General features: G+C 40.5%; 4 protein-coding genes and 1 long non-coding RNA gene across 6 annotated transcripts in view; 1 reads left to right on the top strand and 4 right to left on the bottom strand.

Annotated features, from left to right (window-relative positions):
* Positions 1–15,332: 15,332 nt before the first annotated feature.
* MAP3K21 (mitogen-activated protein kinase kinase kinase 21) lies at positions 15,333–58,517 on the bottom strand (the record flags this gene model as incomplete). The annotated part of the gene is made up of 11 exons (XM_082756158.1): positions 15,333–18,702; positions 19,773–20,558; positions 22,286–22,380; positions 23,413–23,563; positions 24,119–24,235; positions 26,747–26,869; positions 28,738–28,978; positions 34,041–34,216; positions 34,973–35,121; positions 40,332–40,512; positions 57,719–58,517. 11 exons carry the CDS (start codon positions 58,515–58,517, stop codon positions 18,278–18,280), a joined length of 3,243 nt encoding a protein of 1,080 aa, XP_082612284.1. The 3' UTR covers positions 15,333–18,277.
* A 2,485-nt stretch (positions 58,518–61,002) lies between these two features.
* On the top strand, positions 61,003–212,989 carry PCNX2 (pecanex 2). Its single transcript, XM_082757622.1, has 34 exons — positions 61,003–61,164; positions 67,139–67,344; positions 69,137–69,254; positions 71,464–71,500; positions 72,569–73,858; positions 82,178–82,325; positions 82,494–82,639; positions 83,970–84,063; positions 97,774–97,909; positions 101,232–101,374; positions 102,703–102,856; positions 102,950–102,982; positions 109,745–109,916; positions 115,338–115,448; positions 117,029–117,120; positions 127,119–127,228; positions 129,358–129,454; positions 135,250–135,342; positions 135,826–135,976; positions 139,373–139,514; positions 145,069–145,246; positions 158,692–158,800; positions 163,360–163,489; positions 174,895–174,953; positions 177,146–177,361; positions 188,483–188,736; positions 192,861–193,094; positions 195,274–195,377; positions 201,724–201,868; positions 203,114–203,344; positions 203,657–203,931; positions 204,438–204,619; positions 208,999–209,447; positions 211,490–212,989. The coding sequence occupies exons 1-34, from the start codon at positions 61,012–61,014 to the stop codon at positions 211,661–211,663; spliced, it is 6,366 nt and encodes a 2,121-aa protein (XP_082613748.1). The 5' UTR covers positions 61,003–61,011; the 3' UTR covers positions 211,664–212,989.
* On the bottom strand, positions 79,832–85,528 carry LOC309876838. 2 transcript variants are annotated; one of them, XR_014317259.1, is made up of 5 exons: positions 85,414–85,528; positions 83,643–83,734; positions 82,105–82,166; positions 80,293–80,672; positions 79,832–79,863 (listed from the first exon to the last, which is right to left on the bottom strand). It is a non-coding gene; the product is annotated as an uncharacterized lncRNA (long non-coding RNA). The 2 variants fall into 2 exon arrangements; XR_014317260.1 differs by having other exon boundaries at positions 80,293–80,675.
* A 5,905-nt stretch (positions 212,990–218,894) lies between the features above and the next one.
* On the bottom strand, positions 218,895–231,434 carry NTPCR (nucleoside-triphosphatase, cancer-related). The gene is made up of 5 exons (XM_082758187.1): positions 231,326–231,434; positions 228,869–229,031; positions 227,848–227,944; positions 224,730–224,939; positions 218,895–220,247 (listed from the first exon to the last, which is right to left on the bottom strand). The coding sequence occupies exons 1-5, from the start codon at positions 231,357–231,359 to the stop codon at positions 220,179–220,181; spliced, it is 573 nt and encodes a 190-aa protein (XP_082614313.1). The 5' UTR covers positions 231,360–231,434; the 3' UTR covers positions 218,895–220,178.
* A 54,964-nt stretch (positions 231,435–286,398) lies between these two features.
* Positions 286,399–288,358, bottom strand: part of MAP10 (microtubule associated protein 10) — a gene marked incomplete at its 5' end in the record, with an annotated part of 2,555 nt that continues 595 nt past the window's right edge. Inside the window, one exon of the mRNA XM_082756159.1 lies at positions 286,399–288,358. This exon is cut by the window's right edge and continues 595 nt beyond it. Coding sequence (XP_082612285.1) covers positions 286,557–288,358 — 1,802 coding nt within the window. The 3' untranslated portion in view covers positions 286,399–286,556.

Genomic DNA, 288,358 nt, shown 5'->3' on the forward strand with positions numbered 1-288,358 from the left:
AAAGTGTGTGCCCTCATCAGAATCAATGTACTGGATTATCCCATTTGTAGGTACCAGGTGTTCTAATAGAATTTTTACCACCATTTGTGCCGTAGCTCGTGCTACGGGATAAGCTTCTACCCATTGTGTTAAATGATCTACTATGACCAATAGATATTTTATTCTCCCTACCCTAGGCAATTCAGTTAAATCAACTTGTACTTTATTCTCAAAAGGCCTATAAGCTGTTTTTTCTCCCTCCCGTGGCTGCTTGTCGAAACACTTTCTTATTTGTCTTCTGACAAGTTAAGCAACTTTGTACAATTTGCTTTGCTATTTTAAAAATCCCAATGCAACCAAATTGTTTAAGTAAATGATTGCTTAATGCCTTTGTACCCCAATGTGTTTGTGCATGCAAACGTCCCAATATTTGCTTCGCATAAGCTTTTGGCAATATCTCTCGTGAGTCTGGCAGCGTCCATTTTCCTTGTTCTAACTTAGCCCCTATTTTCTCCAGTTTTGTTTGTTTGCTTTCTCTTGTTTTCCATTGCATTTCAGAGTCGGTCCAAAAATTCCATAGGGGTTTCTTTTGGATCTTGTTGGAACAGATTCTCAATTCCCAATTTAACCAGATTTTGGTATTTACCGTTCATTATTTCCGGGGTGACTATAGTCTCAGTGTGGGGTCGGTCAGGGGAATGCAATTGTCAACAGTTCCCTGAGCGGTCCCATTGGCAATCTGAGCTCACTCATAAACTCAGGTTGTTTTAAGAGTTCGTTGATTTTCTGTGTCCATGACAACTCTCTCGAACCCATCATGGTCCCTCTGCCCCAAAGGGCTCACACCGGTGATTTTGAGATCACAGCCTCCTGTGGAGGCAGAACTATTAACACTCCTACATCCTCTTTCCCTGCTCATTCAACTTCAAACAGCTCTGTTAAATACTACATGCCACACCTTTAACACCTTCAACAACTCTTTTAACCCTTCCTTTATCTTTCTCCAGCCTGTACTTTTCTCATGCCAACACCAAAGGCTCAGTCAGGGGCCAACTTAATTCCACTCCTTTTCCCTCTAAGATGCTGGAACAACATGTCTGTAGAATACATTTCATCCTGTTTTCCTTCTCTCCTCAAAAACAACATTAATTGCAAGATAGTGTTACAGTCGATTGATCCATGAAGTGGCCATTTAGTTTACACAGTGGCTAACAATGATTGCAATACTTGGTGAAAGTCCTCTTGCTTTCTGTGCCCCCAGTTCTAACAATATCCTTCCAATGTGCCAATATGCTTCCAAGGAGGCTTTCTTTAAAGTGTCTTTGCTTTGGATATTACTCATTTCCTTGATTTCCCATTCCCTTTTATTTATTTATTACTATTCCTTACTAGTTACTGTCCTTTGTTTCAATTTCCACACAAACCTGCAGGTTTTTACTACCTTTTTCTAATCTTCTTCCCCAGCGTCCCAATTCTCTGGGATTAAACGCTTCTTCCCACACACAAACTTTACTATTTCAGATTATTAATGAGCCCTGTTCTAATCATAAATCCATGGAACTTCAGGAAAACAGCTGAAGCACTCAGCCTTTTGTCTTCTAGACAAACATTACCGCCTTTTCCACAAAAATTTACATTTCAACAGGACCGAATTTCAAGCCGAATACCATTTTTTCTCATGCACTTTGTTAGTAAGCCCATACAAAACAAGGAATCACTCCTGTGTATCCATCAATATGGGGGTTTAAAAAGGTATTGAGGCCTAAATAAATTCGCTCTCCCCCTTCTTACCAAATTCCCAGGGCTCAAGCCCGAACCACCAAAGAAATGACTCTTTCAATTCTGCTTTGATAATCAGTCAGCCCCCTCCCCCCCCCAGTACTTGGGAAACTGACCAAACACCACAGCAAATACACCAACACTTCTCAACTGTTAGTTACTTAGATAATGCTCCCGCCTTTTTCTTCTTGTCACACTCAAAGCATTTAAGAGCAAAAATAGGCTCACAAGATACACCGCCAGGCCCATATATTGGGCACCACCAATCAAACCTTGGATAAAACAGCACTTCTTTTCGGTCTGTCACGCACTTCGTTCGTCTCCACCCAGTCCCCTCGCGGAGAACACGGAACCGTGGATTGGAACTCCGCACTCATTTTGTGGCAATGCTGTGTTTCACTCACACTGCACAATCATGCAAGCACACAAAGAGGCCTCTAGCGCATCTCATTCATACCACAAGAACATAATTTATAATAATAACCAACCCAAATAAGTATTGTCTCTGACTGTGTTCTTCGTGAAGCGACTTGTAACACTTTGTTTCAAACCCTTCCACTTACGCAAATACTTTCAACACAAAATACCTGGACATTTCAGAATAAGACATACAATTATTTACACTCCAGTTAGTATCCCTCCAGCAGCTGAAAACATACCGTTTGTCTGCAGCTTCAGGAGGTCTTTGTCTGCTCCTGCGGTGAGCAGCTGAGTGGAGTCCCCTCCAAGCAAAACACTTGGAGTGCACCTAGGGGCATCTGCTCCGCAGCCGATCCCACAGCCGAGCAGAGTGTCTCCTGCCTGGCTCACAGAAAGATGACAAAATGACTCACAAGAAGCTGACTCCACGATCAGTAAGATTGTAAAGTAGGCATGCTCACTCAGTTCTGGGCAGCACGGTAGGGGTAGTCCCACCAAAGTTGTGCATGCCTAACGTGGCAACTTGCTTTGGTTATATCTAGTAAAGAGTTACATATACATGAAGTTTCCCAATGCTCCTGTACATATGCATAACCTGTCCCTTTGTGAACAATCCTCCTTATCTCAGACCTCTTGTCCTTCTCCTTTGTCCAACTTGGCTGTATGGCAGAGACTGGTGCAGCGTCCCCTGCAAGCTTTGTCTTTTAGTCGTTCTTCAGCTTTCCCCGTCTCCTTAGTCTCCTGGCCAGATATCAGAGACTTGCATAGTGTCCCATGCAACAGTCATAATAAATAGTCATACTAGTTAGCAGCTATTCTGACACCCCCCCTCCCCCCAGATATCAGACTTCAAGGAAAAGCCTACAAATACATTTCCCTTCAAGCTCTCTATTGACACGAATTGCTAAAACATTCCTTTGCAAGGTACAAGAACTCTATACATTAAGCACTCTGTTTTTCTTAGACTTGTGGTTATACAAGGGTCTGTAGGACAGAAGGTCACATTCATCATACCATGCAGCCCTAGCATTGTTCCATATTGACACGAATCAGATGAACACATTTCACAGTACTGCCACTGTTGAAGACAGGGAAAAACTTCAGAGCTCTCCCATAGGATTGTCTGAGGGCTCCTCAGAGAAGGTAGCGTTCCCAATCCCCTGTCCAGTACATTCTTCTCGCATCCCCTCGGGGTAACTGTACCTGCTGCTTCCCTAAAGTGCCTGTACACCAGTGCACGGAGCATGGGAAATAAACAGGATGAGCTCAAGATCTGTGTTTGGTCGCGGGGCCACGATCTCGGTACGATCACTGAGATGTGATGGAACAGCTCACACAAGTAGAACGCAGTCATGGATGGCTACGTACTCTTTAGAAGAGACAGGCTGGGGAAGCAAGGGGGTGGGGTTGCCCTTTATGTGAGGGAGCAATTAGAGCATACCCAGCTACAGCTGGGGGAGGGTGATGGACAGGTGGAGAGCTTGTGAGTAAAAAAAAAAAACAACACAAAAGGGGTGGGCTGGTATGGGAGACACCGTGGCAGGGGTCTACTACAAATCTACTAGATCTGTGTGTGCTAAAGGAGCTGTCAGATGTGATCGCTGAACTTTCCCTATCATCTTGGAAAGGTCCTGGAGAACAGGTGAGGTGCCTGAAGACAGGAGGAAAGCCAGTGTCATTTGGATGTTCAAGAAGGGCAGGAAAAAGGATCTGGGAACTACATGTCAGTAAGTCTCACCTCTGTCAATGGAAAGGAATTGGAGCAGTTTGCTTGGGATGCCACAATGGACCAGGACTGGGGACCAGGACTGGGGACCAGCCTATTCAGATCCCCCTGCAGAGCCTTCCTACCCTCAAGCAGATCGACACACGCACCTAACTTGGTGTCATCTGCAAACTTACTGAGGGTGCACTCAATGCCCTCGTCCAGATCATCGATGAAGATATTAAAGAGGACCAGCCCCAGCACCGAGCCCTGGGGGACGCCACTAGTGACTGGCCTCCAACTGGACTTGGCTCCATTTACCACAACTCTTTGGGCCCGGCTATCCAGCCAGTTTCTAACCCAACGAAGTGTGCGCCAGTCCAAGCCACAAGCAGCCAGCTTCTTGAGGAGAATGCTGTGGGAGACGGTGTCAAAAGCCTTGCTGAAGTCAAGGTAGACCACATCCACAGCCTTTCCCTCATCCACCCAGCGCGTCACTCTGTCATAGAAGGAGATCAGGTTCGTCAAGCAGGACCTGCCTTTCATAAACCCATGCTGACTGGGCCTGATCGCCTGCTTGCCCTGCAAGTGCCGCGTGATGACTCTCAAGAGGATCTGCTCCATGAGCTTCCCTGGCACTGAGGTCAAACTGACAGGCCTGTAGTTCCCCAGGTCAGTCCTCCAGCCCTTCTTGTAGATGGGCATCACGTTTGCTAGCCTCCAGTCAGCTGGGACCTCCCCTGATAGCCAGGACTGCTGATAAATGATGGACAGTGGCTTGGCCAGCTCCTCTGCCAGTTCTCTCAGTACCCTCGGGTGGATCCCATCCGGCCCCATCGACTTGTGCACATCCAAGTGCCGTAGCAGGTCGCCAACCATTTCCTCATGGATAGTGAGGGCCACATCCTGCTCCCCATCCCCTTCCGCCAGCTCAGGGTACTGGGTATCCAGAGAACAACCGGTATTGCCGCTAAAGACTGAGGCGAAGAAGGCATTGAGCACCTCCACCTTTTCCTCATCTCTTGTAACTAGGTTTCCCCCCGCATCCAGTAAAGGATGGAGATTCTCCTTAGTCCTCCTTTTTGTGCTGATGTATTTATAAAAATATTTTTTTGTTATCTTTAACGGTAGTAGCCAGATTGAGCTCCAGATGAGCTTTGGCCTTTCTAATTTTGTCCCTGCACAGCCTCGCAACATCCTTATAGTCCTCCCTAGTGGCCTGCCCACTTTTCCAAAGATTATAAACCCTCTTTTTTCTCCTAAGCTCAAGCCACAACTCTCTGTTCAGCCACGCTGGTCTTCTTCCAAACTGGCTCGTCTTTGGGCACGTGGGGACAGACCGTTCCTGCGCCATTGAGATTTCCTTCTTGAAGAGCGCCCAGCCTTCCTGGACTCCTCTGCCCTTCAGAAACGCCTCCCAAGGGACTCTGCCAACCAGTGTCCTGAGCAGCTCAAAGTCAGCCCTCCGGAAGTCCAATACAGCGGTTTTACTGGTCCCCTTCCTGGCCTCGCCAAGAATAGTGAACTCCACCATTTCGTGGTCACTCTGCCCAAGACAGCTCCCGACAATCACATCCTCCACCAGTCCTTCTCTGTTTGTGAAGAGAAGGTCTAGCGGGGCGCCACCCCTGGTAGGCTCACTAACCAGCTGCATCAGGAAGCTATCTTCCACGCTCTCCAGAAACCTCCTAGACTGCTTTCTCTGGGCTGTGTTGTGCTTCCAGGATATGTCAGGGAAGTTGAAGTCCCCCACGAGAACAAGCACCGACGATTTTGCAACGTCTGTCAGCTGCCTGTAGAACTCCTCATCCGTCTCCTCATCCTGGTTCGGCGGTCTATAGCAGACCCCGACCAGGACGCTAGCCTTGTTGGCCTTCCTGCCGATCCTAACCCAAAGGGACTCAACCTTGTCATTCCCAGCCTCGAGTTCCACAACATCGAAAGACTCTCTAATATAGAGAGCCACACCACCACCCCTTCTGTGCTGCCTGTCCCTTCTGAAGAGCTTATAGCCAGTCATTGCAGCACTGCAGTCATGAGATTGGTCCCACCACGTCTCCGTGATGGCAACCAAGTCGTAGCCTGCCTGCTGCACGATGGCTTCCAGCTCCTCCTGTTTCTTACCCATGCTGCGTGCATTGGTGTAGATGCACTTCAGCTGGGCCATTGCCTTATCCCCCGGCCTTGCCATTGTTTCCCCGGCACAGCTCCAACAATCCTTGCTTCAGCCCCATCCCCCTTCTTACCTAGTTTAAAGCCCTCTCAATGAGCCCTGCCAGCTCCTGGCCCAGGATCCTTTTTCCCGTAAAAGATAGGGACCCGTCTGCAGCCATCAGGCCGGGTGCCGAGTCAAGTGCCCCATGGTCGATAAACCCAAGATTTCTGCGTTGGCACCAGCCCCTGAGCCACGTGTTTAACAGGTGGGCTTTCCGTGTCCTCTCTGTATCCCTCCCTACCACCGTAGGGATGGACGAAAACACCACCTGCACTCCCACTCCATCCACTAACTGACCCAGCCCCCTAAAGTCTCTTTTGATAGCCTTCAGGCTTCTCTCTTCAATGTCGTCAATACCTGCCTGGACTATCAAAAGAGGATAATAGTCTGAGGGGCGAACCAGGTTGGGAATCTTCCTGGCAACGTCCCTGACCCTGGCCCCAGGGAGGCAGCAGACTTCCCTACGGGTAGGGTCAGGCCGACAAATAGGGCCCTCTGTTCCCCTAAGAAGAGAGTCTCCCACAACAATAACCCTTCTGCCTTTCTTGGTGGAGGCAGTCCTGAAGCATGGAGTCGACCTCCTCGCCCTAGGCATCCTCCTGGGAACACTTGCTACCTCTTCCTCACCCACTGGCCTCTCAATCTCCAGGGCCTCAAACCTGTTGTGTAAGGGCACCTGGGAAGGTGGGGCCGGAAGGGGAGGGCATCGCCTGCGATGTCGAGCAGGGACCTGTTTCCATTCCTCCTCAACTCCCAGATCCCCTCCCTCTGCCCAAGGGCTAGTCAGGATCCATACCTTACAGTTAAATGCCTAAATAGTTAATTAGGAGCATGAGGTTCAATGTTCTATACTGAAACTAATCTGCAAGATGATCCTTGTGTTTCCAATTAAAGACAATCTTTTCCCTCAGCTGATTTTGCTGTTTCTAACTTCATCACTGTGAGCAGCAGGTGGATTTGGCAGTGAGCACATTCCCACTGTTGCTGGAGGAATTAGAAACCTAACTAGGTTTGCTAAGTGAATGGGCTGAAGTTCATTTTTCCTCATAATCAGGAGGAACAAGCAGGTGTCAAATATTTATATTTGAATAGGTAACAGCTCCACTCTTCTGCTGCCACTATCAGTATGGGCCAGAGGGAAGAGAAGGCAGCTTTTACCTGTTCTTGCAGCCTTGAGTACCAGAAAATTAGTGTGTTTTAAATAGCCATCATAAGTGAAAAAAGCTGTTAAAGGGAATGTATTTATTTTGGTATTTCAGCTCTCAACTGAGGGAAGCAGATGCATGCTAATTTTGTGGGAGCAGAGAACATGCAGTTCTTACATGCATTTAAGTTGCTCAAAAGACTTTTTGCTCTCTATTAGTCTTGCTCAAAAGAATACAGCTGATCACCAGAGTAAGAACATGATTAAGACTTCTGAGACTTTGATTTTGGCCCCATAGGTGACTAAATCTCAGTTTCCTCTTTAGTCTCTCATCATATTAATGTGATGCACAAAATGACACTGGGCAAACTTCATCTCTAGTAGCTGGTCTGAAGTCCGTGAGTTTATAAGATGGCACTTTTCCTTTACTATTTCTCATCTATTCATCACGTGATGATTCAAGTTAAATCTGAGTGTTGATTACAGTAGGTCTTATAAGAACTAGTATACTTTTCAGTCAAAAGGAAAACATCCAGCACAAAGAGTAAACAAATGCAACCTTATTAAATCTAGAAAATCTTAGGCTTCCATCACACCTTCCAAAAGGCATTTATAGCATTGTTTAAAATCCTAAGACAAATGTATGAGACTAAGGTCAGAGAGGAATGACAACAGTAGTTGTGGAAATGCAATCAGTTATACCTTGCTATATGAGGTCCCAGCTAACAGCTCTGGACAATAGCTCAGGGTAAAAAGTGTGGAATTTGTTTTTGTGATCGGGGTATTTAAAGGTATGCATAAGTCTGGCCAGGATTTGAACGCTGGTTTTCTACCATTAAGAAAAAGAGCTTAAGTTGTTGGTTTTTAGCATCTTATTCAAAATACATTATCTTGAAGTTGAAGATTCCTCTTAGGAATTATTCTGTCTTCTGTTTCAAAAAAAAAAACAAAAAAAACACACAAAACCCAGAACTTTTGACATTTATGTATTTCATGATGTCACACATGATTTCATAGCGTGTGACAAACACTACTTCAAAAATATCCCATTAATAAGAAAATCACCTCAGTGTAAGAAATCCAAGGTGATACACGAAGCCCAAGTAAATACAAGGTGTCATGTTAGGACACCTCTAGTTTAATAAAGGAGCTCATAAGTTTTCCAGTGATGGGAAACCTTTGGGATCCTAGAGATAAACTGAGGATGAATCAATATCATCAAAAACAGACTTTCACAGAGTTCTGGCTTTGGCAATTTTGCTTTTCTTCCTTTCTTTTTTTTTTTTTTTTTTTTTTTTTTGAAAAAGCGTTATTGGAAAGTCCCAACCAGCTTTGCATCTAAAACAACTATAAGCAACATATCATTGAAAGAAAACAGAATGGCTGTCATTCACCACTGTGATTTCACATAGATCCCTGATTGCCCGCAAATATCACACCACTTATATACAAACATGGTAAGCAGGTTACAGCCACAGTAACACCAAAGGCTACATGCTCAGAAGTAAAGATAAGAAAAGACAACCAGTACAGGCTTTGAAGAAAACAACTGTTGAGGTCTTCAAAGGAGTAGCTTGAAAAGGCAGAGAGCCCTACTTTTGGCTTGTTTAAACAACCAACTCGTCATCATGCAGAGCTGTTATGTAGTTGCTCTTCCATCAACTGCTTTCCTTTGGAATGTGAAGCTGGAGGACCCCAAACCTCACCTTCTTTCAAAGTTAGTGACTTCTTGTATCTCATATTCATACCCTTATAGCATACAGATATTTTGGCAGTGAGTGTTGGTAGTAATGAGCTGTTCCTCTCACTAGCTCTGCAATATACTACTGCACAATCTGTACTTCAGAGAGATGAGACTTACAGTTTAGCCTTCGGCATTCAATTTCTGTAGCTCAGTTATAAGCCAAGCCTTTCTATACCATCAATTAAGCCTCCAGAGACCCATTCAGAGCTCTTACTTCTTCCAATTCACAGTAGGTACTTATTTGTGTACAGTCAGATGCCTCAATCTGGATAATGGAGTATCTCTTCTCCTCCCTCATCTTTATGTTTCACATTAATTTATTAAATCCCATCTCCAAGGTAAAGAATTGTTCCAAGAGAGAAGTGCTACTGTGAAGAACAGCGTGGGGAACTCCTCCTGACATTTAGGCCAATAGGCTGTAACATCATTCTTCTTTAGGAAGACTTTCTTATTCCCTGCCCTCTCATAAGTGGGGAGCAATTAGATGATGAAGCTTTTACAAGAGTAATATTAAGCAGCAGTAGTTGAGTCCTTTTATTCAGACAAAAAAGACAGACTTAGTATTTTAATGGATTTGGGATAGGGGCAACAACAAAACAGCATTTGTTTTATAAAACAAGAAATCAATGCTAAGTTTTAATATCTTTGACCAATTATTAGAATCTTAAACTACTAAACTTAATGTAATTATTTCCCTAATGCGGCAGTTACTGGTTAAATCATTGCAGACAGCTCTTATTGGAAGCATTCCTTAACAAAGTTAAAGTTTAACTTCTAGAAACCTGTGCTTTGAAATAAAAGTATGTACAGCTGGCTGTGTATTCAGTTCCCAGGCTAAGAATTAGTGCTACTGTGTGTGTAAAGTTAAGGTATTAACTCTGCTGTAGCTGTTGTTTACCAGCGAAACACGGTGACTTTGGCTGCAGTTCACTAAGTGCATTACGGAAAAGGATGGAATAATTATGTTTGCCTTACTGACCAGAGCCAGAGTTTACAAGCTACAAATAAGTGAATTGGCTCGACCAAGATCAAATGCCAAGCCTGGCCTGGAACTGTGGCCTTATCTCCAGATTGTACTGCCTGCAGTTACAACTTCCCTGAACTCATTGCACTGAAAAACAGAGGAGTAAACCTATTTTAGAAGCTGCTGTTCAGCATTTCCAGAACTAAATATTAAATATCAAAGCAAGACGACAGCATTTAATCAGATGTAAGTAAAAGTTCTTAAAAGCTTAAGTCTAATTGACCTTCTAAAGCATTTGCACAACTCCTGAAGTACTAAGGTGGCTGCATTGATCCAACTTAATTACATAGGCACATTTCTGAAATCTCTCTTGAAACAGCACTGTTAATTATTGCTGAAAGTGGCATGGGAGAGGTCACTGAATTGATAACATTTAGATATAGTGTTTTTAACTCTTTGGTATCAGACACCATTAGGGACAAGCCTACATAGACAAACTCTTAGACTCCCTCTATCACGTTGATTCCTTAACATGCAGGGAAATAGTAAGGCATCCTTGATGTTGAGACAGAACACATTTATTTATGAATATGGACACAATAAGGCAAAGGGAGAGAAAAGAGTAGATAAAACTGGTATTGGATGGTTGTATAACACCCCAGTAAGGATGAGGCAGAGCTGAAAGTCTTAATACAATAAACATGATTAGTCAATTAACACAATTTATAGGAAGTATCATAACCAGAATACAAATAATAAAATACAAAGATTATTCAAGAATAAAAAACAGATGGAGTCTTTAGTTTAGTTATCAAAAGATTCATATGCTCGCTTGGTAGTCCAAAATATAGGAAGAACCACAGATATTAAAAGTCTCTGAATTTACTCCAAAAAGGGTACACTCAGTCTCCCTCCCCCAAACTAATAAAAATACCTGAAGGACCTGAGCACAGGCTGAAAAGTGTAAGGGAAAAAATTAGAATCCTTGGATCAAGGTCATGGCTTCAAGCTACTTCAGTTTGAGAGAAATGAAACCACAGAAGACAGATAACTTGGGTAAATTGTGAATTTTTTTTACCAATTAAAAATACAAGGCTGAAGAAAAGGAAGTTTAGAAAAATGGTAAGAGTACATGGAGGAAAAAATGATGTGAAACTGGAAGAAAAAAAAAGTGATTTTATAAGTACAGTAGGAATAAAACCAATCAACTACCACCACTACCACAAGGAAAGTGAAGCTATAATTCCCAGCAGTCAGACAAAACCATCACCTCATTAGTTGATACCAAGAAATCTTAAGTCTTCGTGATCTTGTTTGCATCATTCTTTTTCTAAAACAGATCAGATGTTAAGCAGCTCCTACCACAATTAAAGCCAGCAAGTAAAGGTAAGGCTTCAATGTAAATAGGTAAAAAGCAGGCTAGGGAAAGCTTGGAAAGTGGGGAAAAATAAACTCCTAATTAGTTGGGCTTGATGAACCTATCCGATCTGATTGGAGCAGTCATTTCTAAGAACCACAGAAAAGAAAGATACTGTAGAAAAGAACAGATGGTGGGGCTTTTGTTTGTTCATTGTTTTTTCAAACATTTGAAAAAACAGAGTGAGCAAGCTAGTTTGTAATGTACCTGCTCCATTAAAAAACAAAAAAACAAAAAACAAAAGAACACCCCACAACCCCAGTCCAATCAGGACACTCTGAAAGCACCTCAAAAGGTGACAAGTGGCAGCTACAGTGTTTGACAAGACTTGACAAATTAACATGATTTCTTCATACAACAGGATAACAAGCCATCTGGCAATGGGAGAAGTACCAGATGTATTTTGACCATGACAAGGCTGTTGACGTTGTCACAGATGATGCCAGTAAAGGTCTCAGCTAGGGATTTTTGGACACTGCTTTGCCTCCCTCCCAAACTCTGAAAGCAATAGAGAGCCCAGAGAGGGATGTAATTTCTAGGATGTTGTTCAGGAGGAAGGATGGCTTTCCCTAGTAAAGAAAAGGCTGAAATGGAATACGATAAATGTGTCTGTAAACATGGGAGAGCTGATGTGTTTTTACTGTTGGGGTATCATTGTTAAAACAAAAATAAGTAAACATCTCGGTGGTGCCTCCTACCACAGAAACAGAGCTGTTTGATGACAGCAGATTGATCTATGGGATCAATCCGTCCTAAGAAGTCCCGAACCAAATTCCTGGGCATACTGCCAGCAATAGAAAGAAACAGAAAAACCAGAGAAACTGGTAAAGAAAAAGACCTAGGAAACACATCAGCATTTGCTAACGAGCAGATTTGAGTCAACAGTGACACAGTGCCTATACATATAGAGGGCAAGAAGAGAACACATTTTGTTGCCCCTTGGTGTGGCAATCACATCAGTGCAAACACCCTGAACAACATCAGATGATGTCTACAGAACATCTTTTGACATTGTCCACAATATGAAATTACATTTTCGTACTATAGAGACCTTTACATACTGCTTTTTGTCAGAGAACTACCTTCAGTAATATCTGTTGGGGGACACATAAGCCAGACCCCTCTGTTTGGCTCACATGCAGCCAGATAGGAATAGCAGTGTCCATCCTTCTTCCTTCAAAGCTCTAGAAGTCTGAAGAGGTTTTAAAGGTAAAGGGAGAAAAACATCTAAAAAGCATCTATGAAAATATTTACAGGTAAAAGAGAATCTACAAATATATAACGCACAACCACAGAGTACCCCAGATATCCTGTAAGAGATTCAGAATCCCTAATACATAAATAAATGGTCTAAGGTACATTTTTCTCCTAAATATACTATTCAATTCTTAGCATAACTCTGGAAAGAGTTTCACATGGCAACTCTGCAAGCCTGAACAAATATATTCTGTAGAGTCCTCCAACTTGCTAAATACATCATAGGTGGTGGCCACATGCTATGATGCCCTCAACATTCCTTTTGCAGTCAGTTATCCAATGTGATATTATTGTAGACAGTATCTGTTCTTTAGATCTTCTAGCTATAGATAACATCAGAACAGGTATCTCTTAGTGGTCTGGATCTATAAAAACAACAGAATTTGCTTAACCACAGGAGTGCACCCATGATAAAAAAAAATCCCCTCACTTCTGCTGGGTCTAAATTGGCTAAGGGACAATCAAAAATCCTAACCCCATTAACAGTTAGAAGCAGAAAACTTCTAGCTATTGGAGGGAAAAGCAGTTTCCCTGTGATAAGACAAGACTGTTCCCTTGCTTGCAAACATCTAACAAGTGGGTAAAATAGGGTGTCTCTGCGCCAGTCCCAGGAACCAGCCATCAGGTAGCTGCATCCCAAATGAGAAGCAACCAGGGCCTTGGTGACGAAGATTTTCACTACCAAGAAGGGAGCAGTAGGGATAATTTCAGGTGTTCTTCAGTGAGAAAAGTAGGCATTTTGATGACAACTACCATGGCTGATGGAAACACCATTATCAGCTCTGCCTTAAACATTTCAGATGGCACTTGCATATTCATTTCTCTAAGAGTTAAGAGCGCATCTGACCAGTGAATACCCTGCCCCTAGAAATAGCCTAGAAGGGATAATCCAGCACTTCCAGGAACAATGCACTCAATATAGCTTAACGTCACTGGGCAATATATGTGATGTCTTTGACTTACCTAGACTGCTGGCAGATACACTTGATGTTTGATCCAGCTGCTTCCTAGCACGACTACCTCTCCATCGCACATGGGAAAATCTTGTGCCCCTCCAACTGTTGATAACATTTAGATGCCATTTTTTTCTACCTCATAACAGAAAAAACAAACAACTCTTTTAATCTGGAAGGTAGAAGAGTAAAAAGGCTTCATAAAATTTTATTGCCCAATCCTGTCTGCCATAAAAAGGAGGTTAGGAACTTTTAAATTATTCACATGCTTTACAGAACTGCGAGAGGAATGAATAGCCCTATTCTTTCTCTCTGCAGAGAGGTTCTTAAGTCTCCATCTGTAGAGATATTCAAAACTTGACTGGACATGGTCCTGAGCAACCTGCTCAGGCTGATCCTACTTAAGCAGGGGGTGGGGGCAGACTATATTATCTCCGAGGCCTCTTCCAACCTAAGCAATTCTGTGGTTCTGTGAAACAGATGGGTAAATCCATCCTACTCACATAGCTCTGTATATCTGGTCTCCATACTATCAGAAGAAAAAGCTTTTTGTCTAAGGCACCAAATAGGCTCCCCAGGGAAGTGGTCACAGCACTAAGCCTGTTGGAGTTCAAGCATTTGGACAACGCGCTCAGACATATGGTCTGATTTTTGAGTAGTCCTGTGTAGGGTCAGGAGTTGGACTCAGTGTTCCTTGTGGGTTGCTTCCAACTCAGGATATTCTGTGATTCTATGGAAGAAAACTATCGACTAACAGATCACAGAAGATACTGGATTTCTAACAGCATTGAGATATTTAACTCAAGTTTGGTTTGCTCATTTTCACTTATGATCAGGAAAAAGCCTGTTACATACTTGCAAGGACTCTCTGGCATTAGTTTAGAATATCTAAAGCTATAAAACCTTAAGTACCCTTAGCTCACAACGAAAGATATACTGGATAAAGTCTCATGCTGCATGCACTGTGGTAATCTACCTAGTTATATTAAGAGGTGGCTAATGAGAGACAGGATCTCTTCCCTTGCCACACTGCTACATGCAGATCTTAATATTACTGTTGTAACACTGCCTATAAAATAAATAGCCTGTGCAGCTTGGCTTGTAAGTATTCCCATCTGGGCTCTATACTGACACTCACTGGCCACATGAATATTTGTTAGCTAGGCAGCCTCACTGAAAGCTCCACACAGGTATGTTTGTAAGACGGGCCTGACAGCTTTTAATTTCACTGCATCGCTAGAAATTATTATGGTGACTGTTGCTACTGTGCAAACAGATACTTCCTCACCTCTCTACCCAAAGATGGGCTAATAAGCCCATGGGGAAAAGGAAAAGGGAAGTTAAAAGGCAGCAATAGAAGCTATTACAAAAAAAAAAAAAAAAAAAAAAAAAAAAAAAAAAAAAACCCTTCATTCTCTTAAGTAAATAAATAAAAATCCTTACCTGTACTCTTGATGCTGAATCAGATGCAGAATTTATTTACATCTACTGCCATACCACCTCTAAGGGTTGGACACGGTGCTTAGGGACATGGTTTAGTGGGTGACATTGGTATTAGGACGATGGCTGGACCAGATCATCTTGAAAGTCTTTTCCAACCTTAACGATTCTACGATACACAGCCACCGTTGTAAAAGCATCAAAAGAAGTACATTCACACACAAGAAAGAACGAGCATACACCATATGATTCTGCCCACACCAACTGCAAGAAATTACAGGAACATTCACATTGCTGTGCTGGATAATTAATCTTAAAGTAACAATCACATTCAAATGTTCCAAGAACAGGCTGGCCACAGTTCCTGGTTACTCCCTGAAGAACTCCTTTGTACAAGTTAAGATAGCATTAAAATATAATTTTCAAGAAAATCCAGGTCACTTTGCAACACAGTAGCTACAAAACATTTATTTTTTTAAATAAAAAACATTTAAATCATCAGGTCTTGTAAAACAGCATGTCAAGTGTTCATCTTTGTTGTGTGAGCACCTTCAGTTTTATGCTAAAACAATCAACACAGTTTATTATTTGGTCAGACTATTAACCTATGTTGAAATAAATATACCTTAACCAAGACAGATCACTTAATGCACACCAGATTACCATAGCTTTACAAAAAGTTTCTCTGGTGACAAGTGAAACAGAGACTGCTAAACCATGATTGCAGTGTTTTTTCTCTTTTTTTAATTTCAGTGAAGACTGACCTATGAAACTATGAAAAACAATGATAGCTTAAAAAGGCTATATAACAAAAGAAACACATTTGAGACGGCTTACCTAAATGCTCTCAGAATGAGAGGTGGAATACATATTTCTAAATTAGTTATAAGATGCCGGGCAGATCATAACATATGACCCATTCTCATGCAAAACTATCCACGGAACAGAAATAGAAATTTTTGTTTAATACAAAAGAGATAAGCCACTGATAAGTGAAAATAATGGAGTCCACAAAGGGCATTTTATGCCGATACTACTGATTACAAGATGTAGGGTGTAAAATTCCACAAAGTGATATAAACCTTTTAAAGTAGAGAACAAAAGTTTGCAGGTCAAAATTACTTCAGCACCTGAGATTTTCCTGCAGAAAGGCAGACCTTGATACTTCCTTCAGAAACATGTAATACAATAACTCCTTTTCTCTCAGTGTTGCATCAGAATAATTGATCAAGAAAGAGTTGAAATACACAGTGTTCCACATTTCTAATGATGCCCTGAAGATAAATCTGCTAGCAAACTATATTTAAGATTTGATCCATGTGCATTACATAATTGACTACTTTATGAAAACATTTTGTATTATAATTGGAATAGATTTCATCTACTAAGTAGTCTGATGAAACTGAGTTTAAAGAAAAGTCAAAGAACAGCATGCAACTTGAATCATGTTGACAATGAACTAAGATTACTGAAATAAAAACATGTTTGAACAGAATGTAATAACTTAACCTGCTATGCATGAATCTAGCTTTACAGACAACTAGTGGTTATGTCTTCACTTTTGGTAAAGATAATACTTTAAGGAAATCCTTTTCTATTCTCACTTTGAGACCTGGGAAGTTACAAGTCTGTGTTCTGCTCTGCATGACTAAGAATTCATGATTTTGTACGTGCAATTTTATCTGTCATTCTCAAGGTAACCAGCAAACTGCATACCAGTCTTCAAATAGAAACTTTCTTTTTCAATTCCTTGGCTTTGAAACTTTTAAGTAATTGTGTATTCTACTTAACAACTGAACTCCCAGACCCCACGGGAAAGAAGAACATATAAAACAAAGGCCTCAGCAAAACACTGTTCTGAGGAGAACGTGGTAGTTTTATTCTAACATGATCTAACCTTATTTATGAAAATTATTTATCAAATGATATGCAAAAATAAGATTTCAAATACTGGAATATAACGGCTATTCATTTAATTCTAGAAGGAATGCATTCATGAGACAAAGTAGACCATACACTTGGTTTTACTTATTCATTTAGTGAAACTGGATTTTTTTTTTTTTATTTTTTATTTTTAAAATCAAGGTTAAATGTCCCTCCCACCACAACTAACAACCTGGAACTTTCTGGAACCTTTCTATCCCTGAAAAACAGTTAAGAACATCTCTTTCTGCCCTTTAATTATTAAATATGAATAACTGGGCAATCAGTAGTAACTTGAGGTAATATTTTTTTTTTCCAGTTTAATTTAATTTGTTTTTGCTGCTCTAAAATCTGAGTGCAGTAAAATGCAGTTATATCACTTAAAAGCAAAAAACAGTCATCCTTAACCCCATCAACTTTTCCCAATACAAGGTGCAGCAGAATTTAAAAAAAAATGAGGGGAGGGAGAGAGGCAGAAAGGGGTGCACAACCCCCTCCATCACAAACAAAAAAAATCCCAAACCAAGAATATTTTTTTTCAGTGCAAACACTGCAATCTTCAAAACGTTAAGAGTACAAATATTTACATTCCAGTGTATCCTTACCTACCAGGAATGTTGTTTCACATTAGAAAGTATGTCAAATACCTTTAATCCAATCAAAATACTAACGTTTACCCTCTCAAATTGATACAGTGGCTGAAACCTAAGTGTTTATACAATCAGTACAACTTTCTGGAGAAACTAATGCACACAGTTGAAAGTTTTCTCAAAAACCAAGGACAAAGACTGCAAATGCAGCTGCTGGTCCTTAACCAATTCCAGTATAACAGGCTAAAAAGAAACAAGGCATTTAATAGAGTGAACTTCTACACTGGCATCTTAATCCCTACCCCCTTCCCAAATTCTACAGGGCCTAGAGTCTAGCTGCAGATAATCCCCATTTATGTGAAACACTTTTTCACTGAATATAACGTTATTTTACATTGTTCAGTTTTTCAATGTGCAAATGTTGAATTTCTAATAAAAAATTCTAAAAGGAAGGAAAATGTATGTGACACTGCAAAAGGAGGTGGATACATTATTTTAATCGTTCAAAATATGCTCAGCAACTTCATCTAGAAAACTATTTTGCAGCATTGTGCTTGTAGAATTACTAGTTGGGATTCCAAGAAATATGTGAAAAAGGCACCTATTATAGTTTCTTAATTAGCTGCCCATTTTAATAATTTTGGTACTACTTGTCACAGTACATCAGAAAACAGCAGCACAAAGCATTAGACGGACAAGAATTTTATATTTGTTCTCCTTTAAAAAGCAAACATTTTAAAAAGGCACTTAAGACAGAAACTCTCTTTCCAGTTCATATATAGATGGCCGGCAAGTTTTGCTCTTCATTCTACATAAAGGTACAGTACAGTCTCTGTTTTGACCTTCCACATCAATATCAAGTAATGAAGGCATGTGGCAGTTAGTTCTTTCCTCAGTATCTGGCAAGAAGTTAACATCTGGATCTGTATTGCCTTCTGAACATTCAGGGTCTTTAGAGTTCGGTTTATTAACACGTGGAATAATCTGCCATGAATCAATTTTACTTCTTACAGAAGAAGGTCGAGGCCTTGGTATAATATTGATAGCTCTTTGTTTTTCTATTGAAATACCACTGTGATTGCTTCTTTGTTGAAGAGACGGGGAATGTAGAGTTCCAGTAACTGACAGAATGGGCAACTTGGAGACGTCATTGGTTGAAGTAAATCCATTAGCTAGTGGAACGGAAAGGCCAAACACACAAACAAAAGAAAGAATGTAAACCGTGTGTCTCCTTGATTTCTTTGACATTTGTAAAACTGGGTTACCATAAGCATTATTGTGTTTTTTCCCCCCCATCAAAAAAAGATTAAGAGTCTCATATACATTTGTGGTGAATCTCTTGAAAAGATCAGCGTTACTCAATTAACACTTCCATCTATACTTTCTGCTACGGGTCATACCAATTTATATTTATTTCACTGTTACAAAAGAAAGAGAAAGTATTAAACATCCACTAATTGGATTCCACTAATTAATAGTGGAATACAGCCCCCCAGATTTGTCAACTTATTACGAATAATTACATACACATAGAGTACCATAAAGAATATTACACTTAAGCCACTATAGAATATGACTATTGAAATTCAGAACTTCTGTTATTTTCAAAAAGTCATTAATCATGAACATATCCATTGACATAGTAAGCAAATATAAAGACTTTTTTTCCCCGCTTCTATTTGCATTAACATCTTAAGGATTTGTGAAGTATGTAATATAATTCCTGGGTCAAACAAGCAACTCAGAACTCACCAGATTTGCTTTTCTTGAAGTTAAAAATGTGCAGTGTTAAAACGAGGAGAATTCCCTCACTTACACAGACTGTGAAACAAGTATGTTTCTCAGTCTCATGAAGTCCCCAAACCACATAATGCATGCAGCTCACAATGTAACTTCAGTTTTTTTCACCATGGTGAAATAACGCCATCATTGTACATTTCACAAAGAACGGGTTACCACTGACATAAAAAGACTAGTGAAACCTATTTTTGCAATACTTGAGAAAAACAAAGCATCTTTTCCAGTGAAACCTTCATAATACCAACAATGTAATAGGATCCTATTCCAAGGCTTAACGCAGGGTTCAGACACTGAGGACTTACCCACATACAGTTATGATTGGTGAGCTAACACTTGACAGTGTAATAAAGATCTAGTGACTCATTACTGAACGGTTAGTTTCCGTATGTTTTCTGTTTCTATACTTAACAATTCCCCACATTTGAAATTCTCAATTACCCACCTGTGGTCTGAAAATTGTTCCCATCTGATAAGGTTCGTCTGTGACCCAACACACGTAACTTTGTTGAGGAATCATTTGGCGCATTTTCAGATTCTTGTTGCAGACACAGATTGAAAGGCCGATTTTTTAATCGTGTAGAAACTGTGTTAGGAGCCAGCTGTATTCTCTGTTCTCTCTTACTTTCGTAAGTTTCAGATGAAAAGTCATCATTAGAACTCCGTGGATTGCAATCACCAAGCACGTTGCTTATAAATGCATCTTCACTGTCAGACTGAAGTAGGCATTTTGTGGAAATGGAGGGCATAGAGAGAAGATTCACAGTATTTACAGCTGGATTTAAGGATGGAATACTTGTTTCCTCTTTCTTGGACTGCAGTCTTGTAGGACTGGCACTCCTGCGAAATTTTGAAGCACGCTGAAATAGTCCATCGCGTTTCTTCTTCTCATCTTTAGGCAAGAGCTCATCTGGACCCTGCGATTTGTTCAACTCTCTAATATCCAAGCCCAGGGCAACAGATGCAAGGAGGACTGCACACCCATAAAGCACCGAATCAGTCTTCTTTTTCTGCGTCGTTCTGCTCAGACTGTTTGTAGGTGTCATTTGAGGAGTACTATTTGTAGAACTAGCAGAGGTTCCTTCTTCAAAGCTCTCGTGCTCTGCTGTGTTCTCTACTTGATCATCCTTCCAAAGAGGTAGATTAATATAGGCCTGATTTGGCAACTTAATTGGCTTTGGTCTTTTACTGTCCAAACCTTCAGGAAGATGTCTCTTATCTGTACATACACCTAAAAACATTACAATATACTTTAAGAATACAGTTCAGCTGCTATGCATGCCTGCATATGTACACTAGGATTTTCTATTACTTGTAAGTATTAATCTTGAGATACACCGTATGCGCCCTTTAGATGTGGTCAGAAGTTCAGAGACTCACATTGTAACATTCAGAAACACACCCTTAGCCTAACCTTTAAGTTCTCTGGATAGTCTTTAAAATAGCAGAAGAACCATTTCACTATAATGTCGTACTTTTAGCAACTCAAAAGCAAACCCTAGTAGAAGAAACTTGCAACCAATCTTCCTGAGTACATAAGCTAATTGTGAAGAAATTGTGTTTTCTAGAATCGAAAGACAGTTTTGTTTTTAGAAAGGCAAAATATATCTTCCAAAAGTTACAACACAGTTGAAAAGCAGATACTGTGTTTGCACAGCTTTGGTAGTGCTTTTCAAGTATTCCTGCGTATATATTACAGTAAAGTGATTTAATATACACAAACTGACAGATGAGATCTACAACCATTTCTTTACAACATTTTCAATTGAGCTGTGTTACAAAATCCACTGAATTTTTCCAATTAATTCATTAGGTCATAGTGATCTGAAGAGCAAATTTGACATTTCACATCTAATGACAAATAAAAAGAAAGGTGCAATTGACTTGCATGTGTTATTTCACTGTAAACTACTGAACAGTAGAGAATAAACACGGACACATTTGAAATGCAAATATGTCAACTTGTACAACCTTCTCTGTGTGTAGGGGTTTAACAGTAAGCTAAGAAAACTTTAAAATTGCTATTTGCGATGCTGTGTTTTATACCCCTACCAGTATAAAGGAAGATGAAAATGCCTTTTTCCTAGGGAGAAAAGCAGTGTCCAAGCAGCTTGCCATTTCCACTTCCAGCTGGTGCAAATCTACCAGCTGCTGGGGACACCAAGTTATATCAGTTTATTGGGTTTTTCTCCCCCACGATAGTGGAAACTTAATTTTCTCAGTTAAGAGAACCTGTAGCATAGATTATATGTGCAAATATGAAAATGATTATGAATATTGTATAGGTATAGCACACGATAGGAACGGACATAAAAAGCAACATTTTGCTTATATTAAATGCTATTATGTCCCTGATTTTCCTTTGTGATTTCCTGTAAATCCCAATATGTTGCCTCAATGACTGAGATTTAAAATCCACATAATTTTTCATGAAAATTTAGAGAATAACCAGCATTAGAAAAAAAAAAAAGTTAACAAATATCTGGAAATATATTAGGGCTTACAGTTTTTAATTTACTGCATTTGTTCCCTGCCTATGCAGAGGCCCCCAACAACAACAAAAAAATCATTAATGATTATTTACATGTCAAGACAGTTATTGCTTTAGGTATTTCTTTACAAAAAAAAGCTACAAAGCAGTGCACATACCTAACACACAAATCAGCCTACTGACTCAAAATCTTGGAAAAAAAATCTGCGTGATATGGCAGATCTCATAAACCTGTATCTATTTGTTGGCTGCTAATGATGGAAAGGTAAATATTATACCATTTAGTGTTGTTATAGATGGGTTTCTTTTTTGTTGTTTATTTATTTGCACAGGAATAGTATCTGTAGCATGACAACTCTTAATAATCGGCGTAATTCTTGAGGAACTTGAACGATGGCTCTATACCACTGAAGACAGACTTCACGCCATCATATGGCAACTTCCACTTTTTCAGAAATAGCTCTTACCTTGGTCCACGAATAGTGAAGCTAAAGGAACACCCTTCTGATTTTTCATTACAAGGGTTGACCAAGGGTTGCTGCCATCTGAAAGGGGTCTTATTCTGAAATAACGATAGTTATTTTGATATTACAGAAGATATCATGCTTATATATACACTTTGACAGAAGTGCTACAATATCTCTCTTTAAACTACAAACATGTAGTACACAACTTGAAAACAGTAAAGCTTCCTGAAGTTAAAAAAAAAAAAAAGGAAAAAAGTAATAAATAGCATAGTAGCATAGTCATATGACTTAGGATCAGGAATTTATTCTAACATGAAAATTTCAGCACATAATAGCCTAAAAAGAAAAATAATGAAAAATAGGCCTTGGCTACCTAATGAAGAAAAAAAGCTGGTGAAAACTGGGACATGTTCACTGTCTCAAACTGACACAAATATCAGAAATTTATTATACATAATGATTTTCAAAGAAACAAAAATATCATAAAGCCAGTTTCAATAGACGGTCTGGAACTAACCAGGTTAGCAACCAGGTAAATGAGCATATGACTCCACAAAAAAGATGCATTAAAGTAATTATACATGCTAGAAGCAAAGGGATCTCTCTCATTAGAAAACAGCTAACCTCCTGTTTTCAGCAATGAGAGAAAATTAAGTAAACACGTTCAACTGATTTTTAGAATCTTTCACTCTGTATTTGTCAGTGTGAATGCTTGTGTGCACTGTGCCTCATGTGCACAAAGTCACTCTTACTTAATTGTACTGGAGGAGCCCACTGGGTGCTATGCTTGCAGTTCCTCAAGCCAGTCTGAGGAAGGGCGAGAAAGACAGAGAAGCCATAAATGCCTTGTATGCATTAGTAGTTCAGCATCCCAGTATCTTCTAAGTCTCAAAAACTGCAGATAAAGGGTTATACATAAGAGCCACAAAAACATTAAGACAACTAAACCTTTTATCCTCAAATCTACTTGGGAGAGCTACTCATCACTCATGTAGTTCCTAAATTAAAAAATAGGTAGGACTGAGTTTTAGCTACAACTATAGAGAGCAGAACTTGCTCACTACCTACATTAGTGATTCAGTTTCCAAGGACACTTAGTATTATCAAACAAAATGTAGTAGACATACTTGTCCTTACAATCTGCACGATCCTTTGTTTGAACTGAACTTGGTCCCCATGTACAACCTTTCTTTTTAAAATTTCTCTTCACATCTTCAAACTCTTCTTGGTGATAAGTTGTGCTCCTTCCCCAGGTTCTGTTACTTTCATCTGAAGTTACTAGAGATTGGATTAAAAAATACAATAAAACTAGACTCTACAAAAAAAACAACAAAAACAAGTAGTTTTATAAAAAATATTTTGACAGAACTCTTTACTGCAATATCATTCTGACACAATAATACAGGAGTAAACAAAATCTGAGACTTTCTTCTTTTAAAAAAAAACACCACGCAAGCTGCAGCGAAGCAAAAAGATGAGCAAGCAAGAAAAGTAATTTATGAGCTCAGAAGACACCCAAATTAAAGATAAAGCCACAAGATGATCATATTTTCCATGCTTCCTTTAACTGAGAGCCTTATATTTAGGTAATTCAGACAAGTGAATTAGACTGAGCACTTAAATTCCAATGAAGAAAATATACGCTGTGAAACAACTGTTATCAAGTGAAACAGGATATTCCAATGTGAGAAAGATTAATGTTTTCTTTCTCATTAAATCCAAACAGATCATATTTTTAAAGTGTCACTTCTTCGTTAAATGCTTAGTCTTTCACTTCAGGTCAGCTGTGAAATTTAACAGAACCAGCACCTTTGAAACATAATGAAATCTTGCCTTTTTTCATAACCCCACTGGGAAGTTCATATTCACTTGTGATATCTACATCTTGCTGGTACACATATACACTGTTTCTTCGGCCATTAGTTGTGTGTGTATCTGTTTTGGGAATCACTGAGGAAAAATTAAGAGAATGTAGTAGAAATCTTAGTCAAGCTGATTTCAGACAGGGATCTGTTTCCCTTCTTATATTTTTAGCTTTGGTCATAAAGTCTGGGTCTAAAAAGGCACTAAGCATCTTTTGATAGAGGATTTTTACTGTAAGGTTTACAGGGTCCTCTTTCTAGAACCAGTCCCAAGAAAGTACGTTTTTGTATGCAGCCAATTGGAGAAGTAAACTTCTATCAATGTAGCATACTTACAGCTATGATGGAGACATAAGAGAAAAACAACTTAGCTTGTTATAACAGCATAATTAACAAGGTAGTCATTTACACGCCAGGTCTTCTGCCACTCCTGCACCACTGCAGAGTATTCTCCCTCACTGTACACCTTTTCACCAGCACAACTTCTTGTGTAGTACAACAGACTACTTGCCTTCTTTCAACTCCCATACTTCAACTGTAATTCTGGGGCCTATGCAATGTATATCTTCCAGGTTCTCATTCCCCATTCAAACAGCTTTCAGAAGTAGCTGAATTAGGTTTTATGGCAAGATTTACAATCGACTAGATTTTTATTTTAAAATAAAAAGCATTTAGATTTGGAAGTTAGAATCACTGATGACAAAGCAAAGCAATCAAGCAACCAATTGTTAGAAATGCCTGTTCAAATCACCTGTATTTGAGTAAGTCTTCTTGAAACAAAGACACTTTGAAGTGAAATCAAGATAAAACATTATTGTGGGAAAGAAAATTTATTTTGCACAGGTGCAGATGGGTGTGGAAGCTAAATTGTTTCACCTAGATACTCCTGAAAGATCTGATAAGCTTTTAGGTAAAGCCTAGGGATTCACATTCAAAAGTAGAAGAGTGCTTCTTTTAAAGGAGAGCCTTTATGTTGTCCCATATGTTTTAGACCTACAAACACCAATGCCTGCTCAAAGAAAAAGATCTCCAGTGGCACATAGCACACATGTTAGGATTTATACTGGCACTGCTACGCACAGGCTATGAATTAAAAACAAACAAAAAACCCTGGAGTTTTGTGCCAATACCTGAAACTAGCTTCATTTCCAACTTCCATACAGAGCAAGGAGAACCAAAGATAAAACAAGACATTCTTGTTTATATATAATTATGATATTTCATAACAGAAAACCTTTTTTCTTGCTGCAGAAAGATAAGAAAACGAAAACAAAAATCCACAAAAAAGCACGGAAAACCACCACAGCCATAACACCTTGAAGAGGTGGGAGGAACCATTATAAACACAGTTACTTGTCAGCTAACTTCTTGAAAAAAAAAAAAAAAAAAAAAAAATCACTTTCCTTCACTCTCAAATTTTCTTTAAGAAAAGCAAGATGGGGTTTGTCCACCTTTCTATTACTCACAATATATGGGTAGTAATAGAAAACTCTGAGTTACAGCTCAGAAAATACTGGAGTGAGTTGTCAGAAAACACACTATTTTACCTTTAGACAATAATTAATGAGAAAGACTGCATAAAGCATAGATATTGCAAACAAGAAGAGAGATGTGGTTTCTACCCAAGTTTTAAACAACGTTTCAGGTTGGTTTCAAATAAAAAGGAAATTTTGATTTTTCCTCCTCCTTGATTGTCTCTGTTACAACCCAGATTCTCAAATAATTTCCTTCAGAGGAAACTACTCCGGCAATGCCAGACAGCCACTGTCCATAAGCAATCAACTGAATTGTGTTCCACTGGTTTTACGGAGAAACTTGGAAGGTTTTTCCTTTCATGTAATATTCCATTTCAAATATGGATAATCAAACAATCTACTTCACACAACAGATTAAAAAGTATAAAAGCAACCCATCTCTACGTTCCCAGAATTATTTGGGAATTTGGCATTCCCAAATATAAGTGTTGGCTTTACTATAACAATATGGCAAGTTTGCTTCCAAATTCATAACTCCACTACATTAGCTTAAACAGATTCCCTTCTGGCATCAGTATACAGGGAATAATGTAAGATTCCTTCTTTATTTTATTCTGTTTTGTATTTGCTTACAGCTTGCTTCTTTTCTCCTGAGCAAGGTAAGTTACTGGTTAATTCTTTGGCCTTTCTACCTTACAAGACTGCCACGTTCACTGAACTTTTTTTTGACAGTCCACAACTGATCTAACTTTGCAACTCTAATAAAACTAATAAAAACTTCTTTTCTATCTTACATGGGTTCTGAACATGATGTTTTCCCTTTTGCTATTACCAATTTTGATTCCTTACTGTTTTATTCACATCAGTTTACAAATGAGTTACTGAAGTTATTAAGGTAATGAGTCAAAGTAGTCATGATAATTTTGAATTATTGAAAGTTAGTAAGCATTTTAGCAAGATTATCCCTTTCACCAAACAACAACTTGCAAAAGTTAGAACAAGTTAAGTGACCTGCAAATCAGAAACCTGTCTGAAATCTGATCTTACCACCAGTGTTTCAATGAGTATATAAAACAAACATTCTTTATTGACAGAGTGAACAAATGGAAATATTGGAGACTTACATTGTATAGCTCGAAGACGAGGAATTATTGTGGGGCTACTTGATGGACTGGAACTGTTACTGTTTAAACTCCTCCTCTTATCCAGATTAGGGGATGCCTGCACTGTTATTTTGTGCTGGAAATCTATTAGAGAGAATTTTAAAAAAAAGTGTTAATGTTCTAAGTAAAGACTCTTCAGGAGATTATACCATTGTACTACTTAAACCAATTAAAGAATATAGTGAATTAGACTTGACTGCACAAGAGATGTTCATACTAAAAATGCTGACAAACTCTGACCCTTAATGTAACGATTTAGATCTTGAGTCAAAGTTAATCAGGTAGGATTTCACACCTTCACAGACTATGTGATAGCTTTGCAGTAATAATAATAAAAAAAAAAAAAAAAAAAAAAAAAAAAAAAAGTAGCTACATCTAACTAGACCCAAACTGATACATATCCAGATGACAAGCCATCATTCAATCTTTTTGGTTGTCACAGAGGGAAAGAAAAGCTAAACAGACATACCTCAGTATTTCATCTCAAATCAATCCATATTCAATGAACATTTCAAAGTTTAGATTCAGATAATTCCGAGATGATCATTAGGCAAAGATGACTGACTGTGCTAATACTGATATTAAATACACTGTATGCTTGAATTATATAGACAGAGGATGGGCACTCTTCACAGCAATGAAACATTTTTTTTCTTTTTAACATGTAATTCATTTACAACAAAAAGGTAGCATTAGCAAAGACGTCACATCCATCAACAACACATCAGTCAAACAAAACACCAAAATACAGAATTTGAAATATTTCTACCAAAATAAATACTGGAAAGCAGGAAAAACATTATGAAATCAAATTTGACCATATGTTCTTCTCTAATTCCCATCAACAATACAATTAGATTGTGTGCTATTGTTATAACAGACCTGTCTTAAGTACAAGGTCATCTGAATGATTCTTGACAAAAAAGAACTAAGTGGTGTTCTGGAAAAACTATTCATATTCTCACTTTTTTCAAATTAAATAATGAGCAAAGCTGGGGGGGGAGGGGAGAGAAGAGCAAACGTTTAGTTTGAGCTTGTGATCCAGCCTAAAGCAAGTTTTGAAATAAGTTTTGAAGAAGTTGACATGCTTTTCTAGGAGGCTGTAGTGTGACTTTTTTGTTATTGTTTTTATTATCATTTTTAAAATAGGTAAAATAAGCATATTCACTAGAGCTGAAACTGCTCTAAATATTCATGCACGTCTCTCTTCATCTTCCAGGTGTATGATTCGGCCCCTACTGTGACAACATGGAATTAGTTACTCACTTCGTTAGCAATAAACTGACAGACCTAGAAACGACTGAAAGGAACACAGCTCACTGACACCAGGATACTAACACCACTCGTGAAGACTTGCCAATCACAGGCATAAGCTTGAGTTTCTCTATTGCCATCGTGTGGCAGCATTAATAAGGTGAAAAGAACAGTCCCTGACACTAGAACAGTCTGACCTTCTACCACCTTTGCAAAGGTGGTATTTCAACAGATTTGGACCTCCTTACACTTCTTGTCTCAATGAACTGCTGTTTTTCCACTAGGTATTTGCAAGTTCAAGGCAAACAGTAATATGTGATCATTTTACAAAGTTCTGTGATGTGATAAAAAGGTATTTTGCTATCAACACAATGACAGGAAAATCTGAACATCAGATTAGCCTCAAATCTTTTGACTTTCTCTCCTGATTTGCTTTCCCTCTGGATTCAAAGGATTTCTAGCTGAATCAGGTGAAAGATACTTCTAATTGAAATAAGGACTACTCCACAAAATACAGCATGTGAAAGTGGTATTTTTAAGAAAAAAATTCTTACGTATCCTTTGCACTACTAGGATAGAAGAGCACAGAAATTAATTAAAATAGCCTCCAATACTGAAAATTTTAACCATGGAATTGAAGGCTGCATATTTAACTTAATATATACTGTGAACTAGGAAAAAAAAAAAACACTGCAAACCTGAAGGCAAACTAATTCTGTGCCCATCTTTAAGTTTTAACCGGCTTCTTTTGAATTTGCCCTTCCTCTTCTTTACATTGGGTTTCTCTTGATTTAACTGGAATATCATGATATTCAGTTCACGCTCCAGTACATCAATCTCACGTTCTGCTAACTGTTGCTCACGGCGCTTAAGTAGTTCTTCTTGAGATTTTTGCTGAAGAGCTGCCCTCGTCAACTCCTCTTCTCGTGATCGAAGCTCCTGAAAATAAGATTTACACAAGTGAAACTAAGTAACAATGTGAAGGCTGTATTAAATGATATGTCAAGTGTAGGAAGGTTGTACTTTCTTATCTGTTTTCATGATGCACTATAGATATTTCACATGCACATATGACCTGACAGTCCTCCATTCTGCATAAGCCAAGATTCTGCATCGGGACACAAACAAGCATTATACAGATTTCCTTTCAAGTATTTAACTTGAGTCACTTTACTTAAGCTAGGTAAGCACTTGCAATGGGAACAACATAACCAACCAAGGATTATCAGCTTACAGCCTAGCAGAAAGAGTGTTCTAACTGCATCACGTCAGAGACTCTCTCATTGCACGTGGGTTGCTTCTATACACTAAACAAAAAAGAATGACCTGACAAAGACACAAGTGAATGCATTTATCTTCATTTTCCTAACCTTTCCTGTTTTTCAGCCATGTATTAGGTAAAACTTTTCTATCTGGAAAAGCAATCAGTATTATAATGAATGAAAATTAGTGTAATAGGATAAACCAAGTCATAGACAGAAGACAGCTGTTTCTTAATTAAAATCCAGCAGGTATCTGTATAACATCAAACGACTAACCACTGAATTACACCACATGGGCTCTCCAACTATTAAACCCATAAAATAGTTGTTCTTTTGCCCTCCCTCTTCCCCCAAGAGTGAGGAAGCTTATTAATTTTTAGTATAAATATATTCTCAAGGGTAAACAACTTTAAGATGGTAGGGTTACAGCTACCTTAATTTTCAACTAACAAAATTTGTTATAAATATATCTGAAATTTAAGAGACGATGAGTAAAGAAGAAGCTACAATGTGCTTGATACCATATGTTTCTCACTAGAGATATTTTTTCATTTTAATGTATGATTGTGTAAATTCTGTCTGGATTGAAATCAAAATTCAATTGAAAATAAAAAAAATAGAAATTAGATTATGCTAAAAGTTCTAGATTTATAATATTTTTTTTTCCCCCTACTTAAAATTCCTTCATTTGTCATTGTACAGTCTTCTATTTTAAGAGCAGACTGCCTACTTCTGGTCATCAGTATCTACCAACGTCATATGCTAGCAGAGACCCTTATCTCATGCCAAGCTTTTATGCAAATACTGAAAGCATAAGACAAATATTCTGCTCTTTCATCTCCCACTTTGCTTTGAATAAGGTAGTTTCTGAACAGTATCACTTTGGTACTTTCAAGGGGAAAAAAAAAAAAAAAAAACCAAAAAACACACCAAAACTCTGTTCTTGCCTAAAAGACTACAGATGTCAAAAAGAGGTTAGCACCGAATTAAACTCTGGTTCAGCGAGAAGTATCTGTTCCTCTGAAAGACATTTTTTTCCTTTACAACTAGTATATACACATTGCTTATCACTGTTTTCAAATTTAATTTAAATGATTGACACATTTCATACAGCTTGCTAATTTTAAGTGAGCTTGTTTCAACAGAATTTTTTTTTATATACTTTTTTCTCCCGCTCTTAAATCCAATCTGCTTTACATACACAACTCGGCAAAAGGTAATTATGTCTCTTAGGAATTCAGGGGAGCCTGTCTTCATGACAGCAATTTTTTTTATTTTTTTTATTAAAAAACAAACAAACAAACAAACAAACAAAGGAATTTGATCACCGTTTAGAAATTACTGCAAATTCTCACTTTCCTCCTTCTCCCATCCAGTCAAAACTGGACAAATTAAAACAAGGGTTGGAAGCAGAAGGCACAGGACTTCAAGTTTAGAATAAAGATAATTCAGATTTTAAATAGAAAAGATGTTTATTGCTATGAAGCATTAGGAGATATTGTTGAGAATTCCTATCTTGTCCTCAAAGCCAGGTTACATAAAGCTCCAGATCACAAGGAAAAGATACTGAAAAGGTAGACAATCTGGAAAATGGAAGTGTTTCTTCATTGGGGGTTTTAGTATTTACTCTTTTCCAAATAAACTAATTAAAGATAGACTTACTGCAATTAGTTATGCAATGTTTCATACACCACTCTACAATTAAAACACCCATTATAAGGAAGCTAGGAAAGAGTTCTATATTTAAGTTGCTCAAGAATGCTCATCAAAAGTAGATTGTGATCTTCTCCTGGAGTGGGTGTCACCATCACTCATTTAGAGCAAGCCCTTGAGGAAATTCCTGCAGCTACAGAAGTTCCTCTTGCACAGGGAATAAGACTCCACACAGGGTTGTTGTTGTTTTGTTTCTTCTTTTTATTATTATAAATACTTCAGAGACGTGAGTTTCTCCCTAGTACCTGTCAGTAAAACTGATAATGTGCCAAATTAAATAAACACAAACTTTTGAAAGCCTTGTCTCAGTCAAAGTTACATGCTTTAATTCTTCAACAAGTTTACCTAATTAGGGTAGATGCCTTTGGAGATGCATTTACTTTGGCAGATGAGAAGTAAATTTCATTTTATATTTTTCCCTCTCTAATTAAATGTAATTCACTTTTACACCAAAAAATATGACTCTTCTCAGAAAGCTTTGCACTAACTTATCTAATCCTCAGTTTAATTTGGTCAGTGAGGTTTCCTTCAGTAGAAAATCTCATAATCTACTAATGCCTACAGAAAATAAACAAACAAACAAAAACATCAGTGGGAATGCCTGTTCTTATAACAATTACTCCCACAGTAAGAAGGAGAACATGGTTGTTTGAGCAGTTGCTGGAGGGGAAGAAAAGAGCTAGGCCCTACAACAGATTTTGGCAGTGGCTGGTGACCCCCCCACAGCAAGTAAGAAGGAGCCTTTAGTCTCTGTAGAGGTACTATAACTCATCTGGAAAGGAAGAAAACTGACAGCTAGAGAGGCACATAGCCCAGCTGTAGCAATCCGTATGCCTGTTGCAGACAGAGGGGACCACGCAGATAAACATGTCCAGGTCTGTGAAGTGAAATGCAAGAGGGAAAACCAGAGGGCAGAGGAAAATGCAAACCGGAAAGAAAGAAGATTATTATTGAGGACACTATGAACTTAGTGGTGATCAACATATTCTGATAACCACACATACTTATATTACTGTAAGGGATCCATAAGATCAGGCCTACCATGAGGTGCTAGCCCACAAAAGCCATTTATGATGTTTGGTGAAAAGACACGAGGGAACAGACAGCTGACAGTGACTTGCAAGATGCAAGTTTTGGTTTTGATTGTATCAAAGTTTAAGTGACTAAGTCTTTCATAAAAATTCTTCTGCAAGTCCCTGAATCTCAGTTCTCCTCTTCCTCGCCTATTACTACTTCATGACAAATGATACATGCCAGACAATAATTATACTGCAAGAACACTGCAAACAAAGGACCCCTTTCTGCTAGAAGCGTTTCTAACAGTGGCTGGAAAGGACAACTGGCCTATTCCAACTGGTATCTTTATCAAGACGTCTAAAGGAAAATATAAACCTCATGGTGATTAAGAAACATGCTGAGGTAACTAAAGGAGAGGACAAACAGAACTAATTGTGAGGGCTCATTTAGCATGAACATACCATAATATGAAAACATGTAAAGAAGATCAGTAACAGGGATCTAGATAATAAACAGGAGAAACTTGATTCACTGATTCATGAGTATAAAACGGACCTAACCTTATATCTGGCAAGAAGATTTCAAGAACCACAATACTGAAAGATCAATAATTTAAAGTTTGTTCAGGAAAAAGAAGAGAAAAGTACTTTTCCCTTTTTGGAAAGGAAGCCACATGATACAGTCATGTAACAGGATGAAAAGCTTTTCATTCCAATAACTGAAGAGAATGCTCACTAGCAGCTGCTAAAAGCAAAACACGAAGACTAACAGATTCAGAAGCTACACCCCAGAGTTTTTGAGGAGAGACAGCCAAAGGATTCTGGATTGGTGACCTTAATGTTTAATAAGATTCAGGAGAGGGAAAAATAAAACAGGATAGATAATAGGTAAATAGGATGGTAAGCAACTATACATCTGCCAGGTTGACATCTCACATAAAAGAGTGCACTGGCTGATATATAGCTTCATTAACAATGAAAATAAAAGAACAATATAATTAAGGCCAGTCAGCATTCCTATAAGAAAACGAGATCTAAAAAGATCTAAAACTTTTTTTTTTTTCTTTTTAAGTAGGATACAAGTCTAGCTAATTAAGACAATGTTTGTTAATAAAATTATTTTGCGCGGCTAAGTAATTTCTTGTATTTGGTATTGCCCTAATTTCTAAATAAAATGGAAAAGGAACAGACCGGCCAACAGACTGGCTACTGTAGCTCAAAAGTATAATCATAACTAGAAAGATTACATTAAATTGAACTATTAACAGAGTGACATCATGGAAAAAAAAGTCTCTCCACAGTTATTAGCATATTAAATTTACGGAACAAAAAAAGAAAACCATGAAAATTTGCAGTGGTTATAAAAATTAGGTAAGGAGTAAATAAACTCTGGTTTGTTTGATAGGTGATACACTCAAATATTCAGAAAAAAATAACATGGTAAAAAGCCTACATGCTAAATTTACAGATCTAGAAACTGTTTTCTTTGGGAAGGCAGATGGGGATATGCTGCCTCTTCAATCACTGAACTGAGTGACATATTATACTTCCTGTCACATCACATCATGCTTCCTGTCAAACTTAACATTTCACTTCAACTTAAGTACTTCTAACAACAGCCTCAGCATTCGAGACTGTATTGTTTTTATTACAAAAGAAAGGAGAAAAGCAACCTTACCTGAAATTTGAGAAAACCAGTAATCAAACCTTTTTTTCTTAAGTAAGCTTGCTACAAGACAGTTAAAGTTCTATCTTAAAATATTGTTCAGAAACAAATTAATGGCATTTAAGAAGAGTACATCCACCAACAAAAATAGGTAACAAAATTAAAAACCTGTTTTAATGAGAGTAAATCCTCTCCTCCATGTAGCTTATCCTCTCAAGTGTGTCTCAGCAGCTAAATCAGGTTTCTAGTATTATTTTGATAAACCACAACTCAAAAGTTCAACACTGCTGTATCATAAACATACACCCTTCCTTTACTGCCACGCAACAGGAATATAAACTTACTTTTTCCTTGGTCCTCAATTCATTGAATATCTGCTGAATTTCCAGTTTCCAGTCATCTTGCATAGAATGGAAAGACTCTTGAGGCATTTCCGTCATAACTGCCCCCTCAATGGCAGTAAGCTGTTCAAGAATCAAGGCAAACGATGGTCGGATATGGGGGTCCTGCTCCCAGCATTCTAGAATTTATTAGAATCTCATCAGTACTTAATGACTCATAGGCCTTTCTGAAGAACTAAATGAAACTTCGAGGTATTTGTTACTGTACTTTAAGTTACATAATCCATTACCATCATCTGCAAGGCTTTCCTCTTTTCATGTTCATAAGCTATATCTACATACCTGTATTCAGAGAACTGTTTTTGTTTATAGCCAGATTGTTTTTCATCTCTATCTTTAGGATCTTGAACAGCAAAACTAGCAGTACTGCATACAAGTGATACTTATCAAAAGGTAAAGAAATTCATTACACATGAGGAAATAGCCATTAGCAAGCAACATTTATTTCTCTCCTGAGTATTTCAAAAACATTTTTGACACTCAGAAAAAAAAAAAGAGATAAAAATGCCATTTGCAGTTCTTCCCCTTGAGATTTTCTCATATTTATCTATTTATGTAGTATATAATGTATTTTATGAAAACTTATGCAATTTGAGTGTAAAAAGAAATCAGTAAAAATAGAGTCATAAATAGACAAAATGTACTCTGTCTCCACTGAAAAGCTAAGTGGTATATCGTAATACTCCATGACTTGCTCAGAAACACATTCAATTGTCTGTAACACCAGACTGCTGTGAAAAGAAGAACAAAATACTTTGGTATGCTGTACATTATCAAATAAGGTGTTTATTTTAACTCCTATGATTATTACAGGCAAGGATACATACCCCCAAACCAAAATTATTTAAATACACAGGAAGAAACAGCATAGATACCTTTCATTAGTTTTGCAAACGGTTCAGGACAGGTGGATGGAATGGGCAAAGTAAGCTTATTGACAGCAACTCCATAAGCCACAGCAAGGCCATCAATACCACGGTAAGGAACTTCTCCTGTAAGCAGTTCCCACAGCAACACTCCGTAACTACAAAAGGTAATTTTTAAAAAACAGTTATTTTCAGAATACTGACACATTATTTACTTAAGAACAAACAAGTACCTGTCCAACCACGTACTGAAATTTATGAGGATTTCCCGTGTCAAAAGTAAACGCCTTAAAGAGTTGACTATTTCAGTCATCTCACACCTTTCCACTAATAGTGATTAGCCAAATTGGATCAACTAAGACTTGCTCACATCCTACTCATTGTCATTTCATAGCTGAAAAAAAAAATATTGACATGAAAGACTCCTACTCAAAAATGTAACCTGAAGTCACTTTAATATTAATGCTTGTGTCATGTAAATCTCACCTACGATGAAAGTCTGAACCACAGGAAAAAAAGCAACCCTCTCCCTGCCAAAACCAAACAGAATGAGAAGGAAAGCCTTGGCAGAGCATTCAGACCATACAACTTTCCAAACCTTTCACAATTTACCTAGATGTACATAAAAAAAAAAAAAAAAAAAGAGAGAGAGAGAAGACAGCTTTATTTAGAAGTTTGCACTTCTATATATTCATATACGTATGTATAGACAAGGGATTATATATAAAGGCCTGTTTAACTTTTCCAACAGATACTACAAAATTGAGAAATGGCTACATAAACTAATTTCTTCATACTAGAAAAAATACCACTGTCTGCAATGAAAGGTGATGGAAAGAGATCTTTTCTTAGCATCAGGTATGGAAGTCAAGAATCACAGGAATTCCTATTGCAGCAACATTAACCATAAGAATTTCTGCTATGCTCTCTACTCTAGAAGAAAGGCTGGGTGTTGCTTTTACCTTCTTTGGGTTTGTATACCCCATGCTTGTTGAACAACCCAACCCTCTACAAAACTCTGGGACAGGACACTAGCTGATGTTGTTCTAGAGCTCCCATTCCAATACCACTGAAACTGATGACTTTTACAGTCATTTTTGTGGAAGCAGGAATTACTCCTTGTAGAATGTAAGCCTGAAGTAGACTTCTCAATTTTTTTTTTCCTTCTTTTCCTGCCAGGGAACCACTATCTGTAGAACAAGGATACAAAGGACAACCTATTACTGCTTTTGAATAGCAAAGTGAGTAGGCAAAGGGAAAAATTAGAATACAAAGTATTGCTCTTGCAATATATATCTTCTCTACAGGTGTGTGAAGAAACCATCTGTAAGTTTTGCAGGACTGGATCCAACTCTCCTACAGGAGGAGAAATGCACAAAGCACCGGTGAGGTAAGGGTTATGCACCCCTTAATACCCAACACCCCTTCTTTGCAGCCAAGTAAACCTTAGTACTAGAAATACAACCCCAACTATTGTAGATGTGACAGGGAGAAGCATACACACTAGTCAGATTTTTCTTTCACTGTCGTCTTAACGAGAAAGCCATTTAGCACTGTGTAAGACCTTACATCACTTGAATTAATAAAAAAAAAGCACAGTAATCTAGATACAAACACAAACAGAACTTACGATTTTTTACACGTATGGTAATTACATAGGAAGCAATTTGAATTAAGTACCAATGCTTTGTTTATCTAAGAAGTTTTGCCTATCATAAAATCTTGTAACTGTGAATTCATTCATTATTTTGTAACAGTTAATCAAAAGCTAAGGAATATGGTCTATTCCTAAAAAATTGAAAAGAAATAGAAAAGTCTTGGGCTTCTTAATTACTTCACCCAAATGTTTTTCAGTCTAATCTTTGCACTTCCTTGTATGCTCAAAGGATGATAAAACCAAAAAGTCCTATTTTGCTTTAAAACAGTGGTACTTCTGACAATATTGAATTTCTGCAATACATACAAGTTTTATATATGATGAAGGAATTCTACTTAACTACATCTCACCTGTGTTTTTAGACAAAGCATTAAATACGATCTTACGCCTCTCCCAGCAAGCACAGACTGTTCTTAATTCAAAGAGTTCCCTTGTTCAGACTATTCTATATGTATTTTAGTATGAATTATAAAGTTAAGCAGAACAATAATAAAACTAACTAAAAAGAAATAATATTTCATAAAAACCTGTGTCGCAACATTACCTTCAGTTATATTTACAATTTTGGCCTTTAATGCTGGGTAACTTTCAACAGTGCCAAAGAAGACCTTGTAAAATTTTAACAGACCAACACCATAACAGCCTAAAGTACCTCTTGTAATGAATGAAAAGTCTTAAACTCAAGTACCAAGAGCCAGTATAGGGTGGGGAGGAATCCTACAGATGTCCTATTCCTACTGTGGTGGAGTTTTTGGGAGGTACTATCCTATCATTATGTAGGACAACAACTGCTTATTAACTCTTTCAACTACAGATGTTGCTACTTCACGCATTAAATTTCACCTGCCCGCATATAGTCATCCTATGTATACAGTCAAAGCTTCTAAGAAATATATTTATTTTTTTTTTTAAGAGCAAAAAACATCTCCTTTTACATCTTCAGGGGGAAAAAAAAAAAAAAAAGCAGGCATGATATGCTTACATTATACAGTAAGACCACGTAACCTAATACACTTTCAATAAGATATCCTTTAAAAATTTGCATTATTAAAATTTATTCTCCTGCTGTCAAATGTAATTTAAGCCTTACTATATCTCATTACAGCAATACCTTGCTGTTTTGGCATATTTTAAAAGCTGATCAAAATGTAGGTAAAGTTCTCAAAGTTTATTTTACTCTACAACCCATCTTCTAAAGCAGAGGTCCCTAAGCATTACTACACAAATCCCTTGAAAATTATATGAATGCGCAAGGCAAAAGCAGCTACTAGTTCTGCTATTCAGCAAATGCTCCTCATATTGTCAAGAGCTTGTACAATGGAGGCATGAGTTATTGTGAAAATCACTGCTGAAGAACACCATCATCACTTGGAAATCTGTGAATGCATTTGCACTTTCAGGCTACATACACAAAAACAAACCAACATACCAAGTCTGAAAAGCATGATAAATGATGGAGGGGTGGGAGTGAAGGAGTAGAATTCTTCTTTGGGAATTTGGAACTATACATCAAAACCAATACAAATTTATATTTTTTAGTGTTTTATTTACATGTAAGTGTATCATATTACTTACATATAAGATATGTATTATTTTAATAATAATTGAGAAATTATTATTATAAAATTATTATCAATTTTTTTTTTAAAGTTATAATTCTGGTTTGGGAAGCAAAAGGATACACAAGCAGGGCTTGGAAAGCACCCATTCTGCTACCTAGGATGACCCCTGAAAAAATGCTGCCTGGAAGATTATGCATGAAAACACTGACATAATAATTCCCATCATTGGCTAATTCTGAGAGCCCACATGCAAGTGCAATCATGGTGAGCAGTCTCAAATGCTCATGAATTCTTCTCCCCTGCTTTTTTTTTTTTTTTTTTTTTTTTTTTTTTTTTTTTTTTTTTTTTTTTTTTTTTTAAGAGGCATAGAGACATTTTCTGGAGACTCAGTATGTGCAACTTTTTAGAACTTTCCTAAAATATGTTGTGTTACTGCCGTAGAAAGACACAGACTTAAATTTATAACCTGAATGTGTTTTAAAATAAAAAACACTCCCATAACCAGAGCATTACAAGATTTACAATATTCATTATTTGGTTTTCTTTTGAAGAAAGAGTAAAGGTAAGCAACAGAATAGATCAAGATGCAGTAAGCAGGAAATCTTTAGAAGCCAAGGAGGACTAAACTATACTGTACAATAGAGCCTTTATACTTAAAAACCTCTCCTGTTAGAAGCCCATCATTGAACTAAATACTTACATTTTTACAAGAGAGGCGTGCAGGAGAGAAGGCGAAGAAGAGAAATACTGTAGGTTCCAAAAATGTAAACTAATGTTGCAGCAGAATTTAAAATAATTGCACCAAAGCATACCCCCTCAGATACCTAAAATCACAGCAACAAGACTGGACAGGACCTGTAATTAAGCATGGAATACAGCTGATTAGGGAAACGCCTACACCCAACCTCCACCCCACAAAAGAAAAAAAAAAAAAGAAAAGAGAAAAAAGGAAGAAAGAATGGAAAAAAAAAGAATGAAGCCAATGATGTTTCTCAACTGGTCATCAACTCAGACTGATGTAAACAACATGCTGAAAATCAGTTCAAAACAAATGGTTGTCACAAAACAGTAGTGCAGATACAGAATAATCCTGAGAATGCCAGAAACATTACTTCATATTGTAGAATACCAGGCATCTACACAAAATAGGACTCTATTTAAGAGCTATACAACACTGAGCATGCATAAAAGGCATAAGAAAACAGATTAAAGTCCTCCCCTCCTTCCCTAAATAGCTACCATAGATCTTTCGCAGAGAAACCATTTTAAAAAGAAATGTAGACTTTTCAGGGTGAGGCACTGCAGCTTTTAAAGCCTGTTGTGCAATCACAACTCTTCCCCATTCACAAAACTAAACTGAAACTGAAGTCTAAATCACCTTTCTCTGATACATGTGATACACCACTCAAAAATAGCATCAGTATTGAGAGACATCATTTATTAATGATCCACCATAATGTCTGTAATGCGAAATTCAAAAACTTAACATAGGCAGTTCCTCACTTCCCAAATTAGACAGTAGGTTAAAATAGTATTGTGAAAACACTCTCTCTTCACTCCAGTTACTGGAAGCAAAATCCCTATGAACATAAAAACTCAGATCCGTTTACTTTTATGCATAACCACATTCTAGATTCCTAGAAAGCGGCACTAATTTCAGTTAACTGGCAAAGTTCTAGTTTGTCAGTTAGTTTTGTTTATCAGACATGACAAGGTAATAACTGGCTGGTCACATTTCTTTATGCACAATGAGACTTTTCAGACATCTGACACAGAGCAAACATACAAACATTATCAAACTGATCATGCGGTAGTATATCAAGAGTATTTTATATTAATACTCCAGATAAATTACTTGGGTATCTTAGCCAACAGGTATTTTAAAAAGCTTCTCTTAAATGAGACCTTGCTTTCTTTCCAAAATATGTTTTTCCTGCTTATTTTCCCTCTCCTTCCTCCAAATTTGTAAGTCACAAATACAGGTAGATGAAATGAAGTACAGGCTGAGATATTAATATTTTTCTTAGAACAGCTATGCTTGCCATATAATGAGAAAGTAACTTAGAACAACCAAAGAAAAAGTAAATTAAAAATCCATCCAAAACCATCAACATACTTGTACTGAACAGTCTTCAGACAAACTTCTTACCTCCAAATATCACTTCCTTTAGAGAACAGGGAGGACTTGATAACTTCAGGAGCCATCCACGCATAAGTCCCTGCTGCACTCATTTTGGTTGTTCTGTGCCATTCTCTAGCCAGACCAAAGTCTGTAATCTTCAAAGTTTTATTGCAAATGTCATCATGTTCCATCTTCTCTAGCAACAAAACTGCAAAAGATCGAGTTTGTAGATAAGTTGAATTGGAATCAAACTAAAATATCTAGTCTTGTTATTAATTTCACATACACCTTGCACTTCGCAAATAACTGTTTAATACAAATGTTGTGAAATTACTGAAATTTTACATAAAAATGAAAAAGGTTACTGATAATTCTAGCCTACTCTGAGCAATGAAAGGGAGAAATACGGTGTCATGAGCACTTTCTGCAATTGTGTAAGTACACATTAAGCTAGTATATGAAACCCAGTGGAAAGAGATGTAAAGCAAAGCACTTAAGTTTAAGAAAGCACAGAATGCTACCATCCTACAGATGACGACAGGCCATGAAAATGGTATTCACTTTGGAACAAGATTCTGAAGTAGTAAAAACAGGAGTAGTAGTAAAACAAAGGTGGATGTTAAGAATTCTTCTCAACACAATAGGAACCCATATATCACCATTAAAAATACGTCCCTAATACTATATTCAATCCTGGTTCATCATCTCAAAAAGTGTATCATAAAACTGAGATACACAGAGAAAGATGCAACTGGGGGTGCTCTGAGCAGCGCGCCCTCAGTTACAAGGGACGGTTGATAGACCGGTGCTTGTGAGCAGGGGAAAGAAACAGCTGAGAAAAGAGTCTCTGATAACAGGCAGAGAATGAAGCAAGCTACAGGTAACAATTGTTCACAGCTTCTCAACACAAGACGTGGACAACATCAAACAAAATTAGCCGATAAGAATCAAACACACGCGGCAGTTGTTCACACAATACTGTAGGTGTACTTTGGAATTTTTGGCATAGCGTGTGAATACTATTATTTTACTTCGATTTAAAATGCACCTACACAAATTCACAAAAGACAACTCCATCAAGAGCAATTACATTAAAAAAAAAACACAACAGGAATTCAGGTTCAAGAAATCCCCAAGCCACAAATCACTAGAGGTTGGGAAATTATACCAGGGAGGTTAGCTTGCCTTGGGAATACACAACCAGCAGCAAGTCCCTGGACTTGGACCAAATCCATATTGTGTTAGATCCACTGTAACTTCATGCCTGTTCAAGGTGAATTGGCAAATTATCTTTCTTTCTGGTGCTCCCTCATACAGCTTGTGTACTCACCATCTGACCTGTTCTTAACACAAGAGCATTGGCGAAGTTGTCATAAAGCTTCTTAAAAGAGCCTTAAAAGAAAAGAATGGGCTTGCTGTGCTAGAGCTGACAAAGAGAAAGCCAATGGGTGCAAAGGAATTGTTATTAACACACTACAATTTTAATTTCATATTCAGTGCCTCTGTCACCATCTACGGTAGTAACTCGATTTTAATTTTCTGCTAAAACGATCTCCTGGGCCGAAGATCAAAAGTTGAATTGCAAATAAGAAGAATCAGCAATGCACGTGTTTTCCAAGCATATGGAGTGCAAAGCACAGTTCAAGGGAACCCATTAAGAAAAAGCAGATGAAAAATGACCTTGCCCTACAGAGGAAAAACCGATGAGCCTGTATTTGCAATTGCAAGAAATCGTTTTTACTGGTACAGATTAATTGCACTCTTACGAGCATTTCAAAAAATGATGTCAAATCCAGATTAAAAAAGACAGAGCCCACATTCCATTTTCAGTAAGCTTCTTAACGCGGAGTGGAAGAAACGAAGGCCAAAATGGTACAGACAAACACCGAGCTCAAAGCTGGCACCACCAGAACAAGCTAAATTCATGCACGGGTTTTTATAACTTTTATACTTGAATGAAAGACCTATTGTTTGCTCTTCCATTTCAAACATGCTCAGCAGAATTCCTGACATTCCTTGTCAGTCAATGTGACCGAAACCAAAAACAGTCAGTCTTGCAACAGGTAATAACTGGCCGACGGCCAGGTTTCATCCTAGGAAGGGACCACGTTCCTCAGCAAGCCGCGCTTCCGTTTCCTGCAGGGTCCGGCGAGCGGCCCCAGGGCGCGCGGCCTGGCAACACAGCGGAGCCGCGCTGCTTCCCACATGGCAGCCTGCGGCCCCTCGTCCTTCTGCGGCCTCACAGCCCTCACCAGCCACCCGTCTGACCGTCCGAAGTCACTCGGGCAGCCCTGTGCTCGCCCTGCTCACGCAGCCCCCACTTATCACTCCTCCAAACCCCTCAGGTTATTCTGCCAGGCTCCCGTGCACCTCCGATGCGGGGCTGGGTGACAGCCAGCTTAGCGCTCCCTAGCTTAACGTTTTTCAGACTTGATGCCTTCCACAAAGAGTAAAGGTCAGGCTTATACAAGCAAAACCAGAGACCGTGACTATTTCCGAATGATTCAAAACCTAAGAGAAGGAGACTAAGTCAGATGTGATAAGAACGCTTTGCGTCAATCAAACTAACAAAACTTTATCTCGGATTGTTATTCAAACATCGCATGTACTACGGCAAGAAATAAACGTTTGACTAAATATTTTAAGGCCGCATATTTTTCCACCTGGTTACTCTGTTTTTAACTCTATTCTGAGTTTACCACGCCTTCTGTCCTGACTTTGCCCTTCTGCAGAGAGATCAAGGAGACAAAAAATTTATTAACATCACAGTACCTGAGGTTTGAGTGCCATACACCAGGCACTGCTTGAATATAAGAGACAGCATGTGCCCAGAACTATTTACAACTGGGGAACACAGATGTCACTGCATGCTATTTTCAATAATTCCATGAAATATAAATCATTAGGTTGAAGATAAATGCAAAAAAGTCCTTAGAGTTAGAGAGAAAAATGAAAATATATAATTGCTACATGGCTGAGCGGTATTAACATTGGAAGCTATGATATAGTGGATGTCCTAAGAATTAAAGAAGTTTTTGACAGTGTAGCAAGGATACAGAAGGGTTCTAACAGCATCCCTAGTAAATTTCTATTTAACCGTACAGATAAGAACTTATACTCTTGAGTTATCTAATGTTACTGAAGAAAAACTGGAAATCCAGGCATAACTCATTCTAGACCACTAAGGAAGTAGTTCACAGAATTTTAAATAATTCAGGTTGAAATGGACCTCAAACCCCCCACTCAGAGTAGGGCTAACGTTAAAAATGTACATCTACTATCAATCCTTTTTATGACTCTGTAAAGTGATGGCAGTAAAGATCTATATTCGCTCAACAACAGACGTTAATTGACTTAAATGACATCTTGGAATAGACTTTCAAGAACACTAGTTCAGGACAATAATTAAGGACACTGAGGCACACAGAACAGAACAAAATTACAGCAGAGTTATATTACAAACAGCTCACATCATGCTAATCCCATTTTTTTCCTGCTAAATAGTTTTTAAGAGAGGGATAAGGTAGCAGACCTGAGCAGATGTAAGTGCCTTTTAGGAAGTTTAATCATAAAGACAGGGTAAGAACTAATCGAAGAATTCTATACAAGTGCCATATAAAGGAAGATCTCAAAAGACAAGTTAGTTACCAGGATGAAAAGAAGTCATCACTGAGTTTATTAGAAGCAAGTTTGCTTCACGTGCCAATTAGCAATCTGAGGAAAAATACAAAGTGCATGTCAAGAATGGACAGCAAAGTCAGAAAATAGTACCCACTCTGAGGAAGGCCACATTATCACGCTAGGAAAACACGCAAAGGTAGAAGTGATTGATACCACATTCTTCTGCTACAAAGCAGAGGTGAAGGAAGAAGAAAGGTCTGGCTATTCTAGCTAACAGAAGGAGAACCAAAACAGCAGTTGCACAGAGTTGCAGAAGTAGCTCATGCAATTCTAAGAGGTACTAAAAAAAAGGCTTTTTTCAGGAGAAACAGGGAAGTACCATTAGAGTTGTACAAGGCATAAGACCTCACGTGAAATACTGGATGATTAGAACTGAATATATATGTTCAACAAAAGTAACCTAAACAGGGGCAGGTGCAGAAAATAGAACAATTAGGAGCCTGTAACACCTTTAATTTAAATAAGTTAGAAGAGCGTGTCCTCTTCACTACGCTAAACCATGGCTGAGAACAGATATCAGCCATATCTACAAATAAGATGCAGGTCTAAAGCACTAGTGTTCTTATCAATACCATGCTCTCCCTGGTGCCCTGCCCAGCCCATCTTACTTGCATGCTCATGACTAAACTTGGTTTTATAACTGAAGCTACAGGGGTGGGGAGAGATTCATACCAGATTCCAAGATATTGCCTCTGTTCTTCCACCAACCCCTTCTGGCTTGCTCCTCAAAAAAAGTCACAAAATTCAACAATCTTCCTGTCAAACCTAATGGTTGCTAAAATAGCAATGCCATTAAATCTGTCCCGCTTGCTTTCTGCATTATCATAGTTACAGCTGGAGTCTTTCTCTACTGATGGTGTACTGCAAATATTTTATGGTGTAGCACTATGCAGATAAGTTGTTCTGTACTTTTTATAACTGGATCTGCAGAATCAGAAAGCACCGGCTAGCTCAGTGTTTCTCTAATTAAACCTGGACTGGCAGCACCTCCACAGAACTACTATCGTTCCCCTACATCTGTCATCCATCAGGAAAGGAACAGAATTCAGGCTTGAGTTGAGTTGAAAATCTTTCTGAGAAAAAAACAAAACAAAACAAAAACACAAAGTGTGAGGCAGGACATAGATGCTGTGTTCCACGGAACAGAGAACTGAAAGTTGGGTGCAGGGCTCTGCTACATGCTAAAAAAAGAACAAAGAACATGAGAGGAACCAACTGGTTGCACAAATGGGGAGACGGGACCCAGTTCTTTTTTTTTTTTTTTGAAGCACCAAATATTACTGCCATCAGATACTTCCTGGCTACAAGATTAGCTGTAAGTGGTTAAGAAATAATGGGAAAGAGCACATTTAGACAAGTCAGATTCCTGGGGTGCATGCAAACTCAGATCTAGGACAACACCCCCAGTGCTACCTCCAGTACTGAGCTGAAACTCTAAAGAGTAATTGAAATCATTTGTTTAAATCACAAGAATTTTGTTTAAAGCACAACTTGACCAAAAAAGCTCACTTTCTCCCCTTTCTATTTTTTTAAATTCACATAGTTTAAGTAACAGTATTTAAAGCAAGCCTGAGGGAAGTCTGGACAGACCTTGTAGTTGGCAGCATAACTAGGAAACTTCCACCTAGCGCTAAGATCTTCAATGCTATTCTTTTAATGTTATTTCCTACGGTGTTAGTTTTCTTTTTTGTTACTAAACATACACAGATCATTATATTTCACCAACTTTGTTAACTATCTGAAAGTCCCCGTTTAATACAATCTTTGACAAGATTCTTGAAATCCAAAGACTTTATGCAATTAAATCAATTTTAATTTCATAATGCATTCCAACACTTCGGGCAGACCCCTTTGGGTTACACAATTGGTTTAAGGGGCTAAACAAAAAGAAGCCAAGTTAAAGGACTGAACGCACATAGGAAGCTTAGATGCATTTTTAGTGCTTAGATTTACAAAAACTAACCTGAAATGCTCAACTTCTTTGGATTACTCCTATCTTTACCGTCTCTGAAGTTTCTACTATACTATACTCTCTTCAACATCTGTTTTGTTGCTATTAAGAATACAATGCTAAGCAGTCTTACTTTCTTGAATTAGTAGTTACTTGCCACCTTTTCTTGCCAATTTATCTACAGTTCTCTGAAAAGTTCATTATGCATTTTGCAAGTTATTTAATAGTATAGCTATTTAACTTAATATGATTACAGGTTGAGTGCCTACATGCCATTATATTTACCACTGATAAAGTCATTCTTCAAGAACACCAAACAGAAAATAAATAGGTTACAGTATACAGCTCTACTTGCAAGTGAAGATTGTGTAGACAATACTGCTACTGTCATCCCCCCATGCCCCCAGTCAGTTCCCTCTCCATCTGTTTGTAAATTAATCCGGTTCCTGTTAATTCACTAAATCAACATGCATCAAAACCAGCAGGGCAACCTTGTATCTTTACCTGGGAATTAACAAGCAGGAAAAAAACCTGATTAATCACGTTGCATATTCAGCTTATGAAACACACTACCTTGTCAATATTAAGAGACCTACCTCCATTCCTTCTAGCTGTTATTTGGTTTCAATTGCAATTTGACATTAAAATTTCAGCACTGTTTATAGAAGCCACGTCCAGCTCTACTGAGTGTTTCAACTGCAAATTAACTATCAGAGTGAAAACATTAACTGATCAGGATGTATTCAATGCGTACAAAAGGTGATCCACAGCACTACTTCTTAGACACCTTGCTTTTCTCCTGCGAGTTCTTAATATAACAGTTAAGAGCTGAGCCCCTCACCTCTGCAGCCAGCATCAGTCAGATTGTGATCATCTCACTGGATGAAGTTTAGAGCTCACCATCAGCAAAAGAATTTTATCCTTTACATAAAGATTACATATGCAGGAGGCATTCCTCTACCTCTTACTGTGAGACTTCACCTGGAGTACTGCATCCTGCTCTGAGACACCCCCCTCAACATAAGAAGGATGTGGACCTGTTAGAGCAGGTCCATGAGGATAGTCAGAGGGCTGGAACACCAATGCTACGAAGACAGGCTGAGGGAGTTGGGGTTGCTCAGCCTGGAGAGGAGAAGGCTCTAGGGTGACCTTATAGTGGCCTTCCAGCACCGAACCTCCAGGTTTATAGGAAAACCGCGGAGTGGCTTTTTACAAGGGCATGTAGTAACAGGACAAGGGCTAATGTTTTTAAGCTAAAAAAGGGTAGATTTAGTTTAGATATTAGGAAGAAATTCTTCCCTTATAGGGTGGTGAGGCCCTGGCACAGGCAGCCCAGAGAAGCTGTGGGTGCCCCATCCCTGGAGGTGTTCAAGGCCAGGCTGGATGGGGCTTTGGGCAACCTGGTCTGGTGGGAGGTGTCCCTGCCCATGGCAGGGGTTGGAACTGGGTGATCTTTACGGTCCCTTCCAACCCAAACCATTCTGTGATTATAAGGATACTGTGCTCCACTATCCTATATGCCCTTTTGCTACATACATTCTTTAATTAAGAAGTTAATCACTTCTTAATTTTCATACTGAATTGAAAGCATCTCAACAATTTGTTCTTAAGTATATTTATTTAAAAACATCTAGCTTAGAAAAAACCCTACCTCACACAAGCCAACATATATTTAAGAAGTCCTGAACAAAGTGTTCCTAACTGGAAAGCCAAAACAAGACAAGACTTGACAGAAAATGTCCTTGATAGCAAGAATTTACAAATACACACCAAACACATAAGAAAAACACATCCCATAGTGGGCCATGTGGCACAGAAAAAACAGGCAAAACATTAGAATGACGGAGACTTGCCTGAGTGTCTGGAAAAAAGGAGGAGAAAAGAAGAGAGAGGAGCGATTTCAGCAACTGCAACATACCTTACATCACCATTTTTTTGCTTCCCCTTCACTTCTTTAATAACCATTATTAAAGCAACTTTGGGCAAATGGAAACTTGAGAGAAAGAAGCAGTTTTAACAAGTTATTGGCACACACTGCAGATGCTGCAAGTTATTTTCCTGCCTGCCATCTGTGCTTTACCTGCTATTCTGATAGTTCTGCAACACAAAACAGAAATTTCTGTTATGCCTTAAGAGGAAGTACCAGAGGTAACAAGCATTTATAATTAGACATTCAAATAATTACCAGTTTAAAAAGTAAATTCTGAAAATTGAGGATTTGGACGTTGCACTAGAAAAAAAAAAAAAAGCAGATTGTACACTAAACGTTCAAGTCCTTTGTTTAGTAAAATACCAGGATTAATTCTATTTAAATTTTGCACTTAAGGGTTACCACACTACAGCAATCCCTCCACAATTTTACAATTCAATAGAAATCAGTCCACACTGAAGCTTACTTTTAAAACTCACAGCACTCGTTTACACTGTACCTACCAGGAAATTCCATACTTATTTGAAACACAGCAATTACTTTGTTTTCAAGTGAGCTTTTAAGGTCTTTCTTCTTTGCTTGTTACCAGTTTTTAAAAGGCAGCTATGCAATAAAAACAGTGACCAAAATGCGGGGAGATTAGAAAGAAATGCTAAGAGCAACTAGGAGCAATAGTTTGGTGGTAAATCAGTCATTCCTGACTAAAAGAATTCTTTAGTTTCAAGCTCTACAGAGTAGAGTGAGTGCTTATCCATTCCTTAAAGATAATCATCTTTGTTAGGAAATAGTGAATAATTTATTTTTCTTAAGCAATTCCTTTCTATTCAAAAAAAAAAGTCAAACCAGAGCTATTATACTCAAACTGCAAAAGGAGAGTCATAGCCAGTACTGAATTCATGAGGTACAATTCCCTCCAAAATAAATTTTCAGAGAATGTGCTAATACCTCCCTTACTCCAAATTCACAACCTGGACATTTTCTTCAAATTAAACCAACATATGCTATGCAGCATACCAAATTCACAAGGCCAATGCAGCTGAGGTTTGTAACCTCAGAAATGACACCCAGAAGCAAGAGGTTACCTTCTTTTGGAACCATGCTAACAAATTAACTTTGCTATCATTAGTCAAATCACCTGCTCAATAGTTAATTTTAAAAAGCAAGAATATTTAATTCAAATTTCTTTTGGATTTAGATTATCTTCTTCCAGTAAATACAAAATCACTTGCTATATTTTTTATTTCAAGCTAATCAGGAAAATCCACAGCTTCTGAACACATGAAAGCATTTACATAGTTGACATACTTTTCCTGAGTGTAACACACTATACTTGTCAATTATGTACTTCCTTGTTACTTTACTTTTTGTGGTCCATATCAAGCTGCATTTGCTGTGCTTGTTTTAGGATACTTTATGCACAGAAGTACCACTTTGAAATCAAAGATAGGTTAGAAAAGTTTTAAATAAATGTATAGACATACACACTAAAAAATTAATTAAATCAAAACACATTCTACCTTTAAAGGTGACTTACTAATGAAACTGAAGTATAAGGGTGTAGGCTGATGTCAAAACCAAGACTGTAAGAGCTACCTATCACTAAAATACATATCTTAAACTCCTCTTCAGTCATGGCCCCTCACCTATTTCAGTTAGTAGATCCAACTCTTTTACAACTAGGTATAAAGATGGAAAAAGCAGCAAAGCTGGAATCTATTATAAAATCACCTTTGATGAAATTTACTATTGAAAAGAATCAGCTGAATAAACTCAAGACAAAAGAATTTTTTCCTGTCCCTTTGAAGATGCTTACACTATGAAAAATTAGTCCAAGAACCCAAACAAACTCTGGTTGTAGACACTTTGTCAAGTGTAGGCACGTAGTTCCCTGAGAAACTCATCACGACAAATGAAACCCCTTTAACATCATTTCTATGGGAGATTTTAATAAGCTACATTCCATAAAGGTCTTCAACTTTGATCATCAGTTTCATCTGAGAATTAAAGCAATTTATTTTAAAGAACATTTAAAAGAGTCTTGTTGTTTTAAAACTTTATTTTTTTTTTTTTTTGCTAAACTCAGACTGTTTCAAAATAAATCAGGAGAAGAAAGACAAATTTTGAGCCCACTTCTTTGTTTTTCTAAATACAAAACTTGGCAGAAAAAAATATATCAAGTTTTTGTTAAATCCTTGCGGCTTCCTCAGTAGCTGAGGAGCAGCCTCTCGCAACTGTGCGTTTCCAAGAACTCTAATCTTCTTTAATAGCAAAGGCAAAACGTGTAATTTAAAATGAGTACTTTGCAAGCTTGGCAGCACTCTTGGGAAGAGAAAACCTGCTCTTTTATCTCAATTAGTGTAGATTCAGCAACAAGTTAAAAATGATAACTTTTCCTTTTGTATGATACATTAGGAGAAAAGAAATACAATTAGTTTCAGGCATAACAATGACATTAATCCTAGTAGAAAAGAAAGAGAGAAAACAACCCAAAAATACAGAACCAAAACACATCCAGTTCCAGGAGTTACTTTGTCCCATAACAAACCACAGAAACGAAGCAGTCACTCCTGCATTTTTCAGAGGGAGGGCCAGCTTATCAGCTCCGAGTTAATAGCACACCTGCCAAAACACAGATTTTAGTAGCTACGAAGAGAACAAAGCATGATTATATAGCCAACACTGGCATGTCTAGGATTGATTTAACCGGAGCTATGACCCCACACAAAAAAGGTTAAACCTGGCAGGAAGAATACTTATGTGCTGACATTATACACTATTTTTTATATATACTTATATCTAAATTCATTTTATATATAAACCCATGGCTTTCAGAGGTGCTAAGTGGGTCAAAATTTATAAAACCACTTACTGGTAGCTGCTGATGTGGGGAAAAGCTCTGGTAACATGGTTAAAGCGAGGTAAAAACTGTGAAATTAGTTTTAAATGGTCAAATCAGGAATGTAAGTTTATGACACCAGTTATTAGCTTGGTACTGCTACCATAAACAGTTAAGTCACTTGGTCTTCAATGTACTTCTACATACATTTTTATTGACTTCAATACCATAATTTTACCTCTGACAAGAAAAAAAAAGCTTAAAAACAAACAAATCTGCACTTTTTATAAGCATTACTACTGAAGACCACTGAACTGAGGTTCAATGTTTCAAATTTAAACAGATCATCAAAAATAAAGAAAATCAAGGGCAGAAGTCATCCATGCTGCAAATACTCCTTGCAAACATTCATTCTACAAGGCCACAGAACTTGAAACACTGAAGCATGTTTAGAAGAAAGTTTATGCTTACTGATAAGAAAAATAAAAGGCTGCAAACAAAAAGCCATTATCTTCTAAGGTCAAAGAAACCACAAAATAGCATTCAACATCCAAGTACAGTTCAATGATGTGTTACTTCTTCATTCTTTTAAGTTTGCAGAACATAACTATGAACTTAAAATACTTAATCAGAAGGTCCAAACACACGTACTGTGCTTGCAGTCCCCAAAAGTGGTGGAGAGATACACAACTGGAGCTGAAAACTCAATTAGCTCTCACATTTTTTCTAATGTTGGCTAACACTATCAATGCCCAAATCGCAGTTATACTTTTGTGTTATGTTTGTTTAATGCAATACCTCATCACACAAGCCTTACAGTCAGCATGCAAATTTCTTTTCTCAGTGTTTAGGGGAAGGAACAAAATTATATGATTATTTTAACAGCATATGGGAGCTATTTAGCTGCCTGATTTTCCACCCCCAAAACTGCCATTTCAGAAAACACAATCAGAAAATCTGCAAGGTGCAGACTAGGATGTGATTGCCCATGCTGGGCAAGAAGAGGTCTCCAGAAACCTTGGTCCAAATGCACCTCTTGCGGAAGCCTCCCAGGGAGGAGTCCAACAGGCAGCAGGAGGAGACAGACTTCCAACAGCTGTAAAACAGCTCATTTGGTGTCTTACAGGAGACAGAAAAAAGACAGGGGGAGGAGAAAGACATGAGAGATGTGAGATTCAGAGTGAGATATTATATATATATATATATACACACATATATATTTATTAACTATACTACCCGTTGAAGGACCAGAATCTTTACCCCAAGTAAGAGAAAGAAACAGTATATTATTTTTAAATGCCAAAACACCTCCTTCCCTTGGAAGTTAACCTCTATGACATTTTATCACTAGCTATTTCTACTGCAGATGGGGAAAGCCACAGCAACCAGCTATTTAAAATTGTTCTTCATTGAATTCTAGTATCTCTTTCTGAACACAAAAGATAGAAAGTATTTACATGCAGCAAGTAAATGTATCAAGTGAAAATATAATGGGCATAACACAAAACATTTCTTTTGATACACTGTGTCTCAAGGCTGCTAGGCCTTTGCTGCTCCCACAGACTCCAGCAGGCTGTCAGGGTCTCTAAAAATAGAGAAAATAAAATCCCTATCTACAATAGTCAGAGCACATCAAATACTGGGAGCAAGGTTTTATGAAACAAAGCAGAACACTTTCAAGTGATATAACGATACCGAAGAGAAAAACATACTTGAATTCAATGACATGCTAACTTTTATAGTTCATAACCTTCAAAAGAGATGCTGTTCTCCAAGCTGATGAAATCCGGCAATCCTACAGTTTGCATGAGGGTATTTTTTAAGAATACTAATCAGACAAGATTGCTAAAACCAGAGCTCCTTCCTGCTCCACATACCCAGGATGCACGACCAGTTTTTCTGTTGCAATGCAGCAGCATTATCTTCACAGCACAGCACAAGGCAGGGCTACTTAAACTCATACAGATGGGCTAGGAAGCTGGTAGACCTGGAACAGTTTCTAAGCTTTATGTAATTTAAGTAATTAAGAAGAGTAGCGTTTAATTACCATGACTTCCTATACGAACACAGCACTGAACACTAAGGCAGAAGAATTTTAAACTGCTAACAAATAAGTGGCTCATGAAACATCTACAGAATTATCTATGGACTGAGCATCTTCCTAACCAGAGGACAATCCAGCATATAGTCTAGGATCAGCGGTCCACTACCTGTGGGCTAAGGGTCTTCTTTAAGCCAGCCTTCCTGAATTTGGCCCCACTATTTTATCTGTCTGTCAGATGAAATACTGAGAGCATAGCCATGTTCTCGGAGCTGTCAGGTTCCTTCGGGCTTCATGGAAATCAGCCGTCTTACAGAAGAGGACACCCGTCAAGTCCACCAGAGAAATGTTCTTTCCTCTCCAGATATTAGAGATGCCAGCCAGTATTGCCACTTGAGTGGGGAGCAAGGCTACATGAGCTGTTTTCATACTGATGACAGCAGATGCAGGCTGCTACAGGAGGCAGCAGGAAGGCCCTAGTAGTCTGTGACAGCGAACATCCCAGGGAGCAGAAGAGCAAAACTATCATGAGTGAGAGCATCACAGGGAGGTGAAGAAGATGCGGGGCACATGCCCGCAGAAAAAAACAAAAACACTTTTTTAAAAATGTATTATATCAGGTGAGCAGTAATTGTCTCATGGCTACAGAAAGAAACAACTCCAAGTTTTGCTGCCATTAGAAGACATCTTGGGACTTTATTTACAGACACAGAAAGTTAGGTTGAAGCTCGAATTTGCAGAAAAGAGTCCTTCTTCAAAACTACCAAAACCAACTGTATTAATTTCATTTTGATTTTTTCTTCATAACTGCTCCTTAGAAAACACTGCATATTCAAGCACTCTAATGTACAAGCAATCCTTACAGCTTTACTTGTGATGTCCTAAGTCTTCCCTCTTCGAAACAGAGCTAGAAGACAAATTCTGCACCCCAGTGATTTCAGAATAAAATTGGTTAAGATACCAAATAGAAATCTGATGTAAAACTTTTCATCCCCTCACACAACAGCTAGCATAATGTTGCTGGGTAAAGAAGTTAGAGGGAAAGTAGATGTTGCAGATCTTTGAGAACATCTCCATCTTATTTTAAGGGAGTTTTAGCAGCATGACGTGAGCAATTTCACTACAAATAACCTATAAAAAAGAACCAGAGGTTATTTGTCCTTGCTTTTCCTCAAATTCCAGTACACCTTCCCTCAAAGTTATTGTGTGAGATTAGTTTGAAGAATGCTACATTGAAGTGGATTGTCCAGCTGCAGTTTCACTATTCTGTTGTATGCTTGATTCCTTCAGATTTCAAGTATTGCTTTCATTAGCACGGTCACATCCACAGCCTTATTCAACAATCCTTGCAAATCAAGCTGTTCTTGACGATATCTAAAAGCCATACAAACTCAGCACACTTCAGAGAAGTGAGGGCTGCAATGGACCCTGTGATACTGGAAAAACTAGTGGAAGTCACAGCAAACCAAAGCCTGCTCACATATCCATCTCTAACAAACGAATACGGAGGACTTATCAGTATTATGCCAGTACACTGAATCTGCACCTAATCAACTTTGTGCTTTACCTTGTACTCATGGATGTGTCCACGCCATAAGCAAGACATTCTGAACTTTTTGTAATGGTTTCTGCAAGTACACAAAGCCGCTGCACTAGAGATAAAGCACATTTTTAGGCAGAAGTACTGCACAATCTGCAATCAAGCCCCAAACCACAAACCTCTGCTTTCTCTAGACTTCAGAAGGTGAAGCCTAGCTCGTTTTACCTGAACATATTAGTAGCTTTATTCAGACTCCAAGAAAAGCATCAGAAGAGGTGGCAGCAAGCCCCTAAACCACCCCAGTTAACAAAAAAGTTGCCCTTTGAAAGAGTCATCAAACCCACTGAGAAGTGCAACCCCCCCCAAAAAAACTCATGTTATTACTAGCATCCAGTCTTGTACATGATTTTATTTTCAGTAAAGCAACTTTTTCTTGATCAACTGGCACGCTTAATTGAGATTATACTTGTACCTAGGAGAATTAAGAGTTAAGAATGTTAAAGTTTTTTTTTTTTGTATTTTTCACACCTTAAGATACCTGCATTTCATTCACATTATTCTGTAATTCAGAATTCCTTGACTATCAATGCTGATTTGGAAAATCTCAAGTTTTCTTTTAAATTTTTCTTCAGATTTTAGATAGGTAAAGTCCTCCTTTTCATCCTTCTTTTAGATCATCTTCTTAACCTGTAAACTATATCTAAGAACATAAGAACTGCTTGTTAGGAAGATGTAAACTATGTTCTCAAAATAGAGTGTGTTCTTTTCCAGAGAAACTTCTTACCTTGTCACCTGCACAAGTTTTTATAAAGCACCCACAGCTAATTTGCAAATCACCATTAACGGCCATGTCTATGCTTACTATATTTAATTTCATCAGACCTACTTAAAAGCTGAGTGCTCTTTACAGCTTTGTTTTGTCTACTTCTGAATAACCACTAAGTAAGGAACTCCAGAATTGAAGAAACTCCAATACCAACAAAAGCCAAGAGTAACCCCCTTAATCCCTTGTCCAGCCCTCATAAACATTGCTGGTTTTTCTTTCAAATATTGAAAACATTTCCATGTGTATTCATTTATTGCTTTGTCAGAAACAAAACCTTTTCCCACCTCCTAAAAGGAGCCCAAAGAAACATGTGCATACAAACCTAGCTGGCCTCTAATGTCCACAAAATAATAATAATAAAAATCTACTGATCTTATTACTACTATTCAGTTTGTGGCACCTTCTCTAAACTGTCACGTCAGTGAACAGCACTACATATACTGTCCTACAGATCCCAACTCCAGGGAATGGCTTGGAGAGAAATCACATGCTTGCCTTTGTCTATTGCCTGCCAACCACAAGTCCAGACATATATCCTTTCTGGATCAAATAAGCTGATGGAAGGGGCTAGAAAACAGTTCTTACTTATTTGTTACGGAAGAAGTTTGGTGAGCATCCTGTAGCACTCCATATCAAGGGAAGTAAATTTTCCAATTTCTTGTCTAAGGAAGAAAAATCCCTTATCAGTGAAAATCAGTAAGCCAGAACGAAACGGACACATTGGCATAGTACCTGGCATTGACTAATGGAGAGCAGTGAACCCCATGGCTAACGGTCCATGGATAGCAGCAAGGAGCAGACAGATCCTGTGGCAGAGCCCTGTCTGTGGCTACAGCCATTGCTAAGCTGCTGCCATCCACGCTAGCAAGTCAGCCAGTCACCCCTGCAGTTTTCTACTCCCAGCGTGTAAGGCTGGAAAAGGCAGCAGTAACAGAATGAAGGGAAGTCCTGGATGAGTGGACAAGGGCCGTAACAGTACACACTGTCAGGATTTGCTGCCATTTTAAATTCATGTAAAATTGTTGAACTTAATGACTACAGCATCACTACCGTATTACTGACTTCCAATGTTATCTTTTAGTTGATGATCAAGGCTGTCTGCAAGCTTCACCAAGATAAAGAAATGCGGGTGAGAAAACTAAGTGGCTAAAGTTAATTGCATGTGCAACAGTGGTTAATAATGAAAGAAGTGAATAAGCGCATATACTGAGGTTGTAATTAAAAGCACATTTTTAAAACGCTCTGCCATTATCTACATGCACAGAGGTGATAATGGTAATCAGTTCACAGCAGTCACCAACTCAGCTCTAAGCACTATGCTAAACCACAGGGTTATGAATTCATTTCAGATATGGACTTTGCCACCGTCAAACGAGGAGGGTAGTGTATTCTGTCTAAGGAAAGGCACATGTACTAAAGGTGAAGCAGCTCAGTCTGAACAGAGCAGCAAACTAGGAGGACACAAGCTGCCTGCTGTCAGCTGCATATGATTTAAGGCGTTGGTCGTGACATCTGCCAGGTCCTAAAGCAACGTTCCAGGAGTTCATCATCTTGCACTACAAACAGAACCACAAATACAGCTGAGCTAGGTCCTTTCTTTATCAAACAAATAGTGAAAGTACTCTCGGGAACAGTCCCATGACTGAGCCTTGTCTTAACAACCCATGCATGATGACCTTCAAGGCATACTGCAAAAGCCTTTTAAACAAAGTGCTTCCAACTTGAATGAAGCTTTTTCATTTCGACTTAACTACTTAAGGATGCCCAACTGAAAAAAAAAAAAAAAAAAAAAAAAAAAAAGCAACACCGCTGCACATTTGGGCTGTTCAGAACAAAAAGGAAAGGCTGCAGAGACTGCTTCAGCCATTTCTGTATGGACTAAGATTTCTACTTTCTGGTCACTAATTTGAAACAACCGCAATGGCAAGTCATAAACACCTCTACCCCAGCAAACCAGTGTTCAAGCACAACTCTCTTATATGCTCCTGTCTCAGCTCCAGCAGCTGGATGGAGGATTCACTAGGCACGAACCGAGTTAACTCCCTCACTCTTTCAGGTGTTCTTGTCCATGCCAGAGGCTGAAAGCCAACCTGGCAACCGCACAAAAGTTCTTACTGTTTTTAAGCTACTGTCTTTTCTGCGGCAATGCTCCCTACGCAGGTGAGCTTTATCAAAGCTAGAAACACAGAATGTAAAACAAAACCACGTGCAAATGTTCACAAGCGATTAACTTTGCGAAACCTGCCTTCGGAAGTCATAGTAAGCCACGGCCTTGTGAAAGCAGAAGTACCGAACGTGTGCGAGCGAGCAAAGGAGTCTCGTGAATCTGCAGCCGTGACTGTGCAAAGATTTCATCCCGCTTCCCTTCCGAGCGAGCTCCCGCCCGAGAGGCCAGGACTTTGCTCCGCGTGTTTTTCCAGCGAGCCCTTCTTCTCCCCAACCTACCCGGCTGTCAGCTTTTGGGACAGCGCTGGGCGAGCCCACCGGGCTGTGACAGCTCTCTGGGAGAGGTGGGATGGGGGCACGGCGCCCAGGCCGGCTTGGTGGGCAAGCCACTGGTTTTTGGGCAGCAGCGCCGTGCCCGGCGGCCCGTGGGCAGCGGGACTCACCGTTGCTGGACTTGAGGTCGCGGTGCAGGATGGGGACGATGGCCTGGTCGTGCAGGTAGAGCATGCCGCGGGCGATCTGCACCGCCCAGTTGACCAAGACGTGCGGGGGGATGCGGGCAGCCCCGGGCCCGGCCGAGGAGGAAGAAGAGGACGAGGAAGACGACGAGGAGGCGGCGGCAGCGGCCAGGGCCCTGTTGAGGGACCCTCCGCGGGCGAACTCCATGACGAGGCAGAGGTTGGGCTCCCGCAGGCACACGCCGTGCAGGGCGATGATGTTGGGGTGCCGCAGCATGGCGAACAGCCGGGCCTCCCGCCGCACGCTCTCCGCCGTGGCCGTGATGTCCTCGTCGGGGTCCCGGCGCGCCGCCTTCACGGCCACCTCGCGGCCCCGCCAGGTGGCCCGGTACACCTTGCCGAAGCCCCCGACGCCGATCACCTCCCGCAGCCGCAGGTGCTCGAAGTCGATCTCGGGCGGGCTGCCCCCCGCCGCTGCCTCCTCCTCCTCCTCCTCCTCCTCCCGTCCATCTCCGCCACCGCCCGGCCGGCGGCTGGCGGTCACGTAGTTAGCGGGGAAGATGCCGAGGCGCTGCCGGATCTTCCCCGCCCACCACCCGTCGTCGCCGGACACGGCCGCGTCCTGCGACAGCACCTCCACCACGTCCCCGCGCCGCAGGCTCAGCTCGTCCTCGCCGCTCGCCTCGTAGTCGTACAGCGCCGTCCACAACGGCGCCGGGGCCGGCTCCTCACCACCACCACCACCGCCGCCGCCGCCGCCGCCGCCGCTCCCCGGCGCGGCCATGGCAGCGCGCTCAGCCCCCGCCGCCCGCGGGGCGCCCGCCCGGCCGCATCCCCACCTGCCGCCGCCCCGCCCCGCCCCGCCCCGCCCAGCCGGGAGGGAGGGAGCGAGGGGGAAAGGGGCGGGGACAACGCGGAGGGGGCGGGGCCCGGCCGCCGCCGCCACCGCCGCCGCCGCCGGCCGGGAGGGCGCAAGCGCCGAGCGCTGGAGGGCGGGGGGAGCGGAGCGGCGCCGCTCCCCGCGCTGCCGCCGCTGATTGGCCCGCGGGAGGCACGTGAAGGGGGGCTGTGGGGGGGGTGTGGCTGAGGAGGGGGTTAACGGCCACAACGGGCGGGGAGGGAGGGTGGTCAGCATCAGGGCTCTGCCCGCTCGGCAGTCGCGGGCGGTGCTCGGGGCTTCGCTGGAATAAAGGCTGAGGTGGTGCTGAGGAAGCCCCGCTTCCCTAATTCCGCTAAGGGGGACGGGTGGCTTACACGCGGCGAGCTTCCTCCTCCAGCCCTGCTCTGCGTCCACCCTGTGAGGCCCCGCGTGGCTCAGCCGCTTCTCTAGGGGAAAAAAAAAAAACCTGGAAACAGCACCTTCGCCACACCTGCTGTTCCTGGGTCCAGGTTTTCCACATCCCGTCTGGAAAAAAGTCATTTTCGAAGCACCAATACTTGTCTTGAAAGCTTGAAGGAAGTGTGTGGTCTCAGGGACGTACTGTCTTCTCACCAACGCTGTGGGAAGCGCTGTTGAACAAAAACTTGTTTTCATCTCTGGAGCCCACCGCTTTGTCCCACCAAGCCCAGCGTTCTGGATGAAGCTGCAGCCAAGGGATGGTTTCCAGAGGAGGAAACCGAGGTGGCTAGAAGAGGCTGGGGGAAGGTGCCAAACCACATCACCTGGTAGAATTAGCAGGCGCGATGAATGCTGCTCGAGTTTTCACACCAAAACCCGCACCCCGAGTAGTGCACGTAAACACAAAATTTGCAACTGAGTATCCCAAGACTGAGGTTCCAAAATAGTCATGCAAAATTAAAATTACACAAAGTTAATAAGTTCCTTTTTATCCCACAGCCTTAACCGTGTCTGCAGCTCTCCACAAAAGGCGAAAATTAGACAGTGACTTACTGAACCGTGCTAACCAAAAAGAAAGAATGCAGAACCAGCGTGTCTATCGAGTCTTTTCCCATTTCCTTTAATATAAGAGAATGCCTTGCAGCTATTCAGAGAGATAATTGCGAGCCTTTTCCTTATCTGCATAGTTGCCTTATTATAAAAGCCATAAAGTATGTTGTAATACAAGCGTTCTGCCACACAAATTCCACCTTGAACTTTATCTGTTATCCGAAGGAATCTGCAGGAACTAATTAACTGTGGAATGTTTTGGGTCAGGCGAGGTATTGGTTGCAGCAGAGCGAAAAGTTTAAATATTTATTTAGAGCTGCTCTTCCAAAATTTGCTCCCCGAAGTACCACGATGCACGAGCTCGGGTCACCCTGCGTTCGGGTCACGCTTCTTGTTTCTGCAGCACCGGGCACTCCAGGCTCTCGGTATGTGATTGCTGTCCCCAGGTGCTCTAATAATGGAAATTACTTTCCAGAGGACGGCAGGAGGCTGCTGTAACCTTTCCCATGGCACCACCTAGTGGAGTCGTGGTTCCCAAGAAGGCAACGCGGGCTGCTGAAGGTGAAGGGCGCTGCTCAGCGCTCTCGAGGGCTCTGCGGTCACGTTTTTCATCCTCCTCACTCCGCTGCAGCTGCGCCACGGCCGGGACACGTGCCCTGGGCTGGAAATGACAGCGCCCTTCGTACCCGCAAGTACCGATGCACCAGCAAATGCTCGGTGCCAACGTGAGCGAACATCAGATGAAGGAGAGGGGCAGGATTTGAGGACGGGATGGACACACCGCCCTAACGGGGCACAAATTGCATCAGCTGCACTGAAGCGCTCGCCACCTGGGGCTTCCAAATCACGCCCGACATGAGTCAGCTGTCTCAAAAAAAAAAAAAAAAAAAAAAAAAAAAAGAGAAAAGTTCGGAAGAAGCTTTCCAGTTCCGCCTTTCTTTCCCCATCTCTGCTTTTCGGAGGTGCGCGCGTTGTCATGTGTCAGGATGCACAGGGAAAGCGAGCTTTTTTTTTTAATTATTTATTTATTTATTTATTTTTTTCTGCCAAGCCAACCGCGTGAGTTGTCACGCAGCACAGCCGGTATTTATAGGGGGCTAACTGCAGATGCAGGAGGACTGCGCCCTCCTCCCCGCTCCCTGCCCGTCGCTTTGGCGAGGTCCCGGCCCCGTTCCCGGCCCCCCCCCGGGCGTGTCCCCGAGCCCCCCCCCCCCCAGGAGCATCCCGGGGGCGGGCGCGGGGCGGGGCGGGCGGGATGCTCGGCGTCGCGGGGCACCATGGGAGAATCCGCGGGCCCCCGGCATGGCGGCGGCGGCGGCGGGGGGCGGCTGAGGGGCGCCGCTGGCGGTGGTGGTGGCGGCGGCGGCGACGGGGGAGGCGGGGGGCGGCCATGGTGTCGCCGGCGGCGCGGCTGGTGGTGCAGGGCGTGTGGGCGGCGCTGACCGGCGGCTGGTACCACGACCCGGAGCTGGGCGCCTTCGCCAACAGCTGCCACCTCTATCTGTGGCTCTTCCTGCTGACGCTGCCGCTGGCCATGCACCTGGTGAGCGCCCCGCCGCCGTGGTGGGACCGGGAAGGGCACCCCCGGCCGGCGTGGGGCTGCGGGGAGGGGAAGGCAGCAGCCGGGCCTGTGCCCGGGGTGACCCCCGCGGGGACAGCTCCAGCGCATCCCCACCTGGCCCGGGCTGTGCTGCTGGAGAGGGAGGATAAATGGGGGAGGCTGGGGCCGAGCCGTGTGCGCCTTGCTGAATGTCACCCTGCTGTATGTCACCCTGCTGTGTGTCACCCTGCTGTCACAGCGCTACTATGCACCGTGCCCTTTGGGCTTGACGTAGCAAGGCGGTAGTTTTATAACTGGGGCGCGTTTGCCTGACTTTAGTACGGCTTTCCTTGACAACTTGAAAGTTTACTCCAGGTGTGTTCTCCTCCTGTGCTAGGAAAGCCTAAAAATAGTTTGCTGGATCATTGCGTCTGTTCATTGGTGTGTTCTTCAGTGACTGTAGCTGTGTACTGCTTCTGTTGGTGAAAATTGCCATTCATCTCACATTGACTACTAAATTCTTAACAAGTTTGTAGGTTTTTTTTTTTTTTTTTTTTGGGGGGGGGGGCAAACATTCTAAAAAGGTCTTATCACCCTACATAGTCAGCTATGGGCTTCATTTTCAAAAGCAATGAGCATTCATGACTCCCTCTGCAATCCCAGGGAAAAGTCAGTCTTGTGTTTTTTAAAAATCAATCAGTGTACTTTATTTTGTGGCATGGATTGTGCTCACTCCCTGTAAGAATGGTTCACTGAGTTCTTGCACCAAGGTAACAGTGTATTTTCTTCTGATTAATTGCACCTCTGCCTTCTGCAAGCCAGCAGGAACCTGAAGTTGTAGGATTTACTGCCAAAGTGGTATGTGCGATTGTAAGAAGGAAAAAAAAAAGGGGGGGAAGAAAAAAGTAAGGGTTAACTTTTCCAGTTGGTGCTAGTAGGTTTGTGTCTGAAAGAATGTGTATTGCCTTGTGGGTAATTTCTGTGCTAATACCCTGGAAGAAGGCATGCAGGGGTGCACAAAAGAACACTGGACCTAGAGATTCTAGGTTAGACGTAACATAGGAAATTATTTAAAGAGAGAGAAGGACACCTAACTTATCTACTGAACTTCTCACTTTCTCTCTCCTGGGTTTCATCATTGTCTATCCTGATGGACTTGCTTTTTCTGCAAACTGGCCAACTTTGTGATGAATCATCCGGTTAAATGCAGGACTTATGTTCTTGAGCTAATGTATCGCAATGGGAGTTCTTTATCCTTGATAAGAATAATGCATTTATTATGCTGCCTGCTCAAGTAATGATGTCCTCAAGTATTTGCTTTCCTGCTTTTAAGTGGTTGGGCTTTGTAAACTTTGTGCAAGCCACATATTCTTGCCACTTAGAAAACTGAACCTGCCATTTAATTAAAGGTTTTCTTTGGGGAATTTTATTTATAATGTTTGACAGTGTTTGGGGTGGTAGTTTTGTTACACACTTACCATTAGTAGTTTTGGATTCAGCTTAAGCAGTCACAGATATCTCTTGAAATGGCAAAGTCAGAACAAAATAGAGTACTAGTACTAAAAATTTTCCTTTGAATTGGATTGACTCAATCATGCCTTTGTCAAAGTCAGAAAGTCTCTCTGGAATGGTTTGATTTGAATGAACTGGCAAAATTCATCCGTCTCCTTTTAGGTTTTTCACACTGGCTCGGGTGAGATATGCTGACAGTAGCATCAGGGAGCTTATAGTATCAAGTTGTTTCTGTTGTGTGGATGGAGGATTTCATTCTCTAGCACCGTCAGCATAGCTTACTTTGGTTCTAGTTGTTCCAGTATGAACTTCCCCGTCCCTGAAAATGCAGATCTCTGTTTCCATCTCTCCCTCTTCTTTCTCGGTTTTCCTTTGTAGTAGTAAATATACAATTAAAAATGTATATTGAAAACTCTTTGGAGCAGCACTGCTGCTAAAATCAACTTTCAAAATCTTAGTGAGATCTCTTTTTGCCATGTCGTGTCAAACCTCATAGCAGATTATGAATTAGTTATTTTATTCCACCGAATAGCCCAGGGTTCCCAGGTGTCGTGTGCAGGAAAGAAGTGGTGCATGTTAAACAAAGCCACGGGGCTGCATTCAGCCCCAGTGCAACACCACTGAAGCAGAGAGATGGCTTTGGGGATGCTTGTACTGTAGCCTATTGTACAAGCTGCAAGGCAGTGCAAGTTCACATTTTGGTGAGTCCCTGAAATGGTGAGAGTTTCTTCTGCCTTTTGTTGGACAGCAAACTCTTGAACTTAAAGGGTTGTGACTTCTTATGCATTAGGTCTTCAAATCGTGCCATGATAGGATACATAGAACATGGCAGTATAAGGGTGTGGGCATGTAAACAAATTACTCAGAGGTAAACTGTGATAAAAGTTGCAGTGGGTTGGCTGCTCTCAGTCCCTACTTTCTCTTTGTCTCTCCATAAAAGTAAGGAAGTGTGTGCCTCTAGGACAGAGAGCTAAGCTACACCGTTCCTACCCTATTTACTGTGAGGTAGAATGCACACTGAAATCTGAGTTTACACCCCTGGGCTTTGATGTGCTACCTGTTTTTCCATGCTCTATACTGCATTATGGACGTACCTTAGTTATTAATTCAGCTAAAGGAACATCAAAATATTTATCTTTGGCTCCAATACTATTATCTCCCACTCTTTCTTCAGCAAGTGTGACTGTAGTGGCTGACTGCACATTTGTTTGGCAGCTGACTTGTTTCAGTTCTGTGGCACACCGAGTCCCAGGTGCAGCACCGTGTACCTTTAGATGCACCAGGTGGGTTACATCTGGGTCTAACCAACTCTAAATATTCCATCCAATTTACAAGGTGTGGTAGTTTGTTCAAAGGTTACATGCCTTTAACTTAGGAAATACCTCAGTCACCTCTACCTTTGTGCTACCCAGATAACGTTAGCAGACGCACCGAGAAGTTGGCCATTCCTCTGGGAGTGATCTCTGGGCAGGCAGAAGTCCCCGGCAAGTGTCCTGCCTGCATGGGCAGGACAGTCCTGCTGCATTTGCAATAGTAAGGTCACATTTTGAACATGTGAACCTGTATTGTTGCCCATGGCCACACAATGTTCTGGTTTGGGGAACTATTGGAAAACAAAAAAGCATGTTATAGTGGAATATTTAATTGCACAAGAGGGGAAAAAAAAGCTACAGCTTCCACAGAAACCCGTGGGATGCCATAAGATTGCTTTTTGATTAATTTGTATTTTTGGTATATTTTTCTAGCTTCTAATAAGATGTCAGCTCAGCTGAAGCTTTTCCTGTCATGGGGGCAACATTCAAAGGGCAAAAGAGCCATGCGTGTTCCTGTTGCAAGCACGGGAGGGGAGGTGTGCTGCTGGGGCCTGCTCCCGGTGGGGCTGTCGTCTCTTGCAGTTAGGTGAAAGTACCCAAAGAACTGAGAAGTCATTCAGCAGAGAGGGTGGAGAGAGATGATGAATACACAGCCACATGGTGTGATGATAAAACCTCGTTTCCATAGGAAATGAGGCTAATTATAACTATAGTACATCAGAAGCAAATCTATCATGTAATTCCTCAGTGGACTATAATTTAATTCCTCCTTAGCTCATTCTGGTAGCTTTCACATAGCTGTACCTGGGAACACCAAGCACACTCCTGACACCTCTACCTTATGCAAGAGGCCTGATTCCAAAAACCCAGAGCTTTCCATTCCCACCTTCATCTTTCTCCTGACTCCCCACGTGGGCTGGGAGCAAGCTGCCAGTTTGTAGTACTTAGCTTGCGCCAAGATCCAGAATATTAAGGATCTGCTGGCCGTATTTACATCTATGTATGTGCATGGGTTTTGAGTTGTGGGCTCTGTGGGAAGCACTGTATGTTGGGTGGACCTGCAAGGGGGAGCACAGGGGGAGGCACAGAATGTGTGTCTGGGGGGTCTGCTCATGAGGCAGGGACGTGGACACGTGGCACTTAGCATTAGCCCAAAGCACTCCTCTCCTTCCCTCAGAAACCTGGGAGCCTCTGGTGGTTTCTCTCCTGTAGCGCCCTCTGTACAAGCATAGATTGCGTTATTGGAAGTTGATTTTTGTTGTGTCTGCTTGAAGTTATATCATATTTATTAAGCTTTATAAGTGTCACCTACGAAGCCTTACTACTTTTCTAGTGACTCATTCTGTGATGTTATTTAAGAATGAGTTTTTTAGTCCACGATTTTTTAGCATATAGTTGAAGAGATTTCCTGGAAAGTGAACACATCTCTTTGAAACAAATAGTTACAGGTAATTGGATGACATTCTTTGTGGAAGCAAGCGATTTTTAACTTGTATTTTGCAAATACGTTAGTCATACATTAGTCATAAGATTCAAATTCCTGAACCTTATCCGCCAAACTTTCTACCTTGAGAACTCTGGCTTGCAAACGGATCCTCTTTCTGGCCCAGATTCAGTAAATGACTGAAGGGTATGCTTAGTTTTGGTGTACACACAGTGCCATGAAGCATTCTTAGCAGACTAAGCCTCAACTTGTAGAAAGTCGTGTCTTTCTTATTAGATACTGTTCGTAATACCTACCTGCTAGATAGCTTCTCTGCTTCTATCCAATAGACTCTTTGTATGTGAATCAGAATAGTCCTAAAAAGGACTTGCCTGAAAACTTTCCCTCGTGTATTTTGAAGGTAGGAAGTCTTGCTAAGCCAAAAGTGGCAGAAGAGTAGCTATCCTTGCTTACGATAACACAGAAATGATTCAATATACTCATTTCAAGGTCAAGATAAATGCAGTGACATGTTCTAGAGATGAATTAAGCGTGCCTTGTTCCCTTGCCTTCCCCAACTATGTGGGGGTAGTGCAATTCATTTCTGAATCTGAAATTCTTTTTGCATCCAAAGACTCCTTGATCTGCAAAGGTGGTACTTAAAAATGATAGATTTAGGGCACAGAGTGAGGATCATTCTTAAAAATTAATTTAAATAAACTTTTAGCATGCCCTGAGCATTGGAAATCTTCTTTTTAGTCTCCATGACAAATTGTGCAGAGATATAATAATGCTCTGGAAAAAAAAAAAAAAGAGAAAAAAGGAGATGAAACGTGCTGTGCGAGTGCAGCTGGATTAAAACAATATGTAAGGGTGTTTCATGAGTACAACGATGAAGGCTTTGGCCCTTCAAATGTAACTGCAAGTATCTATTGCTGTGACTTTCCCTTTACGGTAAGGAATTATTTACATAGGAAAGTGCTGTTAGTATGTCATGTCAGTGCAGCACCAATGTCTGTAGTTGAACTATAATTCACTGTAATGACTAAGAGAGAGGGTGCCCATCACGGATCAACAGGCACAGATCAGACAGCTGCGAATTAACAATTATGAACTATAAAAATAAAAATCAAAGAGGCTGCCTTTACAGATGCATTTTATTCATTTGTGATGACTAGTTCTGATTAATTATGTAAAATTCTTCAGAAGTAAAGATAATAGGAGACATGCTGTGAAGTGTTGGAAAAAGCAGACGAAACTACAGCATTTTACTTCCAAATCATAGCTTCGAAGCAGGGTAAGATGACAGATTTTTTCAAAAGGGGGTCCCCATTTGTGAGTAATTAACGTTTCATTATGCCTGCATTTCTGTAAGTTCAGGAAAGGCTGCATTATCCTGGGAATGGAGTATTGTAAGAGTGTTTCAACAATGTTTGTTAATTGTATGCTTTTAGTGATTCTGTTCAGAAAATAATACTACTCGTAGCTAATCAAAAGAAGAATAAACCTTCTAGTATGATTTGGAATTTGTACAAATCTTTAGAACTTCTTGGTGAGCAGAATTCACGTCTGCTGCATGGAGATGCAGTACTTCTTGTGTCTGCAAAACTCAGTAGGGGTACAAAAAACATAACAAGAACTAAAGATTTTGAAAATGACTTTAAAGATTCTAGTAGCATCTTCTTAAAGTAAACTGTTATGATGATGTCTTTATTATTCCTTTCTGTAGGCTTTTCCAGCAAATGCTGTTACGGCTTTCGCATACTGCAGCTCAGTGACGGTGTTCTTCACAGTAATTAAGGTGGTCAGTTACCGTCTGCATCTGATGTTTGATAAAGGAGAAGTAATTCAACAGCAGATCTCAAGAAAAAATGGAAGGCAATGTAAAGATGCAGAGGTCCCAAAAGGAAACACAGTTCAGCCCTCAAATCGTAGGTAAGGTTTTCGTTGTACATTAATGATACACTTTGTAAAACTGGTAGGTTTGTACTATGGTTCTGCATAGCAGAAATGCCTGCTGACTGCAGGAAAACTCCTTATGGTTTTGTGAGGAATGTCACTTAAAAACCTGCTTAGTGCTTGAATTCTCAGTGGCTCCAGCCACTGTGTTACAACTACAGAACTTCAACTGAGAGCTCTGTGTAAATGAACTTTTTGTTTGGTTTTTGGTGTGTTTACAGTTGCTACTGAAAGCTCTGCTGCTGCTCTGTGCGAGCTATGTATTAGAGGATTTGTTCTTGTACCTCTGTGCTGCTGTTCTTTTGTGTCTTTACATACATGTATACACGTCTGTGGCACGCTCCTAGCAGTGACGTTGCTGGGAGTGTCGAAGTCTGCCTGCACAAAGACTCTTCTGAGAAATGCTTCTTATGAGTCAATAACCATACAGAGGTTTTGATTTAGTTGAAGGATGCCTTTCAGGCTCTGTTTCTGTTTAGTTCTCACCAGCCCGCAAAGCTGTTCCCTGTTTACGGGTGTCTGATACAGTAATTTAGGAGGCTCATCTGTTCTAGGTTGGCTCAAATTTAAACAGAACCTCCCTGTGTGTTTTCCTTTTGGTTGGCTAATGAAATAAATGTAAACTTTCATTATCCTGCCATTGTTTTGGTTACAAATTAGAGGTAGCATCCCTTGAAACCTGCATGTTAAGTCACATAAGGTGTTCCTTATAGGAGGTCACAGGCACAGCAGTATGTTATCTATCTCTTGATCAGAAGATAAATGACTTAATTTTGACTAGCTGGATGACAGAAGTTTTAAAACAGGCCTTGGTAGCAGGCAGGTTGGTTGAACAAGTTTTTGAAGCCAGCTAGCTACAAAAAAAAATTCTGGGGAAGGTAACTGAACTGAGACCCCAGGGAAATAATTTTGTAGCTTATGGGTAGCTGTAGGGTCTTAAAACTAAAATTGGAATAACAAAAAACACTTTTTGACATTTTGTCATAATGGTGATTTTCTTTTCCAGCTAAATTTTTGTTGCATTATACCAGAGAAAGAGAACTTATTGGTTCTTGTTAGTAGGTCTTGGTCAAAAATACTTGCTTACATCCATGGAAAATCTAATAGAAAATGTGTGAAAAGAGTAATGAATAGCTGAATGCATCCACCAAGAAAATGATTAAAAAGTTGCCTGTAGCATATATTTCTCTTGCTTAAGATGAGAGGAACATCTTTATTTTGTCATCTGATGGTTATATTAATGCACAGTATGCATTGCATTTCAAACAGCTGTTTTATGGGGGATTGTAAATAAGTAGACAGATAAAACAGTATGTATTCAAGGGTACAGTAAAAAGATGTAAAAACCAGGAATTGCAAAAGGAGTAAGGAATTGTACATTTAATAATAAAATAATAAAAAATAGCCTTTTGTGCCAATAAGTCTGTGCATTTAGCAGGCAGGCTGAATGACACTGTATGTACATAGGGAGTTTGGAGAGATGTCATTATATTTCTCATAGCAATGTCCTACTACTTGTGAAGGCACCATGAACATTCTACATTGAGTGATTTATTTATTTAGCAAGCTCTCTTGGAGAGGGAGAATAGGCAAAATAGATCACAGCGTTTTTCAGCCTTGTACTTTTAAACTGGAGGGGGAAAAATATGCTGGCACTTCATCACATTGTGTGCTGTTCCTTCCTATTCCATTGTTATTCCTTAGCTTCTCAAAACTTAGGGTGATCTTCTGTGGTTATAAACATTTGGTTCCTTTTCCCCTTTTTCAGCAATAACACTAGGGATAATGGTGTAGTTGGCGAGATCAACCAGAATGACTCTACCCCGACAACTCACGAGAGTTCAAGGGTACAGGATCTCCACTCACAGAACTCATCTGGACCAATGGTTAGTATGCTTCTCTGTACTCAAGTTTTCACTCTGTGCATTACGCAGCTTACCACATAGACTTTTTTATGGTCAGGTGCTGACTGCTTGAAGCACATCTGCCCTGAATTGGAAGGGTACTTCCATGAATATACTTTGTATAACCACTGCTGTTGGCCAGCCTTGGCTTTGTCCTAAAAGTTTGGGTTTACAAAGGCATGTCTGCTATAGGTAATTCTGTAAGTCATTAGAAACCTTTGAAAATCTTGCTAAGAGCAACTAGTTTTCATGACTGCTTTGAGAGAAGGGAGAAGCTAATGCAATCAGAGCGGTCTCTCGTAACCTCAGAACGAATCTGCTCCTGGAGTATTAATAACTTGTTTTTGTTTAACTAGACTTATGCTTATACAATAAACACTCAACATGTACCTTCGGTATTTAAACAAAGCATAAAAACAGATTTTAATCTAGGGGATGTCTATGTGAGTTTAAAAATGCATGTATTCCAAGCCATTGTCCATGCTTCTAAATCAATTAGTGTATGAAATAATGAATGTGATATTTGTAGATCTTGTTATTAAAGGAAAAAAATGAGATATCCTTGAAGTCTGAAAAAGGAAGTATTCAAAAATTAAGAAACAGAATGAACACTGTGTGATCTTAAGCTACTCCCCACGTACACTGTGATAAAATCTTTAATTATGTGATCCCATGCTATTTTTTCCTACAGGACTTCTGCCTCAGTCAGTACAGAGGATGGTTAGCAATCTCTGAATAAGTAGCTATTTGATACTTCATTCTGTCTTCCTTTTTTTTCCCTCTGTGTCCCTAGTTATAGCAAACTATTCAAATCCTGGTTTGAATCAAAACTCTCTCATTTCCCTAGAGTGTTTTTACCTTTCTGTAGCATCTGTTTGGTTTAGAAACATTAACGGTTTTTCTTTTATGAGCTATTTTCCACCTTGTTTCTGTCCTAGTCCCCAGTATTCTGGTATTTGTCCAGTCTGCAAACCCATTTCTTCTGGGGATCTTGTCTGAGTCTCCCATTTCCAAACATGTAGGTTGGATCTACTCAACTAGTCAAACCTTTTCTTGCCTACAGGATACCCCCATGAGATTTTTGGGAGATAACAGCTGTTTTTTCTTGGGTTTGGTGTATGTTAGCCTGAAGAAATCCATGTTATTTTTTCCCAATGACTTTTATCTAGTTCTCCATTTAGGCTGTTGAATTTTAATCCCAAAGTGTTTCTCTGGAGTATTGTCTAGTCTGGGGCTTTGCTGTGCAAAACAGACATTGACCTGCTGATGAGAACGCATCAGAGGCTACCAAGATGGCTGAGGAGCAAGGTGCATGATGAATGAGGACAGGCAGATTTTTTCCTGTTTTAGATGTTTTTATCCTAAAGGCCAAAATCCATGTAAAGCTAAAAGAAGAGCTTTCTGTTCTCTTCAGCTTGCTAATGGAAGAATATAGAGAAGATTGAGCACTCTTCTCAGCAGTGTGCTGAGATAGAATAAGAGACAATGGACAAACAACAATTGAATGTAAAGATGTTATTTATTTATTTATTTACCGAGAGTGTGGTCAAATACTGGAACAAGTCCAGAGAGGTTGTGAAATCTCCATTCATGGAGATATTCAAAGCTCTGCTGGAGGTGGCCCCAAGCAACTTGCTCTAAATGTACCTGCTTTGAGTGTGTGTATGTATGGGGGAAAGGGTTTGGACTAAATGACCTCCACAGCTTCCTTGCAATCTGAATGATTGTAGGGTAATTAAATGGCTCTCTCCTCTAGTTTTTCATTGAAAAATTGATGGAGATCAAAGTTTTTCAGCTACATGTTTTCAAAACAGTAAAATGAAAAGAGGAACAGGTGAATGCATTCTATTCCTTAATAATTAAAAAAATCTAGAGTAGGCACTGCAAAAAAAAAAAAAGTTTTTTAAAGATCTTAGATTTTCTTTTTCCCCAAACATCATGCACACAATTGCAATGATGCAGTTTGGAGCATGGCTATTCTATAACCATCTCCCTCACCCACCCTTTGCATTTTGTGTAAGGTATGCATCCAGATTTCAGTGATGTTTAGCAGTAATACCAGTGCTGTAAGTAACCTTTGATTAGATAACTGTTGCATTGATTTGTTACATTGCATCATTGTTTTATTGCTTTTTTTCAGCAGAACTTAACATGTAGCCATACTAACTTTGTGTGTTTTTTTTATTTTTAGGAGCTGCCAACACGGGAAACTATTGAAGATCTCAAAGGTACATGTATCTTGAAGGCTTTATAAACCCCTTTAAACCTTTGTTTAATTGTTGCTTGGCACACAAGTCCCCACAACGGGTTCTATCATGCCTCATGTCAGGAGCTGAGTGGAAAAACTCAAGAAGACAAAATCTCAAGCGAATTCTAGCAGAATAAGCTCTCTCAGCTCTCAGTTGGGCTGTTAGGACCACAGCCTTTTCATGAGCGCACAGATAACTTCCCCACTTTTGACATGGGGAAGTGAAAGAGCCTTCTTCACACGTTCTTGGGGAGCTCTGTGCCTCTGGGAAGTATTAAAAGAGGAAGCCAATATTCAGGTTACATCTTAAAGCCCTCATACATCTTCTGACTGTATACCTTTGCAGTTGTTGACCTTTAGCTCAGTAGGGTAGATTCCAGTACACCTTGCTTTGCCTGCAGTTCCAGTGCTTGAGACGTCTCAGTATATTTCAGTTTATCTCCTTTTGGTTTAGGTTGATCACCGTATCCTATGGAACTGTTTAAGAACTGCCTGAAGTATTACAATAAAATTCAGCCATGCTGGCTTATACTTTCTTCTCTCACTAAGTGGGGATAATTCTGTGTAAAGTATTTATTTTTGATATTAGCTGTTTCTTGAGCTAATTTGATTATTTAAATAAAATAGACATGCTGCTACACCTGTTCTGATCTGAAAGGATTCTGGGTATAGAGTAGAACAGCAATTTTTCCACATGAGCCCTATTTTAATCTTCAAACACAATCCTACTAGTACAACTTATAATATGCCCACAACTATTCATAAAACTAATTCATCTTTGTCATCACAAAAAAATGGCTCGTTTGGTCTGACATTCTGACATTTATTCTCATATAAAGCACTATCAATATTACTGTATTTGCTTTCATAGTATTGCACATGCAGCTAACCAAAAGGATCCTTGCTTAAGAACTGCTGTAATCAGCTGTGCCACCTGTGCTTCCATTTGCTCTGCTCTGGAGCAGTTTTTCCTAGCTAAAGAATGGACCTTGATAATAGATAGTTGTCCTTTTTTTGTGAGACTGAACTTCTGTTATGTCTTTATTAGGGGTTATGGTACTAGAAGACCAGGCTGTACCAACAGTTTCATCTACCTCACCCTATGTCAAAGCAGATACATTACCTGTTTCTACAGCTTCTGCTTCAGGTTCTACTGCATCAGCAATAGCAACAAAACCAGCTGCTATGGAAACACTTTCTGGGAATGAAATAAACGAAAAAGGAGAGAATGGACACTCATATGGAGAGCATGGATCACGAGGTATTCTTGTGGAGAGAGATGTAGCTAAAAATTTCTCCAATGTTTCTTCATCGCAAGGTGATATTTTAAGGACTGGAGTATCTTTGGAGCCGTGGGACAGTGAAAATTCAATTATTTCAGAGCACTTGAGTAATCCTAGAAGTCACAAAAGAGAGAAATTGCTAGATGGCTCGCTGCAGGCGAGCTTTAGCAGTAACTGCCCACAGTGCAGTGCCTTTACAACCAAAGATCCTGAGCACGTGGAAAGTTCTTGCAATGCTGGTAATACTAATGAGGACCTTGATTGCTCAGACAGTGAGACTGCTGTTGCAGTTGTTGACAACTCTCTTCCCGGAGACCAACTGTGTGAGCCCATTAAAATTGTCATCACGATGAGCAGCACGCCAACCACCACCCTCAGCGACCTAGCAGGCTCTGTCCATCTAAAGGGTCTGGGGACTGACAGAACGAGCTCAGCCCTCGAGTCTGGTATAGTTACTGCAGATTGGCAAAGTCAACAAACTAATGAACAGCTCAGAATTCCTGTTATAACTTTTGATTTGTCTGATGACAGTAAAGGTAATGCCTATCCAGAAGTTAGTGAAAGTGATAGAACACCAGAAATTTTAAAGGCAGATCTGTCGTCCAACCATTGTTCTGGCTATGAATCTGGTGACGCAGTGAAGGAACACAGCAATCCAGCAAATAGTCCTTTGGAAACTAACACTTGTTCAGATCCAAATCAGAAGAATGCTTCGGAAAACATCCAGAAAGTGGATTTAAATCCTAAAGAAGAGCCGCAGAACCTAGATCCGCAGTCCTGTAGAACTGCTCATGAAAAGAGGCACATGCGGGTGCTGAGCGTAGACAGTGGGACAGATGTGCTTTTGAGTAAGAATTTCATGGAGGTATCTGAGAAAGAGAAGACCTTACCAACTTCTAAATCTGATTTAGAAGCTAAAGAAGGACAGGTCCCCAATGAATCTAACTTTCTGGAGTTTGTCTCCCTCCTGGAATCCATTAATACCTCAAAGATGAAGGCATCTAATCAATCCACTGTCAAAACAGAGACTACAAAAGAAAATGTGCTTGTTGGAGGTATGGTGCATGATTTACAACCCTTGGAATAAGGCAATTGCAACTAGTTACATTATTTATAGCAACATTGCCTGAGATTTGCAGTACAGTGAATGCAGAGGAAAACTGGTTTTGTTAATAGGGTCAGGGAAGGGCTGGACTTGGTGGGATAAGGTTGTTTAGTGAAAGTGTGGTAGTGCCAGCTGCAATTTCTTGAATACTTAATTTTCTTAACGATTCCTTTTGAAAAAGCTAATGCTAACCTCAGCAGGTGTCCAGTATGGATCTAGTGTTCCATGCTAGAATAGCTTGCATGTGGCAGGCCTCGATTGCAGGCATACCAGAAAGAGTTCTTAAATTGTGCGTAGCTACAGCATTACAGCTGCCTTTGCCCATCTTACCTGGTGCATGTTACTAGTGATCTGTGGGTTTGTAGAAACTGGAAGCGTCACTGGTGGTAGTTCAACTTCTATCTAATTAACACACGTGCACGTGTGTTCCTGAACTTCCTCTACAGTTGTGGGTTGGTTTCTAATTAAAAACAAAACAAACATACAAACAAAAAAATACATGTATTTGTTCTCAGTAGGTAAGAGTTCTGATTTTTGGTTGCTTAAAACTAATATATTCAGGTTTTAAGGAGGAAAGTTGGAGGGGTGGGGTCATTGGAACTTTGCAGTATTTTGATGAAAAATGGTTTCTTCTCATCCAACTTGTCCACTTAATTAAAAGGTTTTAATTTCTTTAAACAAAATCAACTCATTTAAAAACATATACGCAATCCGATTTATAGTTCTGATAAAGAAATAAGTGTTTCTAACCAACATTTTCATTGCTGACACCTAAATCTGTGACCCCTTTCTGTTTTGAAGGAACAGTATTTGTAACATCTTCAACTGCTGTGCAGACAAACCTAGCGAGCCTGTTTTGTGAGTGTGTGAGATGAGGTGCAGTGGAGCTGTGTGGAGTCTGGAGGTACTTGCCAAGTGATCTGTAGTTCCCTGGTTTAGAAGATCTGGGCTAAAGTCAAATAAGACAACCTGTATTCTCCCCTTCTCCAGAATGTTCTGTTCACCTTAGATCCTGTAACAGGTTGTTCTAAGATAGCCTAAGAGGAGGCAATCTAAATGCCTGCTTTGCATTGAATTTGGCTAACTTAGTGGTGCTCAGCAGAGCATCTCCTCTCCCCCGTTTCAGAATGACATCTCTTCCCTAGACTGGCCCTTAGCAGCCTGAATTTCCCTGCCTCTTCCCCCAAGAAGCCTCTCATTACATGGAAAATGTACAAGTGATTTCAAAGTTGTAAGCTTCATGAAGGCAAATATGAAATTCACATTTTTAGCTTAAAAATGGTAGATATTTCTTCTCAGTGCATCGTTTCCTGTCGGTTGCCTTTAGCCTTCACTTCACTTTTCCTAACTTTTTTCTCTTCTCTGTCCTATCAAAAGCATTAGACCCTTATCACGGTTTCCCCCTACGCTTATTTCTCCTTCCACTTTTATATTTCCCATCCACTATTTATCCCTTTTCAGCATAGGTGCTTGACTTCCCTCCTGTGCCACCTCCTTATTCTGTTTCATATTTCTCATCTTTTCTCATCTTTTCTCATCTTTCTCATCTTTCCCTCCGTTCTTCCTAGCATTCCACACTGTTGCTTTTCCACTGTCTTTAACTCACCTGAAATCATTGCCTCCCCACAACGTGGGGGAAAAGCCACATGGTAATATTTCAGAGGTAAGCTTAAAACAAAAAGTGCAGCTAATTTAAAAATGGCTTTCAGACAAACACCTTCAGATAACATGACTGCCTTCATAAAGGAAGGAACAATGGCTGATCAGAATAAATCAGATAATCCATAAATTCCCTGGTGACACACACACAAAAAAAAACAAAAAACTTTATTAATGTGTGTATAGTTATTAGGCTTTCGATCTGGCAAACTAAGTGCTTCTTCTTAATATCCATGGATACATGTATAGAATAGCTATTCTATATCCTCTTGAATGAGGATTCAAGACCTTCCCTCAAACCAATCTGATACCTGAAGTGACCAAAACGGAATCCTCTACTTTCCTGTTTCTGTAAGCCCACGTGTTTGAAAGCCAGTGGAGCTGAGCATCATAAATGCGTGGTTAAGCTGCCCTGCTCATGTCTCAGGTGGGAGTGGGATGGGGGCAAGCAGCGGCTTCTACCACTGCGCGGTGTCTCCCAGACCTTGTGTTGGTGCTGTGGGAAAAAAGAGTTTCAAGCTGATTTTTTTTTTTTGTTTGTTTCAAGCTAGTGAGAGGTAGTTCAAAGGCAGTTACTTTTACGGGCAAGAAGGCTTTATTTTCGAGCCTAGTCAGAATGAGCTCTTTGCTAAAATAAATTACTGTCATTGCTGGCAGCTTCCCCACAGTAAGACTTGATTTTAGGACTGAGAAAGCCTCTAATTTGTTTACAGCCTTGCAATTACGAATGTTTTTTAACAAAATAGCATTTTAGAGTAAATTTGAATAAACATTATTCCCACATTAAAGTGGTTGTTCAGAAAAATGGAGGGGAAGGAATATAGAGCAAGACAAGCTATGCACCACTTGTTTTGAGGGAAGAGCTTGTTTGTCTTTTTGTTTCTTTGTTCTTTTGACCTTGCAAACCACTTAATTGGCAAAAGCTAATAATAGATGCCTGGTCCAAGCGATCATGAAATGCACCGCACAAAGGTGTTCATTAGGAAATGTGAGAAACTTGGCGAATTCCTGGAAAGTCGTGTGTTCAGGGCTGTGTGTAAGAAAGCTGACGTTTTGCATAATTTGGAAAAGGCAGGGAAATGTGCTAATTGCAACAGTCTTGAAAGTGAGCCAATGTCATAGATGGTTCTTTGTTCACTGTCTGCTCCCTCCACACACTTGTGAATTGTGTGAAAGCAGAAGATGTATAATCTTCACCCAACAAGCCCTTAAAACCTTAGAATCACCGAACAGTTTGGGCTGGAAGGGACCTTAAAGACCATCTAGTTCCAGCCCCCCTGCCACGGGCCTGGACACCTCCTGCTAGATCAGGTTGCCCAGGTCCATATAACCTGGTCCCGTCCAACCTGGCCATGAACACCTCCACGGATGGGGCATCCACAGCTTCTCTGGGCAGCCTGTGCCAGTACCAGCTCACTAAAATGCAGTACAAGAAAATAAAAGCCTTACTTAACACTAGCAGGGATGCCAGATTTAACGTGTTAAAATACAGGATGTAAAAAAGCTGTCTCTAAAAAGCTGTTCTGTTGCCACCCCGTCTCTTCTAGATCGTGAGAAAGTACCACTGACACTTGCTAAAAATGGCTTTTGGGCCTGTGTCCTTTCAGTTCTGAACCAGACTTTCACCACCCGCGTAATGAAAGCCTGTGGAAGGGCAACCGCAAATTTTCTTTATACTTTGAGATGCATAAGGAAAGCCAGGTTTGCTGGGTTGCTTCGAGTTCCTCTGCCATGCCTGGAGCTGAGGAAGAGGAGCTGTACATCTGATCTGTGCAGGACAAGGACTCATGTATGTGCTGCCCCTGCTGACACAGGTGACTCGCACTCTAGGACAGCTAATGTTATCACCTGGGGAGCAAAGCTGGCCGTAGGAGTGGTGGGGACCCGCACAGAAGAACCTAAACCAGGACTGTGTGGCCTGAATTTGGATGTTTTGCAGGCTCTTTTTAGAAAAGGCACTCATCATCCTGGGCAGCGCACAAACCACAACCTTGAGCAAGTTCTGGATCCGAAGCAATTACCCTGCTCCTATAAAAAGCTGAAACATACTTAGGTCGATATTTTTAGACTCTTCATTTTTTTTTTTCCCCCACATGTAAGAAAGAAAGCTACAACATATAATCATGGGGGAGAAGGATCTTGTGCGTAGAGCCACCAGCCCAGCTAGCTGCTGCCCTGGGAGGGGCAGGGGAGCTTCCCGGCAGAGCAGCTGTGTGCAGGAACCACGTGGAGTTTGATGCCCCGTTTTGGCAGGGACTGATGAGGTGCAGAACTTGATTTGCTAAATCTGATGCTCAAGATGCATCAATGCACCCATCAGTCTTATGGGTAAGGCTTGACAGGCTGTGATTTAAGAAATTCAGGCTTGAAGTCCCAGTGGTGCTGCTGTGTTCAAGGGTAGGGCTGGCACCTGTAAAGAAATCGTAAGGTTGTTTCAGAGGTTGGTCTTCTGACATAATTGTTAGGTTTACTGTTTGGTCTATTTACCTGAGACCTCAAAAATGGGGTTTTATTCCCTGCTCCGTTACAGGCCTAGGTGATTATTTTGAGCAACTCACTTCAGCGCTTAAGTTTCCCTGTCCTGTAACAGAGCGAGTGCCATTGGTTTTTCCTACTGCTTCAGGATTAACATGGTAATCCTGATTAATGGATAGATAATCCCATGTGCTTCTTCAGTGCCTGTGGTGAAATTTTATAGCAATTCCTGGACTGCATCAGGTTCACTGGGCACTGTTCCTATTAGAGGGTGACTGGCTTTAATATTGCTTTTCTATTTTAATGTAGTTGTAGCATAGTAGGCACATTTGGATCGTGAGTAAGCTAGATGTTACTGCTGAAGCAGAAGGAGTGAAGAAAGGGTTGGGAATGGCAATTAAAGTGTCTTCTGTTGGCTTTTATGATACATGCTCCACAGATATGAATGGAATATTTCACAACTCAGACGGTTATGGTTTCATGCTGGGTACTTACAGGAGCACAGACTGATTTGAAATTAGTTATCTCTGCATCCAAACAGGCAACAAATATAGTTCAAAGTGAAACCTCCTATTTTGGATCATAGCGTTGTGGGGAGAGGTAGATTCTGCAATAGAGCAATTAAAGAACAGAAGAGGCTCGGGCTTAATTAGCTTAATTCTGTTTGACCAGATTTCAAAACAGATGGCATTTGAAATTATGACAACAGTGGCATTCGAACTTGCAAGAGTGTGTTGTGGAGATCGGGATAGGGATATGTAGATAAAAGACAAGGGAACAAGGTCTAGGAGACAGGGAAACGGGACAAAATAGTAAAGTATTTTGGAGAAAATTTACAGAACGATAACATTTCATTCTAATCACCTAATGAAACAAGGCATCTTTAAAGTTGTGATAACCAGCTGTCAGTGTGTTGTGACTACATGTACAAAGGCTGCTCCACTTAAACTGTAAAACTTTTCCCAGTCTTTTCCCAGTGTGAAGTAAGGGCATGTTGACAAAGGTGATTTGTGATACCTGAAATCACTTCCACAAATGAACAAGTTGCATGGCAAAGGCAATTGTTGATAGTGCAGCTGCATTTAAAATAGGAGCTTGTTCCTCAGTTTGTTATATCCCTAAGTAACATCACTATGCTGCTACAACTCTTCAGTGCAGGGAGTATCTTATTCCCCAATGGGACATACGAGAATGTTTATTTTGGTAAGGATTTTGCCAGGATGACTAAGGGATGTGTGTTATGCTCAACCAAAATATGAAAGCAGTGTACAGACCAAAACCTAGGCGTTTGTGCAGGACTCTTCTGCTCCACCCTTCCCCAAGCCTGACGTGGCTATCAGTCTTGATAGTTTGACCTCGCATGCTTAAGACGTGGTGTATAATTTCCAGATACGTGTCCAAGTTACTTGTTGAGCCCACGTCTGTGCTTGAGGCTTCTGCTGGCCCTGCTGCTTGCCTATCAGAGATGCGGAGCAGTGCCGCTGTCTCAGTGGCTCTGGCTGAAGGCCATGGTGAAGGTGCAGACATACTCAAGTGTTGTGCTTTCGCTCCTGTAGAGTGTTTTCTTCTCATAGCTTAAAGTCAAGCTTTGCCAGCAAAATTTTCACGCAGGGAGCGTTTCAGTGATGTAGAGCTCATTATGCACCCTGGCAGGACACTCCCCGTCTAGACACCTCTATCTCTGCTTAAATGCTGAAGGTGTAAGTCACTTGGAAGAAAAGGAATGATAATTGTGACAAACAGTCATAAGTCCATCGCAGCTTATCTCTCCAGTGCTGGAAATAGTCATCACCACGGTGTTGTCTGATCGGCGTATACAGCCTGTAAGAAGCAGTACTGTTTATGTTTACATTATTCTGACTTTTTACCACTGCACTGCAGGGGAAAAATCTGAAAGACTTGTGGTTTGGAACGGGAAAGAGAGGCATTTTCTGAAACCACTAGATAATCAAATTAAAAAATATTTTAATTGTTCCAGCCCTAGAGCCAGTTTTGGGTAATATGGGGCCAATTAGATTATTAAAACCACAATTTCTGATCACTATCAATTATTCTTACTGCTTGGGACAGCCCAAACCTTTGGGAAGATGGTTTTGATTAGGTATCTACAGCCCTTTCACCTATTTCTGGTAGCTGCATGATTAAGGGGATGCTTCATTAATGCCACAGTTAAATATGATACAGTCACTACTTTAGCTGAAGTTATCTTTAAATAGGAAGGAAAAAACAAAACAAAACACAAACACTCACCCCTTTGTTTTTTAATAGGAGAAAGTAGATCTGGAAGGCCCACTGAAGATTGTCTCCATATCCAACAGATGTAAAACTTTTCCCTAAACCAAACTCGTATTATTGCACAAGAAGTCAAAGTCCATGGTTGTAGCATGCTACAGAAAGAGAGCAAGAGACTCAGAACATCATCGGTATCATAGTGACTTTTTAATTTATTTTTTTTGTAGAAGCTGAAGGAAAACTGCTGTTTCAAGCAAGAGTTACACGGTGTCTTTACTTCTGCTGCCCACTCTGTTTTTGGTACCCCAGCTGGTTAGACCTGTAGTCATAGTCTGTGGCCCTGGTGAGGTTCTTCAGGTGTGGTGCTGCTTGTTGTGCTTCACCTGAAGGGCTGAGACCTGCTGGGACCAAGATGCCATGGGACAATTAAAGTTGTCTGTATACTTCTGGATTTTAATTATCTGAAGAAAAATAAGAGTGCACAGTGTCTTATGTGATTATGAGGCTGAACAATTTGTGCAGGTGTCTGAGGCTTTAAGATACTCTAGGGGTGTGCCATGTGAACTGAAACTGGTGTAGAGATGTCCTAACTCTGAAGGTAGGTAGGTTTGTAGAAGTAAGGTGTTACAAGATCAGCTGATACAGGCTGGAAAAAAAAAATGCAGACAGGTGATCTAAAAAGTCTGTGTATCCAAAAGCTTGTCTACTCAATGATATCAGTTGGCTGAATAAAAAGATACGTTTTTCTCTGGAAGCCTTGAACCTGCTTTATCCTAAGACCATCTTAGCTATAACAACATTAATTCTTGACTGGTGACTCTTGCAGGTTAGGATGGTAATCGTATTGGCAGGAAGTGCAGCTTAGCAAATGGCATTTTTGTAAGGGGATTTTGTGCTTTTTTTTTTTTTTTCTTGATGATTAAATTTCTACGACGCTTAAACAGCATGTATTGCAAGAGACCTGGGTAAGTACATATCAATGCACCTTGCAACATGCAAGAAGCTACAGACACACTGCAGCATCTCTAGCAAGCAAAACAAAACCTCTTTTTTCCTTAAACATTTAATTGTGTGACTACTCATGGTGATGAAACCAACATATGTTGCGCTTCAAAATCCCAACAAATACATTTTTTTAGTTTACAGTCAAAACACAGTTGAGTTGCAACATATTTCACAGTTCAACATGAACATCAGTAACTAAAAGAGATCACCACTTGAAAGTTGTATGCATATGGATAAATGATATATATGAATGGTATATCTGTAAAAAAAAGTAATGCAATTGCTAGGAACTGAACATATACATTGTGTGTATTTTAAAATCTTTGGTTTGGTATTTTCTAAGCCTCGGGAAATCTACTGAGAAATTGTTTAGCCCTTTTGTTCTTTGCATTGTATCAGGAGCACAGCTGGTAGGGAAGAGAGATTAGGCAGCTACCTACTTTCCAGTGCAACAGCTCCCTTTCCTTTGAAGGTACTGCCTGCCTTTTTGTAAAAGGGGAATGAGCCAGTGCTGCTGCTTTTCTGCTGTCGGTATGCATGACTAGGGAACAAACTGTGGCCCCCAAGAAAGCTACCTATTACTACTGTAGGGTAGGGATAGATTACTTCTCATCTTCATCCAGAGGGAAGGAAATTCTCTTATTTGTTGTAGCATCATGCAGGTGGTTCTTGAAACAACCCATTTGTTTGTCCTTCTTAGGTCAGAGTACCTCCTCATCCAATGTTCTGTTGGAGTTGTTTAAACAATATTGTTTGTCATGTTAATGTTTTTTGTAACGCAAGTGTTGGCTGTAGTGTTTTAGCTTTTCTTTTAGATGTTCTTACCCAGTCGTCAATGAACGAAGCTCCTGACAGTCATCTGTGGAGAGTGGCTCTACTTCACTGCCCTGTTTTCCAGATAGCCAGACGACAGAGAGAAAAGAAGAAGTGGTGGGAACAGAAAAGCTCCGTGAGCAACTTCCTAAACAGGAAAGATCAGATGTACAAAGCCAAGATCGTGCTAGTACTAGTCCGGTGCTACCAGAGTCTGCCAAATTTACAGCACTGTAAGGCCAGTTTACTTTACAATTTTGTACTTCAAAGATATGATGTAAGCTGTTTTGTTTCATTGAGTAGAAATGACATAAACTTTTAATTAACCTCTCTTTCTTTTTGTTTTATTGAGAACAAGAAAAAAGTTCCTCATAGTAGTTTTGAAACATTTTTGTGTCAAGTTACCAGGGCAACAGGCAAAGGCAGATAATCTACCGGGTAACTTCTCAGCAGGACAGTTCTGTCTTGCAAGTAATAAGTGGACCTGAAGCATCTGTACAAGATGAGCTGTCCGTGGATGCAATGCATGTGTTCATAGATGAAAACGGTGAGTTTCTCTAGTTGGAATAAGTGCAATATGTGAAACAATTAATTCTGAAACCTTTAGACTCCCTAGAATTGTATTTCTCTTCTTATCTGTTACTGATTGCTTGTTTTCTGTGTGCATGAAAGAAAATGGCTTAGTAAGATCAGTAAATTTACTGTTGGATCAGCAATAATGAGAGAGTTCAAAATTCAACTAGCACAGACCTGAGGTATGCACAGTGCTGTATCTGCCAGAAGTTTGTCTTCCAAACATTACCCTCGAGAAGTGCAGGTTTAGCTTTGCTTTCCAGAACCTCTGGCACTTTCTGCCTGGGGTGTGTGAAGGGAGGAGGGTCTGTATGAGGACGGCAGGGCAAAATGTTTCTCTTCTTTACTGTTGTGTTCTCCAGCTGAGCATGATTAGGTGCTGACTCAGGCTGAACTCTGGTAATGCTGTGGTTGCTCCTGTTCAGATTCGTGGTCTGCCATCTCTTTCAAGTGAATTGACGAGTGAACTAGTTTCTCTCAATGCCTGTGCTGGAGCACAGTTGCTCTGCTGCTGTTACTGGAGGTTGAAGCTGTAATATGCGTGGTGGTGGTTTGTTTGAACTCCACGTGGAGCCCTGTGAGGTCCTGGCCAATACCTCTGAATGGCAGCCATCCCAAAAGCTGTGTTTCCTTTAAAGCTGCCTTCAAAACCAGTGTGGAATGAATACTCCTCATAGCTGGGATCCTGATCCCAGAGTTTTTTGGTTTTCTGCCGACTCCTCATGGCCCTGCTCACAGCCCTACAGCTGCTCCTGATGTGTTGTGTGTCTAAGAGCAGCAGAACATCATGGCCTCTGGCTGAATGAACAGTGACCCTTCACTTCTTGCTGCGTGTGCAAGGGGAAAGTAACAGTGGCTATGCTTTTAGCAGAATTTTTCACTGCTTTGTACCTCCTGACCTCACCTTTGTGAACATAAAGAACAAATCTGTTTTGTAGTGAGTTCATATATAGGCTTTTTACATTTACTTCACGTACCTTTTAATGACGGTGTAGTCCTTAAGCCTCTGATGAATCTGTTTCAATGGATGCTGTTTTAATTTGGCTTCACATCATTCTTGTGCCCAGCACTGGAAAAAGAGGTCAAATCTTCACTGTAATCTGTGCTCTGATCTATCTGAGGTTTTTACTTGTTCAAATGTTAATTTCATTTCTGAACTTCAAAATAAGCCTATTATGAAAAACTATATTTAGGTTTAGAAATGTGCCTGATATAAGATATATTTTGATATATTTTGATGTGGAAAACAAACCATCATATAACTTAACTGTTCTTTTTTTTTTTTTTTTTTTTATTTTGTAAAGGGGAAATTAGATCCTGTTATTTAAAGGCTGGCTGTCAGAAGGAAGGAAATTTTCGACATCAGATATCAAATTGTGATTGTATTTCAAATGCTCAGTAAGTAAGCCCTTATTTTTAGAAACGTTAAGAGCTTTCATTGCTGGAAGCTATGAAGCAGATTGTAACTGTGAGAGATGCGTGTGAAGAAGAGAGCTGGAGGATAAATGTGTTAACCTATTCTAGAGATGTCAAAACATGCAATTTTATTCTGTACTAGAACAATGACTGCTTTATAAAAATATCGATAAGGAAAAGTGAAAAGGAAAACCAGAACAAGTCAGTGAGGTTTTCATAACTATCTGGGAAAAGCCAAAGTCAAGTGTGGGGATATAAACAAGACAAGACAGTAAATAAAACAAGGTGAGAGACTGTTATCAGGTGTTCTCTCAACTTTATTGTCTTGCTCATTTCCCTTACTTGTTGTGTTCTGTCAGTATCAGCCTGTGACTCTATTTCCTCTGAACTTGAGCAGCAGAGCCTTTCATCTTGCATGAAATCTCTAATGATAATTTGCCATTCTGAAAAAGGTATCTGAACAATTTTCAAGTTTTTTTTCGGAGTGATGGCATAAATCCCACACTCGCTCTTGTGGTTTTTGTTCTCTGATGTATTACGTTGTTACACATGTTTGCAAGAAGAATTTTAACTATTGGTAAGTATTTTTATTAAATTATGTTTTTAATATTGTTATAGAGAATTTGGAACCGTCGAGCTAGGGGGTGAGAGGGGTTGTTGTTAATAGCAAGTATTGTTCTTAAAATGTTTGGCTTTTGGTGGAGACTTTTGAAAAGCTCAGGAGTATGTTAAGAACATGTTAGCATTTTAGATAGAATGCTGTTAGGAAAGAGATGAGGATGTTTTTTATTTTCAGTAGGTGAAGACTTAAAAAACAAATTAATAAAAAACTGGTTCCATCCACAATATGTTCCATTTCTTTAGCAAAATGGAGGGACAAAAAAAAAAAACCAAACAACTGGTAGAGTTCTGTTTTGATTAAATATCAAACATTTTGTTTTGGGGTTATTTAACTCTTGCGACTTATTTTTTTTTTTTTTTTTTAATTCACCTTGTACAGGATAATGCCTTCCCCTCCCCAGCCCCAACATAGTTACATGGATTGAATCTGTCCTAAATTCACAAATAGTTTAAGGTCCCCTGACATCTATCAGTTAATCTGCTTTTTTGAAAAGAGAACAATCTTCCTTCTCTTATGCAAAGTCCTTCTAAAGCTGTCTACTAGATGTTTATGTAACATCTACCACATTAAATGCAGTTTTTTAGTTTGTGGTTTGCAGACCTCTAGAAATGTGAGTTACTTTTAAGGAGTCTGCTAAATACTATTAGCAAATGCAAGTCCAGATGTTCTCTGCAGTCATTTTCATGCATTTAATTTATAAAGACCAGTACCTTTGCTGGAAATCTTGGAGTGTAGTAGCAGTTCAGACTGAAACAGAACAAAGCAGCAAAGATCAGTGCGTTCTCAGGACTGATTTTGTATACGAATGGGGAGGGAGAGCACAAGAGCTTTTCTAAGAACAGAGCAGCATGAAGGAAAGTACAAAGCAGAAGTTCACATGAAAAACAAGGAAGGAGAACCAGGAAGCATGAAGCATGCCCAAAGCTGTTTTTGCAAGGGCAGTTAGTAATATGACTAGGCCAGAGAAATTAATGAGAGCTGTTTGTTCAAGCGGCAGTTCCTGCCATCTGTGCATTGATTTAAGGGTAGCATGGGAAAGAAAGGGTTTTCATTTTCTCCTTAGATGCTCACCATCAAGTAAGCTTGTACTTAGATGTTATGGAACATTTCTTGCCTATAGAAAATAGAGGGCAAATCTGATTAATCATCCTTAAAAACAGTTCAGGAATGAGGCATCTTTCTTACCTTGTTCCCTCCTACCTCCACCAGCAGGCATGCACACCAGTTATGTCAGGTTGGTTTCTTGGCTATGGTTAAAGATAAGCCAAATAGTCACAGTTATCAACTAAAGATCTGTTCATTACTACACAAAAAGGCAAATATATAGAATAATAATAAAAAAAAAAAAAGCTCAAGGCTTAATCAATTCATGTTTCAGTTACAATCTCTTCTGTATGTCTCTGTGGAGAGCTCTCCAGAGAAATTATTCACTTGATGTTGGCCCTCCTTTGATAGAAATGTTCGGTATTAAATAGATTAAGATTCTAGTGTACATTTCCCCAAGCCAATAGCAAGCTATCTCTTGTACTGTCATTGTGAAGGATAGTAGGACTTCCTGGTATCATTTACATACCCCCTGTGTCTTTTGCGTTGTTTCTTATGTTGCGTGAGAAGTCCATACCATCAGGAGAGGCTGCTTTTATGGAAGAGTAGTGGAAAATAGCTTCTTCATGAGTATTTGAGGTGATGTAGAAATAACAGCTTTAAAATTTGTATATGAATGCAATGGTGAGCCATCCAAATTAAATTTTATGTGCTCAAAGGATGTGGGAGAAAATTAGTACCTGGACATAAGAGAGGTAGCATCCTCCTTGAATAGGAGGGATAGGGTTTTGATCTCAGTGAGCTCAGATTGCAGAAGCTAGAATAAGATGGTGGAGAAAACATCTAACAAATCTGCAGTAGAAGTGTATAAGCTTTTAAAACACTTATCACAAATCACGTTTTCTCTACTATGAAGATTAAGCTGCTCCTAAAGCAAAAACGTCAAACTGAGTTAAGCCAGTGAAGTAACTGCATGGATGTACATGGGCTGTGCCCTGATGCACCTCTGTGAGGTGGAGAACCAGGGACACTGCACCAAGCTGGTGGTGGCAAGAGGCCCCTGGCTTTGTGGCTGTTTTGGGGAGAAGCAGTAGAGCAGAGGTGCTGTCACTCCTGGAGCTGTGGGACTTCTGGGCAGTGCTGCAGCTTGTGAAAGGGGAAGGGGTTTTGACTGAGGAGGGTGTGAACCCTGACTGGTCTGTCGAGAATACAGTAAGTAACTTATGAATTGGCAGAAGGTAAATATACCTTTTGACTAAGTCAAGCAAAACTGGATAAAGTATTTAAGTCTATGAAATAATATTTAAATAAGACTTGAAAGAAACCATTAAAGACAGCCTTGAGGCAGACTAACTAATGATTAACAATCTTAAATTCAAATTACAACTCACTGTTTCTGTCTATTGAATCCCACTGTTGTCTGCTCCAGGAGTAAAGTCTTAACCAGTCTGGCATTTTACAACAGCAATTGTTAGGAACGGAAGTTAAAATGGTATTTGTATGGCCTGTGAGCAGTTTAGATTAAACTGCTTGGCATGGCTTCTGAAATCCAATTCTCTCAAATAATACAGAGTCTTAGCACTGCCACTCTCTCACAGAAGTGATGCTGTGTTATGATTTCTTCTGTTCTTCGCTTGTAAAGGCTAGGTGGATAACCTGAGAGAATAAAAATGGATTAAAATATGCCATAGAAAGCTGATGTCCAAATTTGAAGAAATTAATGCTTTCATCCTGAAGAGGCTCCTTGACATTGGAAGCAATCTTGTCTGAATGGATTGGCTGAATTCAAATACCAGTTCTCATCACCTCTTTTAGGCTCTACTCTGTTGTGAGATGGTCCTTGGAGTATTCTCCAGTTTATCAGTGTTAATATATATTCTACCAGATGCTATAGTAGTTGGCCTAAAAAAAGACATTACCTGTACCTTTAGTCCTTGTCCTGGAAACTTTCAGAACTTCTTAAAGATAGCATAAACACTCATTAGTAACTTCTAAAATTATCTCTTAATTCTGCCAGAGATTGTTGAAAATTAGAATAGTTTTACTTTAACTTCGTACTTGTATCTCATCAAATTCTCTCACCAGTCCAGCTTCTTAAATATTTAAATAGTTAAAGTTCGTCCCTGCATTGTAATGATCAACAAAAAAAAATGATGCCTTTTTCATCTCTAACCTCACTTTGCCAGTGATTCTTGTTAATGAGTTTGGTGAATTACTTCAACATTGGCAGGTAGCTAATCAATTCCCCAATTGTCCATGTAATTACCTTGACCCAACTTTTGTCTGTTGTCTTGCCAGCAGTCACTGGAATGGATTCCCTGTGGAGCTAATTGCCTCAAACTTTGATGCTCCCATTACCTTGCCAACTTCACCTCTAGCCCTTAAGTGCTTTGTGACAGACTTTGACAAGACAGAAAGTGCTTACTGTATTTGAAGTTCATGGATTACATCAGAACCTAGTTGCAGAAAGACCTTTTGGATTTGTTTTGGGGTGGGAGATCTGAAATAGCTTTCTCATCCTGAAAACCCTTCTTCTGCCCCATTACATTATGCTCCTTACCAATCTTTGTCTCTTTTACAGTGAATCTTTAATGTTTCTGTGCCATGTGGCTTAGGTATATGGATGGCTTCTGAGAAGGTAGAGGAGGACAAAGTTCGCATTTGTGTAAAACTGGTGCCTAATATAAACTCAAACAGCCTTTTTGTATGGTTAGTTTCTTTTGATAAAATGGTTGCAAGGTTTAAAACCCTACCTGTATACAACAGTTACAATCTCCAGTTAAAAAAAATCTTCCCATTGATTGGTGATACAAAGTAAAACCTACTGTCCTTAGCAATAACACATCCTTAAAAACATGGAGTGAAAGGATGTCCAAGTGAAAGAATTGTTAGAGGTGTATAGCTGGTTTGGAGGTTAGTACAAATGCATTGGAGTTGGGAAATGTCTTACCTATCAGGAGGTGTCACTCTGATGCATCTCTTCTGTCTGTCACTGTGTGACAGAAAGCAGATGTTTCAAAAGAGTGTCTTTTAACTACCTTGACTGTCTCTTGTAATTAAATAACTAAAGTATTAAATAATTAAATAACTGAATCAGTTTTGATTAGCAGTGAAAAAGATAAATGTGAGCTATCATGCTATCTTGGGGTGACATGTAAAGTGGCTAATAAGTACCAGTAAAAATGTAGCCCCCCCCCAAAGTTACAGTAATCATAATAATAGAATTAACATGTTCTGCATCAGCAGCACAACCTGTCCCCAGTATGGAGGTCAGTAGCACCATAAGCTACCAATGTCAATGTGTAAATTATAGTGCACTTGTATACTCTGTGTGTACTTGCTGTATCAGGCTACTCTTTTTTTTAAGCATTTGATTATTTTTCTGCATGTGCTTTCTTTGCATGCTGCTCTTCTTGTTTAGAAGATCATGCACCCTCTAGTGCGTTTGTGTACATGTACGTATTGGAGAAAAATCCATCAGTATTTGTAACATCTCAGTAACACAGCTTTCCTCAACGTGTTTGAAATACTGCCCTCTAAGAATTCTGTCTTTCTAAATGGCTTGGATGCCAGAGGTTGATAGATAGGCATGTTATCCTTCCTAGGTATAGCTGCCATTTTTTCTCTCAAGTACCAAGTGCTAAAATAATGTACTGCCTGAATCTGTAGCCTAAAAATTTGAATGAGCCACTCTTTGGTGACGAATAAGTGGGACAGTCATTTTACAGTTCAGTGGTGGGACTTGGAACCCTGTCTGCTTCCTTAACTTAGGTTGAAAAAAGACAGGAAAAGTAAGCTTACATTAAACTTGTGTGCACTGATGTGATACGTTTTACTGTTTTGATAGTTTCTCCTACCAAAAAGGTAATTCCAGTGTTTAAAATTGTGTTCTTAGTGTTTGGAGAAACCTCGAACACAACATCTTACATTAAGATACAGTATTGTCAAGTATAATGTTGTTAAATAGCTGTGACAATCCCTGAAATGGCCTAATGTTTATACATTCAGATTATTTGTTCTTCCTGCCTTGCCTTTTAAAGTAACTTTGCAGATATTCCTAGCTAGAAAGAAACTATCCAAAGCTTCCATGGTACTGCCTGAAGCAGTTCACAGGCATGGTAGCATGGTGGCACTGTAAAACTTGGTTGTTTTCCTCTGTAAGTTTTAGTAATGATGTATCATGATTTTTATCTCAACGTGTCATTTTGACAGTTTAAGTGAACAAATTCAGTTTCAGGAAGGGCTGGATTCATTTCCAGAAAGTGTCACATTTTTCCTAGGCTGTTTTGCTCAGGTATATTGCAGTGCATCCCTGGTATGTTCAGATCTGAGATGAGAACAGATCATTCAATATCCCTGAAGAACATGCCAGTGTAGATACTCAGTAATATCTATGGCTGTTTGAGCATTTTGCTATGCTTCCTTATGTCTGTTTCCATTTAAAGCATAGAGCTTTTTTAATGTGTGTGCAAACATAGATGTGCTATGGTTAACTACAGTTCCAAAAATACAGAAAGTGGACCACACACAATCCTGATGTGGAAATGTCCATACCAACCTGGCAGTGCTTGTTGTGTGAAAAACAGATGTGTGTAGCTCCAAGGAAAAACATTTTAGTGATTTATTTATTTTTTTTTTCTCAAGTAGAATAAAAGTGAAGAGCTACTTTTTAAGGAAGGGCCAATTTTCTCTCTCAAATCAAGTATTAGCTCTTATAAAGTCAACTGGAGTTGTGCCCAAAAAAGCTATGGAAGCATTATACTTATATTTCCGTTTATATTTCCTTTAAGAAATACTTTTTTTTTTTTTTTTTTAAGAGAATCCAATTTATGAGAATAGTGCTTGTATTCTTGAGCCCATTTCCTTCTCTCCTGTATTAAGCTCCTGAAAAGAAATCAAACTCCCAAGCCCTGTGCAAGATGGTATCATCATACACCTGCATTGGTTTTGAAGTGATAGAGCTGGTATCTGTTTAGAGCAATCCGAATGTTTACTGACAGCAGTTCAACTTGTGATACAAGTGTTTGATTCGTTGAAATACTTAGATAGGTTGAAGTGTTGTCCTCTTGTTGCAGTTAATCACTTTGAGTCTGGCAACAGTCAGTAGCAGCCATAAATTGCATTAGGAGGCTGATGTGCTGTATGCATGTAATATAAACTAGAGTTTAAAACAAATATGTAATGCTGCAGACATGGATATATGGCACACAACTGAAAATATTTGAGAGATGGAACAGAAAGAATTTTTAGACTTGCCCAGCCCTGAGGGAAAAACAAAAAAACACATCGTTATCTTAGCTGCAGTTTCCCCCTCCTGCCTGGATGACATCTGGGCAACATGAAATCTGTTGTGCATATATGAACTTAGCTTGCTCTATACCTTAAAAAAAAAAAAAAAAAAATCATTGTCTGCTTTATTCATAATGTATGTTTTGTCACTTACATAGATTATATTACACAATAATTTTATGTGTAATATAAATGTAACCCATATCATTGTAGTTGTTTTTTACATATGGTTCATCCATACCAGTATTCATATTGTACTTTGCAAGTTCTGAACAATCAGTCCATCTAAAACGATGAAGCATTTACAGAAGCTCTGGCACTAAAACAAAACTTCTCAGAAGCTATATTCTTTTTTGATTTTAAAATGCTTTCCAGTATAGGTAAAGAATTCCATACAGAAAAAAAAAATAAATAAAAATCTGCTTGTTTCTTATTTTCTTTTGTTTCTTTGAGAATAGAGCATTTTTCAGCATTAGCTGAGCCAATAGATTAAAAAGAACTAATAGCAGCAAAAATGTGACTAGCAAGTACTAAAAAAATAATTCAAGTTACCTGCCAGTATAGCTTTTATGTGGCACAGAGTGCAGTGTTTCTGGCCCTGGGCAAAAGAGAGCTTCCAATCAATGAGTTAACTTAGTTGATTTGCAATCATATCCATGAATAAGCTGCTTCAGTGCATTATACTCTATGAAAGCACCTATCTGAATGCCTTAGCAGTACTGTATGTCTCCTGTATAAACCCATTAATACTTTAGTATGTTCACCACTGGAAAATTCTCTAAACCTATGAGGAATAAGCATCATAGGAGAAAGTACTCTGATTATTTTATTTTATTTTTTTTTTACTGCTAACTTTTTTAAAGTGCCATTTTAGAATGAGAAAATGCTATATGACTAAAACATCTTTGTATTTCTCAGCAATGTGACCGAAATTACCAAGACCAACTCCTGCTCTGACAATAGGCTGCTGACTTAGTATGAAGGACTCTTAAAGCTGCTTAGCAGGCAGTGCAGTTCTGCAACTGGGCACTTTTTAAAATGGCTTCAATAAATATTTTGTAGCTCCTTTTGGGATTCAGTGCTTTCAGATGAGCTGGTTGCTTTAAGTGTAAAATTGCTTGAATGTGTTATATATGAGTATAGGGTATGTGCATGCACTGAAGACAGTGATGTTTGAATTCTGATAAAGCTAATGATTTTCTTAAAAAACACTCTTTGCAAACTCAGTAGCCTCTCCTTTTTCTGCTGGCTTGCTAGGTACAGGAGAGAACATTTGTGTAAGTGTGGCCACTTCAAATCTTTTTCCGGTTTTATATATATATTTTTTTTCATCCCACCATCACTCTTTTAACACAGAGCAGGAAAGTGCTTTTGACAGAATGGGGAGGTGCTGCCACATGATGGCAGCAAAATCCTGCTCAGGAATGGGAGCTTCAGTAGTCTTGTAGTTTCTGGGGCTGGTGTCTACCCCACCTTTCAGATTGAGAGCTCAAGAGGATCTTCTAAAAGACTGGTAATAATGGTGCAGTGGGTGCTTGCTAATGCATTAATTCCAGTAAAGGTACTTCTTCTCATCCTCTAGTTTAACTAGTCTGTGCTGTTTGTGTTGTCAGTAATAGTTTTACAAATTATTGATTTACCTCCTTGATACAAAAACTTAAAAAATAAAATCTGAAAAGAGAGAAGCAAGGGTGAACCAAGCAGTAGTGTCTCACTTAATGAATATAATGTGTGCTGCTGCTCCTCTTGTAGTACTTTGCAAGACTTTAACATGGCCTTATATCATTTTCTGTCTGTTATGTCAGTAAATTAGTGCATCCAGCTTTCTCATTCTGTCAACTTGTGTACTGTATCTTATTACTGTTAGGAGTGGTATTGTTGTTAGCTAAACAAATAATAAAAACCACTCCTGAAGTCCTGTTGGATGAGTAACAAAATGTGAACAAGATTTAAGAGAGACTTAATGTTTAACTTGTACTCCCGTCAGCTGTAATCACTAAGGGAAGTTAAAGTATGCATTCTGAATTAACATTATTCTTTGAAACTGCTAATTTCTTTCCAAAATAAATGAAGATTGCTGCTTCTTATTCATTTTTTCCCTATTTGCCGTGATTGGGCTTCTCACATAATCATCCAGTCTTTAATGCTGCTCTCACTTCTGCATATTTCAATTTGCTTACATAGTTTAGGTTGCCTTTTAGTTTTTAAGTTGTCTTTATTTCATAGGACAGTTGGCAGCTGTAAATCTCCCATAACCAGTGGATTTGGTCTCAGTGCTGGGTTATGCAATAGTCTGGCCAGGTTAGTGCTGGTAGTTCTGCGGTGGAGGCCAGGCGAGTGGACGTGTAGCAAGAGGTCTGGGTGGTGAGGTGTACAGATGATGAGGACATGAAATGGCGAGGAAGGCATTTGAGGTGAGAAGGAGCAAAGCTGCTCAGGTGGTGGTAGGAAGACGTCAGCAATGGGGTCAAATAGTGGAGGTGCCGTCAGGGAGCCGTGGGCTGCTATCGATCCGGGACTTCCAATCTCACTTCAGACAGCTGTGTTTGTGCTTTCATGTCATTATGACGGTATCAGTTGGAGGTATTTTGAACGCACCTCAGATGAATATCTCAGATGTGCTGAAAGGGAGCTTCCCACCTCTGGACTTCGCTCTGGTTCACAGCCATAGCTGCTTGGACTTAAGAGTGGCATTTTAGTGGTTATTACAAATGGTTTCAACTGTATTATTATAGCAGTGGATATTTATGTAGCATGCTGTTACACTCTGTAGTGACCTAGACAGCTTCCTGAAGCAGTTTGATGGGATCTTGATGGTTTTGTATGCAGGAGTATGGCTGCTATTGCAACTGTTGTGACACTGGTTACAGGCTTGCCTGTCCTAATTTAACTTTCTATCTTTAACTATCGAGGTTAAAATGAAATTTAGCCAAGCCCTGCAAAACATCTTTATTAAGCAGAGAATCCGTTGTAATTGTGTAACGTGTCTTTGTAATGAGCTTACCTTGAGAGGTGTTCAGACTCGAGGCTAGCTAATCCTTAACGAAGGGGATGACTCAGGCTGGGTTATATTTGAATAGCTTGAGCTAAATTGACAACAGTATAAGGCACACATACGTCCTGTCAAACAGTAACCTGAAAGGGAGAAGGAAGATTTTTCCAGTGCTGTGTAGTGATACTAAAACACTTCCACTGTTGTACCGTTGCTTATGTTTATTGTGTTCTTACAAAACTGAATTGTGAGCCAGGAAAAAATTCCTGGCTTTATGACCATTTATCAGTAGAGGGTGCTATGTATCTTTTGCATTCGATCTGCATAGGTTGTATGTTTACCAAAGATATTTTTAGTTATTAATTTATTATTCAAAATTTGGTTCAATTATACCTTTGCTTACATTAGCAGTATGGTTTACCATAGTAGATCTTGATAACGTTAATTTGATTCTGCAAATGAACAGATTTTCTGTTTAGTAAGATTCTATGTTATACTGACATCAGCTTTGTTACAGTGATTTTATGATTAGAGAGTGCTCCTATTCAAGTATGGTAATAAATATATGGAATCTACAGGCTTACAAAAACACAAATACCACCATCACATTTCTTTCTGGTATTTGCTTTCAGTGTGATAATGTCATCAGATGAAATATGACATTTAAGTAGCTGTGTAAGCATCGGGGAGTTAGCAGGTGAATGTGAGGAGGAGGTTGTGTGGAAAATAAGAGTAAAGAATTAAAAAAAAAAAAAAAAACAAAAAAAAAAAACAAACAACTAGTAAACAGGAGTTGAGGGGAACAGAAAATCAGGGAAGAGTAAGAAAAGATACAGAGATACGAGGCTGATTAAATAAAAGGCATAGGAAGCAGACAAATGCTAGAAGACAACTCCCAGTTTTGAAATTATTGCTTTGGTGGCTCTGTCTTTCCATCCCCAGTGCCCTGATTGCCTTGTCAGGAATCTAAAGTTTCAGCTTTTTCCCACAGTTAGTGTCCCAGCTGCTTATGGCTCTTCTGCCAATTGCTGGTAGGTGGAGCTGTGAATTTTGCTGCTGAAAGCAAACAGAAAACAGACTGTGGGCTCTCCTGGCTTTTCAGTTATCTTCAAGTCTGGTGGGAGAGAATTTGATCTCCAAGATTATTCTTGGAAGAAGTCTTACGAGTAAAATGATTTTGATTTCTGAGAACTAGTAGAGGATAGTACCAGGGGAATATCTTGGCGTATCCATCCATCACTCTGCCAGTTCCATTCTTGGTAAACATGCGATAAAAGACATGGGCCAATTAAAAAATGCTCTTGACTCTTATTTGGCTTTTGCAGAAAGATAACTAACAACGCAGAAATTTATTGAAGATAACTCTTCTCTTAAGAAGATATAAGTAGACACTATTCTATTCCCTTGCTGTGTTTTAAGTCACATTTTTGGCAGGGATTCCTGAAGCAGTGTTCCTGAATGCCCTGAGCTACATTTGCCTTTTTCCTGCTGTGAACAGGGAACCCCAGGATTGTGCTCACAATGGCAAGGAACAGGACGGCTCATTTTAGGGAAACAAGGCAATCAAACCGGACAAGGTCACCCTTCAGTAGGGCACTTCAAAATATGGAAAAGGCTTCATTCATTAGCTGTTTTGAGAAACTTTTTTTCCTGGGAAGTGTGCCTTTAGGCTTGCTCACCTGTCTGCCTCCCTGAATCTGTCGGTTGAGACCCAGGCTCTTGGGTCAGTTTGCATCGCTTCTGTATGGTTTCATTATTGTCTGTTGGCAAGGTGCTATACAGAACCCATAAAGGAGATGCATTCTTATGGAGGGCTGGGCCATCAGCTGGGTCGAATTGAGCCAAGTCCTCATTTCCTAGTACTGCCCACAGGGAATGTGACAGCTGTCCTGAATATGTGGAACAGATCTGCTTCTGCCTGTAGCAGGAAGATTGGGGAGTGTAGGGGAAGTCATTAGGGCTAAGAACATGGGGAGCGTTCATGTCTGCTCGTCTGATAGCTCTGCTGGAGTGGCAGCTGGCAAATATTAGGTCTGGTATCCAAACCTGCTACCAGTCAAGGCCTTGGTTTAAAAAACAAACAAAAAACCCACTGTGTGTCTCAGAGACCAAAGGCAGGATGATTCCTCTAGTGACAATCAGAGCTGCTGATATTCCTGTTGGTCCAGACAGAGCTAGCAAGTCGTGGTGCAGAGAAAAAGAGAGTATGTGTGTTTCAAGCTGTTGGTGTGATAGTTCGGCCCTGCTTCTAAGCAGTCCAGGCACTGAACCTTGTCCTAGCACGACACTAGCCATTGCAGCTTAAGTTAACACCCAGGTATATTCAGGACAGCCACAATTGCAAAGCTCCTTTTGTTGGGCTTAACAAGGGTTTCAAGACAGGCTTTGGGAATTGTCCCCAGAAGCAGGGAAGGTTGAGTTTGCTAAAATTAATGAAGTTGCTTGGGGGCAATCATAGGATATGCAAGATGAGTTTTGGTTTTGCCCTGGCACAGACTTCTTGGGTGACTGTAGGCAAATGACTTCATTTTCTTCCTGCTTGTCTTTCCTTCATGGCAAATGGGAACAGTAGATATTGACTACCTTGCATCAGGTAAAAGCTCTGAGCTGCTTGGATACAGAAGTACTAAGAGCCCAAGGCAGGCAAGTAATGAGCTCTGAGCAGGGTCCCTAGTGTATCAACCCCACTTACTGTTGCATGTGCAACAAGTATTCAAAATAAATCTTTTCCACAAGTAACCATGATCTAATTTCAGTATAGTTCTTGCTGAGACCATGTCAGTCATGCTATAGTGGTTTACCATTTTTGCAAACCAACAGGTATTGCTGCTGTAACTGCAGAGGATTTCCTAAAGTAAACTATTTCAGTGCTGTATCTATAGCATAAAGCAGTAAATGTGGAGGTGAGGGGGAATCATCTTGCTCAGGGCCCTCCCAGGGTGAATTTAGGCTTGGTGCTGGGGATATCTGAGCTAGCATTATGTGAATTATAGATGTACTGCCATCTTGTGAGGGCAGAAGGAAGTTTCTTATAGCCTGAATTCTCAGTAGGTAAATTATTACTTAAAAAATTCTGTGTGACTGGGACAAAACTGGTTTGGTACATAAATAAACTTGGTTTAAAGCTAATCCAGTATCTCCACAGCAGCTACTCTGTGGTTCTGCACTGGGGATACACAGCTTTTGACCTGAATTATGAGAGCAGGTAAACAAGAGGGAAACTTTGACAAATAATCTATTATTGATAGTAGAGTAGTATGCTTGGGACTAGTAGAGATTTGTAGACAACCAGAAAAAGGAATGGTGTTTTTCTTCCAGAGTTTTATGTCAGTATTAGTGGTCTTAGAGTATGCCACACTGATGTTTCTGAAAATAACTCCTGGACTCGGAGTCACATCAGGTAACTTGACGTATTTATTGCACAGATACCCAAATCTGGACTTAACGTATGGTCTCCATTGTCAGCGGTCAGAAAAAGGCACTTCTGAAGTGTGATTCATTGTAGGTGTTCATCTCAGGATGAGAAAAACCGTGGTATGGAAGTGTCCGTTTCTCTGCAGTGGATGTAGAGAATGTATCTAAATTTGGGGTTTAACTGCTGTGGGCCTGGGTTAGACTTCAGGTATGGAGGTGGAAGACTCCATGTCCTTTGAGCCAACCTGTCTTCCTCCAGTAATGTTTCAGTAATACTAGGAAAATGCTGCTTTGTAAAACAGTCTTTTTCTGTTCTCTCCTCTGTGTGCAGTGAGATCCAGTTCAGCTCCTCCAGCACTACCACTTCAGAGAGCCAAGATCCATCTTCGGGGGATCAAGCAGCAAGTGCACTTCAGCAGCAGCTGCTCCTCATGGTGGCACGAAGGACCCTTTCAGAAACCCCACGGGTACATTGTAATATCTCAGTTTCTAGCGTTTTGATAAACTGCTTTATAAACAAATGCTGCAGGCTTGTTGCTGAGCCAGTTTTGTTGCTATCCTGTGCTTTTTTTTGCCTGGTACAGCTCACGTGGGAGAAGATTTATTTTTACGCTGATAGATGCAATTGAGCTGCTTTCTACTGACACTGAGGGGTGTCCTAAGAGAAGAGTGGTGTTACTGGTTTAAGGGGCTCCTTGTAGAAAAAGAGGGTAAGCAAGGGAGAAATTCCTCTGCAAAATACAGACCTGCAAGCTGTACTAGAGACTCCATCACCTTCAAAGATGATCTTCTGCCTAACTTCATTTGAAAGCAAGAGCACACAGCTGTTAGGTTTTTAGACGCACCACCAGATTTTAATAGTATGACATGTTTACTTCGGATTCATTAGTATCCTAAAACCTTATGTCTGGTTTCCCTTTTCTGAAACTGGCAGCCAGGCTTCTGGATGTCTGTTGCGGAATGTCAAAGCCACCTCCCTCAATGCAGTTGCTGAAAGAAAAAGGCCCTCAGAGTTCAGTTTGCATGCTAATATGTGGACATATTTGAACTTTACAGTGCTTGGGGTCTGTGACCAATGGCTTGAGGCTGTGGTCTTGCTTTTACTGTTCCCTTTTTGATAACTTTAACCTTCTCTTTTCTTCCACAGCAAGTTCTAATTTGATATATAACCTCAAAATGCCAGTTAATTATCTTTCATCTTGGATTTTGAACAGCAACTTTAAGCTAGATACAAATTATATAGAGGAATTATTTTAAATTAAAAATCTGGTAATTGTCCCTGTTCATTATATGCTTTTCAGATTTGGACAGACTTCTATCTAAAGGCTAATATATTTTCCAGATATTTGTAATCTTGTAAAAATTTGTAATCTTGTAAAATTTCTCTAATGTAAAATTAGAGAAAAATTATCAGTCTCTTTTGCTTCTAGGAAAACAGCGTTATTAAGAAGTAAGGCATATTGCTCAAGATTACATAGCAAGTTCGTAACAAGGTCAGGCAGTAATTTCAGAACTTCCTGTTTTATGATTTATTATTAAACATGAAATCCTGAGCCTATGCAAGTCAGAAAAAGTTTTGTCATAGATTTCAGTGAAGCTAGGATTTCATGCTGTCTCTGACACTATATAAATTTATGAAGTCTTACAACTTTTTTTTTTTATATGAGGCACAACTACACTTAGTGAGTAGCTCAGGGCTACTCAGTTTCCCAAATGCTGCTCAAAATTCTGACTCCAGCCCCAGTACTGCAAGCCTCGTGTAATTGACTTTATCCAAATATATTACGCCTCCTAAGGAGCCAAAACTTTTCACTTATGCACTCAGTTTAATACATGTTAAACTGTTCTGAGGAGCAAGCAATCAGTTCTTCAGATCTTTTTAATAGGCTATTTGCCACTTTGTTTTATTTTGATTTAGTTATAGTGAACAATCTAGATTAGAAGAGTGGAGCTAATTATTGCAGTTGATTGAATTTCATGTTACTTTCCGTTGGGACAGAGAATGAAGAAAGGAACAAGACTGCCAGAATAAGCAAGTGTAATACTTTCAAGTAAATTTTTCCTTAAAGAAAGTCATCTAGCAACTTTTTTTGAGTGATAATAGAAATACTAAAATTTTGCATACCTAAACTATTTTAGATTTTAATCACCATGATGGAGGGATTGCAACTTGTCTTATTGCTTTTGGAATTATTGGAAGTTATTTAAAAACAACAACAAAAAAGTGCTTAGCAGTCTGGCATCCCCTTGAAAGTCTGAATGTTGAGCAACATAAATGAATTACTGTTCTTTGCTGTTACCAGCTGTGTTACTAGGCGTTGTGTGGATGTGCACTTTTAGACAAGGGGGCATGAGATAAAAGCATAAATTTGGATTTTTCTCTGAATCTAGGGCATTTTACCTCATTCTTGCCAGCAGACTGAGGGTATTAATGAGTCTATTCCTATGGCTTGGCTGACATACAGCCATACATTAAGCCATGTGTAAATTATGTATAAAATTCCTTTTTCTGGAAATGGAAGAATATAAATTATTCCAATAATTTAAAATAAAAAATTAATAATTCCTTTGTGCAGGGAGATAGGTCATTTAAAAGTCTGCATTTTGCTAATAGTTACAATTCAAGATGGTGATCAATTATTTCACACAAATTAAAAGGCATGTTGAGATTAGAATGGGGAGGGCAAACACCAAGTGGTTAACTCTGGAAAGTGATATTACCTAAGAGACCGCTTAAAACTTAAAACTACTGATTGCCTTTAGGATAGTATTAACCTTCCTGGTTAGAGAAGGAGCTCTATCATAGCACAAATAATTCTAATGTACACATTTCATGGAGATCCATAATATATTTATCATCTAAGTTCCTTAATTATGTTTAACAATAGTGGTGGCTAGAAAAAGGTTGAACACTTCTGGACCTTACACTGATTAGAAATCTCAGATAAGTCCTTGAAGGCAAAATAAATGATTTTTGTTTCATAAAGTCAATTATCGGTATGCTCTGGAGTTTGCACAGGTTTGTTTGTTTTTTTTTCTTTTTTTCTTCCTGTTGTCTAGCTTTGCAGACTGGCTGGAGGTCTGCAGATAAGCCTTCTTCCTCACAACTGCTGGTGAAGCAGTGCAGTGGTAGGGTTAGAGAAGATCTGAAATGTTCTAATTCAAATGGGGCAAGAAAAAAAGATGTTGAAATCTAAGAGAAGCAATATTCAAGAAGAATTACTTATGATTATGTTGGTAAGGTTAGAGACTCTTAAACTAGTGGTGAGCAACGTGATGATGCTCACCTGATGTGCTGTTAGAAGCATCTCAGGAAAGATAAACAAAGCTGTGTTGTGTAAGGAGAGTTAAGTCATGGCTCTAGACCTTAAACCTTACTTGAATTTGTTGGTTAAAACCAAGTATTTGTCCTATCAGGGGTAGTTTTGTGTTGTGCTGTAATAGGCCTGACACGTGGAAAAAAACTTTAAAAACAAACTTTAGACAAGAAGTTGCGAGTAAAGGGGATATTTTAAAAGGAACATTTGATATTTATGTTTAAAGTATATATCACTGTTGAGCTCCACAATTGATACAGCTTCTGTCCATCTGCAAGAAATTAAGCTGGTGTGATATCTTTGTTTATAATTTGAAGTGAAGAAAATAAATATGTTCTCACTATCCCTTGTAGGAGAAAAAAAATATCTGAAACTTCATGTAAATTTGGCCTTTTAAGCATGTGTTTTGCTGGCAGCCATATGTCAATGTGAAAGAATGTTTTGTGTATTTCTGGTTTGTTTGTTTTTAAAGCAACCCAGTCAGGACCCTGAGGATTCTTCATGTTCTTCAGCACAACGGAAATTGAACAGGCAGTTTTACAGATTTATTATATTCCCTGGTAAATGGATTAAAATCTGGTATGATCGGCTGACCTTGTTGGCGTTGCTGGACCGGTAAGCTTTCTTCATGCAATTCTATGTAGTATTGCAGTGTGGGGCACTGTGTCTGTAGAACAATGCAGACCACAGAAGAAGAAAAAAAATGAGCATAGTGTTAGTCTCATATTCAGGTTGAGCAGGTAAATGCTTGTTTTTCTTAAGTTTAAGAAAATATTCTCCTTCTGAGTTGTTTTTGGTGGTTCTCACTATTCTTCAGCTTCAAGAGAGGCTTTGATTCATGTGAGCACCAGGCCTACAGAAGAGTCCTTAAATTTGTCTCTCAGCTGTAGGATCCAATGGTTGTGAGCTTTCTATGGAGAAAATCAGCGTGTTGTGCAAAAATGTGGAAGTGGAAGGGTTCCAGGTTGTTGTAAGCCAAGTATTCCAATCTGAAATTAAAAAATAATAATAATTGAGTAGTATTCAGAAGAGAATCTTTCAGTGACTGCTTCTCTTCTACTTCAGTTTTATTTGTTTAGAGAAAATTTCTTGCCTTGGCATCTCGCATCCTTCCAGTCCCTCTGTTTTGTATCAACTCTTTTGGCAGCACTTTTTGCTAGAAGACCTCATGTGGTAAACTTTTGGACTACTAAAACCTTCAGGCATATTAGCCTGCATGCCTCATAGTCATTACTCTCCTATCTCTGCTTGATTCTTCATTTTGGGTTTGGGTTTTGTTCTACCCTGTATGGTAATATGGGTTGCACAGCAGAAGTCTCAGAAGACAGCTTTTTACATGCTGAAGAAATCTGGCTATACAGTCAGGGAGCTTGGGTCCAGAGCAGATATTTTTTTTTTTAATCTGTGGTGTCTTACCACTATTTCAACTGCAAGAAAATTGTATACTGATAAATTCTTTTGTAAGAGCCTGAATATTAACTTTGTTCTTTCAGTCAGCTTCCATGTTCTAATGGAACAGATAAAATGAATAAAATGTAAGGTGACAATTTTGGTCTTTGATCTAATTCTTTGTTGTCAGGAGTATATTTTTTCATTAAATGAATGTCCTATTTCCTTATTTATTTATTTATTTTGATAATGGTATTTTGAATACATTTAAATCACCTCCATTGTGGAATTCTATCTGGGAGGTGAGGTCGGAGGGTGTTGATAGTCTCTTCTGGGCTTCAGTGCATGTCTTATCTACCCATTTTAGCTGTCACTATGGCTTAGGTCTTTGGTACAGGGGTGAAGACTGTTAAACATGGAGATGTAGGTTTGGGAACAAAACCTCAGGTCTTTTAAAGTCTGATAGCTCCAGCACTGCCAGTTTATAGCAGCTGCAAATGGACCTGCCCTGCTGTAATGAGTATATGAATATATATATTTTTTTATTCACATAGGACAGAGGATATAAAGGAGAACGTACTTGCTGTCATCCTCGTAGTTCTCGTTTCACTTCTTGGATTCATGACTCTGAACCAAGGCTTTTGTAAAGACATTTGGGTTCTGTTGTTCTGCCTTGTTATGGCCAGTTGCCAGTATTCTCTCCTCAAGGTAGGAAACAAGTTCATAGCCAATGCTGACTTCTCTTTTAACTTCTTTGAAGGCAAAATCCTGTAAGCAATTTTTTTTCTGTTCTGTTTTCAGAGCGTTCAGCCTGATCCTGCTTCACCAATACACGTAAGTCTCTGCCAGAAGAACAAGTCTTTCTCCTTTGTTATAACATGTATTGTAAAACAGTCAGTTGTTCAGTGAAACAGAGGAATAAGTATTTTGCCGTTCTAGGTGATTTATGAAAATGAACAAGATACCGCCTTAAGTCATTTGAATTTGTAACTGCAATTAGAAAAGTGAAATACATGGTTAAAGCAATGTATCTGGACCAGTTTTCTGAAATTCAACATTGTGGCATCAGGCAAGCATTTTCTTCACTTTGCTTTGGAAACAGTGGCTGAACACAGCCATTGTTCTGGATTAGAACCTTGGTCATTGGTCGGTTGGGACTTTTTGAGATAAGGGATTTTATTTATTTATTTTAATTTGGTATTGCAGTTGTAAGTTTCAATAGTATTACTAGCTCATCAAATGGTGTAGATTTTGCCTTTGTTACAATATGGTCACTGCTTCAGTGCCTATGTAGTAGAGAAAGGACCAAATCTGTGGGTAAATGCAGGCTCTAAGGATCTGTTAAGTTTGTCTGCTGAGTATATTCTGAGAAACCGAACTCTGACAGTGACACCACCCTGAATGGAGCCAGTTCCTTACTCAAATCTATCTTCATTATAAGACTGATTGGAACATCAACGTACTGCTGAAAACTGACCCCTACATCTGTCACGGTTTCTCAGTTCTTTTGATTTGCTGGTCTTGGGACACATTCCAGTAATGATGTGGTACCTCACTTGCTTTTACACCCTCTGCCCAGATACTAATGTTTCTTACTTTGTTCTTTGAATGTTTTTGAGGAATCCCTCTCTTCCCTCAGGGCTCCAAAACAGCATGTTGAAAACTGCAGGTCTGTTGGATTATTTCCCTTTGGCAGGGAGCAATTATTTTTGTCAGTTTAGAAGCTTGAACTACAGGCTGAACTTGAAATTGAGGTTATTTACAAGTGTATGCTGCACATCCACAGGAAATTCATGTCTTTGTGAAGAGTAGGGAAGGCTAATACACAGCAACTTATTTACAGATTCACTGCATTCATTATGGTGTAATATTTTAAATTAGTTTAAAGAAATACTCCTATCTTAGTCAACAAAAAACAGCTTTACACTAAAATCAATTTGTCAGTTCAAGTAGCACGTGTGAAGGCATACTAATGGGAACCATAATCAAATAGTTTGCACTTACACAGACATTAGTAACATGCACATTTGCTTAAAATGAGTGGCAAACCTGTAATCAAAACTTCATTATAAATGTACCTAGCCCACATTTTTTATAGCATTAAGGACAAAGTAGCTAATGAAGTTTAATAATATTTTTTGTGCAGAATCTGGGTTTGCATTTCAGACTTGCACAACACTACAGTTACAAGTATTATTCATCATATTGTATTCTGTTCATCATGTAACACTGCATCAAAGTAACAGACATATTTCCGTATTCCATAGGCTTCTCTAAAACTTATGGACAGTTTCTTGCATACTCTTTAGTGCACTATAGAAAGCCAATGGAAATAAAATGCATTTTGTTTCCACGCAGGATTTAAAGATGGAAGGCATTATAGAATAAATTAAAATAGAAGACTAGCTATATCTACGTTATATCTTACATCTCATTATATAATACGATAGGTATTTGTAAAGGCTTGCTTGATCTAGTGACTACTATGAAGAATAAGAGAACAAGAAGGCAAGAAAAGATACGCCTTGTACTGTTTCATGATACATGTGACTACATTAAAATTAAAGAGAATAACATCTCTTGATGTTAATGTGAGGATACAGATCAGCATGGGGATTACTGAATGATCAATACCATGTCCATGAATGAAAATGCAGATGAGATTTTTCAGGGTGAAATGAACTATTGGCAGCTACAGATTCGCACGCTGAATTAGTTTATAGTCTTGGATTCATGAGTAGCCTCTAGTGCCTTATGTTACCCTTGTGTACCCAGGAGGTTCAAAATTTCTTCTGGGACTCTCACAAGCAGGCTTTCTTACTGCTTGATGGGACTTTTTCATCTTTAGTTTTATACCCTTTTGAAAGACTTTTTTTTAAAGACCACCCGGTGAATTCAGAAAACAGTGTTTAGGAATGCATAAATCTTTGGCTAAACTCCTTCCAAGTGCCAGTGTATTCACATCATGGTATTGAGGAAAAGGTTGCTGACTAATCCTTGTGAAGTCTGGTACATTTTTTTTTTCTTTTTTTTTTGGAGAAAGGATCTTTTCTCTCTACTGAAACTCAGATCTTGTCATGATGACAGTATTAAGACAATAATCAGTGTTTAAATCAGAGACTGTAGCTGTCACAGCATGATATGGGGCAAGAAATAATTCTAACTCAGCTAATAATTTGAATTTTATGTTGTTATCACAATTGAGTAAAAATGTATATATTTCTCTTTTGATCAACCTTAGTGTTGAAGTTGGAATTTTCTCATGTTGTACAGCACCAGTCCTACAGCTTATACTTGCTACCAGCATTTATCATAGCAGTAGGTTTAGGAGTGTTTCCTGCTGCAAGATGAGAGCATAACTTTCCTGTTACCCTGTGCTTTAGCCTCTTCGGGTCTGGTTGAATGGGAGCTGGGAGCTTTAAGGTTTCTCTTCACACAGGGGTATGTGGTTTTGTGCTGGTGAAAGTCTGGAATAGCCTTTTCACTGGAGTGATGGGGAGCAAAACATGAAGTCCATTTCAAATGTGAGTTTAACCAGTTTATTAACAGCATAATGAAAGGGAGGTACCAATGACTGCAGCATATTGAATTCAGAGATTCAAGAGACCCTAGCTGTGTGCATTTCAAGGTTATAGTCAAGTGGCTTTGATAACTGCAAATTTCTTGTTATTGTTTAGCAGCAGCAGTGGCAAATTGGCCAATAAAGGTTGTGTCTGTAGTAAATTGCTATATAAAAGGATCATGAGAGCTTGTCTGTAAATCCCTATAAGACACCTGTGTAGCTCAGGATCTAGTTCAGGTCTACAAAGGCGTTCGAGCTTTGAAGGATTATGATCAAGCTCTTAATAAGATCTACTGAATCACTTTTATAACTTCATTGTCCTGGTCTTATTACCTGCCAAAGCAGTTATCTAACTCAGTTTGGTAACTACCGTAGTCAGTTTAAAGTGCTGTATGGGATTTAGAAAAACTATTTTTAATTTGTTCCTGTATGATTTTTTGTTAGAACCAAGGACACACACTTTTCTTTTCTATAAAGCTTTCCGTCTGTCTTCTTGCATGTTTGCACACAAGCAAAAATTATTTAATGTCTTTCTGAAATTTCCCTCATCAAAATGCTTTGCAGTCAGAAGTGCTATTTTACTTTGCACTTGAAGTATTGATGAAATTGTTCTACCTTTGTTGAAAATTTTCATATTTTTATCAAAACATGAGATGTACCAGCTCTGTTTGTAGGACATGAATGTGTTTCTGAATTAAGAAATGTGACCTTGAAAAACTCAGTGTTTTTTTTTATTTGGCAGAGTTAAGGGAAAGCAAGAGTTTTCACCGATGTTTCTTAGTTGAGAAACTACTGTTTGATAAGTTAGATGTAAAATATAAGAGAAACCCAGATTTACTATTTAAATTCGTCTGAAGGAGGATACAGAGCAGAGCAGTTTCACCAAGATGAAAATCATTTTTGTATGTGAAAATTTGAAGAGCTGTGCAGCCAGTGTCCTTCCAAATGCATCAGTGCTCTTTGGTTTGCTCCTGTTGGTCCAAAAGTACCCAGTAACTCCAGTTCAGGATTCTGTCTTGTCCCCTGGTGCCACCTGAAAAATAAGGAAAGTAGTATTTACTCACATTTTGCAGACTGTTCAGACAACACTTCAAAGCTTTTCCCTCAATCCTAACTAGCATTGTTGTTATTAGCATGTTAAGACTGATCTGTTTAGCCATAAGAGTTAAATACTTGATGTAAACCTAATTGAGTATGTTGGTGTTCTGCTTGGAACTGAAAGATGTTTAGATCTGAACCTCTGGACTTCTAGTCATCACCTCAGTCTTACCCAACTGCTTTCAAATAACTACCATGCAAAAGTAAAATCTGGGTTCCGTAAATCCAGAGATAAGACAGGACTGTAATATCACAACAGAAGTCCTTGCTTTGGAATGTGCATCAGGCTGTAAGTCATTAAGCAGTTTAGATGCAATATTTACTAATTTCTTTTCCTAAAGCACAATTTGTATTTAAGATAAATGAATTGAAGTTTAAAAATATGCTTATAATATTATAACCTGTCTGTTCTTAAAGTCAGGTTTTTTCCCAACTCTCCTATGATTTTTTTCATGGATGCGTGCGGTATTTAAAAAACAAAATCAAGCTACACACGCAGTACTTTAGTAACACTGAAACTCTTATTAAACACCAGCTAGCATTTGTCAGTCTGACGAGATTCATATTCCATGAATGTAAGGTGCAATATAAGCACGCTAGTTCCCAGCAATCTGCCACCTTGTTAACTGATTGATCCCAAAAGAGAGTACAGATCTGTTAATAGTTGTGCTAACATATAAGCTTGGCTGGCAGCCAAACAAATACAGTTGCTGTTTCAAATCAGTGAGTAGACTCGAAAGAAACGACCTTTTATTATACTCACTTAAATTACACTTCACAAATAAGAACACTTTCACAGCAACTTTTTGCAAGGCAAACACAAATCCTTGTCACTCTGCTCCTGGCTTTTCACACTGAAGAAATCTTTTTTGACTTGCAAGCATTTGAAATGTCTTATTTACTCCTTAGCTTGCTACCAGAACTATTAAGATTTTTTTTAAGTGTCTTTTATTCTCTCTGGCCCACAACCCCACAACAATTTTTTGTAGGATTAGTTTGAATCAAGCATACTAGAGATGAGTATGGAAGGTGTAAGGTAAGGATCGATCCTTGTATTTGGATTAGCATTTCAAAGCGCTGCTTGGAGCGGAAAGGCCAGGAGCTGTTGGTGTCACCCCTTCCAGGAACCACAATGATGTCAAATAGTTGAGATAAACAAAAAAAAAAAAAAAAAAAAAAAAAAAAAAAAAAAAGTTGGTGCAATGTGTCTGTTTGTGTTCTTTTGCTTGAAAGGTTCCCCTCAGCAGAAGTCTTGTCTTGCTTTCCTTATGCGGGCAAAATGGCACTGAGGAGACAGGTGGCCAACAGGAATCCCTTAATGCAGCGCTGAAATGCAGCTGTCTGGGGAAAGGAATTTTGCAGATGTTTAGTACCACGTGCATCCACGCACACAAGCATTCTGTATTCTTGCGGGTGGAGGAATAAGTGTTTCCATAGAATGTATTTTTTCCAAAGTAGCAGATGGATAAACAGTGTACCTGCTTTAGGGCAGGAGTGGGAAGGTGTTAGCCTCCACTGTTATAAAACCATGGCTTCATGATGTGCACGTGCTGCAATTTAGTGTGGGACAGTAACCAGTGGCAGTTGACCTCTGCTCTAACTCTGTTATGCACTGTTATGGGACATCTGTTGAAAAGTAGCAACTTCCATAACTTTTTCAACCTGGCATCTTGCACCGTGCCCAGTTTCTCTAAAGGGGAGTGTGATGCCTTTGAAACCGTTGTGATGCATCTGTTTAATAATCAAGAGAGAAGAGGTTCTACCTGCTGAGTCACCTCCAACACTGCCCTGACTTACAAAACTACAGTACTGGCCTTACCCATGCCAGCAGGGGGACAAGCAAAGGACATCAATGGAAGGAAAAGTAGTCATGAAAAAAGACCGTCCTGAGAGCAGACTGACAGTTTGTTCAAGGGTTTGAGATGTCTTTTTAACACATTGCCCTTTCAGGGTGAGTCTGGGAAGAAGGCCAACTCAGTTGTTACTTTAAAATGCGTTTCTAAATGCCTGTAATGGTGAATGTTCCTTTTGAATGTGTTTTTGGCCTTGCTGGAGACAAAAGGTTCTCTTTGAAAAGATGCCATTAGCTTCTTCATCTGGTCTCATGGTGGCATCTGCTGTCAGTGTTGTGAACGGTCATACCAGGGACGATCACTGCACATGTTCCGTGCCTTCACCATGGGGTTTAGTGAAGTGCCGTGGCATTAGGTAGGCTCAAAAACTAAGGCAATTTAAAACCAAGGACCAACAGCATACATATGAACAATTAGAGCAGGATCCTGACAGAAGTGGACACAAGTTCATTTTGAGCTGTAGGCATGCCTGTACAGCTGGCTGTGGGGACAAAGCTGATTCCAAGGGACAGTTAGTGCAAAGGCAGAGGCAAGGGAACAACATGGATTAAAGAAAGTTTCAGAGGAGAACAGCATGCCCACAGCTGCCAAAATCAAGTGCCACACCTCATAATACAACTAGCAGGTGCTCTATGACTTTCTTTTTTTGCTTCCCAGAATACTCTTGTATTTCAAATAGTAATAAGTATTAGCCAAGCTGACTGAAGCAGACAGTCATTAAAATAGAAGTAATATAGAGAAAAAATCTTTCTGTTGAAAAGAAAGGTTCAGACAGATGGAGATTTTTTTTTTTCTATAGAAAATAACTTCTTTTGTAATTAGCGTGTTTTGAAAGGTCCAGAAGGTTAGATATTCGAAAGAATAAATGATTGCTAGAGTTAGTCTTAACTGCTTTTTGTGCCTTTTGAAAGTCTCCTCTGGAGAAGATAAAATGCCTTGTTACATTTTTCTTATTAATTAGTATGTATAAGATATTAAAATATTTTGTCTGACTCCTGAACTCTCTCCAGTTTAATGTAGAGCACACAGTAGGAGAGTGAATACAAAATTCAAATGCTCTTTTCTTTTTTTTTTCCATGCCAGGGGCACAATAAAATCATAACCTACAGCAGACCTGTATATTTTTGTATATTGTGTGGCCTTATTTTGCTGCTAGATGCTGGATCTAAAGACACAAATCCTTCAGTTTACACAATGTATGGCTTGAAGCTCTTTTCGCCTAGATTTCTCCAGTCAGCCAGAGACCATGTAATAGGTGAGTCAATATTTTTCCTAAGACTGTAAAAATGAATTAAGTGTTAGCTGGGGAAGTCTGTGTTTTCCCATGTTGGCAATCAAATGCATGTTATGGAGGCACAACTCTGAGTCAAATTGATAGAAACATTTGGAATGACTTAAGACACGCGGGGGGGGGGGGGCAGTTGGCAACCTTCCCTCATGTAAAAAGAGTTCTTAATGAAATGAGGCTCATAGAAAATTCTCTATAGAAAACTAACAGTCACTGATGTTATTAGCAAAAGACATCATCTGTGAAATGCAGTTAATCTTTGTAAGGGCTTGTCTATGTGGAGCAGTTACTGTAGAATAAGTCGAGCTTTAAATTTAATGCCTGGAAGCTAATCTCTGCCAAGTCCTCAGATGAACATTCATCTGCTCATGAAGAACACGCTTTTTCTTGGTTTAGTTTAATCTTGCTGTCCACATGATGTGTTGGTGTGGAACCGCCAATCTGCAGTAGCCTTTCCAACCTGTTTCCTTCTAGAATCGTATCCTGAAGTGGCTAAGGGCATCCAGGTATTGCCCCAAAATAGTACTTATGGTCCTTAGCACTAATTTGGGGTAGCTAGAGCTGGAAATACCCTGTTCTGTCAGGACACTTCTTCCAGTTGTGCGTTTTCAGTCTATAACTGTGCTGCTGCTGTAGTTGTGTTACAGGTATGAATGCTGAACTGGACTTGGGTCAAACTGTGTAACGCTGTTAGGTATGAAGTAGAGAAGTTATTAGTCTTGGGATTTAGAACCAGAAAAATGTCCTGTGTTAGAAGAAAAAAACTGTGCTAGAGAGTGTATGACCTTTGAGATCATTGTTCACCTGTGACTATCGGACTTGCATTTTGCTATACTTAAGTCAGGCTGTTATTGCCTGAAAGGTTGCTATTTTTAGGAAAAGTCTTCTGGTCCTTCATGTGGGTTCATTGACTCCCAATCCTTCTCACCAGAAACAGGGGAATAATGAAGACCTGCATCTCACTTATTTTCATTAGCTTCTTTCATTACTTTCCTTTGGTCTCATTAAAGTTTCTTCTTACATCTTATTTTCTCTGCCTATCAAAGGTGAACAGTAAAAATGCTGATAAATAATTCAACAAGAATCTTAAATGACTCCTGGGATAGAGATAAATGAAAAACTATAGCAACCAGTATGGAGAGAAAAAAAAAAAAAAAAAAGCGTGGTTATAAATGTGCTAATTTTGACTGGCCTCAAAAGAGATCCTGGAGCAGATTCTTGAAACATCCTGGAGGGGGAGCGGAGAGAGGAAATATAGGCTCATCTCACCAGCTGGCATCTGTTTAACAGGAGAGGGAGAAGAAACCATTTCCCTTTGCTTGTTCCCCCATTATTATTTTGCCAGCTCTGGGAGCTGGCACATCTGCAGGTATATTTGTTCAAGTGATGTTTGAGGCCACACTCTGGCTCTTCCTTGCTTTGTCTCTCTGGGAGTCACAACTTCTGGCTCCTGTGAATCCTTGCAGGTGTTCACAATGCAGCTCTGCCTAAGCTATGGTAGTCTGTCATCTTCCAGCCTCTTGCTGCACTTTGAGTAGATTCCCTTAGTCACTTAAGGTACAGGAGCATTTGTTGTAGGTAATAAAATCAGGAGGGAAGTTGGCCCCACGACATACCAATGATGGGTTGCTGTTCTCTTGCTTTTTTTACCCATCTGCTGGTTATTTTTAACAATAACTATCTATATAGATATATGTACATGTATATAGCCATATAACTAATAATAAATAAGTAGTATGTTTGTCATTTTACATTTACTTTAAAGCTTGTATTTTACTCATAATTTATTGTGGTACTCAGAACTGATGTATTGGGAAATCAGTGGATTTTTGACTCTACACCACAGAGCACTGAGCAAAGGAAAAATTTTCTATTTCAGGTGTTTACTATGGTAAGAAGTTAGTGATAAAAACTGTAGAAAGGACTCACCAAGGAACTGGTGTGATGCTGTATAGCATGCTATGATCAAAGTCTTGAAACGAGGTTAAGAAGAAAATCAGTGGAAATGTATTAGATGTGTAACCTAATTACTTAAGAAATGTCTCTTAACAGGTCCAGTTCTTTGGAAGCAATCTATTTAGGATCAGATTCTGTTTTATTTCATAAATTGATGATGGTTCTGCAATTTATTTATATTAGTTGAGGGATCATGCCTTTAATTCACTCTAACTATGGGTTTCAACTTGAATTTCTTAGTTCAGTTGATGTTTGTGGTAGATTAACATATGTAGTGCAAGTAAAGGTGCAGACGGAGGTGCATTGGTCAGTAAGTGCTGCAGTGGCTAAAATCATCATGCACTACATGCACGGTAGTTTTTATGATGAGACCACGTGAGCATTAGAGAGAGGAGTGAAATTATTTGATGGAAATCTCGGAAAAGTATCAGGTACTGGCAGAATTTGGAGGTAGGAAGTCCTCAACTTGCTACTTCCAGTAATGACAGAGCTTTTGTCAGGGGGAGAAAGCTTGTGTGAATATTCTTTTCAGCTACACTCAGAAGGGGAGAACAGAAGGACTAATTCTCACCAAATAACACATTTATTTTCCTTTGACAATATGTATTATCACATAGCAAGTGGACTAGTACCCAGATGCATCTTTTTAATGAAATCACCCTTTTGGAAAAAAAATAATAATAAAATAAAATATTTGCAGTGACATTGCCACATATTTATCATTCCTCCTTTCTCAAAAGACCCAAAGGTTCTCTAAGTCAAAATTTGTGTTTTCCTATGGCTATTATCTGGTTGATCCTCCTTTAGAAGAAACTTCCAAACTGCAGTGTTAAATGCCAGCAGCTCATAATAGCATCTCTTAGTGGTCAAACTCTTGAAGGTGTTCTGTGTGGAAATGTGTGCTGTTTAAACATTCTCTCTGGAATTCATAATGCAATTCCAACTGATTAATCAGCTCCTTTTATTGTCACTTTCCCACAAGAGAAAGTACTGTTCCTAAATTCAATCCTCTTGTAAGTGACAACTGTTTATTTTGCTCTCTGGTGTGCTCCTTCATGCTGGAGGAGATAAACAAACCTACCTTAGCTACAGAAGTAATTAGGATTATTCAAGTTATTATCAGAGAGAGAGTGAGGTGAGGACATAGCTGTAGTCAAACAACTTTTCTCTTCTTGTTTATTCATCACTATTTATTTTGGTGCATTGACAGTACTGTGTCTCAGGTCTTGTCCTTCCTCTTCCTACTGTCATGCAGGTTTTTTTGAGGTTGCTACAGCAAGGGCATTCATTTGAACTGTAAGTTACAGAATTCTAGAATATCCCAAGTTGGAAAAGACCCCCAAGAATCATTGAGTTCAACTCCTGGCTCCATACAGGACCACCCAAAAATCAGACCATGTGTCTGAGACCATTTTTCAAATGCTTCTTGAACTCCATCAGGCTCTGTTCCATGACTGCTGCCTTGGGGAGCCTGTTCCAGTGCCTGATCACCCTCTGGGTAAAGAGACTTTCCCTAGCATCCAGCCTGAACCTTCCCTGAAACTGCTTCATGCTCAAGTCCTGTCACTGTCCCCAGAGAGCAGAGCTCAGCGCCTGCCCCTCTGCTCCCCTCGTGAGGGAGCTGCAGGCCGCCATGAGGCCTCCCCTCAGCCTGCTCTGCTTGGGGCTGGACAAACTAAGGGATGTCAACTGCTCCTCATCTGTCTTGCCCTCTAGACTCTTCACCATCTTTGTTGTCATTTTAGTCAGTAGTCTGAGATGAGTTCTGTCAGTTTTGCCATTCCTTTGCCTGAGGAGCTAGTTTTCAACAGTGAGTTTTGGGGATCTTTAGTTGATCACATGGAGAGGCCGTGTGGCCTCCTGGGCAGTTTGCTGTCATGCCATTGCCCCTCTTCAGGAGTCTTTGGTTGGCTTGGTGTGGATTGGTGGAATACCTAAAAGAACAAAGTGGTAAAGGAAGATTGATAGTGGCATTTGCATGTAAAAAGAAAGAAAAGAAATCCCAATTTTATATATGGGAGGAGTATAACTCCTTCCATGGCAAGAATTCATGAGAAAGGGTGCATTGCGAGTGCAAGTATACGTAAGTGAGCTGTGTCTGTGTTTAACACTTTAAGTATGTCATTTCTTCTCCTGTGTTTGACTTCCTCAGCAAGATTTACAATATTAGATACTAGTAGTGTATAATAGGATGAAGATAAAAGCTGTCAGATTAAACTCAGTGTATTGTTTTATTTTAGCATGATGTGCATTAGTAAGAGGAGCTGGAAGTAAAATGTGAAATTAGCATTCAACAAAGAACACAAATCCTATTGTTACCTTCTTAAAATTTGACTGAAGTGGGTGGGGGATTAAGTAATACTAGTGATTTGTTTAATTTGCTCTTTAAAAGAATGAATAAGAGGAAACTGCAGCCTTCCTAGCCTGTAAACTAACAAATGCATACTTGTTTACAAGGAACAATGGCTGACACACGTCTCTGTCCTTCAAGTTGGAGAATGTTCTGGTACTAGTTCGACAAAGCACCAAGGATATGATTAATCATGTGCATATATCCTTGAAAGCTGATGCTGCTAGAGACTTAGGTCAAGTGTGTGTTTAAATGCTTTGCTGGACAGCTATGCTTAGCAATTTCTAGAGGGGAGCTAAGAGAAGTGGGTAAGATGGAGGAGTGGCTGGAAATAAACAGAACATAAGACTAGAAGCACAGACATCCAAATTATGGCTCCTGCTTTTCATTGACTGTAAGGCAGCCATTTCAATTAGCATTTCTGTATAGGATGAAGCTGTGAGAAGATGGCATAGTGGGTTTAAGTCCTAAGTTGCTTTGCTGTCTTTAATATTCTTTCACCACTGCAAAGTTAAGGTCTACACTTTTGGAAGGTAGAGAAATATTCTGGGGAAGTATGATTGTAGGTTTGTCCCATTTTTACATACTTCCATAGGTCTTCTCTGTTGATTTCTGCCAGAAGAAGGAAGATACAGTGATAGTCAAGATACTGAGGGTCTCAGCTATTAAAATATTTTTGTTTGCTTATATTGAAACATTATACATGTAGGTGTGCTTAAACCTTTGCAGATTCAAGGAAGAAGTTCCAAAGTCTGCAAATTAAGATTTCTTTCTGTATTTTAAATTGACTAAATATAACTTTCCAAGTATTTGAGAAGCAGTAAGGAGGTTACATAACGCTATTTTTCTGCCAATGTTTTTATCCAAAATATATTTAACCTCTGAGCCTTATTTCCTTGCATGTAAAATTGAATAATTTATTTAGTATAAATAAGTAAAATATAATAATCATGACGAAGGTTAAAGTATGCTCACTTGAGTAATGCTCAGAATTTATTGTAATGTTTTATTCCAGTATTATGCCTGTTCTGTTTGCTGTGATATATGACTGTGTTCTAACATCCACCTTCTCTTTTCTTTAGTGTTTTTATATTGCTTTCCTGCAATTTCCCTTCTTGGTCTTTTCCCTCAAATCAACACCTTCTGTATATATCTTTTGGAGCAAATAGACATGTTGCTTTTTGGTGGTTCTGGTAAGTAGCCTGTTGAGCCTGAGCTATCACTTTCTGAGTGCGTCTCCGTAAAGGATATTATTGCATGTTTTAGATCACAGTGTATGTTAGAGTTCAAAGAGCTAATGGTATTAACTTAACAGTGTGGTGAATACTAATACTTAGATTATTTTTTCTTTTAAATGGTTGTATTCAAATTGTGCTATAGGCTGTAGAATATGGCTAACACCAAAGAGCTCTTCCCTGCCATGCCCAATATGAATCACTATTTTAAAAACAAACAAAACCCCCACAACTTTTTGAATAGAAAAAAAAAAACACTCTCAAAACTCCATTTAAAAATAGAAATTACTTTTTTTCACATTGTTCGATGGTGTAAGGCATGTTGACATGACACTGGTTATGATTTATTATGATATTTCAGTCAGATTAAACAAGACCCATGTGAATGAGAGACAGCACATAATTTTTCGGTGGTGGTGTTTTGCTTTTCATTATTGCTTAAATAACAGAGAAAAATGGCGTACATAAGATCTACACTGTCATCTTAGTTTGGATCAGAAACAAACTATATCCTTCTTCCCACTAACCATGTTTTGCATCATGAAATGATGTGTGAGTATGCAGCCTGGATTTGGTTTGGATGAAACTTAAAGGGCTCACTAGAAGGTTCGCTATTAGGGTTCACCTAATGCACTCCAAACACTTATGAGTGTAGGGTCTGTGGGACCAAATGAGAGATACTCTGCAGTAAAGCATCTCAAAGCACACGTATCATGGATAGGACATCCTCAGCACTTTTCATTCTACATACCCGCAGTTACTGCGTTGTTACTGCTACTGTAGGCAGAGCCTTTGGCAAGTGGTTAAAGCTTGTACTGATGATTTAGGTGTGCTTTGGTTCTTGTCTCATAGAGCAGACTTGGAGGAAATACCTTGATAAAGTCCCCATCCCATGATTAATTTATGCTGAAACCTAACTAGAGGACTGTTTTGCAGCCCATGTGTCTCCATTGTGGAGAGTGCTGAACTCCTAAGTCTGTCTGAGACTGTTTCCTACCCTGGTTTTGGAAGCTTTTGCAGGAAGTTAGAGATGAGGTGGCATCCTTCTCTCTCCCTTTAAGTTCATTCACGTATCTTGAATACAGTGCAAATCATGGTTTACTAAGCAAGTTAGGATGCTTTTGGATGATACCAGAGCCTGAATCTCAGGAGCAGAGGGAAGGAAGAAAATTCCACATAGAGCTTGACTAGAAGGTTGCCTGATTTGCCTATAACTTCATTCCTCCTCTGTAGCAACATGAAGCATACAGATATTTTGGCAAAGCAGCATCCAGCACAGAAAGCAATAGTGGGGGACCTCAGATATATGGAAGAGACAGGGAATACAGTGACATCAAGCTTTCAGTCTTAGTTGTAAAGCTTAGTGAGCTGATTTGGGGCGCTGTTTGCGACACTATGGTGTTCTCTCAACAAACAGCTTTGTAATATCTTTTATTAATTTGTACATCTATTGTGATGCAAGAACTGGTTGTTGTTGTTTTTTAATGCACTTCCTCATATATGAGGAAATTAGTTATCTTGTGGTGTCTTTATTTCAGCTGCTGCTGGGCTTGTGTCTGCACTCTACAGCATTTCCCGAAGCTTTGTGGTTCTGATTGTCCTATATGCTTTCTGCTTTAGTGCAGTAAAGGTAAGTTGAAACACTGAAAAAAAATTCGAAGTTTCAAGCTGAAAGTTTTTGTAGTCTAGGAAGACCGAAACTGTTTGGTGCTACATGGTCATCATTATTTATCAAGATAAGCTTTACAATCCATGTTTTATTTTCTGCCTGTTAGCTACACTGAAATACCTTGAAACTGCAGTGGAAATACTAATGTAAATGTTTCACTGATACTTGTGATTGTTTGCCTCCTTACTTATATCGCATTTATGTCTGAAAAGGGCCATTGAATTTCCAGTTTTGAAGACTACATCTTCTGCTTAAAAACAGTTGCTGTTAGTTCCTTTGAGACAGGCTGAATTTGGCCTGTTTTCTGCACACCAGTGGCTGCTGACACATCTGTACACTGGCAAGGTTCATGCATGGATTTATTGGGAAGCCTGTTAAGGAGTGAGCTTTACCATCATTATTGGTATCAGCCAGCATGGCCCTTATGTGTTCCACGTGCCATGTGATGAGCCAGCAGCCACATAACCATACAGCCCTGTTGCTGCTAGTCAGATAGGTGCTAGATCAGCTCTATATCTCTTCATGCTCCAGCATTGCACATGCTTTTTGGTATGGAGAATTCACTGTGGTTCATCATTGCAGGCAAGTCTTGGCATACAAAGTTCACAGTCAGAAAAGAAGTGTAAAGTGTATAACTTACACATGCCCTTCCTTTGGCTGTATTGAAAAGAAAGTAGAGAAAAATAAGAATTTTCATGTCCTGCTTGGGCAGACCAGCAGACTGTCTAGCCCAGTACTTCCTGCTTCAATAGCAAAGGCAAATGCAATTTAGGAATTTAATGACTACTATTTTGCCACTCATTCCCCAAATATTCCACCAGTATCCACAATTGTTGGTTTAAGGCTGTTAGTAAGAGCATCTTTGCCTATTTCATTCATTCAGTGTTGTCCATGAATTTGCCTAAATCCTTTCTGAATGTGCTGCTGCTACCTGCCTCCGCAGCTTTCTGTGGCAACATGTTTCAGATTTCACTGTGCTCTGTGTGAAGAAATACTAATTTTACCAAGTCTTCTCTATTCCTAGTACTGCAGGATTTGTGGAAAAGCAGTTCTGCATTCACCGTATCCACTGTCTTGTTAGTTCTGTAGCCCTTAGTCATATCTGCCTCAGCTATATCCTCTCTAAACCGGAGTGCCAGCCTTTCTAGTGTCTTCTTGTAAAGCAGCTCCTCCTTGGCTAAGTTAGTTGTTCTGCTGTGTGCCTTCCATTATTCCATTATGATCCATAATGGATTATGATCTCATTATGAAATGTGGAGAGTAAACTCTGTATGGTACTTGGGATGTGAGTGTACCATAGCTCTATATGGTCACAAAATTACTTGCTTTCAGTACCCTTCCTAATGATGCTCGATGTGTTTTTGTTTTGTTTTGTTTTTGGCAGATGCTGCCCTTTGAGCCATATTTAATCTACAGTATTTCTTTTTTTTGCATGTTAATGTATATCACCTGCAATTTTAGTTGTTGTCTTAAATGAAAGATAATGTTGAAGCTAATGTCTTCAAGTCTTCTGTAAAATTCTCAGTGACCACAGTGAGACCACAATTTCATCCTAGTTTTGTGATAAAATTTATTCTTTAAGGAATAATCTTTTCACGGTGTTTCATTACAAGCTAGATGTTGTCAGTGCCCATGCAGGGATGCACCAGGATGTGCAGTGATTTACGAGCTACTCTCAACATCTTGCAGGCATACGTCAGAGGATGCTTTGTGGTGTTACACATCTGCAGCGCACGCAGAGAGCCTGATATGAGGTTCTGCAACAGCCAAAGACATATCATGTCACCACTCAGGCTGGTGTTTACACAGATGAGAGGTGCTATCAGATGTTTGTTTAAGGGATTTCTTTAAGGAACACAAACATTTCTGCAAAACAGCTTTTAACAAATTTTCCACTTAAAATTTTAAATAGGGGGGCTTAAATCAAAACTGGTCAATTATACTGCATTAATTATCTGTCACAAGTGAGTATAGTTAGCTGTGCTTGAGTTTTCAACCACTCACAATAGTAAGGTAAAACGTGTTAAGCCACTGTTTTATCTTGCCCCTCTATGGTTTGAGTCCATACGCAATCAGAGAATCACAGAATGATTCGGGTTGAAAGGGACCTTAAAGATCATCTAGTTCCAACCCCTCCCCTGCCATGGGCAGAGACACCTCCCACTAGATCAGGTTGCTCAAAGCCCCATCCAACCTGGCCTTGGAGAATAATTTACAGTAAGTCACCTGCTGAACAGTGCTCCATTGAGACACTCTGAGTATCTTTGAAAATAGGGTGTAATCTCAGGGGCTCTTGGTCACCAGGCTCACCCAGTATATCAGTTCTACTGGTTTGACCTTTGAGTTGTGTGGTGCTAGAAAGCTTAACTGCTTCTCTTGTGCAGTGTCGTAAAGCATCTGGTATTCCTGCTACCATTTTCCAGCTATAGTGATGATTCAGAAACAAGCAAATGGGATAAGGGTGTGTCTGTGAGGCTGAAAAGAGTGAGAAAAATCTGTGGTGGGGGTTGGGGAGCTGGGGGGCAGAAGCAGTGAGAAAAACTGAGAGAGTTATATGGAAGAAGGAATTGAGTTGAATGACTGACAGGCAAATACCTGCAAAAATGATCATTTTTCCACTCAGCTTGGCAGAGGACAATTCACTACTTGGGGGCAGAGAAGTTGTGTGATGGATACTTTAAAAAATAGTTTTGTAAATAGTATTAAAGAAAAGCCTCTTAAAATATTCTACAAACTCCTTTCTCAGCATAATAGTTGAAATTACAAGATGCAGGTGGCTTTGTAGATAAGCAATCTCCTCATGGATTAGACTTCAAACTGCTTAAAAATATGCTTTAATGCTACCCTGAAGTTATAGAGTGCTGTGAAAGATTTACAAGATATCTGCTGTAAATTGCCAATATTAAGTGCAGACTTTCTGTTCACACAGAAATTACAGTTAATTTGAATTTTTATGGCACTGTTCTTGTGAAGACACTTCTGAGGAGGTTAATTTAAAGCATGTAAAGATGATTCCACTTGATTCAGCTCATCATCTCAGTCCACTGGGGTCCTTGAAATTTCATGTATTTTTCTACTAGAAAAGAGCATTTGCACTCTCCCTCCTTGTTCTTCAGTCAGGTCTGGAGCTTTTTGCCTTTTGGGCTGTTATAGATAACACGTCAAGGAAATAATTCTGTCAGACTTTTTCTTTCATCGGTGGAGGAAGAGGAAGAATTAAAAGTAACAGAATCTGATCCTGAATAGGGACAACTGTGAAAGGCAGCGTAATACCTCTGTAAGAAACTGAAATTGTTTTGATATATAGTGGGCTACAACTTCTCATCCTAATCAAATCAAGATTTTTTTTTTTGATGCACTTAGAAATTGCAGAGTCTAATTCAAAATCAAGTAGGTGCTACAGTCTGTCTCACTTAGGTGGTTTTACAAAAGAGGTAAGTATGTGGTTGTCTTATGGTAGAAAAAGGCATCTCCTCCACACTTATGTTTCACAGCTATTCTTTATTGTATAGCTTTTATTTTTACTCTCTTCACTTTTAATTTGGCAAAAAACAGACTAATGCAAGATTTTTAATAGTTCACGGAGGTAAAATTATTCCAATCAAAAAGATGCAGGAAGGGAAACATGACAGACTATCTTTGATAAAGGATTTCTGGGTTGCAAAGCTTGTTCTTTGCCTGAAGTGTAACATCCTCAAATGTAAGCCCTGTTTATTGGCGGAATATCGTATAGCTCAGCAGGTATAACGAGCAGAATTCCATTTCCTGAAGTAAATTGCAGAGCAGAATGGATCTCTATCTAAGTGGTTGCGTGCTTGTTACTGGTGAGCAATTGCTCACGTCAAATGCCCAGGCTGAAGATGCATTCCAGCAGTATCAGGCTTTAGCCTTTCCTTCCTGAAGTGCTTCTTGTGTTCTAATTGCTATATTGCCGTGTAACATAGTCTAGCCTAATTTCTCTGTGCATGTTAATTATTCCAAAAGGAAAGATCTTATTTCTGAAGAAGATCATTAGAAGAATAATTTATCACATGGCTTTTTTTTTTTTTATTAAAACAAATAACAGTTCTAGAATAAACATTTGTTAAGTGAGGTTTTTTTTTGCTGATGTTTAGAACTACAGAAACTATATACACACACCTACAGTAGAATGAATTAATTTCTAAATTTGGCTGCATTATTTTAGAGTAGCAAATTCACATCAGTTAATTCTTTCCTCTAGAGCTCTTGTTTTAGGAAAAAGGAAATCAAAAATAAGAATTGAATTGTTTTGGGGTATGTCCACAAAGCAGCACAAGTAATCACATTAATTTCAACACGCAAACACAAGCTCTAAGGACTGAGGTGAACAGGCCTGTGCTGAAATCCCATGCCTTGTGCAGACTGATTTTGTTGTTGAACTGTGTTGTACAAAAACAACTGAGGGGCTCTGTGAAAAAGCAGGATAAACTATAATTAGTTTAATTTAATTGTCATCAATTCTGTTTGGAAAAGTCTCCTGAAGAAATCATTATATAATATTCTTGGGATTTCATCTTATGATTTGCAGACCAAATTTGGCTTGCCCAAAAAGTTCACATGGCTCTCAAACTTTTTCTGAATGACCTTGCAGCTGCTTTGCCATCACATTGCCAGAGAGGTTTCTCTGTAAAGGCTAAAATGCATGTAGCACCTAAAAGATGATGGTTGGCTCTCAAGTCTTGTGCTAGTAGTGACTGGGCAAGTTGGAGCATATGACAGGCTGCTTACGTGTCCAATCATATGACTTGATTAGAAGCATGTGATGGAAGAAAAATTGTGCATTTTGCTGTGAATAGAATACTGCATCTAAAACTGTAACAGTTGCTCCAGAAAAACCCATAACACAAAGTGGCTGGAATTTCAGGTCTCCAGCTGTGTGTCTGAAACCTTGAGGACTTGTTTGACCATCAGGACAGGATGATATTCATCGCAGGTGTCAGTCAAAGGCACATATTGCAAGAGGAGCAGATTTTCAAATAGTGGTTGTGTTCTGGTGAGGCTGGTGAACAGAAATCATGCTGTCTGGTGATGACTATGCTCATATATATGATATATGCCTGCATATATTTTTGGTTTACAGTCATGTTATCCCAGTCATGTAGAGGTGGTTTGGCTACAGCTTTCTGGTGCTCTGACGCATCTCTTCATACATCTGATCACATGGCACATCCATGTCATGAGTGATGAGACACCAGCTGCTTATCCAGCCTTACATACAACAATACTGTGTACTGTGACCTTGACTTCAGATAAGAGAGAAGTGCCTTTCAGAAGTGCCTTTGCACTTCAGAAGCAAAGGTATTTGCTTCAGAAGCAAAGGTATTTGCTTCTGAAGTGCAAAGACCTGAGCTTCTCCTGGTTGCTTTGAGATTTTTTCATCTCCTAGACTTGTGTCTAATGATGTCATCACTCCCTACTCCAGTTCTTTTTCCAGGTCCACTAAGAACTTTCATTTAGTTGTTGTTTAATAAAAAGCTCTCAATTCTAGATATAGTTTCATCACTTATTTTTTTGTCAGTCCTTGCACTATTACATGTAATAGCATCACTTTTTTTCAGCTTTCTGCTCTTTTGAAGCTATTGGGTAACAGAGTTTAGTTTAAAATTATCTACATTCACTTCAGCCTGGCTTTATTTCTGATCTCAGCTTCAGTCCTGTAATCTTAAACAGAAATTGGCAGCTCTAATAGCTACCTTGGCTTTGATATATGAAAGGGTTATCTCTTTTTCCTGGAGGAGATGTTTTTATTTTCAGATATTATATCCATCAGATAGGAGACACAGTTCCATGCCATCTATTTCATTTGAGTAGAATTGCCTGATGTGCTGATTTTTGTCTCCTGCTCTGTTTTGTGTTTTTTGTGCAAATGTTATTTTTTAAATATCTGTTAAATAAAATCAGGTATGCCTGTTTTTTCAACTAACATTCATTCTGGAATTTAGTCATCTTCATACCTGTCTTTAGCACCCAGTGTGTCAGTGTATTGCTTTGAGGCAGAGGAGCACATCCTCAAATCTTTCTGGAATTAGTCAGTCCTTCTCTTCCGCCTTCTTCATTACCTTAAATCTGAAGAAAGTATTCTCAGGTAATTTATTTATCACTTCAATGGGCAGTTACTAAAAATCCTGAGAGTATTTTAAGCCATTCACATCTTACAGTTGATGTAGTTTGTTTCCTTGCTTAATGAGTTTTAAACTCATTAATCAGAATAACAATGCTTCTTGATTCCTGTTTTCAACAACACAGGCTTCGTCTGTGTACTAATAATTTTGAAATATGCGTCTTTATGATTTTATAATGGGAAAGTATTACAAGCATACATCTCCCTCTGTCTGCTAAGACTGTCCAAAACATTTCTAAACAGCACTGAATGGGCCCATGTGTATACACAGAATTCCCGCATGTGTAAGTGACCAAAAATAGAAGTATAGGATTATTAGACAGCTTTATTTCTATTTGATAAAATGCTTCCAGCACCACTGGAGGTTTTCAAGACAAGGCTCATCAATTTTATGTACTTTCCAATTTGGAGACCCCTGAGGTTCAAGCAACAACTATTAGGAATGTTAATTTTGGAGAGTTGTCAGATATCACGTATTTCACTGAGTGATGTTTGCAGCTGTAGTCAGACTTGCTCTTCAGTTGTAACCTCAGTAGTTATGCTCTTAGATCTCTGTGTGTATAATAGGAGCTTCTTGTCCAGACATAATAGAAAAAGTGTATTTTGTCTGCAGAATCTAACGTGGCCTGAGGTTACTTTTTTAGAAGTATGTCACTGCATAGGAATGTAGAAAACTGCGATTCTTGTTTAGGATAAACTCACCATGACATGAAACGTGAACATTCATGCCTCCTGTCCAAAGTCATTGCCCATCTCACACTCTAGCCCGGGAATTCCAGTCACAGACTGAGAGCCTGTTGAGTAAGGTGACATGCACACGTGCATGCACATCCATATGGATGGCTGTAGCATATCAGAGTGCAAAGAAAGAGACATCATCAACCAAAATGGGGAGCGCTATCTGTGTTCTGCTAGTTCATCACTTTCCAAGGCTTTGGAGGTCTTCTGGGAAAGCAAAGTTTTGTTTTCTTTGGATGATGGGAAGATAAGGCTGGTGGGCATCTCTCTCAAGAACATGTTTCTAGCAAGTTTAATGCAAGGACTGTGAATAATTAATGATTCCTGGTCATTAGTGTTCAATGGAAACAGAGTATCCATGGTAACATACATGGCTATCTTACAGTTACCGTGGACTTGTTCTCTACAGGGTCATCATTTCCTTAAAACTTTGGGTGCGGGGTTTTATTCCCTTTTACAGTTTCATTCAGATAGCAAGAAATGCTATCATCTTATTTCTGAACTTAGAAAATATTTACTCTTTAACATACACATGTGGAATGGCTGACAACAGCTGTCCTGCATTTTACATAATGTAAGCAATAGCATAGATCCATGATGCAGCTGAGGAGTAGAAGTAAAGAGAAGAACAGAAGATGATCAGTTGAGTAAGGATGAAACGATGAGAGAGCAGGAAATTAGAAGGTCTATGAGCTTTGTGGAGACTAGTTTCAGTTGTTCTTTATAGTAAAAAAAAAAAAAAAAAAAGAAGTCACAATGCAAAACACCTTCACCATTTCTTCCTTGAATTAGCATTTTTGAATTATGCTAATGCTCAAGCAATCTATAAAGTCTTTGAGTTTAGAGGACTATTCTGTTTCAAAGAGAAAAAAAAAAGGAAAAAGAAAAGGGTGTGTGTGTGAATAAAGAAAAAACAAAAAACACACATACAGAAACCATGCAACCACAAAAAAAAACACCAAGAATTCTACTTACTACAAGGGTTCTGCTGTGTTCAGAGCACTCTGTCTCTGGAGTAGGACACGTGATTTATTTTAACATACCTTTCAAAGATAAAGGTTTGCTACATGCATTTTTTTTTTTTTTTAAGGGAAGGAAGAAGCAAAAAGAATAAATCATGTAGGACAGAAAGCTACTATCGCCACTTATTTTTAAAAATACACTTTCCTTCCTACCTCTACAAGTGGTAAAAGGCTTGTAAGTTCAAAGCCACCTTTATCTTCCTTTTTAGTGGATTGTTTGGGGATTAGGCAATTCTGTGGTTGAAGTGGAACACCACCCCCGAACACTGTATCTGTTTTAACTCACCACTTTCATCCTTAACCCTGTAAGACCATTTGAGTTGTTCTAGAAATGACTACGTGAGTATCTGCATCCAAGTCAAAACTCTATGTGAAAGCACTACATGTCACCTCAACCAAATGAGGTAGAGTAGGCAGTCAAATTCATGTCTGGGTTGACAGATAATACCAGTTTCCGAGACTAAAATCTATCATTCCTGTTTTCCTACTGAGAAGAATCATAGTCCAATTATTGACTATATTTTTTTTTTCATCTTTTTAATTTAAAGCTCTACCAGGCATCATTAGAGGGGGAGGAAAATGACAAAATGGAGCGGGGTGCATCACTGATGCTGGAGAAATGACACCTTTGTGCATTCTCAGCTTTTGTAAAACATTGCGTAGCCTTGTTCTGGAAAATCCTGCTCCCTAGGCAGCAAATATTGATGCTTGTCCTGTCTGCCTTCCTAGCTCCCTGACAGCTGAGTTTTCAGGAGATGAGGGAGAGGTGCTTTGGAAGTGGAGCCCAGGCTAGCCAAACACAAAGGCTGCTCATAGTATAGAGAAAATTGGGAAGTAAAGAGCTCCTGAGCCATTACTATGGGAATCAGCCGTGTAGGGTTTTACAGTAGAAAGAGCGTGGAATGGTTTCTCAAAATGATACATTTCAACACCAGATGTATGGATAGGCTCTTTATAACGTTTTGCTTTTGTAAGAAGTTGCAGGGCAAAAGGGCAGTCACGCACTATGTGGTTATGCTGTCCTGGAAGTGCAGTGGATATTGGGATAGGCTCTGATCCAGCCACTTGCAGACCATTTTGGCTTCAACTACTTTTCTGCAGTGTCTTGAAGAATATGAATTTCTGACCTGAGACTGAGCATAGGAAAAGCTAAACCAAAATGTATTTGGCTCAGTACCTGGGAACAACCAAAGAATAGAATTGGATGGCAAAGTTTAACTTGATCGGATAGAAGTTTTGTAGAAGCACGGAACAAGCCTAGTGAGTGAAATGGCTATGGATCTGATTCACCAAGTTTCTGTGTCCTTCACAGCCAAAATTTCTGTCCTTTTGCAGCCAGTACTCACAAGTATTTAAGATTAATTTGTAGCTGAGGATGCCACAGATGAGGCTGGTCATAAGTATTCATTAAGCTTCCTATGCCTCTTTTTATTATCTCTAGCAAATTTTAGCTGCCTAAGTCACCCAGAGGTAATTTCTCATCTTGATTATGCTCAGAGTATGCTAGTGAGTGTGTAAATCGTCTCTTTCCCCCCTGCTCAGGGACAGTGGCTAAACATGCAGGGCCTAGATGGACCATATAAAGCAGCAGAAAGATTTAGGAGTGAGTTGCCAGGACTATACCCCAGCTGGGTGGAATGGGCATTTGTTGCAAGCAGTTTGGCCACAGGTCAAGTAAATCACAGAATCAATTCAGAGTTTAGACAAATACAGTGGAAATGATTTCACTCACATCTCATTTTAATGAAAAGTTGCCTCTAGAGTTTCATTAAAGAGAAAAGAAAACATGCTTTTCATGTGCTTTCTTAGCTAATTGCTGATAATAGAGGAATTACAGTAGCATAATCACAAAGCGTGTCTGTAATATTGCTGTCTTTTTCACAATGATAAACTTTGAAAAGATAAAGGATTGTCAAACCTTGGTAGATGGCATATAGACTTAGGTGATGTGCATTTAACATTACATGCACAGCATGGCCTACTTAAAAAATAAATAAAAAAAAAATAGTACTGCATTCCTAACTTGCAAATGCTCTGCTTTCTGTCCCCCTGTTCAGGAACCCTGGGATGCACAGCACATTCCAGCACTGTTTTCTGCTTTCTGTGGTCTGCTAGTTGCACTTTCTTATCACCTCAGCAGACAAAGCAGTGACCCATCTGTACTGATGTAAGTTGCCTGCAGTTGTTATTTATTGATTTACCTTTACAGCACAAAAAATGTGGTTTGCTCGGAGTCATATCTGTGTTTCAGAACTGTGGGGATTGTCTCCCAAAATTACTGTGGTGAGGTAGAAATTCCTCAGCATGTCTGCTTGCATGGTTCGTGTCAGTCCTGTTAAGTAAATGAAGTGCTGCAGTCAGATCAGCAGTAAGGCTGGTGCTCTTTACATAGCTCTTCCAAATTGTTTAAGGCAGATTTTATCCTCTGGGAAATTGAATGGTTGCCATATTGGAGGATAGTGATTTAGTTGAGTGGACTTGCAGACTTCTGGAATTGCAGAACATTCATTGGGTGGCACCTTGGCAAGGAGAAAGGTCTTCTGATTTGTGGGGAAGACGGCTTAGGGTGAGCATCAGTAGACAGTGCCTCTTCAAGATCGACCCTTTTCTGCTCCGATGTACTCCGCTAAAGGTAGCAGAAGAGAGTTTGTGTGTATTGAGAGTGGATGCTGGGAACAAGGGAGATCCAAAGAAGTCCCAACGTCGTGATCTGACAGTTGATGTGATGTGAGAGAGGCTTCTAGATCTGTAACTTCTTTCGTGTGTGGGAGTTGTGCTATGTGACTGTCATGGGGGCTGTGGTTGTGCACAGACAGCTGGGCATCTACATGTATGGCTGTGGGCTTAAGCAAGCAAGCAGATTTCATGCTGCCATTATCACCATGTCATCTAGGATTCTGCTTCACAGGCAGCTCGGTCTTATCCTGGCATAGTGCAGAGAGCGTATGAGGAAATCCAGAGGCTCCCTTCTCTCAGTTCTGTGAGGTGTGCTGTATATGTCATGAGGTGAGGCTCATGTATATGTAGTCTTGAAGTATATGAAGATTGCAGTAGGCATGTGGTAAGTCAGGCTGGTTGGCCACACAACTTTGTAATGCAGGAGAGAGGGCAGAAGTGAGATACTAACAGAAATGGGCTACCCGGTAAATCTCACTGAAGAGCTGAGAAATTCTTTCCTCAACATTGAGAAGATTGAGGGAATGTGAAATTTAGATATTACTAGGTCATAGTGTGACAAAGTAAAAAGAGCTGCTTGTATCTACTGTCTTTATCTGAAGCCTACCGTGTCTTGCACTGGCATCAATAAGACCTGGATCAAGTTCTGTGTAGGTAGCGTGTAGTTCATAGGCCATTACAGGATGGAAATCAGGTACGGAAGTATGAAAGTAAAGCTGTGTGCTGTATTGGGGAAGTTTTTTTTAGCTTTGGAGTAGGATACACGCAGGTAAATTGCAAATCAGCATGTGAGTGTGAGCTCTTTCAATTTTGGAGTAATTTAAATGTATATTTTCTCCTCCACTCTCCAGGAAAGACACACCAGTTCATTAACTTCCTTAATAAAGTAAAAACTTGTATTTCCTTAAACTTTTAAATCCAGCTCCTGATTCCGTAATATTCTTAATCAAATCCTCAGCAGCTGAAAAGGTTGTTAAATATCTTGTTTAGGTTTATGTGTACAGCAACATCAAATGTTCTTTACGCAATCGTGATGAAAATGCATAATCCTTAGGGAAAAAAAAAAAAAGAGGTTTAAGATATTTTTTTAAACAGCTCTTAAACTTAATTAAAGGAAGTTAAGGGGATTGGAAACAGTGTTTAAAGGATGGCCTGTGGCATAAACTTCAAGATAGAGAAGGTAGCACATAAATCTTGAACTGGGGATTAATATGCAATTTATACAGAAATGGCCTCTCTGGCCTTTCTAATGTGGGTCTAGAGAGCTCTCATATTGGTTTCAGCTTAGCTGAATTATTAATAAAGGGCATGAATACCACAGTACCCTCTTAGCTCATTCCTCTGAATGACACAGGCACATTGATTGGACTGCTCTGGTTGCTGAGACTCCTTGACATTTTGATGAGGAAGCTGTACCCTGATCAAAGGTAGAGCTGGTTTGTATCAATCTCCAGCTATACAAAGATAAGATAGCTACTGCATACATGAGGAAGGAAAACTGAGGCTGTTCTACCTCCTCTGCTCCTTCCCCTGCTCCCCCCACTGCAAACATTCATGTCTGTTAGACATGTTAAGAAGTATCCTAACTAGTTTGTGTTTTTTTTTTTTTTTTTTAAACAGGTCCCTTATTCAATGCAAATATGTGCCTCACTTTCTACGTCAACAGTTTGAAGATTCATCAGCAGATCCACTCCCAGAAAAGATGAGAGAATCAGTGGTAAGACCTTTTCTTTCATTACTTTCTGCGTGAAGTGCTTTCCCATCCATTTTCCACATTGAGAAATCTTCTAACTATTCTTAATTAGCAATTTAAATATTTAAACTAATAAAAACAGAAAATGGAAGGATATCTGTCCTGTTCCTTTAAATCCACAGTTTGAAACTGTGGGAAGTACTTCCAGACCTCTCCAGAGAGTCCTGAAGGGAGAACTGGTACCCTGGAGAGGTTGATCTCATAGAGTTCATGTGGGAAGATCATCAAGCTTCTCAAAGTGTTAAGGGGCATTAGGGATTTCCTAGAGTCATGAACTGTCATGTTCTTAGCTTTCAGACAGTGATTCTTCCTGATCACATCCTAATGCCTGCTTAGGAGCATTTACAGCAAAGGCAATTATTCCTAAAGTCCTGAATGCTTTCAGAACCAGGGAGTGCTCAGAGTGTCTGGGAGACAGACCGCCTTTTTTGACCTTAAGACACAGCCTGAGAGTCAAAAGTGCCAAGGGATACAGGTCACTAGTACGGTGCCTGGCCTGGCCTCCAGGTGTCCCTTCATGTGGATGCATCTCTCTTGTATATCTTGTATCATGTTTGATGGACATTTTATAAGGTGTTATGTAGCCTAAATTAAGCATATGAGTTTAATCCATTATATCAGTATTTTCTGCTTTTCATTGCTTAGCTGCTGCTTAGATTATTTCCTACCAAGTACAATGTTAAATTGCTTACTGTAATAAGGCCCACATAGGATTAAGTGATACATGTATGTTTGGTCCTTGGCTTTATTGAGCTTCAGCTTCTTGCAAACTGAGCCACATTGCAATGTGAATGTAGTAACAGGAATAAAAAAAAAGAAAAAACTTTTTCTTTTTTGCTATATTTGGTGTGTAGACTTTTGCCACGAGTCATTGTCAGTCCATTCTTGTACACAGACACTGTATTGCAGATGCAATGGAAAGCTTCTCTTTCCCTGGTATTTATATCCCACTTGTATCTTTTGCTGATAGCACCCATTTTGGAGCAGTACAGAGTCTGATCTCATCTGTTCTGTAGAGGGACTCTTGCCAAGGGACTGAAGCAGTTAATACAGCTGTCCACTTAATTGGTTTCATTTTGCAGTGCAGAGGGAAACCTTGAGCAATGCTTCAATACATTGAGGAACACAGCTACACAACAAAAGAACGAACAAATTCACGTCTAAGATCCTGATTGTATTTTCAAAATAGAGTTATGCTGCCGACTCCAGACCTGTTTTTGTGCCTAATGTGGATAGGGGTCTGATGTCTTATATTCACACAGTTACCATGTGGGTCAACTGCACTGGGGCTCTTCAGCCACTGGAGCTGAAGATGGCGACTCCTCAGTCTGCCAGGAGACTCTGCCTCCAGCTGCCAGGAGACTCCTCCTGTATCTCAAAGTGCAGTAGTAATATAGCAAGTAGTGAAGAATTGAACTAGCAAAAAATGCATCTACCTCAAGTTTGAGGGACACAGTCAAGCCATGGTCTCTACTGCCTGGCCTAAGCAATAACAATCATGTGCTTGTCAGGAGGCAACTGACTTTAAAAGCAAATTTAAATTTAACTTAAAATAAAAATAAAAAATCTGAGTGCTCCTCTGCAAGTAGAATAATCCCTGCCAGTGCTGTAAAAATGTGCTAGTGATGTTTAAATGCCACACAAAACAGCCAGCCCTGCTCAGGTCTGTATGTACATGTATGGTGTGCATAACAAGCCATTTAAATGAGGCCCTTTAAAATCAGAAATTCTGAGGCATACAAAACCAATTGGCATTGTTAAGCAGCTGAAAGCAAACAAGGTTAATACCAAAAATTAATCTGTTGTATTCTGTAGTGGCTTCATATTAATGTTAGCAGTAATAAATACAACATCTCTAATGTTTAGTTACATGACCTTTACTATTTCCCTTTGCTTGAATAGCTGTGGAAGAATTGCCAGCTTTGGAAGCCTGAATTATAAAACAGCTGTGATGGATAATTGACCATTCAACTTTGAGAATGGAGCTTCCTACCATTATAATTAATTTCTATAGGCATCCACATGGCTGATTGCTAGATTAACCAGTGGCCTGAGGGTGTTAATGTGTTACATTCAAACCCAGGTTCCTTCCTGGCCTTTAATACAAACATTTAGATAATCAGTGAAAGGCTTTGTACAAAGCTCCAAAAGTGTAATCAAAAATAATAATAAAAAATCCTGTTATAATATGTAAAATCTCTGAGGCATTAAATGCGGTGTTGTTAAGTCAGTATTTCTTTGTTGCCTTGAGTGTAAAATGGAGGGAAAAAGAAAAAGAACACCTGCTTTCACCCCAAACCATAACACATGTGGTAACACAGTGGTAATGACTCTCACTGAAGAGATTTTAGCTGTGATCAGAGCCTAACTTTCCTATATTGGATCAAATACAACAAAGGATTTAAGCGCCGCATTGTAGGGTGATTCAAGATTCAATTCATAAGTGCCTGTGGTTGGGAATGGAATCCAAAGTCCTGCTTTAGACAGTTGGATTTAAATACAGGATGGAGGACAGAGTTGTGTAGAGGGAGGCATGTGCTTTGCAACAGCTAGCAAGGTCAGGGGATGCCAAGTGCAGGAGAGGGTCCTGTGTCCCATCCATGAAGACTGCAGGAAGATGCTTTCACTCATTTTGAGTTTCACAACTTTCAGTCCTCTCCTGAAAATGCTTTTTTTTTTTTTTTTTTTTTTTTTTCTTCTGGTGAGCTGAACAAGGCTCATTCTTACAAGACAGTCTGAACAGTTGGTGCTATAGTCAGCTCATCAAGCAGCTCACAGTGAAGTGAGCTGTTCAAATTCACATGGAACAACCATTGTGCAACCTACAGAAAAAGCAGTCTAGAAACAAGAACCAAAACTTCTCTGCTCCCTGATCTGCCTCCCTTTGTGTGGCTGACAGCTCTACTGGTCGAGTCACACTCCTTGCATTTCGCACAGAGCCTTTAGGCAGTGACTTGCCTTCAGCAAGAAGGGTGGAAGCCACAGACCCACCCACAGCAACCTGTAGGTGGATGCCCAGGGCCTTTTCCTGGAAAGTGGCTCTGAATCCCCTTTAGGCAGAGAGACAACTGCCTAGGGTCAGCAGTTTGGTGCAGGCTCTGGCCATCATGCATTGATATAAGACAAAGTTACTCCTGCCCAGTTTGTTTTAGAACAGGGGAAAAAAAAAAGTTTCAATGTGTCTGCCACATCAAGCTCCTGCCTCCTGTGTGGACCATGATGCAAGTCAGCAGCTGAGCAGTATGTTTACATTTTGAAGCAGTTCTGTGCACGTGCAAAGGGCGTGTGCCTGGCATAAATGAAACCTTAGGCACTGCAGATATCACCGAAGTTGGAATGCAACTATCTAATTTGGATTCAAATACCTGGATAGTAAGTCTTGCTTTAAAACCACAGACCTTTTCCTGTATGTGTTGCAATGTGTCAAAAGCAGTGTGATTGAACCTTAAAAAGAGCACTTGTAAAGTCAAAGATGGGAAAGTTGAGAAATACCATGCAAATACCATGCAGTACAGTCTGTGTAATACAGTTTGCTCTCTTTGGTGAGCTGGCCTGAGCGTGGAATGGAAAGCTTGGATGCCTTTTCCCCCTGCCCCCAATATCTATTATTGTCAGTACTTCTGATTTTATAGCCAAGTTCTTAATGTTTGATATAGTTCTTGAAACGGCAGCTTCTGCAGTCACATGGTTATGAAAACAACTCAGCTGTCATTTTAATAGTAATCCTTTTTGCTTGTGGAGGAGAGCTTGAAAATATGATTGGCATGTGTTTGTTCTTACAAGCTTGTTTTAGATTATTGAGTAGTTGGGTTCAGCTGCACAGAAAAATGATACTTGATGAAGACTTTTCATAATACATCTCCACAAAAGGGCTGGAGTACGGTGCTGCATAAACCTGGCACTGCTCAACTTTCTCAGATACTGAATTTTATAACCTCAGTACTGCTGCTTTTTATTGGCTTTGTGTGAAGTAGCTTTAAAATTTTGCAAATGTTACAAAATTCTGTCAGTTATATGAGTTGGCGATAATTCCCTTATTGGGGTTTTGACCACAGTTTTTCAGTACTGCTACACATACTAAATCCCCAATATTTGCTAGTGAGAGAAGGTCTAAAACTGACTGTAGAGAGCCTGTGGGGATGTGTAGGGGTCAAAGGTTTGTTCATTGAAGATGACCTTCTCTGAAAGGTCCCTAATGTGGTTTTCATGGTGCATATGGTGGCCAACAAGCAAGGGACAAGGCCAGCAGTGCTGGGTTCTGGAAAGATGGTTCAGGAGGAGTCCAGCCTAACTCTCTTCCTGTTTCTTCCCATCTGTAGTCCTTCCTGAGCACCATACTGCCTGAAGAGGGCACAGCCTGAGGAGTGGAGTGAGCGCTGCTCATTTGCAAGGATGGCTTTCTGAGCAAACTGAGAAAAGACACAGGGCAGGTTTTATTGCTTGAGAATTCAGCTAAACTGGATTGGAGTTTCATGGGACAAAGCAAAAGTACCTTTTGAGCCTGAAGGCTTTTTAGTCCTGCTGAATTTCAAAGGCCTACTGCAGCAAGTGGAAGTGCTGATGCTGGTGACCTTTTACCAAGCATTTCTCAAAACAGACAGTGATAGGCAGCCTAAATATAGTGGTTGCTGCCAGCTTCCCCTGTAATTCACAACCCTTCTGTTCGCTGCTTCTACTTTCTTTGTTTATCTCCCTTATTCTTAGGTTTGCTATCGCAGCATTATTTTATGTTTCCTTTTCTTGTCTCTGATGAGATGAATGAAGGCTACCTAGATTGCAGCACCAGGAAATTGGATGTGTTTCAAATTCTAAAAAAGTGTTGTATTCCACGTGTTGTTTCTAGATGCCTTTGAATTAAAATATAAGTTAGTATTTAAACCAAGAGCTACAAATAGTTACTCATATGATAACTTAGTGCAAGTATTGAGTGCTGAACTTAACCATCCCTCTTATAAATCTAGGACAAGATTTTCATTTACTGGGAAAGACGTTTGAGTGACCTCTGAAGTACAATTCAGGAGATCACAGAGCTCAAAAGCTATCTTGTTTATTTGTTTACCGAGAATGACATTTTAATCACAAGAAAAATGGGTGGCTGGAAAGACCGTGATATTTTCTAATCTTTCAAAACAAAATTACTCCTACTGTAGTTATAGATCTTTATATAAATGCAGACTTGTCCTTGCGTTATCATTCGGTGATACCAGAAAACGCCTTGTCTGAAATCTGTAAGGTCTTGCTGTAATTTGGCTTCTGATACAGAAAATCAGAGAATGGGACATGTGACTTTAGAACATCAGAAACAGAAGTTAATATATTTATTGCAACATTATAGAACAGCATGAGTCATTTCAGTAATGCAAGAAAAAGTAAAACTGAAGCAATCGTATTGCTTGCAAATAGGTCAAGGAACCAGAATTTTGATTTCCCAAACCAAAAGACTGTAATGCGAAAGAACTATATTCCTTAAACAGGATCAGACTCAGTATGAAAATGTATTACTTTTATTTCTGCAGTGTTAAAACCAGATTTTAAAATGTATCTTAAACGTAGGCACGATGAATTTAAACATAGTTACTTTGACAAACGTAGCATACCAAGAAATAATTTCACAAAGCAGAGTGGAGAAAAAACTTTATCAGGAAGTGAAGATTAGCCTCAACACAATGCAGACTGCGAGTACTTGGGAAGCAAGTCACTTACTTTGCCTAGTTGAAATAGTATTGGCTTGCTAATTTTGTATAAAATAATTTTCACAGAAAGAAATTTTGAAATCGGATCTCATTGTCTGCACAGCGGCTGCTGTTCTGTCATTTGCTGTCAGTGCCAGCACTGTGTTTCTATCATTAAGGGTATGTATCTGTCCTTTATTTTTTTTCTAAGGTATTATCTCTTTTATGCAAAACCACAGGATACTTTAGCTGGAAGAAATAGAGATTGTGGAAAGAGAAATTAGGGAAAGTGTATTTACTGACCATGATAACTTAATGCTTTTTGATTTGCAGTGCAATTAGATTGTGGATATCTGTATTAGGCAAAGTATTACTTATCTGGTGTTTCTTCCTTTAATCCTTTGCATATCTGCACCTCTTTTAGGATATGCAACAGGGGAGACAGAAAGGACAAACCTAATCATTTACCTTTTCTCCTCCATTTAGGGGGAAAAGAAAACAACAATTCAACAATTGTTCATGCAAAATACATATTTCAAAACACATCCACCTGTGTAGTCAGTTTGAACATGAGTTTCTAAGTGCGCAGAAATACCATTTTAGGAAATGTTGTTACATATCTGCAAATTATAACTGTTTTTCTTTCTTTCTCACTTGGCCCAGCCATTTCTCAGCATTGTCCTGTTCGCTTTAGCGTGGACTGTGGGATTCGTAACACATTACATACTTCCTCAGCTTCGCAAGCATCACCCCTGGCTGTGGATCTCCCACCCCATACTTAAAAGCAAAGAGCACCGGCAACGGGAAGTGAGAGGTTTGTAATGAAATCTTATCTAAACAATGGATGCAGTGGCTTGCAGCTTGTCTTGATTTAAAAACAAAAATCCAGAAGGAACAGGGCTGAGGGGATAATTTATGTTTTATATTTGATAAGATGTCCCATGAGCCTTTTCTTTTCAAGGCTAAACAGTCCCAGCTCTCTCAGCCTCTCCTTGTATGCCAAACACAACAGTCCTTTAAACATCTTGCTGGCTCTAAGTGGCCTTTCATGAGCCATCATTTGATCTGCTTTTTTTTTTTTGCTTTTACATTACAATACTGTTACTTGTGTTGCTTGATACACTGGCATTACAAATAATTTAAAAGTTTGAATTGAAAGATTATGAATGAAATTGAGGTAGAATTATTTCTACTTTTTGACTTACAATTATGCATCATTTGGACAGCATGGATAATGCAAGTTAGTTTTAATTTCCATCGTAACACTTTTAGAGGAACTTAAAAATTGAAGGAAACTGAAAATTTCTTGATGACTTGTTCTTGTTTGTCTGCTGGCTTCAGCAGTGGTGCCCTGACACCAGTGTATGTAAATATTTTAGTATACTGGGGTCTGATCTCCTGTTCTGATTTAGTTATTTCCAGGAGCAGACAGTATACTTTGAGAAGGACAGTTATTTTCCCCCAGCTCTCATCTTGTATTTGCTACCAGCCAAAAGCTTGCTTGTCATTTTTTGATGGATCCTGTACCTTAATCATTCTCAATATATGTTCCTGAGGTGTTTGAAGACAATGTTGTCAGAACACAGTCTGCTGAGGGACTTTAATCTGTTCAGCTAGGCAACAAAAGAGTTCAGATCACTCTCTGCAAAAATACGCGTTAAGGATTTAAATTTTCTTTTAAAAATTGTGTCTTTCAAAATGATTACTTTCCAAACAAGGCTTGGGTATGAAAAGGTACCCCAGAGACTCGATTGAAGGTTGCCTTTTAACTTTTACTGCAATACAGCAAGGAAAGCGTAGTAGAAATATAGATGTTTTTAAGGTTCATGTCCAATTGAAAACATTGTTCGGGGCTTTCTCTCCTTGATAATCATGAAGTCTGATGTGTACCCAAGTTTTGTTGTTGCATTAACTTAATCATAAGACATTACTGTAGGTCTTCTTTGCTTTGTCCCCTATTAAGTCTGTCTTCATTTGTCAGAAAACGTTATTTTCCTAAATGCAATGACTCAGCTTTTGAAAAGGTTGAGGTCTACATAGAGAGATGCCAGATTGATCTCCACAGATGGGTTTCCTTCTACTTTGAGATCAGATGCATTTCACGTGGTACCTGCTACAGGCAGCAGGCTTTTCTGCTTCCTTTGCAGTCCTCATTTTATATAATTTATATTTCCTCACTTTGGGGTTTAAATATTATTGGAATGCTATGGTCTTCTGTGTAGAAAGCAAGAGTTTAATTTATTTATTTTTTTTGTCTATTTATTTATTTATTCCCTGGTCCCTCGAGCTGCTGAAAAGGATTTTTTACCATGTTCTGAGATGAGAGGCTGAGGAGAAAAAGTTGTGTAATCCCTTTGGTAGATATGTCTGACAGGCTGTCTTCTTTTTTTTACCCTGTAAGAAAAATGTAGAAGCAGAACTTAAAGGTTACCTTTGTGTATAGCAGAAGGAGGTTGGAAAAGAACTGTATTCTATATTTTCAGGCGTGAACAGTAACAGGACAAATACACAAAGCAAGGGTTCTGTTAGCACTATTAACAGCATATAATTTAATTTTCAGCTTCCTAATTTTTGACAAGTGCAGTTCTTATGGTAAGGATGAATGATTGCTAGCAATTAGATGAGCAGCTGGTAATGACAATTCCACAAGTTTATTCTTGGGTTTGTTTTACAGACTTCAGACGAGTTATTTGGACTTTCAGGCCCTCCACAATATGGCAATTTTCAGAACAGTTCTCATGATGCACCTATGAGATAACTGATATATTTCTTGTTATTATTTTGTATGAGTGCAAGAAGAAAGGCTGAGCTTAAGATGTGTGAGCTTATGGTACAACAGATGTGTAGAAAGTAACGACAGACTGTGTGAGAAGGCCTGAAGCAAAAGATTCTTAGATTGTTTCCTCCTCCTTCCCCATTTCTGCTCTTATACCCCACAGACTCATCTAAGCCATTTTCAAACCATCCACTTCTTTCCCTGGGTGCCCCCTCAATATTTGCTATTCTTTTCTCTGTGCGTTGTCCATACATGCCTTGCCATGTCTTTCTGCTCCTGTGGCTACCTTTCCTTTTGGTCTATTTGATATGCACATCTCTTTATTCAAGCTCAAGTTCTTACACAGAAATTGGCTTTGGCCAGCCAGATGAAGTTTTGTAGAGCATAGGAGCTCTGAAAGCAATTTGTAGATCAGGAGAAGGAGAGAGCATAGAGAATAAAAGCTAGGTTCCAAAATAGGCATCTGACTGTGTGTGTATAATCTTAGGAGGTAGCCTGTCAGCATGTTGTCGTTCTTTGTCATTGAGAAGGTGGTGTGTGGCTGTGTGTGTGTGTATACATAATTATTTTCATTTCTGCAGGAAAAAGTGTTGGAGATTCAGTAGCTGGCATTGTTATTTCTGAGTCAATACCAGGTTCTGCCTTTTTGTGTTTGCTCTGTTTCTCCAATAACCTTGTGTAGATGAGTTCAGTTAAGAAGAAAGATGCTACTGTTTTCAGTACACAAGTGGTTCTGCACTCAGTTCACCTAAGTTCTCGTAGCACTTTAGTTGTACAGAACATTCTGTTCTTATTTAATATTCCCATTAAACCTGTGATCTTGTTAGAAAAGTCTACTGCAGAAAAAGATATTCTTTACTGGTGGGTGATGTGATCCTGGCAGATAGTTATTACAACAGCTGTTCTTAAAGTGTCTTGAGAAACATCTGTGACAATGTCTTGCTCCTATTACTTCTTCAGTCTTTAGATATCAAAGCGTGTTTAGTAATGAGGTCAGTAATACTTTGCAGTCAAATAAACAATATTTTGCCAGTTGGAGAGAGAGGCGCAAAGTTCAAATGAGGTTCCTGGTCAGAGCCAGAGCTGGAGAGGGCCTCTCCAGAACCATTGCATTACTAAAGGTGCTATTTAATACAGTGACTAGTAATTGAATTAGGTAGAATCTGCCATTTAGCATGTGCCACCTCTTATAGTTTCTGAGCATTTCTCATGAATATGATTATAAAAAGCAAAACAGATACTCTCCAAACTCGGAGAGAAAAATGATTTCTCTGGGGGAAAAAAAAAAAAAAGAGGATTTCTTTGTGTAATGAATTAGTTGGTTTATTGTATTTATTAATATGAGCTAACTCATATTGTTACTTCTATGGTATTGCAGTGCAAAAATGCAGATAATTTGATGAAATGGTGTGTTATCTGATTTTTTTATTTCAGATGCTGCTCATTTGATGTGGTTTGAAAGACTCTATGTGTGGCTTCAGTGCTTTGAGAAATACATCTTGTATCCAGCTATAATATTGAATGCCCTCACCATTGATGCTTTCTCAATTAGTAAATACAAGAAGCTTGGTACACAGTAAGTTGATTTGCTTATAACTCATGGCATGTGATTAGTAGACTATTCAGATTTACACTAAAGACTGAGAAATGAAATTTGTTTCTTAAATAAGTCTGCTTTTCACAATTTTCCTTTGTGCCTGAACTAATAATGTATTAGTTCAGTATACAATAATCATTGGCTCTGCGGAAAAAGAAAAAAAAAAAAAAAAAGCTACCATAGCACATGCTAAGGCATGACTCTAGTGAGAGACAGAGAAATTAAAAGATTAAAGAGCTATATATAGATATATATGGAATGTCTAAATGTCAATTAAAAGCAAGACGATCTATACTAGGCTGCAGGTGTCTGATGGGTATAAACACAGTGGGGTAACTAGAATTAATCAGATGAAAATGAGAAATCGAGGCTGGATATCAGGAAACATTTCCTAACTGAGGATTGTTAAGACTATGGCGTAGCCTCCCAGAGGAATTATCGGCAGCTTCACCACTCAAGTCAGACTAAACTGAATAAAATATTCAATAGTGTAGAATGGCAGGTAGTCCTGCATTAAAAGTGGTTTTAGAAAGATATGGATATACTTTTTTTTTTTTTTTTTTTTTTTTTTTCCCAAGTCTGTCTCTGATATTAAGCAGAAGTGATCCATGGACTCACAGTATGATTCTTGCAGAGACAGCCTTTTATGGTAAATATTTTGGTTGGTGACTTACCTACTGCAGATATTCAGCAGGCTTAGTGACTGCAGTATCCCCAGTGAGCAGAATTTCTGCAGTCTTTTTATCAGAATGACAGTGATGCAGATGATAAAAACAAAGAAACAGCTTGTGTTCAGGAAGGAAAGTTCCAGTACCAGGAAAAACTGCTGGGGCAGGGAGAAGTTCCTCAGTATTAATAATAATTTAGATTTTTGACTTTAAAAATTAGATTTAGAAATTAATGTACAAATGCATGTTTTGCTTATTCTTCTCTTAAAGAATAACACAGCTTTAAGGACTAATTTTTTTATATATATATTTTTAAATATATTCTCTGCTTATAGTGGCTAAAACTAGCATAGATTGTTAAACAGATTTTTCCATATATTCCTCCCAGACAGCTGCTTTTCCAGAGAGACTCTCAATGGTCACTCAGATGGGCTGTGTAGTTCCCCAGTGACCTTTTTGTCCTTGGGAGATTCTAAGGTTGATGTGCTTCAGGGGTTTAGGTGTGTTATTCAGGGTAGGTCTGTGTTGATGACCATCACTGTATTTGGTTCTGCAGGGCTGGGAAAACTAAAACATAATCAAAATGATATTTTTCAGTAGTTAGCAGACGTGAGTGAATACATGCACAGAGCAAATACGTGGAGTTTAAAAGGTGCTATTTCTGCATAGTCATTCCTCAAAGCTAAATTACACTTTAAAGTATCACCTCCCTGAAGCCTTCAGATGTAGTGAGTCTGTCCAAAAATCTTGAGATTAAAGAAAGCAATTACATTTGTCTGCCTCTGATTGTTTAGCCTGTAGGGGAATTACATGACAATCCTTTGCTTCCCCATCCTCTGTGTGTATGTGTGATCACCTTGGATTTAAATCTACCTTTTAGCATGCCAGTAAAAATAAAATTCCTGACTGCAATTTCAAAGAAGTTCCACTCAGGTATGCCCAGACTTCAATCAAAGAGATGCTGTTGACTTAGGGAGCTAAACCCTATGCTGACAGTGGTAGAGCTATAGAGCTGTAGCTCCTTTCAGACAGTAAAGCCCATGGGTGAATGCTGCTGTGTCAAGACTACTGCTGACCTTGGTGGTACAAATCAGTTTGGGCTATGTTTACCCATGTGACAACTGTATTAGTGGACTGCAAGGAAGATGAACTCTTGTTTTTTTTAGTCCATAAGGTACAGAACTTGCCTTTCCTGCCCCTTGTTGGCTTTCTCCTGATCTGCTGCCTCTGGTAATAGGAGCACAGAGGCAGGAGAGGATGGAAGTTGCCACATAGTTTTCTGTCTGCTTTTTGTCTACGCTGATCTTCATGTCTTTCCTTCTTTTTCTTGTAACTGAGGTTGCAGCACTCCCAGTATCCCCTTCTCTCGCACTCCTCTTTAGTTTTGTTCCACTAAGACTAGCTTGTAAATGCCACGCACAAGACCTTTGTCCTCAGATCCTATCTCTTTCTCCTCAACTCTGTAAGCCCTTGAAGGAGTCCTAGATTCTCCTTTGTCCTTCATATGCCATGTTGCTAACACAGAGAAAATATAACCCTCAGTATATAGATAGCTATTTTCTTTTGTTGGAACACTCCTTACTTATTTACCACCCGAGGATCAGACTGTATCATGCTGCAGAGAAGGGAAGGCACTCTCCTTTTATGTGTCTGAAAATACCCAATGTGGTAAGTTTTGTTTGATTTTATTTTGGAGTTTTTCTCAATTCAAATCTATTTCTTAAAGTAAGTTTCATCTTGTTTTATGATTAAAAGGACTGAAGTGGTTTGCTTCTTGGAGAGGCAGCACAGCTGCTTTCACAGCCAGAAGTTCGCTACAACTTTGGAGACCCTAATGTGCTGGTTATTAGTGGGATTCATGCTGACAAGCTGAAATGCCTTCTCATGTTACCTGCCACAGAGAGTTCAGAAATAAGCCCTTATTTCTCATTCTCTCTCTCCCGCTTTCTCTCTACTGGGAGTTAAGGCACCGGGAAAGGCATCTTGTGCGACAGTATCTTTAAAGAAGAGGGATAATGAGCAACTTGTTACCTGTTACCCCTTGAGAGCATTATTTTATAAATGTCCTTTTTGTGAAATTTTCCAGGTGTTAACAGATTTGGTAAGGAAAAAGTCATCTTTTTGCTCTATCATCTCTAAAATTTCCATGTGAAAATTCTTCCACGTTGTAAGAATTTTATTCTTTCTGCGAAACATAAGATCCAAATGGTTTGCACGTGACACATTGGGATGGATTCTGGTGACTTCAGAATCTGTTCGATTTAGGCACTAGGTTAGCCCTTCAGGAATTCGGGGAAAATTTAAAACCGCAGCTTTGACAAGGCGAGAAATAAGGTCAGCTTGGTAATTCATTCAAAGAGTGAAGTCCTGGTGATTCATTAGAATGACCTGCACTCAGAGAAACTTGTATCTTCATTAAGGAAAATACACAATAATGAATAAATGCCACGTGAGATCAACCTGGAAATGCACAGGCTGAGAGCCTTCCTAGAATGATGAAAACCTGTTTGGAGCTTTCTGACCCATCAAATGTCAGTCATGGCAGCAGGTATTCTCCTGGTTCGCAGCAGGATGGAGGAGAACCTCCTGTGCATTTTGCAAATATGTGGCCTACTTTATGAAGTCACTCAGTATTCATTAAAATCCCCATCTATTTTTACCAGCATCAAAACACAACACATCTCCCCAAAAGTATTTGTATTTGTGTTTAATTTACATAGGAGAAGTCATCTGGCTCTCAATTCACAGGGAGTTACTTGTACATGTCTATTAAGTTTATGTTGTCTTTTCAGGAATAGATCCAATTCAGCTTTTAGGCATCAACATGTAAAACTGCAAACCGAATGTACTTGTTCAAGTGCCAGAAAGCCCTGGGGATGCCTAATATCACTAAATACTCCTGAACTTGACTTGATGGTTCATTAGGAGGCTCAAGGTGTACTTCTGAACGTGCCTGGAGCTTTCTGAATAAATAACTTTTACCTTACCCTGACTAGGAAGCAAACACCCAAAGGTTTTGAGCTGAGAGGTGTTGCCCAACATGTGATCAGGATTGGGGTCACAAAATACTGCTTCTGTTTCCTTCCTTTTAAAGACCTTGGTGGCGCAGTCGGTGTTGCCTACTTCATTTAACCAAAGTCCAGCTGCTGAGCTCCTGCCAGGAAAGTGGAGGCTATGGAAGGTTTGCTCCTGATTCCTCCTGCTTTGCTGGGAAGGAAGTTCTTGTAATGGTGAGGAATCATGGGTTCCAATTCCTGCTTGAAACCCTATCACCGTGTCTTCTAGTGGTTGTTAGATAAAAATACAGGACCATGCCAGTGTTTACTGTGTGGAGCCCAGTACTGTGTTGCAGCTCAGGGGAGTGCTTGCCAACAAAGATGTGGAATCTTACTCTGCATTTCTGGTGACAAAAAGCCTTTAAACAGATGCAGCAGGAGTTGAGGGTACTTTGGAGGATGGAATGCAGGTCTCAATTCCTCCAGGGCTGGAAAGTGGATGGATTTGGGTTCTTTCCTTCCCATGCAAGTATTCTAGACAGCAGGGTGCTGCAGGAAAGTGTGGTGTCACAACCGCCCTATTGAAAGAATACAGCCACGGTCAGTTACCTTCAAGAATGAGCAAAAACGCTTAACTGTGCAGAAAGGAACAGAAGGAGACAAAGTTTCCACACCTGCAGTTTTAGGTCAGTGTGGGTTAAGACGGGGCAGTGTGTTCAAACCCATCACCATCCTGGTGATTTCCTCTAGGATTTCCTCTAGGCTAACTTTAGACATTTGCTTGTTGCCTGATTCTCCCCTCACACTGAAGGAGGAGCCAAAGTGCATTGCCTTTGGTTTTGATTCTACCCGGGTGATCTAAAACTAATGTCTGAGACCTTCCTAGTGTGTAACCCCCTAAGTGGGCTGTAATTATCAAGAGATCAAAATTGCTAAGATCATCTTTCTAATTCTGTAAAGTATCTTAAAAACAAAACTAAAAAACAACCTCAAGTCTCAGAGTTCTGATATATATATACAGAGACTGGAATGGTTTTCTAAATTTAAGGTGTGCTAACACATTACCTCCATCTTTTCTTCTCATTTAATTCTACTACCTTTTTTTATTGTGTAGTTTTCTGGGTAGTAAAAAAAGGAACATTATTGTCTTGGAGATGCAGTAGAAAGCACTTTAATTTTTGGAGAGCTTCATGGTTTTCTGTATGGTCACTTAGTACTTAGCATTCTCAGCTTAAGTTCACTGTCTAATAAAGTAGAATGAAATGCAGATTGCATGAGTTTTACAACATATAGGTACAATGCACAATTTCTTTTAATCTGATGAAGGAATTACTATATAGACTAGATGACCTGCAAAACAACAATATTAAAGATTTCAAGCATCTCATATCCATGGGTGTTTCTATCCATAATTTAGGCATAGTATGTAATAGGAGAATATTTATAAACTGTGATCAAGTTAAATTTCTAGTCATAAAAATTGGAGTGGGTTCAAGATGTTTTCTTAAATTACAGCAATGGATTAATGGAATAATGAAGATAAATTCCGAAACAAATTTTATTTTAAGAGCTGTATATAGTATAGCCTTTTTAGGTTCTTGGATTTTAGTAGCCAATACTCTTCTTTTGGTACATAATTATTTCTTTATCACAGATTACAAGTGTGTGATAAAATAAAAAGTTGCAGATGGGTAATGTGATTATTAAGAGAACACAGGATTAACATCAGAAATCAATAAGATGTGTAGATTTAGATATACAAAGCACTCTGAAACACATCTGGTGCAGCTATTTGTATTTAAGAGCTTCATAATTCAATGTTTTTATTACTTTGACTTGATTAGGTTTTTCTTTCTGTATTTCTTACAGCTGTGATATTATCCTGATAACAGTTGCTGGGATGAAACTCCTCCGTTCCTCATTCTGTAATCCTATTAATCAGTTTGTTACTTTGAGCTTTACTGTGATCTTCTTCCGATTTGACTATAGAGACATTTCAGAAAATTTCTTGCTGGATTTCTTCATGATGTCCATTGTGTTTCACAAGGCAAGTTTTCTGTCATTTCTTTGGAAAAATGTATTTCATAGCTTTGATTTATCTTCTCAATGTCACTGTGCTGATCAATATGTGGTGGTATTTGTCAGAAATGATGCAGACATATATAGGCACAGATTACTGGTATTATAGAGGGAAAAAAATCTGTAAGCTAAAACCAAGGTTTCAGGTAAATGTCTTCTGGTTTTGTGCAGTGTTTTGCATTTACTTTTTGTTCACATGTTGTTACAGAAGTTCATAACTATCATTTTCAAGAGCAAAATCCTCAATGGGTTGGAAAGAGCCTCTTGGGTCATTAGTGCAGGGCTGCCCTCCAGATCAATCGCCTGGGTGTTTTTTTATCTATGTTTCCTTTGAATGCCTCTTGTATTCAACTCAACAACTTCCTCTGGGAAATTATTCCACTAGATAATCATCCTCAGGATAATAAATGTTTTCCTAATGTCAGACTTAACATTTTTCTTTTCCTAGTTTCTATGCGTTATCTTTGTAATGCTGCCCTTAACCTTAACCTCAAAGCTCCTTCCTCTTTCTCATTGTTAACCCTTGGCTAGTATAGAATGTTTTCTAGTTGCATTAACTTCCAAAACAAACAAACCAATAAAACCAAACCAACAACAAAAAAACACTTTCTGCATCATTTGGATCATATCCTGCCTTGATTGACTATCTATGCTGTTTCACTGGAAAAAGTAGATTTAACTGATACCTAGATAAAACATGAGAAAGTACTGAAGACTGGCCTGAAGCTTTTACCAATTCTTTTGCATTTAGCTTTTAAATTCTCTGGTCCCTGATTGTTGTAACATACAATACGGTCCAGAGGTAATTCTGCTGAGGTGCTTTTTTTTCTTGTCCTTTGTTGTTGATTTTGTTTGGTGGGTTTCTTTCACTAAAATATTCCTGCTACAAGTGTGAGTATGACCCAGCTAACATGACTTCTTTTATGAGAGAAGAAAGGCGCGGTTCCATATTGACTGTAGTATGTTCTGTGGGAGATGCCTATCAATGCGTAGATGTATTGAGCCCTTCTCTACAAGGAGCATCAGCTAACACTGCTGCTCCCACCCACACGAAGTTTCAGCCTTCCTGAGGAAAAGCCCAGTTTATTGGTGTTACGTTGGTGGTTCCCAGTCACTCAGGCAAAGTGCAAAGCAGAAATTGAAGGCTTTCTCCTCACTTATTTCTGTGCTGCTGGAAGGTAGGAGGGGAAGGGAGGACTAACAGTAAGGTTGTGAGTCATCATGGCCTTTCTTTTTTTTTTTTTCCTTGGGCCACTGTCCAGCAGCAGCTTCACCTTCTTAAAGCCTCCAATCCTCAGTCCTGTACTGTTGCTCTGCTGCACCACCTCTGTGCTAGGGTGAGAAGGCAGGGACTAAGGGATGAAGTGAGGAAGAAAAGGAGCAAGAAGAGCTTCACAACCATCTTTTAAGAAGCACCGCTTTAGAAAGAACCACTCCCCACCACATACTGTGTGATCCTAAAATAGGGTCAGAGTAACTTTTAAGCTTCTTACCTCTGAGGGAAGATGAGCCGTGAAAGGGATGCAGAACTTGTTTGTGTTGTGGCAGTTTTTCAAGTACTTGTTGCTCTACTGTGTTCCCTAGGGAAAGGGTGTGTGTGCATTTTTACCACCAAAGCAGGTTGTTGATTATGTGCTTCAACAGACACCCTGTGTCCAGTTAACAACTTATATAGCCCTAAACCTAATTCTCCAAAAACCTCCTTAGGGAATCAAAAAATGAGCATCGGACTTGGAAGTTTCAGAATACATTAATTCTTTTGAAAATGTTGACCTTGTGAGCGTATCATAAAATACTGGTGTGGGCTATTATATATTTTTTGGAAGAGAGAGACATAGAGGCTTTTCAGTGTTGGTCGTGTGTTTTTTTTTGGAGTTGCTTCGTTAGTCTGGATCTACTGTTCACTGTACAAAGGAAAGTTATAGCAATAGGAATGAGATAATGAAGGATGCATACCAAATTGAGTAGAGATGTGTGCTGGAATAACTGCTACTTTCTAATACAGGCTTTCAACCTAGTAGAGATGTGTTTTTAAAACGCAGTTTTAGCATTGATCTGTCATCTTCTCCATATCTCATTAAATCTGAAATTTTGCAGGTCATTAGTTCATCAAGGGGACTTTCCATGCTCCATTTTAAAAAAAATGAAATTAAGTGGTTGAATTATTTATATTACAAAAGCACACGCACTGTTTCACAGTGATCATTAAAGCCAATCTGAAAAATAGCATAGCAGATGATAGCAATTAAAGTCCTATTAATTTCAAATCGTAAAGAACATATTTTCTTTACTGTAATTAAGGTCTGAGCCTTTATTAGCTCAATATTGTGGAACTTTTTAAAAGGATATGCTCACTTGAGGATAAAGATGATACGTGTATTCCATACTATAGGCACTGAGCAAACTGCATCCAGATCTGTAGCTAAAAGCATTACAGGCCTTCACAAATTCTGTCCATCTGTAGTTCAGTCATTTTTATGTTTGAAGCTATTTTTAAAAAGATAAAGACAAGAACCAGAATAGTTTCTGTTGTCTTCACCTTTGGCTATGCAGAAGTTATCACACAATCATGGCTCTTATCTGCTTGCTTGTTGAAAGTGTCAACTTCCTACCATCAGAGTCATGGAACCCTACAAGTGCTATACTTTAATCATAGTGATGGCAATTTTTCAGCATGGTTACCCCGCAAAAAAAAAAAAAAAATTATTTGCATGCTGTCAGAGCAATGCAGCAGTAAGCATTTATTTTCTTCTGCCAGCCACTGGAGAAAGTGTCTAAATTCAACAGACATTCACAACTGTGCTAGTGAATCTTGAAGCAGATTGTGTTGAATAAAACTCTGCTAATAATGTTGGCTGGGATATTTCTGAATATCTGATTGTGCTTCTCTCATTTTCCCCATTGTGCAGTTGATTTAATGTACTTTAGTAAAATCAGATGCTCCAAATGAGCATATTGCCCTCTGAAGAAGTTGAGGCATGGAAGTCCGAATCACGGCACTGAGACTATCCGTTTGCAAATATCCAAACCACCCACACTGGGGTGATAGAGAGAACAAGAGAGTCTATTCAGTTCTATTCCTGAGGCTTTTTTAACCAACATAAATTTTTGGTCTATTTTAACATGATTATTAATACCACATGATTAATTCACTTTTTTTTGGAACAGCTGTTCACGTTCTGACCAGTTTTCAGAATGTGAAAAATTAATGCTAGAAGTTCATTAGCCATATGTTGAGTATGCTATTTTGTCTTTCAAATTACTGTAGGAAGGGAGCAAGATAAACATTTAGAAAAGACTTTATTTTTAATAATGATTACAGCTTTCAAATCAAGTGGAACAAGACTTCTCAATCTTTCTTATTTCAGGACATTCCATGTAGCCACCCACGGTTTGTCTTGTTGGCTACAGCCTGCGATTCTCCTGTCTGAAATTCCCATTGTCTATAGTCTTTAAATCAGAGCTAATTGGTCTTTTTAAAAATGTGATAGTTCATTCAAAAACTGTATGTATACTCCATGGGAAATTGAACTGGATAATTGAGACAGTCTTTGTGGTCTTCATGATTCCATGTAAACTTCTGATATAAGCCAGTTGTTCTCTTGGTCTTTTGAGAAGATGCTATAGTATCAGTGTGAAGTTTAATAAGTATGTTCATACTAGGTGAAACAGGAAAACCACACGTAATTGCGAATATATTCTTCACAAGGCACATTGAAGATGGAATCTATACCGGGACTTAGGAAGTTTCTTTGTAGACACCTAACAGTAATATTTTTTTTTCTATAGTAGGGTAGAAACCATGGGAATATTAACCAGTTAGGGGATATGGAAGAATACACAGTGAATACATGGTGGAAAGATGGACTTTTCTTAAAATGGTGAAAAGATGGATCTCTGATTTCTACTGAGGAAAAATTCTAACATACATAACACACACAAAAGGGAGAGCATATGAAGTGTGATATAACTCACCAAGTCCATCTTTCTTCAATGCAATTTAAAAAATAATAATAAAAGGAATGTGCCCAGCACTGCCCTCCTTGGTAACTGTGTGAGCTGCTTTTAAAAGATGTCTGGAATAACAGCTGTTGAAGTCAAGAATGAAGAGGTATTGTGAAGTGTGATTTAGAACTCAATGCAAATAATTTTAGAACAGCCAGGATATTGGTTTGGAACTGGTTAAGTGTTAACAAAAATGCCTAGGGCAAGGCTTGTCCCCAACTCTCTTCTGTGTTCTAAAGATCCAGCTTTGCATTTCATCCAGTGCCGTGTGCATCTTTTAACTCTTGTTGGTGGAGAAGTGTGATGCTGTCTTCCTGAACTACTTTTGGAGCCTCGATTGGTGCCAATGTTGATTTGAGGAAGCAAAGAGAGAAATGGCTGGGGAGGAAAGAAGAGACATATCCACTTCTTTCTTTGTGATGTTTGTATCTGGCAGTGTACAAACTAAGGCCAACTCTCCCTCAGTTGTAATATCCAGCAGTGTACATAGTTGCCTGTCTGCAATTTAAAAAAAAAAAACAAAAAACAAAAAAACAGCGTCTGGTTTACTTTTCTGCAGTTGCAGACTTCCTAGGCAATGCTGACCATAGCAACAAGGAAACAGCAGCATCCCTCATGCCTGTGGATGGACACCTGCAAGAAGTAACAAAGTGGTCCACTGAAAGAGTCACCATGTCTTAAAACAAGGTGGTACCCAAGGATCAGTCGATGCTGCTTCCCCGTAAATTAAGATTCACAAGCTCAGGGCAAACTGGACACCAGCAAGCTCTCAGATGGACTTAGCTGGGTTCTTAAAACAGCTTAGGAATGTTGGGGTATTGCTACCAAAGTAGATGTCACTCTACTGTTCATAGTGGTCTGGCTGTATGGGTGAATCCTTTTCAAGGAAACTTGCATAGGTGAGCAGTTTGAATCTTGAGCCTGTAGCATTATCTAACTTACCTGAATGGGGACACTGGGAAATCAACCTGTTTCCATTTTTCCTGCAGCTATATCTTTCTTAGAGCCATAGAAAAGATCTACATGCATGTAAATGGAAAAAAGTGGTCCTTCTCCAGTAACACAGATTGAGAACTTCAAATTCTTGCCATATTTTAATACAGAGGGAGAATCCCCATCAGCAGACAAAAAGTATTATAAGTTCTATTGACTGGAGTGCCTCTTCCCTGCATTCGCTTTCTTACATGATCTAGTTGGTTAAAGAAACTGCCCGCGTATTTCATGCTATGCTACACAGATACCTTTTTGGCTTGATAAAGTCATCTTGTCTAGTATTTCATACCAGATTGCCAGTACAAATGGATGGAGCAGGTTTACAATCCACTTTGAAAATATTTGAGTTTCTTACACCTGTGCTACAGCCATTCACGTAGGCCAGCACTAGGTCTGCAGCACCCATCTAGGCCTGGAGCAAGCTGATCATCTTGCCTCTCTTCTGTACTGTAATTGGATTTTATGTGCCTGACAGTGGGTTTCAGCATGCAACTTCTTAGCTATTCAAGTTGAACTTCATGATACAGGACTTCAAGGATGGAAATAGCTGCTGCAAGAATAGCACTTATGCCAAGATCATAAGTGCTGTTCTGATCCCCTCAATCTGTAAGCATCTAAGCTGGCATTGCCATTGCAATCAGCGTTGGTTGCCCTGTAAACTGTGTGGTTGCTTCTGGCGATCTCTGTGGGTGTTTTTGTAGTTTTTTGCCTGTCTGCTCACAGCTCAGAGCAAAAAGCAGCATATTGGAGGTTCCTGTATGCCAGGCTGTGGTGAGTTGGTTCTTTTACCTGTATCTTTCATGTGTAGAGCACAACTGAGATATTCAACCTGTTGAATTCTGCACTTCAGAATATCAGTTTTTGACAAATCCATTCAACTTCCTTTAAACCCCAGAGAAGGAACCACGCCGAGCTTACATCTACTACACCCATCCTGAAGGGAATGATAAGACCCACTGCCATTAACCCTCTAATGTATAGGAATATATCTCTTTCAGTGCCTTGTATGCTACTGGCAGGCAGTCTAATGGCCTCTTAATTTGTGTGTGTGGATGAACTAATTAGCAATACTAAAATATGAAATCACCTTATATTTTCTGATAGTCAAATCCACTGAGGGCTCTGAATTTGTCTTCATGCATAAGGCAAAATAATCAAAGAACCAGAGCTTGTTAAATTTGCCTTCATTAACACTGAATTCATTTGCCTAAATACTGTTACCCCTGCTGAGCTCACTTAAGAATACAATTTCCCTGTCTGATGTTTCTTCTTCCTTCCCAGAATACATTTTCCAGCTAATAAGGAGTACATTTTTTTATTCACTTTGTATTTTATACAAACTTTTCTCTTTCTGTATGCTTCTTTTTGCCATAGTATCCAATGTCACATATTTATGAAAGATCATCTGAATGTCAAAGTAACTCTAGCTAAGACACCGGCTTGTAGCAACCTGCCAGACGTGTTGATCAAGCTTAACTCTGTAAGAGCTCAACATCTGCAGCACAGTCCCTTGGACAGGGAAGAAATTATGCATGTCATCTTATTTTCCTTCATTTTATGAGAAAGCACTGCCAAGTGCATTGACCTTCTTAGTGCTTTGTTAAGGTAATTAACCTTTGCGGCAACAAAACTCTTGGTTTGTCTGAGTGTTCCAGTGGATTTAGGTGCTACTTATAAGTCAAAAGCCTCACTCTTTTTTCTGTCTCCTTCTGATTTTCCATCCTACTCTAAATCTGATGTTTCACTTCAAAGCTTCTGGCATTAAGTTGTTAATTCGTATTTTAATCCATTTCTTGCCATCCAGGCATCCTGAAATCCAGTGTCTTAATCAGCTGCACCTTCTTTGCTCACAGCTGTTTCCTCAACTTTTGATATCTGGTATATAAACCCTGTTAAGACACTTTCTGCTGAGTAAAATACCCAAGGCTATATCTGATATTTGACAGGATAATCCCAGTGGTATTTTCTGTAGACTCCTTAACTCTCTTGAGCATTGTACAGTTCATGTTTCCTTTGAATACTGGAGAAGTGGTTTAATTGATTTTTCATTCAGTGTTCTGTCACTGACCTCTTTGTTAGCCTTTACTCAGTGCTATTCCCCAGTTTAATTTTCTCTCCTTTTTTTATTTTTTGGGTGTGTTTTTCTTTTAGATTAGGACAAACAGTCTCGGGTGCAGGAGGATGTACACCTGCTCCCTGGATCTGTCTGGCTCACTACATATTGAGGACAATACTCATTTACATTCATGCTGTTAGAGCCTTGTGCTGTATCTGTTGATGCAAGCACTGAGAGAGAAATCTTGAGTATCTGGTGCTTCAACACACAACTCTGTGCATTTTTATGTCTACGTTATCTAAAGGAAATCTCTAGAAAGTTGCAGCCGTGCCTGTGAAGGCTTCACTGAAAAAGCTGGATCGGTACAGCTCCTGGATGATTTAGTTCACTTGTTCAGTCCCCTGCAAATTAAGCTGATTATCTGTGATCTTGTCCTTTTTTGCCCGTCTTGGGAAACAGGGGAGGTGGTTTCTTTTAGTACCACAGTCTCCTTCCCTGGGCTTTTGCTGTTAGCTGACAATGTTGGAAGCAGCAGCCTCTGCCATGAGCATATCCAGGGCTGGTATGTCTTATCATCTTCATATTGTCATAATCCTCATCATATTTATGCCTGATGTTTAACATTTAACTTAAAATTTAAGGCTTCAGAGACTTGTTACTCCACCTGTTTAAAACATACCTGTTTTGTATACCATTGATGTGAGGTGCTGAACACTGTGTTTCAGGAGTATAATCCTACAAGATTTGGTATCGGAGCCTTGGACTGATTATAATTTCATCCTCTTATATATGTTGCATTAGACAACGATGTTGAAATTCCACAATATAAAGGCTTCAAATGTCTGTAAGCAGAAGCAAATAAAGACAGTCTGGAAAGAATTTGTCATAGATTCAAACTTAGCTCTATTCAAATACACCAATAAAATGTCATAATGATTTATGCACAAGCATTAAAAAGATTTAATATTTCTAGTAAATCTTGTTTTTTAGGATTTTGTAGGTGAAAAGTGTTTCAAATAGCATTAAATGAAAACTAGAAAGTCAATGATCTGCAAAGCAAACCCGCAAACTAGAATAAAATTATTTCACCCAAGTTTAATTTCATATCCATTAACATGTGCATACTTATAATGTTTCAATTTTAATATATCTTAAATTTTATTGACATAAATATGCATATAAATGCAAATAAAGAAAATGTACCAGTAGATATCAGAATTTACTTCCAAGACTACTCCAGCTACCAACTGACTGGAATTAGTTTAACGTGAAAAATTAAATGCCTGTGTCGTAGTTCCCCCCCACACACACCCGGCCCTCAGTATCTGAATATCTTAGTTCAAGGCTCAAGTTCTTAGGATCTAAACAGGAATATAAAGAAATAACTTCTCAAAGTGATGAATAATTGTTTTTTTTTTTTAATCTCTCATTTTTGTGTTGCATACAGCGCATGGAGCCATATGTGTATGACAGTTATTTTTTGTTTAAAACCAATGTGTGCATATACTTCTTTAAAACACAGCAAAATTCAAGCTTAGCAAGAAAATTTTAATGTTTATGCATTATTTAGTCCCAGTATTGCCAAGGAGTCTGCCCACACAGAGTCCTAACAGATGCTAGACAGATAGACAGGCTGCCAAAGGCTGAAGGCATTGCATAGTCTCCATCTCACATTCAGTGTCTTTTAAATTCAGCTGTTAATCTCTGTCTAGATCATTGAGATACAACAAACTGGGAAAAGGAGATGACATTTTAGTGGTGTTTCCGACTCCCAAATCTTTTTTTTAATATTAATTTCAAGTCACGTTCCTAATTTGTAGTATTATTTAAGTTTGGTTAAGTAAGAATAACCAGATTTAAAAGAAATACTTAAAAAATTAGTCTTTGCTTCTACTTTTTGTATAGACACATAGAAAACTAGTTTATGCACTAACATTCTGTAGAGGCATCAGAACGCACAGAAGACTTAAGGATGATTAAGATGATAAAATGTGTTGTGTCCGTATAAAATAAATATAAAAGGCAGATGCATATTCTGCATTTTCACTTGACAGTAGTAAGAAAGTGGTAGTTTAAATTCACTAAGTATACTGATAATTTAAACTCTTTATCAAAGACTTAAAAACTGTTTAGAGTGCAAAACTGTCATATGAGTAGAGGTATCTAGGAGCATTAGAACTTTATACCCTAAAAAAATATATCATTTTTTCTGCTTAATGAACTGTAGAAAACATTGAAGTTCTAAGAAAGTGCAATATAAATATCCACTGATAAATCATCCTAAACTGGGATGTAGAGGTCTCAAAGAAAAATTAGTGTTTTATATGTGTTTAAGGAGGTTATGAAGATGGGAAAAACTTGGCACAGATTTTTTTAACGTTTTCCCTTCAAATGGGAAGCTTCCCCCTTTTGTAACTAGCACTGTTTGAAAATATACTTTACATCTATCAAGAGCAAGTTATTACCCTCATTCAGAACAAACTTTACTGAGCATAAATTTCATGATTCACAGAATCACAGAATGGTTGAGGCTACAAGGTACTTCTGAAGTTCGTCTTGTCCAACCCAGCTGCTTAAAAGCAGGTTCAGCTACAGTAGATTGCTCAGAGCTGTGTCCAGCTGAGTTTTGAATATTTCCAAGGTTGGAAATCCCACTACTTCTCTTGGCAGCCTCTTCTAATGTGCAGCCACCCTCACAGTGGAAAGTCTTCACGTGTTCCATTTCCTATATCTCAGTTTGTGCCTGCTGCCTGTTGGTCCTGTCACAGGCATCACTGAGAGGAGTATGGCTCCACCTTCTTTAGTCCCCTGCATCATACATTTATACACGTTGCCTTCACAAGGATCCTTATTTTCTTGAGGCTAACCAATCCCAGCTCTCTTAGCCTTTTCTCATACGTGATATCCTCCAGTCCCTTAACCATCTTCAGGGCCCTTCACTGGACACGACCCAGTAGCTCCATGTCTGTATTGTACTGGGGAGCCCAGAAGTGGGCACAGCATTCCAGATATGGTCTCACAAGTGTTGAATAGAGGGTGAAATGATTGCTCTCCTCAACCTGTGACACCACTCATCCCTGGGTTGTTAGCTGCAAAGGGATTCCTGAAGTCGTCCTAGTAAAGACCAAAGCAAAGAAGACACTGAGTACCTTGTCCTTCACCAGGTCCCCTGCCTCATTCAGCAGTGGGTCCATGCTTTCCCTGGTCTTCCTGTTACTGCGGATAGCTGTGTAGAAATCCTTCCTGTTGCCCTTTTACCATCCTCACTCAATTCAAATTCAACTCCAGATGGGTTTGGCTTTCCTAACCCTTTCTAATTTTAATTGGTTCTGACAATTTAAAAGGTGTTGAAGGCTTTCCTCTTATATATGTACTAATGTCTTATGATTACTGAAGACCAAAATGCGGCTAGTCATTCACTTATTTCAACTACAGCTGTTTCTGAGGATTAGCTTCCTTGTATTTATGTAGGCAAACTTTAGCAGCTTCTGTTTTTCTGTGAGTAAAGCCATAGCACTTTGTAGATCCTTGGAGTTCCTGTATCAGAAAGAGAAGAAAATATGTAGTGAATTGGCTAAAACTGCTAAGGAGCAATATTTTTTCATATGTTTCTAGGAAAAAGAAAAAAAGGGAGAGAAAGTAAACCCAAATCCCGCCTTCCTAAATCTCTGTGCTGTAGTCTCTATATGACATTACCTTTAGTAAATATATTTAGATATGTAAAATGGTGATGGCAAGTTTCCTTTAAGGTGTTTTGCAGAGCATGCCCTGGCAACAGTAATTTAAGAAGTACTAGAGGCACTTGACAACTCTTAATGAAAGCAATAGCTTGAAAATCACACATTTCCAGGCCCCTAGGTGCAGTGTCACAAGGCTCTCAAAAAACAAGAGAGGTTCACTCGAGTGTTCTTACATGCACGTTCTTGCGAATGAAAACAAGCTCAGTCGCCTGTTTTGTAGAAGCAGTAGCTCAGAGGCAAATGCTGAAGGAAACAACAGCAAGTTCAAGCAGTGGTGAATGAAGAAATAGTAGGGCTTGCTGTAAGCAGCGGGGAAGTTTAGGCTCCATGGCCTATTTTGCAAGAATTTGTAAATATTAAAGAACGATGAAAATGATGTAATGGAACAAGAAGCCAGGAGGGTCTCCTTCTGGATTTGGTTTCCTAGCAAATGCAAAACCTGCATTTTATTTGAGGTTTGAAAACCTTTTGATGAACCCTGAGCTTTGAGCACAGCTGGGGTGATTTATGACTTTGTGATTTTGATCTGTAGTGGGCAGAACTGTGCTGGGTTATGCAGCAGTTCTGAATTTTTGAGGTTTCACTTCAGTCATTAGCTTTTTCAGCCCTTCACTTAAATTGTTAGTGGATATAACTTTTCTCCCAGCTGTTCATTCAGACATTTCAGATAAATAAAAAAGAAACAATGCAAAGCAATCCTCCAACCTCCTAAACAGGGTTCAAATAAATACGAGTCAGTTCTAGTTTCGGTTCAGTTTTACTTGCCCACTTTATCTGATGTTGTAGTTTTTGAGTCACATGTAGTATTTTTGAGAAAACAAAGTTGACAAGATATGAATTTCTCATAGTTAAATTAAGCAGGGGTAACCAGGCAGTGCCTTGAAGAGATCATGCAGCTAGTTTTTATCTGAGCTTTGGTGGTTTTAAATAATATGCTTGTGCAGAGTTAACAGAAACTGTATTTTTGCATATTTTACCTACTTTGAGTTGTGCCAAAGCACAGAATACAGGAGAAGCACTGCGTCCACTGCAACTGGAAGGTTTATCAGTTAAAACTGGAGTGTGCTCTGCCTGTGCAATTGTTCGGTGACACAAAGACCAAAACATTTTAATGCGATTAGTCATTCTGTGCCACCCTCCCAGTTCATTTGCAATTATTTACAACAGAATTGGTAGGGAAGCTCAGGGAAACATCTTATAAGTGCGTTACTGATGTGGATACAGATGGTCAAGCGTTACGTTGGGGGTGGAAACTTAGAGGCAGATGAAATGAGTTAACCAGTGAAGGTGTATCCTCGCTGGCTGTCAACACGGTAGTGAATAAATTGTGCTTAGGACCGTGTTGTGCTGCTGAGGCAGCTGTCATGGAGAAGCTTGTGTCCGTGCTAGTCAACTCTCCCAGCTTGTGTGCAGGTGGAGGTACAGAGCTGCCAACTGGATGTGAACCACGGAGGAGTTTCATTCCAAACCGTGCCTGGGAATTGCTTGAAGAGTGCTGGCTGGACTGGCCCAAAACCTTGCTTAGGGACCTTTCTACCAGTTTAAGAATGTACACAATACCCATGTCTGGGTGTGTTGCCTGGAAGTGTTTAATATACCAGTATTGACATATCTTCAGTGTCTTTCGGGATACTGGCAATGTCTTATTTTTCATTAACTCGGTTAGAAGATTTATTACGAGAAATTCAGTGTGTATTTGCTATGCGAGCATGAAATATTGCGTGTACTCCTGGTTCATTCTCAACTTGTGTGTGTCTTGAGCACTAATGACTATTGATGGCCAAATCTTTCCCAACAGCATGTCAGGAACCCGCACTGCAATATGAATCTGATAGCCCAGTGCAGGCAAGACAAAAGATCTGTTCTGGCCTGATGCCAAGAGAGCTGGCAGAAAAGAAAAATGTATTCCAGGAAATAAGTACACATCATTCTTGAATCAGAAGCTGCTAGTTGCAGCACCAAGCATATTTTACAGGAAGCAAAAGCAAATTCAATGTTTTCCAATTTGTCCAGTGCCACAATAAAAAATCACGTTAGTGCAGCATGTTTATGGTAGGATGGTTTGATCTTGAAAATGCAGCTACAATTCATGGTTAATGCCAAGCATATGCTCAGATAGAGATAGCATCTCCTACTGATTCAACAAATAAAATTCTTGTGTTTGAGAGAAATGTGCCTAGTTTCCATGTGCAGAGCCACATACATCACACTTCGAGCTTCTTTTTTTTTCTATATCCACTTTCTCCTGGGGTCTCTTCTGTAATACGGGAGTCTCTTCCTGGCAATGTGATATATGCAGCAAAAATCAGAACCTGTTGGCCTATTCAAAGTAGTAGGAAACGTGTTTTCCCAATGAAAACAGACATGTTTTTGCAGAAAGGTAATCTGGTACTTCAGTATGGTGGTTAAGAATATACCTAATTGTAAGTGTGAATTTCAAATGAAGAATAGGTTTTTGTACCTTACTAAAGTAAGGCTGTAATGCCAATGAAAGATAATGCAATATAAGCTATTTCACGTTCATTCTGCTGCACAGTTTTAAAAGATGTGTTATTTTCAGATATTATTAGTTAAAATTTACCTCAGTGCCTAAAATGTCACTTTTTTTTTTTTTTCCAGCTGTGGGACCTACTGCAAAAGTTACAGTTCATCATGACGTACATCGCTCCCTGGCAGATTGCGTGGGGGTCGTCATTCCATGTTTTTGCTCAGCTCTTTGCAATACCTCATATCCTTTATAAATTTATTCTTCTTTATTCTCAAATTCCTTTTCATGTATATAATTTAGCTACAGTGTTTGAACAAGGTGTGAAGTTTCCAGGTAGCTTGTATTTTAAAATGCGAAAATGCTTAAATCACCTCCTGGGGAATCTAGCTTTCTCTGGTTTTTGACTGTATGGGATTTGAAACTGGGAAACCAAGTTCTGACTCAGACTGCTTTATTTGTGCTTGCCCACTTCTCACCTAGTCACATACTTCGACAGTTCAGAGCACCGACTTCTGACACGTCTGGAAAGAAATGGTATGGCTGGCATACTCCCTTCAGCTTGGGTAGACTTTTATGTATACAGAAGCTGGTTTTGTAAAGTGTTGGGCATATTGCTGATTGAGCTCTAAAATATTAAGTACTTCCTCAGTTGCTTCCAGTTAGTATCTCAGATACAAATTCATGTCAGTGAGCTAATTCCTGTTGCAACTGTCCTGATTTATTTACTTATTGCATTTCAGAAGCTGGATTTTACTATTTCTGTGTATGTTTTTCACTGTGGGACTGAAAAGCACTCTCCTTTTTTACATTTTTTTTACATTTCCACTGTGTTTTATAAGTATGTTCATCAATGCTAAAATACTTCAGAAAATGTTTCAGTGCCCTTTCCAGGGCTATGACCGTTGTCACAGAGAAGATTTTCTGAAATAAAACATCTCACTTTAAGGTCTAATTCAGTTAGAATATTGATGTAACATGGGAAAATGACTATTAAAAAAATAATTAAATTTGATCAGTTAAATTTTATTGGTATGTAAACCATTTTCAGAGACAAGCTTTTCATTTCTTCCTTCCCTTCCAACCAAAATTGTGGAAAAAGAGTTGGGTGCTTTTAGTTCAGATGTACTGAAGAATTTACTTTGTGCTGCTTATTAGATATATAAGTTTAAGTCTTTGTCCCTTTCATCTCACAGAGAGTATATTTTTTTTCCCCCTCAGGTGATTTTTTTCCCCTTTGCTCTTTGCTGTGATATACTGAATTATATGCTGCATTGAGTAGCTATGCTTTTGTTTAGAGTTAAGAAATATAAATGGGAGTCTTGAACAGAGAGAAGTGAAGCCAGAACAACTCCCAAAAGGAGAGCTTTAAATTGGCTATTTACAAGAGGAAAACACTTTAAAAAGTTTTGATCCATCAGAGCACTTGGAGTGATTTGTAGCAAATTTACGGAATTTCACAACAGAAAATTGGTTTTCATCTCCGTTGTAGGTATGAATTGCAGGAATGTACATATAACGTTATTTAGCAAAACATCTAACAACTAAGATTATATTTCAACGAGTTTCCCTTTGGTCATATATTTTGTGCAGTGATAACTTTACTCTTGATGAAAGTACCAATTAAGCTTTGCAAAATGGAAAGCAGTTAACTAAGCAGGATTCAGTTTATGTACACAGTTATTACCGAAGTGATCTTGACTAGCTTTCTATTATTTATATTTACAATCTCCTTTGTAAATGCAAATCTGTCTTTCAAGGCAATGTTGCAATTAAGATACTGGTTAAATGTAAAAGTTACCATTCCCACAACAACAATAACTCTGCCTTTCTGCACAGTATTTTTATTTGTTGTTACCATAACCCTGCAGACAGTACTAATGAATAAGTATTGCAGTTTGCAGAGGCACTAAGCCTACCATTTCTTTGCAGAGTTAATTATTTGTGGCTCTTAATGGCCTAGATCACTTCTGCAAACAGGACATCAATTTTTAAACTTCAAAGTGCCTCGGTGAGCTTTTGCCATAGAGCTCAGTGATATGAGAAGTTCCTCTCACTTTAGTGCATTTAATTCAGGCGTGCAGGGTACAAAGGGCAACACACCTGGAGCTTTGCCTGGGGGAGGTTGTGGAGTCTCCACCATTAGAGACATTAAGGAATTCAGACAAACATCTATCAGGAGACATATGTGTTTGGCTGTGGCCGCTAGATGGTCTAGGTGACCCCTTAAAGTCCCTCCTAATCCTGCGGTTCTGTGAACCGAAACACCGGGAACAGGAATAGGCTTCTGGCTGGAGCAGAGAGCTGCTGCTTCACTTCCCAATGCTTAAATGGGTAAGATGAGGCTATGTGTCTGTACCCCTTAAATTGTCAGCACACTGAGAAAGTCAGTCTAGTTTGTAGTCAAAGGAATACCTAATAAATGAACAGTGAGATTTGGAAGAAAATAAATAATAAAAAAAAAGTGCTTGTAATTCAGATTATTCTATCTATAAGAGTTCCTGCTTTGGCTGTTTCAGGCTTACAGCTCTAGCGTCAGGAAAGGAAGCCCTTTGAAACTTGGTTGTCCCACTCTCTTAAGTGATCTTGTGCCTGGTAGTGACCAAATGTCTTGGCACATAGTAATTGCAATTAAAAATGTGGGTTTGAGGCATCAGAGGGTTTGGGCTGGGCTTATCCCATGGTTTTGTATTGAAAAAAGGGGGTGGAAGATGTTGAAACCATCAACCTTTCCAGCCACTTGTTTTGAAGCTAATTTGAATTCAAACAGATTGTTAAATAATACGTAATCTTCAAACGGAACATTTTATTTCACGCTGAACAGTTTTTAGTTAATTCTCAAAATTCGATTTTGGCCACCTTAAAAAAGAAAATCCATTATTCTCAATATGTATATACACCATTATTCTCAATATGTATATACACCATGATGTATATACACCATGTATATACATCTGTATGCCACTGTACACATCAGCTGTAGGTAAGTCGGCCTGGTGCTGTTACTTGTTCCTGTGATATGCTTACATACATGAAACACTTTATTAAAACCACTCTTCACAAGTCTAATGGGAAATGGCTTCCAACTTGCATACAGCAGAGCATTATGTCTTTCAGCAAAAATAAAAATGTTGCTACTGCTTATGCCTTTAACACAAGCAGTTCACAGGGGAGTCCTAAATGTCTTAACTCATGATGGTGGCAGTTTTAAAATCAATAATGGCATTAGAACCCTCTTAAGAAAACTTGATTTACTGTCCTTATCTGTCCTCCTTACTCTCTTTTTGTCTCTTCAGCTTCAATGCCTCCTTCCCTTATCTGACACTTGTAAATACTTGTTCATCTTTTACAGCCAATGGTGGTTATGACTCCAGCATAACATGACAGTTTAACTTTTGATGCACTTGCTTCCTGCTCTGTGCTCTCTGTTGCTTTTTGAACTTTAGACTCTGAGGGCAGCTCATTTTGCAAGTTCGCTAATGCACAAAGACACCATTCAGGACCACTCTCTTTTAATACGTTTGAGGGATTCGAGAGATATCTCTTGGCAAATATTTGTTTCTAGATTTTGCAAATTACTTTGAAAGCATGGCTAGTGAGCTGTTTTATGGAAATAGTGTGCTACAAATGATGCTACACGTGTAAAGATAATTATTGTAAAGTCTCAGACTGTGGGACACACATTATTAGAACAGAGTAAGCTAAAGGACTGTGGGTACTGTGTGATTTGACAGTAATTTTAGTCTGAGATGCAATTAATTGCAGTACTTTGATCATTGCTCCTTTGTCCTTGGCATTTTTATTTAGTACTTTCTTCCCAAGAGAAGCGTAAGGAAGGACAACTGGTCTCTTATGCCAACTTGGAAACTATTTTCCCAAGCTTTCATGGTCCCGGTATGATTTAAAGAAGAGTTGATCCCTAACATTTAATTTGCCTATTTGTGTGTGTGTGTGTTTCTGTTTTTAAATCATGTTCCTTTTAACATGCATGTTTTTCATATCCTTGTCTATCTTCTAAGATGCTTTCCAGCAGCCTGGAATAGGAATTTACATTTAAAGTAAGCCACGGATTCAGGCATTCATGATGGTGTTTGGGTGATGTTTTTTATTCCCCTGCCCTCACCTTCTCATTTTGTATATGTTTTGAAAAGCATGAAATGCAGAACACTTTTACACTTTTTTTTTAACCTTTCAGTCAGCATGGAATATTAAATGGTCAGTAAAAACTAACTTGAAAGCATGATTTTGAGGCAGCATGTTGGATTGTATAGGCATAGTTATTTCTCTATACACTAGATAATCTTAGAAAAAGCAGAAACTCACAGAAGGCAATGCTGGATTCACTGGAAGCAAGACTAATGCGCAGAACTGAGAATTTCCAAGAAAATTAATATTAGTGGGTTTTTTTGTGTGTGTGTGTGCGTGTGTGTGAATTAAACCCTTTCTGTCAGACCTCTCGAAAGCCACTTTGTGTTGAAGATATGCTTGGTTGCTGGAAAAGGGCACTTCACTGCTCTGGCTACAGTCTGGATCTGTCCTCAGGCAGAGATTAGACAGTCACCCTGCTAATACCATACTCTGTTCAGACATGTCACCTCCATTACAGCTGTGTAGCACTGAAAAGCCACAGATTACATGCTGGTAATTGGCAATTTGGCACTGTGTGCCTTCATTTCCTCTCCTCCCTCCACCACTTTGGTAAAATAAATAATAAAAAGGCAAAAATGGTTTGAAAAGCTGCCTCAACAATGTTTTGATAGTATGATGAAATCATTTGTGTTACCTTAACTTGCAGTTTTCAGACTCTGCTATGCTTTTTTTCCAAACTCTGGCCACTTCAGTCTTTTCTACTCCGCTGAGTCCATTTCTTGGTAGTGTCATCTTTATCGCATCATATGCAAGACCGATCAAGTTCTGGGAGAAAAACTACAAGTAAGACTATTCAAAAGTTTTCTACACTTGTTATTTTTAAAGGTTTTGCTCTCATTCATTTCATTTGTGGAGATATTTTTCTTTCCAAAGATATTCCTTAAATTCTTGTAGGCCTTGAGAGGTTAACCTTTGAATCTTGATTCTGGTGCTTTACTATTTCATGATTATTTAGTTATTTCTGAACGTGTATTTAAACAATTATCAGCACGCTACAGATGAGGTGTCATGTTGCATTTGTTGTGCAGGCATACAGTAATGAAGCTGTGAAAACAAACACGGTGAAACTCCCAGTTGTCAGCCCTTTTTGTCTTGCTAGCTACTGTTAGCAACTAAATCTGTTAAGCCTTTGGCACCAAAGTCAGGCTGCATTAATATATTTTATACTGGCCTGCTGAAACAGTAGCACTTGGGCTGTGGCAGGTAACTCTCATAGAGAAGTGATGATGAGTGTGCATTGTAATTACTTGCTACATCTGATCTTAGAGTTTGACATAAGAATTGATTTTGTCAGAATTTAGCCATCATTCATTTGGTTTCAGAAGGAGGTAAACTTAGAATATTGAACAGGTTGAATAAAGACTTTCTGCTTCTTTTACCCTGTAGGATTTCAAAGCTCTTGGTAACTGGAATCTAATGGGTTCCCAATAAGAGTGGTAGAGGCAGGAAAACTCTGTCCTTTCCAAGTAGAGAGAGTTTTCAGAGCAAATACCTAGTAACATGTAACCGGGCTCTGAGTAAGTTGTGGCAGCTGCAGAACAGCAACAGAAGGTACAAAGTAAAAATTGCATTGGCCAAAGCAGGATTTGGCCAGACCGTTGAGAAGTGTTGTACATTTATCACACTTCTGGTATCAATACCACTGATGCATCTGAGCACCTTCAGAGAATTCAGAACTTGAAATTGTAGTAATTGATTCTTCCATCTTTTAGGGGAAATGGTCTGATGGGTTTTTGAAGATTTTTTTTTTTTAATTTGACTTGTGTCAGTGAGTGCACATGTACTCCTCTGTACAGAAACTACTGAGACAAAGTCAAGTTACATAAAGCTTCTGGATATGATGAGATTTGTGAAAGGGTTTTGGGCTGAGCCAAGTTTTGTACACTGGCGTCAGATCTTCATAAAATTATTTCTCACACATCCTTTTCTGGGTCAGCAGGTTCATTATTTCATTGGAGTGAAACTTGAGGGCAGGCTTGGAAAAGCAGGAAGCTACTGCCAATCCCACAGACAGCTTTATATTTTCTGACAGAAACCTTGAACCACATTAAGTAGGAAGTGGGAGAATTGAACATCTGCTGCATTTTACTTCAGCTAGAACATTTTAATGTGGCATGTGGCTTCTTTTCTAGGTACAGGTTAGGGAATCAAGCTCAGTGGTTGTACATTTCTTCCATGGTGTTAGATTAGTGTGGTATCTGTAGGCTATTGTACATGGAAATAGCTGGGACCATTTTCATTTGCTTTTGTTGGTATTTTGGTGGCTTTTGGGACAACGTGAACAGAAGATATTCAAAGGAATTTCAAAATATAGTGCTTGATATTTAAATTAGGGGGTCTGGTTTTTGTCAGTAGTGACTGTCAGTGATCCCCATCAAAGGAAATAAAGAAGTTAGCACTAATCATTTTTGAGTGTGAAAAACAAACACTTTTAATGCTTTAAACCACTCCCATTTGTCTGTTCAAAATAATCATTCACTACAACTTTGTCTTCAATGTGAATGCTCACATTAGACTGAAAAAAATTGTGCTTGGATGTTAGAAATTCTAATGTATCTTTTATGGTCTTCTCACTTAAAACACAGAAACCGCAACCTGGCCCCCCAAAACCTTTCAGAAGTAGTAAACAGCTTTGTAGAAGACTGATAGTTATCAAAGCAAAATAACTGTCTGAACCTGTGGCATTCCACAACGTGCACCTCCTAAATTTATGTTCATTTGATCTCTAGCACTTCTGATTCTCCTTTCCCTCACTTGAATTTCAGTATTTCGTCCCTCACATGAAGAACTGAGAAGAGTTAGAGTTTGACTGAAAAATTCCTGGGTTATTAAAGGAATACAGTAAAAAGACAAAAAGATAGGGGAAGGGAGTAATATTGTATTAAGAATAGGGAAATTTCCTACAAAACACTTGAAATAATTGAATAAAGCGAGACTAGCATTGCCTTATTGCCTTAGATCTTGACTCTTCCATACCTAAAAACTCAAAGAGATGGCATGAATGCTTTCTATCAGAGCCATGGAGTTAAATAGGCTCAGGAACTTGAACCAGAGGGGGAAGTTGTTCTGGTTCCTCCACTGACCTCATCGATAAAGGTACTGAAGAGAACCGGCACCAACAGTGAGCCCTGGGGGACACCACTAGTGACTGGCCTCCAGCTGGATTTAACTCCATTCACTGCTCTCTTTGAGACCAGCCATGCACCCAGTTTTTTTACTCAAGGAAGCGTACACCCCTGGGTAACATTGGGTATAACCCAATGAAGCACACACCCCATTCCTTGGGTTTCTGATGGGACATCTGCCACTCCAGGTGATGTGATCTGGAGCTGAAAGTCTCAGAGAATTGAGACAATAGCTTGTTTGTTTTTTGTTTTTTTTTTTTCAAGGAGATGGAGGAACTCAAGTAGGTTAAAAAGAAAAAGTAAAAAAAAAAGCTCATTTTGACAGTGAGCAAACTGTGAAATTCCTAGCAAGCTCTTCAAAATTCAGGAATCATACTGTGCCTATTTGTGCTCTGGCGGCGTGTGTGCAGAGCATGGGTGTTCTTCCCCGGAGTCAACACACGCTGTTTGTTTAGTGTGTGCACTTCTGTGGACCTTTCTGGGGGGATAGGGATGGGTGATTTTAAAGAAGAGATAAAAAAAAAAAAAAAATTCAGAAAGCTGGCCTGCTCTCATGAGCTGCTTGTCCCATGGGAGTCCAACTGTGAGAAATTTTCTCTTTAAAGCAAACAAACAACGTCAACAAAAAAACAGGTTTGATGCTACACTGGGTTTGTCCTGTCGTTAGCTTGGGTTCTGCTTCCCAGTTTGAAGAGTCCTGTTTTACTCTGTATTTTCACAGCTGGTAGAATGATTAGGCCATAGATGGCAGGGAGAGAAAAGGAAATAGCAGTAAATCTTATTTAATGTATAGGCACTTTAAAGCATAGTGCTTGTTCCAATGCTGTTGTTTCATTCCACTGCTTTGCTTTTTTTCTTAAACACTTTGCCTCTCCCCCTCCTTCTGTCCTCTTATCTTGCTTTGTATCTTGGACACGGCAGCAGGCAGAACCGAGTAGAAAGTTTCCTTTCATTCCCCAGTGGGTCTAATCCCTGGATCACGCGGAGCAGCCCCTTCTCTGCTGCAGCTGTGACTTGTCCCCATAAAGAGCACACTGCCAGCAGCAATCCAGAGATTTCAGTGCCTACACGCCTCTCTCTCCTCTGCCCTGCTCCTTCCTGCCTCTGTTCTTTCTTGGTCATCTGGTTTGGTGCCTATTTTTGGGGAAGGCACAGCTTGCGTTTGCTTTGAAGGGTCTCTAGTGAATTACTGTGTGGTGTAACTAAATTAGTTAAGTGTCTCTAAAGAGGCTGTGATTAAGTTGCCAGTTATCTCAGAATGGCACTACCGGATGCCTCTCTGTGTCTGAGACTATGTGAACAAGTGTTTCTTTTCTCCAAGTGCATCAGTATGTTGTTGCTCTGTCATTGTGGTCTGGAAAATAGCTGCTGGTAAGGTTCTTCTAGCTGGGGATGGAGGGCAAGGAAGACCTGCCCTGTCTCAGATTTAGTGCAGTTTCCATTTTCTTTTTTCTGACTGGCTGACATCACTTGTTCCTCATGCACAGCCTACAGGTGGAGTGGGGAGCGTTTTCCCAGTGTGGACATAACCAGGACTGACCCCACATCATGCACGTGTGTGGGAAAAAAAGCTGTGAAATGTGCCCATCTGCTCCCTCCCTTCTTCCCATAAAATAACAAGCCTTCCACTTCCAAATGGTTATTTTTTAACATACCCTAGTGCATCTGGTTTCCCTGTGATCCGGCTTGTCTAGTACAGCTGCTGAACCCCCTGATCTGAACACAAAATGCCATTCACCCACAACTGTCTGTGGGCCTTGCTTGGGAGCTGCATATTCAGACCTTTCACGTTCTCCTTTTTCAGGCTGTTTTTCTTTTTTCTTTAGTCTTTTCTCATTATGTTGTTTAATTTCTCATATGTTCTTAGACCTCCGTAGTGGTGATGTTTACAGAGGAACAACTGCAGCAGATGTTTATAGTTCAGTAGTCTGAGACATTGATTTATAATGAATACTTTCAAGAAAGGTACATTAACCTCTGAAGTCAACAATTATAGCATGACTTAAGCATAAGAAAACCCTTTTTTCCCCGTATCTATAGGAGTTAGTTTGTCTTACTTCCTCAAATATAATTTCAGAAATATTTTGTTTTGACTATGTCGCTGCCAGTTGTCATTACTCAGAATTCAATCTTCTCTGAATGCTTTCAGCCCCTGGCATGAAAGGCACGTTGCACCAAGCAGTTCTGCAGCTCATTGCAATCTTTTCAGTTTCTTCTAAACTGCTTCTCCTTCTCTGCTAATTTTTGTGTTTGGCTGCTTCTGTTTCTCTGTTTTTATAACCGGAGCAGAAAGAAGCACTGTATTCCAGTTCAAAGATTTTACAGTACTGGGCTTACAGTTCCTTTGTTATCAGTTCCTATTCGGTTTTATTTCTGTTAGCCCCTTTGGTGACCACAGCTCTTTTAAGAGCGTTCTTCACTGGGTTGACCTCAGGGCTTCTCCAGGCTTGTATTGAGTGTTAAGATAATTTAAAACTCAGCAAAATAGTATAAATAAGTTTCAGCGTGTAGATAAAAACCACAGTGGGCACTCATTAGTGCCCGGGACTTACAAGTCGAAACAAACAGGATCAATGAATGAATGGCTTTTAGTCTGAATTTTTGGTGTGTTGTCTTCAAATCAGAATGGGTCACCTGATAGAGCATAATGAATTCTTTGAGTCTTTCTGATGCAAAGGGATTTAGATCCTTGAACCCTCAGCCTAGCTTGTTACTAGGGGATCCTGAGGTCTGCCCATGGATACAGCATTCCTGCTGATGGCAGTGGCACTCCCCACCTGGCAGTGATGCAAAAGCTGAAGCATTAGCAGGTTGCTGCTATTCTTCCTTCATTACTCTTCCTTCATAACTGGAAAATTTCCCCAATAAAGATGTTTTTTGGAAAAAAAAAAAAAAGCTTCTCTCTTGAAACTTTGAATATAAACTGCTCTCTGGGAAGTTGCACCCTGTTCTTCAGGCACATGTGTGGTCACAGTTCTGGCATTGGGGAGAGAATAGAGAAAAACAAAACATTTGAACAGTGAGGAACATCTTTGTCTGTATTCCAGTTTTAGCTCTTCATGAGCTCTGAAGTTGAATGTTACTCATTGTACTTGCTCATCTGATTGTCTTCTCAGGACCCTTTCCTCCCTGCTCTTGTACCTGTATGGTACATTTTTTTCACATTGCACACCATCAGCACTGTCACTGGACTTGTACCTACAGCACTGGCTTGGTCTTCAATCCCCTTCAGTGGATGTGCAGGGCTTTGAGGTGCTGCTTCAGGTAAAGCCCCAGGCTAAAAGAAGTCCTACAAGAAATCGTGTCCTGCTCCATGTCTTGACCTGCCATCTCCCTCTTAGCAAGTGCCCTCGTGTGTGTGCATGCCCCTTTGGCCACTTGCTGTAGCACAGATGTATGCACATGTCCTCTCCAAACCAGCCCTCGGCGTACTGCTTGACTCCACAACAAGAGTCACAGCTATCTGGGAAAAGACAGGTGAGGAAAAATGGGATCCTTCAGCCAAATAGAACTGGCATTAAGATAAATGTTTTCTAAGTTGCCAAGAGTTTTACACACAAGGGAGGCTATACAAAATTCAAAGCTGTATTTTGACTGTTTGGCAGTATCTCTTTAACTGGTAACATCTCCTCTTCTCAAATTTTGCCTGTGGCAGTCAATAAAACAAATTCAGGCTAATTGAATAGGAGCCATATGTGTGATAATTAATTGGGAGTGCATTCTGATTCAGTGCTCTGTAGTTCCCTGCCGAGCTAAAGATGCATTCACAACTCCAGTTCACTGAATCACTCTAAGAGGACAGAATAAAGACAGAAGGGAGGCATCAGAGAGAGAATGCATGCTGAGGCCATGCAGGAACGCAAGCAGAGATCAAAACCACAAGCAGGATAAATGAAAAGCGAAAGGGATGGGCAAAGAAGCAAAATGCGTGCAGCAGAGAGGATAGCGCAACAGACATTCATAATCACGAAGTCAGACCTATAGAGAAAAAAAAAATCATGAGAACAATAGAAGAAGACTTTGAGAGATATTTGGAAAGGAAAGCAGGAACAAGGCAGAAGAGAATAGACTCATAAATCAGAAATAGGAAGCAAGTAATATTTTAAGGGCTTGTATGGATATACAGTGGCACTACATTTTTATAAGCTATTCTTCTAATGCTTAGCTTCCAAATTATGTAAATCCAATGAGAATAAATGAACTCATGAAATTTCTGTCATGTTGAGTATTGGAAACCTATTGAAATGTATTTACTGAATTTCAATAAGAATAAGTGTTCTCAGAAAGTGTTCATCCTATTCACTTGGATAATGCAGATTGCCTCCTGTTTTAGATTTAACTGAATAAAATGTTTAGGGGCAAGCTGAAGTTAGGAGCAGTAAACTCATACCTTTCTTTCAAAAAGATGCTTACTCAACGAGCTTCTGTCAAGATGGAAAGATGGGAAAAGCTGAGATCCCAGAGGAGATGTTCAGCAGGAGTGTAACCATTGAAACTGAGGTGATGTGCAAGTTGTGTACAGATTGCAGCAGGGAAATGCTACGGCTTGCTCAAGTTCTGGTTGTGTCCTGATATGCAAGGGTATATACTAGACCCAAAATGCCTGAGGGCTTAGAAGAGCAAAATGTAAAATCTCTCTCACTTGGCTCTGAGATTATGCAAAATGCAGAATTATACCACATTGCCACTGAGAATTGTCCCTGAAGCTTTGTGTGAATTGGCAGTAGGTAAATACTGGATGAGTGCTGGAGAAATACTTTTTCTATCCTTTGGCTACCAGAGTTTGCTCTCAGAACACCACCTAGTTCAACCACGTGTTGGAGATTTTTTCAGTCTGAAAAGCTGTAGGGACTGCCATAATGACTGCTGGAAGTGATCAACATTCTCCGCAGTCCATGGAATTAGTGTGTATATATATATGAAAGAAATTAAGTAGCAAGGTAGACAGCTAAGATGAAAAAGGGTATTGGTGACATTTTGGTAAAGCATTTGTGAATATTTTGAAGTACACAGATACTCAAATAGCTAGCTTACAAATAAGAGGTGAGTTTCCCTGCTAAACCTTTGAATGTCAGAGCATTTAGGTGGGCTGTTTAAATTCATGTTTGGCCATTCAGCTTTTGATCTCAGATGCACATCTCTCACTTGCATTCCTTTTGGTGCAGAATGACACAAGCCTTGTTTGCAGGAACAGCAGGCTGCAGAATAGGCTAAGGTCTTAAACAGTCTCAGAAATAGTTTCTCAGAAAATGACCACAAACCAAACCATAACAAAAAACCTACAACCATGAATCTCTCAGAATGAATTATAAAAGTCTTTTAAGAAAGCAAAGGAAGGAAGCACAACAGGAAACATGATAGATAATAAAATGTCCCCATGTTTTAAAAGGAACCTTCAGCAGGACAGTCTTTAACAAGTTTTTTACATCTTAGCCTTCCCCCAGTTTCCTAGCATGCAATCAAAGCCACTTTTTATTTTGCTAGACAAAACACGGGGGGAGGGAGGGAAGGAAGGGAGGAAGAAAGCATGAAGAATAAAATTTAGAGTGAGTGATCAGGAAGGAGAAATTGTTCCATTTTTGAAAGATCTTTCCTTATTAACATGAATTAAACCTAGGGCATGTCTTCCATGCAACTGCCCAGAAAACCTGGCCATGGTTATGCACGAAGGGGCTGTCAGCCTTTGCTGTTATAATCGTGCTGAAAGTGTTCTGCCTTTTAGATGAAATTGATTTAAAACTACTTGGGCATCCTCACACGTCCAATTAGTACCATCATTTTTGCCTCTGGTGTCCTTCAAATATTCATGGATGCTTGCTATTTCCTTGTTCACCCCCCCACCCCTTGCTATCTTAGCCTACTACTACTGTGTTTTTAATGTTAAGCCTTCCGTTTATAGTGCCAGCAGCATAAGACATTCAAATGGAAATGCTGAGGATTTTTTCCAGACTCCATGAATAGTCATAGGGCTGCAGCATAGTAATGTTCCTCCCTGTTAGACTTGTCTGTTAGATGTCATGGAAAGATGGATTAAAATTCATTGGACACAGACAGACGAAGAACTTTGGATCTACCCTAGAAATGCATCTCATGCATCCCCCAGAGGGACTGCTTTTCTTTGTTTTGTTCCCTTTCATAGCAGAGATCCACTCCTTCACAGCAGGAATTCTGGAAATCTTGACTTTGTGTTTGGGGCAAAATCCAGCAACATCAAGGCAGATTGTGTTCATTTATGTTCATCTTCTGGAAATGAGCACTGCAATGATCTTTTTTTTTCCCTTAGTTTGCCTAATTCTCACCATCTGTGGTATGTTCCCAGGCTGCCTGAATCCACCTCAGACTCTTTTCTACCTTTCTAAGGAATTTCGGAGAGCAAAGTTGAAGAAGACAGTCTTTCCAGGTTGAAAAACGAGGTTGTATTTTTGGACAAGGAAAGTATAGGAAGTGACTTCATCTTTTTGCAAAGGAAGCAATAGTTATAATGACACAAACAGTGGTACACAAGGCAGTAGATTATCTCACTGTCCATATAGATGCTAGATTAAAAGAGCATGAGCCAGTTCCTGAAATATCTAAGAAGGACGTTGACTTGAAAATTGAAGATGTTCAAAGACAATCACTTGCTCTCAGGGGCAAGTGCCTAAGGACCTGTGCTTGGTTTGCATAGAATAATGCAGTTCAGGAAGAAATCCAATTACTGAGCTAATTATCACCTTGGATGAGTGGTAACAACCAGATTTCAAGCCAGAAGCCACTGGAGGCAAGCCCAAATCACCCACTTGTCCCAGAAGTTCGCTTTAGGGGGTCCTAGCTGACAGCAAAAAGCCCAGGAGTAAAGGTGTAGCAGTTGGAGCATCAGGAACAGTGTATTAGAGTTTAATGCTATGCAAATTCCCGTTGGCTTCAAGAAGGTGCAAACATAGCTTTGGTTACTAATGACTGTGGAAGATTTTTATCTGATTTTTACCTAGGTGTATTACCTGACTGAATTTATTGAAGTAAACTGAATCTCAGGACAAAAGTAGTTCACCATTTGCTTTTCCAACTGTACATATTGCCTTTGGTCTTCATAAAAATTTAAAACTATGCTTCAAAATATCAGTATAAAGCTTTGAGTTTCTCTAGTACTATCCAAAATGGTGAATCCTTTCTTATCTTGTGTCCCGAGGCCCATGTTTTCCCTCCTCAAGAAATCAATACTGTGCTTGGAATTGGGGGGAAAAGCCACAACAGAGCCTGGTTTCGTTTGGTTTGGGAGAACTGCACTGCTTCCTTCCCTTCTTCCTATTCAGGCTGCATTATCTCTCACAGAAAGACCTGAAGCACTTGCAATTTCCCTGATTGTTTCACATATCTCTCTTAAAAGGAGAAAAAGGGAAGGAAATGGAGCCAGAGCTACATACTGGGTGAAAGGACTCCTGCTAATATAGAATGGAATTTTCTGAAACATTACTTGATTTGTGTTGGTTTCAGTATGCTTCAAGAACATAAATGCTTTACGGCTTGATAGAAATTTGGAGTGAAGAATAGTATTGACTTGTACCCCATTCTGCCACACTGATTTCAGAGAGACTGAAAGTTAAAAAAGAGCCTCATAACCTTAAAACATACGCGGTTCTGAAATCAGGAGCGTTTCTCTGCTGAGAATAGAAAATTGATTCAATTCTGTAACCTAATCTTTATGCTTACTCTTGCATATGTTGCATTTGCAGGTGGATGTATGTTAGGGTAGAGGAATTCTGACAACCTTTTTGAAATATAATCGTTCTTTATGTTCCAAATTGCTCAGAAGGCCCCCCAGCGTTACCGTTCTCTGTTGCATAGGAAATGAAAATTGCCGTTACAATAAGCTCAGCCAACCAGAGGCAGGAAGATAAATAATACATCAAATAAAATGTTAATGTATGTAGATAATGTACTAATATTAATTACAAATAAGTCTAATTAACACTCATATTCTCACCAACTGTATTTCTTGCACAGTTAAGAACATGCTTTTTTTAAAAGCAAAAATCAGTAGGGAGGGAAGTACAGCAGTTCTGTTCCTCTTTTCTGTATTACACGAAAGCCTGTGTATAGTTTTTCTTGTCAGTGAGTTTTCCAGAGCTCTTGGGAACGGGGTGGGTGGGCTGCAGAAGCTGGATGAAAAGACTTTCTGACATTAGGGACATCGGTGGCATCCTTCTCCCCAGGCAGCTTCAGTGTGAGCTTATAGCTTCGCCTCAGAATCTTCCAGCCCTTTAAGTAACTTGTATATAGAAAATGTACATGAAATCTTAAAGCACCATTACCAGACTTGTATTTCAGGAAAATAAAGTACGTTTACTGTAGCATTCATGTTAGCTGAGGCTTTCACTTGTACCCTGAAGGCTTGGGAGATGCTTTGGACTCGTGGTGCTGAGTATCCCTAGCCACCACAGCAACCCCTGTTGGACACATTTTGCCCACAGTGGTTTACTTGTTCCTTATCTGTGGACTTTGTAAATATCTTTTGTTGCAGGTAGGTATAAAATCTCAATCCAGTCTACCTTACAGTTTCCCTCCTTTCTGTGACCATTTTTCCCATGTACTTTATATTCTACTGGTAGAGTGAAAACTCTGAGTAGGGACTGTGCCATTCCTAAGGGAAACAGAGTTCCCTGTGTATGGACTGAAGCATAGGATTCACTCATTTTTAAGAGACAAGAATGGCCAAGGACTTTGTCATTGCTGTCTAGGTAAATTTGAAGCTAATTGTGTTTTTGTTTTTGTTTTTTTTTTTCCTTCTGTAGATGTTATACACCCACAGCAACACTTTCACACAAACAAAACCCTTTATGTTGAGCTATTGCCCTTAAGGCTTAGAAGGGAAGAGAGACTGATTTAGTGTTCTTCCTATTCAGTGTTGTGTTGGCACCTGGTTGATGTGTTTCTGGAGTCACTGTATGGGCACACTTGGAATAGACTGAGGACCAGGTTAGGAGTATGAATTGCATAATGGTATAGAATGTAAAGATATGTTTAAAATAAAATAAAAACATGTATTTGGGAAGAACTGACTGTACAACGTGTCTTTGTTTCCAGCACCAAAAGGTCGGACCATTCCAACACAAGACTGGCAATTCAGATCGAAAAGGATGCAGGTATGGCCTGGGAGTTTGGGTCATTTGTTTTGCTTGATTTGTAAAACACGATGTATTCACTCCAATAAGACTTAAGCTGAAAAGTTAAAGAGATGCAAAGGGTTTAAATGTTGTGTGAACAAACCGGAACATTTTAAATGTAATAGAGTGCCTCTTTAAGTCGTGTGCCTTGATAAGTAAATTTGCTCTTCAGTTACATGAAGCTGATTAGATAGGTGCTGGCATGCAAATCATATGGTTAGAAACAGCCTTTTTCCTTATGTGGAGCACACAGCAGACATCCTAGCTAGACTTAAAGGTTAGCTGTGGTCAGGAAAACATTTTGGAAAAAAGCAGCAGATTAACAGCACCCCTACCACTAAGCAGTTTGGGTAGACAGGTATCTCCTGTTCACTGGGGAGAAGCCTTTCTGGTGTGTGGGAAAGGAAGAGAGGGAGAAATCAGAAGGGTTTAAAAAAAACAACAAGTGAGTAGGCCTCTCCTCCATGTAATGGTTCATTAAGTGAGCTCTGATCCATGGCAATCCAAAACACCTTCCTGCATTGCACCATGCAATTCCTGTGAGACTGGGGAATGAGAGAGTTTTTTGACCAGTCAGTGCACACGCGTTGATACCTGAGCTGATGCTCTCCAGCACCTGGCAGGTCAGGGTCCTTTCCAGCAGAATCTGACACCCAGATTTTCTGCCAAATCCTGGTCCCACTGAGAGAGGCCAGGATTTCATAAGGGGGGTTCTTCCTCTTTCATGTTCTGCAGCTGATTTTATATTTCCACTGAGTTGTCAGAGGCTTGTACTGTGGAGATATTTACCTTGTAATTATTGTTGTCACATTTTTAACCTCCCTTTTTATGCTTATCCGTTAGATCAACAGCATGTACAAATACACATCTTCAGGTGTAATCCAGGGTGTCCAAGAGGGCAAGAGAAGTGTTAGCAGTTCAAGGCATATATAATGCTTTTTCATTATGTATCATTTCAAGGCGAAGTGTTAAGATGTTTCTCGAGGTCATTCTGTCATCTGATAGCCATAATCTCTATTATATATGCTAATTATATATGTTAATTGTATTTTTCAAAGCATAGCTCAAGCAACGTGTTCTTTTTGTGTGTGCTTTAAAAAATATTTTTTGACAAACATACTACAGAAGTTACAGAGCTGAGTGTATCTGTATGAACATACACACCTGTGTATCCATGCATTTGGGGCTACATGCATAATGGCCATGGTGATGAAGATGCACCTACATTTAAAAAGTATTAGAGGTGAGCCACTGATGCCTTATAGAAAAAAAGATATATTTCTCACCTCAAGCATATATATTATGTGAAATAGTACAAGCACAAACCAATACCACATTGGATTAGGTGGCACTATGTTAGCATTTGTGAAAAGTTTATTCCCTTTCTCTAATTATCATCGTAGAGTGCTAATTTTAATACAGATAAATGCCATAGACCTCTGAGATTGGACTTTTAGACTGTGACATGTTCTTACCTAGACAGTTGGCCAAAGCAATGTATAACTGGAGAGCTGATGCTATTTTTAAAGAGAGTAGTAGCAATTCTCATGTTGAATAAAGTGAGTTTCATTCTTTTTCAATATAATAAACGTGTGTTTTTTTTTTAAGATATGTGCCACCATCTTAAATACTCAAAAGACACTTCATGGCTAATGAAAAATTCCTGGAGGACTAAAAGAAGTAACTCCCAGTAAATTAATGGAAAGTGTGTGACAAGTTCTTTAGTCAGTAAAAATCTCAGAAATTTAAATGTCTTAGATATTTACATTTAAGCTTATGTTCTGAAATAATATGATTTCTGGTTACTTAAAATAAAGAACATAAGTTAATAGTTATTAACTTAGCTTAGCAGAGTCTTTCAGGGGAGATGAAAAAACTTCTGCTGTTGTAAAACACGAAGGACGTAATTTGGTTCAGTCTGAACTATGTCATCACTAGTTTGATGTTCAAATTATTACATTCTTCATATTAACCAAAAGCTTCAGTCCTGATTCTCTAAAGGTCTAAAAAGCATCTAGGACATGCAGTCTGTATAAAGTATCATCAGAAAGATACCACCTAGCCAGCGGAAGATGCTTTATGCAGAAATAAAAAAGAACGTAGGACTTTATGCAGAAGGGCTTAGTTTGTTTGTTTGCTTCATTAACAAATGTGTACTGCTCTGGTTACAGGAAATGATGACAATAATCTCAACTCAATTTTTTATGAGCATTTGACAAGATCCCTGCAGGAGTCTCTTTGTGGAGATTTGATTCTGGGCCGCTGGGGAAACTACAGCACAGGAGACTGTTTTATTCTCGCATCAGATTATTTAAATGCCTTTGTGCACTTGATTGAAATTGGAAACGGCCTGGTCACCTTTCAGCTTAGAGGGCTGGAATTTCGAGGTAAGGATCCCCGATGATGTAAATCACAACAAAAACTGTCTGCCTTTCTTAACCTGTCACAGCTCTGTAGTAGGACATAAGAGTTTAAGGGTATTTTCTCTCTTTCTTTTTGTAGATATTTGTCTGTGTCTAAAAATACTATATTTCTTCCATCATTATTTGAATGACAGTGTTTTGAAACCTAGATATTAATAAATTTAGAGTCATGTTCTGAAGTATCATAAGATGTTCAGAAACATATTTCTTTAGTCACAGATCTTTTCGGTTACACTTAGTCATGTATTAAGATTATTTCTCTCCTTCTATAACCATGAAAACTGAAGTTTCTCTTTAATTGTTCAACTTCCACACAAACTGGTCTTCAAAAAAACCACCAAATAGTGTAATGACTCTTCTCATGGAAACTATCCCATGTGAGAGATCATGCGAGATGCTGGTGGTGAGATGGTCTCCATCACAGCGGACCATGCAGGGAGAAGCAAGTGAATCAGGGCTTCATTTCTCTTTTATTTAGGAAGATCTGACTTCAGCTGTTCAATATATTCCTCTGTCAGGGCACTCCTCTTCAGGAAAAGATGACTGCATTCCCCTTCCTAAATGTTGTGGTATTGGTGAGGTCAGTTGCTCATGGTATCATGCTCCTGTCCTTTATTCTGTTGTTCTGCATCAAGTAGGGAGTAAACCCACAAAGCTTTTAAACAGTTTTTAAATTCTCTGCATGCTATACACAGTGGCTGTGTCTGTTGCTTGGATTTGTAACCTTTCAAAGATACCACTTTGCAATCGCAGATGACAGGAGTTTTCAAATCCTGGAATAAACAGCTTCCCAGGCTCAAGGGCTGAGCATCTAATGGGCGACATGCAGAGGAGTGTATAATCAAGGCAACTTTTCAGCAAGGTTGAGTATGAGAAAACAGGAGACAGACTGGCTCTTTGAATGCACTTAGGTGTGGGAGGGAAATAGGAAATAACATGCGTGGGCTCAGGTCTTGACTCTGCGACAGACTCTCCGTAGGATGTTGAGCAGGTTGTGGTACATGCTTGATGCTCACTTTCCTTTCTGTATGCTGGGGAAGAAGATAAGAAAAGTTATGTGGAAAACAGTAAATACCTGAAAAATCTCAGTATTGTGGTAGCTGGTGGGATACTTACTCAGTACAGAGGCAAATTATAAGAAGAAAAAGTCACTAGAAAGTGAGATAAAGAATTTGGTTATCAGCCTAGTAATTTCTTGTTGTTCGTGATGATGGTGATGTATGTGTGTATCTGTGGCTTTCTTCAACTTCAAAGGCATCTGTGCAAGTATAATCTTCTTGTGCGCCCCCAGGGTACGCAGTGGTGCTCCTATGTTTGAGATAGGTACTGAGGTTAATACCTTATAAAAGCCACAGGTGGAGAGGGTTTTTTTTCGGTAGTTTTGGAACTTGCTATTATTTCTTTCATGTCCAGGCCAGACAAATGCAAATCTGTGTTGCTCTACAAGAACAGTTAAATACTGTGGCAGTTCAAGTCTCTTAGTTGCAGTCCTGCTGATTTCACAGGCTGATAAATCTCTAAAATAATTGCTTTTTTTTTTTTTTTTTTTTCCTTCTTTTTTTGAAGACGGTTTTAGTGGATCTGTCATTTTGGTGCCTCTTAGGTTACTCAAAGTACAATTCTTTATGGAAGCTTTGTGAAGTTAGAAAATGTTTCATTCGTTTCTGCAGATCTGAAAATAAAAGTGACTTCCAAGATAGTCTAAAAAGTGATGTACCTTGGAAAATGTTGGCATTAAGTTTATTTTTGTTGGGATTTTGAGTAAACAGGACTTTGAATAAACAGGACCATGCACATTTCCTTTAAAATCCCGATTTCACCAAATTATCTTTGCTCATCATCCTTTTGTGTTAAAATAGTTCATTATAGGATTTGAAATAAATAAATCTCATGCTTAAATTGTAAGAGTTTATTCTTTGTGCAGTTGCCACCTCCTGCTGAGTCCTTCTCCCCCATGCAGTTTAAGAAAAGTAAATCTTGCAAATACAGATGAAAAATATGAGAAGATGCTCAAACCACACTTTGGCTAGATAAAAAGCAGGCAGGCTTAATGAGCTGAAAGTTGAGTAGTGAATAACTGCATAGGTGTGTTGCAAGGAGGACTTTGAGCCATCTTGGTTTATTACCAGCCAGGTGCCATTTTGTGTCTGAGTCTGAGAGCAAAGCTCCAAAATTGTAGTGTGCCACCTCTGTATTCCCTAAAATCAGTTTGTGCAAACAAATGGGTCTGTGAATTGGCATTTCCATGCTGATTGCCTAACACTGCTTCTCTTTTTGAGCAGATCTAACATGTCTGCTCTCTGCAGCAGGTCTTTAAATTCAGCCTGGGCTGAGCCTCTGCAGCCTGTCATGTGTCTTGAGTTGCCTTTTGGAGCCAGATGAGTTCTTCTCATCAATATTTCCCTCCCCAAGCTCTCTCATGTTCCTCAGGAGGGGGTCGGCAGCCTTTGAGGGAGTATTCTTACCGACCATTCAAAGGACCTCAATCCACAGGACCAGCAGAGCAGCAGCAAACATGAACTAGGAAAGCACAGACAAATTACTGAGGGGGGAAGAGGAGGAGAGGAGTGACAAAAATGGGAATGGAAATCTCACCTAAACTACGAGAAAAAACGTATGATTATTTTTTGTCTTTGTGGACGTGATAGGTATGCGAAGGTTTCTCTATCTTTCAGAATATTTTCTCAAGATAGAGAAGGATACATTGGGAAGAGAAAGTTGGGTGTCTGAAGATTCAGATTACATTGTAAACAAAAAACAAAACAAAACAAAACAAAAACAAACAAACAAACAAACAAACAAAAACCACTAATAGGATGGAATAATGGAACATACCTGAGGAGAGAACAGCTTGAACGAGTAGCATTGGACATGTAAGAGTAAACCCCTCAGGACCATGCAGAGTAGGTGCCAGAGAAACCACAAGAATTTCAAGGCTGTTTAAGCAGAAACAGATGAGCCCAGAGGGGAAGCAGGCACAAGCTGGATAAGATGGATCTGCCTGATGCAGACAGTAACAAATGTTTTGCAGACTCCAGGCTGTGGGCAGGTAGTCTGCTGTGTGCCCCGTGGACGGGCTGAGGTGGTGTGTTGACACCAGGGTGCTGCTTTTGTCTCCAGCTAACCCATGAGGGCTGCTTTGCTTTAGGTAAGTCATGCTGCAGGACCGTGTCCTTTATGTAACAGGTTACATCCTTCTGTCATCAAGGAACTGGGCTGCTCTAGTGGGGCTGTGAGTTACATAGAGAAGACAGAGTCTGACTAAAAGGAACCAGAAGGTCTGACCTGAAGGCAGAAGCCGTGTGACGGGACAAGTCAAGGGCTGCTCTCAGCTCTGTGAAAGCTGAAAGTGAGCAGAAAATCTTTCTTTAGAGGTTTTCTTTGTTCCTTCCTTGAGCAGGATCGCTGCCTCCTAGGGCAGGAAGTCAGACCAGGCTGCCCCAAGCAGCAGGAAGGACCGACCATCTCCTGCCCCAGCTGGGTAGGATCCCATTTCAACTCCTGCAAATGCTCCGTGGTGGGTGTGGGGTGCAACTCAGCAGAGTAGGATTTTTTCTTTGGAACTTTGGAGCTTACAAAGCCAAGAGGCAGTTGCTGATAAACACTAGGCTTTCAGTCCACGTACAACCGCATTTCCTCTGCTTTGTGCATCTCATGTTCCTATTTTTAGTTGTCTGGTCATGTGCTGGTTTTTACATAGGACCCTGTTTTCATTCATTGTACAGATTGGTTTCCCACAAAGAGGGAAAAAAAAAAAAAAGGGCTAGAGGACAAACTTGAGGTCTGTAATTTCTGAGCTTTGGCTGCTTGACTTCTACTTCAATTTCAAGCGTAATTTTAATTGAGGGCCCTAAAAATCTGCTGATCCTTAAATAAGAAGTTCACATTTGCTTGGGAAACGAGTGAATCACAACAATGTTCTCTGTGTCTGCAACTGTTTTCTGAGCAAACCAAAAGCAATATTTGCATTGTGGAGCTCTAGCCTTTCCTGTGAGTGTTTCTCATGCACTGGCAATGCTGCCACAGCAGCGCCCAAAGAAGAGGTCAGAGTGTCTTCCTGATTTAAGTGTACTGAGGGCAGGAGAGACCACCTCACGTATTTGCATCCAGCTTAATTAAGAGTTGGCATTATAAAATGACTGATCCAGATTCCTTTCTAACTGTGTATAATTGAAGCATGTGTCTCAGCTTTTAAATGAAAAGCATCTTTGCAGTCGGGTAAGAAAGAAGACACAGATTGAACAAACTGAAAGAACAGAGTTGGCAAAGCTGGCATTCCTCTCATCTTTAGTCCTGTTCAAACTGAGCATCTTGTATGAATTAGTTCTTCACTCTCCTTTCAAGTGATGGAGAGGGGATGTGCCTCCATCATTTGTCCTGTGTGTAACACAGGGGGAAGGCTTAAATACCTCCAGGTACCGAGAGGAGATGCTCATTCCTACCAAACATAGAGAGGGTATTGATGAGCTTGGGGTTGGTGAAAACTTTCTGCAAGTTTTGGATTGTGCAGCTGCACATTGGTGTGGGGGAATCAAGCCCTTCAGTAACTTAACGATGCTGTCTGTGCTAGACCACAGTGGTACGCTAAAAGCAACCTGCCAGAAGAAATACATAATGTATCATTTAATTTGAAAGGGAGAGACAGGGAAAAACCCACAATCAAGGAACAAGCAGAAAGAATGTCAAAATATCTACCTCCCGCAAGTTCCCTGTAGAACGAGGAAGCCTTAAAATATTTTCCTGTTTAGTCTGTGCCTCGACAAAATGTCTTTTGGAGAACATCCAGTTAGGCGTAGCATGTGCAGAAATTACTCATGGATGATGCTGCTGAAATCTTGAGGAGCTGTTTTCTAACTCATTCCGGGTATTCTTCAATCATATAATTAACTTCTAAATCTCTGCCGTGATTTTGTTACTGAACGTTGCATGTGCAATATTCACGCTTCACTTGGAACTTCATTAGATGAAGCAAGGGAAGAAGCACAGAGCAAGCACAGCTGTAATTGCACGTAGTGGCAGGCAGCTGTGGCAGCAGGATGGGATTGCCGGTGGGGCTTTCTCTTTGTTAGCTAGTTTATTTTCCACGCAAAATGGCGTACGAATGCAGCCAGTTTAAGGTATATGCTTTAGGCACAGTAATGATGTCTAAGAAACAAGGACAGTTACTCATTTTGGCAGTGTGTGGATATGCTGTATGGTTTTGTTACAGTAGCAAGTACATTACCAGTGCAAGGAGTATTTGTTGGTGCTTGGTTTCTGTGTTTGAAGGCTCTATAGCATGAGCAAGAATCAATCATTATTTAAAGACTGGTTGCAGCATTCCCTTTTTACTTTTTCAAATCAGTTCATACTGTTGGGAAGTAAAAGTTGCCATCTTTATGTCTTTCATGAGGCCATGCTTGATGTATGTTTGGTGACTGCACAAAACCATCAAAAGATATTGATAAATTACAAGGAGTTCAGAGAAAAGCAGCCATTTTTAACACGTCTCTTTCGAGAGAAGGTTAAAAGAATTGAATGCACATTGTTTGCAGGAAAGAACAAAGGCTGAGAGACATGATGTTCAGAAATATTATGGGCATGAACAGAAAGGATGCAGAAGGATTTCTTTGATTTAATCACGGTGAAGTACTTGAAAAGACATAAAACAGGGAAGACAGTACTTTACATTGAATGCAGGAAATCTGTGATGTAGAAGCCTTTCTAGGTGTACAGTAGTGCTCCAGCAGTGTAAACCAACTCTGCATTTCAAATAGGCTGAGAATACTTTAGTTTCTTTAACACAGGCTAGAATAAATATTTGATGCCTTTTTTCCCTTTCCTCCCTTGCACAATCTTACATGTGTATATGGGTGTACTGGGGAAGACTTCTGGAAAGAAGGAAAGTGTTCTTAGATGCTCAGTAGCCTTTTTATTGAAAATATTTCTTTGTCAAAAGCAAAATATTGCACTGCATTGCACTCCAAAAGAGGTGACGTGGGAGATTCTCACGGTATTTGGTAGCTGCAAGTTTAACAACCAACATCCCTTGAGAATGCTTTCTTTCACCTGGGGTTTCACAGTGTGTCTTGGTGGACCAAGAAGAGGAGAAGTTTTTGAGGAGAGGTAATGTCTGTTGTTAGACCAACCGATCTGTTTTGAAAAATGGGTTATTTTTTGGGTATAAAGGACTTGAAGCTGTTGAAAACCAGAGCAGTTTTATAACCAATAGATTTGATGTTTGAGGAATTATTATTGTTTTTTGTTGTTGTTGTTGTTGTTGTTGTTGTTCTGAGTCCTGAGATTTTTCCTTGAAACAACCTGAAGTTCTCACAGTTTATAGATTACTATTTCTAATACCAATTCTACAAGGAAACAACCTGGAAAGAACCAAAACAGCTGGTAGTTTCCAGAAGTGTCCAGTTCCACGATCCTTGAGTTTTCATCTGGGAGCTCAGTTCACCCCTTTTTGAATTTTTTTTTCTTTTTTGTTTCTAGAACAATACAATGCTTGGTTTGGGGACAAATAGCCTTTTGCTGTCTTTTAGCTCTTTATGCTGCTTCTGGGTGATAACTTGCCACCTTTTAAGCTGCTATGCTAAGTAGAAAAGACATGTCAGGGGTAAAGGAGCCTCGTCCATTAGAATTTAAGAATACCCAGATTTACAGAACTCGATGGAAGAAGGTCACTGTATTATTTCCACTGTAATGTGTTTATTTGTAAAATGCTACTGGTTTTGCAAAACAAATGGTGAACAAACAGGCAGTTTTGTGAAGTCCTTGGTGAAGAGACCTCTGCATACCCTACCTTGGGCTTCAGTCTGTCTTCATGGCTCCCATCTCTGTGTCTGGCTCCATCCCTCAAACTTAACACCTAGTTAAATCCCTCAGTCCAAAGCTGGTTGTTGGGGTCACAGCGTTTAGAGCTTGAAATGCCTAGTGCAGGAGAATGATTTGTGATCTCAGTATCTGTGGGGTGGAGTTAGTGCGTGAGCCCTATGAGCCCTTTCGTAGTACGTTTGCACCCTGGGTGCTTGTATGTCAGCAGTCCTAGATGCTGAAGCTATGACAGCCTTCAGCCACAATAATTTTTGTGCATTCTGGATGTGTTGTTAAACTGGAGTGTTTTATAGCAATGTTTTAGTTTTATAAATAAGTTTATGGAGCTGCTTCTAGAAGTATGTTGCTGTGTTAGAGGATCCTCTTTCTGGCTTTTCAGTACTGAGAAATGCTTTTCCTCTCACTCACTCAGTTTGCAAGATGCAAAAGCATACTTGGATTTCAGCCTTAAATTCTAGAAGGTTGGATGGTCATTAGTTTAGGTATATATTCTGAATCCTCTTGAAGTAAGATTACAGCTTTCAGTTCCAATTTTCTCATTTCCATTAGGATCATGCTAACAGGGCACAAGTTGGTCTTCGGGTCCTGACATGTCCGGAAAATAGAAAGAGTTCCAAGTTCTCACACTGGTTTTCTCCTGAGCTCACATAGATTGACCTTGCTTTGTTGAGCTGGCACGTGTTCTTGCATTGATGACTTTTTGGCAACCATCCAGTGTTAGATATCTTACAGATGAATCAGCCTCATCTGTGCTAGCAAGGGTCACAGTGAATGACTAAGCCCGAGCGGAGTGGGAGAGCTTATTTTCTTTCTGCTGAAGAAAAAAACGTTAAAAAAATGTTTTCCTTCAGATTTCGAAATGACTGATTACCAGTGAAAACATTTTCCTGTATTTTAATATTTAATGGTACTACACTTAATTATATTGCATAACTGAAGTGCACGTTCTGCACCCTGCTCTTCGGTTTTATGAATAATTCTCTCAGAATTGCTTGAACTTGATCATTTTTGGAGAAGCAATATAAAATTGACATTTTAATCATCAGTTTATAACATAATATATACGAAACTTTGGGGTCACTGTTCTGTAAAAGATGCACACAGATGCTTAACTTCATTTACTGCCACTTGTCCCTTTTGGCTCCATGCATAACACTGAGCACATGCTTGTAGTCCTTGCAATACCAGTGTCTAGAGTAATGAACCAAAAGGGATTGAGGCAGGCACTGGTAAAATGAAAATTTTCAGTAACGTCTAAATTTGTGACATTGAAATCCAGCCAGTGCCTCATGGCCTAAAGCAAGGCTCAGTTAAAGATGAAAGAAAATTCATGGCAGTCCTGCTAGGACTGACTGGAAGAAATAAAGGGAACCAACACGAACTTGAGCATCAAGTCTGCATTTGTCTTTGCAGACTTGAGTCTCTTTTCTAGATGGTGCTTGGAAATATTAATCAGCAGATGAGTTGGGACTGAGGACATGAGCCAGGGATTTGGTATTTTGGCAGAACACTGGCCATGCCTCAGATCACACATTAAAGTAAACAGAGGCTCTCCAAGCAATCAGGACGCCAAATCCCTGGGGTGATAGTACCTGAATGCATCAAGCAGCTGTTGTTAAGCAAGGGCATGTTTGCCAGATGCTGACAGAGCACAGCCCCAATTCCATTCTTAGGAATACTTTTGTGGAATGACCACATGAGCTCCTTCATTTGTTCCCAGAGGTTTTGTAATAATACAGGCCCAGTTAGAAGGCCTCTGGCTCCCCAGGTTCAAAGTTGATGATTGTATTCACTGTAGAATAATTTGAAGTTTCATTGATTAAAACTATCTAGCAAAGATGACTTGGAGACATTTTTACCTGTTGAATTAGCTGAGAATGGAAATAATTGTTCTGGCTGCTTCTTCTGTTTGTGATGCATGTGATGACAGCTTCCCTCAAACACTGAGGGTCCCTTGAACTCACCAGTTATCAGCCTCTTTAGGGCCCATGTTTTACTAAGTACTTGGCTTTAGAAAACTGGTAATTACAGTCTCTACTAATAATATAAGGTATTTATTAATACAGGCAATATAGAGAGCACCTAAAAGCATAGCCAGCATTTGGTAGGAATGAAATGTGATATTTGCTTACAAATTAAAACTAGATTTAGGAATAGAGTAAGCAAACACATCTTTAATTCCACTAGTTGTGAGGGGTTTAGTGGCAGTTGTTTATTAGGCCTGTGCTTTTCACCACATATAAACACTTGTCGATGTTTAATTTAACACCTGGGATGAGGACTGATCTTCTCTTAAATTCAGTTTAATACTGTGAGACGTTTAACCTTTCAAAAACTAGACATAACAGCAATAGTAACAGCACCAGAAAGGAGTAGTTTTTTTACCCTTTTCAAGCTCTGTACAGAGGAATGTGCCTCTCCCTGTTTTGCTTTGAGTACAATGTCTTTTGACTTGACTTCAGAAAAGCATCCACTGACCCAGAGCAGTTACTGTTTTTTTTTGCTGTTGAGCATTAAGTGTTAATTCATGTAGAAATCCGTGAAATATGAAGCAGAAGCAGGCCAGTTCATGTCCAGTCCTGCTGGAAATGTCAGCTTGATAGGTCATGTTTTGCACTTTGTGGCAGTCTTGATCGGATAGATGTTTATACTAAGGTTACTTAAGCCATTTAATAATTAGTCATAATGGTATATACCTGAAGTCCAAGGGGGAACACACGTGAGTATGTGAACAATGCTGGATTTACACACACAGAATACGTTTTCAATTTCAAACATACCCAAATTCTTCTCTCATTTACACTGACACAACAGAACAGGTCTGTTGGTCCTGGCAGATGCTGCTTATTTTTCTTTATATAATCTCTAGCAATAAAGCTCTCAGAGAGATTATGTGTTTCAAATCATGTGGTTTTCTTGCTATTTTTGACTGTGAGAACACAGGATGTGCTCTGAAGTGTATTTGCTGATATGTTAAATTTATACGCCATACCACACTTTCCTCCAGAATGAAAGGTAAGTGGTAGCAGAGATGCAGACTCGAATTAGTATGTGAGAGACATGCTTGTTAAGGAACATGTAATGAGCAGATGAGAGCCTGCTGGTAAGTGTTGTGTCTTTGATGCCAGCTAAGGCTTTAACTGAGTGTATCCCTCTCCAGAAACTACAGTACAGTGTCTAGCACCTTCCTCTCCTTTTGAGACCATTTGGAAGTGGACTGAGCCAGCTCTCTCATGGGGTGACACTGAAACCACTGGTGGAAAGGCCATGTGAGATGTATGTGTAGCTTGCATGGCCTTGAAAGATAGTTTCTGTAGAACTTCAGGGGGGAGAGGAAGTTCTGCAACAACCCACAGAGAATAAATTTTAAGAAGGTCTACATGTCAAGAAAATATAACTCGTGTATTTTGAGAACTGTGTGGGGAGCACATGTCCACCTCTGGTTTTGATTTGTAGTGCTCTACATGGTTTTCAAACCACATTTATAGCTTTTAAATCCTGAGGGCTCAGGCTGACCATCAAGAGTGCACAGCACAGGCCAGAAATGCAGTCTGCAAAGCAGAAATATTATTGTTGCTGCATCTGCCTCACAACTTCTTTTTGAGTTAATATGACTTTTTCTGATAGATTTCTTCCATTTTGATCTAAAGGCCTGTGTAATAGGCTAATTAGAGAGCTGCTCTGTCCTTGTGATGTACTGCCACTAGTGCTATTCATTAGAAATGTTTGATCCAGAGTAACTTTTACTCCAGTGGGAAAGAGAACAACCAGTTGCACGTTATTTTTGGAACCTGCTTTCCAAGATAGTTTGCTCTAACCCAGATTTTACAAGTGCTCTGACAGACTGTAAAATCTTTGTTTGCATCCTGTATGTTATTTGAAGAAGCAGACTGGGACTTGGATCAATTTGCTTAATATGCCTGATGGAGCAAGAATCTTTAGTGTTGCTTCCTGGTGAGCTTTTATTAAGGCAGAAGCTGTGGTCTGTAGTTTGGCTCAGCTCAGAACCAAATGCCTAGAACATCAGATTGGGCCCTTTTGGCTTTTATAGGTGGTAGTAAATAGTAGTAAATAAATGATGTATAGCGCTTTATTTCCTACTGCACATGGATCAATTGGCACATCTAATTTGTTGCCATAGCTCTTTCTATTAGATTTTTGCTAAGCGTGTAGAGCCTTAAATCATACTTTCTCTGCTTGAAGGAAGTCCTTTGTTTCTTCCCCCCACAATAACTGGCAGCATATTCTCTTTTTCTCACTGCCAAGGGACATATTGCCAGCAGAGAGAAGTGGAGGCTATAACAGAAGGAGATGAAGACAATGAAGGCTGCTGCTGTTGTAAGCCCGGACACTTGCCTCACTTGTTATCGTGTAATGCAGCCTTTAACCTCCGATGGCTGACATGGGAAATAACACGAACCCAGTACATCCTGGAAGGATATAGCATCATTGATAACAACGCTGCAACAATGCTGCAAGTGTTTGATCTGCGGAGAATACTTATCAGATACTATATAAAGGTAAACTCTTTGGTAAAGTGGACTGTATTCCTATCCTGGAGTGTCTAAAAGCTAGCTTTCTGGCTAGCTTTTAGAAATAGAGTTTGAAGTAGCTGGCTTTGTATTCATTCATTTCCACTACTGGCAGTCAGACTGACTCAATATCAGGTAGGGATAATTAACTCATATCTCCCTTTGCTGCACATGATTCTGGCCAGTACATGTAGTACAGAAAATCATGGGCACACTTAAGCAGAAATCAAGAAGGGGTGTTAACATCTGCTGATAAAGGCAGAGGAAGCATTCTTACAAAGCAAAACTCCACTCACAGTTTGTTATTTCTTCTTGATTTCGCCTTTTTTACCATTTTTTTTCTGGGAAAAAAATCAACAAGCATAAAGATCTTTGGAGCTCTCTGAAGAGCTGTTTCTCAAACGTACTTTGTTACCAGCATAAAACAGCAGGTAAAAAAGGGTTTATGTAAGTATCACAACACATTTGAAGTTAGTGAATTCCATTGATTAAACTTCAATTCATTTATACCACTTCTATATTTGCAGTGTTATTAAGATCACAGTGACCACACATACTTATTTGTCAGAAAAGCCAAACCCTTTCAACCCAGCAAATGAAGAGATCACTATGCTTTACTGTCCTCTGCTGAAGCAACAAAAGCCAAAGGCTGCTGTTTATGCTGTTGGTACTTCCATTAAGCTAATTACCAAAGCTCCCAACCATTTCTGACATCTCCTCCCTACCTGTGTCTCTGCAATTTTAAAAATCCTGTCAACCTTAGAGAGACACCTCTTCTAAATAAATTAGTCATTTTTTTTTGCAAGCGAACCCATGCAGTTAAAACAATATCATTGCCTCACAAAGGTGCTTTGGTCATGCAGTTGATTACTTTGTAAAACACAGACTGGGGTGTCTTAAATAAGTTCAGAGGCAAAACTGTGTGTGAGCATGTTTTTTATTTATTTATTTTATAAGTATATAAGCAAAAACACTTCTTTAAACTGAAATTAAAACATTGCTACAGTTGTTTCACTTTACTTTAAAAGGTAACCTAAATTTAAATTGATGCAAGCTGTTATGATTCAGTTTTTGATAGTGAATGGGTGAATGAGGTTGAAAAACACCCCAGCCTATGCTGGAGTAAAATTGGCAGTTCATTAGTTTAAAGTAACAGAGTTGTGCCTTGTAAACAGGAACTTTTAAAGTGTCTTTAAGTCAACTAAAATGCAGAGGACTTGTGGAAAGCTTGAGGTTATGACATATGAAGTATAACTTAACTAAGTGTGCTTTAGAGTTTTGGGTCTGAAGTATCCGAGAAGCTGCCAACATATAAAGTTGCTTTGACAAACTTTTGTCCCCTATGTTAATGATGAGGTTAATTCACTTGATCCTGCCTCAAGTGAAAGGGAGGAGGGTTAAATGATCTCCATGCTACTGAGGTATGCTGTGGCTCCATACCCACTGGGTGCAGGTTTTGTAATGTTCACCACCTATGACTTGCAAGATGTGGGAATCTAATCTATTTTGCTTTGATTTCCTCGAGCCAATGTCATTGTACTGCTTTTATGGAACTTCATTCCTAGAAAGGTGCCAGTCCCTTAATCTACTTCCCTTCTTAGTGAAAGGAGAACAGAGGATCATAATAACCAGTTGGCAGCTTTGGTATTAACCTGTGCTGGGGCTCCCTTAAATTCAGGAGAACCCTTCCTCAGAATGACCATCCCAGAAGAAACTTGTAAGATTTTTTTCCTCCTGTTCTTCATGTTAGTAGTTTCTTCCATAATCAGGAGCTTTGATAGGATTTGATAAAATCCTTGTTACAGCTTAGGAAGGTGAGAAGATTATGTTATGTATCAGATAAGCTATCACCCTGTTTGTTTAGTGCTGTTAGAACTTACCTTCGGATAAGTGATACCAGAAACAGAAGTGAGAATTCACTCCTTCCCCAGCTTGCCCTTATCGAGGAGTCCTGAGCCGTGAAGACCCTGGGCAACTTTGCTGTGAACATTTTCAAGCTCTGACACTTTCCTTTTAGCAGAGCAGGAAGGTAATTTTATGAAGAACTCCAGTTAATGCAGTGTTCAAGTCAGATAAATCACAAACTCAGAGAAGCCGTAGACTTGAGCTTCAGCAACATCTGCACTTCCATCACACTAAGTGCTTGGAGTGCTTCTAGTTTATTCTTTGTAGCTTACAGTATGGTAAATATTTACCATATCATTTCTGAATTGCCATATAGCTGAGAATGTACTCACACACAAAACATACCCATGAAGAGCTACCAAGAGCAGAACTTAATTAGGTGGCAGAAGTTTTTGCTGTTTCTGTGTCTGATTACCAGTCTGATTATTTTCCCAGCTGAATCTGTTTCTTTGTAAACACAGGTGAGAATAATAAGAAAAGCAAACTGTATTTTGAAGATCAGCAAAGCAAATGCATGCTTTGTTTCAGTTCTCCTATGCTTCATGAATAAGTATTATATTGGTCTTTTAAAGAGTGAGTTGCACTGAGCTTCTTATTCTGTATGTATGTATTTCATTTGCAGTTTCACTGACAGCCTAGAAAAGCCCTTATTTTTCCTTATAAAAGGATTTTTATTCTCCACAAATAAAGTGGGTCAGCTCCTGTAGTCCTCCTGCATATATTTTGAAATCATTTCCTGCCCAACCACTGTGATATTTTTCCCTTGTGCCTCCTCCATCTTTCCAATCTAGTCTTATTTAAACGTCTTCTACTGTTTAAGAAATCTGCATTCACTGAGTCCTGTGTTTTTCGGCTTCTATTGTTTCTGCGTGACTCTTTAAATGAGCTTATTGTCCTCCACATGCCAAGAAATTAAGGGTCTGTCCCCAGTCTGTATCAGTCTTCCTTGTCTTTTTCCTCTGGAGTTTAATTTCCCTCTTGCCTGTGTATTTTTGTACAGTTAGAAAGACAAATAGTGAATGGTATCTAGAATTTTTTTTGAGGGCTGGTGGTGCTTCTGTCCTTTTTCATTTTAATCCATCATATTTTCATTTTATGCATTTAGTTGCTTTTTAATATTTCTGTTGCGTGGATGAAGTAGAACCACTTCATCTTCAGCCATTTTCACTTGCCTCTTGTTTGATTTGGAATCCAATTCTAAATGAATGTATTTTATCAAACCAAAACATTATAGTCATAAAACATTATCATGTTTTATGATAAAATGGACTTCCCTGCTGCTGTCCATGAAACATGGACTTCCCTGCTGCTGTCACCTTCCTTGACAAGACTGGAACTTCTCCTTAAGTTCCGTGTTCTTTTGCAAATAGTCTTTAAGTTTAGTACTGATAGGTTTCTCTTATTATTACTTTAATGGTTCCAGACCCACTGGTTAGAACTTAAGCTTAGAACTCAGGCACAGATATGAGTCTTGCTGCTTTCTATTTATGTATTCAGTAAAAGAACACCTGCTTAAATGCTCTTCCTCCTTCAGTGCTTTTTAAAAGTAAGGTCAGTCAGATCAGCTACAAGCTTCATAACATTATGTATAATAAATTCTCCATCATTATTTATTGTCCACATTGACAAATAACAAAAATAATAATGTTACTAAATGCAGAGGGAAAAGAACAATTAAAATGGGGTTTCAGGCTTACATTATACACATCTGTCAAATCTCACCTTTGTGGTTAAATTGTGGTGGAAATGTTTTTCTAAAGACTTAGGAAAGCTTTCTCCCCAGATAACAGGACGCTCACATAGAAAAAAGAAACCTGTTCTGACCATGTGAGAATCTACTGCTAGTTTTTCAAAATTTCCCTGGATTTTTATCAAAATCACTTTCTTGGTAATAGGCTCTACAAGCCCCACCAGTATTCACAAAGGAATTCCATGTTCTTATTGCAGTCTATTGATTTGTATTAGTTTTCCGATAAGGCAGCAATGTATTAAAGACATGACTTCTTTTTCTGTTGTCTGCTATTTAGATATCAAGTATTATCATCTAACTAAACAGTTTGGTGCAGCAATGATGCCAAGCAGTAAAAAATAGGAAGAATATGTACCATTATGGGTAGCTAGTGTTGTCCTCTTTGATTTAATCTCTCTGTGTAAAATATTTCTGCATTAATCAGAGATTAACTGATGTTTGCACATTTTGTCAACAGAGTATAATATACTTTACAGCAAGCTCTCCCAAAATTTTTGACTGGATAAAGGACGAATCCATCCAAAAGATACTGCAGCCTTATGCAAAGTGGCATTATATTGAACGTGACCTTGCAATGTTTAACATTAACATAGATGAAGATTATGTTCCCTGTCTCCAAGGAATAACAAGAGCTAGTTTCTGCAGTGTTTATCTGGACTGGATTCAGTACTGTGCCAGGAAAAGGGTGGAGGTAAGCTCTCATTTTTTTCAGCAGTTAAGTTTTAATTCCTGAGCTAGGAGTTAACTGATGCATGTTTACTCTTTTTCTTCCTCAGGATTAATAGAGGAAAATGTATTTCATTTAAACTATCAGATATAACTTTTTAAAGGAAAATCTGTGTTTCATAGAATGGAAAAAAGCACATTAGATACTACTGTTGTACAAAAAACTGAACCTCAAGCAGCTTCAAAGCTGTCATCGTTGAATACAGAACCAATTCCGTACTGTGCATATTCTCCAACACTGTTAATTTTATCATCTCTAGAAAGTGTGCCTATAGCAAGTGTTCACAGAAGTGCAGCTGGAGTGGGCTTTCTTCAGGAAGTATCATCAGAGCATTCTTGTTCCTTCAGTGTTAGCAGTGTTTGGGTACCGTTGCCAAACATTTGTCCACGTTTGTGCGCCCTTTCCAAACATCTGCCTGTGCTTGAATACAGTCCTCAAGCGGTAGGGAAGTGCACAGCAAACTAACTGCTAGCGTAGATCACCCCTGAGAGCACGACATTCAGATGTGAACTACACCAGAAAAACGTGTGAAATGACCTTGCGGCTCTAGAAGGCCAGAGACAGGTTTGCTGCCACACATTCACATGCTTTCAGCTGATAAGATTACTGATGGTCAGCAGTCATTTGGCAAAAATGCCCTACTGTATTTCCGTGGAATACTCAAAATAACCCAGAGGCGGAATACAGTTGCAGACAAGCATATTCCTCGGTTTTAATTTTCTTATTATTGCTGACAATGGGGAAAAAATGAAAAGCATATCTTTCCTGGCCACCATGCAATGTTACTTGTGCATTTTTCATTCAGGATCACTAATAGAACATCCCAAGTGCTACCACTGACCTTAGCTGATCAATGTAACATCACTGAATCTTAATGTTTCTTCACCACTTCAGTTCTTTCTCATGTCTCTGCACCTGAATACAGTTCCACGAGTTCCTCTGCATGCCACTATATTTGGTGTTGTTTTCATTGAACTGTCCTTCGAGCCTTATCACCAGCTCTTCCTGCTGGGAATATTTCATCTCTTTTCTTGCTCATCTCCAGGTCTTAGCTCCCAAATTTGGACATACACAGCATCCCAAAGTGCAGTGAAAGTCTCTGCTAAATGACACCTTTTCACCTGTTATGTGGCTGTACCTTTCAAAATAAAATGGTAGATTTAGGCATGTCCAATAAACTTTAAAATCCTGTAAGTTAGAGATAAAAGAGCAAACTAATGCCTGCACCAGTGCATGTCTGTGTGCACAATTCATATATATATATTTTACATCTTTTTCTTTTTCCTCTTTTTTTTTTTTTTTTTTTTTTGTAATTCATCAGCTGTGTAGAGGTAAAGGTCAACTATGTGATGAGATTTAAAAAAGCTTCAGTGTGTGCCCTGAAAATCAGTATCAGCTACATTCTCCGTTATAACTGGCTTCAGTTTTAGAGTCAAAGGAATCACTGATTGCATGGTCCAAAATAATAATATGTACCCTCCTAAAGATTCACATTCATGGGAGTCTAAGTTTTTCCTCCTGCTTGATAGCAAAGCATTTGTTTTCCAAAAATTTCAGTTAAAAAAAACAACAACTCACTCCTAACCTAGTAAATATAAATTAAACATTTTGACTACTTGATAAAATGTGAGGTCAGTGTCATCAATGGCATGTAGTTTAGATAGATGTTGGTATTTGCTAGAAGTGTTTTCCCCTGCAGTTTTCTAAATAGATTGTTCTGAAATGTGTCAGGGTGCCTCACATGCACCTGTTGTCCCATGCAGAGGGGTTTTGCTGCCTCTAATTGCAGTGTCTCTCAGCAATAATATAATCCGCTCTGTTTTTGAAAGTCATGTCTGGAGGAAGTAAAAGCAAAACAAATAAACAAATACAACAAACAGCAGAGATTCCCTCCCTCCCTGTTGATCTCGCTACCTGAGATTGAAATGTTCAGTTTCTACTCAGTGGGCAAAATAAGCTGCATTGTGAGGAAAGTTTCTGATTGCAATGATTTTCCTTCTTGTTCTGCTTAATTGCAAAGAGTGTTTGTGTGTACAGATCCATCTACAGACATATTTTATGAATGTTGCTATTTATAGTATTGAAATGCTTATCAAGACCGTATTTGTGTCTAGAATTACATGCTACTCTTAAAATTTTGTAGCACTTGGACAGCGATGAGGATTCTCCACTAGTAACGCTTTCCTTTGCCTTGTGCATACTGGGCCGAAGAGCTTTGGGAACTGCAGCTCACAACATGGCCATCAGGTAAGTTTTGGGAATCCTTTCTCCTCATCATGAAGATCTGTTTGTGTTTTTTTCACTTACTGTAGAATCTCAGCAGAACCTTAGATCAAGGTACCTTTTATGCTGTTCTAGGTGTTCAGCCTGAGTAAATAATTGCATAAAAAAGGCATTTTATTAATAATCTTTACTTTTTTTTTTAAAAAAAGTCTCTCTTCTCACCTAGTTTTATTTTTTTTTTTATTAGTTGTATTTGAAATTCCTATATTCACAGTTTAGTAGCAGTAGAAAAGTTTAGTAAATATAGAGTCTCTAAGTGACCTTGCTGTATTGGCACAAAATTATGAATAAAGCTAGCTAGCCTTCTATCAGCAAATCCTTAGGGACAATTTGTCTTATTAACAAGTAAACAAAGGCAGCATGTGTGAATTTGAATGCACTTTATGTTATAAATCAGACCTTTAAACATTCACTCTAGCTTTATTATCCTTTGAGACGTTTGTAATGTCTATTTTCACATCTTTTTTCAGTCAGTCATGCAAAATGTTCATGACCCACATGGCTATTTCTTGGTGTGCTGCTCTTTTCTGCTTTCTCAAGTGGCTTTTGTCGTCTCTTTTCTGCTTGTTTTTGCATATTCCCTTTCTCTATTAGTTTTATTCTGGGTTGAATTTATTTTCCCTTAATTTCTATATATTCAGATTAGTGAAGTGTTTAGTAAATGTGCCCTATTTTTTGATGATCAAAATTTTCAAGTATGGGGACATGATAGAAAAGTTGATGAGCATTTATGGTCTTTTTACAGAAAAGATTAAAGTGATTTTGATCTGGGCCCACAATAGATATGTCACAGTGATACTAGAAATGCTTCTAAAAATATCACAAAAGCTTCCTAAAACTGTCAACACATTGCATGTACTTTCCACAGGATCTTAAAAATCTTCATTATGACGATTTGGCACTAGTACAGGTACAGTAACAATGGCGCCTATTTTTATTGGCTTACATGGTTAGTAGCTAAGGCAAAGAGATAATATTATCAGAGACTTTCCAAAGCTTGACCTCAAAAGTATGAATGTTGAGGATAGTTATTTGGAAAGACTTTAAGAATTGCAGGAGTCAGCTATATTGAAGTCATTTTAAAATCTGGAACATAACCAGTGAACCAAATCAGGTTCTGTCTTTTGGGAAGTGGACACTCAAGTATTTAAAAACATCTTTTCTTGCAGAGAAAAGGTCTGTAGAAGGGAAAGAATTGTGGTAGTCATATGCATTGCATAGCTCTATCCCTGTTTTTCTGATTCTATTATATATAATCCTTTATCTTTAATTAAGTCCTGGTTTTCCTTTCTATTAAGAAAGTGCTCCAAGGCAGTATTGAATCATTGTATTTTTAAAATGTACCTTATGTCATAAAAGGGATTAAATGGAAGCTTCTGTCGGAATCTTTTTCAGCACTTCTTCACAAAAGCTTCTGCTAGAGAAGTTTCACTGTGAAAAACTGTGTCATTTACCCACTTGGGTAAGATATCTTCAGTATCTTTCAACTGTCAGAAAGATCTGGAAAAAAAATAGGAATCTGAATAGCACAATTCAAGTTATAAATTGCTATTGCTACAAAACATGACTTGAGCTTGGTGAATGTTGTTTATTTTTGTCTCTGAAGAATTTATATATTTATTTTAATTCACAAGAATACTTCAATATAAATTATTGCCTAGTGAGAAAGGTGGGTACTTTGCCCTCAGACATCAAGACCTTTATCAACAAAAATCCCCCAAATTCATCTGAGTAGAGGACAGAGAGCAGTTCTTACCATCCTTATACTGCTTCACAGAGATCATCGCAGCTTATTTAAACATGAAGAAGCAGTAAGGCAGCCAGACTCTGATAGTTGTACAATTACATGGCATACCAAGGAGGAGACTTTGTCCAAAACATGTAACACCCGTAAGGCCAGAAAATGTTTTCGAAGATTAACTTTTGGCAGTGAAGGCAGGTCTCCCTCCTCTCGCTCTGTATTTGATGGAGAGACTCAGTACTTGCAGAGGGTAATTTAGAGCATAATTGCTGGTCCTTGGCCACAACTCTCAGCTTGCTGCAGGTCTATATTCAAGGCAGATGGGAGAGATGTACTTTGGAGCATCAGAAGTTGGAGGAATCATTTCTTAGGTAATTTTTTTTAACTCCTTTTCCTTTAAAAGGTATCATGATTATTTAGGTTAATCTGGTTGGCACCTAGAAATGACCTTGAACTTTGTCTTGGATTTTCTATTAGTTCTGGCTGTGAAGCACCTGGTCTATAGTGTTGCTAGAGATTTCTTGATGAGTTTGGGATGTAATGGGCAGATAGGTGTTGTAATTTTCTTCCCCACGTGCTTATTTCCATGAAGAATTTCAGATATGTTCAATGTGAGCAAACAGTCCAAGAATCTGTGATCTGGTGCCCGTGTTTTGTTCTCTGGGGTGACTGTGCAGGAAGGAGGAAACTTTGTATGGACAAAGTCTAGCCCTTGCTGTGTCTTGAGGAGTGACAGTCATCCAACTGCTTCACAAAAATAGGAATGCAAAGGTAACGTGCTACATTGAGCCGTGCGCTACAGAATTGAGATTCAAGTTTACATTGTGTATGTAAACTATCAATTTGCACTCATTTACACATGATTTTGTGTAATCTATTAATCAGTAAATGTCACTGTGTAAACCAAGGTTTTAAATGCTCTTATATAATGTATGTAAATAATTATTCAGTGTACCTGTTCATGGAAATGTCAGTAGAAACCCAACATTAACACTAGATTATACTATAAATGCATTCATTAGGAAGGCAGAACATTGCTATGCAAATCACATGCTCTTTTAAACTGTTATTAGGAGACATCCTGCACAAAATGCAATTTGAAGAATGACATGACATTACTATTCATTTATTCAAACGTGAGTGATATGTTTCAGTGTGCATCCATGGATAAAATACTTAATAATGTTATTCAGCCTCTAGACCTACTAATAAATAAATGTTCAGTGTATGTTTCAAATTTGGAAAAATAGGAAATTCTCTTAATAAAGTGTCTCTCATCATTCCAGTGGGAGCTGGAGCAGGCAGTGCAGCTTTGTGTGTGCCAGAGCTGAGCAGAGCAGGAGCAGGGGAGAAAAGTTTGACCCTTAGCACACAACCACAAACATTTAAAATATCGAATTGAAAGGGGCTGCCAGTGAAGATATTTCTTCGAGGTGAGCTAAGATGGACAGGTGATTACTGGCTCACAGGCATGCAGATGTCTTTATTGCTGAAATAAATATACAGTAAACATTGGGAGAGGTCTATAAACTGCAGACAGAGGTTTGGGTTTGGGGTACAAAATATACACATACATATTCACCAGCTTGTTAGCCATCATCTGTTTGTACTGTTTGGAGGCTTGTATCAAATGCTTTTCATTCCAGTTGATGGAGCAATGTAAGGAGTGAAGAAGGGGGGAGCATTTGCTTTGGCTCTGTTGCCCTCCCCCAGTCCTTGTGGTGCTGCTTCATCCCCTCCTTGCTGCACATCCCAGAGCTGCATCCCCCACACCTGCATTTTTAGAAACAGCTCGCTGTTGTGATAGCAAGTTTTCAGGTCTTAGCTCAGACAGTTGGAAGTGTTGCCAGAAATAGCAGTTGTGTCTTTTCGTGATTAACATAGTTTCTTTGGCATGTGAATTTACCTTAACTAGTTTTTAAAACACTTGGAATGAGCCTGCAACTGCAGCAGATGACTAATTGAGCTATGTTCAAACCGGGCCAAGAAAGTAGCAACAACCTAGAGTCAGAGCAGAGATCAAAGCTGTTGGCTCATAGCTTCCTTGTAATCTCATTAGAGTCTTCAGGAGAGAGCATAACAATGAAAGGAATAACAACAGCTGTATTTTATGTGGATTAAGGGCTGTGTGTTACAGGCTTGAGTTAGTGTCACATTATAGGTAGGAAAGCCTTGTCCAAAAGCCTCATTACAATTGGCAGAGGAATAAAAAAAGGGAATGGTTTTGTGAACGCAGCAATGTCCTCCAGACCTCTCTGGTGGGAAATACAATACATAAAATAATTGTCTCTCAGCCTCCCACCACCGCTTTGCTCCTTGTAACAGTCACATTTGTTCTTAAAAATGCTGGTTAGAGAACTTATTATGCAGAGGGATGAGAAATGGCTGAGTCTTCCCAAACTGAGCACAGTGGGAGCTGTACGTGCTTCCGTCCTCTCCCTCTGCTGATGCTCAGCTGCAGTTTTCATAGCTGTCCTAGTGCTGGCCTTGCTTTCAGCAGATGCTGCTGTTCACAGCAGCCTGTTTAGCATATGCTGATGCCTGTAAGACACTTTGATGCGAATGCAAACTCTTTGTCTACTCTGGCGTTCATATTTGGTCTGAAAGCCTCTAATGATGTAAAAACCAGTTCTCTTTCCTGCCTGCTCCTTCCTTCATCCCAGCCAACTTGTCATAGCAAATACGGGCAGTGTTACTTGGGGAAAAACTATACCACTGAGCCATCAGTAGGTGCACGTTTTGGGGTCCTTTTTTTTCAGTTTCATCCTGGAAAATCTATTTAGGTACAGAAGTGTTTTTTTTTCCAGGCAGGGATTCATTCATTCACATATGCTGCATGCTGTCTAATGGGGGGGCGACTGGAAGGATGATTTGTGGGTGCATGGGCTGCACCCACCATTTTTTTTTCTTTTCTATCTGGTTTATTCTAGGGCTTTCCTACCTATTAAGCAGGGTTTGGGTACGTTATCATCTTCCATACTCCAGAGATGATTGATCAAGGGTCAGCAGGGATTCATTCTTTGAAGACACATAACAACTCCCATTGAAACCCATGCTTGAATGTTTTGAAGCTCTGAGTGTACGTGCCTGCCTCTTAAACCTAGGCATGTTTTAATATGCAACTTAGTACTAATAAATGCAAATGAGGTAGGAATTCACAAGAGCTTCCCTGTGCTCCTACTGTTCCCAGCAGTGAGAGAAGCCCTGCCTTACTGAGTGGCCTCAGTCCCACTGATCAGTTGATTTGTATTACACGGTGCTTTTGCAGAGAAAATCAGTATCCAGCTGCTTTTCCAGTAACAACATATATATCCTTCTGTTTTAATTTCTAAAACACGCGACCCACCGTGGGCAAAATTAGAATGTTTGAGCTTGAAGGTAGGCCAAGCAGCCTCCTAATCTCTCTCTTCCCTCTCTCTGAAGAGAAAAAAATGTAAAATATTTTTTTCTTTTCCAAAATAATTAAGAAAGCTCAATTAAGTGGAAAGATGCATTCTCTGGAGAAAGTGTGGATGGTAATGAAAAACTCTAACATCTTAATGCTTTTTCTCCTCAGAGCCTTTACAATCTAAAAAATCAACTCTTGTAAGAGTGAGTAAAATCTTGGCAGGTAGATGAAACCATGTCCTGTGGGTTTGTAAGAGATGCCTGCTTTTTAACAGATGGCTCTGTTTTCTTCAATTTCAAGATGAGTTCTTCAGAACAGTGTTAGGTCTGTGGTCCTCCTATAAACATTACCTAAGTGGCTGCTGCGTAGCTGTGTGGAGCTCACAATTCATGGTGCAGGCTGGAGCTGCAGGCTGACTGGTTCTCTTCACAAAGCCCTCGTGCAACCATCTTCTAGCAGCTGCTCCATTTTGTCCCGTTCACATCTCGCTTCAATCTCAGATCCAGGCAAACCGTCCTCCAAGGTCAGGCAGAACTGGTTACATCTAGTCTCCTGTATGAAGAAAGAAGCCCAGCTGTGGTTGCTTTAAGGCTTATTGTTTCGGTCTGAAATGCCAAAGGTTTAATTCATGCTCTCACCTGGTTTGCTGAACAGCTTGTGAAACTCGGGATTCTTTTCAGTACGTCTGGTTTAACGTTTGTCTGGTTTTGAGTTTCATGGCAGAAGTCTCAGATTTGCTAAATGTATATTTTACAGCTGTTATTTTAATTATTATTTTTACCTTGCAAGCAGAACTGCTAACAGTGACAGGGCTGATCAATACCTTTTCAAATGAGGGGGCAGCCTTTGCTGCCTGACTAGGCATTGTCGAGCAGCTGGCACTATGGCCATGCAGCACCCTGATGCACCCTGTGATCCTCCCATCCTTAGGACTTCTTTTCCAAGTGCCACGATCCTTTCATGGCCAGATGTTTGCAGTGCAAGCAGAAGGAAAAACACCGACCCAAAGGAATGGGTTTTCAGTAGAAACATGCAGCCTTTGCTTTATACCAACCGCAAGAATCCATCGTGTACAGTCCCAGGTCCATGTCCTGGTTCTCCCTGTGGTGGGCAGCCGGCTGGGGTCTGGCTTGGTGGAACAGAGATGGTTTCTGGGACTGACTGCTGCCTTTGTCCTGCAGTTTAGACTCCTTTCTTTATGGCCTCCACGCGCTGTTCAAAGGAGACTTCAGGATAGCAGCGAAAGATGAGTGGGTCTTTGCAGACATGGATCTGCTGCACAAGGTGGTTGCCCCAGCAATCCGAATGTCTCTGAAGCTACATCAGGTAAGGTCTTTATTTTTTTTTTTTTAATTTTAATTTTTATCTTTTTCTGTTGTATTTGCTTTCTTATGGAAATAAAGGAAAACTTGGAAACTGTCCAAATTAAAAATGAGAGGGAAGTGGAGTACTTGTTGCCTTATTCTGAGAAACTTCCTTAACCAAAATGGAAAAGCTCAGCATGTATTTATTTTACATTCAGTTGACATGGGGTACCCCCAGCTGTCCATTTTTTAACTATTTTTATTGCAGAGCTTGACCCTGCATTTTTCATTAGAACAAAACTGATGGTCACATCATGTTTTACTTGCAGAGGTACCATAATGATGGTTTTTAACTTGAAAATAAATAAATTGATCAGTAACTTTAAAAAATCAATAAATTGATTAGGCTAATTTCACTGTTAATTTATCAGTCCTTTGATGATAGGTGATACATGAAAAACACTTCCATATATTAAAAGTCACAGCTGAGAGGAGCAGTGGGTTGAAGGGTTTAGTGTCACAGCTGTGTTTGATTATGTCATGCTGTTTCTGACCCCATTCTGTTTTCAGTTGTAAAACTCTGGCACACCTCCATTGAAGTCACTCCAGTTTCTTTTGGTCAACCTTTGTATAGCTTGGAATTGATTTTGTTCTTGCTCTGGCATATTATTTAGTCTCATACACTTTGATAATGCATGATATTTATAATTGCTCTGAGTGTAACTGAAGTGGAACTGCTCTGATTAATGCAAGAGAATTGGACAAAATAATGTTGTGAATGTAATCCCTGGCAAGTATTGCTTTGTGACAGCTAATGAAGTAACACAATATTGTGATACTTGTTGATGGATTCACAGTCTGTGCTTTGTTGTGGTTTTACATGAATGAAAAGAAGGATTTCCACAAGAACTGTGGAATGTCCCAGGTAATTCTGATCTCCCTCCAGATTATCCAAAACCTCTGCCTACTGTGGTTTCCCACATTATAACTTGTAACTGGATAAGCTCTCGTTCTCTGCCTTTGTCCAGTGGAGACAAAATCAGAACAGGTTACAACAGAACACTTTTATGTATTACTGGTAAATCTATTGTTCTACCTCCTCCAACACATGCTGTGACACAAGTCATTTTGGGGGACAGATTTTGGCAGACTGTCAAAAAAAAAAAAGAAAGGAATAAACAAACAAAAAAAAAATACAGGTTTTTGTTAATAGTTTTTGTGTTTTCATAAATATACCTGACCTTTTCAATACTTGTTGTACTACCAGGACCAGTTCACCTGCCCAGATGAGTATGAGGACCCGGCAGTTTTGTATGAAGCAATCCAATCTTTTGAAGAAAAGGTTGTGATTTGTCATGAAGGGGACCCTGCCTGGCGCAGTGCTGTACTCTCCAACAGAGAAGAGCTGCTAACCCTGAGGCACGTGGTAGATGAAGGAGCAGATGAATATAAAGTTATCATGCTCCACAAAAGCTACTTGAGCTTCAAGGTTATCAAGGTACATGAACCATCTTTCTAATACTGCAGTAAAAAAGGAGGAGGTTGGTTGTATTTGTCAGAGTAGGGACTGGAGGCCCCAAGGGGAGCGCTGTTCAGTTCACTTCTGTTTTGCACCCTTAATTTTGTGCATAAAAAGCAACATCCCAGGCTTAACCAGGGAGTAGCTGCTCATGCAGTTCATAAAACCTGTAGGTACAAAGACACGGCATACTTACACACTCCTACTGCTGTTCTACCTAGACCACATAGTTCTGTATTTTAAGTAACAAATATTTTCCTGTGGTCCACACTGTGTTTTACCTACCTGTAGGTCAACAAGGAGTGTGTCAGAGGACTGTGGGCTGGGCAGCAGCAGGAACTGATTTTCTTGCGCAATCGTAACCCAGAGAGAGGAAGCATCCAGAATAATAAACAGGTCTTGCGGAACCTAATTAATTCTTCATGCGATCAGCCACTGGGATATCCAATGTACGTTTCCCCTTTAACCACCTCGTACCTTGGGACACACAGCCAACTGAGGAACATCTGGGGGGGACCTGTCAGTTTGGACAACATTAAAAAGTGGTTCAGATCCAAATGGTTAAGGTAGGTGTTAAATTTTGGTCATGCAGATAGACACTCTGCAGTCTCAGTTCCACTGTATTCTCTGTTAAGAGAGTAATTGCATACTGTTATCTATGAGTAAAAAATTAATTGCAGACAACTCAGAGTGTAATAGAACAGCCCTACAGATATGGCAGAAAACACATGCATTTGCAGCTTTTAAGCAAAGCTTTCTGTATGTTAGTCAAAATTCATTATCAAATCACTTGTCAGCAGAGACATTTCCCTTATTCAGAGAAATTTTACTGTTTAGTCCTTGTAAATAGAGGTCTCTTTTCTGTAACTCAGTGACATGTCAGAAAATGAGGAAACATGTTGGTGGGTTATGCTCCAGAGCTTCAGCAATGTAGATGATCATCCCATGATGATCATCATTGTTCTTGACCAAATTACATGTAAAAATAATTACACATTGCAACATCTCCTGACATGGATGGCACAAGTTCTCCGTGTATTTAGACTGACCATGTGTTTGTTCCTGCAAACAGGATGCGGAAAGACTGTCATGCAGCTCACCATGACAGAGGCAACGTTGAAGAAGTGGATAATGGAGGGGGGTCATCCAGTGGCCATTCCGCAGGTAACTCAAGCCAGAGCAGTAGCTCGCAGCACACCAGAGATGGAACCCCTCAGTTGCAGGCTTCATCACATGAGGTCCACCAGCGTGCAGGTATTTGCACAAATTACTTGGCTTTTTCTGTAGTTTTCTCCTGAGGGGCCACATGGACAGATGCTTTTTGGGCTTCTCTCATATCCAGTGGAAAACTAATTTTAGAAAGGGGGACCTTTGTCTTTCCTGGTGGACAAGCATGTGTAGGAGATGGCTTCCTGATATTGTTTCAGATTTTTACAGGGAGAGTGTAAGACAAATGTGATTCGTGTGGCTCACCAAAGGTTCCACTGTCAAACTATTTACTGTGTTATTTTTGGACTAGGAGGTACTACTAACAAAGGCAGAATGAGAAATTCAGATGGGAGTCTGTGTGTGTGATGCCCATTCAGTTCACACATTGAGCCTGTGCTTATTGTTGGCTGGGAATAGCAGAACTAAAAATATGCAAAAATCTTAATTATCTTAGAAGAAGCATGATGATTTATTTGAGGAATTAGTTTGGCTGTTCATCAGCACTTGTGGAGAATAAACAAATAACAAATAACTCGCTACGTCTATACATCAGTTACCAGGAGAAAATTAAATGTTGCCAGTCACTCTGTCAGTTAACAGCTGAGCCTTTTTCTTATTAAATTACGGATTCAAAAGTACTTCAGATGCGTTCGTAAGGTAGAAGTACTGGCCTTCACATTGGAAATATACGTTAAGTTTGCCAGTGGGTCACTGTGGCACCTGTCACTAAGGGACCAGGATTTGTTGAAAGGTCAAGTTAATTGACTGCATTACAAGTTGTGGTACTACTGTATCAATTAAGGCAGATAACTAGAGGGTACAACACTTGTTTGTTTCCTGTTAAGATCATTTTGACCTACCATTAAAAATAATGGACAGGAATGGAGAAAATCTTGCCGTGAATGTAAATCAGGCTGTAAGGATAAAATAACTACTGCTTTTAATTGAGTCTAGCTTTAGACTAATCCCCAGGTGCATACTCATAACTTGACACTGCAGTAATCTGAATGGCAAACTTAATTGTAAAATAATGATCCTGAGCATGCCATGCAATAATGAAAATTAATTGTGAATTGTTTAAAAGGATGTATTGGGTGCCTAGAAAACCACAACCAAGAGAGATCACGCTTAATTAAGAAAAGCTACCTGGCTTTGAGGTAAAATGAAGAAATGCACAACAAATGCAAGAAAATGGAAACCAGCAAATGTAAATCAGTATTCAGTCCTGAGAGAGAGTTGGTAAGAGAAAGAAAATGAAACAAAGAGAACTTTCTGACTAGCACCATTAGGGACAATAGGAAGAAAGCTGATTTGCTGCTGTTTATTTTTTAAGAATATTAGAAGCACAAGAAATTTTAACAGTAGTCTTGATCCATCACTATATAAAAAGGCTAAGTTGTCAATAATGTAGAAATGGGGAAAGAACACATCCATTTTATACTTGGGAAAGATGCAGATGATCTACGATCTGGTCATGAAGTAGTTCTTTGCATCCTAATGGCTACGGGGACCATTAAAGAGCAGCTATCAAAGCTATATGCCTAATTGAGCAAATCCAAATAACTCTCATTCAAGAAGGTTTTTAAAGGAGCTGCTTAAAAAGCAAGCTCTGTTTGATCTTCAGTAAATATCAGGACAGTACGGTGATACCAGAGGACTAGCAAAAAGCTTATGCTATGTCAGATGTTAAAGAACGAATAGGGTCACCTGACTAGTACATGTCTGTCAGTCTGTCTGTGGGTCAGTACTCTTTTGGCCTCCTATGCACAATCCCTGTGCCCTAATTTAAGAAAGACCTTTGTAATTTGGAAGGAGTTCAAAGGAGAGAAAAAAAGAAAAAAGAAAAAAAAAAGATCAAAAATCTGGGAAACGTCCTGTAGAGAAAGATTAAAAGCTTTCAAATAATTTCTATTGTAAGAGATTCTTTGATCGTAGTCTGCATGTACTTACCTGGGCAACAACAGGTGACCAAAGCCAGTTGCTTCTAGCAGACTTCGGTACAACAAAGCTAAACAAGTTCTAATTTGAAGTCAAGTACACGTTTTTAACAGTGAGAGTAAATAAATAGCAAAATAAATGGCAAAGGGTTAAGATGGATTCTCCCTGACTGCAGGTGTTGGATGCCTTTCTTAAAAGTAATAGTAGTAATTAATGCCACATAGAAGTTAATTCCAGGAAGCTCCATGGCCTGTGCTATATAGCATGGCAGACTGGGTCATCACAGCAAATCCTTCTAGTCTCATAATCTATGAATCAAGTGCATTTAATGCTTTCATATTTCATTTTGCAGCCTGGTGCCACTGAGTCTGCAAAATGCAATTAAAACCCTATATAAAAGTGTGACAAAAATCGGGAGCATTGGAAATGTGTGGGGTTTTCCCCCAAAGTGTCCTTATTTCATGATGCGGTTCAGGGAACACTCTTTGTTTCCTAATTGTTTTCATGGACAGACTTATTTCTGTGTAGATATGGGTGGTCCTGTCCAACGCTCTAACCTCCGCCTTTGGGATGAGTATCAAGTACTTTTGGACAGCGGTCAGCTTGGCAGTTGAAATCACAAACAGATGTTTGGCCGCGGTAGCCCCTGCACAAACCCACGCACCGCAGCCCCTCTGTTCCCAATTTGAATCGGTGCCTTTTATTTAGAGACATGATGTATTAAAATAACCATCGGATGCAGAAACTGCAGCGCTTACTTAAGCAAAGCCCCCGGGTCTGAAGAACCTGCATGGCCCCAGTGGCAGCGCACGTCCTCCCTGCTCATCACGCTGAAGGGCAGAGTACGCTCGTGGAGCCACGCACCTCTGTCCTGTTGCTCTCAGAGATCACGGGGCTTTTATTGCCAGGGCAGCAGCGCTGCATGCCATCCGAAGAAAATTATTTTTTTATTGTTCTAACAGTAGAAATAATGATGTATTGTAAATGGGGTGGAAAAGCATCCAGTGCTTGCCAAACCACCTAGGTTGTAGCCCAGCCGAACGGCTTCAATGAGGTAGGTTATGGCCCAGCTCTGCCATCTGACTCTGTGCCAAGGTTCCTAAATTTTCTTTGCTTCGGCATCTGAAAAATGGGGCTAATGGTACCAGCCTGCAGAAAGCAGGCCTGGGGATGTAAAACAGCATGGTTCAGCTATATCATGTAAATAGGTTGGATATTAAATCCTGCCTTCCTGGATGCAATCCTTGTGAATTGAGCAAACAATCATATTTGTGAGCCACAGTGTGGGATTTATATTGCTCTATGCCTGCAACATTTCAATACTTGGAAGGGTTTCAGTGCTTCTGTCCCCTCCATACTACTTGTGTTGGGAAAAACCAAGGGAAAAAAAAAATACCAGCAACCCCAACAACCTGGAAATGCCTCAGACTTGTTTCTGTGTTGGTGGGTCTCAACAGATTACCTGCCTTTAACCCATAGCAATAGCTAGACAAAATGCTGGCTTGTGTTAGTGTTTGGAGTTTCCTGGAAAGCCAAAAGCCAAGGCACTCGCATGACCGGGTGTTTGCTGCGTAGGCCTGGGTTAGAGCCAGTCCGCAAGCAGGTGTCTGGAGGGTTCACTGGCTGATAAGTTGATTTTATTTTTCATTCTGTGGCTATTTAAATATGCAAGCATAAGAAATACAGAATCGTTTTGTTGGCATGACATAAGGTGCTGATGTAAATGCTAAAAGCAGCAGGGGGTATATGTACAGGAAGACAGAATTTGCCTAGGCCCGTCAGAACAGTTCATCCACTCTACCCAACAGAGGCTGCATCGAGACGCTTCACAGAATGGGGCAAGAGCTGTACGTGAATCTCATTTAAACCTCCAACAGCTTACCTTAAGTAGGGGTGCTCTTATCTTTTCAATCTGTGATGTACTGTAAATACCAGTCTTGGATCTCAGTCAAACTGTCAGGCTTAAAAACTGTCTTGTAGATGGAGTTACTGTCTTCCACTTGGCTGAATCCTCAAATTATCATTCCTTATATGCAGTTTTTAATTCACAATTCTATGCTTTACTTTCGCAGCTAAGTTATACCAAGCCCTTTAAGGTGGATGTTCGACATCCCCTACTTCAGTGTGGTTGTCAAAGGGGAGTGGAGTTAGAGCAATGCTGCTCATTCACTGGGCAGGTTAAAACGTACAGGGCAGAAGAGGTGAGAGCCTGTGATCAGCGTACCTTTCTTCGTGTCTTTTCTCATTTTCCTCTCTTTTGACCCAGTGCAGAACCACTGGAGCAATTCTGACCAAAAGTCAGAACTATTGTGGTGGAAAAAATAGAGAGGTTCATAGGTTTAGCTGTTTCTCATGTCTGAGATTCTTGGATTCTTAAGTTGATACAACCCATAGTAACACGTATACACAGGACACTGTCGATAGCATGGACTTCATTAGGATACCACAGAAGACAGCACTTAAATATTTTACTTTTTCTTTTAAAGGCAGGAGAAAACACAGGAGTCAGTCTGTCCAGGCACACACTGCTTTAAGCCAAAGGCCCCCTGTTTCAAGTCACTCTGGACCAATTGTGGAAAGCCGCCAGCCTTTCATCCAAACATCTACATCTGCCCACGAAATTGCCCAAAGGCTTTCAAGTAGCCAGCTGTCACTCCACAACTCGGCAACATCTGTGTTTTCTCAGTCCCCTGCTGTTCCCGGTGCTGGCCAGCTGACTGTGCAGGACCGAGCTGCTGCACTGCTCAGGTCCAGCCTGGCCTCGTCCACCAGCTCAACTCTCAGCCTGCTGTTTGGCAAGAGAAGCTTTTCAAGTGCTCTGGTGATTTCTGGGCTCTCAGCTGCGGATGGAGGTAACACCAGTGACACCCAGTCATCCAGCAGCATGAACATCGCCATGGGTCCTTCTGCCAGAGCAGCGAGTCAGGCAACGCGGGTAAGGCTGAAGCCAGAGCAGCAGTACTGGCCGTGAGCTGCTGTGCTGCTCGCCTGTCAGGTCCTTGAACCACTGGTTTCTTAATTCCCTCCTAGTTTTTTTTTTTTTTTTTTTTTTTTCATTTTGGTATTTGTTTTGGATTTTGCATCACAATGAAGATGAGACTGTTTAGTATTTGTGTGTATATGGGTGATGTATTCATTGGTAATGGTAAGAATGCACCTGAAATTGCAAACAGGGACAAAAAGTTGCTCTTCCTTTTACTGAGACTAGGGACTCAAGTCTCTGTTTTATGCAGCCCAGGTGGTAAGTACCAGCATAAGCAGACTAAATAGTACGTTTCTTGCTTGCTCACTCAGGACTGGATTATTTGTACAAAGAGGAATGGCGCCCACTAACAGTGTACTTGTTCTGTCTCCTCCTTTGACCTGAAATTCAATCCAGAACCTTGGAACCTTATTACTGAAAGGGTTAGTCAAAGGAAGGCTGCAGGAAATATTTCCCAAAGGAAACTAAAAAGCCTTCAAGGAAACCTGCATGCACTTTGAATCAGCATTTTCTAACAGAAAAATAGTGCACACAAACAATTTCCAGCCTTCATCCCAGTAGGCTTCCAGTTCTGTTTCATTCTTCCCTGGAAAATTCAGTGCACATACTAGTGCTACTGTTTCATTGTCTACTGAAATGTATTTAACTTTGGTTGCCATCTACGGCTTTCCTGTATTTTAAAACCTTTACACTACAGAGCAGTAATGGGAGAAGATGGATTAGAGATAAAGGGTGGCTGCAACTAGAGGCTGGCAAAGTAATTAAGACTGACTTTCACATCTGGCCTATCAAAATGGAAATCAAATTGGCAACAGGGGAAAATTGAGGATATGGAAAGTCCAAAACACTTTTCGGCTAATATCATTCCAAATTATGTATAAATTCCCTAATTTTCAAAGAATTCTCCAACTCCCAAGTGAAAAAAGCTCCTTAGCCTTTGTGTATTTTGCTGTCAACCCAAAAATGCCCTTTATGGTACAGTTTATGAGGCTTTGCCATTAAATTCAACAGAATTTGACTGAACATTACCCATCTGGGTTCAATCCTGCTTTAGTACACTTTAGTACTCTAATAAGCTTTAACAATACGTACAGCTGAACATATCAGATGACAAGGTATAACGCCAACTTCCAACGGTTTACAGTCTAACTTGCAAGAATTCAGCCAGTCTGCAGTGGTGAGTACCAGTGGTGGGATTCAGCTCGTCTGACTTTCAGCCATGTAAAATTTGGGTGTGAAGTCTCAGTAGACCATTGGTGTGGCCTCTGTACTTGGAGGAGAGGACGATCCAGTTCATCCGTAGAGCTGTCAGGAGGAAAGCTTCCTTTGGAAGACTCATCAGTCCCTGCCAACCATTGGCAGCCTGGATGATACACTTAGACTGCGTTGCTATATGTAGGTGAGGTGAGCTCTGGCCAAAAAGTAACTGCTTGGAGTCCAGGTGCTTCTTTGATTGAAAGCACTGAGGAGGAAGCATTTTACTTAAACCTTAACACAGCACAGTTCTGGAAAGCTTTCATAGTTGGTGAGATCCTGCAGTGGGGTGACACAGTGCATAACATTTTCAGGTTCATAATTGCATTCCAGTTCTGCTGCAAAGGTGCCTTTGTAACTTGGATTTAAAATTTGGTGTATAAAAGCAGCCCCAGACTAACCTATTTAACTTCTTAGAAGTTAGCCCTGCCTAAAGCAGGGGTTTGGATTGGATGACCTCCAGAAGTCCTTTTCAATCCAAAGTATTTTACAGCTCTCTATACATGTACATTTGTGGTACTAAACCTCTAGCTCCTCTAATTTTCTTTCCAAATTTATGCATTACAAGTACCTGTTCACTCTTCAGAAGTCCCTTGTGAATTATGCATGTTAAGAATCCCATGCAGTCTCACAGAATGACATTCCTAAATCAATTTTTAACTTTTTCACCTGTCACTTCAAAAAACAGCTGAAGTGTTACTTAGAATAATCTCCTCGACTCCTCCTTTCTTTCTCTCCAGCAGCTCACTGAGACCTGCGATGCGACGGAAGCTACAGAATCCAGACCTCGTCGAGAGCAAGGTCCGGCCCATGCCATCTTCATGAGCCAGACCCTGGAGTGCAGAAGGGCCAGCCAAGAAGACATGGCCCTGGAAGACACGGCTTCTCAGCAAAGCCTCTCTGAGGAGCAGTGAGGAGTACCGCTAGCGCAAGGGCCACACGCTTCTCAGAATTAAAGACAGAGTTAGGTCAGGGAGCTGCAGGTGGGTTTAAGTTCTTTCAAATGTAACAAGCAACCTCCAAATGTTTATTTTTCTAACTTCTAAGCAAGAATACACAGGGCACATGTTCTTCAGCTAAAGGCCTTGGCATGGGTGGGGTTGGAAGATGTCAGAAAACACGGTGCCACTTCATCTCAGGTTCTTGTAAATGCTAGAACAACAAACACAACCTGTTTGACATTCCTTCCCCTGCAGAGGTGTTGACACGCTTGTGGTGGGAAAAAGCAAGCATAACAGCTGGCATCGCGAGTGAATACAATGGGAAATACTATTACAATTCAGTGAAAAGCACACAAGAAATCTTTCCTGCCATAGCTAGACAGCTGATTGCATGCAAATTAATTGGCACTTGATTATAATGTATAGCAAAGGACAACTTTGAACAGAAGCAATGAATGCATAAAAGGACAGTACAATACGTACTGTAACCGTAGAGCTAAATCTGATTATTTTTTTCCCAACAGCAAATCTTTATTTTCCTTCAACATGTTATGCAGGTGCTAATTATGAATAGCGACATAGCATCACACAGACTGATACACTGCATGCAGCTATACTGAAACATTGTGTGAACAAACCTTGCTAAAAACATTAACAGAAGTCAAACGTGAGAAAAGAAACTAGCCAGTGCATGGAAAGCCTTCACAAAGCATATGGTGCACCTTATTTGCAAAGAAAGCAGCTTTGTATTAACAGCTGCTCTTAGGTATAATCTCATGCTCCTGTTTGGTTTACAGCAGTGTTTCTCAAATTCCAGGCAACAGCCCCCTTGGGAGATGCAAAAGGGCCCGGGAGAGTTCTCCTCAAAGGCAGCAAAGTGCAAAGCAGACTGTAATTATTGTCTGCATTTATAGTGGGCCGGGAGCAGCTAAATGCCTTTAATTGCTGGACACAACTCAGTGTCCATAAACACTTGTAGCCAGTAATTACAGAGCGCTCTGATTTCCCTCCCCCAGAGAAACTGAGCTGCTGCCAATTTAATAGTTGCATAAAGATGGATGAGGCAAAAAGAGAAGTCATGCTTTCACAAAGTTTGAGAAACACTGATTTACAGGAATCCATGACTATTTTGGAAGCCAAAAGGCTACAACAACTCCTTACTGTACTATAATGCATAAACACACATGCGAGCGCGTTTTGTTTTATTGTTTGTTTTGTTTTTTTTAATTAAAAAATTTGCAGCTATCAGTGTCTTGCTATTCCTCTTTACTGTAAGTACCATAGATTGTTTCTAATTCTCCTCACCACAATGTGCAGCCAGGCTGGCTTGTCCCAATTAACAGGAAAGATTTAACAAGGGCTGCTGTAGCTAAGTCTTATTACCATTAGATGATGCACAGTTGCATTCTCAGCTTCCTACTGTGCCGCACTAGAAATTATAAGTAGTAAAACTAAATAACACCTAGTGAAAAGAAAACCATCCAAGTCTGCTTTGTGTGGCTGCAGTTTTGGGGTTCTCTTACATTGAATTATTTTCACTTGCTTTATGAAGTTGAGAAACCTTTTGTTTTTCTTTCACTTCAGATCTTGACAAGTTGATTATTTATAATGCTCAGCATAATCTAGGCAAAATTCTACTCACATTTACAAGGGGAAAAACAGACTATTAATGTAAAGTCCTTGAGGCACAGGGTCAGCAGTGTGGCTTAGGCCCCGTTAGCATCACCTCCAGCATCCAGGTGTGATGTGGAAGAGGAAACTGAATTCAGCTGCTCCTGGCAGATGTTGCCTCGCCTCCCACCACCCCATGAGTGGAGTGCTTCGCACTCTCCCTTATGTGGGACAGGTGGAGGTTACAGGCATAGGTGGGGGGCTCCTGCTGACAGCCACTGGCCCTGTTTCTGCCTTGGGAGCTTTTGCACTGCAGTCTACCAAGATAAACCATCACCACTTTGTCTTTCTAAACCCTGCTATGTGTGGAGGCAGGACAAACAGCTGCAGAAAGCACTAAACCTCCTTGTTAAGTTAGCCTCACATAGGCCTATGATTTTCAAATCTGTAACTTAAAGCTGAATTAACTTCCATAAAAAATAACTAATTCCAATAGTCCCAACTAACCTAAATTATTCTGTGAATCCAACTCAAGCAAACTAAACTGGACCAGGAAACAGCTGCACAAATTGTTCCATTGCTGCACCTGCTCTAACACCAACAGTGACAACGCCTTCCGACTGCACCACTTCAAAAGACTCGCCCATCTCCATGGTCTCTGTTCCTGTGCCCTAAGAACTGCAGCCACCCTACAGTTCCTGAGCCAGCTCCAGCCACCAGTGAGGACAGGAGGGTGCAAGGAGCCCCAGCTCCTGCTGCGTGGGGTGGCCACCAGGAGAGGCCTGTCCTAACTCACCTTGCTTTGTTCAGGCACAGCACACAAGCAGGAAAGAAGAGGATTTAAACACAAGTAATTTACTTTTAGTATCCATACATACTATAAGTTTTCTTTTGCTTTGAAGTTATTACTTCAAAGTAATAACTTTGAATAGAATGGTGACTTGAAGAACAAGAGTGACCATTACTAACAGTATCACATTTAAATAAAATCAGAAACAGATGGTAGCACAAACTTTCCTCCACCATTTCTACATCATTTTGGAGATAGTCAAATGTTATCAAGACCACTGCTATATCCAGTGTCAGCTGCTGCGCTGACCAGCTCTGGAGTGCCCAACACCATTGCAAAACTCAGCCCTGAGTTCGCTCAGGTTGAGCAGCTTGCTAACCCTACATGTTTGATCACTTACTGCAGCTGTGGCAGTAGAAGGAGGGCTACAGCCAACATGTCAGCACCTTTTATGAGCAGTTCCAGTTTGTGTCAGTTTTGAAGATCCCAGGTGCTAGGCCTAAGTTTTTCTAGTGGCAGTGGCTGCCGCTTGTCAGGGTCCTAAGAGAGAAGCCTGCTGGGTGCTCACTCGGCCAGCCCAGAACCTTTCTGGTTCTGATACCAGAGAGCAGAGATGCTCCCATCGCTGGTGGGCTGAACTCACCCTTGGAGGAGATCACCTGAGCCGCAAGAGCAGCCAGTCCACACGGTTCTTTCACGGAAATGGCAGAAGGGATGAAGAGACAGAGCCCCCCCCAGGTAACAGCAGCACTGCTGAAGAGAAACACCAGGCATGATTTTCTGCACGCTGCCTTGATGGGGCCCTCGCAATGGGAGAGCTGGGAGAACACCTACAGTACAGCAGGCTACAGGCAGGAGGTTAATGAGCGTACAGTGAAACGAGCACAAATACAGCACTTCAGCCCTCACATTAAATGGGGGATACTCGCTGCCTGCTCTCATTTTGTTTTCCTATGCTGTCTTTTCACAAAAGAGAGGCTCTAGTTCACATCACACAGTAAAAGCAGGTGATAAAACTCCTAAGGGTGAAACATGCCCAGACCTGGTCAAAAGATTTTGGTAACATTTTACCAAAACCAACCAGAGATTGCTCAACTGCTTGCACTCACCAGCTATGTTGGAAGCATCTTACAAACTTATGTATATATATCCATAAATACACACACGTGTGCTGTGAACTGTCACTGAAAAGTCTCGCCTTGTTTCCACAAACAGAAAATCTTGACCTTCACTGCAATTACAACAAACGTTAGCAAGAGCACTTACCGCTGAGTCTGTTTCTCTACCAAGATGGCCAGGTACTCTCCATCTGTAACATTCTGGAACTATGAAGTTCTTAGGAGTCTCTGCAATGCTATTCACAGCTTTTTTAAAGAGCTATTTACTAGAATAAAGCAAGAAATGTCACTTGCATTTGGCTCGAGCCCACCAAGTGACTGCACTTCTCTTGCTGGGAAATTTAAGTTAAGGATTAGCTGAATTCTGTGCAGCTCATTTTAGAAGATTAGAATTACCAGTGAAATTCTCCAGCATGTAATAAGCATCTTCTCATCAATGCATGGTGTTTTTGTGTGTTTTTTTTTTTTTTTTTAAACTACTCAATTATTGCCATTTTTAGATTGCTCCCTGCATTGGGAGCTGGTATTTAATTACAGTCTTTCACTAGTGCTTGTACATCCTTAAATCTGCAAGACAGACATATTACTTATAATTAACTTTGCAGTAGGTCCAGTGTTAAAGATTCACCTCTCATTCAGCCTTCTCAGAGTTTTACAAGTCAAAAGTGGTCTAATGCATGATAAATAATGCAGGCCCTGCTTATGCCATGCTGTGTGCAATTTTATGTTGGGATTAGAAGCCTCCTTGCCAAAAACGTCCTTGATTCTCAGGCTCTGAGAGAATAATTGGTACCTCATATTCCCTCCTTTTTTGCACCAATTAAAACCTGCAGGTGCACTAATGTTGTCATCTGGAATCTTGCTGGTACATCAGAGGTTATTTTCACCAAATGCGTGCTATTAGTAAAATTAGCCCATCAGGGGAATTGGGAATGCTCTGTTTGTTGTTACAGTTCTCTCAAGGCTTTCCAAATATTTTACTAGTGCAAGACCAGACAATAAATTTTTTACCTCTAAAGTAAACACAAGGTGTCATAAAAACTAACTTCACCTGGAAATATTACTTTCTCCCTCGGTGCGTATTTGAAACAGGCAAATCATTTCTTTGCCTGTCTCAGATTTAAAGGCCAGAAATGACTGGTAAGATCATCTAGGAATTCCTGCTGAACACAGATCACAAAATGTCTCTTTATTTCTCTTAAAAGCATGGTGTATCTTGGAGAGAAAATGAACTTAAAGTAAGATCAACAAAATAAAGACTCACCCGTCTTGAGACAGGTAACTGAAGGCAAGAGCCCCTGATGTCAGTGGCAAAAAATACCCTTTGATTTAAAGGGGCTGATGTTTCATTCACAGTTGAGAGAAGGAAAAATCCACCTCCAGTGTTGGTAAGTCGTTCCATTGATTAACTCCCCTCACCTAACTACAGAAAGTATTCCTTGTACCATGAGACCATGTGCAAGGCACCATCAGCACACTGCTCAAAAGTTATGAGAACTGAAGATTTTTCCAGTCTAATTATGGAACCACAGTAGGCATCACGGCATTACTTGCAGGGCAATACACCTTGTATGAGGAATTAGCATTACTTAACAGTGACAAAGTGAACTATCTCAACTGGAGTTTGGAGAACTGAGCTCTGCCATCACTCCTGAAGAAACACCCCTTCCCACCCTCTATGGAAGTGTCAAATACCCCCATTTTATTTAGCTTTAAAGGTCAGTCCTTCCTTAAGGCTTGCTAGAATTTTGCTAATTATGTAAACATTGAAAGAAATGTTTTCCAGCATATTTTACAGCTTAACTTCTTTGACTGAAGTAATGGGACATCCAGCCTTTAAGAGCAGAAAGAATTATTGTTGAAAGCCTATGGCACGTAGCCCTGATAAAGTTTGCTTTGGTCTCAAATCTTTTACCTCTAACAAGGTGCCTCAACAGTGCTTTGCATTTAACACTAACAAGCAGTCAAAAAAGCACCAAGCAACCACTGCAGGAGTTTTCAGGCTTCGTGGTTTAAATATCTGTTTCAGAAATACCTCGATTATGGCTTCTATGTAAGTCACCTTTCTGAATGAGGTCCTTGGTTCCTTCCAATAACTTCATTTCAGATACAGTGGTATATTAAAATAAAACCACAGTTGTTGGCGTCCTCTTGTTCAGCAAACTAAAGCAACACAGTGAAATGAAAGAAGAATTTCATGAGGTCAAAAATCCTGGGCAGTGTATTTTTTCTTAAATAAGGGTCTCTTCAGCTTTATGCTGTTCAATAAACTACCCGAGTAAGGCAGGAGCAAATTGTTCCCCAGGCCAAGTAATGATCTTCTCTAACCCTTCTCATTTTACCTCCCAATTTAACTATGAGAGGCAATTTCCAGTACAATTCTCAGTATATTCAAGAGAGATGTGTTCACACCCATTAGAAGGCATACTCTTAGCACTGTTACTCCCGTACACGTAAAGTTGCAGATGCAAACTCCTCCTAAAAGTTTGTGGACATCTGAAACAAAGCCCACATGAGCACATATGGATGACTGCGTAAATCTGTGCATCTCAAGCACATGAAATGAGCTGCACAAACCCCATATTAATACAAGTTTGTGGGATAAGGTGCCCAAGCAGCATGGGAAAGCCAGTCACAAAACCACCCAGCACCAGTACTGCAGCAGAGCACGGCAAATTCCCCCTGAGTTGTGCCAGCATAAGGCACAAAAACTAAAAAGCAATATCCAGCCTCATGGTTCACCTGGGCCTTGATATTGTTCAGATTTCTGGGTGGCAACAGTCAGAGGTTTTATCTTTTCTCATCAGCATGAGATCGCTTTGGGGCTGCTGCAGAAAGGGCAAAGAGGTTGGGTTTTGAGCTCCCTCTTGAGTGCCCTGCAGTAGCCCTCAGGCAGCACAGCGCAGTTGCCTCTGCTCTTCTTACTGCAAATCCTGACGCGATGGTTTCATTCAGCCAGTGGCCTCCAGCTGGACACAGAGAAGCTGCTGCCATGCCAAGAGGCAAGCACAACGAGTGCCCTCTACAAAAAGGAGAGAACAAACACCCTGCAGGCTCCTTGTCACACAAGGTGCACAATGGAGCTGTACCACTGCTGTCACCAGACTCAAGCAGGTAGGATGGGATCTTTCACATGGGTGAGATGGGACCTTTCACATCCAAAACACAGAACCCAGCAGCCACCACCACCACAGGCAATGACTGGTAAATGCTGGGGTAAGAGCTAGACATGATCTTGCATTGACAAGGTTGCATTTCTCAGTGCCAGTCCTTTACAGACAGGGTTTGGAGCCATCCATCCATCTTGTCTAACAACAGAGAAAAATGCCTGGGGTAATTACTGTGGATTTACAATACCTTCAGGGCTCAGTCTTATTTTGTGAAAAGTAGGCAGGAGCTGTATGTTCCCAGAGGGGATCTCTGCAAGGAATTCTCTTTTCCCCAGATAAGAAGGCAACCCCATTATCCAAATGGCTGTGGCCAGGATGGCACTGTCATGGAGCTGTCAGGGAACAGGGCCACGGTGTCCTTTAACACGGCATGTCCCTCCTGCCATCCGGGCAGGGACAAGGTTTGTACCAGACCGGCGTTGCAACACAGGAAAAAGAAAAGACGCTCCCTGCAAGCTCCCATCTGTTTCCAGGGCACCTGTAAAAAAATTCCTGTCCCCATCCAGCCCCCTAGAAATGTTGGTGTCAGTTTGCACAGAAATAGGAAACAAAATCGATGTTTGAAAATGCCTTTAGTTTGCTCACTTTAACAGTCGTTGAACCAAACAGAAAAAAGTTAAGGAACAACTCAAATCTTAACATCTTACAGCCAGAGATGACTATAAATTGTACAAGGAACAGGAGTGCACCTGGGAGGGAATTCTGTTTTCGTAACATGCAAAAACAGATTATGTGCAAGTACTTTTTCCTAACACATTTGCAAACCTCAGAGGAAAAAGACATTGTCTAACACTGTCACACACATCTTATATCACAACTATTAAGTGTGTACAGAATTGAATAAGGAAAAAAAAAGCAAAAAAAAAAAAAAGTATCAGTAAACATGATGGCTTGTAAAACCCATATAGACAAATGCAGAATTAAGTCAATCCTGACCTCATAAACTGTCAAGATTTGATTCAGCTCCATGAACCTAAAGCTTTTTTTTTAAAGGGGTGTGAAGCAAGGCCGCCATCTAAAACTTTAAAATTAACCCAAAAGGCAGCCCTCATAACTACTGTCTGGGCCATTTAAGAAAGGGTATAGTTGGTTATGTTTCCCCCTGAAGTGGAATTCTGCATGTAGCATTTGGGATTACAGGAAATTTCCCTGGAACTCTCCATAACCCTTCTTACCACGCAGCTGAGGAGAGAGGTGCCGGTTGGATAGGGGGTAGGAATCCACTCCCTCCTTCCACCTCATGAATTGTCAGCACCCCTGGTGAAATTTTGACACACCTCAACCAGGTCAAAGTTAACAACAGTGTTTATTTATACTCAAGCCAGGCAGAGCACACACACTTTTTGGGCACAGTTGTATTCTGTTACACTGGGGTTAAGTTCTGGTTCCTCAACGCGCATTACTGCACGGGATGTTACAGACCCCAAACTGCTCTCTGGCCAGAACAGTCCTCGTCGCTCTGAAGGACTCAGATCTCTTACCAGATTTGGCAACTAACTGCTTTTACATGGTGTAATTAGGATCGGAGTCAGACTGCCTAACTTCCAAATACCCAGGTCAGATTTTCATGTTAACTATGGATCTCTCGAAGTTTTGAATGGATCAGCTCATGACCTGGACGAACAAGAACCCTTCCATCTCGTTTTCACAGTTTAGACTATTACCAGCTTTACCTTGCTTACCCTGGAAGCTCTAGTAAAGCCTCCAGGAGCTTCAGCAGGAAAGGCAGATTAAATATCCACAAAGCATTATGTTTTGTAAAAATAAAGGCTTTAGTGTTTACAGGCAAGAAAAGATCTTCATTTTCTGCAGGACTCCACCGCTGCCAAGATGTCTTGCAAAATGTTGTTTCTGTTTTCCTTACTAACCTAGAGAAAGAGAAATTAAAACTGATGTAATTTGATGAATAGCCTCTACATCACTTTTTACTCCAAAAAACAAAGCAGAAATTCAAATGCATTTCTTTCTTGGTGGAGGAATGTTGAGTGTCGAACACCTGCCTTCTTGTACTACTGAGAACACAATAAGCTAAAGCCACAAACCTGCACATGTAATTGAATATTCAGTGATCTTTTTGATTTAATTACCCATGGCATTTTACAGTATTATTCAGGGCTTGAATAACTAACAAGAATTGCTCAAAGAAGCTCTGTGTACTTTTGTCATTACTAGAAATCCTTTTTGATTACCAAGCATCATTTTTCTACTATAAAGTGGAGTTCTTACGCTTGAGAAGATTTTATTTCCAGGGATGACAGCCTGAGTCAAAAACATCGGTGAAAAAATTAAAACAGGCTTAACAGCACAACTGTGTACTTAGAAACCTTAGCACTGCAGGGCAGAAACTCCTTGAAAGAGAACTCAGACTACCTGAAGAAGCTGGGGGGCTTCTGTGTTGCACTGAGGCATGTCCTTGGTTTGATAGTCTGTGGCAATGCTGGGCATTAAGAAGAGCCCGTGTGGAAATCCACAGTCCAGTGTTTTTTCTGGGTCCATCAGTGTCGCAGCACCTGCAGACCGCTGTGAATTGCCAAGGAAGCATTGCCAGCTCAGCTCCCGGGTACAGCAGTGACAGAGCACAGAACGGTGGGGCTGGGGGTGCAAATTACCCCTTCCTGAATGACCCTGCCCTCATGCAGAGCCTGGTGACCCACATTATGTACGTGCGTGGCCACAGCATGACCAACCAAAACCTGGGGAGAGGGCTGGGGTGGTGCAGACAAGAAACCCCAGTATAGATGGCATGAAGCTCTCCACCAGCAAGGTTTCATTGCATTCCCTGTAGCTGCACTTAATACCTGAGCATGTGGCTCTGTATTCCTTCCAGAACTATGGTCAGTACTGAACAGGAGAAAGTCTGTTATTATTATCATCATCAACAACAAATCGGTGACAGTCCTACATGAAGAATTTAACCCCAGGCATCTATTGCTATTCAGTCACAGACATCCTACCCAAATGCTGGAAAGCTGCCCTATAAACCTAGAGACAGCGGTCTCACCTATGGCACCTGAATTCAAGAGAGCAGATCAACATGGGACTGATGAAAAAGCGATGTTAAAAAAAAAACAACAGGAAAGGGCTGGGAAGATCTGCCTGGAAGTTGCTGTTTTTATTGAGTATTGTTCCAAGGCTATTATAAGATAAAAAGAAAGGCCCACAACAGCAAAGAGCAAGACAATAAAGAATGGAATTGCTCTTCAGTAAGGCTATTGAGACACCCCGAGGTAAACAAGGCACAGAGCACAGACGAGCCAAACTCTAAATCTCACAGCAAGTGTCCTGACATCCTGACTTTCAAAGGACCTTCTGAACATTTAATAGCTCTTCCCACTGTCTCACAGCCAACAAAAACAATACTGCATTTTATCTGCCCCTCTTCCATACCTACATGCCAGAAGTCCAGTGAGAGCACCAGAGCGTGTGCCAAGTGCTGGGAAATTCTCACGAGTGTTTTGCAAAGGCTGCTTGATAGATACCAGCCTCCTCTCAGATCTGGAGACATTCTGTGCAGGCAGCTTTCCCAGACAGAACCAGTCTCCCAGTATCCGTGCTGAATGTACAAAGAGATGGGCAGTTTCTTAGGGAGCAAAAGCAACTGCAGATACTGCTTTTGACTAAGCATTTAGGTAATCTGGAAGAAACGATCACCTAAACTCCAAGCATGCAAAAGGACAGAAGCTTTCGTCCTCTCACAATTCAGGAACTGTTGAGGAAACAGTGCTAGCAGAGAGCATCCAACTGGAACCTCACCTACTATCCATTTAACTCTTTTTTTCTGTCTCAAAAGACAGAAATAACCAAACTTCACTCATGGGTTTCATGGAAGCAAAATTAATAGAAGGGAAAATGGGAGAAAATGAATCATGCCAGCTGCTAGGGATAAAGTGATCCTATTTATGACTCCACGTCTGCAAAACTACGCAGAGCCAGGCAGTGCAAAAAGAGCCCCTGTACTTTCACTGGAAAGTTTAGTTCTCAGCAAAATGGAATTGGGCAACAATGGAAAAATATGTGTTAAATATCAGATCCCCTATCGTTAAGTGCTCTAGATAAAATAAATTAAACATTGGGGACCGAATCTCAACTGCTTTTAGGGCATCTGGACCCATTTACACCAACTGAATATGCTTTCAAGACAGAAGGGGCTGTAAAACCCAAAACAGCTGTGTCCAGGCACTTAGTGTCAAACATCAGAACCATCCCTGTGACAATAAAAGAAGGATCAGAAAACCCTGCTGAGTTACTTGAATGCAGCTTAACTCCACGCTAAGTGACAAAGCAGACAGAGCTATTTTGGAAGATAGCCACCTACTTCTGCACACTTCCAGGCATCATAAAAGTTAGCAAGAAAAAACTACCGTGGGCTCTCTGGGCACTCCAGGCTCTCCCTGTGCCACAGCCCTTCAGTGAGGTAGCTGGTGATCCGGCATTTACTTCAGGCAGTAACACATCCGACTCCCCAAGGGCAGGTTCTGCTCCTGCTCATGCACACGCTTTAACTAGCTGGGAAAGAACATGTAGCGTGTCACGGGAGCTAGACAGATGCTCTCCTGCACAAGACTTTAGCGTAGCAGGTCTCTTGTCATCGGGGAACTATTGCAACCTGCCACGTTTCACACTCTTGCTTTTGGCTGAAGGATCCGCCAGAGAAATCTGTACTAAAACAAAGAAACCTGCACGTTCTAATCTCAGCATCATAAACAGGATGGCTCGTTTTATTTTTTTTTAGTAAAGTTTTTTTTTGTGTTAGAAAACATTGCTCCATTGAAATGTACAGCAAGACTTCAGCTGGCTGTAGACATTTAAGAGAAAGACGCGCTGGCAGACTGACACACCCAATCACCTGGGGCTGAGCAGCACGTGCCCTCAGAACATCACCTGACACGAAGAGACAGTGAAAAGCTCTGAAGCTTCCTTGAAAAGCCAAGCAGTGCTTTCTAGCACTTTGCTTCCTTCCCTGAGAAGAAGGAACACCATAGCCTCACCATGACTGCATCCTATGCAGCAAGTGACTGCTGCTTCAGTGAGGCATTTGCCACCAACTCTCCCTCAGTTCTTCCACCAAAAGGCAAGTCACAGAGAATTCACACCCACGTGCATCCCTGGTCAGTAGCACAGCAAGCACGTCAGCTGCAGGGTGGGAAACACGGGGTTTAGTGTCTGAAGGGAAAGGTAGGAGCCAAATGTTTATGGGGGAAAGGAACATTCTCTTGTCTTTGCTCCTAGGGCTGCTTCGGCACTTAGACAGGCTTTTAATTCAAAAAGCAGAAAGTAAAGATGAGGAGGGGACCACCAACTAGGAGAAAGCCGAGGTACTTTTCTGAGCACTGCAGTTCTGTTAATGTCACTTTGAAGAGGAAAAAAGGAAATGGAGGTTTTTCTTTCTCTGCAGAAAGTAAGATCATTCAGGACAGGGTTGTTGTGATCCAAGTGAAGGAGGAAGGAAAAAACAAATCACAACCAAGTACACGCTGTCACTGTGACCTGCATCCACTGCAGACCAGGCTGCAGCACCGTACTGCTCTACAGCTTACTGCCCCTGCTAGCGAGTCCCACTTACTGTATCCCTAATTTATAGATCCAGAGAGTTCAGTTTTGGATATATGCCTTAGTTCTCTCCTAGAAACAGTAACACTGAGCAGAAAAAACAAATCAAAGTGGGGGCTGTGTTTAGCTTGGTTTTGCAATGTATCCAGGGCACTTAGAAATGTTAAGGGAACCTCTCATGTATTCCTGTGGACAGGCTGATCTGTTGTGGTGAGTTTTTGAGAATTTCTCTGTAACTGATCAGAAATGCACTTTGAGGCCCTAATATCCTGAAAATTATGTCTGTAAAACAACATAATGAATTCCAAAGTTATTTCACTGACTCCAGAGAAAGCACACTCCATTTACAAGTGTCTTTCTTCTAGAAATGATTTCTGCAAACCCCACTGCTGCTTTTTTTTTCCTTGAATACGATTACTGGTAATATTTCTGCAAACCAGTCTGAAAAAAAAAAAAAAATCTGACTGTACTTTAAAAGGTTTAACTCTCAGGAATAATGAATACTTAGATGGTAATAATACTACAGCAAGAAAACCTTTAAAAACAACTACATCATTACTTCCACGGCCCCTCACAAGCAAAGCCAGCTGTGAGACTGCTACAGTAAGTGCCAACTGCGAGGGTTTTTTTTAATAAGGTGAACACCTGCCCATTAAGAACCAAATGGAAACTAGAAAACTTATTTCATACAAGCTACCCACAGCTATCAACTGGTAGTAACAATTAGTTTTTAAACAGAGCCAAATACAAACCAGCAGCCCAGCACAGAAGGCTCTTTAAGAACATTTAACGTTACTCACGTTGAACACTTTAACATCTTTCCTACTTCTTATTTCTTCAACAAGATCCAGTGGCTTTCCCTTCGGTACTGGAATCGTTCCAAGTACCACCGTGCCAGGGTCGGTCAGCGTTTCCCGAACAGCTCGAATAAAAGCCTGGCTGAAGAGCTCCATCTTACCAATCTCATCTATGACGCAGATCTTTTTCTCTGAATCGCTGCCGTGGTTTACCTGTGGAAAAATGCATCGGCAGCCTGTAAACAACACAGAGCTTAGAAACAGCAACAGAAACAGTTTCTGTGCTAATAAAAATTACCTCCACAAGAAATCGATTACATTGTAATTCTGGGGGAAGTGGAAGAGTCAAAGCCGCTGTTGGTGACTGACAGGCTTTAAATTTGTCATTTATATTTCAGCAAAGATTGTTGGAAGATGAGAATGCAGGGACAGCGTAAATACCTAAACACCAACTACAATAGGAAATATTCATATCAGTTTTTCCTTCAAAGCAGCATTGGCCCTGTAAGAGCTATGTGACAGTTCAGAACTGCACTTTGCCTACCTAGCAACTCTCATTAAACCTGAGGGACTCCTGTTTCTCAAAACATTGGCTTCTGCATTTCGAATAGATCAATATCCACACTGCACAATTATTGAAAAAAGACTTGCATTAAATCTAGATTTGGAAGCTTGTCTTCTTGTAGCTACAGGATGCCATTTGAAAAACAATTTTAAATTGAGAAGCCTGCTCCTTGTTGTTTTAGCATAAGAAATGCTAAATCAAATTTTTATACCCTTATCTTCAGTTTCCAAGTTGTAAGTAAGATTTCAGATTTCATAAAGATTACTCTTCCATTATCAAATCATACAGCAGCAGTTTTGCCTGTGCCAGCTGAGCCCCTAATGCTGCAAACTCAGGCATGCAGAGAAGCGAACAGACAGACCCAGGCAGGTCTCAAGGACTTTACCTCTGGCTCCAGAATTTGTAGCATCATGGTAAAATTTCAAGAGGTCAAAAATGTTTGTCCAAAGTAGAACAAGAAGTCAGTAGCCAAACTGCAAACAGAATTGTGCTGACCTCCCCAGAAGCAACGGTAACATTCACCTTCACATTGTGCCTCCCTTTTCTGTCTGATCTATTGCTCTGGCATAGTCTCTTGCCACAAAATTGACTTGAACATCAGATTTGTGATTAGAACCTCACAGCACAGCAAGCAATGCAGAGGCACATTGTGATAGAAAGCCTCTAGAGTTGAAAAAACAAAAACATAACTAAAAGAAACACCAAATAAAACTAAAATCAGAAAGAGTGTAAGAAGGGCAAAAAACAGCATTTCCCTCAAAAAAACTAATTTTTTTAAAGCTATCTTTAAAAAGCTATCTTTTTTTTAAAGCTATCTTTAAACCAGGACATTTCCAGCTTTTTTCTCTCTATTTACTTCCAGAGAAGTGGAAGAGCTGTGTAACATGCATCCTAAAACTTTTTCAAGCCAAGTCCCTGCTGAGCTGCTGTTTTATTTAAAAAGCTTTCACAGATCAGTCAGCTAAAAAGCCAACAGTCTCTAGGTCACCCCCAGAGAAACAGAACATTTTGCTTTGGATACAATCCTCAGTCCTGCCCGGTAACGTTTCCAGAACCAAAGAGCTCACCCACTGTAGGATCTATCCCAGTTCTCAATGGAGCGAGCAAGACCCAAACCGTAAGAGCTGAAGCTGCCTGCCAGCCTAACCAGGCGCCTTCCCACTCCCCGCTGCTCTTTGATCAAACCAGACCATGCCTTGTTCATTTTCCTCTTCTCGTCTCAGGTCTGTGATCTTCCTCACCCTCTCTTGTCCTCTCCCCGTTCTGTACCACGTACATGCATGACCACATCCCCACAAAACGGATTAATGGTGCTTTCAGTGAGAACAGGGTCGTGCACTCTCCTACCCCTTTGGCCCCTTTTCTTCCTCTCTTCGCTCTCCTGTACTTCCAGAAAGCTATAAAACAATCAGAAAAAATGAACACTGCTAATACCCTTCTAGCAAGATCATTCGTGAACTTCAAATATATTAAGACAGCAGTAAAAGGATTCAGAGTACAGCACTGACTTAATGAAGCCTTTTTTATTTATTTTAAACTATCCTTCTATTTACTAACAGTAGATCAAGTTACAGTGAAGTTAAATATTTTAAAAGTCCCATTTTATTCATATTCCCTTTCTCCCTTGCCCCTAACATCTTTACTTTCCTCCTCTCAGCCTTTAGCTTTCCTTGACAAAAGCAATCTGACCCTCAATCTCTTTTTAGCCCCTTTGCACCCTTCTGTTTTATTACTTTTTATAATTATTATTATTTTTCTTTTTTTTTTTTTTTATTTTCCTAAGTTCATTAAGAAGTCCCTTCTCCCTTGGCCCCTTGAGATTTGGCAGTGTAGAAAAATCACAACATGATTTTTAGCAGTACTGTTCAGCAGCTGCTGCACAGCTTATGATATGTTATTGCCAAAGTCAGGTCTGTTCTTGTTTAATTTTGGAGAGGGGAAAGGTTGGGATGAGAAGAAGGAAAAGGAAGAAGGGACACAAGCGTAATATTGCTTGCACTGTTGTAACAGGATAATAGAAGGATATGGAAAAGCCACAAAACACTCAGTGTGCAGCAGCCTGTCTCAAATTATAGACTGCTGTAACATTTAAAACCTAATAGTAATTATGTAGCTGTAAACAAAAATAATCACTGGATTCAAGAAACAATGTTTCTACTGGAAAAAGAAAGGAATCAGTGAGAGGGGAAAAAAGAGATATAAGAGGAGCAGCAGGAAAATCCTTTTTCTTGGACCTTCTAACTCCTGCCAGTTGTGTGTTAAGCCACCTGTACATTTTGTTTACCTTACAACATGGAATCTGGTGGTATGGGAAGAAACTTCCTATCGGCTGTCCCTCAGCCCAAGGACAGCCTGGTCACAGGACGATGTCACATCAAGGAAATGGAAAGTGAACTCAGCCCCTTCAGCTTCCTGATCCTGAAGTCGATCAGTATCAGTGACACCCAAGAAAGAGGCCCTTTATTACCATCAAAAACTAGGGCTGTACAAGGGCCTTCTGATAACGCTCATTATCATCAAGCATCCATTTTTCAGCAGCTTTACGGTAATACTCACATTTCTCAGCACAGGTAGAACCAACTGCTCAAACGAAACGAGGTCTACAACATACTGTCCAACTCGATATTCACGTCTTGAAGCAGAAGAATCAGAACTGAATTTGAAAGACATAAACAGATCATTCTAAGTAGTAAATTTAATGAGAATTGACTGCAGTCATTTCAAGTGCATTTATTAGAAGAGTTACCCCACTAAGTCGAACTCCTCTTAATTCTTCAAAGGAAAGAAACTCTGTAAGCCACGCATTAAGTCATGCTGCAGATAGCATAATTCAGATAATAAACATACCATAGGATACCTTCAGTACTATGCAAGCTTAAATTTGAACGCTGTATAGAAGAATAAAGGAATATAAAAGCTGTCAGATATATCTGCACTGAAACCAAAATAAACACCTGCAGTTCATGGAAGCATGCGAGCTACCTTTGAATTAGGTATTGAGACATTACAGACAGCAGCACAGCAGTAGCCCAAGGCTCAGAATGGGCTCCCAAACGCTTAAATGGTTTTGGGAAAATAATTGGAAGGTTTCCATGTGCTGCATCACATATGCAAACATCATTCTTTTTCTTAAAATTCACACGTGGGATTTGTGGGCCAGTCAGTGGCTCCTTAAAAGATGTTGCATGCAATTTCACTTCAATTTTCAGATTTTGTACCCATCAATTAGCTTGTGGAAACAAATAATCTTCCTTTCTGTCTACAACAAGCTATTCACTGTATCCCAAAGAGACTTGGACTTGTGAGAAAAGGCTGAGCACTGCTTCCTCTACTGGTGTAAAACGGGCACTAAAAGAGACCATCCTTCTCTAGCATATTTTCCATGTTTCACTATGCGATAGACATAGGCAACAATGCAACAATGCAAGGACCAGCCAGGTCATGAGAACTGAACAAAGAACCTGACATGAAAGCCATATGTGCAATGGTAATCGCCTTCTGGAGCAGCATTTAACATGCTGACACATGAGAGAGGCATAAAACAACAAGCTGCTTATAACAATTAAAACTTCAGTACCTGACTCTAGATAAAGGACCTCGTTTTCCAGATAAAGTGACAACATCAAATCCTCTTCTTCTGCCACCTTCTTTAACTTCCTCTGTGTAAAATCCATCAACGGGAACGTCTGAGGATCTTAGTGCCTGAGTGACTTTCTGAATCAAAGTAGTCTTTCCAATCCCTAAAATCGTAGGGGGAACAAAAGGTACACAGGATTAATCTTCTTTGGAAAAAGCCTATTTTTTAAATACCACAGCAATGACGTGATTTAGAACAAATAAATAAATAAATAAATAGCCAGTGTTTATTTTTAAGAAAAATTTACAGACTTAAAAAGTGGTAGGAAAAGCAAGTACAGAAGCACCTTTTGAAGTCCACGTTGTACCAACACCATGTTTTATTAGTCTTTAAGAAGTATGCCTACAGTGAAGTCACAGCAGAATGGTAAAAATATCCCAGGCTACACTAAACTTGTTCGCTTAGTGTCTGAACAGGCCACGAAGCTTGCCCTACGATGGGCAAACACGCAGGAGATTAGCCCATGCTGGGAGCCACACCGTTACACAACTGATATCCAAGCTAGCTACAAGGCTGACTGATCAATCTCCTTTTCTTTATCACTGCTCTTCACTATCTTTTAAGATCAGAGATGAATTCATCCTCTTTTTAGATTAGGTCAAAACTGATTGCTATTACCAGAAGCCTGACTTCCAATGGATTAAGCATACAATACTTGTATCGTGTCCTAGCAATTGGAAGCACTCAGTACCCCCAAGATGTCAGATCCCACATGGCAAAAAAATACTTCCAACAACAGTAATTGAAGCAAAAGAGGTTCTGACTAGATATGGGGAGGGAAAGGCTTTTTATTTTTTTATCGTGAGGACAATCAAGCCCTGGCACAGGCTGAGCAGTGTGGTTGTGCAGTTTTCATTCTCAGAAGTTTTCAAAACCTGACTGGATAAAGCTTTGAGCAACCTGGTCTCATAGCTGGCCCTGAATTTCCTTCCTGTGTGAATTATGCTGAGGTCCTATAACCAAGTCTCCCAGATCTAAGAAAGATCATTAAGACCCTTCCCATCTGATGCCTCCTAGCACAATTTAATGTACCTTCTATGTGAATGTTGGCCATCTTCCAGGCACCCTCTGTTCTCACAAAGGAGCCATTTCCCTTCTTTGCTGCTTTAGAACATCCCTCAACAAAGCTGAGCATAAAAGAAGACAGTCGCCTCTCAGAATTTATTGTTAGCACTTCATTTTTTATCGTTCTTATTAAGAAAATCTGCTTTAGAAGATGGAAATTACCCTGCAGAGTAACTCTTTAAATTGCTAGAGACAAAAAATATAGATGATTGTGATGTGTGTAAAGACGCCAACAGAAGCCTTTTCAATAGGCAAATTCCTTCCCTAGATTTTAAGCAGATTTAGGAACTACTTCACTGTCAGTCTCACAGAATGGTTTGGGTTGGAAGGGACCTTAAAGATTACCTAGTTCCAAGCCCTGCCATGGGCAGGGACACCTCCCACCAGACCAGGCTGCCCAAAGCCCCATCCAGCCTGGCCTTGAGCACCTCCAGGGATGGGGCACCCACAGCTCCTCTGGGCAGCCTGCGCCAGGGCCTCACCACCCTCTGAGGGAAGGATTTCTTCCTATTACCTGATCTAAATCTATCCTCTTCTAACTTAAAGCCATTTCCCCTTGTCCTATCCCTACACTACCTGATAAAGAGTCCCTCTCCAGCTTTCCTACAGCCCCCTTCAGGCACTGGAAGGCCGCTATAAGGTCTCCCTGGAGCCTTCTCAAGGCTAAAATACCACAGGCAAAACCTTCTGTGGCTTCAGGGGCACCTTAGCCAAGCACAACTTTTAAAGTTGAAGGCCAGAGGGACCCTTGGCATTTGAACGACAACAAAATAACAACAGTGGCACCACCAGTACCCGCCGTCTTTCTGAGGCCTTGTCTCTGCATGGGAATTGATACTGATGCAGCTAGGTGGGTGTGATCTCTCTGATTTGGTTACCTTCATTCAGTTAATTGCCAAAGTAAGCTAAAATGATTCAAAGCGAGTTTAAGAAAGCTTAAAATTACACATGTATCTAATCAGAAGAGTACATTCAATTTCAATTAAATGAACAGAGGCGAGGCCAGGGTCGGCCCAACCTCCTGCAACTGCCTTTATTTATGGGGGCGGAGAGGCAGCACGAAGCGGGGAGTGAGCGTGTGCTGCTACCTGAGCCCAGCAGCAGCGTTTGAGAGTAATTACAGCCAGCACCAGGACCAGGAGAAGGCTCACAAGACGGGGAACCAGGCCCACGGCTTTATTAAAGCGAGCTCGGCAGCCGGAACAACAGATCCGGCCATTTACCACCCTTACAGCTCAGCCCCGGCCGCCCCCCGCAGGCGCTCCCCGGCTCCCAGCGGCTCCCCCCGGGCCTGCCCTCGCCCCGCGCTGCTCCGGCTGCCAGCGCCGTTACCTGGGGGTCCCGTGAGGAAAACGTGCCTGGCCATGGCGGCCGGCCCCGCTCCGCACCGGGAAACGCCGCCCTCACGCCGCCCTCACGCCGCCCTCGCCCCGCCTCGGCCCCGCCGCCGCCGCAGCACGGAGCCGGCCGGGCCCCGGCCCCCTGAGATGGCCGCCCGGGAAATGGCGGGGCCCGGGGTGGCGCCGGGGCTTGGCGCTGCCCAGCGCTGGGGTTGGCTCTGCTGTGGCGTTTGCCAGAAGGGGGGTGTCGTTTAAGGTTAGGGGAGAGGTGAAATGGGAGAAAGCTGATTTCTGACACGTTTTTTTTTAGTCAGCTTGACCTACTTCTCTGAAATATCTCCCTAGATATCCCTGAATATCTCCCTAGATATTTTTTTTTTATCCAGTTCAGTAAACAACGTGGTCCAGGATGTGTGGAAACGGTCAACGAAAAGACAAACAAGTTGTCCTGACACCTCGGTGTGGACACCAAGTGAAGGGTGACTGGGGCTTAATCAACTGGCTTGTTACAAAGCTGAGCGAATTCAGGCACAAGTGAAAGTGTTTGGCACGTTAAAAAAGATGCTGACAGACATCTGTCCACATCCCAAAAAAACGTATACCGTCAACACCCGTTAGGCCCTGAAGATGGAGATTTGTAGGAGAGCACGGGAGGGGATTTTGGAGCCCAGTCTCCAGACACACAAGGGTCAGCACTTCCGTGAGGTGGAAATTGTCACCGCTGTTTTCAGAAGACACTGCGGCACAGTGCTGTTAGGAGGTAGGGTTGAGAAATCAGGTATTTGGCCCTCAGGTGGCTTTCAGAACCAGGGCATATTCTCTTCAACTGCAGCCTCAAGCTGAGGGAGTCGAAATCCATTTTGTCCATTTGCCGGGAGAGTGCCCTTATAACCAAATTCACATGCTTTTCCTGTTAAGGCTGAAGCGTGGCACAGCCACAGATTCAAGCTGATCAATTATCATGCTCCAATACTTCATTAAAAAAAATAAAAATAAAAAACTCTGACATGCCTCTTGGGGGGTAGGAGGGTGGAGAGGGAACAAAGCTTTCCATATCATCTAAAAATGAAAAATAAATTTTCATAGTTTACATCCCAGTACTTTTTTTTCTTCTTCTTTTTTCCTCAGGAGCAGTGAAGTTGTCATGATGTTAACTTACAGCTTCCTACAGGGGTTTGTCAGGCACCTTTAATCTAAAGAAAGAACTACAGCAAAGAACTGCATATTGACTAGACTATTAACACAAGCACAATGCTTTATAACTGGCTACTTCACCCTTGGCCTGGGCTTCCTGCACAGAACTTATTGTGATTGATTTTACAGGTAGGTTTTCTGTATAATATTAAGCTATTTCAGACTACTGGCTGGTTGCCCAGGCAAGCCACATAAAGAGACCCATACAGTGTTATTTTGTTCAACATACAGTTTTACTAGGTTTTATAAATCAACCTTTCATTTTCAGAAGTGCATGTGGAGAATTTTAGGGCTATCACTACTGTTTGACAGAACCCTTGGTTTCTTGTACCGTAATCGAAGAACCATTTCACCCTGTTTTCAGAGAGAGGACTCTTGACAGTTACTTCACTGTGTGGCTAAGACCTTGGTCTTGCAAACAAACGTGAGTAAAGCAGTTGCAATATCAGGAATTAAATTAGTTAGCATTCCACTTAGATTTCCATTATAATTTATGTATTTTTGACATAAAATGTTCTCCCCTTCTGGGTGCTCTGTTTAGGCTGAAGTTATTTCAAATGCACCAAGAACGGGAGGTAGTTATGCCGGCTGTGCCTTTGTAGAGTTCTGCTGTTGAGGGGACTTTATATTTGCTAAATGCATTTGAAGTTTTATGTACATTTCCTCTAAGAATTACTGTTTAGGTCTGCTCCCTTTGATAAACTTATTCTATAATCTAGTCACTGCAGAGAACGCAAGCTGTTCAAGAAACATGAACTGCAGCATGCAAGTTGTCTTCTTTGTAGCTATGTGCTATAACCAGTTGTCTGGAGTCAGCCTGCTTGCTCTCCTGATCAGGGGATTTTTGCATTCTTGGCTAGGGGTGGTTAGCTGAAGTAAAAGAAGCAACACATAGCCTAGTAGTGTCAGTAGCTAAAAGAAAATGTACAATATGGGGTTTACTCCTTTTCGGATGAGGAGAGAAAAAGACAGCTCTTTGTTCTGAAATAGGTAGCTTAATTAATAGTAATTTATTTCTAAATGATTAACAGTCTGCTGGCTCAAAGTATCGTCCTGTCCAGTTACCTAAACTTTTTGGTATGTGGGTGTCGGTTAAATTCAGCTTCTGCTGAGTTGAACTGTATGGCTGGGCAAGACCATGAAAGAAGTATTTGCAGAAGTCTCGTGCCTGGAAAATGCCCCTGTTGGAGTACCCGTGATTAGTTGTGATTCTGAGTTCCGAGTGACCTGCAGAGACTTTGGAAGGAGCTGCCAATCACAGTTATGAACTGTTGCTAAGCCTGGGGAAGCCTGCTTTTATTGCTGGATGTTCACTAAAAAAAAAAAACAACTTGGATAGAGTCCTAGATCTTTATGGTGAACGGGGAAAAATTAATTAAGTGCAAGTTTCCAGACCAGTGGCTAAGAAAAGAGGTCATTTAAGATATTTATGGTATTCCCTAGGGCAGAAGCTGGAAGGAATGAGAGTGTAATCTACCGTCTCTGACCTGCACCCCCGGTTGGGCAGTAGTTTACGTTTCAGCACTCTGCCTCAAGGAAGGCTCAGCACACAGTTACAATTCTAGCCCTTCCTATATCTGGTATGCTTTTTTTTTTCTTTTCTTAGAGAAGAGAGAAAGTTTAAGTTGAAACACTTTTCTTTCTCTCCTCCAGCACTTTTCTTTTTGATTCATAGTGCCCTGAGTTTGTACAGCATTTTGCTTAGGTCAGGGTAGAGTACATGCTATTTTTTTAAAGGATTTAATTTTAGAGAGTTCTTTACTTTGTCCTTCTTCTCACTTGCAGAGAATGCTCCTGTTCACAGATTGTGGACCTAGCTGTATCCCACTAGGCGTCTAATGACATTAGTGGCAGTATTCTTATAACTGTCTCTAGTTTGTCTGTGGAGTACACAAGGCGTCAGCAGGTGCCTGAGAATAAGCACTGAGCATCTACGGCCTGCCAGTCTTTAATCTCAGACTTCCCAGAGAGATAAGCCACTAGCTACACGCAGGGCCTCCTCTAGATGAAAACTGGTGCTCTCTGTCAGTGATTTCTTCATGAATCTTTCCTGTGTGGTTCATGAAGTAAAAATTCTTTATGTTCCAGCAATGGTTGTGCTCCCCAGAACAGAAGAAACTCCTGAAGTATTTCCTGAAAATAGAGGCATAAGAAAAAAGTCATGTCAAATGTTATAAACACCTTCTAAATAGAAGTGGAGAATACTTATGGATAAACTTACATGAATTTGCTACTGTAGAGACCAGCGTTCAAAGAACAGAGTTCTGTGTTTCTACCAGCACAGTACATCATCCACCAGAAATGGTATTTTTCTATCAATCCATATGGTTATATTCCTTACCACTGTAAACACGCACACATGTCTACATGCATGCATCTATATTTGGCAACATATACCTTGGGGGATTAGCTGCTCTGATTATAAAGACTTAGACTGTTCAGAGAAATGTATGGTGTTAAGAAAGACAATCAGGGGGAAACCAATAAAAATGTTTTGTCCGTATGATAGGACTGAACAGGCAAATTTGTACAAGCATACCCTGTAGGTGAGAAACCAAACAGAATTTCTGAGGAGGAAAATGGGTGATGATTTCACACTGATCAGGAATAAAAGCAGCATACTCTTGAGAACCTCTGCACACCACTGATTTTGTTGGAGCTTGCTCAAAACTACAGGGTGCACCTGTATGTCTCTTTACAGGATTTAAGTTTAAATAATACACTTCTCCTCGCTGATGATACAAAAATGATACCATTAAAAGATGTTTCCTTCAGCTGATACCAATATGCATCGGTATTTCCAGATATAGTGTCCTCCTGTAATTTGGGGTTGTGATTAATTGCCTCAAAGTCAGCACGGCGTGATATTGAGAGGAATTCATCCATCATGACAGCATGACAGTGATGCTCCAAAGAGTCAGTGTGAGAGAGGCAGGAGGAGCAAGGGGCTGACACAAGGCAGCTGGTTTGCTAGGAAAGCTTAAATAGCACAGCCTAGTTCTGGCTGGGATCAGCATCAAGTGTAGGTGTTGCCTTGGAAATGGGAACATGCAGATCTGTCATGGGTAACATGTCCATGCAAGATTTTCCTCTTTCATAGTTTGTGCATGTCCTTTTTCATAGTTTTCATGCATGTGCATGGCCTGATTATCTATTTCTTCCTGAGACAAGGTATGTGCGCATGGGTTAGTCCAGTGCAAACACCTTTCTCATCTAGCAGTCTTCTTGTAGAAAAGCTTATTGTCAGGGAACCACTGGAGCAGAACCAGAAGCCAAGGGTGACCATGACTCCAGACATTGTCCTTGTTGTCCAGGCCACCATCCCACTGTATCTGAACACTGGGGGTAGTGCCAGGTGCTGGTACCAGGATCCATGGACAGTCCCAGGCAAGGCGATAGGACAAGTCAGGTCCAGGACTCATCCGGGTAGTCCGGTCAGGAGCAGCAGGAGATAGGGCCAGACAGGACTGGCAACAAAGCTGGAGTATCTCCAGCTGGTCCAGAAGACAGGGCAGGAGACAAATGTACAGCGCAGGTCAGAGGCCCATCCAGAAAGCAGGACCAGAGACAGGGTGGAGAACAGATGCCCATACAAAATATCTCAAGCATGGACTGAAAGTCCAGGGCCAAGCTGAAATCTCTCAAGGGGACACGGGGAAAAGGGTGAGTGGAGGCACCAGGTAAGGCTGCGCAGGGACATTTAGGCTAATGGGTGGCCTGGGTGCTCTTTAAGATTGTCCGATCCTCTGAATCACGTAGTTGTAGCTCTTGCTCTTTGATTAAAGCATAGCATACTTGTCTGTGATACTTGATATTGGCCTGGTCCTAGGAAAATGAAACCAACGTGATCATGCTGTGTGGATATGTATGTCACTTCACCTCTAATAACCTTTGAACCTCCTGGACAACTGCAAACAATTTAGGAGAGAGGAAAGAGTCAAAAGCCTAATAAGTTGCGATACATTTTTTAACATGCGTGTCTGGATGTAACAGAAAGACCATTGAATGCTCTGAGGGGAAATGTGCAGCATAAATAGAATCCTTATTAAGCAGGAGAGGAGCCACGCAGAGTTCAAGCCGTAGCACAAATCTTTAGGAAACCAGGTTTCACTGTTTCCTTTCTTGATGAAACAGCTTGCTTGTTTGCTCTTTTCAGTGATCTCCCACCTCCTACTTCTTCAAAAAGAAAATAGTCTCCTTCAAACTGCATGACATGTTGCATGAGATTCTTACATTTTTAGTATAAATAGCAAGAAGCATTCACTCTGAAAGAGAAAAAAAAAAGCAATTCAGCTTGCTGTGGGATGATGAAAATAGATTTCCTATGTTAATCTGTTATTTTGACTTAAATACTCACCTGCAAGTTTCAGATTTCAGCTGAGTTCTGCTTTGTGGTAGATGTCAATGGGATAAGCTGTACTAGAGGTGGAACTTGACTGCGGCAGGGAACAGATTTGATCATATTGCCAGATTTCTCAGTTGCTGTTTTTTAAGGTGTAACATTTTTGTCAAGCAAATGTCATTCTTTTGATTGTTGGTTTACATAGGCATGTGAACATAAGTGAGTTTCTATACTACCTCGAGTGACAGTTGGCAGAATGCTTGGTACAAGCTGCTAGGAAGGAACAAGTGCATCAGGCAGCAATTCCAGTAAGATAGTTCAAAGAAACCACAGGATGAAGTGAACACAAAAATCCCAGGAAAGCGAAGCAAATTATCTCCCACAGGGGGTCTAATCTCCTCAAATTCATGAAAAAAAAAATAAATCCAAAGTTAGCAGGCATGAATAGTTAAGAGAATACAAAGCAAAACTAAGCCAGTCTGACAGGCTAGATACATATGTATTTAGAAGAATTGAGTTCTCGGATTTGTATTCCTCAAAGACACTCCTTTTGTGATGAACAGCCTTTATTCACAAAGGATGCAGGGGTAAGCCCTGCAGTGTGCTGCTGGACAGGTGCAAAGATGTTCAAGGAGAGCCTCCGTGTCTCTTCGGGCAAATATGGAGCGGTCTCATGTAGATGCTGGTGGAAGTTGCTGAGTGTGGCAGCCTGAGAGAGGCTCCTCTTTCCCCCTTCCAGCCGCTGGCGAGACCGAGCATGTTTTCCCAGCAGACACCCACCCACGCAGAGCACCTATATACATGCACAAATAGTTGGCCAGGCAGATCAGCGCTGGCAGAAAACACAACACACTTGCAAATATAAACAGCAGCAGTAGACTCATCCTCGTCCCTTTTCTGTCTCATCAGGATTAATTCTGTCTGATCCCATGAATGGAAAATATACATAAATATACATATATATATACACAATATATATATACACATATACGTGTATAAATGCACACATACATGCATGCATACAATATGGATCCATGCAGAAGCTGGGTCCTCTCGTCTGCACTTGCCATGCAAACGGGTCTCTTAGTTGACCCCCACGTTTCGTAGTCTGTCCGTGAGCTGGCTTGCACTTGCTGATCCCTTGGTAGCCAGGTTTCAGATCCTTTGGTCTTTCCAGTATTTGGCACAGACTCGTGGCTGCTTTGATACCTGGTTCCCAAGCCTTTCTGTCCTTGCCTGGTAATGCAGCTTCGTGTCAGCGATCACACTGATGTGTACACACACAATATGCACAGCCTCTGCTCTCTCTGCTTGCTGACACCATGGACACATGGGCTGCTCTGACCTGTGGTCCTCACTTCAGATGCTGACAATTTCACCTCCACGTTCTCTGCTTTCTCCTGTCACTGGCACCCTACTCACAGTGGCCCTTATGTCTCATGGCACCCTCTCCTGCCACTAAGACCTCTCACTCCACCCAGTTTCTCCAGCTGGTAGCACGAGGACCCCTGGGCTCAATTGCACAGACAATACAGTGTCCCCTCACAAAGAAAATATTTAAATTTGGAGATCAATAGCGTGGGATAGACTATGATGATCAGGTACAGAACATGGCCAGATGAGTGTGACATCTAGCCCCTTTGATCCTGTTATCCCTCTATTTTCCCATGCTTGTTCCTCCCCAAACCACCTTGATCCCTTCCTTTCCATCGGAGGCAGGGACCTCTGATGAGGTTATTGGGGTTCTCCTTTCCGCCGTGTGCATCTTTGATCCTGCGTGTGTATGGTGACAAGCCTTTAATCACAACCTGACAGATAAGGTGAGTAGACAAGCTTTTTCTCTGCCCTCACAAAGCATTTCAGGAGGGAATGCAGTCTATCCTGCCTTTTGCTCTGTGAAACGACTTCAGTCTTTCATGAAATAAGGGGCAAAATTACACCAAGCTAGATTTGGTGTGACTGTGTATTTACAAGAAATTGACTTGTTTTCCTCTAGTTCATCACTTTACACTGAATTTTCTCCGTCATTTTATTGCTGTCACATGAAGTCCTTCTGTAACTCATGCCATTCAATTTTTTATTCCTCTATCCCAAATAATTTAGCATCACCAGCAAACCTTGCAACTTTAGACTACCGTCTTCTCTGTATACTTATGATGAATAAAATAGGCCCTACTGTAGATCCAGATGGACAACCAGTGGTGAACATCATTATGAAGATTGCCCTTTTTTTTCCCCTCCATTTTATTTCTTCTATTTTATGCAATTACTTATCTTCAAGATTATTCCATGGTGGTTTACCTCTTCAGGAGCCTTAGGTGAGTGGCCTTTTCAAAAGCCTTTTTGAAAATTTTCAGCAAATTATACACCTGGTCCCTCAGCTTCAATAATTTAATTTCTCAGACATGTAATGCCCCATTTGTTTTTCAAATTGGTTATTAGTTTCAAAAGTTGCTAAGTCTGAAGAAACAGAGAGACAGTATAACTCTGAAATCTAATTTCCGTCAAACATGCCTTTTTCCATCCTTTTGCTGGTGATATCTTGAAATGATTCCAGTTGGATTTTATTATCCAGTACGATACTTATTACTGTAAATGAAGTTGGCAGATGAGTCCATAAGTTCCTCTTGTTCTTCTGTCTATTTGGTGAAAGCTTTAGGTCATTCAAGGTCAGAAGAGACCATTAAGCACATGCACTCATATCTATGTTATAGCATACACCATGAAATATTACCCTCTTATTCCATGTGAAGCGTAATGCATTCGGGTTGTTTGAAGCTTTATCTTTTAGCGAGCTATCCAAGTGGGGTGCTGGCAAACCGACCAACACAGTTCGAGAAAATATTCCGGTAATTAATTACCTTCATTTAAAATTTTCATTTTCTTCCCTGTTCAGATTTTTCTAGCTTTGGTTTTCAACCAGTGAGTCTTGTTAGATCTTTGTTTAATGAAGGAAGTCTGATATTATGCATGCCTACATTTGTGTCGATATGAAAATAATGCCTAAATGTTCTCTCTTTACATCTTCCCCCTCACATTAGTCGTCAGTTTAAGGGAGATCCTCTCCTCTCCCCCTGCTCTTGTTACAGGAACAAGCCTGTTTTCCTAGTGCGAGCCAGTCACTGGTAGTTACTTTTCTACTCCTTCTTTTTCTACCAAGAAAAGAACAAAGGAAATAAATTCTTCCTGCTGAATTCCTCTTGGTGCCACCTGTGGTTTTGCCCAGCCACAGCGAAGAAAGTCAAAGAGTCAACAGTCTGTCCCGTGCTAAAATCTATACAAACTCTGGCACAGCTGTCAGTCATCTCTTGCCTGATGTGAAAAACAAACCCACTTTTGGTACCAGCAGTAAATGGCCCTGATGCTGCTGAATAGCCAATGCAGTTCAGTATCACTGGGAAAAAGGTAACACGAACAATCAGGTGGATGGAATTCATTTCTTAAATGATAAAACCATCTTCGTGGTTACCATTTGCTTTAGTTACTATTTTTTTGTCATGTGTTTTCTAGCTTAGCTGCATTTGTCATGTTACTGGTAATGTAGTTATGTTTAATTTCTCCTACAAACCTTTGTGGAGGGCTGTGTATAATTCTGTTTCTGTCATCACAAATTCTGATTCATCAGTTCAGGTTCTCGTGCTGGAGTCTTGGTTGCTAGGAACAGAGGTTTGCCTCCTTGCCAGGAATCGAGGATTTGTTTTCTTCCCAGAAGAAAAGCTGTTATTTACTTGTTCGTAATACGTGCTTTGCCTGCATGACTGCTGCTCGGATCCATTTGTAGTTTAGGTGGCTTTCAAGTAAAAATCCTTCCCGAGTGATTATCTTTTGAAGCAAGTGGATAAACACCATGTGGGTAGAAGCATCATAACAAGGCAATCCATTTAAAATTTAATAAAGGACAGATCCTTGCCTTATGACTTTTGTGTCAGAGATTGTCCTGCTGTCATGTAGGTTGGTATTCAGTCTCACTCCTGCTAGTTGTTGTAGCTGGTCCATGGTAGGCATGTTCCCAGGGGTGGTGGAAGACACCTGCCTTCCAATTTCATATAAAACACTCTTCTGCTAGGAAACTTTTCCCCATTCAGTGTTACTCCTGTTCCACGGTGGAAAAAATCTAATTCTATGTTCACCTGGTATTAAGTTTAATTGTTGGAAACTGCATTTTGGAAAGTAGCATTTAAGGATCACCTGGGCAGTCGGTGTCAAAATAAAAGCTGACTGTTCTGTATGTTGAGCTAGTGGGAGGTGATGTGGTAAGTAGCCTTTTTTAGTTAGGGCAACTGTGAAAGGAAGAAAATGTGGGGGCAGGGGTCACAGCAAGAGGTCAAGAAGATGCTCTCTTCTTCCCCAGTCAGAAGTCTCCTGACCCACACTCTTAAAGGAAAACAGGAATGGTCATGTTATTTACCTGGACTGAACTGTAGACTACTGTCGTGCTGAAAGAAGAGCAGGAACCGTTCTTTTTGTCCTCGTGTCCCAGCCTGAGGCTCGGGCCTTTAGAAGTGCCTAAGTTGGTTGGAAGGATGTAGCCCTGGGTTGCTTGGACCAAAGGCCAGAAAAGGTTTGACGTGGTCTTGCTTTCCCCTTGTTGAGTGAGTGTGGAATGTTTTTCACGCTTGGAAACTTAGAAAGGAGCTAGGACTGGGTTTGGGTTTTTTTTTGCAGCCTCCTTATTCTACCATCAAGTTGGTTTCCCTGCAACAGAGCGAGGAGCTCAGTCTCTGCTTTATGTACTGTCAGCCCTGGGGGCTCTGGCCTCAGCCCATATCCAGCCCCACAAAGCCTGACTGCAGGCTGATAAGTGTGTTTACTCCAGCCTTGAATATAATGTCACAGTCATTGCCACTTTCATGTTATCTTCCTTCTGTTGCAGGAGTCTCAAGTTTGTTCATGTGACCTCCATGGCCATTCCTGTTCTTTTCCACCTTTATGGCAATGAACAACTTATGTGAGTAAGTTTCTATAAATGGTTTCTGTTTGTGCTATTTGATTTTAAATCCTTCTTGTTTTATGTTGGGTGCAATCAAACTCAATATTTACTGTGTTTTGTACCTAATATAACTACTTAAGCCTTTAGAAATGGCTCTGTTGGGCTGGGTGCTAATGTTTTAGAGAACATCTGTTACGACTCTACATTGTAGAAATCTGTGTGAGAGCCAAAAGGTCCAAAGGAGATCCAAAAGCAGAAGTTCAGTGACTAATACCACCATCTGTTTTGAAAGTTTGTTAATCTCAGTGGCCTGACTAGAACGTGGTTTGGATTATTTATGTTCTGTTTCTTTCGTATGTCCTGCTATGTTATGTATTTGACTATTGTAGCACTTGGCACCGCCTGTCCTAGTCCATTTTGGTTGTGGTGTCACAACTCACGCAGCACAACATTCTCCCCCAGAGGTGTAAGCAGCGTTTCACTGTGTAAGTTGGCAGGAGGGAGGACAGCTATTCCCCTGGTATGCAGGCAGCCCAGAAATGAATCCGTCTGAATGAAAGGTGCTCTGTAAGATCATTAAACACTTGTAAAAGCCTGAATGTTGCTTAGTATAGAAGTATAGTCTTGGGTCTTAAAAAGTGTAGTTCTATACTTCTGACTGTACTGCTGACACTCTTTCCTTGGTGGTAGTGATAGATCTTTAGTGCTTTTCTTGCTTTTCTTTAGTTTTAATGTTTTGTGGTGTTTTGTTTTTGTTTAAAGAGAATAATCTGAGAATCCCGGCTCCATTATTCAACACAAGCTGGTCCCAGAGCTTTTCAAGGAGTTGCCACTAGCTGTTAACAATTTTGTATCAACCCAAGCTGCATGCAGAGAATATACCACTCTTTAAAGTACTTTACTTCTTCATTCTGGCATGTAATTCCTCAAGGAATGGAATGATTTTTAGGCATCACGCCTAGTGAACAAGGATGCTAAATGTCCTCTGAGGATACCAGTCACTGATGTCTCAAATGATGATCAACAGTAACCAAGTACTGACATTCAGCTTAGTCTTACAGGAATCTCTGGTACTGCAGAGGTACAGGCACACAAATGCAAACATATCCTACAAGCTATCATTCTACTAACTTGTTCTATTATCTCTTGAATCTTACTTCCCCTCTTCTGAATTTTTTAATTTTTATTGCAGGAGTTTAGCTGCTTAGAAGTAAAGCTGCCTAGAAACTTTTTCCTTCCTGGCAAGTAGAATCAGAAAAAAGGATGAGCTTCACCTCAGACTCAAACTGCCTGCATCGAAGTCTGGAGATCGGGTGACTGCAATTCCACCATTCTGTGCGTGACAGCAGGCTTGCTGCTGCCCCTGCCCGTGCAAGTCTGAAACCTGCTTCGCCCTCCACCTAGCCTGATACATACACTTGCTGACCTCTTTAGGTCTCTCTCCTCCCTTTTTTACCTGCACTGGCTCAGATCTTGCAGTTTCAGCTATACCCAGTGATCTCAAAAAAACGGAATGGTCTTCAAGTCCATTCACAGTATGCCAGCCATGACTTCTGTTTTCTCTCAAGGTTTTGTCCAGAACTCTAGCCTGAGACTAAAAACAGAAGGTTGGATGTTTCTTTGGCCTTAACATTACACGTTCTTCCTGCTTTTCTTTCAAATGTTGCTCATTATACAGTCCTTTGTACTTTACAGTTCTTTCCTTTGAAGTCATACATGTGTTTTACACAGATTAATGTAATTGGTGTGAGCCTGCTCTGGTGGAACAGGTAGAAAGCTGATCCTCCAGTCTCGCAGATAGTAACAGAATAGCACAGTTGCAGACTCTGGGACATACAGTGGGGTTTAGTCATGTGCTTTTAACTGTAGGTTAATCGTAGTGTCTCTGTGATCTCTGAGGAAAGAGATGTCATGTTAACTTGGCTGCTGCCTTTATCTCGTATAGTCTAGATTTCAGATACCAAAATTTAGTGTCTTTGGAGTTCTTGTGTTGTTTTACTGTAATTGTCACGGATCTCAGTTTTCTCTGTTGTTATGCAGTTTTTAAGTAGGTTGCTTCTCTTCTGTATTTTATACTCCGAGAAGGCTTTGCATTCCCAAAAGCTTATTCGGTTTTTCTAACAGCTATACCTGTCGGTTCAATAAAAGAACTTAATCTGCTGACTAACTTTATCTTGTCCTACGCTGTAGACTTCTCTACCTATTCTCTTTTACTTGAGTACTGAACAGGGGCTTTCAAACTGCTGCAAGGGATCTGTAAAATACACGATGATGAAAGACATGTTAGCAGTCAGAATCTGGCAGCTGGTTTTAAGTTTCAGACTTAAGTTTTGTTGAGAGGACGGGGTAGGGCAGTTTATCTGTAGATAAAGAGACTGTCTTTCTTTTTATCCACCTTAGTCTCCAGTTAGAGTAATTTATCAAAGATTAAAACATAAAAAGTAAGTAGCATTCTTGTTCCTGCAGACTGTAGGCTGGTAATGGATAAGCCTTCAGGGATTTAACATTCAGTGCAAATGAGCATCCAACTTTAGCTTGTTGTGAGGTACATATATGAACATCTCACATCTGAGAATATATCTTCCCTAGGTTTACTATTCTCTGCTGCCAAACTGGAATAGTATGAACTTTCCTCGGTACATTTGCCCATTTTTATTTTTATTTTTTGTATTAGAAAAGGGAAGTTAACTACCTGACCTTTCAAAGATGTCTTTAACATACTGGACTGGATTTCAGTTTAGTGAGAGATTTTCTGTTTATTGAAGTTATTTTGTCTTTTCCCACTAAATATGTTGGCTTGCACAAAGATCAAGAATTTAAATACTTGACTGTGTGTATCTTTGCATGTACATATATATACTTTTTTCAAATATATATTTTCACACATACCTTTGTTATAAAAATACACTCTGAGAGACACAACAACTAGCATTTCCAGTGTACTCATACTTCCACTTGTGCATAAGGATCAGCCAAATGCTAACACTGCAATCATTTTGCAGCTATTTGCAGAACATGAATTGTTTTTCTCACTTCAGTGTGTCATTGTAATTAATTCGCATTGGAGAATAACATTCCATTTTCAATTTAGCTGCTTCCATTTAACTCTGAGTCCTTGTTAGAATGAAGCTTAAACAATGATTGCATCTTAGGAAAATATACAACGAGAAAATAACATCTGCTGCACGATGTTGGCAAACACCAGGGCTAATGAATGGTCACCAGTATCTAAACAGCTGTCTGTTTGCAGTTTAAAAATATTCTTTACAAGTTAAAGTACATTTATAAACTAATTTAACTCTGATTTGCAGTGTATGGCTCAAATTGTTTTGCTGTGGTAACGGGTGATGGACAAGTTAGTGAATTGCAAGGTGTCTGTTCCCCTTAAGAAGGCTGACATGAATGTGACATCTGTGTTGGCTTGCGGAGTCAGTACGGACGATTTGACTGGGTGAGGATTGTCTTGTCACTGGAGAAAACCTTCGTAATTAGCTGAATATCATCATCTACCTAGGAGTGTTGCAGATCAGAATACTGGAGGGTTTTCCTGAAGTGGAAAATGGATGGTTAACTAGTCATAGCATACAATTAGATGCAATGAAATAGACACAGCTTCAGCACTCTCCACTCCATACATCATATTCGTAACAACACTCAGTCTGTGCATCTTGTGTCCTGATAAATCTGCCCCACAGCCCAGTACTGGCAGTGGAGATGCCAATCCTCAAAACAACATATCAACTCTATGCAACGTATCAACTCTTTCTTTTGTCTCTCCTCACTAAAGAGGCATAAAATTCAGTTCCCCTGTCCTCCTGGGAGAAGTTCTTTAAAACCTTCCTTTGTTATCCAGGTCAGCACTAGGGAAGTCCATTTTCTAATGAAGAGTTTAATTTTACATTCAAGACATCAAGTGCACAGTGTCAGTGGTCTGCAGGTCAGGACTCAGCCAGCAATGCAGATTCTAGACGATTTCCCCAAATTTAACATTTTTTAGCCTTGCAACAGTATCTCTAGCTTGTCAAGTTCCAAAGCTGCATGGCCACTTTCATACGGGTATGTGTAATGCATTTTGACCACTTTGTTTTCCCTAATGGTGGCGTTCATGCTCAAATAACCTCATCATGACGTACGTTCTCTTTCCTCCCTCACTTTTGCTCCAAAGCAGACAGCATTTAAGAAGATGAATTGAATTTTGAAAATGAGTCAGCAAAGTGCGTGTTGTGTTTTATCTGTATCATACACAGAAAATTAGTGTTACAATGTGTCAGTAATTCATGGTGACATTTAAATGGGGCAGAATCCAGCATAGATCACAGAGTGCTGAGCAATATTCATTATTCATTTTAGACATAAAGAATAATTAAAATGAAATCTCTAGATGTTAGGGAGCCTTTTTCCCTTTTGTCGGGATAATCTTGGAAGTATTGCACATGCTTAAACAATTAAAGAGGTTAAAATAGTGCACAAGCTCAGTGCCATTTAATATAAACAGTCTTTCACCCCTTTCACTGTAAAAACTTACTGGATTGCTGTGTTTTCCTTGCTGGAAAGTGCAATCTTTAACTTTGCAGCTGAAGTTTCAGATGGATCTCCCCGTTTCTTCTATATATTGACATTTATCATACAGATTCTCAGTAATTTACTGAACCTAGACACAGCATCAAAACCCATGGGAGGAAATTTTTTCAAATGGCTTTCAGTCTCCACAAGGTCGCTTTTTCTGAATGACTTCCCACTTCAAAACTGTGGTTTGGGGTTTTTTTAATCCTCTGATCTTAGTCTCTAGCAAGTGCGATGCACTGATTATCTTGTAGGAGCCACTGAACTCTGACTTCTTATTCCTTTTATGCTTCTTGTGTTTCATTGCTTCTCTACTATATCTTCCAGCCAACATCAGGAGAAAGGCAAGGGAGGGGGTACATGTGGAGAGAAGTTCCCTTGCTCAGCAATGAACAAAGCCACGGATTACCATTTATTCCACAATTACAGTGGATGGTGCACGGGATGTATGTGTGAAATCCCAGAAGAATTGTGGTGTGTGTGAGAAGTTGGTTTCTTTGACTTTTCTTTGTCTTTGTGGTGATGCACTCTGAAATGAAAACAGCCAAGCAAACTATTTTTGGTGTCAGTTTTCCTTCTCAGCCTTGTTTCTGCTCCTTAATCTTCCATCGGGGTATAGAAACACTTCAGTGCTTGGGCTCATTTAATTTTTCTTCCTTTCACAAAACGTCAGATTAAAAATTGCTTCCTTCTCTTGAACCTAGTAATTGCCTGTGTGCTTTGCAGCCAAAAATAAGGGGCAGACTGTGGCCTCTGGAGTAAAACAGAGCGGGGAGTTGGTCTCACTGTATTCCAACAGGGTGACAGAATGGCCTCTTCTCTTCCCTGCCTTTTACTCATGCAGAACAGGAGGAAGCTTTCTTCTGTATATTTTGTCCCGTGAAGTGGAGCAACAGCTTTAGGACCTACAAGGTTGTATCCCAGCTTCTCTCTCTTCTTGCCAGTGCCAGGCTGAGACACTGAGCACCTAGGGTCATGAGACAGGGGACCTCTCAACTGTTATGGTGCCTCATGCTCTGCCTTAGAGCTGCACCTGGGCATGAATGTGTTGAACAAGCACACGTGCAGGAATGCACAGGAACACTGGAAAGCAGCAAGCCACCAGGAACCACACTATTTATCCAGATCTGCAAACAGAGCACCTGACTTGCTAACTAAATGTCTAGATCTGTCAGAAAAGAGTGCTGTCCTTGGCACTGGAGAAGAATTATTTAAGAGACAGGTAAGCGAAATAATAATCTGGAGAAAGACAGACTTGAGAAAAATAATCTGATGGACACACTTCAATAGAGAGGGAAATGTGAGACTACAGCAATGCAGATCGGTGATGCTTTGTGTTGGGGACAATCAGTCTATTCCAATCTGCTGCTCCAGGCTTCTTCATGCGTCATGGAACACAGTCTGAAAAGGGGAGCGGGTGGCAAGGTACACTTAACATAATGGCAGAGAGACAGTGAATTCTGTGTGCCTGTTTGTTTTTTTCCTATTATATGAAAACACACAGATTTTAGGAAACCAACTTTGCCTTTCCTGTGGAATTGTTTGCCAAAAGGATTTGCTAAATGTAGGTTAGTTAAAAAAAAAACAAACAACAACAAAACCCACAGAGATAAAATTGTAACAATCCTCTTTTTTATAAGCTCATGGTTTTGAAGTCTCTATATAAATGCTATTTCAGGGCATAATGCACAATAAAGATGGTAGTCATTTTTCTCCCCTTACCTCTCTCCTAAATATCATATGGTCCTAGTAAATACCAGAGAATGCATAGCTCTAAAACTTAAGCTCTTTCCAATTACTATCAGCTGTAAATTTTGTATGCTTATTGGAGGCTGTAGCCACCAGACATCGTTTTTGGCCATGTCCTCAGTCAGAAGAAGAACTGTGAAGCTAGATTTGTTCCTTTAAAAATAAAAGATAAAATGGGAACTGTGAAGGGTGGGTGGAGGAACAGGCTGCTGCACTGTGTTTGATATCTTAGAACCATGTCTTGTCTGGATCAATAGAAACATTGATTTGCTTTGAGCCTCTGGCCATCCTGTGTACAGGGAAGGTACAAACCTGCTTGCTTACAGCTTTTTGAGTCTAACAAAGTACAATATCTCATATAGAGGATTAGCATGTTTTTTGTCTGTAGCATGAGGCATATACAAGGCCATTGCATGGAAGTTTGCAGATGATAAAAATTCATGGAGCCGTAAAAATGAGGAAGGTACATGTGGGTCATTTTAGAAGAGCAGTCTGTATTGCCTGATGAGCTCGGTGCATTTATGTATGCCAAATGAAAGCCTGCGTGCATCAGAAGTGAAAAAGTAGATCCCACTTACAGGTTGGAAGCTATGTCTCAAGAAAGAAAGCTTCAGAAAGGACGAGGAAGGGCTGGAGGTTGATGGTAATTGGTTGAAGATACATTCCTGGTCCTACATTAAAGCTGAGTAACTGGCGCTGTCCTTGGCAGTATAGCTGGGGGAATCCAGAGCAGGGATGGAGAAGCTCCCCCTGCCATTATGCAGCATTACTGGGCACGTTACTTGGCTTCTTTGTCCTGGGCTGGTGCTAATACAGATAGGACGGGAGAGAACAGCGAGGTAGAAAGTCATTAAGTCTCTCAGAATGAAATTCATCCATTCAGGTGACTTGAGGTGACTTAATCACTCTTAATACACGCAGGAAGGTTTGTAGGGCAGTTTTAATGAGCTCTAATAGGGGAATTGGACAAACTCACACTGGAAATAGAGTGCCAAATTTTTTAAATGGGCTGGTAATTAGCTTCTGGGACACAGCAGTCATGATGGATTTCTCATCACTTATAAAACCTTATATCTGACTGTGCACTTCTCCATACAATTAGGTTTGACTACAGCTTATTAAAGTGACGTGGGAACTGTTGGACGAGGGCATCTGCTCCGGCTATGTGTGTGCTTTCTGCTTTAAACTTACTTGCAGTTGAGGTACAGTCCTGCTCTGCGGGAAGTGCCAGGGTTCAGTTTTACAGAAAGTACAAGCCACCAAATCTCTGAATCCAATCCTCTTAAACTGTATGGACAACTGTAGGGGAATTGGATGCTGTTGATTAAGGAGAAGTTCTTCAACTCCTTCTTCCAGAGCTTTAGATTTCAACGGACCTCTGTCCAGTGTAAAAGTGTGTATCTTGCTAAACTTGCCAACAAAATGAAAGACAAAGAGCTGCAGTTACTTCAGCACACGTAATTTGCAGTGGTGAGGAGAAGACATGTAATCACCCTTCATCCCAAAAGAATGGCTGTCAATGGGGCACATTCTGCTCTGTGACACCATTGTTGCCTGCGTTGCACTGGTCTAAATGCAGTGTGTGGTGGCTTTCCCAAAGACTGCCTTGTGTCTGATACAAGCGACCTGTCTCGCATCTCACCAGTCCAAGAGAGAGCTCTGGGAGAATCAAAATCGTGTTTAATTTTGCAAGGGGAACGTGTCTCATAATGCCTACCTTTTTCTTATTCCTCTTTATTTTACTGCACATCTGCTTCAACCCTGCTGCGCTGAAGCGATGCCAACTGCCAGGAAAGTCCCCGCATCATCAGTTCAGTGGGCACGGAGGAAGTTCGGGTAGGATCAGGAAGCAATCTGAACGCGACCTCATTTGAACTGGTCATCTCAAGGTACCCAAGTGTCCATCACTGCAGCAGGTGCATTGCTGTAGAAGGTCTGGTTGCACCTGCTCCATCTCACAGAGAAATGCCCGCCAAGGGAATCATTTCATTAGCTGCAATTTTAGCTGGAGTAAGCCTTCCTGCTTCTGTGAGTGACTACACTACCATAAACCCTCTAATAATGTGGTTGCTGGACTAACTTGCTGGTGGTTTATGACAGCAAGGGCTTTGTTTGCTTGGGTTTCATTAAACCAGTGTTTTTTTTCCTGTTGGTTTGGCTTGGGGGAGCTTGTTTGTGGAAGAGTCCCCAGCACAGGGAGATGAGTTAGTTCTCAGAGCTATGTAAGGCAGCTTCCCCAGGCTGCCTGGAATCACACAAGAGCGTGGTGCAGTAAAAAGAGGTCACCTTTGCCCCTTAAAACATTTTGAATTAAGGTTTAGAGAAGGGTCTCAAAGAGCCTCTTGCCTTTCTTCTTAGTTCTGTCCTGTTGGGTGCTGTGTGTCTTCTTTGGTGTCCATTAGCATCTGGGATTGCCCTTGGTCATCACATTCCTGGTGGTCTTCCTCCCTTACTCAGCGACCTGTTTGGTTTTGTTTGTCAGCATCTCTGTCAAATTCTGTTTAAACCGTCCAAGGCATTGAAAAGAGAGGTTGAGGACAAACTGACATGCACAGAAAAGGTAACTCAGCAGGTAAGCCAGGTGGCTGGTTTGAAACTGGCTGTGGAGAGTGCAAACTTGCAGTGTGTCAACAGTCAAAAACTAGATCAACAGAGGGAAATAAGCATACAACAATTCTTCAGAAGGGTGTGGTTTTGTGGTACTCTCAGCTGCACACGGTGGTTGAGACCAATATGTTTTTGTGCCCATTTTTTTTTCTTGCTGTTTGATCTCTTCCCCCTCTGGGACAGCCCCATCCCCCTATTTCAGCTTGCAGCATTGGCCTGATGGAGCTCCTCCCAGAGCGGCTGCTCTCCAGAGCAGGTTGTGTGATGCTCAGCAGTGCTTTCCTTCCTTCTTTTTAGCAAACTTCATTAATTCTCTGCTCTGGGCTTCTTCTGCAGCCATTTCAAATTGCCGCAAGGATAAATTTAGGGTATTTGGATCATGGGTTTTGGTGTGGCCTTTCCACAGGAAATCATGGCCAATTTTGGCAAAAAATCTCAAGCCATGTAAGGACAGTACAGGTGGTTTGGATTCCAATATATTATCTAAAAAATGTCATCTTGGGGTAATGTGAAACAGTTTGGAAGTGTTAGGTCAAATATCCAAACTATCAGACGCTCCTGCACAGCTTGGCAGCCTTGTGGACAATCTCTTCATTCAGTCTTTGCTTAGGAACAGAAGTCCTTCCCGGGCTTATCACCACTTACCAGAGGTGCAGAGGCTTTTTGTGTTGTAGTGGTCAAGTAGAAAGGGACTTTTAACTTCCTTAAGTTATCGTGGAATTCACTTCTTTAATAGAAAGAAAATAAATCAGTGAACTTTTAAATTTGATTACTCATTAAAACAAGTGTCATGCTTGGTACGTATACAAAATTTCTAGTGACAATGCAGCAAATCAGAATCTTGTTAGAAGAAAGTTATTAATCATAACATCTCCTTATTAGCATGACTTTTAGGAAGAAAATTGTGAGTACTTTTTCTCTAAGAGTTGGCTTCATAAAGAATCTTTTCTGATTGTGCATGTGAGAAAAACAAAAGTACTACCTAAACAATTGTTTTTACGTGTTATAGTTGTGCTGGAAATATGCTTTGTTATCTGTAATTCTGGTCTACCAGCCTAATGAACTGTAAACTGTTGCTAAACTAAAGTTGTGGGGTTCTTACTCAAAGTTTATTTGCAGTTAAATACCAAAGGGTCAGCTTGAAGCACTTAGATATTAACAAAACTCCTTTGCTTCTTAATGTCATACAGGAATAAAAGACACTGTTTATTCCTCCAGACTGTGTTTATTCCTCCAGACTTTATATATTCCACCAGCTTAATTTTGAGGCATACTATTTAAGAACGCCTCCTGTTCATGGTACTTATTTCTGCTGGTTGTTTCTGGGCTTACGGAGGTGAGTGCTGTGCTTAGGCAGAACTGCTCCTTATTGCTGAGATCCATCACTTCACACACGTGTTCCTAATCACCTTGAAATGACGATAAATGCCAGCTCATAAATTAAATTTTTGCATCTGCCTACTAATATTAGAGTCAGTTTGGAAGATGCCACCTGTGGGACATTTTTTATTCTTTTCTTGCACGTGACAAATATGGGAAGATAATCCAAGATGCTTCAACGAACTGGTCAGGGAATTGCTTATTTTCCTTGTGAAAAGATTCTGATAAATGAAAATGCTTGATTCTTATGAAAATCAAACAACCCTAAAAGGTCACAAATCCCAAAATTATGTAGGGATTTTCTTTAAGGGGAAAACCAGATCTTTTAATTAAAAGTTCTGTATTTTACCTTTTACCACTGTTTGTTGTTTTGTTTTATGGTGAGTTCAAGCCACTTCAATTTCGGATTTCCTTCATATGGAAGAAATGTATCAACTTACTTGGGAGTTTGTTATATTTTATAAGACCACAACACTGCAGCATGATTTTTTTTTTTTTAACATTTTTAAAACCTGAAGGCAGTTTGACCAAATCTTGCGAATAAAATGACACTGTCCTTTGTCAGAGACTGGGTATTTTTAGATCAGGAGGAAAATGTTTTGGAAATGTATAAACTTCCATATTTCTAAGACAGCTAAAACAGACACTGTCTGGTTTGCTGAAGGAAAATTTCCAAAACAATACAATAAATTGGAAGATTTCATTATGCTATGTGGCATCTCTGTGAAAGTATTTCATTCCTACCCTCAAAAATATAATTTAGAAAAATGTTTTAAAAGCAAGAATATGATGCCTTTTATGGAGACTTTCCCCTAAATTATAATCCAGAAGTATGCAAATATATCAAAAAGGCCTGAGGATATATGATGATGTTAAGGTTTTCTCTGTCTTAGACCAGAAAAGTTGAATTGCTTGGCCAAAGCGAAGGGATGTGGGGAGAGCTCAGCAAACTGTGAGGGGGGAATAACGCAGTGCGGTGTGGAGGCTACTTGGAAGGACAGCTTCTCAAACACACAGGGATAAGTGAAATCTACTGAAGTGAGTACATAAAAGGTTTATGCTTTTCTCTTGTAAAGGGAGATGCCCTTACCATAAAGGTGGAGTGGTTTCCATGTGGTGGGATATGCTTTAAGCCAGGTACACACTAAAATAGGGACTCACGGAAAGGCAACCTCACACAGTTAGGAAAAACCCCTAACTTTTAAAAGCAGCTCTCCACTGCTAATATTTCTGTAAAGCATACATTGACTTGCTTTTGTTGCCAACAGCTGCTCATGCTCCAGCGCAGGGGAGTCGGTGCTGAGACGCGCAGCCAGGATGTGCAGATGCTTTTCACTCCCTCGGTCTGGCGGGGCCGAACTGCTGCTCCCAGCGGAGAGGCGCTGGGCGGCGTGGCAGCAGCATCAAAGGGAGGATTTATTGCTCCCCTGTAAGGCGCGGTTTGCGTGGTCTCAGACGCAGTTTGTTTGGAAGGAGGGAAGGAGAAACACGTGAAGGTGAAGGAGCCCAAATGGAGAGGCGTGCTTGCAAAAATGATGAGATACGTTGGCTTTACCGTAACTAAATCTAGGAGTCCTGGTTCCCAGGGCCCCATGATAAGGCATGGTTCTCTGCGTCCTTGTCCTGCTCTGCGGGCTCCTCTAAAGGAAAAATAAAAGAGAAATAAATAGGCTGTAATACATACACTCAGCAAATGTAGCCAGTTTGTTTAGTGCATTCAGAGCGGGGCTCAGTGCAGGGTGTGATGCGCTGGAAGGAACGGGACAATTCCTTTTATCCCAGCCTCAGTGAGGCGGACACATGAGAGCAGTCTGACCTCTGAAGTCTTTCGCTCTTTCATGGCTGTTGATACTAATGAGGCTTCCAGGCAGAACCATCTCCCCTTCTCTGTTGTTTCCACGTTCTTCATCTATTCCCTGGCTCCCTCCTCTTTGTTCTCCACACCAAAAGCTCATTTACTTGTTTTCTTGCTGGCTGTAGCTGCTGGGGTTCACTTCCTCTCTGTGCATTTTCTTCAAAAGCCTTGAAATGTCACATAGCTCTATGTCCTGCTGAGATGCTCTTGTCTTATTAATGTAACAATAGGTGTTTTTTAATGAGAAAACATGAAAGTACCATGAGCCTTCCCCTGCACCTCCCCAGACTGATCATGAGAAATTGATGAAGTGTGTGAAGGCTGCAAAGACTTGGGGATTCATTTTAAGTCTGATTGGGCAAGTACGCACAAATCAGAGTCCGTTCTTTAGGAAATGGTTTGAAATTGGCTTTCCCAAATCGCACACTTTGGCTAGGAGCTCAGGGCTCCGGGTCTCAGTACAGCCTGACGTCGTATCCCCTGAATAATTAACTCCCCTGAAGTGATGAAGGCAACTTATGTCATGGACTTTGGAGCAGAGGCTTACATTATCTGTTCTCACTGACTGTCTCTGGAGTTAACAATCTGGGGCTCATGTATATTCTCTAGTAAAAGCCATCAGATGCTCACGAGGTGGGTGCCTACCCTGTGCTGCAGATCGCCCGTGGAAATGATGCAGCACAGCCCCAGTGACGGGCACCTGGTTCCTCATCTCAGGGCTGGCCTCGTAACTCTTGGTGGCGTGGAGTGCAGTTCCCTGTTTGTAAGCTGAGCCAGCAGCCAACCCAGCGGTGCTTCTGCAAATCTGGGAGAAGTTTGCTGTCAATTTGGGAGCCTAGCTTGTGACTCTGCTAGGGCAAACTCTCAGTCTAAGTAGATGTTTCCTTTGGTTCCACTTTTTGTTCCACAGCGTTTGTTGCATAACAGCGGAGAAGGTAGCTGAGAAAAAGACAAGCACTAGCAGGGCAGGCAGCTGTCTAATCAAGAGCACTATCTTTTTTTCTCTGTAACATTTTTTAAACAGATCTGGAGAGACCTGTCTGTCCCTCTGCAGTTTTGCTGTTTGATACAGACCCATTGCAGCTTGCCGAAGGAAAGTTTTTCTGCATTCCTTCGTGGAGACCTTGATCTCTTCGTACTTTCCACCCACCATGCTTGGTCTGCACATGACCTGGAAGAAGGGATGTGGTTGGTTTCAGTAGGAATCAGAGCATTTTTAAAGCAGGAGTGGAATATCAAGGACTACAGATTTCAACAGCCTCAACTTTGGGTTAGCAACAGGGTAGTTGCTATGGCAAGGGTTTTTGGGTTTTGTCTTTCTGAGTGTCTTTGAAAGGGTATCAAGCTGGACAAGTGGTACCACTAATTCATACCTATGTTACTTTCAGGAGAAAATAAGGCACAGCTTCTGGACCACAGGGAACTATTACACCAGACTATATGATGAGGTGGGGACACGTGCTAGGCTGCAGCTGGGAGCATGCCTTTGAGTGCTGTGTGCTTTCCTGGGCAGCGTCCCCTGCCAAGACACCTCCCACCCTGCAGTGCAGCATCCCGGTGTCCTTTGCCCTTGAGGGTGGGTGGATGTGTCTGCCCTGAGCACAACGTGGCTCTGCACTGCAACCATGTGAGAGGCTGTGCTCTTGGCAAAGAGCAGGTCCTGTGCTCGGCACCTGAGATTTGCTGGGGTCTGCGTTATAGCACCAGCTTTGCAGCTGAGACACACCTGCCAGTGTGAAACTAGGAATTACGGGGCAGAGCCACCCCACATCATGTACAGGCATTTCTGTGGAAGAAACGAGAGAGCCACCCAGGTTCAGAACCAAAAGTTCACCTAACCAGTGTCCTGTCTCCAGTGATAGCCAAATGGGGAAGCCTGGAGAAAAGTTTAAGAGCAAAGCAAGCCTTCAGTGCTCCCTCCCAAGAATGCTCCAGAGATCCAGGGATTTTAGGCTCAGTGGCAGCACCTTTGGATTCAAGAGTCCTTAAATGATTTTTCATGTGAATTTGCCCTTTTTTGAACATACACACATTTTTTACATGTATTCATGCGCTAAGATGTTTTGCAGTTTAACCATGTGTTGTGTCATCAAGAATCTCTTGTTTGCTTTGAACTTGTCACCTGTTAACTTCATTTAATGCCCACAGCTATGAGTGGGAATTGAACTCGAAGACCAGAGGATCCCTGGCTCAGCATGAAATGTGCACTGAAATGTGTCTCACGTGGGCAAACACAAAACACAGAACAGAAATTCCCCTGGCCTGTGCTTTGTGAAGGCACATCACGCTGCCACAAGAACTCCCATACCGCTGCAAGAAGAGTTTCCAAAAAGTGACTCACTTTGTATTATACAAAAATGTGAATCCTGAAATCTCAGGTAAAGCCTAGAGGGAAAGGTGTGAGAAAGGGATGGGAGGAAGGTTCAGGTGAGACTTTGTCTTGATACATGCATGAAATGTGGAAACCTAAGATCTGTTTATAGTTAGGTCAAAAATTCAGAAGAAAATAAAACACTAGGGAAAAATTACAGCTTCCCTTTAAAAATATATATCAAAATCTTGAATTGTGCTAGCAAATAGGAACAGTAAGATGTAACAGTGAAGCTCAAACAAGGCTGGATACAGAAGTTATTGATGGCAACAGATCTTTAAATTACATACAGCAGCGGGGAACACCCAGTGTTAAAAGATAACACATGCATATCCGCATATTGACACATGTTCTTTTTTAAAATCTGGCCTCCTGTGTTGGTGTTTTTACTGGCAGCAGGAATATAAATTTAGCCTAATCTCTGATTTTCATTCCAGATAACATCTTCCTTTTCCCAGCTGCCAGTAGTTACAAGGATGTCATGCGAGAGTAATAGCTAACTGGTATGAACTGGTGCCTTGGCCTTGAAAATCTCATAGTCCTGGCTCTGGTTTTTATGAGCTGTGCTGCCTCCTTCGTGGGTTCTGTACCTTTTGTTTCAAGGGAATTACCTGCAGGAGTGAGGCCTGAGGAACCGAGATCTTTGTGAGGAGAACCATGAATGCTTTGTGATCGAGTGAACTTGCCATGCTATAAAATCATGCCATTAAGTTATTCTGTCATGTATTACATGCGTGTGTGTCTAAACCTTACCACGACCACAAAATCAAAGGCAAACCACGCAGGAGCTCCTCGGATTAAGGTTTCATTATGCTTAATACCCACCCCTACTCCCACTAAAATCTTACAGGTTTGGAAACAACTGTTTTGATGGATTAACTCATTAAAGTTTGGGGAGTTTCAGTGAGCGTGGAAGTATGCAAAGCAAATGTAGAAACACCATCTGAAGTCTTTCACCCATCACTTTTCTCAAATGTCGCCCCTGCCAGCGTGAGTCTGTAAAGGACAGTTACAGCTAAAACAATCCAAAAAATCTGCTATAGGACTATAAAAATGGGACTGGGAAAGAGTATGAGAGTTCCCTGAATCCACTCCCCAGCTGATTGTCTAACCTCTTCTTAAAATCCTCCACTGATGGAGACTTCACAGCCTCCCCAGGCAGTCTCTGAGTGCTAACCAAACCTTCCCACTGGAAAGCTTTCCTAATGTCACATTTGCATCTCCCTTGTGCAACCGAAGCCATTAATTCTGGCCTATTGCAACAGGCATTGGGAAGAGCCAGTTCCCTGCTTTGCAGCAGCATTTTGTGTACATGAAGCTCCCCGGTCTCTCCTCTGCCTTCTCGTTTCCAGATTAAATCTTTCCAGTCCCTTTGATCATTCCATGCTGCGCGCTTTCGCTGAATCTCTTCCTTGAAGTGGGCCACCAACGCTGGATGCAGTAATCCAGACCATGCCTTACCAGCACATCACTGAATACGAGCTTCTTATTTTATAAATGTCTTTTAGGCTCTACTTGTATTCCTGTTTATACAGCTTAGAGTGGCATTTGGATTCATCCATCTAAGGATGACCTTTGGCTTTTCTGTGACAGTGCGGTACTGTGACAGCAGTGACAAACCTGTGGTTGCGGAGCCGCGTGCCGTTTACAGGTGGATCAGGTACAGCTTCCCTGCGTGGGGCTGTGTAGGGCGCCTGGGAGCAGTCCCTGTGAGCAGGACCAGAAAAACGGCTCGGACACCAGAATTTGTCTCTTCAGACTGACGTGTGGAAGACCTGTTTTCAGTTTGGGTGGGATCCTGTGGGACTCCTCAGGTGCCAACTGTGCTTGAAGGAGGTGAGATGGATCCAGCCAGCTGAACGCTGCCAAGGAAGCAGCCAAGCTACCAGGGTAAGATAGGGCAGTGGAGATAGGGCAGTGGTTTTTCTGGCCACCCCTGCTGCAGGGAGTAAAATCTAGCCAGACACTCTTCATTTATAGTACTCACATTTAACTACAAAGACAGCACTGCCAAGCCAGAAACGGCCTAAACCAAAGGCACAATTTCAGTTGACTTATGCCCATTGAGTATCCCTGGGATGGAGAAAAAAGTCCATCAAGCAAGGAATCTCTGGGCTCCACCTGCTGCAAATGTGAAACACCGTCTGGTGGTAGGCACAGGTCCACAGTACTGGTCTGCTAACAACCATCCCCAAAGTGGTGCACAGCTCCAGGCAAAGCCTGCAAGGACTGCTTGTCTTCCCAAGTACAGACATGCATGTGCAGCTGTACACAAGCTTTTCTGTGTTACTACAGCCTTTGAATGAATAAACAGCGATAAGAGGTGTTTGAATATTGTTCCTGGACTTTGTTTTGACAGCTGTCGCTTGTATTGTCTCCCCCCAGGTCTATCTTTTAATTACATCAGGTTAAGGCAATGTCTCATCTGTCACCCTTGCCTGATAGCAGAAAGGGACAAATTCAGCCAAGGGTTGAACAGATTTAGCTTGCCTCGCTGCCATGACACGGTATTTGCTACTCTCCACTTGAAGCCCTACCGACAGTCAGTTATCATGGTTAGAAAAAGGAATGGTCTGTCTAAGGGTTGAGCAGTGGTTCAGGGAACTGCCATGTGCTTTGTGTGATGTCCAGCAGCTAAGGCATTTTTAGCTGAAGCTGTGGCATATGGCATAATTCTAGATCTCAAGAGCCAACTGCATTCTCACCAGCTACGGGGGGCTGAGAATCGGCTGCAGAATGAGAAAAAAACAGTCTTAGCACTTGAGCAATTACCTAAGCTGTGTTCACATCTTCCCATAGTCACTTGAGTGTTACTGCAAATAGGAACTGGTCAAATGACCCCAGAGAGTACAGTGGAGAGCCCTCCAGATTATTTTTCCTCCTGTGTTGCTAGCTGGGGGATGGAAGTAGCTGGCTTTCATCAACACGTCTGTGGAGGTTAAATCAGCCTGCTGGGGAGCTGACCCAACATCACACGTCTTCAGTGGTGGCTTCTGCACCATCGCTGGGATCTCGCATGTGAGCAGTGAGTCTTGGAAATACCCCGTGCGAGTGGGCTGCCAGCTGGAGCACAAAGAGGGAAATCCGTTCAAAGGAAAACACTCCTCCAGCAGCTTGGAATAGAATATATTTTTAAAACCACCCTGGAAAATAAATTTCCTTTGGAAAAATCGTAACTAGGAAGATCTGTGAAAAAACTCTTTGCTGACTGGCACAACTGTGTTAAGAAGGAGCAAAATACAGTATGCTACAGTAAATTTTAAAGCTTGCACGTATAAGCTCAGAACAGAGTTGCAAGGTTTTCTAAATCCAAAATGTCTAAATTTAAGGAAGACTGGTTACATTGTTCTTCACTTCCCGACAGAAGCTAACCTGCACACGGTTTGTCTATGTGTGTTATGCGTGTAAGATGTAAATCTTACATAATTAAGTAAAAATAATGACATTTGTGATAGTGATAACTCCCTGGAGCTGAAAATCTGTTATCCTTTTGAACCAGATTTATTTTACCTTTCTGCCCTCCCAGATCCAGGAAAAGCAGAGGAAGAGAAACACCTCCCTTTTTGCTTAATTTTTTTGCAATAAAAGGAGAAGCAGTTCTATTTCCATGCATTTCCTTCCAACTCCAGCCACTTCTGAAAAGGCCAGAGAAGGTACGTCTGTCCAGCCATCAGTCTGACATCTCTGACATCTTTTCCATGGCCAGCTAGTGGTGAACGCACACAGGACAGACCCCACCTGGGGACTGATGTCAAGCAGGGCTGTTGCAAAGGACTCACTAGAGCTTTGGCACAAACATCTCAGAGTTTCTGATTTCTCTCGAACAAAACTGCGCCGTGTTTTCTCACTGCTTTTCTTGTTTGTATTCTCACACTCCTCTCCCTTTGAAATAGTTCGGTGGCATTGCCGAGATAGCAGGCAGAACACAGGTAACTTTTCTCAGCGAGGTAATGGCTCTTTTGTTCATCTTCGATCTGGATGATTCTCCCTCTCTTTTTTCGTTTCTTAGTTTTTGTGGGTTTCTTTTTTCTCCTTCTTTTTGAGACACCATTTGTTTCAGCAGCAGATAACTTACCTTACTCACCTTCCCTGCCGTGACAGGCCTCCTGTTTCCACTCTAGACTGCAATCTCTCACACGCTGAGAGAGGAAACTGTAGATGACTGAGCATTCTCTATTCAGAGAAGAATGTCCTTTAAAGAGATTATTTTCTCTTCCTGGAGGGAGTTGTCCGCAGGTCAGGTGGGTGAGTTGCAGTGAATCACAGAGGAGAGAGTGAGGAGTCAGCTTGGGGTCAGCTCTTTTCTGCCTCCCATGTCTCTCTTCTTCAGGTTCCCAGTCTCAGTGATGTTCAACCTTTCAAGGTCTTTCTTGAGAGCAAAAGAAGGCAAAGATAGCACATCTCTTTCATTTTTTTCCTACTTGTCAGCCAAACGCTGATCAGACTTCAGCACCCGTGAAACTGCGGGGAGTCATTTCTCTGCTTCTGTGCTAGTTCCCGCTCATCTTGGCCAAATGCCTCCTGCCTTCCTACCCTCGTTAGAAAGGGAAAACTAGCTGAAACTGTCAGCAAGCTGAGACAGAAACCCAAAGCACCTTCTTGGACAGGGAAGCGGTTCGTGAGGACCTCCACGAGCAGCCTGTGCACGCTGCACAACTGAGGCTTCCCTGCAGTGAGAGAGGAAAGGCTGGGGTGCGCGCCGGGGTGGGCAGTGCTCAGGAGACTTCACCTGCACCCCCCTGCAGCCAGCAGAGGGGCCCTGCTCCAACCAGACTCAGCAGGGCAGCGTCCCTGTCCCACTGCCCTCAAAAATCCCCCAAATCCCTGCTGCCAGAGCTGCCTCGCCTGTGCTCTGTGCTGCACTGAGCTCCTGCTAAGGTTGCAGCATTAACTTTGCCTGAAAAACCTGCTGGTTGTTAGGGGTGATGCCCTTTCCAGGGACTGCTCGCTGGCTTCTCCGAAACTTGCAGATAGCAAACTTTTCAATATTTATGTGGGAGGGATTCTGCAAACTCGCAGGAATATGGGGCAAAGCTCTCTCCCATCTCATCTGCGCTTTTGTCTCGTCCTTTCTTCCAGTTCGCAAAGCCCTTTGCTCCTTTCCTCACTGCGCAGTGGATAGGAACATTTGGCTTTTTGCAATCAAAGCAGCTATGGGGGTCTCAGTGGGATTATTTTTAAATGTGAGCATTGTGCAAGTCCAGCTCCAGGAAAAGAGGCCAGTATTTTCTTTAACACATGCTGGTACAAAATCGGAACAACTCTTCTAGAAAGCTTGGAGATTGAAATGGCCTTGAATTAGACCCAGGGACCTCAGCTTAATTACAAACCTAAATCAGAACGAATGTTCTTTTATAGTTCTGCTTCACAATGGTCCCTGGACTTGGTGAACCTGGATGTCACATATATAGATAAGGATGAGCTGTGCTGAAGCAGAATAAAGGGCGCATTTACCGAGCTGTGAATTAAGGCTCTGTTCTCTGCTGAAATCTGCTGCTACTTCGCTGTGTTTGAACAAGTCTCAGAGCAAAGGCAGATCTCTGCTACTGAGGGGAGGCATGGCAGGGCCAGTTCAGCTTGTTTCGCTCAGGCTTGCTCCTCTGCCAGAAATTTCTCTCCTCTCCTGACAATGATGCTGTAACGTTTCTTGTGCTATGGAAACCTACAGCACACTCCACAGAGGTCGTCTGTCCTCCTCCTTTTTTAAAGGCTGTCAGGACTGAGCCTCTATTAACGTTGTACATTTCAACTTGCAGAGTAAGAGCCTGAATAAATTGCAGAGAACTGCCTTTCACAAGGAGATGAGCAGTTCTTCCCTGCTCTACGTCCCGCAGCATGCTTTGGGAACAAGGTTACATCTATCTGAGTCATGACGACCAAGATAGCTCGGGCTGCATGAACTGCAGGCGGATTTCCAAGCAGAGAAGAGAGGTGGGGCCCGCAGCATTTGGGAACGAGAGGAGCCCCAGGACCTACGCTTGCCAGGAGCCTCTCGTTCACGCCGAGGCCCGGCGCTCCTTGCAGGCAGGTTGGCACCGTCCTACCCGCCGAAGAAGCAGCATCTCTTGCTGGCTTCCCACCAGCACGCAGAGTCTCTAATTTAGGAAGGCGAAGTACAGCCTCGCATGCCAGCCGTGAAGAGCTACCGCCCCTGACGTGGGAACAAGGACAGGCACATCTCTGCGGCTCACGCCCTGAGTAAAGGCACGCTGCCTTCTGGCTGCAAGCAACAGCAGCGTGCAGAGGGATGAAGGGGCCTGGGCTGCTCAGCCCACAGAAAACTCGGGGGATCTGGTTGCTGCCACCAGCCGGGGGGGCTGAGGAGATGGAGCTGGGCTCTTCCCAGAGCTGCAGAGCACACAGGGGCAGAGGTCTCACCCTGCAGCGAGGCAGATGCCAGCTCAGTACAGGGTCAGAAATGTCATGGGGAGAGCGTGCAGTACGGGGACACATGGCCCTGGGAAGATGTAGGGTCTCTGTTGCAGGAAGCACGGCCGAAAGCACGACAGACACACAGTAGAGTCAGATCATGCTCCATTTTATTGCCCGAATAGCCTAACTTTTATAGAGAACTTAACAGGGGTGGACAGTGTTTCACACAAGATTATTGGTCAAAAGCACTCAGACAAACAGCTACAAGAAAACAACCCCACCTGCAAGAAAACAACCCCCTTGTGATTAGCAGTCACATAGACCTTGTCCTTGAGGCCAGCTACTGGTAACAATATTTTCCTGAATTCCTCAATTGGGCGATGTGGGAACACTGTCATGGGAACTTCTCATAGTTGCCCTGGTAGCTTGGTTTGCTCAGCTACAGCAAGCCATGGGATTTTTGCTGTTTCAAGAAATCCCTCAACAAGTCTCCATCCTTGGAGATATACAAAATTTGTCTGTAGGGGGCCCTCTGCAACTTGCTCTCTCCTTCAAGGTGCCCCTGCGTGGAGCTGGTCCTGACCCTCCTCTGTTTTTCTGTGATTCCAGGTTGTTACACGTTGTTTAACTGATGTGGCTGTGGAAAGGCACTTCGCTGTGTTTGCCCTTCTTTCTTTACCTTCAGATTGGAAGTAGTACTTTATTTCCATGAAGGTTCTGCCCTCCATTTTCATTGCGGTTTTTAAGATTTCAGGGTGCACACGGAGGTATGTAAGTCATAAAGAAAACGTGAGTCTTCAGGAAGGCAAAGGCAAAGCACTGCTGTAGCAGTTTTCTTTCTTGCCCAGGTATAATCAAAATGTACACCTTAAAAAAAAAAAAAAAAAGAGTTTATTGGTGAGAAGAGCTGAAATTATAAAGTATGTTTGTCAATTTTCCCCTTCTCCCAGGTCTCCAGGAACAACATGGGATTTTTTTTTCTCATCTAGATGGGTGCCATGAAGTGCAGTGAGAATAGTGCCACCTGGTTTTTCCCAATCATGTCTACATGAGGATTTGCTTTAAATGACATAGAAACGGACCAGTGTTGACTTATACAGAGCTCGTGGGCATTTGCAACGTGAGGCTGAATTAAACAGCCCTGCAAGCGAAAGGCAGTGCAGGACAGCACCTTCTGGTTACAGACATTCAGAGAGAGACTTCCATTCTCTACAATGCCAGTGATGTCAAAAAAAGATCTCCTGCCTAACTACAACCACCTCCTTCCCCTTAGACCTTTCACCCTTGGAAAAGACAAAGCTTTTTCCAGCAGTGGTGCTGGAAGCATTTTATTACCTTTCCTGCAGGCAGAGGTTTCTCTCCGTAGGGATACATGAGAGTGGTCAGGTAATGAATGGGCTGATGGGCTGAACATCTGCAGGTGCTCCGTAATGACAACAATTAAGCTATTCTGGAGCTATTACCATATTAAATTAACTGACTGCAATGCTATTAATTAGAATTCATGTTCGAGAAATGAAACAGCACAGCAATTACATTGGTATTTAATGACCTGTAAAATACAAAAATGCCAAATTTCCTCCTGTAATTCATTTAGTGTTGGAAGATGGTGGGTCAGGCTGCTCCCCCGTGTAACTCCAGCTACTTCTGTAGTTTTGCAACATGAGTGATTATGACTCAAGTTACCCTTTATCTCGAAAGGATGATTATTTGGCAACTGATAATCAGAACTCCAACAGCTCTGCCAAAATTTAGAAATCAGGCAAAGTTCAGCTAGACTCGTCCTGAAGTCCGAAACTCAATACAGTTTTGGGAAAGGTTCAGAAAGGTTTGTGGTCTCAGCAATGCGTATACAGACAAGATCCAGCAGCATTTACTTTTTGCATAAGACTTCAAGGTCTTTACTTTCCCTCAGCTCCTTTCCTTGACTAAAGTAAATATAAGTGCTTCCGACTTCATATTTGCTATTGAATTTCTTAAATTCTGTGACACGGTGACTTCTTCAAGGTAAATCCTTGGAAACTGCAGGAGATGTGTCCTGCCTGGTTCTCTGGGGTTTCGTGATGTCAAGACCTGGACCTGTCTGTCCTCGTGCACAGCAGCTGCAGGAGCTTCGTGAAGTGTGCTCACCACGGGCCATGCCTGGAGCTTTGTTCCTGCTCTTGAACTTGCTCTTGCTCTGCCAGGGTGAGCTCACCGAAACAGCCCCTGCTTGTTATTTTTTACCACCTTACAGCTGGGAGCTCCGGGTGTCATCCGCTCATGAACTGAGAAATGAAGTACGGAGAACAAGCTGGAGCAACTGAAGCACTTGTGGGTTGCTGTCTGCACGAGCAATACAGACTGGGCCAGCCGGCTCCTGTCCATGAGCCATCATCCAGCGTGAGGTAAGTTTGTAGAGCAGCCCACGAGGTGTTGCTTTTGGCCTGAGGGAGCTCTGAGCCAAAGCTGCTTCCAGCTCTCGTTGCTGCTGTCTGAGCTGGAGCGTTACAAAAGGGATAGCAGTGATGGATGTCACCCTTCTGTAGCTCGTGGCCCCGGATCCTGGCTTGTCCACGCGTTTCACGTTGCATGCTTTTCATGGGAAAAGCAGAGCCATGGCCCAGGGCATGTGCAGAAAATTCTCTGGAAGAGAAGCTGCTGTACTTACCCTGGAGTCTTCCACAACAATGCCTATTTCAGGCTGATTTTCTTCCCCTGGTGAGACGGGAGAAACGGTGGAATTTTAATGATTCATTTTATGGATGGGTCTGAATGTTTATTGTTGTTTTAACTATCAAAATGTACAGAGGCTGGAATCCATCCAGAGAAATGAAGGCGATTTCTTTTATTTCCTTACACTGCGTGGGGCAGTGAAATATTTCCATCTTTCTTACAACAGCCGTTTGCCTCATGAGCAGTGGGGCAGAGAAATTTGCAAGTTTGAGGAAAAACTGGATGGTCATCTACACTGGAAGCTTAACTGTGAGGTGTCACTTCTTATCTGCTGCAGGTTTGGGGCTTTCTGATCTTCTCTCTACCTGTGCATTCATAGTCAAAGCTGTTAAAAATAATGTTTTACTGTCCCAGAACTTCTTGGCTCCAGTCTCCTTTACATTTACTTTCTCAAGGCTTGATGCAAGGACATGGCTTATTTATTTTTAATCGCAGTGAGTTCCTGAGTGTGGCTCTGTGCTTGTGGGAAGCTGCAGATATAACTTGACATGCCCTGTACAAAATCCCAGGAAGGTATTTTTGTTTAAATATCAAACATTGTTTAGCCTCAAGTGTTTTAAATCAGGCTTAATCCCTTCTGCCTCTTAACCAGACTGTACTACCCCATAATTTTAAAAATAGTTTTATATACATGAGCGGGGAAACAGCCTTGACAGACCGCCCTGGTTGTCCTCATAAACGTTTGAGGCAAACTTTCAAGCCTTCAGAGCAGGCTTAATGTAAAAAAAAAAAAAAAAAAAGAAGTAGGAAGGCCCATGATTTATGTCTTTCTACTTGAATTTCAATAAAAAGGGATGATGGGGTGTTGCAAAAAAATGGATTAATGGATTGTACCTGGAGTTTTGCGACCCTCCAGACTGAGCCACTATAAATGTCCAAGTGTGACCTGTTGCGTAGCCTCTCTGTTGGAGCTCTTTCAGTGACGCTCTTGCAGTGGGCTGGGAGATAGAAATGCCTTGGTGAGGCTCTCCTGTGGCTCAATTTCCCCCCCCCAAAAAATGTGTTTTGTATTATGATTGTTGTAATTGCTGTTTTATGAAAAAGGCAGTGTGCTTGAACAACTTTTCCTTTTTGTATGGATGGTAGAGGCTCAAAATAGTTCCTTATCTCACTTTGGAGGCTTTTTTGTCCAAAACCCTTTTTATTTTGGAATGAATAATAATAATTTAATGTGGCCTGGACTTGTTCTTTGGCACTATGTCCCTAATTACAGGAAGCTTCTTGTGTTAAGGTGCTAAAGTTTGATGGGGAAAAGGTGTCTCAACTTCCACCATTTGTTGCGGGGATTTTCACAGGGCACAGACAAAAATCCCAAAGTTCTGCGTAACGCATCGGTCTCACTGTAAAACCCGAATGGACTCTTTGTGGATGCTCTGTGCCTTGGCAGATTGGTAAATTCAGGAGTCCAGAGGGTGACATATTCCCTAGAAGTCCAACTTTATGTCCCGGGGGTCTGTCCACCTTGCCAAAGCCACGCTTTTTCCTCTTCCACGCTGGTTTTGATGATTAAACAGAATCATCAGGCCGTGAGAGACAGGCATGGGAAACACAAAGCTGAAAATAATTGTTCCCTACCACACAACCGAGGATTCAGTTCGAGGATCCAAGCCCACACAGCATTATGGGTATTAATTTTAGATAGTCACCTTTTTGAAGCTTATCCTAACCTAATTAAGTGTCTGTTTTCCCCTCAGGGCTGGCACTTTTACTAGATGAGATAACAGCTGCATCTCTGTGAGGAGCCTTGTGAAGGGCAAAATATTTGTTAGCGGTTGCTATTTTCAGCCTTGCCAGAATAAACAAAGTGCTAGGCACCTGCAGTCATTTCTTTTCAAAAGTCAGCACAATCCGTACGTACTCGGGGGGTCAGCAGAAGAAGGAGCAGGGGAACGGGCGGGCTCAGCCGGGAGGCTTTGGGAAGATGCTTCTGCAGGGAGCGATGGGCTCTTTGGTTTGGAGGCCCGGGGGATGGTTAGGTGATTAATAATGCTCTTCCAGCAAGGGTGAGGAATCTGCAGAAGAACAAAGTACTTTGAAATTGTTCGTGCATCTTGGGACGACGCAGTGTGAGCCTCGCCTTGGCTGTAAACAAGACAGCTAGCAAAAACAAACTGGAGGAGTTCAGACAGAGGCTAAGGCAAGAGGAAAGCAGAGAATATTTTAGTCCTTGCTCTGTTTTTGGCAATTAACCACAACTAGATTTCAGAACGCATGATTTTAGACCCTGCCTGTCTAAATATGTCTTCAGCTCGAAAAAAATTAGGCTTTGGGCTTAATGTGCCTCAGAGAGTTGTATAAATGAGATCAGGAAAACTCCTTACACAAGAAAAACATTCCTGACTGTGTGGGAGAGCAGATGGCACTTGGGTAAACTGTGTTTGTGGGAAGTCCCCCTGTGCCCTTAGGTGGCAAATGGCTACTGTCTCAGCTGTTCCCCTGCTTGGGACTGCAGGAAGCTGTAGAGAAAGCAAGCGCTGATAAAATGCACCGAGTGCTGCAGTGATGCAGCAGAGAGGGTCAGTGCTCAGACATTTCAAGGGTCAGCACTGGTGAGCTGCATTGTTCTGCTGCAGGGTTTTGTAGCCCAGCTCATGTTAGGTGGCAGGCAGCAATGTTTAAATTGCAGATGTGTTGCCGAGTGGTGCCTCTGGACACTGCATTAAAACCCAACTCAGGCTACAGGGAAGGAGCGGAGGGGGATTTGTGTGCCAGCACCATACCCAAGGAAAGGGCAGGAGTGAATGCACCCACAGGTGGGTCTGGATAGGGATGAATGACCTGCTGCTGCTCCCCATCACCTGGCTGAGGGCCTCTCATGGTAGGAGAGCTGTGTGTGTGGGTACATGGTGCTGAGACCTCTTGGGGGGGGGTCACCCTTCAAAGGTGAGAGGTAAGACCTCCACCAAAGTCTGTCTGTGAACATCACGCCATTGTGCCTGCAGGGTTACGATCCACACTGCCCTGGATAAAGGTATTTGGGAAGAGTGTCAGGGCCCTGGGGCCTCTGCTAGGCCTTAATGGCCCTGATGAGCCTCACCTGAGACCACTTTGCCCACAGCCCAGCCCCCTGGCCCAGCAGTCCTTTTTCTGCTGACGCTGCAGCAGGGTTGCTCTCCAGTTCTTCGTGGATCTGCCTTGGTGGGGGCCCTGCTGAGCAGGATTGGGTGCATCCCAACTTCTCCTTGTGGTGACAGTCCAAGCCCAGCAAAGAAGTTGCTGCTTTCAGTGAAGGTAGGGCAGGGGGTGACTGGACTGGAGGGTTAGTGGGTGTTTCTGTAGGTCTTAGGCTAGTTGCTTCCATGTGTTGAGGGCACTGGAGGAGCCTGGAGGGAGCTAGGCTAGAGCTGATCCTTCCATACTGCTAGGATGAGTTGGGTTTGAAAATAACCTATTTAAAAGTCTGGTTTTTGTCTACAGTACTTACCTAGATGGCTACTTTTCCTCTGAAGTTCTGTGTTTTTCCAAGTATCTTTTATGAGTAAGTATGAAACCCTCGTGACTCAGTAACCATTTGGGATGTTTACCAAGGGAGGCTTATCCTGTCGTCCTGTTCTTGGTCTCTCCTAGTCTGCTTCCTTTCGCACAATAACCCTTCTGTTGTGGTTTGTTGTGGGTTATGTGGGGTGTGCATGGATTATTTTGGGGGCCACTTCTGCGTTATTATCAATGTCACCCCTAGCATTTTTCAAGGAGAGCGGATATTTGCAGGTGGAGAGTATCTGTATGAAAATGCGGTACTTACTTGGGTTGCTATGAGTGAGGAAGTCTGCAAAAAGTCAGATTTTCCAGGTCGATAAATATTTATTATCTGAAAAATCTGTTGTGAAGAGATTTATGAAGAAGCTCAAAACTTGACACTGATGAATAGCCTGCATTACTTCTGAATTTGGAGGCATCTATGGGAAAAATAAATGTCCTCTTTTTTGCTCCTGAGGGACTCTCAGGGGGCTACAAGAGCCTGGTAAAGCCACGTAGTCAGCTCCTCTGGAGAAACAGTGCTGGAGAACAAAGCCTGGAGAAAAGCACAGACATCTTAAAATCCCAGTGATCTGTTTTCCCCTTCAGCTAGTCTTGTAACACCTCACAGCCTTGCACGACCCCATGGTAGGACAGGGCACAGGGGAACCCAGGGGTGGGAAGAGCTGATGGGTGAGCCTTCCACTTACCAGCAGCCCACCTAAAACCAGAGCTCTTCCAGCAGGCTGACAGCAACTCCAGCTCCTGATTTCCTTGGTTTATGCATATAGACAGCCTCCTCCTGCTTTCAGGAGTGCATGCTCAGGGGAGCCTGGGAAAACAATTTGTTTTTTGCCTTGTTTGTCTTTGCTAATGCCAGAATAAGGGCTATGATGAGAATCAGTCTTTTAGAAATAATGCTAAGGTTGGAGTGCCCGGTGCTTTTGGTGCCCCAGAGATGGGTGGGCTGATCAGCTGAGAGGTGCAGAAGAGATGCTGCTTAGGCTCTCAGCTTACCTTTGTGCTTGTCCATTCATCATAGGAATGAATGCTGGACAAGCACAAAGTCTCAAGCTCCAAAGTTCACTGCAGTGGCACTGGAAATAAAAACTGACTAATGGTATGCAAGGAATCCTGAGGACAATAACTATCACTTAACAGAACCTAATTTCAGTTTGATGATTCTTCCTAGTTGATCTGGGGTATCTTGACCATCAAGTCAGCCTAAATTATCTCCAGTGTTACAAATTTACTTAGCCTGATCTGTTTCCTTTTTTTTTTTTTTTTTAAATTATAAGGTGCCTGTAGTGATCTATCGTCCTTTGCTTTCTCCCTTCTGGAAGAAGGGTTATGTTGCCACTGCACACCCTTGGAAGTCAGACAGATCTGAGAGAGCCCTTGCATGCTTTCCCACAGGAATAAAAGGATGGAGCAAGGATGTCTCAGATGCAGCTGGCTGAAGCAATTGCTTTAGCACCAGGGACTCAGCAACATTTTGTGAGGGCTGCATCACTGGTTCTACATACTAGCAAACATGGAGAGTATAGTGAGAGGAGCTGCTGTATGTGTGCCCTTCTCTTATACTTTTTACTGCCCCTTTAGTTATACCCTGTACAGCCACTCTGTAAAGTCCGAGATAAAGCAGCTTTTAAAACTTGGCATAACATTATTTAACTAAGTGGTTAGTTCCCAGCGGAAAGGTCTTTTCAGCTTATCTTTGGAAGACAGGGCTTTATTGCACTCTGGCTCTGTTACAAATTCTCCCAGCTTGCCCTCTGTTGAAGGGAGCTCTTACTCCTGAATTTTTATGCTCTGAGGGTAAAGACCTTTAAATATGGTTCATCCAAAGCAAATTACAGCCTTAATCTAACAACAGCTGACTCAAAAATGAAGGTTATTAAATGTATTTGGGAAGGTGATAGTTTTGCCATGTTGCTCCCAGTCTGTAAGTGAAATCTGCACCTCCTTCCCTCACTGCTTGCGTTGAGTAAAGATTTACTCCTGGTGTTCAAAGACGTCTTAGTTGTTAAATATGGTAAGTTCCAGGTAAAATTCAACATGAATTGAGTGCATCTCCGCACTGTAAAGCATGCTGCTCATCTAGTCTGTCTAAGGGAGAGTGACCCAGGGCAAAGCTCTAACTGTTGCCAGGAAGCCTACAGCCCAAGTCCTTGGGAAATCTGACTCAGTAAAGAAATTCTTGCTCTTTTGTTTACAAATTCACTCTTCTGGTAAAAAACTTAAGACTGAAAAATGTAGAAGTTACAGTGTTAAAAGCCCCATATACTTACAACTATTTTTACTGAAATCCTGAACTAAGGAGCAAATCCACTTTTGATTTGGCTGTACTTTGAGAACAGAAACCAAATTTAGAGTCAAAATTTACTTTTTTATCATGGACTAAGCGAAAAACGAGCATGACACACAAACATCTCCTGTGCTGCCCCAGTTGCTGTGACATAGCTTTCTGCAGGAAAAGTGTTAAGAAAAGCCACATTAACCTCTTGTATCACCTCTAATGTTTATCCGTGAGCAGTGAAATCAAACTGAACCAGCAAATTAAAAGTAGATTTATGGGTGGTAGTGTCTCTTTTCTTTTTACCCTTTTGGAATAGAATAGAAATGAACTAATAGGATTTGGAGGCAAATTTATAATTAAAAGTGACAGTTCCTACCCTGGTAGTTGCATATTTAAGTTTGTATTTAAAGGATACGTTTTGGTTGGCTAAAGCAAAATTAATTCCAAATACAAAAGTTAAAGAATTACCTGTTTGATAGATCTTCCTAAAAAGCCAGTGTGAATACCAGGCTCAGAATGATTTGTTGAGCACACTAAAGCTGCAGTCATGCATAAGCAATGAAGCAAGGCATGTTGTAGCTCTTCTGGATTTGCTAATTCTGCTCGTAGTATTGATCTTAACTTTTTTAAAGCTACTCCTGTCCAGTTATGTTTTTGCTTTCCTTTAATGATCTATCTTAGTTAAATTTTGGTCCGTCAGTGATACGCCATGGTCGCTTTCCTGAACAATATTATTGTTTCAAGTTGAGGTTATTTAAACAAAAGGTTCTTGAGATACTTTCCTGTAGCACTCAAAAGAGTCTTTTTAGATTTTACAGATTCCACCAGTCTTTGCTGAGGCGTGAAGATTAAATTTTGCCTTTGCTCAAGCTGTCTGTCATTCAACTTTATTCCTTCTGGTGCTCAATACACTGTAGTTTATCAGATAACAATAAACTGAAAATAATTTCTTTAAAAGATTTAAGTGTGAAAGTGCAGATTAAATGGTCAAGATGAATCAAAAGCTCAAAAGTTTTGCAAAGCTGTCATTGTTTGCATGAAGTGCACAACTCAGTGCAGGCTTAAATCCAAGCAGTACTGAAAATGAGGGGAGGAAGGGATGCTGCAGCTTTTTTGTTTGGAGGAAATGTGGTCCGAGTCCAGCTGTTAAAATTCAGAAAGAGCTTTTACAAATTTAAAAAGAAAATGCTTAATTGCTGGTGGGAAGGTAAAATGCAAATAAGGATACTTGAATGGAAGGAATGGTGAAGAGAGGTTTAAAGAATGATTAAGGGAATTGGTTCTTTAATCCTTAAAGTACATTTCAGCATTTCCTTCTCTTTTACTTTTGAAGTTTGTGAAGTTCTGAAATATCTCTGCCCTTCCAACCACATTCAAGACTGTCTACCATAAAAGCTGGGATCTGGGGGGGTCCTGTCCTTCTGGGAACAAGGAGGTCACTTCTACATAATGCTCCTCCTTAGGGAAAAGGGGTTATACCTTTCTCTCCTGAATTGCAAACAGGGATCTGCCAAGGTATGAGCAGGTTCATAATGTTCTTGCGTGGGGAGAAAAGGGAGCTGTGTTTCTCAACTCAAGCATGCACTAGTGTCTAGGGTTAAGGTTTGTGCTTTAGGGATTTGGGCAGAGCCTGGTCTCTCAGTGTGCTGAGTAGAGAGCTGCTCACCAGCTTAAGCCACAACTATGACATTGATATGGTGATGAAGGATTGGGCAGAGACAAGCTTGGAGCTTGTCACAGATTCCCATGAAGGTTCTTTACTCCACTCTGGGAAACCTTTTTGTTTCCAGGCTGCTCTCCAGGGCTTTGTGTATATTGTAAATACAACAGCCCACAGTCTATCTTCCAGCCTATCACCATGTGGCAGAGCCTTGGTCATTTTGAGATCATCAAATTCTTTCCCTTCAAGACAGAGGTCTTATCAAGTCTGTTTCTTGGGAACTGCCTCAGCCTGTGATGTCCTCCAAGGAAGGTTGCATACTTGGGATCAGGCTACTGGATGCAAGTGAAGCCCAAGAGGTGATGTGTGGGCTGTTAAACAGCGTGGTTGTTCATTTACCAGGTCGTAGGCATGTGCTATGGCCTTGCCCAGTTTATTATTTTTGATGTAGCCAGAGTACAATGTCCACAAGAGCATTTGACTTTCTTCCTGATTTGGGCTCTTCTCTCTCCAGCAAGTTGCAGTGCCCGATGCTTCACAGAAGGCGTTATCCTCTGCTTGGTTACACCTGGAAGGAAGCTTCTTCCAAGCACTGATCACGAGAAGTCTAGACCATAAGTCATTTCCAGCCTATATAGTAATGCAACGCATCAGAAACACAACTTCTATTCCAACTCATGTAAATACTCCTCTTCAGAACACCTTGAACTGCTTTTCTTGTTCGTGTGGTTTTGTAGCAGTCAACTCATCCTGGCAAGTCAAGGGGCTGAATGAGTCTGCTCATATCACTGTGCTTTAATGCTGTCGTCGTTAGGTTTCTGCAGATTCTGGTGGATCTGCCTAACCAGTGAGTAAAGATGAGTAAGGAGCATAAAGGGTTTCTTTAACCTCACTTCACAGGCTTTTTTTTTTTTTTTTCCCCTATTCAATTGTACTTTGATCTATTCGAGTTTTGGTTGCTTACAGACATGAGCCACTGAGGTATATTGTGCTCACTTCCTCGTCATTTGTTTTTCTGTACAGACTGTCCTTACTACTGATTACCTGCATAGTGCCTGAATGTTTTCCTTTTGAAATCCAAGAGGAAAAATACCGTAGCAAATAATCATGTAAACATTCTGTAAATGCTTGGAAGATAACAAGGAAATGAGTAATAGCCAGCATGGATTTGTCATGAACAAATCGTATCAGACTAATCTATTATTTTCTGTGACAGTGTAACAGGCTGTTTGGGTAGGGAAGAGGCAGATGATGTCATGTGTCCTGACATTAGGATGCTCTGACATCCCTGCAGATAAGCTGGGGAACGTGCTCTGGATGTGGATTTTCTGATATGGTTGGCTTTGTGTCCTCAGCAAGTATTTCTCCATGGGTCACTGTCAAAATGGAAATAAGTTGGCAGCGAGGCATCGTAAGGGTCTGTAGTGACTCTGGGCATAGTCAATATTTTCATTAACAATTAATTGATGGAAGAGGAAGGATGGGTATTAAACTTGCAGATAATGTTAAACAGAGAGAGACTGGAAGGCATGTGAGGTAGTTCTTCCTGGCTACTAGATCCTAGGAGAATTTCCACTGGTGTGATTGTGCATAGGTCAAGGTAATTTACACTTTTTGTTTGAATTAAAGATGAAATTGGAAAGCAACAAGAAGGACCAGAGAGCACTGGTCTGAGAGGGAAAGCTCTCATGCTGGAGCAGGGGCTTGGACCAGATGGGCTCCAGAGGTCCCCTCCCACCTCAGCCCTTCTGTGAAGGCTGAAAGACCTGTGCTTGCTTAGTCCAGGGAAGAGAAACCAGGATGAAAGGCAAATCTTAAGCACACAGAAAGCTGCCTTAACAAGGAAGGGAATAACTTGTTCTCTCTGTAGCGTAGAGGCTGGGAAATGAGGGACTTAAATAGCACCACGAGCTGCTGATGTCTGACACTGGAAAAAACTTTTACCATTCGGGACAATGAAGCACTGGAACATGTTGCCTGGGGAAGGTGCGTGATCTCTCGTACGGGGGTTTCTAAGAAGGAGAGAGACCAAGATCTGTCAGCAATGACGTAGCTACGAGCTGATTTCTGCCTAAGGGGATGGGGATGTGTTAGCTGAAGCCTCGAGTCCTCCGAGCGCTGTTTTCTGTAGCTGCGTGTCGCTGCTGAATTCAGCACTTCCATATTCATGTCTAAGCTCTGGCTGAGTACACAGGGAGCCTGAGGTCTCTCAGGCCTCTCCCCTCTACTTCTCTCTAATTTGGAAAATGAAGCCCAGGAGGGATAGGTCTAATTATGGTCTAGTTTAGAGGCACAAGTATTAGGGAGGGGAGGGATAAAGAACAGGAGCCTGGGTGCGAAATGTCCTGCCCCGTGTACCAGGCTCAGCCTTGTTGTGCTCCCAAGAGGCCCATCTGTGATGGCATTAACACCAAGCAGCTCCATCGCAGAGGAGGTCGCATGCAGAAGCCATTGAATTAAAATTTCAGGCAGTAAGGGAGGGCTTGTAATGTATTGGCAGCATTATCTGTAGCAGCACTGCCAGCATATTAGCGATGATGATGGAGTGACTATGGGGGAATTCATTAAATTTACAAGAGTCTCCCCAAATGAATCCACTGGCTAAAATACTAATTGCTGCCCTTGGGAGCACTTTGGCCATTTAGTTTCCAAGCAGAGCTTGCTCTCAGAATAGGATTATGCTACTGATGTTTTGCCTCAGTAGTGTCAACTTCTGTTAGGGTTTTTCAGCGCCATTAATAGTTTCTGTCTGCACGAAGCTCGCTGCCTTACTGAAAACAGGGCCTGCGAGAAACTGTATTAGGAGGGAGAAATGTTTCAATTCATGTGAAGTGCTCAAAAAGCATAAATATAAACAACAACCAGTATTATTGGTGGCAGTGATAGCTGCACAGTCCCTTTTGCTAAAAGAATTCTGAAACTTAAATGAACGGATAGAAATCCTCCGCTTTCCTTCTTAAACTGGCAGATACTTTGAGGCTAATGGGTAACGTTGCAAAGTCAAGTGTATCCCCGTATCTGTGAATGTATGCTGGAGAAATTGTCCAGAGCTGGAGACTGCAACCCTCTCCAGAGGTTGGGGTCTGTGGAGGATTTCCTGAATGAGCTCGAAGTGCAGTGAGTCACAATCTGGATATATAAGTTTTTTTATTTTTAAGTTCTGATCCTAGTTTAGAGAACTGGAGACTGGATGAAACAGAGCAGATCTTTTCCAGGTGCTGTGATAGTACCACAGGTCGGATTCTTGACTATAAAATTGAAATCTGTAATAACTTTCATGGGTCGGTAGCTGCAGAGTCTATTTCTTTAGAATTATAATTAAACCGTAATGTGGAAAAGGTGAAGCTTTTTGGATGAGGAGATGGATACTTTTTGTAAGACCCCTAGTATTATACACTAAATATTAAAGATAGCAATCCTAGCAATGATAGTAATCAATGGCTGAGAAAGGACAGGATATCTAGGGCTTGTTCATCCAGTGTGGGAACGTATTTCATAGCTAAAAGACTGCGAGTCTTTTATAGTCCTTGCTGTACCATTAATAATCTCTCTTTTGAAATGTGCTGATAGGCTTTTTTTTTTTTTTTTTCTGAGATCCTGAAGACAACCATCTGAATGACTGTCTGACAGGAAGGTGAGCTTTTGGGGTAGGAGAGAAGACTTGCTCAGTTCTGTTTCGCAGCTGCAGGTAAATCCAAACACAGTTGCAGTGTTAACCGGCATAGTCTTACTGCTGGAGTACAGCTTTCCAGCTGGGCTTTTCTTATTTTGCACGAGATGCAATCCTTGCTTGTCAAACCTGGGAGATGATTGACTCCTTGATTGTATTGCCTTGTTCTCAGTACATTGCAGTGCTTCCCAATTTACCTGCCATATGGCCAGCTCTTCTCAGAAATCCAACTGCACGAGTGATTTGTGCCCAAGAACCTGGGAAGGGAGCACGTTATTCACAAAGTATGTAACTGAGCACTGTGATCCAACCCATTCGCTGGGTGACATCCTTCTCTTTATTTGGACAGTTTAGAGGCTCTGCGGTTTCAAGTGGGAGCTGTCACTTAGACTTTCTGATCATAAAACTTAATTGAAATTTCATTCCTCTACCAGCAAGCGCCAGGTCACCAGATGGTTCCTAATTGTTATGTCCACACGTTATGTGCTGCAGTCCAGCACAGAATACTGTTTGCACTGATGTTACCAGGACAAGTGCTATGTGCACTCTCCAAATTTTTAACATAATATCTTATTGTTTAAAAATGTAAATACTGAAGTGGTTATTTTTACTTAACAGTGTAAAGTAATACATTTCCACATGGAATTTTTGAAGATTTTTTTTTGTTAGCTTGTTTTCTAAATCATGAATAAGACCTTAGCAGCTTTTTATCCGCAGCAGACCACTGGTTTCCTATTCAAAAAATCAGACTTTATGGGACTGTAAAAGCTGTGATCTGATCTGGGAGGCGATTCAAACTGCACTGTCTCAGCATATCAGTAAATGTGCTATAAGTAAGACTTACCCTGAGGCAAATGTTCTCCAGGACTTTGGATGAAATACCTAAAGTCAGAATTTAGAGTAGGAGATGTTAACGGGACAAATGGGGGAAAATCTGCCTGCCATGTTAGGTTCTTGACAGGCAAGAGAGGATATGCATATTGTGTGGATGGGCGTAAGCACACTTCATACTTCTCCAGCTCTTGCTCAGGACCTTCTGGGCTGGGATGTGCACTCCTGGTGCTGTGCTTTTTTGAAGTGCATGTCATGAGCTCGCTCCTTGCAGTGGGGCAAGCATATCCATGGTAGAAAAGAAGGGTGATCGCTGCAGTCCATTAAAGTTGCAGGGCTGGACCCTGATCCTTTGCATGCCTCTGTCCTTGGAGATCTTTTGCCTTTTGGTCATGTACCTAAGGATATCGTAGCTGGGCCTTGTCCTTGTAGCTGGTTCTGTGGCTCTTTTTGGGAGTAATAACGCAGTAGGAGGTAAAGCTGTTGCAGAGGATTCCTGTAAGAGCAGGAACGTGGCCTGCTCTGAGTAGGCTGGAGCTTTCGTGCAGAAATGGACAGAACTATTTAGGACTCTTCAGGAATAACAAGCGTGATACTGAATGACAGAACCAGCTGCCCACTGAGACATGGGAATGGAGGTCACTCAGAAAGGCAGCTTTTGGAAAATAGAGAGTAATAATAGATGATATGGTGCCTGAGGGATTTCCGACCCCTTGCAGGACTGGAGATGGAAAGTTTCCTAGCTGATGCACTGGAGCATCTCATTTGCATCAAGAGACATTTTTGCACTTAGCCTCCAGATGTGCTTAAAAGTCTTGTTGATGTTCCCCAACAGCTGTCAGGAAGATGAGGAGGAAAGAGAACAAGTAATCCTCGTCACCACTGGTAGCTTTACAGCAAGTTTGAAGCTTCAAGTGGCAGGGCTTTACTCCTGGCTTCTTCCATTGCTTTTGTTCCACTCTCCTGTTTTTAACTGGGGAGGCAAAGTGTGCTTGGTGGTGCGTGCATTTCTATGGGTACTGTTCACTTCTAACTTTTTGTCCAGAGTGACTTCCAAAGTGAAAAGAAAAAGGAAAAAATCAACAAGTTGTGGTGCTTTGTGCCAGGATGGATTATTACTCAGTTTAAGAGTTCAACCCAAGGTATCAGTTCTGATTATAGAAATAGTTTTTATCCATATATCTTAAAAGCCAAGCTCTAAGTGAGATGCCAACTGAGATACTTAAGTTAGCCAGAGGAGAAGCAAATAAGACCGAGGTCCCTCCAAGAAGGACCCTTCCCTAAAACTTACTCCCTCCTTCCTGTTCTTGACTTCATTTTAATGTCCCACTGGTCAAAACGCAAGGCCTGCAGGGCTGTCCCCAGAAAGACATTCTTTCTTTGACCTGGTGTGTGGGGAGCAAACTCCTGTTGTCAGTATTGCATCAATACAGCTTTATTTTGCTTTATGTTGTCCATCTGATCCATAGCTTTGGTATTTACTCCGCTTGCTGAACTGTTGGCAGGCCTGTGTGAGGTGGCTCCAGTAAAAGCAGGACTGCTGGGATCTAAACTATTGCTAAACTCAAACAAAAACAAAATGCATATCTCCACAGTTCTTCCTATTGGGATCAGAAGTAGAAGTAATAAATACAGCAAGGGAAGCTGTTCTCAAATTATTTGGGATGTTAAGTGGAATGGGAAAGTGCTTCAAAATACTTCTCAAATGGGTTCTGTAAACATTCCTTGAATACCTTTCGTGTGCATAGGCTTGCTGTGTGATTAAGAAGATGCACACTTTCTAGAAGATTAGTTCTGGGTTTGTTAAAAATCGCAGAGGCTGGCAAATAAAATACCTGTTCTGCTTTAGAAAATGAAAAGAAGCAAAGTTTCAGAGGAACATTTGGAACCTAGTCCCCTGTTTCACATCAAACTTCTCTAAGCTTGCCCAGGACTCACTTTTCTAGACATACAAACGTGATGCCAGCAGCAGACAAGGAATGTTTCTTTGCCTGACTCCTGTTTTTATATATAGCTGTAACGTTTTGCAAAAACAGAAAGCAAATTTCAGCTAGGACTCTGTTACTGTTAGTGCTTTCCTTGATATAGCCCTTGACTGCATCAACCCAAACTGAACTGAAACAGCACATGTGTAATTTGGCAGAGTTTAATCAACATTAATTGTTGATTAAATGTGGAAAAAGGATGTAGTTAAAAAGTGGTGTTAAAACAGTGATGGAGGAGTGGGTTGGCAAATATGCTGCTCATTGAAACAACCAATTTTCACGTTGATAAAGGTTTTGATAGCAGTGAAACTGCTCCAATGTTTTGCTATTAGAAATGGGTGTATAGGAAATGTACTGAAGTACCTTGCTTTCTGGGTTCTTAGCTTTGTCCTGAAGGATCCTGAGCAAGCGGTTAGATTCTTGTTTTGAACAAAACCGTTAGGCATCTGTTCGGCTTTGCAAAAGCAACTGGACAGTGCGAGGAGTGCTGTAAAGCAGGACTATGGGAGCAGGAGATAAGAGACCTGCAACAATCAGAAGGCTGCAACTGCTTCAGAAGACAACAATAGATGTGAATGGTGGCTATGAATCAGAAACCAGATTTTCTTACATACAGTGATTCTCTGGCTGAATCTTGTTAGAGTTGTGTATAAGCAAATTAAAACTGCATCCCATGGTATGTCAGAGCTTTCCTTATATTTCCTTGCTGTGTTCTAGGTTAGCAAGATCTGACCGTGTTTTGTGAAGAGTTTCCTTCACTACCATAGCAGTTCAGTTTGGATCGATTTTATTCATATAGCTTTATCCCAGTGACACCGGCAGTCATGAGAAGGCAGACAAAATATCAAGGATCACAATGTGGAGAAGGTCAGAACATGATCTGGTGGTTTGTCTGTCTGAAAGTCTGTCTGGCATGTTCCCTTTTGGGAACTTTTAGAGAATAGAGCTACCTGCAGGCAAAAATGAGCAGAACTGAGCCACACAAAGGAAACAACACAATTTCCAGCAACTTCTCATTCTTGAGAATGGGAAAAGCTAAGGTTATGTAGAAATGGCTTTGGAGTAGGGAACTAAGGTGTATGGAAGGAGAAAGGGGATAAATCATGCAGAGCACTGCGGACAAGGGCAGAGCTTCAATTTAGTAACAAAGATGAGAACAATGAAGGTGTCTGAGAAGTGTTTGGAGATTGTTTTGAATGATAAGTATGGGCAAGCTGAGGTCTAGAGATGGCATGAAGTATGTCCTGATTTAAAAAGCTGGAACAGCCAAGACATCATGGTCAAGGGAACAACAAGGATTTGTTGCTCAACAACCCTGAAATGAAGTTCTGGAGATACTGTGAGGAAAAACAGGCAGGACTGCATGGAGGCATTGAAATTTAGGGGAAAGTCAAAGGTTACTCTTAGTACATAAGCCTCAGGGACAGGAAAAATATTGAATCTGCCAACAATTAAAGACAGGAGAAAAAGAAGTGGAATTTCCTTGACACTAAGGGAGTTTCTTTCAGTCATGATACCACTCAACTTTCCAAATGGCTCTGAAAATATTTGTTGAAGCATGAGTTATCTTCTTTCAAAAATATTTTTGCATTCCACGAGATAATGCTGTTAGAGCCCTCTGCACGCCTTTCCATTCTCTGACTTTTTTCAGGTGACTAATTCCCATGGAATTTCAGGGGATTTGACCATGTAAATACCTGCACTTCCTTCTGAAAACTTGCTGCCTTCTGTTAATGGATACAAAGAGCCAAATTCCTACCTGATGTAGCTCAGATACTGCAGTGCATAAAGGAAACCTCCTAGGCTATCACTCAAAACATTTCAAAGTCTGTGATTAGAATAAATATATATAATAGACATCTGTTTTTTTTCACTTAATATTTTCAAGGTATTTTAGTAATTAACTGTAACTGACTCAACCTTTAAATGCTAATTTAGTTAGGAGTAATGTGTATCTCAGATGTTATTTAAACATTTCCTCTGCCAAGCCATGTTATTTTAAACAACTGGTATGCGAATCGCTTGCAGAGGTCTCTGCAGAACTGAAGATTAATACCAGCTTCTACAGCACGAGACATCCAAATTCATCCTCTAGAAACCAATAGAGAACTGACTGCCCTTCCGGGAAGATGTAAGCTAGCCTGTAAAGTCAGGGCAGGTCTACGTTAAATTGTGATATAAAATTCATGCAAGAATTTAAGCGATTCAGTGAAATCATAAGAACAAAACAAAAACAATTTAATGCGGGTGAATGTCGATGCCAAACAAGAAAAAGGCAGTGAAGCTGTAGCTCATCAGGGTGACTTCAACATAACAGAACTGCATACATAAAAGGAATTTAAAATGAGAAGAATCTGAACAAAACTGAAATTAAAATCCAGCAGTGTACTGCCTAAAAGGATGGAAAGTGGAAGCAGCTAGCAGGTAGCAAACATCAGCAAGAGCAGTTGTGATTGCCATTAGTTTGAAATTGGTGGGAAATTAAAGCCAGAATACATTCTCACAGGGATCACCTTGGTCATCTAAAATGTTTGATTTTAGGAGGGAAATTAAAAAGTTAGAATCAAAGATAGGGTTGTTTGGGAGAGGTAGAGAAACCTGGTGTCTGATAACCGTGGGTAAATGTTCAACCACGGGATTGTGGATGACTGTCCTGCAGCTCTGAATGAGCAGGGTTATATTTCACAGGAGCTAGTGAAGCATTTAAAGAAGCTAGTGAGCATTTAAAAGTCAACACAACCTGTTAAGGATGTGAATGTAAGATTCAATGATTTGACTTGCTTCTAGACAGCCAAAGCTGAGCAAGCAGGAAAGGAGCTGCTGGTGACAAATGCTGAGAAAAGGAAAGCAGAATCCCAAAGGTTTCCAGATGATGACTAGCATTTAACTCTGAGTAGCACTTGCACAAAAAAAAAGAAACCAAATGATTACAATTGCAGGCATCATAAAATACTGGGACACAGAAAATTTAAAGTACTGAGAATTAGTTACCCAGTCAAAAAAGTTAATTGTGCAGTTACCAAGGCTAGATGTAGCTTTAGAAAATAGAAGAAAAGGAGCTCCAATGTAATGAAGGGATTACAAATTATGAAATAAGTAATAGGAACTATGTCAAAAAAAAACCATCACAAACAGAAAAGAAACAGCATCACCTAATCAGGGTGTTGAGAGCTGAGGAATAAAAAATGAAGTGGAGGAAACCGATGCTTGGCTGAGTCTTTAACAATAAAAAACGTTTTTAGCCACTGACAGCACAAAGGGTGGAGGACTGACCAGAACTACCCTACAGCAGGAAAACTTTACAGTAGAAGAGGTAAAAGAGTGACCCAAGCTGTCACTCTGTTATCCTGCTCTCCCCATGGCCCCAAAGGCTATATAATGTTGGCTTATTTACATTTATTTGAATAAATATAGTATGGTGAAAATGATGTCTAAAAGACAGTCATAGTAACTATTGCTTTAGGGTCATAAATTTTTGGAAGAAATGTATGCATCTATGAGTTTGTTTCTCAGTTTGGGACTTGGAGTGAAATATTAAGTTCAATTTTATCTTAGCTGATTGAACCGCTTTTAAGCAATCAGAGTATGGTTTTGAACACCCATCTACCCTATTCCTAGAATACAATGCAATTTCAAAGATCAGTTGTTAAAGTAGCAAGTCAAAAGCAAAAAGCTAGATGGCTTTCTGTAGTGATAAACTATAATTTATGTAATTAATATTAACTTTTTAATTTTACTGTAGTAAAGTTTAAAGTGTAACTAAAAACTATGAAATTTGATTCTGAAGTAACTATAGTGTAGTATAGTGTTTAATACTGAAGAGCAAGGAACTTTTTATAATTACTGGATTGAAGTGAAAACTACAGCAAATTCAATCAAAATACTGTGTGTGCGACATTTCAGGGCTATCAGAAAGTGGGAAATCAGTAGCTTTTAGTAAATATCTTGTTCTTGTCATGCTTTACCCGGTGACTAGCTGTTCAAGCACATACCACATCGGTAAAGGAGACTGTGTGGTTGTGGGGATTGCTCGATGTTCATTAACTATTTAAAGCTCCTCTGAGCAGATAGCTGGGGGCCTCCAAGACAGCAGCTTGTTTTTACGTCTGTCTCCCAGTGGGCAAGTGCCCCTGCTGTAATGAGTACTAATTAATAATTTTTCCAGGAACAGTGACAAAGAACTGTGGATTGAATGCATGTGGAAATATTAGTTATTCTGGCTCAAAAAGCTGAGTTTTCAAATCATGTTCTTGGCGTGCAGTGGGACAGGATTTGCTTCTTTACCTCTCTGCTCCTTTTCTAGGCTGTGTAGCAGTCTCTAGGGAGCAGTTCTAGGGTTGAGATGTTTCTGGGAAAGCAGTTTTCCAATGCACTGACATTCCTAGGACTAAATCGGACCTTTTAGGGCAGAGAAGTAGTGCAGAAGTGCAGGAGTATCAGCACTTGTCTTTGATCCCACTGCTTCATTTGGACACCCCAGCTCTACGGCTCTGGTTCGGCAGGGGACGTGCTACTATTACTTGCCTTTCCCACCATATTGTCATGTCCACTGCACAATTGTAATCCATGCAATTTGGCACCCACAATTCACAACTGATGTCTTTATGAAAAATTGGTTGAGTACTTCCATTAAGGTAGGGAAATCTTATTAAACCTCTGATGTTAACAACTTGATCACAGGGGTACAGGAAGCAAGTCATAATGACAAAATTGTCTGGCTAATGTAGTTGAGTGTAGATTATTATAGGATTTGTACAAAAGGGAATTTGTTGCTGGCTTTTTTTTTTTTCTTCCATACTTTATACCAATAGTAAACATTTCTGTTTTGTGCTGCTGGGCTGAGATATTGAATCTTCTTGTCGTTAACAGGTACTTCTTGCAAATACATTGGTTTGTGACTTTTCAGTGATAAATCAATGACATGAAGTTCCTTCCCGTTTTTATTGACTGGGAATTTTTTGTATATTAAATAAAATAGTTTTCTCTCATAACAACATAGATAATATCTGAAAAGATTATTATCCCAGAGGGTAGGAGCCTCTCTGTGCAATAGCAACTACCTTGAGTCTGTATTTGAAAAGACAAAAACCTACTAAAGCACATGAGCATTATGCTGACATTCTGCTCTTGTGTCAGAAAACTAGTACATATTTTCTGTCACTTTTCAACATTTTCCTAATGAAATTATAAATGCTATTGCAGAATAAACTTCACAAAATTATCCCAGATAAAATCCGATGAAAATAGATCGGATACTTCTGTTATTTAAACTAACAAAATATTGTTCCTAACGTATTTACTACTGGAACTTGAAAAATGAAGGTGGGATAGGAGATAGAAGGGGACTGGGAATTTGCCCTTGAATTTCAAGCTGTTTGGGGTTGACAAATCTCTTTAAAATAAACTTTTCTGAAGAAACGATCTTCAAATCTTGGGTTCTTAGTGTTAGCAACTCATCTGAATAGACAAGCAGTAAAAATGGCTGGGCAGCATTGTATTTCAGTGGCATGGGAACGGCATGGATCTTAATCAATAAAATCAGAATTATTGCCATGTATGTGTATAAATGACAGTCTGAGTTAATGTGTATCAGAGGTCCATGGCCTTAAAAGTTAATTTTTTGTCTGGAAGTGGAGTTGATGAAGCAGAGGCACCCAGACAAACATTTCAGAACTGCTGTGCATAGATTCCTTTGTAGAGGTATTTTCAGCTGCTTACCTTTAGATTAAATATACTGGTAGTGTTCTCAGAAGTCAACACCAAATACTTGAATAATCCTCACAGATGTTAGTAATTTAAATACATGTAGGAAAGGTACTGTCATTGCTACAAAATAAATACATAGTAGGATGGAAATAAAAAAAAATCCCTCAGAAATGTTCAAGTGTAAACAGATTCTTGAGATAAGTCCATGGAGTACTCATTGTCACATTAGGAAGGCACCGTGAGAAACAAAAAAGCCAGGGAAAGAAGTCAGATTGTAAATGGCAGGGGAAAAAGTAAGTCCGTCATTTACAGTCTTGAGGATAAATGTCATAAATGGTGAGTTAGTTGGGAATGTAAAGTAGAATAAGGAAGTGAACATGTCAAGGAGTGGCAAGAGGCAACGAAAGAGATGTAAAAGCAAAGGCAGCAAGCTTGAGCTCTCATCAGATTCAAGTCAAAGACTGTCTCTGAAATTTGTAACAGGGATACGGACAGACTCTAAAATAAATAAAAACTCAGTAGTAAAACAGCAGATAAGACATAAGTCCAGTGATTAAACAGGAACTCAAAAACCAAACCAGAAATCAAAAGCTAGCATCAGGTGGTAGTTCAGCCATTGTAATAGAAAAGGGGATGTGGCATACAGCAGTTCAGCCAACAGAACAGAAAAGGAGGTGGCAAATTCTTCATTATCGTGAATCTTTAAATCAAGATGTAATATGCTCATTTGTTCAAAGTTTCTTGACTGTGGGTCCAGCCCCTCCACTCCTTCTCCACTGTCGGAGAATGCAATCAGGGAGTTGTGAAGCGTGGAAAATTTACTGCCCTCTCTTTCCTACTCTTTGCACACCCTTACTCTTCAAGGTCAAGTAGCTTCCATCAACTCCTCGAAGCTCTCCCAGATAATATAGATTTACAGTCACCAATAATTCTTAAACTATTTTATAATCACGAAAATCTAACTTCAATGAGAAACTTCAACCTACAATAATGGAAAAAGGGCTCACCTAGTTCTGATCACTATATTTAGTGACAGAACAGTGAAACAAATGCCTTGTTATACCAATTAGCTGATAAAAGTATGTGCTGCTATTGGCTGTGACTGTTTTGAGCAACTATTTGTAATAAAGCATGGAGCTATTTTCACGAGGGAGAAAAACTTAATGTTCAGCTAGGAATGCATTTTGTACTTGGCTGTTTCTGTAACACATTACTTCTACCCTGGATAAGTTTTATGAGTGCTGCATTCGCTGCTTCTGTTTTCTTTTCTGCTTTTGACAGCAAGTTTTTTTTCCTGTGCTGTTCAGATTACTTTTGTGTTAGGATACTGATGTTGATGCTGGGCTCTAAATACCAATCAAGATCCACCTGTTAAGAGATTCTAGTAGTTTATTTGAAAAGCTCTTAAGTAAATTAACCAATATATTAAATGTGCATGATGTGGTCTTAAATTAGCTTGTATTACTTGTAGCTACATGTAGCACTTCATACAAATAGTTTAAATACCATATTTTAATCCAGGCAGTGACAAAGTGTGATTACATTGTATATCCTGGAAGATTGTTTATTACAAGTTCACTGATGTCTTTATACTGATTAGGAACATGTAGTTGTCCCAAGAAATCACCATCTTTGTCTGACAAACTGTTTTCCAGTACATGAAGTTCAAGATCAGACAAGTTGGGTGGCAAGTAAGAGCTAACTTGAGTTAGTGACTGGCTTTCTTCTGTGGAGGCCTGCCCCTTTCCTACATTCTGATCAGTATCAGTGCTAACTTGCTTGCTTCTCGGTGTAGATGCTTGTTTAATATGCTGATCAACTCTGTTCTTGTCCTTATTGATCCATTCGGCTTCCTGCTCTTCATCTAATAACCTTGCCTGAATGGAGGCATCATTAAGTACATCAACAGATTCACCACTAGTTCTTTTGCTGTTTATTAACTTGCGGTTTCTCTTCAAAGAGTGGACTGGGGATGAAGCTGACTGCACTGGAGTAAGATCTGATGTACTTTCAGCTCTTTGACTTGCCTTTGAAACTCTGGACCTGATGGATTCCGGTTCTGTATCTGACCAAGGTTGCTTTGGGCTTTCAAGCCAGAGGGGTTCAGGACTGCTGTCAAAAGCTTCCAAGTCTCTGCCTGTACACTCAGCACTGGTGAAATCTTCTGAATAGGCTGTGTTGTCAGGACTAACAACAAAGTCGTCTGAGTATATGAGTTCAGAGTTCTTCTCAACACTTGTGCTGGGGCTTGGTTTGTGATCACTTACAACAAAAACATCATCGTGCTCTGTGGTTTTACGATGACGTAAGTGTATTTCTTCCTCATTACCATTACTTCCCTTCCCATTAGCATCTGATGGGACAGCTGCTGGGAGATGGACTTTCAATTCCCTCTCCTTGCAAGCAGACTTTAATATGGTTTCTCCCAGTAAGGGGGCTGCAGTTACTTTGCGTGTATGTTCTTCATTTGCAATCTCATTCTTCCTCAACAGCCTTTCAACAGCCTGCTTCTGCAGGTCAGGGGAAACATCTCCTGTGCTGCTGAAGTCCTCTTTGAGAGTGCTGTTTTGTAACGAAGTCTCAACAATTTCATCCAAATGACCATCCTGCTTTGAACTGTCTGCATTGCTACAGTGCTTGTAAGGAACCCGGTGTTTTTCTCCAGCATTTCTGAGCAGCTTTCTTTTGGATGAAGGGCTCCTCTCCTTCAACATCTCCACTCGCTTTTTTCTGTACTGCTCTCTCTGTTCAAGCTGTATCAGCTTATCGGGGTTGGTCTGCTGCAGCCGTAGCCTCAGCGTGTTTGTCAGCCCATACAGCAGTTTCCTTCTGGGAGCTCGGTTCTCCTTAGTCTCGCAGTTCCTTTCAGATCCCGTCTCTCCCTGGGGTGCAGCTTCCTTAGGTCTTCTCACAGCCTGTGCAGACTCCTGGGTGGTAGCTGCCTGCTGGCCTTGCTTGAAGGGAGCGCTGGCAGCTCTGCTGTTCCCCTGGGATCTCACAGGTTCCTCTGCAGCTCTGCGGACAGGGGAGCAGCCGGGGGGCTGTGGATGGGTGCTGCTGCCCTTTGGGGCCTGGTAGAGCGAGGCCAGATTTGGGTGGCCTGCAGCAGGTGCTGTGTGGCCGGTGAGCAGCGACAGCTCTGCCAGCAAGGCGCTGAGCAGCGGCAGCTGCCCCAGGGTGGCAGGGGGCTGCCGGGGGTGCAGCAGCGAGGGCCCAGCGCTGGGCTGCGGGGGGCTCTGGGCTTCGCCGTGCTCCTGCGAGCTGTGCACCACCACACGCTCCTCTGGCCCCGCTGCTGCTGCTCGGGGACGCGGCCGGGCCGGCTCGCAGCGGTAGTAGA

Source organism: Aythya marila (assembly GCF_965140915.1).
Source record: "Aythya marila genome assembly, chromosome: 3".
Lineage (NCBI taxonomy): Eukaryota > Metazoa > Chordata > Aves > Anseriformes > Anatidae > Aythya > Aythya marila.

Excerpts from the sequence above, each read along its gene's own strand:
- PCNX2 (XM_082757622.1), top strand. The coding sequence starts at position 61,012 with ATGGTGTCGCCGGCGGCGCGGCTGGTGGTGCAGGGCGTGTGGGCGGCG. Across the intron at positions 115,449-117,028 it reads GTTGCTTTTTGGTGGTTCTG|CTGCTGCTGGGCTTGTGTCT; the intron begins GTAAGTAGCCTG and ends TCTTTATTTCAG. Across the intron at positions 158,801-163,359 it reads TCAGCTCTTTGCAATACCTC|ACTCTGCTATGCTTTTTTTC; the intron begins ATATCCTTTATA and ends TGCAGTTTTCAG.
- NTPCR (XM_082758187.1), bottom strand. The coding sequence starts at position 231,359 with ATGGCCAGGCACGTTTTCCTCACGGGACCCCCAG. Across the intron at positions 229,032-231,325 it reads TTTCCTCACGGGACCCCCAG|GGATTGGAAAGACTACTTTG; the intron begins GTAACGGCGCTG and ends CTACGATTTTAG. Across the intron at positions 220,248-224,729 it reads AAGATGTTAAAGTGTTCAAC|GTTAGTAAGGAAAACAGAAA; the intron begins GTGAGTAACGTT and ends CTCTTTCTCTAG.